Source organism: Dermacentor albipictus, chromosome 1 (assembly GCF_038994185.2).
Source record: "Dermacentor albipictus isolate Rhodes 1998 colony chromosome 1, USDA_Dalb.pri_finalv2, whole genome shotgun sequence".
Lineage (NCBI taxonomy): Eukaryota > Metazoa > Arthropoda > Arachnida > Ixodida > Ixodidae > Dermacentor > Dermacentor albipictus.
In genome coordinates, this window is record NC_091821.1 from 198,340,598 (window position 1) to 198,628,955 (window position 288,358).

A 288,358-nucleotide genomic window follows, 5' to 3' on the forward strand; every position below is an offset into this window, starting at 1 on the left:
CTGTTCCGGCAACCGAAGGCGCAGCAGCATGGCATCGCAATTAAGTTCTCGGCCCTACACATTCTAGCTCTTACGCTAACGCGCTCTGTCAGTCCGCCTGCCGTACTTTCGTCGCGCAGGCCCAACAATGGAGGTTGGCGCGCGCTGGAAAGAAAAAAATATACAAAAGCGCGGCGCCTGCTTCCACGTGACACAGATTGGCCAATGGGGGAGAGAAGGAGATTCTTGATGATGGGAAGGAAAGGTTGGGGTAAAGTGCAGCGCAGTAACTGTCTCTCAGCAGAGGACACCTCAACCGCGCTGCACAGGGGGTAGGGAATGAAAGTAGGGGGAGAGAAAGAGCACCAGAAACAGCAGCACGCCGCGGAAATGTGATGGGGCTAGGCGGTCGGCGAGGCCGACAGCCTCGGCGAATGTCAGGAGCGCACGTAGAAGTGTCCTGTGTCGTGAAGGACAGCCCGAGGGGTGCAGGAGTTCAGTCACGGTGTCGCACGGCAGGCCGTGCCCACGGTAAACACGGGTAAGGGACGCGCGCGCGAGCGAAAAATTGGGGCACTCACATAGCAGGTGCTGGAGTGTCTCGATTTGGCCGCAGTCGCCGCAAAGGGGAGAGGGGGGCTCGTGGAGGAGGCTGGGGCGACGGGAGGCGTGGAGGAAGACGCGCCACGGTGAGCGGGGTGGCGGAAAGATCTAAGAATGGCGCTACTTTTGAAAAATTGAGGGGTTTTACCGTGACTGCGGGAGCATATACAGGAACACTAGCCGTGACAGGTGGGCAGCTAAGGTATTGGCGGCGAGGAGTTACGGAGTCGCCATCTATCAGAAGCGCCTCGCTGGCGTAGTATGCGGGATCACGCGGCGCGCTCCTGATAGGTTTTGCTGTCAGCGCTCACTGAAAACACCACGCGCGAGCTCTCCCGGACATTTCTGTAAGTACTTTCGACACGAGAAAAGGTTTTTGCTGTCTTAATAATAATCTTGGGCAAACTGAAAGCACAGAATCGTTTACAGACATATCGATCTCTTTACCGAATACGTACAGTGAACGCCACTGCGCGCGGTCGCCGCGATGGAGTCTCCCGAACCGGCTTCTTGCGTGAAAGGTAGCCAAACGCTGAGAGTAAACTATGTGAAATATGTTGTTAGAGTGGGCTGTCTGTATAACCAAATGGGGCATAACAGAATGAAGCCTCAATGCAGCGATCGCACGGGTTCGCTGCAACCTACTGCGCGTCTGCATGCATGTCCGCGCACAATGTTTTGCTTTCGCTGTGAGCGCGTTTTCGCACCGTGCCATGAGCATTTGACAGTATACAAGCAAGCATTGTTGCGTGGGCGCTATCAGAGCTGTTCAAAATAATTTCATTGTAGAGGCGGTTTCGACGCCTACGGCGACTGTGATGTGCCGTCGCGACGATTCAATATTTTTTTTCTTCTAAATTCTTGGACGTTTCCATATTATTTCTCGAGTTGCGTCGCACTGTATGTTTATCGGTGTTCTCAGCGTGCGATTCCCGCTGCTTCATTTTTGTAATCCAGTGCATTAATTCATAACACGTACAGACATGACCATATGCCATGTCTTTTTTTTAATGTGCGTCTTACCGCTCCCTTTCCATTCCAGTGAACTTGCCAGTATACCTATAGCATCGACAAGTTCAGAGACCAAACCGTCATGACATTAGTCGGGCAGCGGACTTGGGCGATCGCGTCTCGGCGCGCGTTTTCCGAACATCGCAGACCCGGCGCCGTAGCAGAAATTTCCTCGCGTCTGTGCTTGCTGCATACCCGAGTTGTAGCCAATGACTGTTTGCCGGTTTTATGTTTCGCGAGCCAAGCTTCACGTAGCTTCTTGTCCTGCGGCTACGTGTGAATAAGGCTGACACCGGGCTCCGTTGCGTACGTCCGGCACTGCGGCATCGAGCAGTAGCCTATCATGTTGCGCGCCTTCAAAGGCAGCCATTGCCTATTCTAGTGCTTTCAAGCGTTGTAAAGGAGACACTCGAAGCGGGAAAATCTCACCACGTACGAGGGAATTTAAACTCTCGTTTTCAGCTCGCTTCAGCGCTCTCGAAGCAGCCGACGCGGCCGCTATGTCCACGTGATCCCTAATAGCACGTCAATGGCACGTCACGCCGACGGTGGCGCCAGCTTTTCCAGTGGTGGAGCTCAGAGCGTTGACTCACAATGGCGGAAAAGAACTATAACCAGTAAGTATGCCAGACAGGCTGACGGAGAAAGACAGATCGAGCATTAAACGACAGGTTAAAAACGCGGACGGTAAAAATTGGACAAATTAAATGGAACAGAAGTGTGTTGAACCACGACCTACTGTATATATTTATACAGTAGGTCGTGTGTTGAACTATATCGAGACTGGAAACAACAGATCAGGAAGGAAGCGTTTTATGATAACTCAAGAGGCAGTGCCCTACTCTTTGAAGCTAGGTCAGGATGTTTTAGAACGCGGAGCTATAAAAAGAAATTTAACGAAGAAGAATACACATGTACTGTGTGTGGTAAATCTGTAGAAACAATAGAACACGTCATACTAAAATGTGATGGTATCCATCCCGATGTCGATGCGGTCACAGTCACGCTTCCTGAGGCCCTAGGGTTCAGAGATAACAAAAGTAATGTAAATAAATATGCGGTGGAAATTAGCAAAAAGCGATTGGAGGTTTGGTGGCTCAAAAGCAGAGAGGTGACATAAGGTTAAAAGTGTGGGAAGACGTATTTAAAGAAAATGGCAAATTTTAATAACCTACAACACAGTTAAACAAAAATAAAAAGCTGAGCATGGTGGCAACTGCCATCACCCCGTTTCAAAGGGGACGCCTACCTTACATCCATCCATTCACGCATGCGCAGCAGCATAGAGTTTCTATGCGCAGCAGTATTATAGTGTACTAGATTAAACAATATTTTTGCAAACGACCGAAACGACCCATCTGGAAGATGATAGTGATCTAGGGAAAGGAAGGACGCTTGGTTCTGCAACCCGTCAGGGAGCACGGCGAAGCGTCATCAGGGGAGAGGGAATGGGTAGTGAAAGATGATAGAGAAAGAGGGAGAATGTGGCCTAATAGACTCCACTATACGCGGCAGGTGGCAGTCCTCAGTAAAGTTGCCAGCGTTGTAGCGGGCGCTTATAGGGTGTCTATTCCCGTGGAACTTATAAACTCCAGCAGGCTTCGCAGCGCAGGGAGCTGTGGACACACTGGGAACAGCAGGTCAGTCTCTGTGGCCTCTGGAAGGCCGTGGCGTCTGTAGGTGTTGATCACTGTGGAGCGTTCCTGCGCCAAGGATGGGCAAGCACAGAGAAGGTGCTCCAGAGTCTCGGGGTCCCCGCACCTCTTGCAGGCAGGCGACGTGGCGCGGCCCTTGGCGTACAGCCGGGCCGCAGTCCAGGTGCAGCCAGTCCGCAAGCGCAGGAGTGTGGAACGGTCTCTTCTGGAGAGGCCGTTCTCTGGAAGTGGCTTGGGGGCTTTGCCACTAGCCACTCGGGGGTCCGGGTGAATGGAGGTGAGCAGGCACCGTAGCCGACGTCTCGTGTAGTCCGAAGCCGCTACCGCTCTGGTGACCGGGACTACATCATGATGGGCAGCTTTGGCGTAGGTATCTGCCTCCTCGTTACCGGCTACCCCGACATGTGAGGGCAGCCAGTGGAAGGATACTGGGAGTCCGGCGGTGGCTAGAGCCGTTAACTTGGCAAGCAGCAGCACCACTGTAAGTCCTGCCCGCCGAGGGTTGACGAGGGCCTGGAGCGCTGGCTTGGAGTCGCACACCACCGCCACCGGCTGCTGGGGAAGGTGCTCAGCAAGGAGGTCGGCAGCCAGGTGCAGCCCTGCGAGCTCAGCTGCAGTAGAGCTTGCTGCAAACGGGAGCCTACACTGCCTGTGACAGGCGAGAGTTGGAACTGTGCATGCCGCTGCAGCCGACCCGCTGGGGAGGACTGAACCATCCGTGAACACCAGCAGGTGTCCTTCCAACTCCTCCTGGAGCTTGTAGGCTGCCGCCTGCTGCAGGGCTGCGGCTGGTGCTCTCCGCTTGGCTAACCCCCTGAGGGAGAGGTGCACATCCGGAGGTCCGTGATGGGGAGGAGGAAGAGCCACTGCCACAGGTAGTTGAGGAACTGTCTCCTCATAGAGGCGACACAGGTTGCCCATACGTGAAGCCGGCAGGCTCCGGAGCCGGTCTAGAAGAGCCTGGCCGTCTGGTGCGCGATGTAGCCTGTCAATATGCCCCAGTCCCTGTTGCAACATGAGCAGTGACAGTGGCCATTCGCCGGCCTCAGCCAGTGTTGCGGCGATCTTGGAGTGCCTTGGAAGCCCCAGGACATTTCTGATGGCCGTCCTGTGCAGAACCTCTAGTTGTGTTTTCCTGGCATGCGTCAGGGAAACCAGCGGCAGGGCATACAACAAGGACGATGTTGCTGCAGCCTTGTTCAGGCGCAGGGCCCACTTCGTGGAGCATCCTCGGCCCCGTTGAAGGAGTCGGCCCACGGCTGCATGAACACGGCGCACCTTGGCGCTGAGGGCTTTAGTTGCCGGGATCCACGTCAGCCGGTGGTCTATGGTGAGGCCAAGGTACGTCACTGCCTGCTTCCACGGAAGGGGGTCGGTGCCGATTCTCAACTGGTGGACGCTGAGGAGGGAGGCAGCCCTCGGGTGTATCAGTAGGGCCTCCGTCTTTGCAGGAGAGACGGTTAAGCCGATGCTCCCGAGGAATGTCGTCACTGCGTCCAGGGCCCCCTGCAGTGATCTCCGGACGGCTGGAAGGCACCGCCTTGGTCCCCGGACCCAGAGCGCCACATCATCAGCGTAGATGGAGCATTGCGTGTGGTGCCGGGTGTCTGCCGGTAGAGCGGCTGGCAGACCTGCCAGGGCTGCATTGAACAGAAACGGGCTCAGCACCGATCCCTGCGGCACGCCGGTGGTGATGACTCGAGGGGTGCTGAGCGCCTGGCCCACTCGTACTCGGAACGTTCTTCCCGCAAGAAAGGCAGAGACAAAGCGCCTGAGGCTGCCAGTGATGCCGAGGTTATCTAAAGAGCCCTCGATGACCTCGTGGGGCAGGCTGTCAAAGGCGCTCTGCACGTCAAGCAGCACGAGAAGAGCCACGTCACCACTGTTCTTTGCATCCTCCAGGGTGGCCACGACATCGGCGATGGAGTCGGCAGTGCAGCGGTGGCGCCTGAAGCCGGTCTGCTGCTCCGGGAAGTAGTGCACCTGCGCGGCGATCCACTCCATGCGTGCCAGGACAATCCTCTCCATCACCTTACAGGCGGCAGAGGTGAGGGACACCGGCCTGTACGAGGAGGGTGCCGCCGCAGGTTTCCGTGGCTTAAGGACTGGTGCCACCACCGCGGTGAGCCAGCTGTCTGGGAGTGCCCCAGTGCTCCAAATGGTGTTGAAGTACTCCAGGAGACGGTCTTGCTCTGCATCTTGCAGGTTCCGAAGCATCTGGAACGTGATTCCATCCGCTCCTGGAGCGCTCCGTCGCTTGCTTTGTCCAAGGGCGGCCTTCAGCTCGTGCACCCGGATGGGCTCGCAGCAAAGAGCATTAATCTGCTCGAGCACCCATTCCGGATGGTGACAGGTGGGGGGAAGGTGCCGAGGCCCAGTAGCTGGCGGAGGCAGGACCCGCTGTACCAGGGGCCGGGCGGTAAACCGGTCGGCTAGTAACTCCGCCAGAGTAGATGCGGAGATGCCCAGGGAAATGGCTGCGGACAGCACCTGTCGTTGTACACGAGGTCCTATCAGCAAGGCCCTCAGCAGGCGCCAGGCACGAGCTCCATCCGGTGCCCTGATGATCGTGGCACAGATGCCCTGCCAGCTTTGGCGCCTGCGTTGCCGGGAGTGTCGTCTGCAGGCGGCGTCGATGCGACGATGTTCCGTCCAGTGCTCCGCCTGATTGGTTCGCAGTGCTCTACGTTCAGCCCTGCGCCTGGCAGCTCGTAGCTGGAGGTGCCGAATGTCTGGTGCTGGTTGGCCCTCCTGCGCAGTGGACCAGACTGTGGCTGCCCGGCCACTCTCCGCAACGAGCTGCAGGAAGTCAGCGGTACTGGTGTCCTGCTGGCACAGCTTACGGAAAGCACTCCAATCGACAGTGGCGTACACGCGCATCCTAGGTGTCTTGCCCCTGAACGGGGCCAGCACGATAGGGAAGTGGTCGGACCCCCAGGTGTCCGGTTGCGGTGTCCAAGTGTATCGGCAGCCCTCAGTGGCCAGGCTCACGTCAATTGCCGTGCTGATGGCACGGGATGTGCGCCGGATGAAAGTGGGAGCCCCGGTGTTTAGAACCTTCAGACCCAGCTGGTTAACAACGTCCACAACTCTGCTACCTCGCCCGCAGCAGCGGCGACTGCCCCAGATGGTGTGGTGAGCATTGATGTCTCCGCAGAGGACGAAGTCCCTGCCGAGACGACGGGCTAGCTGCAGGAGGCACGAGGGATCCCAGGGCCGGCACGGTCGGATATACACGCTGGCCACAGTGGTGTCAACGTCTCCAAGACGCACACGAACAGCACAGCATTCGAGTGGTCCTCCAGTCAGATCCGCCACATCGACCTCAGCTTGCAGCACACCCGCCCGCACGTACACCGCACAGCGGGGAGGTCCCTGTGGATGTTCTTTGTTGAGACATGGGGTCGCCGTACAGGGTTGCAGCGTGCACGAAGTGCGGCTGCTGTAGCCTACGTAGCCAGGTAGACGCAAATCATCTGCAGTCGCGTACACCTCCTGCAAAGCAAGTACGTCGTAGTCGCTCTGCAGGAGGTGCAAGGAGAGGTCGGCTTGTCGCCGCCGCAACGAGTGCGCGTTCCACTGAAGCACGCTCGGCCTGCGGCGGTGGTTCCCAGCTGGGGCGTTAGCCATGATGGCTCTGCTGAGGAGGCAGCCCACCTGCCTGGAGGCAGATTGAGCGTAACTTGTTGTCGGCTGGCAGTAGGTCAGCAACGGCCCGCAGTAGGAGCCTCAGGCTGGTGGCCTCCGACTGCTGCTCAGAAGTGTGACTGGACGGCGCCATGTCAGTTGCGGCTGGGGGTGCGCCTGCTGCATTTGCCAGGGCCGCCTTGCGCCCCAACTTCTCGTGACCTCGCTGGGTTCCTTTCGACGAGGTGCTTTTGGCGGAGCCGGTGGCCACAGCTGCATAGCTGGGGCGCGCCGCCGTCTCCAGTGCATGGACTCCCGAAGCGATGGGAGAGGCTTGTGTCTTGGCGGAGGCACACATTGCTCGAGCTTCCCGATGAGGCATGTGGGTCGGCGCTGTAGCCTTTATCGTGGCTATGCGCCTCTCAGCCTGCCACAGCTTGCATGTAGGGGCGTCGGCAGCGTGTGCCCCTCCACAGTGGAAGCACTTTGGCTTGGCTGTGCACTGGTGATCCCTCGCATGCTGACCGCCACAGCGCAGGCACCGCTCCGGCCATTTGCACGTCGCCGTCGCGTGGCCGTAGCGCCCACACCGCCGGCACTGCAAGGGCCGAGGCCGCGACGGTCGCACATCAAAAGGCAACCGGAAAAGGAGGATGCGGGCCGGTGGGCTCGGGGCGGCAAAGCGCAGGGTCAGGGTGCGACCGCTCCGCTTGACCGCAGTCACCGGCACGACTGAGGTCACTGCCGCCAACAGTGCCTCGTCGGAGAAGTCACCATCGACGCCATGTACCGTGCCCGTGCTCTGGGAACGGTCTGCAGGAAGACGAGCAGTGACAGCGAGCCCGGCCAGCTCGGTCGTAGCAAGCAGGAACTGTAGTCGCGCGGGTGTTGCGGCGTCAGCCGCCACAATGTTCTTTTTCGTATTCACGCGCACCTCCTTGACTCCAGGCAACGCGGAGAGCGCTTGCGCGATGGCGAGGCGAGATGTGCGGTGAAACGAAGCTGCCGCGGATGCCGGCTTGAAGAGGACCGTGCCAGCGACGCTGGGTGCAGACGCGCCAGACCCTTTGGTCCCAGCAGCAGCAGGAACTGTCGGTAGGCAGGAACCAGCGTCGGCAGCGGGCATTGGTGCCGCAGCGGGTCCCGGGAGGTGGGCGGCAGGGGCCACACTAGCGGCAATCCCCTCTCGTGTTGATGCAAGCAGGCGGCGTTTTTGCTTGCGTGAGATCACATTTGTGAAGATCTCTTCATCGTGGAGCTCCGTGGCACGTGGGCTGCTCTGGTTCTGCGTTGTGTTGGCCGTGCCGTCGTCTGAATGCTCTGCAGAGTCCGCCACCTGCATCACGGCGTTTTCGCAGACGGGCGTCACAGGAGGGGGCGATGATTCGTCAGAACCTGTCGCCGCTAGCTTGCGCGGAGCTTCATCGTCGCTGCAGGACTCGCTCGGGCGCGAGCGCTTGCGCGAGGACGAGGTGTCCATCGTGGCGTTATCGTCATCCGAATCCGGGAGTGGAGCGCTCGATAGCTCGCCGATTTCCGCAGCTGGGTAAGCGCTAACAGTAGCACTCACGATGGCGGCGGAAGTTACGGAGTTCGGCAGAACAACTGGAGCGGTCGGCGTCTCACGCGGCACGAGAACCGACGCAGCAGCGGGCGGGACCAGCGAGGCAGCGTTTGCACCGGCGTCCGCGGCCGCGTTGTGGGAGCTGGCGTCCGGTGGTGAAGCTTGACACACGGTCGTGGCTGGCGTCTCTTGTGTCCCGGTGTCGTAAGCCATCGACACAGCCAGAGCTGACTGCGGCATCGCCCCGGTAATATCGGTAGCGGGTGATCCGCGTGGACGCCTGGGCCAGTTGGCGGCCGCGCAGAACCGCCGTGCCTGCTCCTGGCGTTGAAGGGTCTCCTCGCACTGGGCAATCATGTGCCGAAGAGACCGCGGGCACGCGAGGCTCACCGAGCGCTTGTGCTGCGGGGAACGCGTGCCGGACCGCCGTGTTCCTGCAGCAGTTGATATCGGCGGGGTGGACGTGTCCGGCTCCATCGCTGTGACCGAAAGGGTGGCACTATGCGCTAGCGTCGATCAAAAAGCAACAGTTCGCATGTGGTCGACTGTTCCACCAGTTGGCAGCTCGAAGGGGGCGGTGGAAACACCGCGCACAGAGAGAGAGCGCGGACGCGACAGGCGTCGCGAAGAGGGACGTGAAAGAGCAGAGCACGTTCCGGCGCGACCTCTTCCAATGGTGGCTCAGACAAGACTTGTCCCATCTGGAAGTAGCGACACTCTCCTCCCCGCGGCGCTTTCCTCCTTGATTTTCCTCGCTCACCGGCCGCGCGCGCTGGGCACGGCACGCATTTTCTCCTGGGCTCCCGTGGACGTGCCGCATCATTCTACGTAGGCGCGTTATTTTGGGCCATTTGCGCGCCCCAGTGGTGTTGAAAATTTTGAGAAATGCTGATAGCAGCATCGATGCATCATAATGCTCATCATAATGCTGAAGGCACCGTTTATGAGAAGGTTCGTTTTTTTTTTAAAGCCGTATGAACGGGCTATACTGATGTAATATGAGCTTTGAGGTGAGTTCTATACTCCAGACAATTTTTCTGCCATATGAAGAGATGCTTTGCCTTGTGCGTCTTATCTAGTTTTGTTTGTGGCACACCCCTCTGTGCATTGCTTATTAATCGAAAGCCTTAGATCTGTTTCAAGGCCGCGTTGTGAGGTATAGAATATATCACGTCACCTATGGAAGGCCGGAAGCAAACCAAAGTATGTCCAGCCTTGTATAAGAGATCATTACTGATTATCAAATTAATGATTGATTAGTGATTGTATTAAGGAGGATTAAAGTCGATGAAGGTGGATTAGTGTGAAATGCATTGCAGTGCTAAACATTATTGCCTGCAGAATATCCTCTGCATTACCATCATGACCACGATATATCATGACTGATTGCTCAACCTGCATAGTCAAAGCGCATTGATGCAATGATTTCGGCTCATGTTAAATCAATCGAGAAAGCTTCTCCACAGAACAAAACCGTTGAAATGTGGTTTTAAAACATTCGCTACTAAAGCGAAGAATCCCGGCCTCCGCCTAGATGTCGATATCAACAGCAAGCGTGCGCGATCGTGAACACCCCCTGCAGATTGCCTGTATCCTCTAGAAAACCAAGTAATAATTGTTGCCCACGCATGCATGCGTGGAAGTGCAGTTAGCAAATTCCAAAAATCCAAGGTGTCCTTATGAATATCGCCTAAAAGACGCGAATGCAAAAGCCTTGTAAAGCCTACTGTAATTCACCTTAATCCACCCAACCCTAATCCACCTTAGTACTCCTTAATCCACCCTAATCGGTTTTAATCCTCCTTCATCAACTCTAGTTCACCTTAACCCACCCTCGACCTTAATCCTCCTTCATGCACCCACCTTAATCCACCATAATCTGCCTTACTACATCCTAATCCCCTTAATCCACTTTAATCGGTCTTAATACTCCTTCATTTGCCCTAATCCACCTAAATACACCCTAATCCTTCTTAATACACCTTAATACTTGTTCATGTACCTTAATCCTCCTTAAAGCACCCTAATCCATCTTAATTCCATCACTAATGAATAATTAATTAACTTGGCTAATCATTAATCTCTTATACACGGTTGGACATGCTTTGAGTCGCTTCAGGCCTTCCTGGGTCACGTGATATTTTCAGTTGACAATGCGACCTTGAAACAGAGATCTAATGACTTTCGCCTTAAAATTAAAAAAGAGAGAAAGAAACGCAATGTGGACTCTCATCACCTGCAATACAGGGTCCTGAATATTTGGCTGCGCGTGTTCAAAAAAAGATATTGCGCTCACTGCTGCGCTGTTCTTGCTCAAATGTTGCAGAACGATCGCACCATTATAGTCACCTGTTTTTTAAGACAAAAATGAGAAACTGTTTTCGTCTGTGGGAAAAATGTTCTGAAAAGACTGCCCTGGCACTGACTTGTGTCCCCACCTGCCGTCACCTGAAGAACGCAGCATTTCAGTTAGGGCTGGCGCGTGTTGCCTGCTCCTGGAACCATAGAGTTTACACCTAGAACAGGTGACTGCCCTCCCTGAAACGCTGCTTTCTACAGATGATGACAGGTGGTGACACAAGTTCATGCTTGCGCCGTTGCAGCAGCAGCTGGCATCCCTATAAGTCCCTACACAAGGGGCGAGGAGGTCGCGCGGCGGTGGCAGAGTTGAAAGAGTGGCGGTACTTTCAAATTATTAAGGGACTTTACATGAAGCTAAGGTCCTTAGATGAAGCTAACATATGAAGCAGGGGTTGAAGTTAGACACTGGTCCGCAGGGTACATGAAGTTGTTACATGAAGCATGACAAGCGTCTCCAAGAAGCATCTCCACCAACCTCACTGCGTCGTCCTCTCGGGCGCTAAGTTCTCCGTCGGCCGGGTTGGGGTGCGATGCTACAGAATAGCGACGAGGATGGAATGGCGTACTCAAGATGGCCACGTGTGCTCGCACACCTGCCCGGCACGTCAGCAGGACGGCGTTCGAACAAGGGACAATAGGCCGAACGAAAATTGTTCGATCATGTTCTATGGATCAAATTCGTTCATATATGTTACCAGTGTGGCGGCATGGGGCACTTGGCGTCTTCCAGAAATTGTCCAGCTAGGAACAAAACTTGCAACTTTTGCTGCATCAAGGGACACCTGGCCACTGTTTGCCGGAAGAAGTAACAATGCGTATCGCCAGTTCAAAATGCTACTCCAGTTCAAATGGATTTGGTCGCTTTCCATTTGTTTGTTGCGGTTAGGGAATTGACATTCGTGGGACATAAGATCTTAGCAGAAGGTATATCGCCAATGGAGAGCAAAGTCAACGCAGTACTGAATGCTCCTCCTCCTACAAATTTGAAGTCTCTCCAGTCCTTTCTCGGACTTGCAGGCTATTACATCAAATTTCTGCATCACTATGTGGATCTTGTCAAATCGCTTAGAAGCATGCTCCGAAAAGAGTAAAACTTCTCATGGCCAGGGGAAGTGCAACACAGCTTTGAACAGTTGAAAGGTTGCATCGCATGCGCTACTGTTATAAAAAATTTCATCCCTTCACTTTATGTAGTTGTAACGATGGATGCCTCTGATGTTGGTTTGGGTGTAGTGCTGCAACAGCTATACAATTCTCACTTACAAACAGTAGCATTTGCATCAAGAACACTAACTGCTGCTGAAAATAATTGGTTGGGGAACGAGAAACTCTAGCATGCTTATTTGCATGTGAGAATTGGCATGTCTACCTCTGGGAAAGGCACTTTACTCTTAAAACAGATCATCAGGCAGTAGTAACTTTATTAGCAGCTGGTGACTCGGGTAGACAACCTCTCTGCATCTCCAGATAGTCAGCTAGGCTGCTGTATTAGAACTTCCAAATAGAGTACTGCAAAGGGTCAGAAAACTGTGTAGCTGATGCATTGTACAGACTTTCATTGCAGGATTCCAATTCCATTGTTCAGGAAGAAGTAGTAGTAGTTTCACTTGTTATGACATTCGTTGACTAACAGACAGTTCAGACAAATGCTGCTACAGAGGAGATATTGAAAAGGGTCATCGATCACATAACTAAAGGTTGGCCCTACAAAAAAGTTTCAGACTCATCACTCGTGTCATACTTTCATCTACAGCAGGAGTTATCCTGTATAGATGGATTACTTATGCGGGGCGAATGCATAGTCATGCCCAATGTGCTAATACCTACTTTCTTGCATTTAGCACACGAGTCTCATCAGGATATTGTTCACACTAAACAGCTTCTCTGAGAGTGTGACTGGTGGCCCCAGTTAGACTGCTGTGTGAAAGAGTTTGTAAAACAATGTCATATCTGTCACTTAGCTGACAAATCAGCTAAACCCACCGTAACTCCATTGGAGCCAGTACAGTGGCCTGAAGGGCCATGGCAGAAGTTGGGCATGGACATTGTCATTCCCTTGAGTGCAGCTCCAAATCCAACTTATGCCATCACCTTGATGAACTAGCTTTCTAAATGGCCTGAAGTACTCTTCACAAAACCGATTTCTACAAATTAAGTTATTCAGCTGCTGATTTCTGCTTTCAGTCGAGGAGGACTACTGGAAGCCATAGTTAGACACTGGTCCACAGTTTATGTCTAAACAATTCCAGGACATTTTGAATGATAAAGGTATTACTCATTATTTCTCATCAAACTATTACCCAGAGGCAAACGGGTTAATAGAAAAGTTTAACAGTGTACCTAAAGAACACATTCAAGTAGCTAAGCTGGAAGGTAAAGATGTCTATAGAAGCACTACCGAGTTTTTAGGTTCTTATAGGATTATGCCACATGCTACAACTGGTATTTCATCAGCCATTTTACTTCCCGGTTGACAACCGCAATCAAAGTTAGACATCAGTAAGCTTGAGCTACCTTCTTTGCAGAATACCTTTCCTACAGAAGTCAGGCAGAAGGTCAATCAGAAGCAGCAACAGACTAAGCTGTATGTAGATGAGCGTACAGGGGTCAAACCGACTCAGATCAAAGTAGGAGATATGGTGAAAGTAAAGCTTCATAAGAGGTCATTCCAATACAGTAAGCCACTTACAGTTAAGAAAAAGGTTAGTCCTACATTTCTGCGTAGTGATGGAAATAAGTGGAATGCATCAAAGCTGACGCGCATTCCCAATTTAACATCTTGTACTGCAACAGACAGCTATGAGCCTGGTACTAGATAGAGATTACTTACTCTTACGCTGACTTAGTCATTTCAGTACTTCCACTACAGGTCAGCAGTTGTCTAGGCAGTCCGTTGACAGTGAACAGGGCAACAGGCATTCTGTTCAGTCAGATTCCACACAGGCAGACGCATTTCCTGATCCAGAGGGAGAGTTGGATGTTTCCCAGGATTGTCACTTGGGACTTCAGGAGGAGCTTCCTGGGCAACCCTCCTCAGCACAAGGTTACGTACAGTCTACTGAGGTTACACAATCTTTCAACACGGGGGAGGGAAATGGTGGGAGTGGGACATCAAAGTCGGCTACTTGTAGTGGCAACTCTCCAAGTACTACTGTTGATCCGGAGGCAAGTCGACCACAGCGGATGCGAGAATCTCCGACCTGGCTTTGAGACCATGTGACATAGACTCATACAGCCTGTGTAGTCTCCTGTGGCTCTACTGCTTTGAGGACCGCAGCGTAGCTGCAGTGGACATGTGTGATGTGTGCAGTGTGAATATTGCTGCGAGTTACAGTTCACTACATTGTCTTCATTACCTGTTGCATTCTTAGCATGCTGACGAGTGTGCAGAACGTTTTCTTACATTTAGTCTCGTATCATTGAATACTTATTGTGTTAAACATGTTGTACGATTCTCCTATGCATATGGGTCTTTCATTAACACAAGGTTGTGAAGTTCCAGGTGAAAGATGCAAACTCCGCATTGTCTGATGTTGTGCCTTACTGGTGAAAACCGAATAATTGTACATACACTAAGTGAATCTTTCAGGTGGTCTGCCACATTAGTAATATCATATGGTGAAAAGGCACTTACGAAGCACAGCTCTGAGTTGTTTTGCATGGACCTGTTTATGGTTGTACACACACAAACTCGACCTTTAGTCCATGTAGAATACAGGTAATCTTCATGCATAAGTCTCTACAGCACATAGTTGTGTTAGCACATGTTGAAATATCTTGAGAATTGTCGTTTAATAGTGGGAGGTATACTGTGTATACCTACTGCATACATCTGAACTGAACAATCCTCTTTGTTATTTCTACAGAAGTAACTCATTCTTACATGGTGTACATTACAGAAGGAAAATGTACATCTTCCAGTGCATAGTTCTTTGGGTCCATTGATATCTGAACTACAAGTTTGTATAAAGAAGCAATAATTCTCCCAGGGAGAGACAATGTTGTGTCGTACTGTCCTCTGGTGTCATAAGTAGCACTCACTGCCACTGTTATCTGCAATATCCGCACGATGGAGCTGCGACCTCCATGTCTGTACGTTTGTACGAATTCATTAGACCCTCTCAAATGGAATAAGCGTCTCCGTCAACCTCACTGTGTCGTCCTTTCGGACGCTAGGCTTCTCCTGCAAAATTCGTGTTCTAAACTTGTTAAATGGCGCGAGGATGCTTCAAGACATCTGCGGATACAAATAAGTGTTGTAAAAAAAATGATTGCTTGTCAATGTGTGCATACGAGACAATTGATGAGGCTGACAGGCGATTACTTTTTTGTGGACGTTTGACGAGTACACTTCTGCTGCTGTTAAAAATATGAATATGCACTGTCTAAGATTCTTCTCATGTGATACAAGCACCTGAGAATATTTGTTGTCAAGTGCCACTTAATTACAACACCCTCCTACTGTTTTGTCTGTTGAATGGACTTTGTGGTTTCCACACTCATGACAGTATTTTATCAATGGTATGCCTACTTATTTTGTAAACTCATGTGCTAGATGTCTGCATTCTGTTGCTGCTTACGAGACTGGCAGGTGCATGGAAACCAACTAGTTGACGATATAGTGGGCACGGGTGTAACTGATATTAGGCCGCAGGTCCACAGCAAATTGCCGAACGTACGTGAAGCAACTTGCTTTTTAAGTTTAGGCTTTTCATTTTATTCTCTGAAGTACTGTTATCTAGGACTCATCCAAGTCCCATCATTTGAAAGCTGAGATGTTAATGAACATGCGTAGTTTTTCCACCAGGCCAGAGACGGGCTGCGGCGTGCTTACAATCTTGCAGCTTTGCCCTACTACCCTCTTCAAACCACTGCGTACAATTGGCACCGCTCGTTTCATATACTGTGTCACCACCACGAGCTTCTGCATGCAGAATATTTTTTGTAATGCTGACCTGTTTACTGTATTTCTTCAGCTGTTTATACCCTTGCACAGTAGCACCTAGCAAGTGCACATTACGCTTAAGTAACATCTGCATCACTTTAGCTTCTCGGGCTTTTATATACGAGAGCATTCTGGAAGGCTCCAGAGCACCGTGGGAATCGCTGGACACGGAGCTTCTTTAATGTAGATGCTTGCATTTATGCTAAATCTGTTGTCATGTAATGTTGCACTGTAGGTATTATTTTACAGTGGCTCATAATCAGAAAGTGGTTTTGGCACGTAAACCCCCTTAATTTATTTTTTATTATTTTACATGCATTAATGGTAAGCATGTGGTGACATAGGTTGTGCTGAAACAATATATGATAATTAAACTTTATTTATTCACCGAAATTGAAGAAGTCACTGATTCACATTTCAGCATACTCATACCTGCTACTGCTTCCAACACACTAAATACCAAGAGGCTGTTGGTATCACAGTGCAGATAGAATTGCAAGTATGAGTGTAGGTACTCCGTAGTACGAAACATAACGCCCCAATTTTAACATGTCTAATAAAACTCGTTGCATAGACACAATCGACAGCAACTTTCAACCAAGACTTTGGTAAATGTCTTTTAGAGTCTCGCCGAACTACATGGATAAACTCCCACATGTTAATCACAGCTGTTCTTTGTGCTCACCCTTTCTGTGCCACAGTTGTGCAAGAGATTCTTCATTATGTTTACTAGGTGCCAAACCAGTAGAAAGAAGCTAGATCCACATACGCCTATACAACTGTAATGCAATTGCACCATCACGGTCAGACCGTGTTATGAATCACACTAAACTCCTGCGAGGATGTAGCATGCTGTGATATGTCGTCTATTGTGTTCCCTTGCTTCGTCTGCCGAGGTGCGCTTTCGTGGGCGACCACGTTTCACAGCTGCCGTGGAGGTAGACGCTTCGGAGTGCATTGCAGTAGACGCAGTACCAATGAAATCCGAATAGCAAGTGACACGCGGGAGGCAGTGACGTGTGCGATGATGCATGCACTAGGAACAACTTTACTCAACCATAACCATGAGGTGCAGAGAAGAAAGCCACCGTGTTGCCGGGGGAGCGTGCTCATCTTGCACCATGGAGGCCCAGGTTAGGTTCCCACCAAGACCGAAATTTTACCTACTTTTCTTTTCGAAGGCATTAGTCTACTTTTACGAGACCTGCCAGACAAACACGTCAATCCGAGCATTTTTGACGTGGTTTTACGCTTCCTGCCGTCGGCCATTTTTGGTACTATCCTTGTCACACCGCCGCCGACAATGCCGGATGTTTGCGTAATGGGGCATATAATCCTTTCGAAATTAATATACATCTATTAGGTCCACCCCATTTGGGACTGTTGCACAAAGCTTGGCCTTATAATAGCAGACTAAGGTCACAGCCGCTCGATGAAAGTTTGTTTTCATCGCGTTCGAGCTAGGTCATGCATATTTGCACTAGAATCTAGCTAGCTTTAATTGGGTTCAATATGTCAGTTGGTCTTTATACATTCAGTAATGCCTACGAAAGACTATATACAATAGAATTACAATCATCAGCCTACTTTATGTCCACTGCAAGACGAAGTTCTTTCCCTGCAATCTCCAATTACCCATCCTGTGCCAACTGATTCCCCAGCTAGCGCCTGCGAACAGACGTCATCACCCCACCTAGTCTTCTGCCGTCCTTGACAGCGCTTCCCTTCACTTGGCACTCATTCTGCAACCCTAATGGTCCACCGGTTATCTAAACCAAGCATTACATGATCTGCCCAGCTCCATTTTTTTTTTTCCTCTTAGTGTCAATTAGAATATCAGCTATATTCATTTGCTCTCCGATCCAAACTGCTGTCTCTCATCGCTATGCCTAGCATTCTTCGTTTGAACTCTTTATGCAGCCCTTACCTTGTTCTCAAGCTTCTTTGCCAACCTCGAAGTTTCTGCCCCATATGTTAGTACCCATAGAGTGCCTTGATTGTACACCTTTATTAATGATAATGGTAAGCTTCCAGCAAGGACCTCATGTCTGCCGAATGCGCTCCAACCCATTTTTATTCTGCAAATTCCCTTCTCATGATCAGGGTTCCCCACCGTTGGCCTGGGCAAACATACTCCTTCAGACTCTAGAGGCCGACTGGCAATCCTTGCCTGGCTATTAATATCAGTCTTTCCCACATTAATTTTCAACCCCTCTTATACTCTGTTAAGGTCCTCAACCATTTGTTACGAGTGCTCAAATAAAAGATACTTTGGTACGATTAGTGGAGAGCCACCATCAATCTTACAGTGCCAGTGGTTGAAGAGGAATAAATTTTTTTTTTTCTCATGCAAGTATGGTTGCTTAAGTCTGCACAAATGCTGGCAAAAGTCACTGTGGGTGACAAGTGTCAAATTATGGGCTAATTGTTGCAATCGGTAAATTGAAGTCGGCTCTCCATGCTTCCCAAATTACCATTCAAATTGGGAACAGATTCTCTATGCCATTGCAGCACAACAAATCAAGCTTTCAGGGCATGCAAAATTTCAACACCGCAGCAGACGAGTGCATGGAAGCAGACAAAGCCACGGAACGACAGTTGCTGCACATCACTCTGCAACAGAAAGCCAATGTGCGAGGCGAGTGTGCCACTTGGCCATGATGCATCGATGGGTGCACACCTCGTGAAGGGCACAAGGCAATGAAGTACCCGACAATAGCTTATTTTTCCGAATAATCACGAGACAGACGTTACGTAGAGTGCAGGCAGCGAGAAATAAAAGATGAAGAGCCAACGATTTGTAAATTTTCGAAGAGTTAAGACTTGAAGGGCACCTATTTGCCGCCGAGCTGGAGTGTAGTCATGGCCTATTGTCCTGCTACGTACCGACAGAGTTCGAAGCAGGCGCTATTGGTGCGAACTGTGGCAGTAACTGTACTGGTGCAAATATCCGAGCCTTTGCCTCCATAGTGTCTTGTCAATATTTCAACCCCATTTTCTAAATCTTTTGAGACAGCACTATGTCAGGTAAAGGCACTGTAGGTATTCTTCAAAATTTTGACACTGGAAAAAACAGTAAACAGGAGTATACGAAGAACATTTTATTTTTCTGGACCATATCACCCCCTCCGATTTAATTAAGGGGCAGCCGGCAAGACAGGGGGGCTACATGAAAAACTTGCGCGATATGGCCATGAAGTCAAGGCAGCACTTTCCTTGACGGGAGTCCCTTGAACAGTACAAAATAAATAAGATCCAGCTGTGCGTGGCTTGCAGAGACACAGGAGAATGTTTTTAATATTACAAAGTAATGCATGGGCTATGCTAGGCTCCACATATGAACAGAAAGGCAATTTAAGACTGACTTGAGTAGGTCTCGGCATAAATTTTGTTTCAACAAAGAAAAAAAAAGTGCACATAGTAAAGCAGGAGGTACTCTTACTACCAAAAAAAATTCAGGTACCCTGCACAAATCCCATGGTGCACTAAAAGGTAATGGAGCAATCCTTTGCTCATTTAAATGGCCTGATGCCCTTGCTGAAAGTGCCCCTGTATCCCATGTCTCAAGTGATGCTCTGCTTCCAGCCCCTGTGGCTGGGTATGTACAGTAGTCTCGGTGCAAGGCAATGGGAAAACAGTGCAGATTATGGCCACGTGGTGTCCGCACCGCTGCTCGCATCTGCCCGAGGAACCGACGACCAACCATCCCGTGGCACCTGCAGAAAGCACGAGTGGTGCACACAAGGAATTGAAGTTCCCCCATAAACATAGCAGATTTTGCCGCTAGCAGTGGGAAATGACAACCTATGCCAAGGATATTAATAGGTGTGCCAGCAGCTTGCAATTTGACCCAATGCCAACTAAGTACAAACTAAGATCTAGGGTTTTACGTGCCAACACCACAGATACGATTACGAGGCATGCCGAGTGGGGGACTACTATTTTGACCACATGGGGTATTTTAACATGCACCCAATGTACAGTACACATTCGATTTCACATGGTAGAGGTGCAAGGTCACTTCAGCATGGCAACTCCAGTCCACACGTCTAGCCATCTGTGGTCTTGTATGGAGTCTAGATGTATGGAGCCGTTTCAGCTCCCGAGCACTGGGACAATGCACTCCCTGAAGAACTAAATATTGTTGCCACTGTGTAAAGTTTACATAAATTTGGCATGTGGAATTTAGTGTAAATAGCATCATGTTAGCATGCTGTTTAGAAGCCAATCTGTGCTATGCGCCGATAACCACTAGCACTTGTTGGAACACCTCAGGCAGAACATGTACAGCAGCTTTCGTGCATGGCACCTACACGAAGATGTGTGCTCATGGATGACAGCACTCGCAGCCACACACTGTTGACATCTGTTCATGTGCCTCAGCAGTGAGCCACTATGTTACTGAACAAGCACAAAATTTGGATGCAACAGGACGCAACTGCAGATTTGTTTGTACCTCGAGCAAATAACCCTTAGCACTACTGGCACATAATACTGCCAGCAAAACTTAATAGGTCCCCTTTGGTTTTTTGGCAGTTCAGTTTGCTGGCCCCATGTGATAAGTAATGAGGGTTTACTGGTGAAAATAGCTTGGGTACATGGAATCTGAACAATGTTCACACAGAATTTGTTTATGAATGAAACACTGGCAGAGAATCCACATGAACTTGAAAGTGGTCAAAGTGGTCACTGTCCCAACCATGGCACTCAAGAAAAATGTTGAATTACAAAAGAATTATTGGGCACGTGAGCGCAATGTGAATTTCACAAAATGATGGAAAACCAGGTGCAATAAAAGTTGGCGAGAGCAACCATTTTGCGCATTATGTAAAAATTTGGGGTTTCGCGTTGTCTGATCATTTTCTTTTATTATAAAACAGTTTCACCAAATAACTTCACGTTTTTTGTTCCTTGGCACCGAGGTTGAAATGTGCAAATTTTAGCGTTTTTGCGAAATTTTTCGCGAAAGAAGGTCAGGGGAGGAAACCTGGAATTACTATTAGGTAACTGTCACTAATGATTAGTCTTATAAAATTTTATTTTCACCTATGTGCTGCTCGAATAAAAAAGCTCCAAAATAAAAGCCTAAATTTGGCAAAAACGCTACTTTGGCCTACGTTTAGATGTTAGTAACACATGAAGTGTATTATTGAGAAGAATAACAGATTTCGCCACAGAAATTTTAATCAAAGTAATTTTGTGTTTTCATCAAGAAAATTTTTAAAATTTGAGTGCCATCATTGCATTTTTGGTTTGTGCTTCCACTTCACCTGATAGCATATGGGCGGGAAATACAAACCAGGGTGGTGCACATGGTGGTCTGTGTGGCAAGAAGTAGAAGCAGATATTGCCAGAAGTTCGTAAGAATTTAAATCTTGAAGGTCTGCTTACTGAAGGTAGATCGACATTGTGCACTTTCATGCTACTGGAAGTATAGACCCTTTCACAGTTTACAAACATAGGGCCCTGGACAGCTCCTGGTCTTGCTCATTGACATAGCCCATTAAGTTTAGCAAGCAAGGAGGGCATTGGCTGCGATATTGAGTAGCAGGAGTGCGTTAAAATATAAGCCAGCAGATTTTTAACACTTTTCCTCTGTACATAACGACAATTTTACAAGTGAATGCTGCCGTAAGTTATACAAATATTTCTCGTATTAGTTTTGAGGCGTAATGCGCATCTTTTTAATTTAGAAACTTAAAAGTAGACTTTCAGCGCAGCAAAATGACTTAAAAACGCACTTTGTGTTCAGATGCAGTAGGCTGATAATGCCCGTGATTGGACATTTCTTGGGGCCACATTCTCGCTGCTGTTATTGTGCGAGTGAAACCATCTATACATATGTGGCCACGTACACATGAAACATAGCGCGGGCCACAAATCACTTTCATGAGCGTGAACTGCAAGCACCACTCCAACGAAACATGTTCAGTCACCATGAAACCAGTGAAAACACAGATTTGGTGAATATTTTTGATAGGGAGCTTTCTTGAGCATATTGCACTAGTTCTGCGATGTCTTCTTCCTGCTGCTTCAGGCCAGATAGGCAATTGTCGGCAAGGTTTTTAATGGGACACGGATAAATTAGTGGTAACTCTGAAGCAAAAATTTTATTTTCAACATACTGCTTACGCAAACAACTTATTTTTAAAAGATTGGCTTAGAATCAGTTTAGAACAAACTATTCTCAGTCATCTATGTTTTGCTACGCAACACACCCGAGTTGGTGCCCTCTTTTTTCGCAAGAACAAAAAACATTGTTTAGTTTACAAGCAGTTCAAACAGAACGTCAGCCTCTGCTAAGTGACGCGCCTGAGCTTCAGGCATTTCTTTTCACGGGAAGACTATCGCTCTTTGCTTCTCGGAAGGGTATACACAAGGCCCTGCAGAACTTGGCAAGCATTGCCAGCTGTTCGTTGGCTTCGTCAACGGATACAAGGAGCTCATCGAAGCATTCTTTGCACGCATTCTTGCAGATTTTGCGTGCAACATAACTCATAAATCATGGAAAGTTTCAATGTGGCACCTTTTTTTGAAGCTCCGTTCGCCGCAATATAATCCATCTTCAGCCCAGCCTTATTATCTGCGAGCAACACAGCTTCCATTAAGATCTTGCACAAAAGCGCAGCCTTCACATTTCCCCTGGAAGTGAAAACTCAGTATCTGGTGCCAGGAACCAGTGAAAGGCTGAAACAATTGTGAGACCATGACCATGAAGTTTGTCGTCTTCTAGTGTGAATTTCCCCATCCACCAGGCCTTCCATTTTCCCTCCAGCGCCAACATTCAAGAAATCGGACAGCTTCATTTCTTCCACAATCAGGCCGCCGTGGCATTTGAATTCCTCCATGGATTTTGTTTTTGTGATAATGGCAGGGCTGAAGCCAAACCCATTTTTGCATTTCTGCATGTGCACCTTCAAACAGCTTCTGCTTGGGAGGATGAGTATGCCTTCCTGCCAGACATGCTAGTAGAGCCTCTGGCTTTTCATTTGCATTATTATGCAATCCAGCAACCATACCTTTAGTTTATTCGTGGCGAGCGGCTTGAAAGCATTGCATAGCAGCAAGTCATGGCTTCGGTGGAAGGGCTTGTAACCAGTCTGCGAGGACGCCCTTTTCAAGCTCTGCACTTTGTCTCTTCAGTTTCTCAATAGTTTGAGTGCAATGCAACAGCTTCGCTTTCAGCTGGCAAGTGGCTTGTGCGTGCGCTCTTCTGCGCTTTGAAATTGCTGCAGCAGAAAAAGGAGTGCTACTTCCCATAGGTCAGGGCACGTGGTGTTACAAGCAGCAGGGCCGGCGCAACTCGCACCGGGCAACTTGTAAACATCAGCGTGCACCCCTTCGCGGCTCCCCTGTTGGTGGCTTCAATGTGCGCCATAGGCGCTGCGTGCTGCTCGCCACACTTCCCCATTCTAGCCACTGTAGCCCGGCTATTCGTTGACGCAGCGCCGCCACCTTGGTATCATCGTAAAGAGGAGTGATCGGAGCTAAAGAAAGCCAGAGCGACGTGGTTCTCCACCAAAAAATTAACCAAAAAACTCAAAAAGAAAGAGGGGGGGGACACAAATGCGGCATTGCGATTGGGTGCAGTAGTCGCGTGGCATACAGGGTACTCCTCTTTGCTGTTCTAGATTTGAATTTCTGATGAACACCTCTCGCAAGCATTTGTGCAGCAGCTAACTACGTGTTCCAATCAACGTGATTGACGATCGTGGCAGCTTGCGCACATTTTCTGCGGTGGGCCCCAAAGGAATCAAGTTCCAAAAATGGCCCAAGCGTACAGAGGACCACGAAAGGTGTGGAAAAGGAGGGAACTACTCGGAGAGCGGATGACGCTGAGCTTGATGACAAGGCATGACCGGTGCACGTGGGTGACCGGGAAAGCGTGACTGCGCGTGGTCGTGGCGGCATCGCGACATTGGCAGAGCAGACGTTTTCGTGTCGAATACTCAACAGCAGATTTCAGCTCTAACTCACTAATAAAGAGTTTGCACGAGACAAGAGCAGACGTTTTGAATGTGCCGTCATCTACCTCTGCACAATGATCAAAACGGCAACTAAGGTGCACAAAACTTCTGTAACAAAGCGAAAAACTAGATCAAAATGTAAAGAAAATGTGTCCTCGCAGGCCAAGGACTCCCAGGCAGGTTTTAGGTGCTCAAAGTAAAGATGTAAATATTTACAACAAATGAAACAGCTCAGTTTTCTCTGCTTTTATTTTTTGTGCAGTTGATTTCAGTAATCCCAGTGCCATCTTTCAACGAATGAAGACAAAAATCATCGTCTTTTGCACTTAGATTCTAAAACGATGAGTGCAATAAAGCTATCCATCTTTAACTGCACCTCACAAAAAAAATGTATGGCTTTTTCACAGAAGTCGTTCGTAAGACAATATGCATTGCAAAATTAACATTTTTATGCTCATTTTGGCATTTAAAAAGTAAGCAAATAGCTTTATTGCACAGAACTGGCCTTTGTGAACATGCGGATGTCAAAATCTTGACGAACTTATGTGTAATTAACTTGGGGATGACCATTAGATGCTGTTAATTGTAACTCAAAAACTATAATAGGTAGCACAAATGACATCAGAATAGAAAATCACACCTGCATGCTACATTTCAAGAATAGATTGTCATAAAAAAAGTTTCATCACCACGTCCGCCCATAATGGATATGTAGCGGCCGTCCATCACTTCATGGTCACAGCTGTGGGGGTCATTGCCCCCTGCTCGAACCGAAGCGTCTGACGGACAGGGGCACCACCACTGCCACTCGGCAAACCTACTTTTACTTTCAAGTAAAGCCACTCGACTAGACATTTTCAACCTGTCAAAACTTGCAACTACTTGCCTCCGCTAAACTGAGCTCCCAACAGAAGCCTGTGCGTGCTCCTAATAGTTCAGTACATTATGAAGGTGCATACCATCAGCCTAAACACCAAGTCGGAAAGTTATGGATGTGTACAGTGCATAAAAAGGGTTCTTACGCCTCCATTGCGTGGTCTGGCTCCCCCACGATTTCCTCCACCTCGACCTCCACGCTGGCCACCTCGCTGCCCTCCACGCCAGAAACCTCCCCCACGACCCCGCCATGCATTACGCCTCATCCAGTTGTTTGCAGAGATGCCGAATGTTTCATGGTTCAGCTTGCGTTCCTGCCGCCAGTCTATCCTCTGAACCCTGCACAGACAAGAACAGTTATAGCATGACAGGATAATGTTCCACTGTGTTCTAGGATATGGTGCAGTGCTGCTGCAAATAAATGAATACTGTTTTACAACCACCTGTCTCAATTCCTTCATAATTTAGTTGAAGTACTGTGAATTATGTATACAATCTTGCACAGGAGAGACTATTGCAATAAAACTTCCAGCAGAGCTCACAATCACTACACTAAGGCAATTATCATGCAAGCAATGTATAGACAAACTGACGCCACCTTCATCTACAATCTGTAGTGGGAGAAGTAGGCCATGAATGTTAATTGCGTTAATGCTACGTGGATGTGCCACAGTGCCACCACAGACTACAGCGTGTGCACCTTCAGACAACAAAGAAAGCTTCAATAAACATGGCCTCCCAACTGTGGCCAGTTTTGTCCTGCCGACACTAGAATTATGGTTCCGCATACCTGACCTCCAATGAACTGCGGCACGATTGCATAGGAGTCTATTTCAGGCATAACATTCATTGTCAGCTAGAATAGTGGCCGTTTTCCCTTTTATAAATCTGACATGCACCTGAGGAGTGCACTAGCAACAAGTTTGAGTTTAGAAAGAAAGATACCATTAATCCCTCCCTCCAGGCATGTTGCACCAGTTGCTGTGCTTGAACTCTTGTGGCATGGGGTTCATTCTGGTTAGCACTGGAGAAATACTGAAGGGAAATTTTTTAACTGAAGGTGGGGAAAACTAGGCAAGACTGACTGGAAAGTGGGCGAATTTTAAGAATGCTAGTCACATTGATACTGGTTATTCAATGGTTGCCTTGCTAAACCGAATCTTAGTGGTGTGAAGCAATGTTAGGCACGCTAATGCAGATACAGTGAACTTAATGCTGAAAAAATTTAGATAAGCAACCACACATACCACACAGCTTTTCCAGAATAGTGCCAGTAAGCGAAAACTTTCTGAAAAAAGCTCAGTATCAGTATTACCAGCCAATCACTTTCTAGAGGTTTCACTTCACTGAAACAGACATGTCTGCAAGGACAACAGTATTCCTGGCACCGTGCCAAGAACAGTGTGCTTGGCACTGAAGTCTAAGAATTGACTGAATTGAAGGCCGCCATCAGAGTTGACAAGTCAATGCACTGTATCTGGGTGTCGTTTTTCCCTTGCTCTGCTACATAAGCAAAATTTCAAGAACAGATTTGCAATGGCCACATTGAAGTAAAATGAATTCTGTGCATGTGTGCCATGCTAGCAAGTTTGCTCACGACGTCGCGAGTCTTCAAGCACAATGAACATGGCAAGAGCATGGCGTCTAGTCATGTTGAACACCGTTGCAAGCTGCTGGAAACTTGTGGCACATTCCACAGCACCCTGGAGCTGCTACAATGGCCGTGCAAGACAGCGGCTACATCTTGGTGCAAGCATAAGGACACTCCAATCTTGACAATTGTTTGAGAATTTGCACAAAAAGGACACGGACAACCCACGACAATTGAGCACAGCACTGCATGTGTGGGCTTGTCTTTTTTTTTTAGCAGAAAATTTTCAGGAGTCAAAACGAACTAGACCAACCTTCAGTTTTTTTAGGTGACAATGAAGACAGCGTTATCACTACTGTGCTTGCTTTGCTTATTGGCAATATAGCTATAATTTGACTTTACAAAGGCATGTAGCACAACGAGAGCACTAACATGACCAGCAGGATGTACAATTACCGATGAGGCCTGCAATTTGGCTACAATCTTTAGTTGTTAATCCTTATGTTAACTGCAATTATTTTGTACGTGAAACTTTGACCTGCCAGGAAAAGGCATTGCTTGAACAGAGATGCCTAGCTTACTCTACTGTCAGCAAAATGCATAGTGAGGTTACCCTCAGCACTGCGCAATGGACACTGCAACGTGCCAAGTGCAGTGCGAAGGTGGTTGATGCTTGGGAGTTTACATGCTGCCTCAAAGTGAATGCGTGATGTGGAATGGTTGACCTTAGATGCCGGCCTTGTGCATCATTGAAGTTTCGTGCACCAGTACCAAGATGGCGAGAGCTGCACTTGTACCTCTCATTGGAGGAAGGATGTCCTATGTTTGAGGCGTTGCCATGACCAGTTCCTCTTCGTTCCACTGAGGCAGTGCTCAAGTGGCGTGGCGTGAATGAATACAATCATACCTCTAACCCTAGAAAAATCTGCTCAGTTGAAATTTCCTATGGCACCGAACTATTTCCCATATGTGCCATGTGTTTATTGCCCTTTACCTCCAAGTATTTTTGAGCCAAATTGTGCATCTTGCAATCTTGACCAAGACCGGAACAAACTGCCACCGGACCGATTAACAAGCTTCACACAAGGTTGCCGCACCTGCCACAAGAGATGCATGTGCAGATGGAGGCCCTGCAAAAGAGCACGCTTAACCGTTTTGTTCGCTTTATGCAACGTATGCGATTTACCAGTGGAGGCGAGATTTCTGTTTTAATTTTATTCTATGCAACATAGAATAAAAGCACATGTGCCTTGTGCATTGCAATCGCAGAGGAAGAGTATTTAAGAGTTAGCAATATTTAAAATAGCACGTGCCAACGGGGTGCATATAGTGGGCGGTGCCTTACGGCACGTCACGCAAGCCGCAGGGAAAACAAGGAAGAAAAGCAGACGCTCGGACGAGCAGCCCGGATGTGCTCTCTTCGGTGGCACCCGTGTGTTTCGCTCAATGCAGACACCGAGGTTCGCTTCAGTGGGCATGCCGTAACATTTAGTTTGTGTGCCTTTAAGTCAAACAGTTCTTGTTGGCGTCTGTTGGAGGTCTGCAATACTAAAAGTGCTGCTATGTGTGAATGCCCTCCAAAATTTACTTGCATAAGATGGGACGCAGGCGTTTTGATGAAAACTGCAAAAAGCAGGCACATTTCTTGGAGGGAAAAGGTGAGGATCTTGAAGGCTCTGAATGACCCTGAATGACTGCAAGCATGGGCTGCAGCCATTCCTGGGGATGGCCGTGAGCTCGCATAGAGAGATTACATCTGCGAGAAGCACTTCACGAGCAACATCACGAGATGGGATAAATACTACGGCAAGCTTAGAGGCGAGGCATTCCTGGACCACCCCACCAAAAAATCGACTGCATCCAGAGGCTGTTCCTTGCATTTTCAGTCTCCAGAAGCTTTGACATAGAAGCTTTGGTCCAGAAAGTGGGCAGCGCCCGTCGTGTGAGCAAGCTTCCTTTCCCAATACGAGTTTTCGGAGTGGTGTGCACTGCTGCAATCACGATCAAAACATTTGGTAAATTTGCAAGCTGCAACCAATGGCCTTTGGTTTTTTTTGAGCAGCGCTGTTAAGATCACGTGGCAGGGGCGTGGCCGAGTGAACTACCCCACAAGAGCGGACAGTTCCAAGAGATTTGTAGCAGACGACATCCGCTGCCAGTTTGCAATGTCTCGTATGGTTTTCAACGAGCTATTCCACCACTTAAGTTGTGCACTGTCTAGTGCAGTGTGCAGTGACCCCAAATATAAGAGGAGAGTTCTATGGGAAGAAGTTACGGATTGAAGCTGAAGGTACTCGTCGCAAGTGACGCATACTTCCATAAAGGAAATGTAGGCGTCACTCGAATTGGCTATGTCCGTTGGTGCCTCAGAATTGCTGCTTGCTTACATGTGTCAATTTCGAGTTCCATTCTTTGGGGCCAAATTGTGCACACATGCTGTTCCATTACCCGTTTTCCCTCAATGGAGACTCCATATGGGTCCGGACAGATGGGATAGAATGACAGTCCATACGTTTTGTTCACAGCGCATGTAGGAGTCTAAAAGGTCACGTACCCAAGCTCTACAAGGGCTCACTGCCTTTCTACTTGAATGCCTGGAGGTGAAAAGGGACGCAAGCTTCTTTGAAAGCCGTCCATAGGCCTCTTGGATCCAGGTGGCCGAGGTGGTGCCCGAATGCTTTGAAGCATCCGTAAACAAGAGCCGTTGGCAGACATGCACATGCTTCAAGCCTAAATCGCAGAAATACAAACCAACCCATTTATTTGCTTCCATGTGGATAATTGTGGGCATGTACTTGGCAGCATTGTTAAAGCTGTCGCCTATAAAGAGTTAAGAGACAAATGTGAATAGAGAAGTTGTATTTACTGTTCCGATTGACAGGGTTGATTTTTTGCAAGGTTTGCAAGCACGAAAGTGGGGCACCAACTTAGTACACCGATCAAACCGGCAGCTGACGCATGCCAAAACATGGAAATGGTCTTCAAGAGCTGCGCCTTGCTCCACACCGAAACCTGCGGCTCACAGGCGCTTTTTGCAAGCAACACTGCATCACAGTGGCATTCGTCGCGCCAGAACGAAGCATGTAAAACAAGGCTGCATCTGCATGCCGCTTAGCCGCTGCGACCACCGCCGCGCTGTCGGTTCTTTGTGAAACAGGCTATAGTCGGAAAAATGGGACAAAATGACCTGGTCCCATGCAAGGGCAGTACCTAGTCGAGATCAGGTGCAATACAGCTCTTTGACAAGTATCAGATAGGCCCCAGATTATCTACTCATGTAACATGAAGAGTCCAAAAAGTGCTGAAATATATATTCTGCCCACTTGAATGCAAAAAATACTGCTACAGTTCATTTATGTGCCTGCCATTCTTGTTTACAATAACGATAGAGCACAAAGATAGTTTGGAGGCACCGGATACATGTCATGGCCACATCAAATCAATCAGCACAGCCTATACCGACATGTGCCAACAATTTGCATACCATATACCGTATTTACTCGCATAATGATCGCACCCCGAACTTGCCGCAGCGATGTGTCGTGTGCCACGTCTAGCTAATAATAATCACGCTTACCATCTGTCGAACGCTACGCGAACAACCCTTCAAGACAAGCCAAGCGGTCTGCACGCACCAAACATTCTTAAGTAGATGCCCCATTTCATTGCTTTATCACTTTCGGCACTTCCATGACTAAAAAAAAGTTGCAACCAAACTTACCTTTATCATGTGTAGGCTTTATAATGGTTGTGGCCAACAACAAAAAAGGTGCCTTTCGATTCTTCTCATCTGCACTTGTGGGCATGCAACAAATCGCAAGCGGCAATGATAGTAGCCACGTTTACACTGATACGTTAAAAGTGTACCTTATTCATACGCCAACGCTTGTAACACAGCTATGGTATTCACCTACCCTTAGCGGAAATGTGCCATATTGGGATAGCAGTGAAAACAGATGGCGCAGTTTCCGCAGCATGCCCGCCATGTGTTTCTATGTCACTGGCAGCTAAGCGCGCCCATCTGTTTCTGCCCCCTCAAATTGGACATGGCTACGTTATTGCCGCAAACTTGCCAACGTTAACGATATTATCCATCACTGATACAGAAGAAACTGTTGCAATGCACGTAATGTACTCATGAGAAGAAAAAAAAATTGCATTCGGCTTGCTTCGCCTGCCGCCATTTTTGTTTTGGTGTCCCGCGCCCACATCCCGCAGCAAATGCGGGACGAAAAAAAAAGTTTTCGCGGGAAATTTAACCCGCGTAGTAACGATTACCCCTGAATTTGCGTCAATTTTTCCGACAGAAAAGTGCGATCATTATGCGAGTTAATACGGTATAGTGCGTGTATATTCCATGGCTTTGTGGGGTTTGAGGTTACCGTATACTTGCATAGCGATCGCACTTTTTGTAAACAAAAATTGATGCAAATTCAGGGGTGCGTGCAATCATTATGTGGGTTAAATTTCCCACGTAAAGAAACGTTTTCATCCCGGATTTGCTGCGGGATAACAAGCAGGCGGCTGCCGCTGTCAGTGCGGGAAACCAAAACAAAAATGGTGGCCGGCGGAACAAGCCGAACGCGCCACACGCGGTTATTTTTCTTGTCGTGAGTGCACTACGCACATTGAAACAGTTCCTTCCGTATCAGTGATGAATAATATCGTTAATATCGGCAAGTTTGCGACAATAACGTAGCCATCTCCACTTTGAGGGGACAGAAACAGATGGGTGCACTTAGCTGCCAGTGATAGAAACATGGTGTGCATGGTGCGAAATCTGCGGCATTTGTCTTCACTGCTATCCTAATACAGCATGTTTCTGCTAAGGGTGGGCAAATAGCTGCGTTATAAGCGTCAAGGTACCGCATTTACTCGCATAATGATCGCATTGTCAAAAAAACTGCAACAAATTCAGGGGCGCGATCATTACGAGGGTTAAATTTCGCACGAAAAGAAACTTTCCTTTTTCATCTCACATTTGCTGTGGGATGACAAGCACGTGGCTGCCGCTGTTAGTGCGGGACACCAAAACAAAAATGGCGGCCGGCGGAGCAAGCCGAACGCGATTATTTTTCTTCTCGAGAGTACAATACGTGCATTGAAACAGTTTCTTCCTAACCAATAATGAATAGTATCATTAATATCGGCAAGTCTGCAACAATAACGTAGCCATGTCCCTTGTAAGGGGACAGAAACAGATAGGCGCGCTTAGCTGCGGAAACTGGCATTTTTCACCACTACCCCAATACGACACGTTTCTGCTAAGGGTGCGCAAATATCTTGGCTGCATTACAAGCGTTGGCAAAACAATACAGTACACTTCTAATGTATCTGTGTAAACGTGGCCACTATCGTTGCCGCTTGCGATTTGTTGCGTGCCCACGAGTGCAGACGAGAGGAATCAAAAGGCGCGCGCCCTTTATGTTGTTTGACCAAAACCATTATGAAGCCTACAAATAATAAAGCCGAGGCAAGTTTGGCTGTAGCTTTATTTTCATGGAAGTGCATAAAGTGATGAAAGGAATGAAATGGGGCATCTGCTTAGGAATGTTCGGTGCTTGCAGACCGCTTTGTATGTCTTCAAGAGTCGTTCGCGTAGCATTCGACAGATGGTAAGCGTGATCATTAACTATACTTGGCACACGACATATCGCTGCAATAAGTTCAGGGTGCGATTGTTACATAAGGAAAAATCGAATTTTTACAACAAAATTCAGGGGTGCAATCATTACGGGAGTGTGACCATTATGCGAGTAAATACGGTATCCTGTAGTGCGCAGAGAAAACGAAGTCCTCATTCCACCCGTGGCAGTGGGTGGTACATGGACTTTTTAATAACGCTTGAGATGGTAGCCGTTGCATCTGAGAGATCCGAGAATACAGTTCCCAATTAATGCATGCTGGCTTCGGCAGCGCCCAGCACACTGCGCAAGGATGTAGATTTCCCAGAAGACTGATCAGGTTCAGGAGATCATTTAGCATCTGCAAATCTCCACTAGAGCTATTGCAATAAAGTAATGGAGATTTGCTGAAGATGCCTGGATTCTCGGTAAATCCCTGTTGGAGAAATTCTCACGAGAGAAGGCAACACTTGACGTATCAGCACCTACAGCCAACAGTGTTCCTGGCACCAAGACCGTGTGCTCGGCGTTGCAGGAATGCTGTCGCTCATGGACAGGAAAAAAAGAAAGGCTAGACAATAGTGCTACGTGCCAGTGCCACCATTGCATTGCAGCCAGCAATGCAGTTTTGTATAGCCTAGATCAGCGGTTCCGAAATATGGGTCTGGAATACGCATGTCCAAGAAGAAAATATGCAAGCATGTCTGCAAGCCTTGAGGCATTCTGGCTGAGGACTGCAGAAATGTTTGCCCTTCTCTATAAAATTGCTGTGAAGCTTTTGTTGCAGTTTTCTACAACATACGCATGCAAGCATGGTTTTTCCAGGCTTGCATACTTTGAAAGCTGTGGGGGTTCCACTCTGTCTGCGGCTTGGGCTGAAGGCGAGCTCCGGATCTAGCCCCACGCAGTCGCTTTGTGTTACTCCCCAACCCGTAGCGCAGAAATCACGGCTACGTCGGGTTCGAGCAAATAAGGCAACCAGCGGCGTCAACTGTAAGAACGTTTATTGCTACCGGCAATAAAGAACACTGGCAGAGGGACGTCCTCTCTGTAATAGTATTAGGCTGGCCTCGTTGCCCGGGATAGTCAGGCAAACGTGGTCACTCACGGGTTGTGGCAGGTACGCCAGTCCGGCAGGTTAAGGGTCCGGCCTCGGAGAGAGAGGGTCTCTCTCGGTCGCACTGTTTTGTACCTTTTTACCTGGGCGAGGGGAATGTCCTCCTCGCCCGTCAGCTACCTGCCTGCTAGTCGGGGAGGACTGGGCGCGTGCGTCGCGAGAGCAAGGGAGAATCGGGAGAGGGCATAGTGCGCCTCTCTCCTGTGTATGCCGGCTCTTGACATGACGGCGCGGGGGAAGATGGGCGTGTGTGCTCCCCACGAAGCATATACAGAAACGGGTCGAATTTGGCTGCAGATATGCAACTCTGCTGAAGTGCGACTGGACAGTGTATTGACAAGCTGTCCAGATTGAGTTGATGTGGCACATTTGTTTGCCTTTTATTGCCACCTGGCAAAAACTGGTCACTTGTTTCATAGTGCATGTTCTGTTAATTTACCCTCCTCCCCACCCCACACTGCAAGGATTCCCTCACAACTTTTACCGGTCGGTCCACAAGGGGTCCCCGATGCACCTATGGCTGAGAACCACTGGCCTAGATCAAGGCTCACTAAAGTATACCAACAGAACTTTGATAAATGAAAGTTTATGATCAGCATTTCCTATTTGTGCCATTCAATTTCCAAAGAATTTTCGAAAGAGCAAATTTTAGATTGCCCTGCTGATTTTGCTGTCGGGGTTGAATGGTGCAATCTCGAATTTTTTTTTTATAGTGACATGTGCACAGCTCAGCGGAATAAATGCAGCAGGAATGGCAAGAATGAGAACAATGCAGAACAAGGACATTGAAAGCCTACAGTACAAGTGCTTACCCTTTGCTTCGTTCAATGGCCTCACAACTGATGTTGTCAAAGAAGGATTTGTTCTTGTCGTAATATACCACATCATCATCTTCATGGTTGTCTCCCACTTGAGTTTCAGTGCCAGAGTCGTCTTTCTTCTCATCACCTGAAAGTAGGTAACAGTGGCACAATGTAAAGAGACGAGCAGCTAAAACTTACTAGAAGAGAAGTTCATGGTTTGACGAGGTTCTGTGTTCATGCACTTCACTAATATAAGGAGCTGTAACAATGAGCCCAGCATAACAAGCTCGAATGGCTGCTCCGCTAGTTTGAGTGCATTATTATGTACAAGCTGATTTAAATTAAAAAGGCGATCTAAAACTGCTGAACTTTTGGCTTGAGGGAAGACACAGTAGAAGCCCGCTGTTATGTTCCTCACTGCTGCGTTTTCCCGGCTGCTACGTCGTTTTCATCCGGTCCCGGCATAGCTTCCATAAGATGGAATGTATAAGGACCCCCCCTCAAAGAAGGAAAATCGGTCGAAACGAATAAAGAATAAGGAAGCTTATTTCTCTACACTTGCTAATGGGAGTCAGTAAATACCCCCGTCTGCACTTATAGTGGAAGCCATCACTGAAAATGGCATACTGCCAGTAGCTCAAGTATTGGTAAATAGATACCAAACGAAACAACGGAAAATTGATGTCAGCAAAAGAAGTGCTAGCAGCGCATCTGGCTCCACGCGCAAACATCGCATGAACTCGGCGGCTGTTTGTCTTCATTGACGGGTTGGTTTCATTGACCTCTAAAACATCTCAGAATATGCAGGCGACACTGCAGCCTCAAGATTAGCCACTTTACTGCATCGAAGTACGTTTGTAATATGGAAAATAAACTGTAAAAAAAAATCCACTTTTGTCACTTCTACACCCACTGGGCCCTCATGTCCTCGTTTAAGGGCATGATCCCAGACATTACATGAAACTAAACACAAACATTTTTTTCATAAATTTCGGTTTCTTATGCGGCAAAGAACTAAAACAACATGGTAGAAAAAATACAAGGGTGATAAAAAAATTTCAGGGCCGAAAGGGTTAAGATAGATGACATTTTTAAAATGCAATGGATAAATAATTGTATTTTGTAAGAAAAGACAAGTAACCAAAACTTTTTAGCAATATATAACGTGTTACTTTCATGACTGCATACGAGGTGAGGAGCGCCTAATGGGCCCCCAGTGGCAGCTTTCAAAAGCTCGCTTATAGGCCGTGTGACACGGGTATTAGTATTTGCCTTTAGTGTCCCTTAAACAGCAACTATGATCCAGACACACATACAGTTGAACCTCAAAATAACGCAATTGGCAGGGAACACGTAAAAAATTTCACGTCTCTTAAGCATTTAGTTGTTGCAAAATGAGACGGCACAGATAGGTAATGTAGTCGAGAATGATGAAAGTTCTGGTCAGGTAACATCAAGAAATTGCGGTCACTGATCAAGTCAAGGTGAAAATAACACGTTCTGGGACCCGTACGGGTTCCGAAAAGTCTTATTTTCACATTGACTTGGTCAGTGACGGCAATGTCTATCACAGTCTATATCAATGTATCTACTCGTTGCAGAATTAAACTTTACTGTCAGAATTCTGTCAGCCTACTTTGGCAAGCTCTGCTTGAAGGTATAGAACTGCCCTGCCAACAATATAAAGTGTGCCTCATGCGTCCATCAGCAGTAGCAGCACTGCTGTGGAGCAGTATTCCTGGTCAACTGCTTTCGGAGCGACTTCCAGCAAATAAAGATTTCCTATGTGGCCTTTGTCTCCTTCGAACTCACTGGGACTAAATTGCGTATAAATGCTTAGCATTACTATCAATTCAATCTTGAAAAAGCCACTTGACTGGTAATTGTCTAATTTTCTCATTAGCACCCTTTAATTAGCACCCAAGCAGATGATGCAAGCACTTGGTGTCAAAGCAATAGAAATGTGGAAATAACACTGGAGAACCATACACGACTGCTGATCTCTGTTGCACCTAGGCCGTCTAGGCACGTCACTCAACATGCGAAAGTTGAAGGGCGTGTCTGGGCGTGCTTTCTCTTTGCAGCATGGCTGTCGAGTGCTTTAACATGTACTCAAACACAAGTGATTGCTGTGCAGTATGCACAACATGCGAGTAGAGGAAGGCCAAACACATCTTTTCTGTTCCAGCTTTCAGAGCCCAAGTGTGCACAGTGGCGCAGCAGGCAAGTACAACACAGACCAGCCAATTCCCACAAAGCATGTAAACAGCATTTGATAAAGCTGCACAAGATACATTTCAAGAGCAGTCACAAATGCAAGATCTGCTTCGGAAACACTTTCTTGGGACAACTATAGTATACAAGCTGCGATGGCGCACGAAAACCAAAGGCGAGTTGTATTTAAGGGAAATATTCTCGTACAATGATTTCTGGTATTGCATCTTTGAGACATTTCGCGCATATCTGCATCAGACGCGTCGAAGGAGACGAACGAAAGCCTTTCTGATGCAGTGCCAGAAATGCTGTCAGCAGACACCACATGCTGCATTTGTCACGAAGGAGAACTCTACGCAGCGGGCATGGTGTAAATATGTGGCAGCCAACCATGCCAGAATAAGAGGCCGCCAGAGTGAAATGGGTGAAACTATCAGGCCAGAGCCCATGGCTGTGCTACAGTAAAGGCTTGTTAATTCGACACCCGTTCATTTAGATAATTCTGACGGCTCTATTGGTCCCGGCCAAAGTGCATGTTAGTCTATGGGACCAAACCTTCGTTAATTCGTCAGAATTTGGCCCTGCACCGCTTAAGTCGGACCAATGCTGACGACTGCCGCTACACAAAAGTGTGGCAAAGCAGCGCTGGCACCACTGGAGTGAAACTGAAACCCGAGAGGCATCGCCATCGTCATCAATTAGTGGGGCGATCGCAGTGTCACCGAACGTCTGCGACTTCTTTGCTCCCCTGCGCCTTCGACACCATTTTCCCATGTGTTGTCGAGTCGGCATCATCTCTTCTTGCGGGGTTTTCTTTTTTCGTTGCGACCGTGTTTTGCATGCCACCACCATCCTACAGTGATGGCAACGCTGGCAAAGTGGCAGAAGTATGAAGCCAAGAACTTGGCGACTAAGGTGGAAATTTTGCAGGCTTTGAAGAAGGTGAATTGTGACTGTACATTATGACCAAGTGCAACGTGAAGCGGAGCACGTCGAGAATGTACGTGAAAAATTAAGATTCTTCAAGCCTTTCAAAGAGAAGTTTCATGCACCAAGAAAGCGGCTGAGAATCGCAGCTCATCTCCAGCTCGAAGCTTTGCTCCAGTGGATTAATGACTGTAGCAACGCTCATCTGCCTTTGAGCAGACCTCTGATCATGGCACAAGGGGAGAAGTACGCCGCGATGATGAACACTGAATCGTTCAGAGCTTCAGAAGGGTGGTTCGTGAGGTTTCGAGAGAGACACGAACTCGTCTTCAGGAGTATGTGTGGCGAAAAGGCCAGCGTTGACAAAAGCGCGACCATGCAGCGGAAAAGTGTGAAGCTGCTTGAGCACATCGCAGCATGTGAACCAAGTGACGTGTACACGAAACTGTTCCATTTTTTCAGAGCTCTGCCCGACAAGACCGACTTTCAAAGGGGACCCGTGCATTGGTGACAAGTGCAAGTAATGGATAACTGTACTTCTTGCCGCCAATTTGACTGGCATGGAGTGCTTACCACTTGTCATCGGGAAGGCGCACAAGCCACGTTTTAAAACCAAAAGCCTTCCTGTCGAGTGCAGAGCGAACAGGAACGCTTGGATGACCTTGGACATTTTTTGAGGCTGGCTGCAGCAGTCAGACTGGCACTTCACGTCAAACGGATGCAAGATTAGTACAATTGTTGATAACTGTAGTGCACGTAACTGTACACTCGAACTGAAGAGCGTCAAGGTACCACACTTACTCGCATAATGATCACACTTTGTCAAAAAATTGCAGCAAATTCAGGGGTGCGATCATTACGCGGGTTAAATTTCCCACAAAAAGAAACTTTTTCATCCCGCATTTGCTGTGGGATGACAAGCAGGTGGCTGCCGCTGTTAGTGCGGGACACCAAAACAAGAATCGTGACCGGCGGAGTAAGCTGAACGCGATTATTTTTCTTCTCGCGAGTACATTACATGCATTGAAACAGTTTCTTCCTAACCAGTAATGAATAGCATCATTAATATCGGCAAGTCTGCGACAATAACGTAGCCATGTCCTATTTGAGGGGACAGAAACAGATAGGCGCGCTTAGCTGCGGAAACTGGCATTTTTCACCGCTACCGTAATACGGCACGTTTCTGCTAAGGGTGTGCAAATATCTTAGCTGCATTACAAGTGTCGGCAAAACAATACAGTACAGTACACTTCTAATGTATCTGTGTAAACATCGCCACTATCGTTGCCGCTTGTGATTTGTTGCATGCCCACGAGTGCAGATGAGAGGAATCGAAAGGCGCCCTTTATGTTGCTGCTGACCAAAACCGTTATGAAGCCTACAAATAATAAAGCCGAGGCAAGTCTGGTTTAAGTTTTCGCGACACTTGTCCGCTAGCCACTGATCCCAAGCGAGAGCTATCGAAGCAGCATGCTTTGCGAGCATTCGCATTAAGCTGGACTATACCTTGCCTTTAGCTTGGCCACTCCATGCCCTTTTCTACGAGCGGAGGCAAAACACACCGCGACTTGCTTGTTGAACGAAGACAGCCAGATAGAGAAAACGGGCTTATAATACTTTGCACTACAACACTGTGCATGCAACGGCATTGGCCCAGTGCACAAAGCAGCTAGCAAAGTGTATGAACTCTGGCTAGCAGACGTATTGGGCCTGTTCACTCATACATGGGATCGATATGCATGCACGGAAAGCAGATGCCTCGGCACTGGCTGTCTGCCTCGAAGGTAAATCACTTCCGGCAACTGGTAATGGCAGCATTTTTGTTTTTCAGGTTTGGTATAAAAAACTGATTTGTGTAAGCGTTTTGCGAACCTCGCAATTGCACTGCAAGCGTAGAACTTTCCAGAAATATTCTAAAAGCGGGATTTTTAAGCAGTGCAGATTTATGTAGAAGTTGCCCCCTTTGCCTTTAGCTCAAGGCAAAGGGGGCAATTTATGAAGACTTATCAGCACCCAATCTCCACGACAGTGGTACAGCAGTTTGGGAAATTAACAGGTAATAAAGCATGGACTACTGTTTTCTTACCACCACTTAACCATTTAACCACTTAACCACTTGACCATTAAACCACTTAACCATTTAGGCAGTGGCAAAAAGCAGCACACTGAACGAAAACATCAGATATGCTGAAAGGTTTGAGTAGATGGCGTTTAGTTGCTAAACTGGCAAGGAATGGGGCCCTCACTCCCGATGCGTGCTAAATTTACCGTGTGGACGAGTAGTACTTTCACAAGCTAAAAGTATTTGTTAGTCATACAGTGCTTGTGCTGTCATAATGCATTGCATGCACACTGTAATGGTGAAGGTCAGACTAAGGAACAGTCCGGTCTATCCCATCCAAAACAGTTGAGGTCTCGTGAACTGCCAATCTAGAGTGCAAAAATTTGCAGCACATATGAACTCACTGATCTTTGTCTGTGCCAGCTTGTTCTCAAGCTCCTGAAACTCTGCATTGGCTTGCTCAAAGTCGTATTCACGGTCAAACTTCAATGGCTCCTTTGGCTTTGCAGTGCGGAATGCTCCCTGGCGAGGACGTGCACCTGCTGCTCCAGATGAACCACCAGCAACTCCTCCCCTACGGCCTCGCTGCTGCTGAACGCCCCCTTGACGAGACTGTGGTGGCAAGGCTTGCTGGTGCTGCATCTGCTGTCCATGCTGCCTGCTTGGCCCTGCAGAACCCTGTTGTCCATGGCTTCGCTGAGAACCCCCACGTGGAGATTGTCGTTTTTCACCGGGAGGACCAGAAACCTGAACTCCAGCATCCATTGTGGGGCTCTTTCGCTGTAGAGGAGTTGTACTGCCAGACTGAGACCCTAAATGAAAATGCGAATGCAATAGTGATTAAACGAGAGCATACTAGTCTATTTATGGAGGATGAACCTCCACTCCAATTGGTCAACTGAAATCCTACAGTTTGGCCATGCAGAAAAGTACCTTGACGAGGCAGAAAAATGCTTGAGGTCCCGAATTAAAATTTTTGCCTTTGCACTTCCAGCTGTTACCCTCCAGATTAGCCATTACTGCTGAAGAAAGATTCTAGTGACAAGTTCGATTCCTTGAAAAAAAATTAGTTATAGCAAGCATGGCATGCACAATGTGTGAATTGTCAATGTCCAAGTAGGCTCACCAGATTGCTGGGATCCACCCAGACTTGCTGGTGGCTGCTGCGACGGCTGTGAAGTATATTGAGAAGCCATAGAATACGATGGTAGGGTCCCCACTGGGCCATATGATGTGGGTGCTTGGTTGTATGCCGGTGCAGAAAAGCTGGCTCCAGTGCCAACAGGAGTAGCTGAATGCTGCATACAGAGTGGAAATGAGATGGATGGATGCCTTAACTATGCGCAGGATCAATCCAACCACTTGCAGCTGCACCACTAACAGCAAGAAAATCTTGAAAGCACAGGCAAGACTAGGAAATTACGAAGGCAATGAGCATATAATGCTTGTAGCAATACAGGCATTATGCACGTGGAACAACACACGCACACACAAAAAGAAAGGTGAAAATTTGTAATGTCTAGAACTGAAATGAGACTGCAGTTGAGGCAAGATGTTTCCTTGCAGCTTGTTTGGAGCTGCCAGGTCCAAGGTTGCAATAACAGTTGTGTCAAGAGGCTGCATTTTGATTAAATGCGAGGGACTAAATGACAAGCATTGGGTATCACGGAAGCCATCAGCAAATAGGATGAGCCTTTCAACCGCAGCCCATGTTAGGAGGTGCACTGTTACGCAGCATAATCTGAATACCTTGCACTACAAAGGAGGTGATGAAGCCGATAATCTACAGAAATTTGAGTTCTCGCAACAGTTGCAAGCCCCTACGAGTGAAATGCAAAGCAACAAGTTTTTCTTGTTTTCTCTAGTTTCAATAGCTCTGTTTAATAGACACTGTAGAAGCACATATTTACTGTATTGCATATACACTAGTCTTTACATGAATGGGCATTTTGTTTTCCAGTAAGGCAACAGCACCTAGTGTCATATTTGGGAGTTAGTGCTCACTTCCAATGAGCCCAGTTTTATTGTTGCATTGTGAAATGCATTGAAAATGCCAACAGAGCGACTGCTACATTCCTCAGGTTCTGTATTTGTCAGCATGGACATATTTATGCTATGTTTATTTTGCAGTAACGTACCATACTGTATCAGAATAATAAAATTTCCAAGCATGTCAGGAGCGGTTGCCCTGTCCAGTAGTCGCTGAGCACGGCTGTCTCAGCCTCTATTATTTTGAGCGGACTTGGATATATTAATGATGCAAATGAAGTAACCCACCAATCGTAATGTCATTGATTAATGGCAAAGACGACACTGGTTCAACACATGTAAAGTACTTACGAGTGTAAAATCGAATGTGCCGTGTTTCGTCAGCCACCATCTTTGTTTCGATGTCCCACAGTACAGCAGCGGCCATCTGTTCGTCGCTTATCCCACAGCGAATGCTTTCCCACAATTCTCAATACACTTCAGTTTACGCAATGTGCAACTGAAATGTGCATCCTCCGTCTCAACTACCCCTGTTTGATGCATCAGATGCGATATGCCTTTCTAGTGAATTACCTCGTTTACATGAGATGCAATATGCTTATTGCATTCATGTAAGCGCCGCTATTAGGGAGAGCTGGAAGTAAAGCAGACAAGTGGAAATTTTGCTTTTAGAAATGGCACTTTTATAGCTTAGCACATTGCAGTATGTATGGCAATTTGATAGAAAATAGGTGCCGCCATATGCCATACCATGAAATCGTCCAGGTGCGAAATTCTGATGGACTGTTTATAAATGCGTCAAATTAAAAAAAATTATAGTAAGGCAATCGACACACTACTGTAAGACATGGTGGTAGGGTGGTGCTTAGAATATTTTCCGAGAAGTCATTCTCATTACACATGAATTATAGTTTGGGCAGTCAGTAACGCTGCATTTCTGCATTAACTGAATCAAATGCTTTAAGTACATGCACAATTCACTGACTGAAAGCATTAATGCAAGCAGAATGCATCGGAAGGGGTTAAGCTTGCATCTTATGCCCAATTTTGAGATGTTTGGTAGCACTAGCAGCTGTTACAAGCACTTGCGGACCTTGTGTACATTTACATACCCCTAGAATTTCACTGTCAATTCATTTGTGTAATCCACATAAAATACAGCCATAGAAAGCTTGTGCAGTAGCACCATATCACTGCACACTTCATGCAGCTGGATTTTGCACCAGTGTGTAAATGAAAGGTGGTGATGAAAATGCAAAGTGGCAAATGAAAATGCAGCTTCTCATCTAGAGCTTCCAATATGATGCACCTGTGCTTGGCTGTTCCCATGAGATCCCTGCTCTTTGTTACTAGTGATGAATGGACACAGCAAAACGTAACTTGGTTGCAAGACATGGTCCTACTATGAATAGAAATGCCTGTACTTTCTAAACAAGCTCCTGGACTACGAAGGAGGTACTACGTCCAAACAGGCGTAACTCTGGTAGCCACCATGACAATGCAAATTGTGTGGTTTGAGACAAAAATGGACAAAGGTCCACGACTGCTTTGAGCCTGTGGCTGCTTATGTGCATAACTTCTAATAATGCTGGTGGTGTATTTTGTAATGACCCATTTCATTGTCTGCAGATGTTTTAACTACTTGTCTCATCCAATGGCTGATCTTGGGATAACGCTAGAGCATTAGTGTTCGAGTCAGTGATGAAGGAAAAGGTCATCACAAAATCCAGCCTGTGGAAGCAATTGGACTATGTTGAAGGTACCACTGGTTATACATTAGCAAGCTGTAACATCTTGAACTCCAGCTCAATATCAGCCATTAGGAGCGCTATGCTTTCAACAAACAGGCAGCTGTGGCTTGGAGCCAACTTCAATTTCCCTATTCAAATGCATGTAAAACTAGCGAGGCAAATGCAGGACCATTGCAATGAAATTTGTTGCCTTTGAGAAAGTAGGAACTCTAAAAAGAATTTTCATTTAGGACCTCCTGCTTTTTACAATACAAATCCTTAACTTTTCACCAAAAGAAATTGCAGTTCTGTAACTTGCATCTTCGAGAGCACCTAAAGCTGACGTGAAAACTACCTAGCGTACGTGAAAATTAATGCTTGAAGGGGTTTTGCAGACGTTTTCACAAAGTAAACGAAGTGGTTCAACAGAAAGGACAACAGGGCTACTTGGTTTACTTGCATCTTGAAACCATAAAAGCACACAAATATGAGAATGAAAAGACAGGATGAAGACGCCTCATCCCATCTTCATTCTCATCTTTGTGCACCTTTACAGTTTCAAGATGAGAGTGGTTTATCACATCAATTTTGGCCTCTTCACATGTTTGATGACCAAGTGAAAGCTGTAAACTTTGTAAAAAATTCATGACCAAAACATCTTTCCTACAGTCACTATATATTTAACTTTCTTTTCCTTATCAAAATCAGTGTCATCGATTGTGATGAAAATTATTTGTTACCATGCACTTAGAAGGCTTCCTCCTGAGCTATGCATCTTATGCAGCAACTACAGTGGAACCCAAGCAAATACTCTGAATACTATCTAATAACCTTTGAATTCCTTCTGCACCAAAGCTTGCCATACACTGGCATTTTATATTAGAACAGTTGCCTAAAAGGCCAGAAATATTTAGCCAGCCCTGTACAGGCACTTACTTGAACAATGGCAGGATCATTTGTCAAGCCTCCAGGCAGAGTTGACTGCGGTTTAGGAGGCTCTGAAACTCTGAGATCTTTGATGTCATGGGCCCTGAAGATTATGTACTCGTAAACTTCATCTCTAGGTGCCACCGGGCGATCAGTGGGGCGATCTTCTGTGCCAAAGGACCGCACTACATAGAAAGGGTGCAATAGTAGAAAGTACACGTTGACAAACCGAGTGGCCTGTACAAAATGCTAGCCTGAACTTCACTTTCAGGCTTGCAATATGCCCAACTTGTTGCGTAAAATGCAAGATGTTTGAGATGTCTTGGACAAAGCAAGAATAAAGCACATTGCTTAAGGTTGCTAATCTATACCAAGTTGCATGCTTAGTACACATAGAAAATGAACCTCTCTGTACCGTCGCCAAAGGTGGAAAAACCACCTTTGGAGGCAATACAAATTGAGGACATCAGATTTGCAAGAGTTGAAAGCTTTTGCAGACAAACCATTTTCCCCACAACAAATGAAGTGAAAATGAACAGTAACATACTCATGTTACAAATGCATATCTGCTGAACACCAGGGCAGCATAGGCTACTTATGCAAAACACACCTGTGCACCTCACAACCTTGCCAAGCTGAATGAGAAGACTCCTAAAACATGGATGCTATTCGACATGCGCCCAAGAGCATCCCAAGCTGAGGAGCATTCAGTGCATAAGCCGACACATATACAGTGCTGTTGATGCTACACCCAGGGCATGCCAAGTTCCTTTTAGCATATGCAAAGCTGCTTGCATTGCATATTCCTAGAACTATTCGTTTTATGTGCAAGACTGCTCCTACTCAAACTGGCCGAGTACATGACAGTGTAACCTTTAATACACTAGTTTTTACAAAATGTTTCACAAGGGCATTAGCAACATTGAGAAACCAATTTGGAATGACAGTGCTGCTGTCATTCCAAATTTAACGTTAAGTTTCAAGTAGGAACTAAAAATTGATGCCTTATGCACAGGATTATAAATTCTAAAATTGCAGCGCTTGACCAGCGCAAGATTTTAAGGCACGACAAATTTAGGGCCATTTTGTCCTACATTTGCCCGCAAAAATGAAAATCAACAATGAAAATCAACACAGCTTTGCAGCACTGTCAAAATTTGCTGTATTACTACAAAAACTGCATGCGCAATAAACTGGCCGTGTCAGGCCCAATAAAATGCTCTACCGCGAAGTTGCGCAATGCAGCTGATGCTACGAGGCAAGTACCAGAGCAAATTGCTAACTCCTCCGCGCCACAAACCTCTACGCCGACTCATTCCGAACGGCAAGACGCGCATACCTCAAGTAACCTCACGACACCCAGTAGACGCCAAGGCAGTCTTTCAATTGCGATATTAAGCAGGGCAACGGCCGCGTACCTTCGGCTAATGAAACAGTGCCCTACAGGGCGAGAATTCGAACCTCAAAATAAGCACGTGCACGCGCAGCGAACACATTACGCAATTCGAATTGACGGTGGCAAGTGAATTGCAGTTGGATCCGTTTCTTACGTATACGGCATGACAGAAAAAAAACAACAAAAAAACACGGAGGTCCTAATGACATTCTGTAGGCGATTCTTTGAACGCAATGTCACGCTATATACTATACGGAAGCGATAACGGACCGCGTTGTCATTCACAACAAAGGTGGGAAAGGGGGAGGGGACTGCGAGACGCTGAAGGTTTTCTTCTGTAAAAGTCCCGCAAAATTGCGCGCAAATAGACTAAAGTTGCCCATGTATGTTCAGCAATGCTGCGCTTTTATAAGCGCACATTGGCACTTGCGTAGCATGTTTCGCACAGACGCAAATTCGCAGTTTCACTCTCTGATAACGTACCGAAGTCGTAAGCCTAAAAATGACAACGCAGGAAAGACAAACCTGCATAGTTCCCAGCTCGTTTTAACACGGTAAACATACAGACGACGGCTACACGTTTCCCGTAGCTTAATTCTACTTGCTGCTACATTTGCAACACCTTAAGAGCCTAAAACATTGGACCCACATAACGGCGGCAACTTGTACTGCTTGCACTTATGCATGGTTCCCGAGAACGGCAGGCACGTGACAATTCTAAACGCTTGAAAGCAACGACCAGAGCAAACGAAATACTTATTACACACAAACGCTGGCAAAGACTAAAACGTTTAAAACACTTGGACAGGACGCTGATACTGACCTTTAGCCAAAGCGACGGTTGACTCTTTGGTATCAATTGTGTACAGAATGCCTTCATACCGAATCTCTGACTTTGATATTAGGCTTATTTTGCTGCCCAAGTACGGTATACCAGTACTCATTGTGAACTCTGAAACAAATAATGTGCTTCCAGCACGATCACAATAGATTACCGCAGCCTAACGGACACAATCGGGGTCTAATCATGGGATGAGGAAATGGCGGTCCTGAACCCGTTTTTACGCAACCGGCCAAGGAGGCGCCACCATCGAAAGCAGTATGCAAAACAGCGTCGTCCTAATACTTCTATTCAGTCCAACTAAGTGGAGTTGGTAAAATTCAACTGTTTTAACTTTGATGGCAACAAAAATAATTAAAATTCAAAAAGAAATATAATTGCAATTGTATTTTTTATATAATCTTTGCTTCAGCGTGTTGTGAAAAATATTTTGCAATAACAGACAATGCTTGATACTGGTATAAGCGCGTTACTACCCACAATTCCTTGTCGGCGGGGACACGCATGCGTACTTTATTTTTCAGTTGTAACTCGAAAATGGCGTCAGCCAAATCTCTAGAGGAAATGCTAACCACAGATGTGGACGAGTCAGTAGTAAGCGAATTAGTAGGGTCTTTAGAGTCACAACTCTCATCTTCTGGGATTCATGCTCCAAATCAGGAACTCAGCGTCAGTTCAGCAACCACGAATCACGTCAATAGTGTGCCAGTTTCGGACGGTCTCCAGCGCCTGCAGCACGACGGACAAAAACACGGTGTGGCTGCAGCGCTTGCAAATTCATGCCCAAGCATCGTGGTGTCGAGCTTTGGAAAGACGATCGCGACCACGTCTCACATTGTTGGCGTTAGTAGTTGCGCTTCTTCTCCTGCCAGTTCCACGAACACTGTGATGGTGACTTTGCCTGGCGCTCTCCCAGCTAGCGGCTACATAAACCAAGTTACTGGCACGACGCAGCAGGCTTTGCTGAACACATCGCTTGTGCGCCCGATCAGCAACTCGGACATAAAGATTGTGTATTCACCACAGGGCCACTTTAACGCGGCTAATCTGGCTGCCGTCAATAACGCTGTTATCCAGCAACGGGGAAATGTGAAAATACAGGGTGTCCCGAACGGAAGCACCGCTATCCGTTCCAGCCCGCATACGCCCGCCACAACTCCTGGCCTTAGTGCCATCCACAATCTGGCGAACGTGGCTTCGCAGCAGACGCCTCTCATCATCAGCCAACCGGCCAAACCGCGCATCGTCGTCGACCCGAAGGATCCGAAGGCCGCATTCAAGCCACAGATCCTCATCAAGCAGGAGCCGCCGGCTGCATCGGTTGGCCAAGAGTTTCTGCGCTGTTCGTCACCTGCTGCGGGCGTCATTCAGGCGTCAAAGGCCGGCCCGCAGCCCGTTAGCGTTGTCACGCAGGTTGTGTCCAGTCCTAGCATCCTACCGCCTGGTGTGCAGATCGTCAACGTGAACCCTGGCCGGCCCGGAGCGCCAGGCGTCGTCGGCCAGAAGACGCTGGCGCCCCGGGTTGTCATCGGCAGTCCTGTGCGGTTGGCTCCACAGATGCTGGCTGCCCGTCCAGGAGCTCCGTCCGTTCAGGTATGTGGTCTCGCCAGCGTTCGGTCGCCTACGGCGACCACACAGTCTATAGAGGCGCGTTGACGTCGCCGCCAGTGGGTCCTCGTGGCTTCACGCGCGCCCGAGTTGCGCGTGTCCTGTCACCTATGACATCAGTCATTCCCGAGGTGGCATTCGAGCCACGGGTCGACGAAGGCGCCTCCGTCAGGTGGAACGTTGCACTCCCTGGCTCTCCTGCCAGATCGCTGGCAACGCACGTAGCGTGTGTGCTCTTGCCTGTCGCATTGGGTTTCTTGCGATTGTTTATGAGCAAATCGCAGAACACCTTGGATTTTGTTACGGTAAGCACCAAAAACAGTCAAAAACATGTTTTCATGTTTTTGGTTGTTGAATTTATTTTTTCAAGCGCTCAAGATCGCTGAAATTGCAAGTTAGCCAGCGTATGTATGCTTCTCAGTCGTTCAGCTTCCATTATTCTGTTGTCTTGGTTTTGTGCATATATAATTGACAGCCTTTGGGCTTATCAATAAGGTTTTGGTGGTGTTTGTGCAATATATATTGTGGAGTGTGATACAACCAAGGTGATATTAAGTATATGAAAAGTAGCAGTTGTGAGCCACTGCATTTGTTTAACGAATTTGGAGCTGCTGCAGCAAAGGGTAGCAGGTCTCCCTTCTCCCCTACATTTAACCATGCTGTGCGTTGGATTATTTTGTGCAGTGAAGGAACTTTAGCTGTTTGTAATAGCAAGGGATGGAAAATTTTGTATTGGCAGGAATACTGCTTTACTTTGCAGATTTTTTTATTTTCAGTTGTCTCCCTCTGTGTGATGAGCTTTGAATATTTTATTCCAACTTGGGTTATGTCATGTACGGCTCAATAATCTTTGCACTATGATATAACACATTTAACAAAATTAATTTTACAGCTTTAGCTAGTATCTTTTAGTAACCATCAATTGGAAGGGGGGTTATATGTAAAAAAAAAAAACTTTTACAGACAGCGAGATGAATTTTGCTTTTAAATCTACTTTCACCAGTCTTGATTTACTTTTGTTTAGCATCAGTAAGTAACCTGGTGTGCAAAATTTTCTTCATAGCTTTTTAGTCACGACAGCTAGTGTGAAACAGCTTTTTTTTATTATTTGGTGTTGCAGAAATTCAGGAAAATAACTTGGTTTCCTGCATTCACTCAAATGTATGCAAACTAAAGCTCCTCAAACTTATGTTCACCTGTCTGTGTTCACGCCTGTGCTTCTCTGTACACAATGTGCTTTATAATAAGGCATAAAATCAAACTACAAGGATTTTTATTTAACTCAAATGCCCCATTGAGAGGTTTTGTTACTGTAGAATGTTTTGGTGTCTCTGAGGATATAATCTCTTAAAGGATGCTTCTGCTTTTTGCATTTGACGCATGCATGTTGCATTGTGCCATGTTTTATCCTTGAGCCTTTCACATACACAAGGCAGCTGCAATATTATAGCCACTTTCCAGAAAACTGCAGGTTGCATTACTTCAGGTCATAGTCCTGATCTTGTTCTGTTTATGTAGTGTGGACATGAAATATTTATACTAACATCAACTTTGTTTGTCCAGCATTTTTATGAGTTAGAGTTACCTTTAAGTGCATGATATTCCAACATTGATAACTTGTAAGCAAAGTCCGGCATTGCTTTAACCCATCTTTTGGGTGTTATTGTGAATTCATGCAGTACAGCGGTATAATAGTTTTTGTTTAATAATAATATAACTAATACTATAATAATAATTACTTATTCCTCAGAACAATTCTAAGGAATAAATAGTATATTGTTTTTGAGAAACGAAAATATTACAGTAAAGAGTATCTTCAAGAAAAAATTATCTTCAGCTAAGAGTAGTTTGCTGCTTCTCATCCTTGCTTGTTTCAGTCACTTATTTACATTTTAATTTAATATGAAGTCCTGCATTACACTGTTAAAGACGCTACTCTTTACATTTTCTCAATCTTGTAACATGTTGCTGTCAGATATGGCTGAGCTTGTGTGGGATTCCACATTTTAATGCCAACAGCCCTTATCCAAAACCAAGCTGTGGCTTAAATTTATGTACAGACTTTTTTTCTGTCTTGAAACAGATAGTTACGGAAAGTAAAGGTGTAGGGTACTTCTGAGAAAATGTCTGATGGATTTATAGAACTGACAAAAGCTGAGCATTGCATACAAATGTTTGTTTTTTTGTCTTAGTTACTGCAAAAAAGAAAAGCATTAAGAATGAAAAATTGAGCACAATTGTTTATTCTTTAAGTAGTGTGGAATAGGCTGCTCGAATATCTTCAAATGCTGCTTCTACGATTGTGCATCCTAAGAATTACAATTTTAAAGTCATACCATATAAACTCAAGTAGGGGCTGCACTCGTTCATAGTAATGCATTTTCTAATAAATGACACAGTTACACGCCTGGTGGGCAGTGCCAAGATTGTAGTAAGGAACAAGAAACATTTAGAAGGTGCAACTTTGGTCTTTGATGTGCAAACAGTCTGGACAACGTAGAGCTCTGAGCATACTGATGTCATCTGGATGCTGAAAAAGGCTGCTGCTTCTTTGCCTCAGTTCCCGTGACAAGTGAGTGATATGTATGAAACTACACTACAAAATGTCAACGGCTATACCTGGTGCTCTTCTTTTCATCATGATTTTCTTTATGGGGGGTTATCCTGTTGGTTGCTGGTGCCACACATTTGCAACATTGATTCCTAAATCCTGTCACTTTGTGGGCCATCAAAAATAGAAGATCCTGCCGTATCTCTTACAATGCCACAAGTGTTCTAGCACCTGTGCACAAACAGTAATACAGAAAACCACTAATATTATCATTGGCTGTAATATTCTCATAGCACTGTTCATCACAATGTCCAACAAAATTGTGTTGACAGAAATGACGCTGTGGGCTAGTGTGTGCTACTATCCACATTTTTCTTTTTTGCCTTGTAAATGTCTCATAATAATATAGCATTTAGGGAATATAAGTTTTATTAAGTATTTCATTTTCCTTGTTGTACTTCATCAGGTCTGTGCGGCACTCCGCCTGCATTGTCATCGGAATTGGCGGTTTGTAAGCAATGGATAAGAAAGGAATACAATTCAGTGAAAGGAATAGGTACATTATACCAGCCCAGATGGCTGTCTCTTCAATTAATAAAATGCATATTAGAGCACAGTTTTTTAAAAGATGAGACAATGGATTAATGCTACAAGCCTACAACTGTTTATATGGCTTGATGTTGAGCTGTGGCCCTGTTTGTGACATTTATCTTGTTCTTGTCAACGTCTTCAGACAAGCCAACCTTCCATGTAAATTTGATGCAAAGAGAAGAACAAATTGCCACTGTATTCCCCAAGAGTACATGCACTCCTTTATTGGTGTCATCAAAAGCTATGCTTAGGGTTTGACTCTGATCTAGTGGTACGTCTACATGCCATTCTTGTTTTAACACATTAAAGTTATCAGTAGCCAGTATCATCTATCGATCTCTCATCCAGTCAGCTCACTTATTCTGTATTTAGTGCAAAATTTCGGATTTGAAATGTCCTTCACTACACTGAAACGCTGTACTTGATTGTACTCTCATCAAATGACAAATTGTCATGCCTGTGTCATACCTTGAGGCTGTCATGTGCCCCCATGTACATTGGCAGCTGTGGCAACAGGTCCCTTAAGTTGCTGTGAGATGCAGAATACCAGGCAGAATGTGGCTTAAAGACATTCTTTGGCTGCCCTTTTTTATCAAGTTTCTGAGGTATTTCATGAGCCCCCTGTAAATTTTTACGACTCCCAGAGTGATTGTGGCCCCACAGTTCGTGCAACACGGATTAATGAGAAGGCAACCTCCTGCTAAATCATCCTTGTACCATGGCATAATGTGATAAATATTGAATGATGTGTATATGGGGTGGTCTAAAGACTTAATAACATGCTGCATATTTTCCTGTTCTGTTTAAACCAGATTTTTGTGACTTCTGTCTTAATTGCACTGCATTTGCTACTAGGAGAAATGAAAGCAGTGTTGCGAAAAAGTTTGGGTAATATTTCATGTTAGTCACAGAGCAAGGTTAAACATGCATGAAATCTATTCTCTGGGGTGCAACATGACAATTTTACAGATGTGCTGTGTGCATTGGGAAGCCAAGCTGGCACTGTCTCATAAAAATCCACAGTGACAGCTTGTTTGCACTATGGGTTTTTATTATCACATAGAATGCAATCACATCAACCTTGTGTTTTAAGTCACCAAATGCTGCCTATTGAGAGTATTACTATTATTTCTTTCATATTATGTAATTTCACCTTTCAACTGCACTTACTCTACAGCTGTCCTAAAGGTTTATTTGTGGTAATAGTTAGAATAACTCACCCATTTTCTGGGCAATCCTTCGTAGTGGGTATGTAGGACCCAAGAGTTAGACGGGCAACAACAACAGCTCCAATCATTATCTATTTCTTGACCAGTTATCCGTCACATACTATACAAGCACAGGAACCTTTTGTTTTAAGCACCAAATGCCGCCTATTGATGCTTCTGTTCTGCATGCCTCTATTTCTTGCTTTTCTTTATAGAATGTTATGTGGTTGTCTATTAAAGCGAATAGTTTTTTTTTTTTTGGCTATTTTGCCCATTTTCATGGTAGTTAGACATTCACTGCTGATTCAAAGGACACAACCTCTCACGCAGCCAAGTCATGGGGCACCTTCATCGCCGAACACCAATTATTATAGTTCTTTGAGACGCATGTGTTGTCATGTGAGAGCTTTAAAGCATCTGAAGGTTTAGATCAGGGCTGCACATCCTGTGGCCCACAGGCCTGTGTGTTTGTGGCCTGGTAGTATGGTGTCACACAGAGGGTCACGCTCTTGCTTACACCGCCGGTACGTCCCAAAAAGGGGTAGCTAGCGTACGCTATCAGTGCATCACATAGAGGCCAAGCGGGCCCACACCGTTGTCCATACCTTCACGATGAGAGTTGCTAGCTTGGTGATGAGTCACAAGGATTGCCGTGCGACTGGCTGCCCGAGACACTTGGGGTGTATTCATGGGCTTCTTTCACACTTGGAAAAACACTTGTGGAACACATATTGAGCAACAGAAAGCTGTATTGGGAGTTTTTCCTGTTGCTCAACAATCTTTTCATTGACACTTTTCTTCTAATTATACTATTTAATAAGCTGCTCAAGTAATTAAGACTGATTATGTTATTGGGTGGAATGCAAAAAATAATCTATCTCCAAGTGACGGCAAGCAACATTACCTTGGTTGTGTCCAGCTACATGGCATTTGGATATCTTTAAATTTTGGCTAAAGTTACATGGGACACCCTGTATACATATTAAGATACTTGTAATAAAGTGACCCACAGTTCGTGCAACACGGATTAATGAGAAGGCAACCTCATGCTAAATCATCCTTGTACCATGGCATAATGTGATAAATATTGAATGATGTGTATATGGGGTGGTCTAAAGACTTAACATGCTGCATATTTTCCTGTTCTGTTTAAACCAGAAGCAACATTACCTTGGTTGTGTCCAGCTACATGGCATTTGGATATCTTTAAATTTTGGCTAAAGTTACATGGGACACCCTGTATACATATTAAGATACTTGTAATAAAGTGACCAAGGCTTGGCAGGCCTATTTCTTAACATGCTGCTAGCCCAACTCATACCGTTAAAGGTTGCAGAGACAGCCACTTCTCATCCATTCTAATAGTGAAAGCTACAATGCTTTCTATCCATATGATATTAAACATTGAAATAAGAATCTCCATTTTTAAATATTTTCTAGCATCATATGTTTGTAAATTCAAAGAGAAACATTTATGTGCATGAACAAATCTTAAAAACATGTTGTGAACCTTTTAGTAACATTGCACAAGTGTGTCACGTCATTTGAAGATGTATGCAGCGACCACCTTCTTCATGGCCTTTTCTCTGTGACGCTGGAAGACTGCGACTTCTTCAGTAGGTACTGCAGTAACCAGCAGAGCTAAAAGGCTTGTAAAGGGAGCAGCCTCTCCTTTGGTTCTATAGGAACCTTGATAGAAACAAATACGGAAACATTGATGATGATGCCTTGAAACTGGTGTATCTCATTGAAAACGCCTACGTCTGTGAGCAGACATTTTCTTTGCTGACTTAGAACAAAACTTGCCTTCACTCTTCAAGGACAGAAATTACAAGACCTGATGAGGACCGCAATGAATGACAAAATACAGACGCATGTCTTTCCGCAAGCAAGAGATGCAATGCTACCCGCAAAGTGCATCCCGTATGGCTGCTACAGAAATTGGTTTTGGCCCTTAGTAATGTTCAGTTGTTTAGCCCTGCTTTAGATGCTGTGGCGGAACGCTCAAGAAGGACAGCCTTCCTCTTCTCCCACCACCCTCTCCCTCTGTGGCAGCTGCGGAGAGGGCTCTGATGGTGAAAAAAATGGCAGTCACCTTTCACATCAGCACTTGCGCTGCTGGAGAACAGTGCACATGTGACGAATCAGCTTATAGCAAAAATGCCTCCAGTATGCTGCGAGACATGGCCCTGGATGTAACCGTTCGCATTTCTAAATTCACTTACATTGACAATTTTCGTCAATGGTTTCCGCACAGTTTTTTGTTCTGGCACCCGTCAAGAGTTTACACTATTGTTTGACCTTGGTTCATTGTGTCGGTGAGTTCTAACTTGTAGTTTAACTTGTAATGGGTTATTTCATCTGTATTGCTCTAAGAAAAAAATGCCTATGAAATTTTGATGACTCCACTCGCTCACCACTAAAAGATGTAAGCCATGCTCTGATAGCTTCAAACCGGTATGTCACACTGGTCAAAGCTGTACCAGATTGGAAAAGAAGCGACAGGTATAGTTTTCAAAAGAGTGCCGAGGCAAGGTTTTTCTTTATTTTGCTTTAGTAAGCATCTGTCGGACCAGTTCTTCAGCTTGAAACAATCGCAGTGCTACTACCTTCAGTTTTCTTGTCGCAGTTGACTGCATTGTGATGTCAAGGGAGCTCTGTGACATTATAGGCACAGCTGGTGATCGTAGTGGGGCATTGCAAATCACTAATGGGCGAAGAATACACCAGTCAGTTCCTGTAAAACATGGTATAGTGGCTTCAGGCTGCACTTTGGCACCAAAAACTTGAGCGCATTGGGTTGTCACTTGTTCGAACAAGCTGGTTCTTGTACACTGTGTTGCTTGAAGCTCTTTTGTGACTGCAATCCACATGAGATTTTAAAAGAACCATTGAGAACGAAGAAAATTTGAGGGGAACTCTGCCTGCACCAGGAGAGAGAGAGAAAAACATTATCTCATACGCCTGGTCCAGCAATTAAGTGTCCAGGAGCACCCTGGCGTGCCTTGCCATAGCTTCCCAGTAGAGCTTTAGTAAGGGTGTGGTGGTGGAGTTAGCCATCCACCCACCATCGGGGATGTTTTGAAATAGAGATAGATGCAAGGGATTGGGTGACGGTTGGCTTCACATAGGGGCAGTTCCAAAGAATGAATGTCGGGATTTTCTGGGTAGCCACCACAGTGCTTGCACTGGTGGGATGGTTTTTACCGTGTGTATGGTGTAGGTAGCGCTATGTGAGGAGAGAGTTGGTTTGGGTGGCACACCTGTCAGTGCTGTTTTAGTGCGATTGGGACTGGTGGGGTGCTGCAACTCAACTGGTAATGTGCTGCAACTAATTTAGGGTTGCTTTTCTTTGCTGCCTAAGTTGGTTGTGGTGAGACTTGAGGTCAAAGGCATGGGGCCAGCCAACAGGGGGACCTGGTATGGTTTCAGAGGTCAGGGTATGTGCTAGTCGATTCCCACTTTGATTTGCGTGGTGACACATCATTATAAGTTAGTTCATTTCCATCTATCAATGAATGCCCTGGTGCCCATTCAATTGTCACTTGTAGTTGTGGATGAGACATATAAGTGTAAGTTTTAAGGGTTTTTGAAGATATGATGAGGTAGAATGGAATCATGTGAAGGTCCTGCAGGCAACCTGGCTGTCAGTTGTTATGGGTATATTATTTGTAGGGTGGCAGGGTAGCATAATTGTTTGGAACATTGATGTGATGGTTTTGAATGGCACAACCGCAATCACAGGATGCAATCGTATTGGCTTGACCATCTTGAAATGCAGCTTCTGTATATTTATTCTGCAGAAGGTGTCTGTGATGCCAGGCAATTCGCCCTGTCTTCTCCTCTGAAATGGTGCTGTGGGGGGTCTATGTCTTGAGGTATAGGTAAGACTTTTAGAGGACCAATAACATTGCATGGAGGTGTTGCTGGAAGGAGGACAGGTAGGTGTTGTGACTGGTATCCTGGATCATCAAGGTTTTTTTTTTCCATAGGCAGACATTTGGAGATAGTGAATTTGTGCATGTCACACTTTTCCGATAGGTTGTTAAAAATACCCATTCTGTCCACTTTATCGTTAGATGTGTATTGTGGTATCCCCAGTGTTGTACAGTAGCAAGCTCATAAAGCTATGTTTAGTTTCATTTTCTGAGTTTTTGTTGCTTGTATGTATGGAAGTTGATAAAGGCTGCAGGAACATATTAGTGCCTTTCTAATATGACATAACTGGTCCTCTTGCTCACCTTGATGTCTGTGAGTAATTTGGGATAACGTGTTTGGACTTCTTGAACTTGTTTAATCAACCTTTGGTGTCAGACATTCCATTTACTGTCGTGCTGACGCCAGGATCACAGAATCCGAATGCGTGGCTTTCGGGTAATTGGTCGATCGGCTATTTGTAAAGATATTTGGTTTTTAGCTTGGACTATAGGCTCGCATCCTTTTGGGACTTCTGGGTATTCAGTCTTTTCTTGAGAGCAAGAGAGCCCTGTAGCTTTGATGTAGTTGAGAATGATGTCAATACCTTTTTTGAAGGGTGCACTCTGGTTGAGCTGGAGATCCAGTGTTGCACCAGAGCTGTATCGTCGGCATATGCAGTGTGTTTCAAGTGACATATTTGTTCCAGATTATTCGGGAGGTCTTTTATAGCAAGGCTAAATACTGTGAGGGACAGAATAGAGCTTTGTGGTATGCTTGTTGATAGTGGATGTGGAATTGTTTAGTGGTCCTCCACCTTGACCTGTACATGATGATTGAGATAAATTTTGAATGTAGCAGTACGTCTTGCCATCTAGATTGGTATCTTTAAACTTCTCCATGATTATCCTGTGAGAAACGCTGTCAAAGGCTCCTTTGACATCTATGCTCACAATAGTGTGCAGTTCTGTGCTTTGGTGCATACATGGCTTGGCAGATGCGAAGCATGATGCCTTGCATTCCCTGTTTCCCATATTTCATTATAGAGGGACAGAAGATGTTCTAGAGTGAGAGAGAAAATGAGAAATGAAAGGTAGGGAGGTTAACCAGGGCTGAGCCTGGTTGGCTACCCTACACTGGGGAAAGGGAAAATGAGATGGAAAGACTGAAAGAAGAGAAAGTCCACTGGGGATATCATTTGGTCACTCAGTCCGGATCACAGACTGTGACTCAATCCGGTAGCTTTCAAATATCGCAGCAGTGCTTTTGTGGCTTATTGTAGCTGCGATATACGAGGCCATGGTCCCAAGATCTTGTTCAACGTGAACGGTTTTCTATCTAGCTGATTGAGAGCTGTGCAGAGGTTATGTCTTTCATTTTCAAAAGATGGGCAGTAGCACAGTAGATGTTCTATAGTTTCCTTGACATCGCAGGCATTGCACTTGGCGCTATCAGCCATTCCAATCAAAAACATATACGCATTGGTGAATGCGACGCCCAAACGTAAGCGGCACAGCATTGTTTTCTCATTTCATGGAAGCCCTGGTAACAGCCGCAGTTGCATAAATGGGTCGAGGGAATGCAATCGATCTTGGCAAGTGTGTGCCACATCTCCAATGGCATATGGTGCGCCATCTTGCGTTGGGCTGCGTCAGTCCGCGATAAAGGTACAGAAACAAGGTTGCTCCGTGTGCATTCCTAGCAGCTTCGTCAGTGAGGTCATTGCCGGAGATACCGCAGTGGCCAGGCAGCCACTGAAACAGGACGTCGTGTCTTTTCGCGATCATATGATGGTACATTTCTCGTATCTCCGACACGAGTTGTTCACAGGACCCGCGATGAAGAGATGACAGAAGACATTGTAACACCGCCTTCAAATCGCAGAATATTGCCCACTGATTAGCCGATTGGTTGTTAATATAATCAATGGCACCAGCAACAAGCTCCGAACCGGTCAATGTTGTCAAGTGACCTTGTGTCGGATGCTTATTGATCGTGATGTATAACTACTGCGCCGGTGGAGCTGGTCCGGGTGCAAGAGCCATCCATATATATGTGGACACGGTCAAAGTAGATAGTGTGTAAACAATCCAGAGCTGCTTGCTTCAAGGCCAAGGTAGGCAGGTCGGTCTTCTTTCTTATCCCTGGAACCGTAATACGCACTTGAGGTTTTAAACGCCACAGAGCTGAGGTTGAACGTGCTGAAGGTGTGAAGCCCAATGTTAAGGTGGCACAATGGATGCTGACCTCGTTGGAGAAGGACGTCTGTGGTCGTTGTTCTGGCAGGCAGGCAAGAGAGCTTGATTGCATCCATGAAACATGATGAACATGGGCCCTAAGTGTGTCGGTGCTAATGTAAGTTATTGTCGGATGGTCTTGAGCAATTCTAATTGTTCCTGCTGTTGAGGCGCTCCGTGGAAGGCCTAGGCAAACACATAGTGCCTGTGCTTGCATGCTCTGAAGTTCTCGAAGATTTGACTTGCATATTTTAGCAAGCATGGGAGAGCTATTACATAGGAATCCGGTAAAAAGTGCTCGATATAACTGCAGCATAGAGCCCACTGACGATTCCCATGTTTTGCCGGCGATGAGCTTGAAGACGTGAACAATAGATGTGAGCTTCTTCATCAAGTTTGCAACCTGAGGGCTCAAGAGAGGTCCCGGTCAACAGTGACACCTAAAAACCAATAATTTCTCTTGTAGGAGATAGGCTGGCCATTGATGCATACTGGATAACGAGACATTGCTTTTCGTGTAAAAGCAACTAACGCACATTTTTCTGTTGAGATGGTAAGGCCTTGTGTGTGAAGATAGTCAGATGCCTGTGTTGTTGCTTTCTGTAGCCTTGCGTGAACCTGCAGGCGAGTGAGTGCTGACGTCCAGATGCAGATGTCGTCGGCGTAGATTGAGACACTCACTGTTTCTGGTAGGGATTCGGCCAGCCCAAGAAGCGCAAGGTTGAAAAAAATAGGGATGTTCTAAATGGCTGTTGGGCAAAGGGGCTATAATCCTGTATGTAATTTTGTCAGCCCCTGGAGCAGAGTGTGCCTTTGGATCAGCTGTGACTCTGTGGAGTTAGCCAGTGTGAATGCTTGGCCAATGTCCAGGTGGTATCTGTGAGGTTTAGTGGGCTGATTCCACAAGGGCATAGCAGGTGTTTAGTATGACTGTGCCGACTGTTTCAGAGTCACCCTCAATTCGTAGCTGTAGTCTAGATGTGGTGTGCTTGGGTTTTTCCTGGCCCAACAGTGACCATACAATGGCCCATGTACAGGAAGTGTACATTCGAGAGTTGAGTGAGTCACGCAGTGACAACCAGCTATCAGCACCCAATTTTTCTGCATATAGGTGTGCTTCTTCTGTGATAGCTTGCATAATTTTCTGAAGGCTTCATCATTCTTTCGTTTGCAGCATTTTTGTACCAAGGTTGAGAAGATGGGTGTTAATTTGGGGGTGATCTTCAAATCTCATAACCACTTTTATCACAAGCTTCTGGAAGTTGGGGATGGTGTTGCACTATTTTTTTAGGCTAATTGGGTAGAGGGGATGTGTTAAGTTTGTATCTGGAAACATCTCAGTTGGGAATTGCAGTAGCGAGCCTATTGTTCGGTTTCCCTTGGCCCACTTGGACGGTTATGTGCAGCAGATAATGATCACTGCCGTAAGTTCCTTGCATGTTATCCCATTGAACAGCTAAGCTTCCTCTGTACCAAGTAAGATCGGGTGAGGTGTCTCGTTATACACTATTTCCTACCTTGGTGGAAAAGCTCAAATCAGTAAGTAGTGTCAAGGACTGGGTGGAGGCCAGTTGATGCACTCTTCCCCAGCAGTCGTGATATCAGTGTGTCCATGGTTCGTGCGATGGCTGTTGAAGTCTCTAAGCAGGAAAGTTTGGAAATTACGATTGGCCTGATGGAGTTGACTTTATCAGTGCTTGTCTGGTTTGTGTGTTTGTGGTAACCACTAGGAGTTGATAATTACGGCACTGTCATCACTGCCTGGTAGACAACATTTAATGGCCACTGTTTCCTGGGCTGTATTATTGATGTGTCGAGTTATGGAGCTGTACAGCAGCTAAGTGTTTGGCCGTCAGAATTATTGTCAAAACAAGAGGAGGGGAGGCTGCTTGCTGCAATCTGCGCTGTCTGAGAATGCTAGGTTCTGAGTAGGTGCTACAGCTCGGCAGGGTTATAGTAATGCTGTACGTTTCCTGCAGGGGGCTAAATTGTCTGGTGGATGGGGAACCATCTGAATTGTATGCAGCATCATATGCTGTATCTCTCTTTCTGCAGATATGTCTGCAGTTTCACTGCTGAGTTCTTGGATGTGAAGGGGGTGTGGTAGATTGGGTATTGGTATTAAAATTTCATGCCAATGATGCAATATTCTTGGTTGCGGGTAGGTGAAATTTTTTAAGGAACACTTTTTACACTGGCCACTTGTTGTTTGCACAGGTGAATGTGAGCGAGAGCCGATGTTTCAGCCATTTTTTCTACTTTCTCTGCCAGGGCAGGGACACTGAATATCAACTTGGTGAGGATATCTTAGTGTGCTGGTGTTGATGAGTGGTGCTTATCTTTGAAATTTGGTAGTTAGGTCATCAGTTTTGTTAGAGAACGTGTCGTTTTTCTTTTCTGAAATTAACTTCAGAGGCTGCTGATTGCTCCTCTGGAGGTTCTGTTATTTCTTGTCCTGAGTGCTCATTTTGTGTGAGCTGATGCCTGCAAAAGCCTGCTGGCATAGCCCTGACTGCATTGAATGGGTTGGGGTTGACGACAGCTGCCTGGACATAGCTGGAAGATTTATGGGGTGGGCGTTTTGGAGCTGCCTGGTAGTGTTGAGGGAGTAAGGCAGGCAGGCTGGCTCACTCACCTGTCGGTTTGAGAAGCAAATATTCTTGGGTTTGAATCGCCTTGGCGCTGGGAAGGGCTCTTCCTGCTTAAGTAAGCTCCAGCTTTCTTCATGTGGTCTGCTGGGGCTGGCCAAGTGCTCGAAACAATTCCTGGTCGGTAGCACTGGCCACGCCTTGCTTGGTTGCCAAAACGTGTCCACATTTCAAGTGGGTATGTCTTGCAAACTCAGACTACAATTGTAATATGTGCTGTAAAGTAATTAAGGAGTTAATTAGTTAAATTGTTAACTAGTTGAATATGTGTTTAGATTTTTTGTGCTAATAATGTCTGCCTCTTAGAAAAATCCAGCTGAAGTACAAGAATTATGCTATCTGCCACAGGTGATTTGTAAAAATTCAGAAAAAGTTAAAAATGATCACCTTGTATATTTAAGCAGCAGAGGTACACGAGTTTCAGTTTCAGTTTATTTATTTCATAAATGGATACATGCTTACATAAGTGTACAGAAGGAGGTCCCGGAACGTGTGGCTGAAAGGGGACCTCCTGTCAGAAAATATATACATTTGTGCAAATATACATCACCTTTGAAATTTTATCATTAATGCAGTTCATAATGTCGTAGTTCAGTAACCTCATGCCATTAGTGAAGGCAGTGGTGACATGTCAACATGCTTCAATGCCAAATACAGTTAGTGCTGGGGTTGTGTTCTGGTCTTGGTGCTGTGGCAGCAACTTGGGGCTTGACTAGAAAGCCACTCTTCGTGTATTATTTCTATAATGTTGCGAACGCTGATATGACTGTTATATCATCTGATACTTATGATTTTGCTAAGAAAGGCCAGGCACCACTAGTTTTACTATTGCAGTTTCCTTTGACAACATATCTAATCATCATCTTCAACCTATTTATGTCCACTGTAGGATGAATGAATCTCCCAGTGATCTCCAATTACTCTTGCCTTATGCCAGCTGACACCATTTTACACCTACAAATTTCCTAATTGCATTATATCTAGTTTTACGTTGTCCCCGACTAGTTGTCCCCGGCTTCCATTCTCTTGGCACCCATTCTGTAACTCTGATAGACCACTGATTATGTGCCCTACGAATTACATCTCCTGCCCAATGCAAAATGTTTTGTCTTATTATGAAATAAAATAAAAATTTTATGTACCCTCCTACTTAATTAAGGAGGGAAGGTGGTGGGAAAGAGAAAATTATTCATGGCTGTGTATAAAAGTGTCCTTTTTTTTTACAATTCTAGTAATTTCATAGTGTAATTTTTCAACCAGAAAAACTGTTCTTAAAGACAAAGATGCATGATTTTAAATGGGATGCTGCAATGCAGGGTTAGCGTGTTGACAAAAAGAAGTGAGAGATTATAACACTGACTTGGCTTCATTGCTGTCTACTGCCTGGAGTTATGCCCATTAGGAAACAACTTAGAAATGTTCCTTCAGCTGTTAATTTGTTGATAAAGCTTATGCCATTGGAATAGGCTATAATTAGAAATTAAATGTTATATGGTGTTTATTTTTATCAGATTCGGTGGGTTGTTATTGGCACTATTTGCTGTCATAAGATTTTCTATATAAAGCATTTATTTTATGCAGCTTCTGCCTTTAAGTGTTTTCAGGTTTTGAAAAAAATTTAGTATTTGTTTAGTTACTGCCAAAGGAAAAGAAAAGCAAAGGTGTCATGCTTGATACCTTTAAAAAGAAGTGTGAAATTAAAATTATAGCACATTGTAGTATATGTACATTCTTAAGAGCTCTTGCGAGTTTGGAACTTTGCTAAAATTTGTGGTAGCTCTCACTTATATAGTGGTCTGCTTCCAGAATTCCTGAGAAATCTATTAAACATTCGGGGCTGACATCAGGGGGGTATTCTGTAATTGCCTGGCTCGTGGACTAACCATTTCAGCCACAGCTGATTGGCTGGAGCTGTATGAGCAAGAAGGAGGCAGGCTGGGGGTGCCTGCCTCCTTCTCGCTCTTTCCCCAGCCCAGCCAATCAGCACTTCAGCAGCAGTGGAAATGGACAGTCCATTATGCAGAATAACCCCCCAGAACAATATCTGGAGACCTCTGGAAGCACATGTAATGCTTTGGTCACTCAAATGGCAGCACTATATTTAGTTTATAATATGGAGCTGCATGAAGCTTCGCTCCACATTGGCACTGGACACCACTAGATGCAGGTGTTAGTATGAATGATGATTGGTTCGAAGGACTAGCAGTGCTAGCTCCCCTCTTGTATTTCTCTGGTTGTGATGTGTAATGTGATAATTATGATGTGATATGGTGTATTGCTTGAGATGAATACAGCGTACTTTTGTATGCATCAGTACTGGTTGGGCCTGTCTGAGCCTGATTTTGCAAAGCAGGAAATTGAAAATTAAGGCATTTTTTGTTTACCCCAAATCCATAAAAAAAATTTGCAGACAATTTCTCCTATTTATTAGTCAGTCTTAATTCTTGTCAAAATAATCCTGCTCAAAATGTCATTAATTCAGACCATGTTATGTAGATGACCATCTATTTTGCTGGCATGAAAACTGATAGCAGCACTGCGTCGTTGTGATATGTTTTGCAGCGTCTATGTATGCAAGAGACCTCTGGGACACAGCGAAACCTGTATATTTGCACACTAGTACTTTCTCGTCGCTAAAACATTATTATAATGTGGGACAGAATAGAATGTTTGGCATAGAGTGGCAGGCTTTTTAAAAATTGGCAGGCTTTTTAAAAATGGGAATCACTTTGTGTGTGCTTCAATTGCACCATTGTGGTAAGGTTTTCCTATTGGTTGGCACAAACTTAAGAAATTGGCTATCTTAAAAGTGTGAAATTGGATCTTGTTCTTCTTTTTTTTTTACTAATGATTCTTTATAGCAAAGACACATTATTTTAGTATCATGTTACTTATGTTGTGTCATGTTACATGTTTAAAGATATTAATAATTTAGGATTTTAGCATTACACACTTGAACTTATTACAAATAGCATGCCTATTAATCTGTGAAATTTACTGACAACTTATTTATTAAAAAGAGCTGTTAAGTGCAAGGATTAATGAGTCTTTCTGCAGGCAAAGGCCTCTCAGACAGAGTTCTTCACAACGTGACCATACTGTTGCTTACTCAGCACTATCAAGCAGTAGTGCAGTTTATGACGTTATGAAATAAATTTTCTTTCCAACCAAAGTGGGCCACATTAATGAGCATATAGTTCCAAAAGGTATTGCATATAATTGATAAGTCAGACTATTCTTTCATTACAGTGAGCTGTGATTGGAGGCATCTTATAACAAAACATATCTTGGCTTACCCATTATCTTCAAGTAGCTGCTGTGAAGATGTTCTTTGATAGTAAAAACCAATTACTCCTAGCCACCCTGCTTTCTAGTTTTGAGTTGTCTAATGTTGAATTTAAAAAAAAGAAAGAAAAAACAAATAACACATATTTTTCAAATAACAATGAAGATGGGCATTTATTGTGAAGATCTGCTAAATCTCATTGGTGGTCAATTATGAAGGCGTGCTAGCCAGGAAGCATATTTGGACATCATGTAAGAAAAGAGACTCGGCAGTACTATCATACGCTATTAGTCAGTGACTGGTCAAGAATGCAACATCAAGTGCCTTTCAAATACTGCTTGTATGTATGCGCCACCAAATCACTTTGTCTGATTCTTTCTCTCTTTCCTCCTCCTTTGTCCCCAAGTTTCTGCCTTCACCTTGCACTGTCATGTCATGAAACTCCTTATCACGCTGGGGACACCTTTTGTTCTTGCAATGTGAGTGATAGTCATGTTGGTGAAGCAATGAAACAGGTCTTTTGGCCTTCCCTGGTGTGCCTTCTGTGGTGCTTGTCCACCTGTACAATGGGTGGGTATGTTTGTCAAGAACATTCTTTGAACAGGGGGTCAGGGAAATCCCTTCTATGCGCTTCGCAAACAACCCATTTGTGCTGGGAGTTATCTTTGGTCCCAACCTACATTGCATAACAGCAGCATGCTCATTGCTGCTGAGCTGCTGGAACACCTCCTCTTCACGCCAGTGTGATCTGTATGAGAATATATTTTTTGAAAGGCAGGCACGTCATGCCTTTTTTGGGAGGAGCCACTCCTGCATTCTTGACTTGTCACTTAGCTTAGATTTTGCAAATGCATTTTGGTAAATTCTGTGAGGTGTTATTTTTCTGTCTACTGCAATAAGTTTTAATTTGTCTTAGGTATTGGTCTTCATTAATTTTTTTGCTAATCTGTTATGGTGTGTGGGGTTGTTTTGTTTAAAGACCTCGCTTTTTTCAACACTTTCAAGTGTTGTAATGTAGAGTGTGCAACTTGTTTCTGCAGAGATACCGCTACCATAGGCCTCCTGAACATGACGTGAGTATAAGCTAGCACTGGTCTGGGAACTTTGGTGTCACCGTTCACTTTTCACTGCACTTTGCACACCCAAGACCACCGAGCAAGTTGGCATTTTACCTTTGCTGTAAAATCCAACACTTCACAGCAAAACTTTTCTTGACTTTGGGCACTCTATTGGCATATATTCTTGCTTTGGGTTTCTTTTAGCATGTGCACAATAAAAGCAAACTGGTGCCAGCTTGCCATTCGTTGTGCTGTTGTTCACAAATGAGAATACAAAGCCCACGTACAGGTCCAAATGTACAAATATGCGTGTTTTTAGGAGCATCTTGCTCTGTTGCACTGTACTGGGAACAACCAGGCTAATGCTTCAGTCATCTGGTAGACGCTTGGCCCTAAACTTTTTTTCATTTGCACAGAGTGGCCTTATCAAAGAAATGTATATCTGTGTGATCTAGTTCTTACGAATGCATTGAACATTTCAGCACAACATATAGGTTTATCACTGTTACTGCACTGTGGGTCTGTGCACAAATTCCTTGTAGCCACTCTGATAACTACCACAGGTCCCCAATACCTCATTCACCTGCATAGATGAAAAATTCTTGATGAACCTTTGCTGCTGTGAACGACCCATTCCATAAAGTAGTTGCCCCATGGACTGAATGACAGTGTTCTTAGTATCAATGGCCATTGAAGTGTTTCATGTAGATGATGCTGCAAGAATGGTTGCACTGCTTGTGTGAATAAGAAATGACAAAGTGTTGAAGGAATTGTGCATCCTATTTGAGCAGGCAGGGCACCTATTTTTTACTGCATCAGTACAGAGTAGTGCTGCACTATGTTTTTGGCATTATTCACTGCTAATTAGCGTCGACTTTCAACATTTTCTAGTTTTTATCTTGTCTTGAATGTGCACGTTTATTCAAGGAATGCCTGCTTTACTGCAAGCATTACTACAGTGCTCACTGCTCTATTATCTTTTCGTCTGCACAAAGGTTGTATTCCCCATAGTCTTGAGAGCCATAGCCTGCATTATACTCATTGTATGTTTCCATTGCCACTTAAGTACTGGTAAACTGTTTGGTCATTCAGATTGTGCCACATGCTCAAGGTGATTGTGTTCAGAATGATATGCACTGTGGTCACAAAGTAAGAATTTAATTTCATTTTCAGTGTCATCTTGAAAAACCATGCATGAACCATGCAACATAAACTGCATGAGAGAGCAAGTTTTCTCCTGGGTAACATTTCTGATCATATTGTGACATCATTACAAACTAAGTGAATGTCTATATCTGCCTATATCCCCATTTTCTTAGTTTTGCAGCATTCAGATGCAAGAATGTGATAACACGACAGTATGTGACTATGTTCTTTTGTCTTGAATCCCAAAACCACAAAAATGGACCGCCATTACCAGCTTGCTTCATTCTTTTACTTTGTTGACATCTGGTTCCTTCACTGTTGATGTACCCTGCACTACTCAAGCACACATCTCTTGCAGCTGTTGCACATCTCTTCATTTCTAACAAGTTTTCATGAACTAAATAAAGATCACTAAGAATAAGGTAGGCACTTTCACCTTTTTCTTTGAGCCTGATTTGCAGCTGAGGGTGCAGTAATAACGTTTGCTATGAAAGAAAATGTTTTGGTTTGCAGTAGCCTGCTAAGGGCAGGTGGTGCTGTAGTAGTATGCTGAGCGGATTGCAGCGTATTTGTTGATGTAACACATATGGCCACCAATTATTAACCACTAATCCTTAGAAATGGGAACAGTTATAAACATTTTGCCAGCTTGTATCACTGCTACTAAGTAATTTTGCCAGCATTACTGTCAATGGAAAACAAAACAAAAGTTTCCACTAGTCCAAGAATTTTTGTGTACTGAAGAGTTGTAGTTGGTGCTTATGAGAACTGATTAAAATATTGACACTGGAGCATGTGTTTTTGGAACATGTAGTACCACCCAGCAGTTAGCAATGGGTACGAGAGTTCATGACCAGCTCCAATGTGCCTCAGTTGTAATTTTGTGAATTGGTTGAAGGTGTGATGCAGGTGTGATAGTATCTCAATGATGCCTTGATTATCTCGATTGATTTGACTTATGATTAATTCATAGTGTTTAATGGTTCCAAAACAATACTTGGGCTGTGAGAGATGCTGTAGTGCATAATTTTGACTGCCTGGGATTCTTCAGTATGCCCCTATCACAGTACAGGAACGTTTTTGCATTTCTACCCCATCAAAATGCGGCTGCCATGGCTGAGAATTTAACTCGTAACCTCATGCTAAGCAGCCAAACACCATAGCCACTGAGCTGCAGCGGCAGGTTTTTGATTATCTCAGGTTTAAGTGTGAGATTTTGGTCAGGCAGATTAGGCAAGTAGCACTCGTCAGTGCACCGTGTTGACTGCCCTGGTTTTGCATTTCATGCCTACAGTGAATCTTCATATTTTTCTCATTTAACTCTTCTTAATGTGTGGGTATAGGTAACTAGTAAAGGACTAAATTATGGAGAATCGAGTCTTAGTAAGTGTGTCTGCAACTCCTGCTTTGTTTAAATTGAATTCCTGAGCTGGCTATTAATGTTGGCATATTAAAAATAATAATAATAGTAGAAACAAGCAAAGGTGCTCTATACATGTGCAAAGCACAGCAATGCAATGTATAGATAAACGTTGCATGCCTATGTGCGTGAGTTGAAGCACTTGTGGCACATTGTATAATAATGTTCCTGCAGCAAAAATTGAAAGTGCTCATCCACAGAATGATGGTTGCGAAACACAATAGTTGACCATGAATTCTAGTGCCTATCTGAAGTGATGGCAGGCACCAATCAGGTCTGACGGCATGTCATTCTCTCTGACCACTGGACATGCAGTTTCTTCTCAGTACTAGCAACTGGTGCTGAATTTGTGGTACGCATAACTTCAGCCATTGAAAATACACATTCATCAACAAGATACACAAACAAAAGAATCCAAATGCAACAACACTGTACTGCATAACAATGATGCTGCTCGATTTCAGTGTGGTACATGACTATACTTGTAGTTTTTAACAGAGAATATCACCTGAATAAGCACTTATTGCTGGGTGTTTTGTGCCCTTGCAAAAAATCGCTCTTTTGTTATGGCGTGTTCATTATGAGGACCACAGGCTGCATACAAGGCTGCTACTTATTGGCCTGAAAATTACATCAGAGCTTTCCTTTTATCCAAGAGTCTACTTTTCAGATGATCATTTGAATTGCTTTTCATGAAGGCATAACCCTTCATCGGACACATTGAGAAAAAGCGTGCTCCGTACATTTTATCTGTAAAAAACTGATGGTTACGACATCACTTTGCCGCACATAACAGTTCAGCTTCTTAGGTGCAAAGGGGGCTTCAGGAAAGGTGGTTTCACATATGTCCCACTAACTCTTTAGAGAATTGGAGAAAGTGGGACAATATGGTCCTGGTGACCACATACAACGGGTTGTTGTAACTAAGAAAATTCATGTGCTCAAAACTGAATCATAGTTGCACTCTTGCAAACAGCAACATCTCGTTACATACATATCTTCACTTTTCTTCATGGAAAGGCAAAAAACATGGCACAAGGGCACTTTGCAGAGTTTGCATACAAGTGTCGTTCTGATTTCCTTTGCCTTGATAGAACACCACCTGCATCGTTTATGCCCCGTTGTCTTCACAGGGTGGTAGTCACCTCCATGAAGTCTGACTTGTTCATTAGCACCGACCATCTTCTGTGCAGACTGACGTCCACGCTTCTTGTGCTGAAAAGTGGGAATCGCCCTCTTTTTCTTGAAGCTCTGACCACCAACGAGCTCTCTTCCTAGGGCAAGGCGAAACCACAAGTATTTATTTGGTGTGATGTGGTAATGCTGAATGAAAGCGTTGAAGACAGCCGCATCTAAGATATAGTAGAAGAGCCTGTACCAACCCTTTTTTGACCTCCGGTCACGCGAATATTCATTCAATTTTTAGTCAAATCTGTCCGCACCTCCCATGTACTTATTCTAGTCAGAGACTACTTTGGGGCATGTCACACCCACCTTGGCTCCATTTGCAAACATACTTCAGATGGGTCATGAAAGTTCGACAGCATAGTCACATTCCTGTTGTCACGCCACTAGTATGCCGTCAATTGTCTCTTTGATCGACAAACATATTCTCCTCTTTTCAGCTTCTGATCCTCTTTGATTTCATGTGGTATGTACTTTGTTTGTCTGAACCATGCCTGCTGCCATAATTTGCTTTCCTGATAGCTCATTCATAACCTTGGTTGTAGTGAAAAAGTTATCAAAGTAGTGTGTACTGTTCACTTCAACATTTTTGCAAAGAGAAATAATGACATGTTCTTCAAGTGTAAGTCCAGCTTCTCATTTTGTAGGCTATCCTTCATATATTTGAAACTTGCATAAATAGCTAATTGCAGAGTCGGCTCTACACCACACTTTGTAACTGCGTTTGATTGCTTCCATGGAGGTATACTGTTTCAAGGCTGAGCATCCCTTGAAGTGCACCATGCTTTCATCAATTGCCTGATGGGTGGAAGGCCTGTACTCTTCAAGAAATCTTTGATTCAAGGCATCTGCAAGTGGCCTTATCTTGGTCAGTCTATTGAAACCATCTTCACCTCAGCCTTTTATCTGCTCATTGTCATAAAAGTGCAATGTGTTCATAAAGGCCTGAAATCTCTTGAAGTTTGTCACACTAGATATCTCCTTGACATTGAAAGAACTGTTGATACTCCAATAAAGGTACATTTGATGTGCGGGATTGACACTCATCAGAAGAAGAATGCCCAATTAGGCTTTGAGTTTCTCTTTTTTAGGGTCACGCCACCCTTTTTGAGCCTCGTGCTTTGTATAGCAGTTAGTTTCAAGCACGATCGTTTCAAGCACATCATCGTCGAAATGGAGACTGAATGACTCTGAAGGTGTACAAGACGAGGACAACTTGCTTGAGTACTGCGGTTCCCAGTTACACACAGAGTGATAAGCGAGAACTGGCGGAGCTGTCGGCCACGGAGTGGTTGCTTCGGTGGCACAACCTCTGCTGTCGGACTTGCTGTCCAGTTCTTCTGGCTCAGAAGTTCTCACGCAGCTTCTTTGGTTTTTCTGACGTACAATGTTCGCCTCCTTTTTCCTGTGCTTGTGGACTGCTGACCAAGCCTGTCGTCATCCAACTCACTCTCCTCAACTGGTGTCAGTGCGAACACGACTTCCGTCTCACCACCTGCCAGTTCCCTCTCAGTGTCGCTTTTTTGGAAATCATATGGAAGGCTGAATGGAAGCTCAACCACTTCTTCAACTGAAAGCGACCTTCCTGAACAAAAGGAGAATGCAACAGTACGCTTGAATTGCCTAGGTCAGTGAAACACTATTTAGATGTAGGAAACTTAGCCAGCTAAGATGTGTGTCTCTTGTGGGGATGCGTGACTCTCACGCCTCCCCTGAGATCTAGTTTTCCCGCATAGCTCGTCTCCTGCAGGGCGGCTTCGCCTGCCACGTGGCCTGGCGCCCGCGGCGGTTGGAGTGGTTGAAGCACAGTGCGAGAGATGGCGCGAGTGTTGCGCTGCTAACGCCGCCGACAGGCGAGGTTACTTGGGCGCCGAAAGGAAGGCGCTTGCTCTTTTTTGGGATTTGGGACAGCAAGCGGGACGGACGAGCCGTGCCGCGCGTGCGCCGACCCACGCTTCTGTGAGATCGTCTCGCGTGGCCGCCTTCGAACGCGCCACCGTTGGCGTGACCGTACACGCGAACGACCAGGCGTTGGGATCCAGCATGGGGCGAACATATTCGCTCGCTATGCGGTTGCGGTGAGTCGGACTTCTAGATTTGTCGCGCGCCCATCGGCATGTTTTGTGGATAGCAACTCGGCTAGCAGGCATTGATCTATGAAAGGTGCAATAAATGCCCTTGTGATTGTTTGCACTACTGTGTTGTCGTTCCTTTGTCCCAAGAGCATGGTTGAGACGGGAGAACCCCACACTCTTTAGTTGCACAAGTTTTTACGTAATCATTACAACAATGAAAACAGAAAGCATAATGCAGTGATCCCATATATAAAGCTGCAAAAGAAATAAAACTTTCAGACTTCCTTGTCATGCCGTAATTACTTCCTGTCGATCCAAAATTAAGGCAAATACATGCGGCCTCACCATGTGAAACGCTAGGAAGATAACGTTAGAAAGGGCTGCCCTCTGCTGCTTTGGAGAAAAAGGACATTTAAAACGTTTGCTTATTTAAAACATTTAAAATTTAAAACAAGATGGTGATAGCATTGATGCCAGCACTTTGATGGGGAAGGGTGTTTTAACTGCAGTAAAAAAATGGGATGTATGTGTCCCGTTGTTCCACGAAGGGTTAATTTTTGTGAAAAATTAGTCTTGAACATTTCTCAATTGAAACACAATAAATATGTGGGCCTTCCACCATGCAAAATTTTGTGCCGACAGATTGTTCCATGACTTGAGATTGGGCCATAAATGCAGAGTATTAAGCTTTCCAATGTAAATTTGTTTACACTATTCCTTTCTTGTGTATCAATGTGCTTCACAATTTGAAGAGATGCCCTCTAGTTCAAATGCTATTGTACTGCCCATGTGTCTCCGTCATCCTTAGGATTTTGGCACCAAGATCAAATTGTCATGGCTAATTGTTATGACTGTTATGAAGTAGTATTTCTACTAGTCCGAACGATGTGCTCAGACAAGTAAACTTTCAATAGTGTCAACAACATCTATATATTTTCATGTCATCTGTGTTTAGTGAGCAGTCGACATTTTTTTACTGGACTGTGCTATATTTTGAAGCAGGGCATTCCATTTGACATGCATTCTTTTCTTTACTTTCACCTACTTATACAGTCAGTAATTTTTAATCAGGGTTGTCACATCTCATGCAGTTAGTTGTGAGCTGCCTGTGTTTCACAGTTACTTTCACTGGTATGTTGCGCAGATGTTGCCACCGTGCATTGCACCTACTAAGGTGCACTGTTCTATGTGCATGTAGGGGCATGGCCCCTAAACATCATGCTCTATTTATTAATAGATAACCAAACAGTAATGATCAGTCTTTGCAGTGTGGCTTAGTTTCCATAGATGCTTTGATGTCTGCTTGGTGCTTATTGCAAAATGGCATGGTGTTGTGCATTTTCTTTAGACGTATCCACTTTTATATTATGCCTTCTGGGCTGCTGGTTTAAGCATTATTACTTTTGCACTTAGTGCTAGATTCTTGAGTGACAGCAATGAATGGTGCCTAAGCTCATCTAGTAAGTCATATTATTAATGTGATAGCATTATATGGCTCATGAGGCAGAAAATCTGGTGTAGTTGTCAGCGTTGGTGTGACCACACAATGGTCCAAAAAGGCTACGAACCCTCGACCTTTGGTGGGAGTTGAATCCGTGATCTTTGGTGTTAAGGCTATGAACCCTCGACCCTTCGTGGGAGTTAACCCATGGCCTTTGGTGTAAGGCAAAGTTAATTTAGGCAGTTCATTAAGGCACTCAGACCCACAACCTTTGGTGTTAATTAAGGCAAAGTTAACTGTGACAGAGTTAATTAAGATATAGTTAATTAAGACACTCAAACTCTCAACCTTTGGTGGGAGTCGATCCCACGACCTTTGGTGTTAAGGCACACTTAATTAAGGAAGCGTTATTAGACACTTGAACCCACGACCTTTGGTGGGAGTCGAGCCCACGACCATGCGTTACGTGCACCTTATGACGAACGCTATTAATCGCGTCGTGTCGCTTCTGCTGACGTGGCCGCTTTAGTCACATGAGTCTGCCAGTGGCACCAGTGGACGTCGCTTTGCTTCTCCTGACACGGCTGCAATGCTTTTGAATTCATCCACGTAGAGATAACTAAGTGCCCCATGAATTTTTTGTGTGTCATATATTGGGGTCTAGAACTTTCGTTTTTCCAGGTGAGGGCTGGGGCTCGGCATACTTCTCTCTCTCTCTTTCTATATGTATATATATACTCTTACGTTGTAGAAGTCACATATTAAGTGGGGACATGGCCCTTGAAAACCGAAAAATCGCGAAAAGAGATTTTTGAAAAATAAAATTTTTGGGTTGTATGTTTTATAAACTACCTGTTCTGTAATTATCAGCGCTTAATTTAACCGAAAAAAAAACAACAACAAAAAACGTTACTTTTGGGCCACCATAGCCCACAAGACATGCGCAAATGCTGAAATGAAAAGCTTGGTGCGCGCGCCATTCCCAGTCCATGTGACCTGCCCGCGCCACCTTGGGGTCGTTTTGACCGTGAAATTTCTCTGTCTTGCCGCCTTGCAAAATGGCATCGGAAGCGCAGTTGAGGTGGTATTGGCGGTTTCCTGCGATGCGATGCAGAGCGCTGATTGGCCGGAGGAGCACATTCAAATCCCGCGGGCTAAAGCGCGCCTGCCATTGGCTGCTGCGTGGGTGGCGGCGGCGGCTGGTCCCTTCGATGCCACGCCCGCCGCGCTTGCGTCGTTCTTGCCCCTTGCTCCATCCGCCTCAACAGATGCATAACAGACGTCTGCTTGTGAGCTGCTCATCACCTTGCGCTATCTTTTACATTATTTTCTCAGCTTTTTTTTTTTCGCTAGTTCTGTGGCTTTCATCTTCATTGTTGCACGCGATGCTGGCAACGAAGCCCAAGACAGTGCAGATGTTCGGTGCACGGAAGCGCGATATGCGACTTGTATGAGCATCGAACTTCCGATCTTCCGCGGTGAGTGCCAACTGCGTAGACGCTTGCAGCGGCGGAACTGTGCTGTCGGCTGTCGCCAGTCGAGAATCTGACACATTGAGTGTGCCTGGATTGAGCCGCAAGAGCTAATTAGGAGCTCCGCAGGAGCTTTCTAATAAAAACATATGTTCAACTTTATGGCCTCTTTTGTCAGAATGGATTTTTTCTCTAGTAGTGGTTCTGGGGAAGGCGATATCTCAAGAACTGCTCTTCAGATTTGTGTGCCATTTTTTTTATTCTGTTCCTGAATGACTTTGCCAAGGTGTAACAAGCTTCTTTTTTTGAAACCTGGTGCAGTTAATTTATGATAAGCAATTAATTTTTTATGAATTTGGTCATTACTGGCTGCATCAAACTCAAGGTTGTGTTAAAATTTTTGGAAGGGAAATATAAAAAAAAGGGGCTTTGTATCCCCATGGGATATCTATCAAGGGATCATCACAGTGAATTTCAGCTTCCTATGATGTCCTGGGATTTCTCCAGGCTCTTCTTTACGCATACACATGAACCACCTAGTTAGACCTCAGTAACTCTAGAACAAATAAACCCATCTTCATGAAACTTTGCAGTCCTCATAGTTTGGTGGTGCGAGCGTACACTGAAAGTTTCATCCGAATATTTTAAAAAATAAAGAAGTTTGGCCAGGGTAGCCTCCCTGGCCAAATTGATGGTACACAGGGACGCACAGTCACACTACCACAGTTTGTATCAGTTTTCACTGCTGAGTGTTATGCCTTATGGATGGATGTCAGTACAAATGATTATAAATGCAAAACACAAAAAAATCTATGATCTGTACAGATTCTCTAAATGCACTTAAGGCCTTGAACACACTCTCACAGTACAAATCCATCATAGGTGACGTCATACATATACTAACAAACCTAAATAAAGACCAGATCGTTCCTTTCTGCTGGGTCCCAATCCACATTGGGATCCCTGGAAATAAAAAAACAGATGAATGTGCAGCAAGGGCAAAAAATCTAAATGTTTCAAAAGTTAACATACCTGTTAGGGATGGGATTCAAGCTGTTTGCAAGGCACTGCTCTCTAACGAGCAATGCGAATGACAGTCAAAAGACGACAATAAACTTCAACTCATTGAACTTGTCCTTAGGGAGTGGAAGACATGCTACCATCAGGAAGGCTTCATCGAAGTAATTCTTTGTCTATTGCTGCTTATTGAGAGAGGAGGAACAACCAACCTGTGACAAATGCCATGAACCGTTAACAGTAATGCACATTCTAATTGCTTGTCCACATATTGAAATGCATGGACAAAAGTACTTCCGCATATTGTACAAGTCACATATCCCATTTCGCCTGATATTGATGTTAGGAGACGATGCACTGATATCTCTGACTGATGTGATCGGCTTTTTAGACGAAACAGATTTTTTTAAGTAAGCTTTAATTAGTGCAGGGTATGCTGCATTTACTAAGGAAATTTTGTTACCCTGTGTCTGGCGCAGCATAGCCTTAGCCGCTTTTGCGCCATTAAACCCAATTTAACAAACATATTAAGATGTATTTACGATATTTACAAGAGAGACAACAATGCACAAACAAGATGGCTGTCAAGACTGATTCCACCTCTACATGTCAAATTGTCTTCTTCTGACTGATGCCACTCTTGGTTGTGCTGTAACATAACCCGCACCTGTAAAGGCGCCGTCCCAGCACCAAGTATACAGGAAGTGAACTTGCAGCAATGCAAGACTTCAGCTGGGGCACATGCACAATGTCCGTGGGGACTAAGAGATGACTAAGATTACTAAGAAGATGACGTACATACGAAAACATCCTTATTTCCCAACATTAGGCCATGGTTTGGCCTTCAAATTAAATTATTATACACTATGAATTCAACTTAATTTTTTTGTTTTACGAGCCAAAACCAGTTTTATTATGCGACACGCTGTAGTGGGAGACCGGATTTATTTTGACCACCTGGGAATCATTATTATGCACCCGAATCGCAGCACACAAGCGTACCTGTTACACCCATAGCTGTTTCAGGCTCACTCCCATACGCTGGCATTCTTTACAGATATCTGAAAGTGCTTTGCAATTCCATAAAGAAATGAAAAAAAAAAATAACGAAAGGAGCGAAGTCTCCCGAAGGAATTCGAACTTCAGTACTGGAGAGTAGTAGTTGAAGTGTTGCCTCTCAGGCACTCGACTAATGCTACAGAAATGAAAAATTCTTTGCCTGTAAAGTGCAGTCAGGCCGCTAGCTTTCACCTATAAACCAGCAATAATGTAAAAGAAATTAAATGAAGCCAATGGTAAATGTGAAATAGCCTTCTCTTCACTTCATCTCCGAGGAATGCTAGCTCCGCAACAAATGAAGTTTTCTTCATGACAGGAGGTAGCTCTGCATGCTTCAGCGAATTTACCCAAACTGTGGTGAAGGTGCAACAGCACTAAATTTCTCGGAATAGCACATGTAGACGATAACAAAAATAATGACCTAATGGAGCCGAACAGCTGAACCAGGTTTTTAATGTTTCACATAGGACTAGTCTTTGACGAGATTTTTTGGGGGACAGCAGAGTTTTCAGAGCAGCCAACTTGCAGAGGTGTGGGAAAGGTCCAATTGAATCCTTATGCTATAAATATCAGCCCATGGAAACAGCCTGCAAAACATTATATGGGGCATTAGTACCCATATCTTTGCATGCCTAGTGTCTTCGTGATTGTTAACCTTACAAACAAGCATATGAATAATGAGTGATAACGGCATGAAGGGAAGTAGGAGCCAGAGCCACTAAGTGTTGTTCAAATTGTGGTCGCTCTCAAATTCCATGCCTCAAAAGAAAGTTTTCACGCCAACAATTTTCAAGGCTGCTAACATCTGATGATGTTGGATCTGATGGTTGCCAAATGCACATCACATTTAGGTCAGTGGGTGAGCCTTGTAGAGGCACATATTTGTAAGTGAACAAGTGTGTAACTTTTACAGCATCGCATTTAGTGTTATGTGGTGTTATGAAAAGGAGATTCTTGGTTAGCTCCTTTTTTCATAAATTATTTTTCTTTGTGCTGTCACATAAGTCAGTTTTCACTTTTAAAAACTCCATACAAAATGCACTTATCATGCAATAAGTAATCATTACATGAATCCTTCAATTTTGATGAGGGCGAAATGCGAAAACACCCGTGTACTTAGATTTAGGTGCACGTTAAAAGAACCCCAGGTGGTCCAAATTTCCGGAGACCTCCACTACGGTGTGCCTCATAATCAGAAAGTGGTTTTGGCACTTATAACCCCATATCTTTTTTTTTTAATGCTTCAATTACATGTACATTAGCATCTTACCACCAGAAGTCTAAAAGTAAATATGGTAAGGGTCTTGCTATTTTGGGAACATAAAAGTGACTGCACAGTTCCTGAAACTTTCTAATAGTGATTCCTCACCGAAGCTTGATAGACTGCCAATGAAGCCATTTCTATGTTAGAACTGTTTTAGAATGACTGCATGTTTCCACACACCAGACATGGAATATTAATAGACTGACTGTGTCACTTCACAGTGCGATGTCCTGATTTTATGTAGACACAGAACAGGGAGGTTTACTTTGAACTAATCATTGCAAACAATTATTCACTATTTGATCACAATGCGAGCAACATAGAATGTGACTGAACATTTATTTGATGGTGGTAAATATATTGACCTCAATCAACTGTCGTGGTTCATAACTTTTATTAACCATGACAGTTGCCCATATCAATTTGCAAAGTTCTGTAATGTCACCTGCCCTAGAAAGGTGCTCTCCAACCAAGAGCTCACAACCTATAGATCAACCTGTAAAGTTAATAAAAAAAAAAAAAAACGAGAAGGCTATGTTACTTGTTCCCCGTGACCCACTTCTGTTATTCATAGATTACAGCCAATAAGGGTCTCGGCTTCCACATTTTGAGGGCTGCCTGCTGGGCAGGTGAGGATGCTGATGCTGTACAATATTTTCCACTTCTCTCGGGAAAACAAGTGTGGGAAAGTTAGGTGACACTACAGATTTCATTAATTCTCCAAAAGGAAAAAAAAAAAAAATGTACAAGAAAACAATGCATATTCCACCTACGTAACACTCCAGCAGCTCCCTGCTCATGCTTTGCCACAGAGATGGCAAAAACAATCTTTCAGGAAAGCCAACTTGTAGATTTTTGCAGATTGTCTATTATCAAAGTGACTGTGACATCGTAGCACTTTTTTTCTGTATGAAGGCAATATGTGGAACGTTGAAATTGCTTTGGCAAAGTGGCTGCTTCTGCATGGGAACCTTGATCAGCAGTTCAAGGATATTAGACCAATCAAGAACGTGTAAATAAAATTTTGGCTCTGAGAGCTATTGGAGAAGTGCCCAAGTGCATTGCTGAATGAGCACAGGAAAAATAGGCATGGAATATAGAGTTGTACAGTTAAAATGAATAAGGTGAAAAGCTATACAAAGTAGACCTCTGTTTCTTATTAATGCTTCTTTTATGGGGATAAGGGCATTGATTTGTGATTTGAAACATGAAACTAAGGTTTCTTATGACTATGGTTATCCTAGTTAAGATAGTTTGAGAGAAAGATTATAATCCATATCATATTCATATAATCATCACCGTTTTTATTTTATTTTAATTTTTTTGTGTGAATACATTACAGGGCCATTAGAAAGGCATTTGGTAAGGAGGGGAACTATGATTACATGAATGTAAAACAAGTGTTATTCAAAACAACAAAAAAAAGGTATCAGTCTAAAATAAGCACTATTTGTAAACCTTAATAGTATGCAACATCAGAACAGCCAATACAAAAGTGCAATTGAAATGAAAACTAAAAACGGGAAGAAGTACACACGGAAAGATACTAGTCAATATTACATGAAGTTCATTGTATTACAGAGTAGGCATACAGATGCGACAGTCACCATATCAACTGGTGAATTACCGCAATACAAAACGTGGTGGGAAAAAAAATAAAAAAAATAAAAACGAAATGGCAGGCAACAATAAACTCTGTCATCTGCTGCAGGTTCATAGATTATGAATGTTGTGCAAACTCGCACGGGATTTGTTCAGAAAAGTAAATAAACATAAGTACGCATGGTATTCACATACTATAAAATCAATGAAGATGTTCGACTAGAATGTAGAAAGCTACAGGAAAAAATAGAGGCACAAGGAAAAATATGCACAGAAGGACTAGAGGGCTGAGGTGGCAAGATGTTTGACCAGATGACTGCGAAATGTGATGTGGCTGGATTGGGAAACAATGTTATTTGGAAGAGCATTCCATAGAAGAATAGCACAAGGCAGAGCTGAAAAATTGAAAGCGTTTGTGGTGTCATAAAGGCGAGTGTAGCTGAACTGATTGAATGATCTTTGTGACATCCAGAATGCTTCTTTCACGTTTGATGTGGGTAGACCAGCTTGATAAAAGGGCAGTGTCACGGCAAGTACTTAATGGTTGCGATGAAAGGTCGAGCTTTATTTGGGTTACACTTGAATAAGTATAAGTGATTGAAATGAAATGGCTTGCCCTGTCTTGGAGTCACTCCAGAAGGTCGATGAGATATTTTTGATGGTGGAGACCATATATAAAGAACAGCTGTACCCAAGTTGAGGCCGAATGTAAGCTAGTAACTAGTAACTAAGAAGATAGTAGCTAAGTAAGCTTTCACAGTTTGGAAGTGGCATTTCTTTAGTTGCGGCACAGGAACCCTAATGATCTGAAAGCATTAGCAGAGATGGAAGTGACATTTGTCCATGAAAGATTGAGTGTGATAAAACCTCCCAAGTTTGATATTCTTGAATCTGGGCCACTGTGTTAAAATGTGCCACTGTATTACAAGGTTTCATAAAGCAGAGCTTTGTGTTTTTCTGTCTACTGGGTGCATGAGCATGGCCAATGCTAGCTTAACCTGAGCCAAGCTAATGGGTGATAAGCTAAACATATCCTGGTGTAGAATAAGCCAATAAGTGGGTGATTTAGCTCATAGCTCAGTGAGCTATTATGTCATGATTAAAGCCACAATCTACTGTGTAAGAAAACCTCGTGCCACATATGAGTGTGGAAGGTAGTCAAAATTTTTGTAAACTCGGCTTTAGTGGTAATGTGGTAGTAATACAGTTTAAGATTTTCACAGCGCTCCCTTTTACTGTGGGACCTTTTTTTGTTTATTTACTGAAAAATTTAGGTTTTACCTTTCTCTCATGCACTTGCATGTGCGCGCGTGCACAAACACACACACACACACACACACACACACACACACACACACACACAGTACTTTATTTTCTAATTAACATTATTTTAAAGACATTATGACCACAAAAAATGAAAGTGAATATTGGCCTAATTAACAAATTTTTGGAAATTAACTTTCAGACTGCTTACTTTACGCCACATGTTGCACTCTGCTATTTGTAGCCGATGTGTCATATACACGTCGAATGGATTCTGAGGATGGCACCAGCTTCATGATATGCATTCCCGAAATTTGTGACGAAATGCATTGGTGTTGCATTAACTTTGGGCTCCAATGCATTTTTGTGCTTTCATAAAAAAGTAGTGGAAGAACAGTACATTTTTAATCCAAGTTTCACTGTGCTTATCTCAAATTTGTGCTAGTTTCAAGATTCACTCCAAGTGGATGAGCCTTGTGAAATCACGGCTTAATTTGTGTTTGCAGTATGTGCGTTAAAGTAATTAGTTAAAAAGTTGATTGGAGAAATTTAGTTAATCAGTCAATTATGTATATTGAATTCCAGTTTAAGTGGTGTATGCCTGTTCGCATACGCCAGCTCATAAGTATATTTGTGCTAAATGCCACAGGCAATTTTTAAAAATTCTCTTGATGTTAAAATATTTGAACATACCCTATATATATGTATGCTTATTATGAATGCTGAGATCTCACTCCTCTAATTCCAATTAGTTTTGTTTTTGAATAAAAGGGAGCTTACAGGCATTTTTCTGAATGCAGAGCTAAAAAAATTACTTTTTTTTATTAAGACTTACTTTGTCTATCAACACTAGCACATTAGCCTGCTTTGCCCTGTGTATGTCACTTCGTAGCTGCATTAAAACTTTTAGCCTTTGGATTAAGAATGTACTGTTCTTCCACATGAAAATGCATTGGAGCCCAAAGTTAATGCAACACCAATGCATTTCGTCACAAATTTGGGAACGCATGTCATGAAGCTAGTGTCATCCTCAGAATATTGCACATTGCCTACAAATAGTAGATTGCAACATGTGGCGTAAAGTAAGCAGTCTAAAAGTTAATTTGCAAAAATTTGTTAATTAGCCAAATATTCACTTTCATTTTTTGTGGTCACAATGTCTTTAAAATAATTAGCCTGCTTTGCCCTGTGTATGTGACTTTGTAGCTGCATTAAAGCTTTTCCTGTGTCACAGGAATGTTTCTATGCATTTATATATTGGGTGCACATTCCTGCATCTTGGATTGTATATGAATTTCAAATGCAACTGTTGACATTTCTAATGTAAGTTCATTTCATTGCTGAAGCGTACAGTATTTTCACTGTCATTGTAGCATGCATACAGCGAAATGCGTGGCCTGAGCTTGCGTGTTTCAGAAGCTGCACTATAATGTATTGTTTGCAGTATTGTTTCTGGGAGTATTAAAAAATGTATTTGACATCTGTGCTTCCCCCCCTGTGCTTTTTTCCCCCTTCAATATCAGCATTCAGAAAAATTAATTTGTTGACAAGTGCAAATCAGCAGTTTTCTACTTTAAATTTTGGGTGGCAGACGTAGATTGTTCCTTTTTTTGATACTTTGGTGAGCCATTTATTCTTACATGTATCTGACAATCAGCATTTCCAAGCACCATGCTTCATATCCCTCCATCCCCCCCCCCCCCCCTTTTTTTTTGTTTGCACCATAGTGTCTTACGTCCCAAAGATGTCCATTAAGGGTATGTTCTATCGTATTATGTGCTTTGAATGTTTGCTTAATGGGTTCATGAAAGGTTCCTTTTCTGAATAATGCTCACTTCTGGCTGCTTTCCTTGCTGTGACTTCAAATTCATTCTCTCTCCCCTCATGTTCTTTACTATGTCATGTTGCACTGAGTTTTGCGTGTACTGTTATGCGTACGGCTCCTTGAAAGTCTTCCATGAAACAAAATTTTTTTACACTTATGGGGATTTTATTTCATTTGAGCAGGCAACCGTAGGGTTTTTCTGTGCACCCTTGTGTTAGTACAATAACAAAGAAGAACCAAGGGGCCCGATTTTTTGAATATTCATATAAGAACCTAAGAAACAAAAACACCAAGGACAATACAGTGAAAATTGTACTTACTAAATGAGTTAAAGAAACATCAATTAGTGGAAATGAAAATAATGAAAATGCAATTGGCTGCAGGTTGAAAACGATCCCATGTAATCGCATCACGCGGGTGATGCTCTTACCAAATGAGCTATTGCGGCGCTGTTTTCGCATATACTTTTGGAAAAACTGATGGAAAAACTAAGTGAACTGTTAACGTTTATTCCTGTTGCTATTACAGGGCTTTGCTATGTGTAGATATGACTGGAAAAAAAGAAATCTGGCAGGACCCTTCTCATGATGAATGTCAACATTAATGCAATTAGCATTGAAGCAATGTAGCGACACACTGTATTGCCACTGCCGAAACACATCATGTGTCAGGCATGTATGCAGCTTAGCTTCCCTTTCGTGCTTCTCCTCTGGACATGTTGTGCCATCTCTGTTGGCACCGCCATGAAGTTTACACATGGCACGTGTGTGAATTTATATTCAGACAAGATTTTTCTGGATATATGTGACACAGGTTCAGTTCCGCCCCAAAACGGGTTAAATTTTATAAGTTTTTTTTTTAGTCATTGAAGAACGGCACATACCCAGCGCCATATACCCAGTGACCCAAAAGTTGGCGTGAAAGAGGTTTATTGAAGTGGAGCACATACCCACTTACAAATACCCAGTGACACAAGTTGGGGTGAAAGAGGTTCATGTTCAGTTTCTCAAGTTATCATCAGAGATGTTAATGGAAGAGTGGCACATACCCAGTGCCACGTACTGAGTGACCCAAGTTGGTCCGATGGTTGCGTTCGAACCGGGTTTCCTCAGCCAGCTGGCCAATGCTCTACCCATCAGACCATGAGACCCAAGTAACCAAGTGACCCTGTTTGGTGGGAAAAGGGTTGAGACCCAGCCTGAGAGTCCCCTAAAAGTGCGTGAAGCTCCCTAAGTAGGCTAATCATATTAAAAGGCAAAAAGAAATGGCTTGCTAGCTTTTCAGAATGAATTGCTCTTTTTACCCGAGCTGATAACTTCATTTCTAATGTTACCAGAAAGCTGCTGGGGTTGAAGGAATTACAACTTTGTGTTGTAGTAGTGGCTTTAGGAGTGTTGTTATAGTATGATTTAATTATCCCGGCATTTGGTTCTACAGTTTGTTAGCTCTATTAAGCAGTAATCTGAACTGTATCTTTGTGTATGGAAGCATTCATGTGACAGTTTGCATAATTTCTGAGATATTTAATCGCATCTGTGTGAGAAAAAACTGTGTTGTTTATTTCATAAGTGTATATTTTCTGAGTGCAGAAAATTCACATTGCAAGAGTTGGTGGCCGAGTTATCATGCTACATTGTGATTAGATTGAAGTTTTTGTATGTGTGGCACTTTTGCTTGCAGAACACGATCACACTTCAACCAGGCATGATGCGTGGCACCCTGCTTGTGAAAACAGAAAACGGGCAACTGCAGGTCGTCAACGTGGCCCCCAGCCTGCCTCCGAACTCTTCAGCTGCAAGTATGTCAGGAGCACCGACTTACCGGCTGCAGTCTGTACAGGTAGGTTGTTTGGCTGTTTGTAAAAAGTGCATGCTAAGGTGGATAAACAGCCCAATTAGCACTGTAGAAGAGCTTGGTCTTCCACTGTGTGCCTGTGGGCTGTGTACACCTCTTTTCCATAAATTTTAGTTTGTGTGCCTTGTGTGCAAGATGCTAACACTTTTCATTTATGGTTGCATGTCTGTCTATATGCTTATCTGCATGTTTATGCATTTGCTCTATATGATGTATTTAGTGGAGTGTTTGCCTAGCTTTGAATGAAAGCTGTTATGGGATGCATGGCAATCTACCCTACTTACTTATTAGTGTCTGTCTTTTTTACCTTGATCATTTTGAATACACTTGAGATATTGCTTCTTTGCTGTTTCTGTGAAAGTGCAGGAAATAAGGTGACTTATTTTACAGACTGACTTCAATTTCTTTACTTCAGTAAAACGAACTTCTCAAATTATAGTGTTGGTGGAAAATTATCTGAATATTGTATGGTTGGTACATTGATTTGTGCAGCTCTTCTTGCCTTTATCTGGTAGCAGAGTTGGTTTGTCATGGAACAGTTTTATGTCTTCACTCAGTGATGAGGAATGACTGTAGGTAAGCTCATTGTCAGTGGCTATATATTTTCACCATTGTGCACTATACTGTTTTACAACTTTTGCATTGCCATTGTATTTTTATGGTTACCTCCCAATCGTAGAGTTTAACTGACGGGCTCTTCGAAGGTTTCGAAGGTCATTGACAGGCCCATTGAGATCAGCTGTTGTGGAACACTTTTCTTTTTTTAAAGTGAAGCTTTCTTTGCCTTTTCCTTCAACTTTCCCACTGCTGATGCTGCTGTGGGTGCTGTGGCTGCTGCTGTCTGGCACACCGCGTCAGGGGGTGGTTCAGAGCGTGTACATGTATAACATAGAAGAAGCGTGGCAGAGAAGAAAAGAGACGCAAGGAACTCGTTTGGACTGCACCGCGTCGAATTTGTACAATGCCTTCTGGAGCCTTTCGCCACATTAGCATCTTGACAGCTGTAATTATCAGTGACCCCCCTGCAAGCACTTACCTTTTTACCAACATGCAAGTCCAGAGGGAAGCTAGAGCGAATGGGAGGGAGGAGGGGTGGAGAGGGGGCAATGAATAGGTAGAACCAACGCAGTCACGAAACAAGTGAATAACAGTTTTGCCACACTTCGCTCGCAGTTCCCATACAAATAAAAGGGGGGGGGGGGTGTAGAGAAAAGGTGACGTGAGAAGGCAAGGAAACGCTGGATAAACTTAAGTTTAAGGTATGATACGGTGCATTTCTATTATTTCTCAAAAATAAAACCATGCAAATATGTCTAGTGCATAACTTACGCAGGGCGTGCAGAAGCATACCTAAAACCAAGTGGTCCGGATAGGGCCGCATTAATTAAAGCGCACAGCAGGGTCTAGGCAACACAATGGAAGCGGTTGCACATGAAATCAACACTTCTGTGCCCACTGCGATAGCTTTGCAGCTATGGTATTGCTTGAAGTCATGGATTTGGCTGAGGCAGCCACATTTAGACGGGGGCGAAATAAACGCTCGCGCGCTTCGATTGAGGGACATGTTAAAGAACACCACGGTGCCAAAATTAATCCGGAGTGCATCACTACGGCCTGCCTCATAATCAGATTGTGGTTTTGGCAGGAACAGCCCCGTAATCCAATTCAAGTTTAATGCTTCTGCCACGATGCGATGTGCCATGTGAGGCAATGACAATGCTCAACCCTCTCAGAGGTTATGAAATATGGTGCACAACAACGCCTCAAGCAAACACCTCTCCCTTTGTGTTTTGTGTACCATGCAGACAGACAGCAGTGGTGCAAGCAAGGTAACGTTTAACATCAACTCACCACTCTTGTGTTGGATAAAACGTTGAAGAAATTAAACATTCGCCGTCAACAACGCCGCTAATTATTGTCAATCAAAGCAAACAGCACAGAAACCTTCGCTTACATCAATTCGCACAGTGCGTGGGATCTGCATAATTTTTGCTATTTGTATTTTAAAGTGAAGCTTTCTTTGACTCTTCCTTCGACTTCCTCACTGCTGCTGCTTCTGCTGCTGCTGTCTGGCACGCCGTGTCTGGGTTGGTTCAGAGCATGTGTATACATGACAGGAGCACCGCAGAGAGGAAAGGTGGCACGAGAAACTCGAACTATGCGCCAAGTCGAATATACACAATGCCCTCTGGAGCTCTGTGGGAATCGCCACGTTAGCCTCTTGACAGCTGTGACTATCTGTGACCCCCCCGCAAGAGCATTGTAGAAAATTCAGCACTTACCTTTCTACTGATGTGCAATTCCATAGGGAAGCTAGATGAAATGATAGAGGGTAGGGGTGAGATGAGGCAGAGCATGGGTAGAACTGATGCAGTTGTAAAATGATTGAATAGCAGTCTTGCTACTCTTCGCTCGCAGTTCGCATACAAGGAGGAGGAGGAGGGGGGGACGTGAGTAGGGAAAGAAACATTACTTCTACAGACACAACAGTGGTTGCGTGCAAACAGGATAAATTTAAGTTCGAAGTGTGGTACGGTACATTTCTGATATTTCTGAAAAATAAGTGCCATACAAATTTGTCGAGCGGACAACTTACGCTGGCCATGCAGAAACAAGCCACATTGAAGCGCGCACTGTAGGGTCTAGGCGACACTACGGAACCGGTTACAAGTCAAATCAACGCTTCTGTGCCTGCCGCAGTAGCTTTGTGGCTATGGCATTGCTTGAGGTCGCGGCGTTGATCCCGACCGTGGCAGCCGCATTTCGACGGTGCCGAAAGAAAAAAATGCTTCCACACTTAGATTTAGAGACACATTAAAGAACACCACGGTGTCACGATTAAATTGGAGTCTGCCACTACGGCGTGCCTCATAATCCAATTGAGGTTTTGGCACACACAGCCCCATAATTGAATTAACGTTTAATACTTTTGCCACTCTGTGATGTGCCATGTAAGCCAATGAATAAGCTCAACCCTCTCAGAGGTGATGAAGTATGGCACATAACCAATGCCTCCATCAAACACCTCCCCCTGTGTGTTCTATGTACTATGTAGATGAACAGCAGTGGTGCATGCAAGGTAACATTTAACATCATTCACCATTCTCGTGTTAGACTAAACATTGAAGAAATTAAACCTTCACTGTCAACATCCTTGCTAATTATTGTCCATCAAAGCGAACAGTGTAGAAAGCTTCGCTTATATGGATTCTCACAGTGTGTGGGATCTGCATGATTTTTTTTTCAACACTTTAATTTCAATACTGCACACTGCGCTAGCAATTTGTATTTGACTAGCTTTAGGTGACGTCTGACCTGCAATAACTTAAACAGAATTTCTCCTTAGAAAATGACTTTTCTTCTTGTCTTGATCACGGTGAAGATTATGTAAGCTTGAAAATGGAGTTAGAACTTTTGTAGTTATGTTTATCGTTTATCGTTACAGTGCAGGGCTGCGGCTTTGTCAAGCTGTATTTTTTACAGCTTTTTCTGCAGCTCCTCTGTCCATGTATCTTTGAGGCAGAAATAAACTTTGTTATATTATTATTATTATTAAAAAGCTTGTAGAACACAAACGCTTTCTTTCTTTCAAACTATTCCTTCTCACTGCAGGAAACTTGGCTATGCACTGCACCCTAGGCAGGTGCAAGCCTGTACTCTCTGAAATCAAGATCTGTCGTAATGCCGTTGCCATCATACTATCGGTGTTGTCCTTTTGCTGATGTCACACTCGCATCGCACACACAGTTGCTTGCTTTACACAAACACAACCCTCTGGTAATGTTTTGCAGAACCCCAAACAATGCTGGATAGCTAGCTACCTGTAAAGTACTTTGCATAACATTGATTCTCATAGTTCTGGGATCTGCATAATTTTGGTTACCCTGAGTCAGTGTATTTTGAACTATCAAAAAATTTTAAACAAGTACTACAGCTGTTGCAGAGAGTTAATATTAATAGCTTTTGTACTTTATGTTTTAGGGCATTTCCTTTCAAACAGTTGTGTACCGTGTAAAACAGTGCCTAAAAATTGTAGGTCTTCTTTGTGGACACAGAGCATTGTCTAGTTTAAAATGAGCTTGTTAACTGGAGATTGTCTGTACTTTCGGTTGTGCCATCATTGAGCAATTGAAAAATGTTATATGGTTATTTATTTACTTTGCATATTCAGCGCCAGATGAGGCAATGGAAGGACTGGTGCATGCAAGTATACAACACAAAAACAGGATAAATTAAATTGTGTTGAGTTTGGTAAGATAAGATTACAGGAAAAAGAAAATCATTTTCCAAACAATTATTTGTAGTTGCATCTAGAAGCAGGGGTGGGACTCCTATACCAATTGCACTATTTTGATACAAATGCTAATTTCTGCACCACATTGTGCCAAAATGGCTTTGGCATGTGCGCTTCGGCAGTGCCCACAAACAGGGAGCAGATTCATTCTCCGACAAAGAGTGCAGCCGTTCACATTCCACACACCATGCAATGGCACCTCCCACACAGTTTGTTGTAATTTTCGCACTTATAATACTGGACTAGCCGGAAGTGGCCGGTGCGGCGTGGCCACTCCCAGCTGTCATTGCTGCTGTAGGAACGGCTGGGACGGCTGTATTTAAAGTGTACTAGAATATGGTTGAGTGGGTTGACCGGGTTGAGTGGCACGGTGCTCCCTAGCTGAGGCGCAAAACAACGAAAAGTAGGCTGCTGGCTCTGCGAGTGAACTAAATATTAGAGAGGTGCACGCGCTGCAGTGGGTTCAGCGGGTGGGTGTTGCTGTTCCAAGGCAGGTATAGCGTGAAACTATTCCAATTTCTTCCTATGCCCATATGGGCAAGGCCTGAGCCATTTTGACCTATCACGAAGAGCTAATGACGGATTTGGAATAAAACAGATTGAAATAGAAGGAGTTGAAGGTGTTTTACCCCGCTCGCTCGTGTGCGGCTCGTCATCGTACTACTTGCACCGGAAAGTTAAGCATAAGGGGCTTTGGAACCGCCCTGGTCTATTATGTAGAATGGCTTTAAAAAGAAGTCGCAGTTTCGATAAAAAATTAGTAGACAGGTATACGATGTAAGGATAATAGTTTTATTGGTCGTGTAAACTTGTAATCATTCGCTTACGAACTAAATTAACAAGCATGCATGGTGTCACGTGCGCACAAGCAAACGTGTACACATCTCACTCGATCAACACGTGCACTTACTGTCAAAACGCTGGAGTGAGGAAGTGCGGCAGCAGCAGCGAGCGAAGTCATCTTCGTGCTGCCTCTCACTTCAATGTGAACTAAGTGACGAAAATGCAGCGCATGCGAAGCTATCAGCACTTGGCGTATGCACGCTGTCCCCATCGCAGATTGCTTTCAAGATAGGGCCCGCGCAGCCACGCCATACATAGCAGCAGCTAGAGTAATCTGTTTCAAAATTCAGCTTAAGACAGTTGCAGTACAGCGCTGGTGTTGGTTTATTCTGTTTTGTTGTAATTTTGAAGTGCGCTGCCATGTTTCCTATTCTATTATTTCACCAAAATTCAGATTGCCCTGCTTCAACCTGCTCTGAATTGCAATTTTACTTGCTCCAAAAATTGCTCTTAAATGACTTTGGGCAGTCCCACCTCTGAGAAGCTGATTTGATGGCAACGATTAGGTGACGTGATGGAGGATTGCAGTGAGCAATCATTTCAGAAAAGGAACTCTACTTCAAGTTGTGCATACGCACAAGAAAAGACCTGAAGTCAAGTCCATAGTGCCATTTGGTCACAGAACACATACAAACATTAAATATAGAGGGTTTAGGCAAATGATTAAAAAAAATGTCACAGTGCAGAAATATCAAGGATTCCTTATCACAGTGTAAATGCAGATGAAAGAGACACCTCTCTCCCCACTCCCTTCCTTTTCTTTATTGCCCGTGTTTAAGCTTAATGCTGCATTGCTATGACCACTAATTCCTCCACTGCATAGACTGTTGTGCTGTCTATGGGTCCCATTGGTATTGCCACATCTCATCGCCAGTATCACTGTGAATAAGAAAATCTGGCTTGCTTGCAGGGAACACACGCACATACGCTTTCATAGAGGCTTTCAAAAGCTGCCTTGATGAATGCAAGCAGTGGTGTTGGATCTTGCATAGAGAGGTTTTGTGGTACTCATCGTGCAAAGACCTTTGGCATGCCTGAATGTCATGAGTGATTGTGCACACAGTGCCATATGAAATGTTCAATTCAGGGATAGTTTGGGCACCTTAATTACACTATTGTTTGCGATAAGGCTCTCAGCTTAAGATAAATGATAGAAATCAATCAGTGTGGTAGCTCCTTTGGTCATCTTGCACCTCCTCATTGCATATAAACTCATGTAATCGACAAGTTGCTACACTACACAAAAGACATTCACTGACATAAGATACACATTCAGCATTCTACTGGAAATTTCCTTGGTAGAACTATACTGTCCTTGCAGAAAAATGTGGTAGGATGGCATGTTTAACTGGATGATGCAGAACTGTTGAGCAACAAAATGTCTTGATACTACAACCATGTTTGGCCATAATTTCTCTAATCTTGGGTGCTTGGGCTTGTAAAATTTTAATAAATGTTTGCAGCTAATTCACCTGCCTTAATAGTATGCAAACTGGGATACATAGGGCAAGAAAGACATAGGGACAAGCAGAAACACGGGACGAGCGCATAGTATAGCATAGTATAGTAAATAGCATAGCATAGTAATAGTATACCTTGTGGGGTAGGGGTTTTCTCCTGGCCCCATGAGTTCGGTATAACCATATTCAAGGAGTCTTTTCCACTTTGAAAAATAGCGAATTCTGTGTTATACTTGCTGGCATTAAGAAGTGCTTTTGTGTCTTTGTGTAGTGGCCCAGTGCAATAGTGCACATCGGCAATAACTATTGTAACACACCTCTTAATTGCTTTGACTAAATTTGACTTGCTGAAAGGTAGTGCTAACACTTTACTGCTCATGCATGTCTTTGTGACCTGCCACGGTTGCTTAGTGGCTATAGTGTTGGGCTGCTGAGCACGAGGTTGTGGGATCGAATCCTGGCCACGGCAGCTGCATTTTGATGGGGGCGAATTGCGAAAACACCTGTGTACTTAGATTTAGGTGCACGCTAAAGAACCCCAGGTGGCCCAAATTTCCGGAGTCTCCCACTACGGCGTGCTTCATAGTCATATCATGGTTTTGGCACGTAAAACCCCATAATTTAATTGTGATGTCTTTGTGAAGACTTTCTTTTTCTTTTCATTTTGTGTTTGTGTGTTTGTGTACTAAGTTCTTTATTAGGAAGCTTTGTCCATGGCTCTGTGACTTTTTTGTTGTTAGTTAAGGGTACTAACAGCTGTTAAAGATCTGCAATGCCAATGTAATGCAGTTTACGCTTTTATAGACACGAGGCAAGAAATGGTCTCTTGTCTTGATAGCCTGCTTTTGTTTGCATTACAAAAATGTATATTAATTTAATTGTCACTGATAAAATTTCATAAAATACAGTAAAATCTTGATAAACGGAAATTGCTTAAACGAAACTGCCTCCTAAACGGAACACCATTCTCATGGTTGGTTGGTTTTATATTCATGCAATTGTATTCAGCATTGTCCTTCAGTAAATGGAAACAATTTCCCTGGTCCCTTGAGGTTCCGTTTAAAGAGAGTCCACTGTATTGTTTTAAAGTACAGCTAATAAAATTTGCAGGGATACAATATATGTTAGTGCACTCTATGTGTACTTGTGCAGGGTGCATTAAGAAATTTGTTTTAAAACATTAACTCTTTCGGGACCGGGGAAAAAACAGGCAATTCTGATGGGTGTCAAAAATTATTTTTTATTACGAATAGTCATTACGCTATATTGCTGCAATGTTTATCAAAATGTAGCTAATTAGATGGTCTTTCATGCATAAAGAAAGGTTAGACTTAAAAGTGATATATAATATTTTTTAAAAAATCTCAAATTCAAGATTTGTTGAAAGAACAACATAAAAAAGTTGGAAAAGTCATGGATATAAAAGTGGAAAAACATAATAAAAAAAATTCAAGATATACAAAATGTGCTACAATGCCTCCTTTCTTGCTTGTGAAAATTTGGCACGCGTATCTACAACTGTCTTTTTTTTGTGTGAAATCTAGCTTGCACCAGTGGTCAGCCACTCAGGTCCCACGGTTCTTGTGCCACTCGACGAAGCAGTTCCGGGCAGTCGTAAAACACAAGTGAACTTGGCATGTGCTGCAAAAGACATTAGTTTTGAGCTCGATTTTCTTCTGCTCATAGCACAGCTTGCAGTTTCTGCGTTTTGCCACTTTTTCCGGCTTGTGGAGTGCATGTTTTGCGACGGGTGGTGGAGGCGTGTGTGCTTGCTTGGCACCGTCAAGATTCAGAAGCTGCCGAATGAGCTCTTCTCTAAAAGCTAGGTGGTCAAACCCGGCAGTGCGTGCCAGCTCAGGAATCTCTGGGTGCAATGTGCGGTGAGCTTGGAAGAGTACGAAACTGTTCACACATGCAATATCGATGCAGTGGAAGAACAGAGTCTTCCACCACCGTACGCTTCTCATGAGAACATTATAATATCCAATCATTTGATCCGATTTATCTACGCCTAGCATGCCAGCATTATAATCATGGATCAGCAGAGGCTTTGTTATAGATATCTGAGTCCAGGAGTTTTGCCTTCTTTCCCTTCTTTTTGCGGTGACCGTGTCATTTGCAGTATGAACCGTGCTCATCATGTTGACAACACGCCGGTCTTTCCACTGAAGGTACAGGATGTTCTGATCGCGCAACCATCGAATGTCGCCACGTCGAGCTTTTTTTTCCCACCGTGCATCCTTCAGTTCGGCAGGAAATCCTCGGCGATCCTTGCGTGTGGTTCCGCAAGCCAATGTTTTTCGGCTGAGAAGATGACTGAACAGGCTAGTAGAAGTGTAAAAATTGTCCATAAAGATCCTGTAGCCCTGATCAAGATATCTGTGACACAGCTGGCAAACTACGTCGAAAGCTAAGCCATGGGGCCCTGGCTGCTCACGCTTACCGGTATACACACTAAACTGCACAGTATATCCGGTGCCAGGGTCAGCTAGGACCCACAGCTTGTAGCCCCATTTTGTTACTTTATCTTTGATATACTGTCGGATGCCTGACCGCCCTTTCGATTTCACCATGCGCTCATCCACGGAAAGATCGCGATGTGGCTGGAAAAGATTCGCTGACACTTCGTTCATGTGTTGCAGGAGCCACCACATGTATCGGAGCTTTCCTCTTGAACTTTGAGTGACATCGTCCAAGTCTGCAACTTGCAACATTGCGAGTAGAGCTATGAACCGGCGTCGCCGCATGATCCGTGGTGGGAGCAGACCGCTGTACAGATCTCCTACGTTCCAATACAGCTTCAGCCGAGGAACCTTCACAACGCCCATGTAAATTACTCCGATAAAACTTTAGCATTTCACTTGGGGTGACTTCTTCCCAAGATCCATCGGAACAAGCATGCGTTGGTTTTTCCAAAATGTGAGTCCAAGCATACTTGTTCGTGTTGTCACAAATTGTTTCGATCACATTCATCGAGAAAAACAGAAGAAAGAAGTCCAGAGCAGTCAAGAATTTCTTTGATCCGCTTCTGAGCGCCACGCCCACTTCTGCGTCCAAGTACACGCCAGGTTCCCGTCGCGGCGAAAACTCAATCCGCTTCTGCGCTGGCGGCAGCAGATCATTGCCGTAGCTTGTTGAGACCCTATCAAGTAAAGATAAAATAATGAGAACATATAGCGAGCCCGTTCACCTACTCCAGAAAGAAATGAATGTGGAACTATGCTCACCTTCGGCTACTAGATGAAGTCCGTGGCTCATCATCATCCGAATCGGAGTCCGAAATAAAATCGGAGCTGCCGAAGTCGTCTTCAGACTCTTCGCTGCTCGGTTCATCAAAAAAATCCGTTGCCGAAGCAGCGGAATCGCGCGATTGACGGCGTTCTTTTCGAGCGACCGGACGCGAGCATGACGCCATTTTCCACTGCGTCCGCCGCCGCCGCAATCGAGAAAATTCTCTCTCGCGTATCGCCACCTGCTGGAAATGAAAGAAACTATGCCGAAACCGAGAGTCTAGTTCCTGACGACCTCCTAGATGGAGCTACATGTCCAAGCGCGCGGAAATTTGAACGGGGCAGTGCGCGCAAAACCGTCGATCATATATGATCGATGGCCTATGGGCCGGTCCCGAAAGTGTTAATCTGACGCCTCTAAAAATTCTATGAGATATAAACTAAGGCTTCAGTTTCGCTTACTAATTAAGTTATTTGAACTTTCACTCTGCTATTACCATATAGAGCCTCATATGTGAGCCAATGGTTAATAGTTGCATGTAAAATCTGCATTTCAAGTTCACTACTCACAGTATTATGGACCTTTATAGGGTCTGGTAAACCACCTCTGTAGTTCTGTCATATTTTTCTTGTAGGGATAAAAAGTAAATGCTATCACACATGGTGAAATAACATTTTGTCTTTTTGTAGCAGGTAACGATAAATGTGAACCTAATGGATATCCATTTAATATTACCCATTGGCGGTTGAAAATCAATTTTAATAAAGTAATTTAAAAATCAGTTTTCTGCAGATGTAACTTGATAACTTTCTTGGGAATGTCCAGGCACAGCTTTGTGTTCTCCTACAGCTTAGTTGATTTGCTGCATATGCATGTTGTAGGGCTTGAAGGACGGACTTCGGGATGAAAACTAAACTTGGGAGGTTTTATTTTACATTATATACAGAGAGGTGAGAGACAAGTAACAGTTGTACAGTCATTACGGGCCGGCAGCAACTCGGACGCTGCGGCCCGCGGCAAGAAGTTCGAGAGAGGTGAATCAGGGAATCAGGGAATGTCCTGGTCTCTCTGGAACGCTTCTTATAAACCCTTCGAGCACTGGAAGTCGCGTCATGTTCGACCAATGGGAGAGTCCGCTCAGATGACGCCACTTTCAGCCAATGGTAGGCGCCCGTGCGATGGTGTCATACCCGGCGAAGAGAGTCGCCGCTTGCGCCCCCTTGCTTGATTGTACAAGGGCACACCTGCTCCCGGTGGCTCGGCTTCGCAGTGGTGGCAAATGCCTTCTTCAAAGGCGAAGGGGGACGATTGGGCTCTATTGTCCGAGGACCCCTTCTAATCCCAGCGGCGTACGACCTTGTTGGCACGTGAACTTGTGGGCTCGTGCGCTCCTCTGGAATGTGCTTTCCTGCTTCTGCATTCCTCAATTAGCTGTGCTGCGATTCGATGTGGTCTGGGGAACTCGAAGTAGCCTCAGGAAACGGCGCCATATCTAACAATGTGAAAAGTGCTTATGTTAGGATTTGTGAAATCTTGAGAATCAAAGCTGTGCTAGATTATTAAGTGTCAACCTCATGCACACTATATTCAAGTGAAAGCGACAAGCGACGCGACAGGCAGACCCTGTCACGCTGTCGCGCTGCAGCAGGGAGCAACCACATAGACGCAAGCGACATTGTGAAAAGTGGGAGCGACAAATTTACATTGTTGTCCAAATAAATACAAATGCCCACGTGTAAAGAAATCACAAATGTACCATGAGGCCAATGTTTTAAACAAGGTGTATTAGATTTAGCTTTAAGATCCTGTCATTGCCAGTGGAAATTCTTACCATGCTGCCAGTGTGAAATATCATGGTGCCATCTGGTGAGCAAAACTCAAAACACTTTTGCAGCTCTTGGTGGGGTCTCAGGCTTAACAGCATCAAAACAAACAACTGATCTCAATAATGACAAGATAACGCTGATACTTTGGCCTCAGCTTGAGATGAGACGAAGGGATGGCTAATTTTGCTATTTATCTGTTGCTGGCACAGTAGAGAGCAAGTTGGAAGAGCGAATGCAGATAGAAGCGAGTGGACCTGTGCGGGCTGGTTGCTGCCATGTTGTTGTGCAATCACGATGTCCGCAGCGGAAGTCGCCGCGCGGACTTCTGTGTGACAAGCGATATGTTCTAGCTGCCAAAAACCTGAGACGCGACAAGGATGGGTCGCCTTCCGGGATGAGAAAACCTGCCGCTTCTCACTGTCGCTAGAAAATTACATGCATGGGGTTGGACTTTTATGGCAACGCAACATGCTGTCATGGTGACAGGAAATGCACTGATGAATGTGGGCCTTTGCTAAAGGACGTATGTCATTGTAAAGGACACTAGTCCTGTAAGGTAGCACAGGCTTTTGCATAAAATATATTTTTATATAGTACAAACTCGTATGGTATGTGCTGCTCCCTGCTAAAGGCAGTATGTGTGTGCGTGTGTAGGCCGAGGAATGCAAACAATAAAGTGGGACATGTGTTCATGTGATACCAGTTGCGAGGGGTCTTACTTATCATCAGTTTGTTGTTTAAGTCTCCCACTTCTCTTTGTGCAGAAAGACAGGGCTTCTTCAGAGGGAGGACATGCATATGAAGTGCCCATGCAAATCATATGTGGCCTAGCACACTGCTTCTCTGAACAATTGGATCCAGGGCTCTGATCATTGCGACAATTAACTCTCTAAGTGCCAGTTAAAAGTATGAAAAACATCTTCCGAGGGGAAAAAAAAAGGAGGGAGGGGAAGAGAAACAGAAACAATGTGTAATCACTAGACAGCATTTAAACTTGACTTAGTAGCAGTCCTACTGATGATGCTTCTACTATATCTGCTGCTAAGTTCTTGTGAATGCAAAGTGTCACCTTTCTCCATGAGGTTGGTTGGGGAACATTAAAATACTGCTTTTGTGTGATAGACTTAAACACACGGTATGACACCCAATTCAACCTACACTCGTGCACACTCCTGACACCAAAAGCATGTTTCCTTTCAGACCTTGACAGTGCTGCTTTGTCCTTCACAACAGACCATGTGCTTTCTTGTTTGAAGCTTTTTGCTTGTCTTGGGAGGAATGTAGTCCATAAAATGTTAGGCTGTTCGATAAGTGAGACCTGTGTGTCCTCGCTCCAGGATTTGCTGAAGTTGGTGGCAACGCCAGGTAGTTTCAGGAAAATAAAATAAGGCAAACATTTGGCTGACTCAACTTTGTCCACTGCCATAGTGAATCAAAGCAGTTGTTGGTGTCATTGACCTCCTAGTCACTTAAACTGTCCTTCAAAGTAACAAGGCCGCTTCCAGTGCTTTCAAGCTCGAGATGATCGCCAGAGCTTGATGACTCGATCACATAAAACATGACTATTGCAGGCATGTTTGACTGTACTACACCATTTATTTTAATACTACTTGCTGGATGAATTTGAAATTGCCACTCTTTGGGTAGCATCATTGGGATGAATTTATCCCCCCTAGTGGCCCTAGAAGGAACTCACCGCAGCTTGGAATTACAGTGGATGAGGTTAGCTCGTGTTCGGAACTTCAAGCGAGTGTTGGAGCACGTGAACAAGTCAAAATTATGCCTGGTATGATTTACAAAAAAATGTCAAGACATATAAAACAAGTTTGGCACTTAGAGGGTTAAGGACCAGTTTTAAATGTCTTTGTTACAACTGTGCTGAAATTTCATACTCTGACCATTCTTCCTGGAAGTACAGAAGCATGCACATGCTGCTGTTCGTGGTTGGATTACTAGCCCCCTCCTCCCCCCCTTGCACACACACAAAGTGGCCTTTATGACATGCACATCTGTAGCACTGCATGATGTGGCAAAAAGCAATAACATTTTTTAACCATAGTGCCATTGTGAAGTAAAAATGTTTCATTTATTTTTAGGCACTGTTCTTTTGTATCTAAAGCTCTCTAACAAATGTTCAAAAGAAGGATTGTTGGCATATGGAGGAGTTCTTATGTGCTGGTAGTTAAAGAAGCCTATCATTACAGAATTGCAGACACCAAACTCCTCTAGTTCGTCGTGCTCCTATTCATGAGCACATGAAACAGGTGAGAATAACATATCCTTTATTGCTTTCAATTGATTCAGAACTGTGTTGGTACAATTTGTGCTGCTCTACTCTCAGTGTGCATGTTTTGCCATTTTACCATCATTACACCAGCAGTGTACAACCTCTGTCTGTGTCTCTCAGATGTGTATAGCTGTGGTTTCTTTGCTTCAGTTTCACAGCTGTATGTCAAAATATTAACCCGTAAAGTGTCTTTTCAGTAGTAATTGGTTCACTTCAGAAATGTGTGTAGCATTGTTCGAGAGTCACTACTGCAGATTTCTTTAAGCAAAATATTTTAATGTTTAGGTTCTTGATGAGTTTATTACTTAGGTATGTCTAGACACTGTATATGGACTTTTGAGTGTGATTGGTCAACTCAGTATCATTATATTCTTTTTTTGTAATAGTTAAGCTTAACTTATATATTGTTTAATAGATAAGATTTAGCTTCAGCTATCATTTTAACATGTAAAATTATATTATTTTGCACTTTTATAATCGTGCATGTTTCTTAATGCCATCATGACTGTGGTTGCAGTCATTTGTACTGCTCTCCATAGAAGCTTTTGGAATGCAGAACTTGCAAAAAAGATTGTTTAGCCCGAGATGACTTGTGCACATTGCAGGTCATTTGCAAAAGTAGGAGGCTGCAAACTTGAAGGGACACTAAAGTAAATTTCATTTCAGGATGTATATTGTATAGCCTATTCTATAATTCACTTCAGCACTATTCTGCCACATTCTAGAGCTCAAATTTATTTTTTAAACACTATTATCGCAGGCACGAAATTTCCATACCGACTTTGCAGGTGCTACTGTGAAATGCTGCACACTTTGAATAATAGTTCTAGTAAAATGCATGCATTTGGTTGATACCCTCATATTATTATCGACTGCCCTGAAACTTGCTGCATTTGCATTTTTATAGAAAGCACAGTTATGTCAGTATTCGTATCGTGGTGCTTAACAAAAATGGACGAAGTAAGTCACAGCACCTGTATTCTCAACTATCTCACCAAACAGCCACTTCACGTGGAACTCTATCCGCACTGTTGGTGTAGTTGGCAATCTTCAACCTAGTTGGTGGCACTAAACCGCCTCACAGATTAACGCATAGTTGTGCAACAAGAACCTGAGGACATTGGTGCTTGGTAGTCTGCATCTGTATATGCTGCAACCTTTGGTGCCATCCTGCTGTGTCGGCACAGCACAGCATTTATCCAAAAGAAAATCTGTGCATCATGAGTGTAGTCGGACCTTGAGGTCATTGTGACTCAAGCTTGAAAATGCCAGCCTTCCTTTGCATGCAAATGTCTCCATTTCCAGCTTTGGTGGCACTAGCGAGTTAAGCCAGCATAATGGAGTTGAGCTTAGCTAGAAAGACAGTATGGTTCCATTAGCACCAGTAATTAATACCACAATTACCTTGCTCATGATTGATAATTGCATGGTTTCAGGAGTGTGGCAGGTACAGGCATTTTTTCAGTGGCCTTTTTATGACACATATGCATTTAAATTAACCTAAACCTATGATATGGGGTGTGGAGGCTTTGGATCGAAATTTTTGGAAGCATTTAAATCAAGCATAAAATTGTCCTTAGTGTCCCTTTAAGCTTCTAAAAAATAGCAGTTTGTTGGCCTTCATGTTCTGAAAACTTCTGTGGTCATGTGTATTCTTTTATTGTACCGCTGTGAAAGTTGCATTGGTAAAAGCTGCTGCTCAATAAGAGTATGCCACTTAAACAAGGAAGGCCTTAGAAAAAAATGTTTTGTCTGTCAGTGCTTGTGTTCATGCATAAATATACTATTTCAACATATGTGCACTCAGATAACACATTGCATCAATAGATTGTGATATGAATGAGTGCATCATTATGTGTAGTTGTTTGAACTGGAACTCAGGCATGTGAAGGCCTTTCCAAATTTGCCCAAAATGTTTGTATCATGACTGTACATTGTGTTTATCTTTGTAGTTGGATGCCTAAGCCTAACACCAAGTCGTCACTCGCTTTTTTCTTCCGTAAAAATATTGCAGCTTTGTCCTAATTGTTATTGTAGGAAATGAGGTCATATTTTAGTGGACCAGCTTTTGTTAGAGAACTGCTTCCTTCCTAATTGCATGAACATTTATGTTCACTGTTCTATTAGTAACATGGAATGAGCATGATACAATGGTAGCTGCAGAAATCTTCGTTGCTTGCCTTGGGCAAGTGTACTAAACTCTAAGCTCAAGAAAGAAATGTAGAGGATTGAAATTTTAATGCGATAAGTAATTTAAATTTGCACTTTTTCCATTTCTTTCTTTGTTAACATTAACGTAGCTTCTTGCATGTAGCCTTTCTTTCTTGCTTTGCAGGAAATAGCTATATACAAGGAAGTTTTGCTTAAGTTCACACATGCCTAACTTTTCTACTAACTCTAGCTAGTTTGTGGCATTTTTTGTAAATGACGAGGATAAAAAGTTGGAAAGCAGTTGATGTATGTGTAGTAACCAGAGAGATTTCCATTTAATTTTCTTCTGTCTGGCTCGTCTGTGTTTAAGCATCATACTAATTATTAAGCTTAAGGCATGAATATTGTGAAACAGCATAGATTATCGTAGCACTGAGTTTCAAGTGCAGTGTGCTTTTCCTGCAGTATGCTTTGCTTTTGCTTACCTCCATTTTTTTGTGCTTCTCTTTGTGGTTCATGCTTTGACTTGCATGTGCTCTCATCTCAATTCCTTTTCACCTATGAGGCATGGCCGCATCTTCCGGTAAGACTCACTGATTCATTATGCATGAAGCATCTTGAATGCATGTTACATGCACTTTTGTATATGTGTTTATTGTGTGTGTTATTTATTTAGTTTTAATGATGAATTGTGTGCATGTGCTAAACTCGTCACTTTTTTTTTACTAGAATGTTATAAAAATGAACAAAGCTTTCAAAGTGTTGTTTCATTTTGTGATTTCTTGTGATAGTTCCTGCAGCGTAGTAAATATAATGTTGTATTTTAAAAATATTTCCTAGCTTCTATTTATTGCCTTGATGCACACCATCTACTTTAATGTCATAATTTGTTTGCACAGCTGCATTATGCTTTTTTAGTGGTGCACATGATCATGAAACTCATTATGTAGCATGTTGTCTCTCTCTCTCTCTTTTTGTGTGTAAAATAGCATTGATCAAGTGAAGATGAAGGGAAACATGTCAAGAACATTCCAGTTTTCTTACAAAATTGTCTATGCAAAATCCTACCGACTAATATAATTAGCGGGTCGATTATTTTAAGCCAAAATCATGCGCAATAAGCGAATTAATGCTGTAAAAGTAAATAGCTGGGCTTGTTGGTTCTGGTTGAGGCTAAACACTGTTCTATGAAAAAAAGACATGGAGGGGGGAAGACATGGAGGGAGGGCCTTTAAGAACAATTGCAGGCAGTCTGTGTAGGCTGCAAGCTTAATGGATTGCCATCTAGGAGGATTTAGTTATGTTAGCAGGTCATGAAAATAACAGCAAATGGGTTGCTAGGTCTCTTGTAATGAATCTGAATATTTCTGCTTTGAGTGTAGCTTTCAGTAATCTTTAGACATGGTTGTTATCCTATCTTGTTGAACACAGAAATAGTGTGGCCAGACTGTAAACTTTGAGCTGCTCATAACTCTTGTTACTTCTTGGACATAACTGTAACTTGCAAATTAGCAGTTACCTGAAAACGGGACAAGAGATGCATCGCATGGGATTGTCATAAAGTTACGAACGCACCTTTATGCTCAAGGAATAGGCTGTTCAAATTTGGTGCCTCAGCTGTTTCAGAAATTAAGGGGGCACTGCGACACTTGACGTGGCAAGAAAAAATTAGCTGTCTGTATGCAATGCTGCCATGAACATGCAAGCCAGTTATTGTTCTGCAGCAGGGAGTCCACACTCTTGCATAAAAGATCACTCGCTCGCTCCTACTCTGTTCAAGGTGCTTTCTATTATGTCCCGTCTATGACATCATAGACCTGTGCAATAGACGCCAGCCATTACGCGATTGTTCAGATTGTCCATGATCCTGGGCTACTACCGACTGAAAGCTGATTGAAAGTTTGTGCACGTGTGCACACCTCTCCAATTCTTTAGCAAATGGGGAAGTGATGTTTCTTAATACATCCTGCCTGTCTTGTCACCGTTCCTTTCTTGCTCTCTAAACCAATGTCAAATGTCTACCTTGAAACGCTACCCTAAATGCACCACAGAAAGAAGAAAAAGTAAGAAAGGAGAAGTCAGGTTCAGAGCATTGCTATTGGTGCCGCTCCTGCCAACAGGAAGCCTTGTGTTGAGAAAGAATGTGGAAAGTAAACATTGCACTCTTTCTATCTTCATTATTGTTTAGGTCCTTTTAAAAAATTTGAAGGTGTTGCACTTACTCCAATGTATTCTCAGTTTTGAAGAAAGGTGTTGTGGGCCCCTTTAACATTTAAATTTACTGCTGGTTATTCGTCTCATTTAAGAACATGTAGTACCTAAAAAGTTGCAGTGCACATCTTTTGAAACTCCCAGATGGTTGTGCAAAATGGCACATCACTATACTTGTATTGCTGAGTCTCGGAAAAATCAATAAATCCTTGCTAACTCGAATTCGCATATCTTGTTATTGAAAGGTCTTGTTACAGAATCACATTTCTGGCTCGCTTAACTTCCATAAGTTCCATGTTTCACGCCTTGTATCAAAATATTTTTTGTGGACTGCCGATATCTCAAAACTTTCACTAATTGGAAAGGGCTGCCACTGATAGGTAACTAGCTCTGTGTGAACAATAACTCCCAACATGTGTCAGACATGGCCAAACCCCTAAATGAAATTTTGTGGATGTAGCAAAGTTATCTTCCATGAATAATGATTTTGTTCTCTGGAAGAATCTGGAATGGGAGGCAGAGCTGTAAAAATTAATGAGATTTCTCTCATGGAATGCAAGAGAGAGGAAAAAAAAACAGTGCTGGCAAGATAGCTGCAGACGGGAAGAGCAGAAGAGAACTTACCGAGATGACACAGATGCTGATGCTGTTTTCCACCGAAGACTTATTTTTAGCAACATCTTGATTGTGCTTTTTTTTTTGAAGATCTTATGTTGCAAGTCAAGTGGAACTCTCCAGTCTTGTGATGAGGAATTGATGGAACTACACACACTGAATGGCAGCACAATTCAATTGGCAGTGTGCTGCAATGACAGGAGTTTAATTGAATGCATACTCATTGGTGATATCTAGGCTCCAGCTGTGCTCACTGCGGTGCAAGTTTGACTCTGATATCTCAGAAGTGCTCTCACATGATGGTATACTGTAGAGGTGTGTGAATATGTGAGCGAATAGACATCCCACATGGCACTGCATCCTTTTCTATTTATGCTTGTCAGGAGCACTTGAACCATAAGTGTTTTTGAGCATGGCAGTTTTGTAGAAATCACCTGGTGCCTTAGTTATATGCTTTGAATTCACAGGTGCACTCTAGTGCTCACCAACAGAAGTGCAGACTGCACCATTCAATTTATACACACATGTCAGCCGCGAGGTTTTCTTTCTCGTGGTTCCCATACTGCATAGCTATTATATACTGAAATGTTTACTTGGAAACTACAATATAGGTGGTTTTCTGGAGCTCCATACTTGCGTAACCTGAATGTCTACATTTTTTTGCTTGTCGATTATGTGCAGTATGAAAAGTGCATCCAGACAGTAAGCAATAGGAAGTTGATATTTACACATGCATGCAAATGCATGCAATATAGAACATTTTATAATTTTGGATCTTTATTCTTTTATAACACACACTATGAGTAAAGATAAATGCCGTCTTTTCACCAAGCAACATCTTGCTTTTTAACTTCAAATGTGTTCTTACTTACGCCTGGCTGGGAAGGTTAATAGGCCATTTATTGCTTTACAGAACCTTGGGACCCAACCTGTGCAGCAGCTTCAAGGCAGAAAAGTAGGTTATATTTATAGCCACATCAGCACATGTGATCTTTGCAATCTTATCTAAAGACTTAAGAGATTCAGGCAAACAAAGTTTGAAAAAGTTGCTTTTGCTTTAGCATGATGATGTTGTAAAGTATAGGTTCTGTAGGTGCAGTGTAAGGAGACCTACATTTCACTGACCATCACCAGTGTGCATATTGCTTGTAAGTGCCAGATTAATAGCTGAATTATTTAGTGCCAAAATTGCCTGAAACGTCTTATGTGCTTATGGATGTATATTGTAGATAAGACCAAGAAAGTGCTGTATTGTATGTATGGCTGCTAAAGGAAGTTTGTTAACTTGGAAAAAGTAAGAGATATCACATGGTAAGTTATGATTGTATGTATAGTTGATGATAGTTGATGAAGGAAATTTGGTAACTTCGAAAAATTAAACATTTGATTGGCCAGTTAATGTGTGCACAATATGAGCCCAGCTAGCTTGTGGAGGGATGCAATGGCTAGGATGACTTATTCTATATTTGACTCTACATCTATTATACCTTGCTGACATTTTACAGCATCTTATAGAGGGCCTTTTATAGAGGGCCTTCTCTTGGAGCATGGTTTTAATATACGATTGTCTTGTCTCACTAGGACGTTTTTTCAGACAGACCGTGTGAAATTTGTCATATTAAAGAGACTGTGAATAAAAGAAATTCTAATTTATATTCGTATTGCGTACTACAAAATACTTCGTTTTTACTGAGGGTAGAGTTTCAGTAAACAACATATTAGCAAAGGCTAGGTGCATGTGTTGGCTCCACACATATTTCCACTCCATGGGCCATCATGCAATAGTCTAGAGAGTAAGCAGGTTTTTAGGCTTGAAGTTGCCAATCACAAAGCTTAGCAAATAAGGAATGTCACTAATACTTTTCTTATTAGAATCTGTCTGGTAAAATAAAGCTTTAAGCACAAGATACGTGAGCATTACAGAGTCACTTGTCCAAGATGCTACTGCACAAAGATGATGTAGTTTCAATTCCATTCATGTACTTTTGATGCGACTAGACTCCAGGTTACAATGGTCTTTGGGCAGCTCTTCATGTTTTAAAACCACCACTACTGTCAGAAAGAGGCATGGTACTAAAAACTACTGTTTTGTTGGCTTCTCTAAAAATTGAAACAGCATAGCAAAACGTGGCTGGAAATACAACACCAACAGCATAGTTTTCCTTATGAGCAATCCATACCTGTCAGCACTGCTCTTGTTTTCTTGCATGTATCCATCAGTTCCTCATGATGCATTGCAGTTCAAATGTGATACCGGGCTGTAGCATCATGCATTGTTTCACAAATGTAACTGGGGTGGGGGGATTGAAATTTTTTTTTTAATTGCTGGCATTTCACAAAAAACTATCATTCCTGTGTCAAAACTAGCACAACATAGTTTGAACAGACCAAGCTATCCATCCCTACAAAAGATGCATTAAAATTAATGTGTTTCTTTCCCATGCTCTGTTTGAAAACCAGGCTTTTTAAGTCTGATACATTGTGATATGCATTCAGTCGTTATTTACTGGTAGTACGTTTCCCTTGTTAAACTGCAGACAAATGCAACGCCAATGGTGGGTACAGTCCTGCAGCAGACTCAGCCAAGTATCAACATTGTGCCTACAGTGCCCAGTAGCACCCCTATCCAAACATTGGGGCAGCCACTGGCACAGCAGACTGTCACAGTTAAGGTATAGCTTTCTTGTTGTTCTTGCGCTCGTGGTCATTATGAAGGCTAAAAAAATGTTTGTTCATAATTGCTTATCTTTGCTCCTAGGTGGCAGCCACTACTACTACAGCTTCTGTTACGCAGCCTCTCACCATTCAAACAACTGTTGCTAACAGCCAGTCTGCTGCTACAACGCCGTCTCAGGTGAGTACATGGTGCTCCGTGTTTTTTTTTTTTTTCTGGTTTGGTTTGGGCTTTATTCAGAAGTATAGAAAGTGTAGTAAGGAGTGTGGTAAATAATTATCTGCCATTAGTTCATTTAAATTCAAGTTGCATGCTTTCTTGCTATATGTGTAAGCTTGATTTTGTATACTTTTGTAGTTTTTCTATATTCAGTTATGTTCTATTGTTTATTTATGTATTTACACTCACATTTATGTAACTTACGCAACATTTTGTGCTCCACTGTAAATTTTTTTTTATCGCTCTGTAAGTAACAAAAGGAAGTCTCAGCCTTATAGAGTCCTTGCCTTTGAGACCTACCTCCTTTTGTACATATTTCTTTTCTTTCCTAAATGTATTTGCACTGTATTAAATAAATAAATTGAATGTGATTGTAGTAGTGAGCCAGATATATATGCACTTTACAATGAAGACAAGAAATGTGGCACAAATGAGAAGGATAAGAATTAAAACAACATGTATAGTGTCACTTCCAGCTTGCTCATTCCCAGAAGGCAGACAGTACATTTACTGCATGCTCAGAGCAACAGGAACGAACGCCAAAGCACAATAAAAATGATTGTACAGAAAACTAAATTAATTCGTATGGAGTGTAGTTGACATTTTCCCATGAATAATCCTGTTTGCAGATAAAACATGCCTCCACCAGCTCATATGTTACAGCTTCTTTATAATTGCAGATAGACATGCATAAACTTGCCCAACAATGTGTTGTGTGCACTGTAAAGAATTGTATTTGCTGTGAATGCAATTTGTATTCCAAGGTCAGTATTATAGATATGCCGTATTTACTCGCATTATGAAGACGCTCATGTAAGGAACGCAGCCCCCACTTTTCCAATCAAGAAGTATATTTATTTTTCCTTTTCTCCCATAATGATTGCACCCGAACTTGCTGCTGTGAAGTAGGAGACACGTGGTACGATTCGGCATCTGATATAGCATCCGGCGAGTGCCATTGTGTCCGACGCCGCATCAGATGCCGAATCATGCTGTGTCTCCTACTTTTATTGCGATAGCAATTATATGGATGCTCCGGGCACATTTTTGCCGTCGTCGTTGTCGTTGGCGCACACCACATGGTGTAGGTGTGAGCGCAAGCGCATGAGGGAAGCCGACGATCGCAGCTCAATCTCGCATGCCGTCTTTCGTCGCTCAAAAGGCCTTGGGGCAGGGAGGATTATACTCTGACAGCAACTGCGTATTGCACAACTGAGCCCGAGGTGTGCCAACGATCACGGCTCTATCTCCTGCGTACAAGGGAAGAAAGTGGGAAGGCAACACGCAGTCTTTTGTCGCGCGCGTGGCGCCGGGAGAGGGGAGTAAAGTGGGGAAAGGGGAGTGTTTTACTCTGGCAGCAACTGTGCATTGCGCGACTGTGGCACGCCCTATCGTCAAAGCTATCTGCATTGCGGGCCGAGTCGATGGCTGCTCATACGCTTGTGCGTGCTATGTTCTTGTCGCTCAGTTTGCATTGAAGCAAACGTTTGCATGTTTATACAGCCGATATAACTACTATCCCTGCTTCGTGTAGCTGTCTACACATTTGCTGTCGCAATCGATGTTTTACATTTAGGGCGAAAATGACTTCTTTGGAGGGGGCCGCAGAAAAAAATATTGCTCGAAATTTTACCCTGCATAATGAACGCACCACCGAACTTTGTGCATACTTTTCGGGAAAAGTGCGTTCGTTATGCAAGTAAATATGGCATTTGTGCTGACATGACTTCAAACACATCGAGGCGACAAACAAGAATGAAGGATAATAAAGACTTCTTATAAGTGCTTGTTGTGTGTAAATCATTCTTATTTGTCTTATTGTGTTTTTAGTGACGTTAGCAGTGCAAACACCTGCATGATTATTAGATACCAACTAACCTCTAGAGCAGGTGTGATCGGTTCTAAAGCTTGGGTCCAGAGCCAAAGCACTTTACGATTAAGTGCAAAGGTATAGGCTTGATTCCTGCTGATAGTTGTTGCAGTCAGAAATTTGTATGAGATAAAAACAGAAATAATGACACTGAGTTTTGGTGCATGTTAAAGAAATCCAGATGGCCAAAATTAATTCAAATTATTCTACTTGACTTTAGCACCCCTCAAAATTTGTATGCTGCTGTTTCCGCACACTGGTTCTGTAAAAAGGATCTCTCTTCCCCACAGCGAGAAATGTCTTCTTGTCTTTCATTGTAAAAATGTAGGATGTAGACACTTCAGGTGCTGGACTATGCTGCTTATGTTTCAGATGTCACCAAACACTGCCAAGAAAAAATGCAAGAATTTTCTGTCCACTTTGATACGGCTCGCTAGCGATCAGCCGGAACAAGTTGCCTCCAATGTCAAGGGTCTCATCCAGGGGCTCATTGTAAGTGATACGTTTACCGTCTAATTTCTTACTTGTTTTGGCCGAGTTGCTTGTAATGTGTCCCTCTTTGTGTTTGTTTACTTCTCACAGGATGGAACGATTCAGCCTGAAGACTTCACAAATCAGCTTCAAAAGGAGCTAAATTCTTCACCACAGCCATGCCTTGTACCTTTTCTAAAAGTAAGTCTTGTGTTTGCAGAGAGTTGTCTTTGTAGGTGTTTATTTTATGCTTGAGATATCGGTATGGTCTGAATGCATACTGTCGCATGATTGCAGACAAATTTCTTGGATGATATTGAAAATGTTATCAGTTTACTGGACATGGCTTTCACAAGTTAGTTACACTTGTATAAATGCACTGAAATTGCAGCACCATCGGTTTCTCACTCTAACACAAGCAAGTGCCCACACTCACACAGTTGAACCTTCATAATTGATCATGGATATAATGAATTATTGGATATAAAGAAAAAAAATTAAAATTTGGTTGATCATGTTTAATTCAATGTAGTATTCTCCTGATATGTGGGATCCAGCGTAGTATTGGTTATAGTGAAGCAAACATTTGTTTGCATATGCTTCATAAATATGTTCTGGTAGTGAAAATGTAAAATACGGCTCCTGACTAATTTTTCAGACCTGCACAATTATGCGGACTTCCCCTGTGGCACCGCCACCTATCTCAAACACCAATGTATAATGGCAACCGGAATTTCAGAAGACACACAGTGTATCGTACATGAACCGTGCACGCAATGCCGCAAACATGGCGGCCATGAACGTAGGTGCCGCCATGTTGACTAGGCATGAAACTGCAACTTTGACTGCTGTCTACTTACGAAGTGGCTATGAAAAAAAATAATTCACCGACCGACAGAGTGGCTGGTGACGAGCTGTCACGAGAAGCTGTCCATACGTTTGCTAAGCTTATCGATGATTGAGTGTGAGATCAGATGCACAATCCAGACTGATGGATGTAGCAGCAAAGTTCAGATCCATGTGCAGTCGTCGTCATGTTCAAAAAGCCTGTCGTTGGTGATACTCCACAATATCAACTTAAAATGGCACAAATGAGACGCGCATGTGCGTTTTGACCTGCGGCTTGGCTTCGTTGGACCACAGTCAGCAAGCCATATGCCATTCTCGCATGATAAAACTGATCGCACAGTTCCATATTCACAGCGATACAGAGCAGATATGTGTAATTTATTGGTCTTGTGCCTCGTATTTACATGGCAAGCTGCCGACGGGCCATCAGAATCTGCAGGAGACCCTATGCTGACCTCTTAGAGACACCTTGCTTGCGTCTTTCGCATAGACCTCATAACAGTTTTTTTTTCAGCAAATATTTGCATGTATAAGAATAATGAATATCAGGTCCTGCAGGTGTTTTTGTGTCAGAAGCAACATTGTTATGACAAAATTCAACTATATATACAGTTAAACCTCGATACAACAAAGTCGGTAAAATTGGCAATTTGACTCGTTACATTGAAATGTGACCTTTTATGCTAATAACTATAGTCGCCGATCGAATTTTCTTGCACTGAAAGGGGGCCACAGAATTTTCCAAATTATCGGGCAATCGAAAAAAGCAAGTTTGAATCAGAAAACAATTCATTTTGATGAATTTGGGAGTCGGCGGCGAATGGTAGGGTTTCATGACACGTTGACGATATCTTCAAATCGGCTGTATGAATTAAGTGAAGTTAGCCACGCTTTCGCGTGCACTCCGCCCCCAACGACTGATAGCGTTGCCCGTACTGGGATGATGCTATCATGAAAAACGCCGGCAGTGGGGAGCGGATGCTTCGCTTCTCGCTCCAACAGGTCACCAAAACTCAAGATTATGCAAGCTCGAATACTAAACGTGCAGGAAGACATATTAGATGATGCCATACGTTCTCAGCTCATCCACTGTTTGCACAGGCGGCAGATTGCCTCTAAAGCAGGGTGCGCGGTGTGTGTGCACCGGGCTGCACTTACAGCCATACATAGCCATGGCCGAGACGCACGCCAACTTACCCTCCCTCCTCCCGCCCCCTCGCGCACACTTGATTGCATTACTGCAAGCTCACTCCCCTCCCTCTCCTTCCCTTTGCTCGCGCGAGAAGGTGACGCTCATGAAGCCACCATCTTTCTTGGCTCACCCTCACACACTTTCACTCGCATCTAAAGCATATAGTGCGCAGAGTGCAATAGTATGTTATCGCACTAGGACTTTATATGGAACATGATGCAGATCTACTTTGGCAGTCGCACTTGTCGCATGGCGTGACTGGAGAAGTGCATTTGCAAGCAATCCCATGCAATTCAATCATTTGACTATTTGCGTTCGCGGAAGTTTACATTTATTGTCTTGGCATTCCTTTGTGGCGGCAGTGAAATTTCGTTATATTGAAATTGCCTACAAACACACTTCATTATAGTTAGCTTCTAAATATACACACCCTGTTCCATGAGAAGGAAACTTACAAAAGAATAAAAATTGGTTGGAGTGCATACGGCAGACTTTGTCAGATCATGACTGGACGCTTACCTCCATCACTGAAAAGAGAGGTGAACAATCACTGCATTCTACCGGTGCTAACATATGGGGCTGAAACCTGGAGGTTTAAAAAGAAGCTTGAGAACAAGTTGAGGATTGTGCAAAGAGTGATGGAATGAAGAATGTTAGGCATAATGTTAAGAGACGGGAAGAGAGTGGTGTGGATTAGAGGGCTCACGGGGATAGGCGATATTCTAATTGACATAAAAAATGAGCTGGGCAGGCCATGTAATGTGTAGGTTAGTAACCGGTGGACCATTAGGGGAACAGAATGAATGCCAAAAGAGGGGAAGCGCATTCAAGGGTGACAGAAGACTAGGTTGGATGATGAAATTAGGAAATTCACTTGTGCAACTTGGAATCGGTTGATGCAGGACAGAGGTAATTGGAGATCGCAAGGAGAGCCCTTCGTCTTGCAGTGCACATAAAATCGGCTGCTGATGATGATGATAAAATACGTAGTGTTCTATGGTAAAGGTAATTCCTTTGTTATATCGAGAATTTCATTATATTGAAGTTCATTATATTGAGGTTTAGCTGTACGTACACTCTAACTTTACTGATTAACTTATATTTAGTTTTATGCTCTGCCATCTTCCATCCTCTATAGAACACATGAACCATTTAAGCATGTTTCTGCATCTTTAATATTCAGTGTTTGTAGTAGTTCTTGACGTTTTATTGTGTATAAATGGAGTTCATTATAGGCTGAGACATCTTGTTGTGTGTTTTCAGAAAAGCCTTCCATACCTGCGACACTCTCTTATGACGAAAGAGCTCACCATCGAAGGAGTGCGGCCGCCACCACAGGGTGCAGTTACGCTGCCGTCAACACCTACCATTATTCCGAATATCCAGGTTGGTTGCACTGGAAAAATTGATTCCCACTCGTGGGGCACATGCTAGTATGCTGGTATGCTAGTAGAGGCACCATTGCCAGAGAAGCAAGTTGATTGTACCTCATTGTGCAGCAAGTGGCTGGAGTGGCGCGGCCAGCGGTACCTCATGCGACGACACAGGTGCGGGTGATGACGCCAACAACAGGTGGCCTGGCAGCACAGCTGGCTAACACAGCAAACATCCAGGGTGTCCTGGCACAACACCAGAGGCTGGTCACGGTGGGCTGCTGTTTAGAATCTACACCCATATTCTTAATTGAATATTTTAGGGGATGCCACATTTAGTGCATCGTCAACTGCACCATTATTTTCACGTCATAGCTATCAAGTACATTGACAGGATACTCGTCGCTCTAGTGAACCGTTATGCATGAGTGTGAAACTCAGGAGATACATTGCCCCTGCTCCAAGAGTTGCAAGACTCCAAATAAGATTTCTAGAAAAGCATTCTTCTTAGCATCAACTTCGAAGTCTCCTTACTCTTGTTCTAGGGTAAACAGAGCAGAAAGGTCAGTCTTTTTGGATTTCTTGAATCATGCGGAAGCCATTGCTAAACAAAGGCTGAAGAACTGGTTTTTTGCTAATTTTTCTGGAAAATTAAGTAACGGAAGCTTGCATAACGGTAGGACCAAATGAAATAAAAATGGGCTTCATATTCGGAATAGGCATGTAAATTTACATCCATTTACAAGTATTTAGCACCATAACATGAAGATTAAAGAATAGAAAGAAAAGTTTTGGTGCAAGATCCAGTACGCTCCTTAAACCCTTAAAAGGCAACTCCAGCATTTTTTTAACCATATTACGATATTATCATCTTCAAATGGCATTGACAGTACTGTCACCGGTAAAGTGGTTTGATTTGCTTAGAAACTTGTCAATAATTTTAATTGACCAATAAACAAGGTACCGAAACCGAAATGGACAGCTGCTTCATGCGGCGCCATAAAGAGTCAGTGACGTTGGATGCTTCACTGGTATAATGTAAACACTCGGTACACATGGTGCTAATGCCATAAAAGTGAAGCTGACTATGTCTTCTGACGAGACGGGAAGCTTTTCCAGCTCTTTCGAACTAAATGGCACCGATTGCAGCAATGATTTCAGCTGCGATTTCAGCGACAATATGAGTGCTGACGGATCACCATTTGCTTTTGATCCGCTGCCACCATGTGAGAAAGCTGAAGTGCCTAAGCTCAATGTGTTGTGCTTCGGCAAGATGAAGAGAAGCACCGGTTATCATGTCTATCAAAACGATGATTGTTGCCCATTGTCTTGTAGAAGAAGTAGCCAGATTTGCTGTTTCTGGGCTGAGTGGTGGTATAGTTTCTGACGTCACAAACACAGAGTGGCTAGTAAAATGTCATATATTTGTGGGCATGAGTCGGGAACCGCAACCAATCTTTAAAACTGCATTCATTAAAGCGTACTGCAGGGTCCAGGCAATACTACGGAAGCGGTGAACTGTCAAATCAACACTTCTGTGCCCGCTGCAATAGCTTTGCGGCTATGGCATTGCTAGAGGTCGTGGATTTGATTCCAACCGCGGCAGCCGCATTTTGCCGGGAATGAAATAAAAAATGCACGTGCACTTAGATTTCGGGACACGTTAAAGAACATCACAGTGTCAAAATTAATCAGGAGTCTGCCACTACGGCGTGCCTCATAATCCGAGTGTGATTTCGGCCTGTACAGCCCCGTAATCCAATTCAATATTTCTCATTCATTGTGCACGAATACGTTTAGTTAGATAACTTTATAAATTTACCTAATCAGTGACATGTCAATGAAAAAGTTGTGAAGAACGTTGAGAAATTACCGATAATAGCATTTAAAGCAACCTAGGATTTGTGAAGACTTTCTTTTTAATGAAAAAGAAAGTTTGTGAAATAAATAAAAATTTAAAAAAAATTCCTGCTGTGACTGTGACAGTGTTTCTGTGGACCAAAGATTGCATCAATATTTAGGCAAACCTCGTCAAATAGAGGCACTGGGAACGAGTGTCCGTGCCTTTTGCTCGATGCCTCAGCAGTTTTTAGCGCACATCTTCAGTCCTTATCAAATGTGAGGTAGCGCGATCTTGTAACAAGTTGGCAAGTCTCTGGCCCAAGTTTGCACATTCATAAAATGCACATTGTACTAGATGTTTCTGCCTGAGGCCACATTTAGTTCTGGTGTGGGGATGTGTTGTCACATGAATTTTTGTTTTAATTTTGCAAGCTTTTTCATGCTATATACACTTTTATCGGTCATTTCCCAACATATTCCACAATCTTTGCATTGGCACCTTGTTGAATAAGTAAGGTAATAAATGTAAGATCATTAAACTTAAATATTTGTTGCTTGTTCACAATGAAAAAAAGAATACTCAACTAGCATTAACAAATGCCTGTCAACAAACAGTGGGCGCTGTTTGCAGAAAGCCCTCGGTTATTTTTTTCTTGGCCACATTTAGTTGGCAGACCGGGTATGCAACTTTGTGAGAAACACGTATGGGTTTCTTTTGTAGCTTCATCATACAGTAGGGGGAGGATAATTTTTCCCTGCAAGGAATTTCGCTCACCTAGCGGGCTTCTGCAGAACTGATTTGCCGTGTTCTAATAGTGTTCTGCAAAATCAATAAAGAACACCTTTTTTTCATCTGCCTTTTCACTCATGTTGACCTTTACCAAAATGCTTGAAGACATGTATTTACTGCTCCGAAACGGAGATTTCATGCTCCATACCTGCTCCAAAGTGCCAAATTTGCTGCTTCCAGGGCTGCTCCAAAACTTCCTTGGCCGCTACCATCCCTGTTTCTTTCAATCATGTAAGAAAAACCTATGCAAAAGATTAAGTGTGCTCCAAATAGCAAAAATTGTTTTTAAAAGTGCTCTAAAGCTTTGGTATTGAAAGGTGGAGCATAAAATTAATTATTAAATGTTTGGCTTTTAGTGCATCGAAAAATAGCAGAAACGACACAGTTACTAACCTTTATTGCAATACCTTGTGCATCATCATGACACTTTATATGACCAATATCTGTGAGAACATAGTAAAAGCAGCGGAAAAGGGAAGACAAGACAAGACAGAGAAATACAGACAGGTGCTGTGCACTCCTCTGTTTTCTGTTGCCGTTCCTTTTGCGCTGCTTTTACCATGTTCTCACAGATATTGGTCATACAAAGTGCTGTGGGAACAGCGAGTTCTCTCTATGCAACTTTCGCTGTAAAACTTGACACTTGTCGTTTTTTGCATATGCTTGGTGTTGGAAGCCCTGTCTAGAAACTGAAATTAAAATTTGTAAAGAGGAGTTCGAAGTGAGCACTTTTCCTCTTTACATTACAGTGGACTTTGCTGGGAAACTGCCTTTCGTGTGATTGTTTGAAGTCCCTCCTCTGAAAACTCGTAAACCAACTTAGCTAGACTGCATTAGGCTAGTTATTGTGCTTTTTCTATGCCTGGTACTTCTTGAATTTCAGTAATGTAGATGCAGTAATGGAGTATTCTTCGATTGTGTGCAGACCCCTTTTCGGAATACTCCCAGATCTAGCTTAACTGAACTGCATTTAGGGGTTGTGCTTTTTCTGTGCCTACTACATTTGACTTTCGTTAATTCAACTCTGACGGGACTGATGAAATTGATTGAATTATCCGATTGGTCGAACTAAACAAGATGCAGAAAAAACCTCAAGACGCACCGCTGATTCATTTGGCAGTATTTGCCGGATTCCAACACACCCCACAATCAAATGCGTGCCCGCTTTCTATATGTCCTAAGTAGAAAACTAACGTAGAAATAACACTAAATCTCCCAAAGAAAGCAGAAATATAACACACACCAATTCTTTAGCAAGAAAAATTGGCAGCAGTCTTAATATGTGTTGCCCCATGGTGCCTGGGCAGGGCGGGGTGGAAAAGAGAGGGGAGCGTTTTTTACAGTCAGCTTTGCCGCAATACATCCGTGTTGTGCGGTTAAGCATACACACGCAGTAAAGGGGGTATTGGTTTTGTAGCAAGCAATTTTCGGCCCAAATTTTTTAAAGAAAAAATATTCTCACATTAGAATCGGGTAAATACTGTAATCAGACATTGTGAGCAATGGTTAGTTCTTGAAATACTTCATGGGGCAGGCCGGCAATGGTCGTTTTTGACGGTAGGTTATACGCGTGTTCAACGAATTCACTTAGGGCATTAAGCTGTGCCGAGAAATTTGACATACGCGGCCACTAAAGGGGTCAGTCACTATTGGGGTCACCATAGGGGCCAGGTGTGTGCATGCTGACTCATCAAGTGTGAATTGTTGAAGGTCAATTTTAGGATCGAAATAAAGCAAGTTTGGACTCGTAGAAATGCATGGGCACCGGCTGGGACCTTAGTTCAGGATCGAATTAACCAGAGTCGAGTTGACGAAAGTCTACTGCACTTACGGTGCAGTAATGTAGACACAATAATATAGTATTACTGTGATTGTGTGCAAACTTTGGAATGATATATGCTCAGTCTAATGTCTTTATGTGTTCTCCAGCCACGACCAGCAACAACAGTTGTAGCTCCTGGTACGAAAAGTTTGTTGGTGGCCAAGACAAGCAACTTGACTGCAGCTTTGTCACCAGCCACAGTTGGAGCATTGCAGACCAAGGTGGCCACACCTGTACCAGCTAGGACACCTGTCACTGCCCTTAAAGAAAAACGTACCTACTCTTCACTCAGGTATGTAGGTGAACTTGTACCGTATATTTTTGTGTAAGGGCCACACCCTATTTGGGTACAAATTTAAGTGGTTGTGGAGAGGGGAAAAGGAAATCAGACGTGCATGCCTTGCATGCCCCTTGCCAAGTGTGCAAGTTTAGGGTGTCTACCAACTGGAAAAACCGGGATTTCTCAGGGATTTTGAATAGTCTGGAATTACTCGGGGAAAGCTCAGGCAATTTATGCTTCTATCTGGGAAAATTAGCTGTAATATTATTGAAAGCAAACGAGAGTCTCGCTAATGTAACAGAGAGGGATCGTAACGAATCGACTTTGACGCCGTGTTGCAGCTGGAGGAGTTTGCAGTGTACAGTTGACGCTCAACTTTTGGAACACGCCTGGTAATACGGATGGCTTCGTGGCACCACCACGTACCCCATAGAGTCAGTGTATAAGAATGTCCGAAATTTCAGACGCAAGAACCCTTCGCCGTCCGATTTTCCGGACTTTTTGCCGTGACCGCAGGACTGAAATGGTATCAATCACTGCTACCACCGCCGCCATTTTGATTATCACGCCACCTCGAACCGGCGCTCTCGCACGCAAATCCACTGGCAGCCGTATCCACCACCATGGCAGCGCTAGGCCTAGCTGCATTGACGTTCGCTATTAAGCTTTCTGCTGTCCGGTGACGTGTTTTTCACCAAATAAATTCGCCGCTGTCAGCAGTGGCACCACATCGCCTTTGTAATCCTCGCAATTGGCTTTGAAGCTCGGAAAGCATGGCGCGTTGCATAATGCCGGGTCCCGGAAGTCAACTTTGCCTCAATACAGAAATGTTATGCAGTGAAGCATACGCAAAAAGTATGCTGTGACGCTTAAGCATGTGAAGGGGTAATTGTCACGGCACACAGTATTATCCCTTAATTATACTCGTGTGCACCCGCCATCTCCTGTCACAGTACGAGCACCAATATGCCTAATAAGTCTACTGGCAGCCCTTCGAAGCTTTTTCGGACGTGCCTGTGGCGATTTGAGCCCTTAAGAGCATTAAAAGACATGCATTAATCTTTTCGGACTGCCCGATTTTTCGAACGTTTTCGCTGCCCCTAGGGAGTACGAAAAATTGGACGTTGACTGTACTACTGACAAGGAGGATGCTTCAAATGGTCCGTGTGGCCAACACGCAGCAGAAGGAGGACGAGAACAGAAAGAACTGAGACATTGAGGATTGAACGGGAAAGGAAGCGTGCCGCCGCCTCTTTGAAGGAGCTTGAGCTCAAAAAACAAACTGTTGGCTGATGCCAAGATGCAGTTGTCCCTCATTCAAACCAAAATAAGCTCTTTAAAGCAGTGAAAGTAAACACTGAGATGTGTATGGGCTGAGAGTATGTCAGGACAGTTGAAATTGACTTTCCAGATGCTGAGAGAGAATCTTAGTTGTGACAAAGTTCAGGCCTCATACCGATGAGCTTGTTATTGGTTGATAGAAATAGCTCATATTCAAAAATATTTACTTATGTATGCATGTCCTTTTCATTCCTATTTGAAAATGTTCGATTCAATTTGGAATGGGTTTTACGATTTTTTTCCTCTGTGCCCTCTGTTTTCTTTTTAAATAAAATAGATATTACTCCTTACTATTCAAACTGGATTAAGTCATATTTTTGTTTTGACATGCTTATTAGAGAGTGACAGCATCGAGCAACATGGTGTCAGCTTGTCTTGACATAAAACAAAGTTCTGCCTCATTCAGGGAATTTCACGAAGGTGCTCAGGGAAAACCTGGAAAACTCAGGGAATTTGGAAATGTCAACTTGGTAGACACCCTCTGTGTACCTCATGAGCCATTGCTGTGTGGCACACACTGTGCTAACTCCAAGGGGTATTTGTGTGATGCATGGAGGTGCACTGCATGGCATATTAAGATCCTCCTCTGTCTATCAGTTACCTGGAAACTTTTTCCAGGTAACTTCCAGGTAAAAAGTTTCCAGGTAAACTTTTTAACTTAAAGCACTGTCATTGCATAATCCATATCCTGGTGCCGCACTGCTTGTCCTGTTCTGCTTTCTCCCTGTGCCTGTTATTACAGTGTCGGAGTGCAAGCTGTTTTCTGGAGATAGTGCCTGCCACTAAGCGCTGCCCTGAGTATGCGTACATTGTGCACTGAGATCTTTTGCACTTTTCATTTACGTTTGTGCAGAGAGCTTTTGTCGCCCCTTGCCTGTAATGTATGTGGGTGCAATCAGCTGTAACATAACATTCCCATTTCATGTGAAAACTGCAGTAGTTTTTTTCATTGTGCAACCATACATATTGTGCGATTTCTGAGTCTGCATCCATGGATGGTTTCCCATATAAACAGTGCACTTACGGTGATCAGAATTCCAGCTGCCCTGGCTCCGTTGTTAATAGCCGGTGATTACAAATAAATAGCAATTGAAGCTAAAAGTAAAGGCTTCCAACGTTGTCGCACATGGTGAAATTGTCACACATGGCAGCAAATAAGTCTGTTTTTCATGGAAGATTCACATTTATCTTTAACTCAATGAGTACTTAGATTTAGGTGCACGCTAAAGAACCCCAGGCAGTCGAAATTTCTGGAGTCCTCCACTACGGCGTGCCTCATAATCAGAAAGCGGTTTTGGCATGTAAAACCCCATAATTTAACTTTTTTTAAACTCGATTATGTGCTGCAAGCAAGAAATTCAAACTCAAATTTAGGAAAGAAGGTACAACCCTTATATGAAAATATATGGTACATTAGGGTTTAAAGGTCGATTATGTGTTGTACTTGAAATGCTGGTAGTCAGCTCTAGTTCAAGCATAACTACTCCTAAGACCATATTGTGCACTATGCCTGTGGTTAAACAAATCATATAGATTTACTGCTTCCACGGTCAATGACAGTGCTGTCTTACTTTGTGGTTAAGCTACAGACGGAACAACCATTGTTGTAACTGAATTGGTAAAGCACTATGTGTGACATAGGAACTTCCGCATTATGCCTATGGCAGTGGCATGCTGCCTACCACTTTCTTTCACTTTGTCTCGAGTCTAATAAATATCATAGAATCAAACTTAAGTTATAGTCTGCCTTCAGTTAAAAGTGCTTTTGTGCATTTTTGGCCTAAACTGATAGTAACTTACTATGTCTAAAAAGCCAGCCACATCCTCTCATTCTTCTTGTTGGTGGGTTTCATGCTCGATGAGGGGTAAAATATGTGAGTCTTAGTGGCTGAAATCATCTTTGCTGGCACTGTCAGCGTTAGCAGCTTGAATTCGATACTAAGTACAAGAGAGACACCATATCTGCAGAAATGTGATGCAAGTTTTTGCTGCTGCTGTAGCTGCTAATTACCAGCTGAAAAGCATTTCACATTTCATTAGGGTCGATGCTTCAAATATGTGAAATCTTGTTCCTCCAATTCTACAGTGTGACTTAGCTGCATGGGGAAACCAGCCTCTTAATGTTCATGGTGAATATAGATGCACATACACAGAAGTGGATGCAGGTCTTTGAGGAAGCAGCTCATTGCAATGGGGAGAAAATAGGTTGCAGTGCAGATTGAACCAACCAAAGAAAGCTTTAGCTTTAAGAAGGCCTATCCATAGGCTTTAGGTCTAGTGGCCTGAGCTGCCGCTGGTTTGCAGTATAAGCTTAAAGGTACTGAAGTCAATTTTAATTGTAGAGAAACAGAACTGCTAGAGTCCTGCAAACACTCTCAGTCCACAGGTTGTTATTGTTGCATGAGAGTTCTTTAGACTAGAAGTAATGTTGCTTGACAGCGGGCACCAGACTGTGGTGCTTAGCATGTCTGACAGTGTGGCTGAAATGCTACTGGTCATTGTAGGGTAATGTAGAGTGGGAGCCGACAGGTAGACTTGTGCTGGTTTAAGCTGTCAAATTAGATGCCTTGCAGATCCCACATTTTATGCCTTTATGTTCTGTTTACTGGAAAATAAAAAGTCTGCAGATATTGCAAAATGAAAAACAAGAAATGGGAAAGAAACATTAAACTTTCATGTGCGTAGTCACCATGAATGCTGTGACCTTTCATGTGAATAACTGAAAAGCAAGATATTTCTTGTAAGTATGAAAAATACATAAAAGTTTTAAAAATTATTGATCGCACTATCCTGAATGTGTAGGTGATGCTGTACAGCTCTTATGATGAACCTCTTGGTTCTGTGATGCATGTCTAATAACTTGTGAAAAATTTTGTGAGCTTTTATTTCAAATGAAAGGAAATAATTCTTCAGATTACTTCTGTATATAAATTTGCTAGTTGATGCAATGTTCACAGGGATGTAGAAGATGCACTTGAGAGAGTCACTGTACTGACTAAACCTAGACTCAGCCAGTGAAATCTTCAAATTGATTTCTGTAAGGGCAAGGGAGCAAGAGGTAATGTCCACAAGTCCTGAACATATGTATGATCCTCTATGCAGAGACGATGATGACATCAACGATGTGGCAGCTATGGGTGGTGTCAACCTTGTTGAAGAGAGCCAGAGAATTCTTGCCTCTAATGCTGAGATTGTTGGAACACAGATAAGGTCCTGTAAGGATGAGAACTTCCTCTTCACGAACCCTTTGCAAAGGAGGATCACAAGCATAGGTATGGCGGCTTACGACACATGGGGGTCATTGGTTGTGTGGCACTGACCCTAATGGCTCATGTTGGTCTTGCAGCTGTCAAATACGGCATTGAAGAAATCCCATCAGACGTTGTTGCCCTAATTTCCCATGCCACACAAGAACGGTTAAAAACGCTTGTGCAGAAGCTGGGTATTGTGGCTGAGCATCGTCTTGAAAACATCAAGGTCAGGAAAAATATTTTCTCTTTTGCACCTTGACATTTTCATAATACAGTCGACTCTTGTTACTGCGGACCCTGCTAATCCGACAAAAAAAATCTGTAATATTCAAAATGCCTCACTTCCGAAACTTTCGTTGCGATGTCTAACAACTTTATTGCAAATAGTGAGTGACAAACGTCCAAAGTAAAAAACAAACAAAAAGTCGCAGTTTCATCTGAAAGGTGAAGCATTGATTGTGATAGCAAATTAGGCAGCAACATTGAGCGAATTGACCTTCGTGCTCTCTCTCGCTTCAGTGCGAACTAAATTTTGAAAGCACAGCACTGGCCGCACTTTGTCCCCCCCCCGCCTCGCCCGCCCAAGACGGCGCGCTTCAGCCCCGCTTTTCTCTCTTTCTTGTGTGCAACATATTGAGCCGCGATCGTCGGCTGACCCTCGCAAGTCAGTTGCCAGCCCGTGTTGGCACTGTAAAAGTTTGTTTTATACGCCCGATTTTGACAAAAATTGGGGCTGATTTCGTCCGCTGTAGCCGATAGTCTATTGTAGCATGGTCCGTTAAAAGTGAACTTCGTTGCATTAATAAAATAGGTAGAACAAACTAAGGAAGAAATATGGTTTGTTATATCCGAAAGTCTGTTGTATGCAGGACCGTTGTAACGTGCGTAGACTGTATTTACGTAATTTTTCAGCACCTTCTAGCACTCATTTTGTTTAACTTTTGGAATAAATGACTGGGCATGGCAGCAAGCGAGTTAATGCAATGCTACAGAGTTAGTGTTTCTGTGGTGAAATCGGTGTGAAACTTCTCATATTTTCTGATTCCTTGTGACATGTTATTGTTTTCCAGACTGATTCTCGATATGAAGTGACTCAGGACGTTAAAGCACAGCTCAAATTTCTTGAAGAATTGGACAGGTTAGAGAAGAAAAGGCACGAAGAGCAGGAGAGGGAGATTTTGCTTAGGGCTGCAAAGGTGAGCACAGTATTTTTCGACCTGAAAGGATATTTTAATTGAAAGTATGTTACTTCAACATATTTGAGTCCAGACCTTCTACACCATGTATTGCAGTTTTTATGCACATTTAGAAACACTCTTGAAAAATGCAGTTAGAAGATAGCTCAATTGTACTTCCGATGCTCCCAATGACGTAACAATTCAAGCAAAGTGTGGACAAGGGACTGGTGGTATATTTTATAGTAGGGGCTACCACAGCTGCTTGACGCCTTCAGCTTAACTTGATTTCTTTGCTTATGTGCACTCTAGTGCACCAGTGTCAGAACACTTATGATTGATACAGTAATTGAAGTTATTGAAGTTGTTAATTGCATCAAGGGGATGAAGAAGAGTAATAGCCTAGTGACGATTACATTGACAGGGTGAAAACTGTGTGTTGTGGTACCAGCCCAAACTGTAAGAGAGCGCTGAGATTCTGCAGTGTTACTTCAAACAATGGCTCTGCAGAATTCTCCGGACATCCTTCACCTTTGAAGACATGTTTTGCAAAAAAAAAAGAAAAGCCGCAGAAATCAAGGGTGATCATAATTATGTTCACTTTGCATCTGAATAATAAGCTAACAAATCTGGGCCAGGATATTTTAATGATCATTTTTAATTATTTTCCTTTTTTGTGCTTCACTAATGGTACAAGTGGCTTTCCACTTACGTTATTATCAGGATTGACTGGTCATGAGCAGTGGATAATAAGAAAGGAATAGACTCAAGCAAAAGGAATAGCAAAATATACTGGCTCTGGGAACCTTTGAAATCTTGAGCTTGTTCTTTGCTAAGCCAAAACTTTGGAATAAGGAATACTTTTTTCCCTTTTCCTTCGAGTCCTGTATAAGTCAAGTTTGCCGTGTAAGGTTTCCATTTTTTTGTTTAAGAACAATAACATAAAAAAAAAAAGAAACGTTTGCTTATGAAGTTCCTGCCAAACTCTACTCAGAAAAGCAGCAGCCATTTTCAGATCACAACATGCACATGCATCCACATAGACAGACAGAGAATGCTTGTCAGTCTGTGACCGAGTTTTCATGCACCAAGTAAAAAAAAATTGTGCAGAGCCCATGCACTGCGGGAATGATGTTATGCGAAGAATTTTGCTGGCAGCTGGCTATGCAGCATTGTTTGGGGTTTTACAAGACGATACCAGGTTGACCAATGTGTTTGTGTAAATCCAGTATTTGTGTGTGTGATAGAAGTACAATGAACTCGAATTAATGCAAAAGTGCATGCGTTTGACATCAGCAGCAAGACGATGACGATTACATGATTTCTGTGAGCAATCGAATTCATGTGAACGAGTAACGTGAAGATGCAAGATGGGTAAAAAATGCAAAAAATAAGTGCTTGCTGATGGCAGCATGTGGTATCACTTGGAGAACACGAACGGATGACTTGACAGCGAAACTGTAGCACAACCTGAAGCTTGTGTCTTTGTGTAGTCATTCGCAGAGTGGCATGGTGCACTGATCACCTTGGCTGAGCCGTGATGAGTCTGCCATAGTGGAATTCATTGCAGCATTGTTGTACTCAAACACTATGTGCACCAGGAAAGAGCAGGCCTCGATGTTTGATTTAGCAGCCTGGCAACTACGAGAGGGGCCATGAATGTCTAGTACTAACTTCAGCTTTGGGAGGAGCAAGGAGGCGACGTGTTGCTGTCCGGCATTCGGAAATCACCGCTTGTGTAGAACTTGCTTTTCAATTACGGTTTTAATGGATACAACCACCAGCCGATATTCTGCTGCCGAGATGCCAGGATCTTGTGCATGGCACCCGGCTCGAGCACAGGTAGCACGCAAGAATCGGAGGTGAGATTTAGATCTTGAAGCTGGAATGATGATGCAACGAACATCACGGCATCGTTGAACACGAGCGTATAAGCATCGCCCCAAGTTAGTTGATAACTTGGTCCACTGAGTTGGCATAAGTTCTTGTCACGGTAATATTGTCATGACATTCATGGAAATCATGTCATGGCTTGACTTACAGACATGCCATGATATGCATTCATGGCATTCATGCCAAACATGTTATGACATGCATGTCATGACATGCATATCTCAAATATACCCTGTTTGACGCTGCCCCTTCTAATTTTTGTTCGCTTCATCTGCAGTTTTGTCAAAATTCATTGGCGTGCATTCCAACCAATCCCTGTGTTCTCTAACAACTTGTCAATTGTCATTTGATAACCTTAGTTGACTGTTTCACGAATCAAATGAACATTTTCGTCTGTTTGACTGGCTGAAGGGCAACTCGAATGAGATTCATCTTCAGTGCTCATTCAGCTATCCTTGAATCGACGATGCCAGTCATAGACTTGAGTTTGCCTCAAGGCTTATTCCTTGAAAGCTTCTCAAAGCATTCCATGAATTTCCGTAAACATTCAGGCTATGCTCGCACATTAAATGTTTCGCAGACGTGCCATGTTTAAAGGGACACTAAAGGTTAATATTAAGTCAACGTGGACTGTTGAAATACTATCCCAGAAACCTTGAAACGCTTGTTTCATGTGAAGAAGAGACTTACATCAAGAAAAAATCCGTTCTGAAGTGTCCGCGTACCTCTAGCGCAGTTCAAATCACCTGCCCTCCGACCAAGGAGTGGGGACGTCATGGTCTCATAGTGATGTTGCGCCGTCGATGAGTAAAACGGCGCCCGCAGACAGCGCTACGGCTTTTCTTTGCTAAACGCAAACGCGCGGCCAGAAACAGAGCCAAGACAGAGCCGACAGCAGTGTGAAAGCTGAACTATGGTGGCTAGCGGAAGGGAAAGCGGGTGACGATAAGCTGGTTCTTTATTTTATGACGCCATCTTTGACGCTCGTTGCAATGGACGACCCTGACAATGACACATTGGCTCGCGATGCTGGGCTCGATTACAGCTATTTAAGTACTGATGAACGTGACCTGCTGCTGAGGGCTCGCGCTGCCGGCGTCTTTGCGTACTACTACGATGGCAACTGTATGTCATGGCTGTACATATTCGCACATTTGTGGCTTTTCCTTTGTGAAAACCAAATGCCACACTCACCGCGCCGGAATCGACCTGCAGTTCTTGCGCTTCGGAGAATGCAGGCAAGACCGACGGAACAGCGCTACGGGAAAGCATTGTTTTGAAAGGCACTCCACACGACTTCAGTAAGTCGGTGTTGAAGTCGTAATCCTCTGGACGAAAGTGCAGCGAGTGCACTATGTGATTTTTCGGCTCTTTGCCAACGCGCTGTGGCAGAGGTATGGCACTTAAACACTTTGAACGGAGAGGTTCACTCGTTGGCACACAGTGATAAGTAACGTTGGATTTGCCGCTGCACCTGCCCTTGGCCAAGTTCCGCGGACCATTCGCGCATCCCAGGACATCACATGGATGTGGAATTCTCGCTGCTTGTTCCAAATGCAAGTTTTGCGAGCCAGCAGAATCAGCACAGCATGACGCAATAATGAAACGACTGAAACTCCAAAGCGCACGTGGCGCAGAGTCGAGCGCGCAGAGTCGAGCGCGCAGAGTCGAGCGAAAATGAAACTTTTCGACCACCCATACTACTGAAGGGTAAAGTCACAATGTTATTTTTTCTTAGAATCAAACAGAAGTAGACAAGTAGCATTTTCTTCTGTCTTATAACCTAATGAAATGTTCTTTTAATACGAGTAGTTGAGTACTAGTGACATAATTTATGATGAGGAGTGCCTTCGTTATTGGGCTAGTACCGGAATGTCGCTGGGGGGTCTCAAATCGTGTCAAGCATTTACCTAAATTTCTCGGTTACTAAAGCTCTGTTCGCGATTATATTGATGCCTTAGACGTTCTAGAGCATTGCTTTATCACTTTAACTTAACTTCATAGTAATCTTTAGTGTCCCTTTAACCTCTTCAAAACAAAGTGTTAAGCAAGATGATTTGCTTCTACCATGGCTTCCATCAAGGCACTGATAAAAGAGGGCTACAGCTGAGTATACCTAGTGGTGGTACATGGAAGTACTCTCGTAAGAGGTATGAAAATGAAAGTTTGGTTTCTTTTGGGTTCCCCCTCGTACATTGTCTTCAGGATCTGCCCACTTTGCTATGACACTCACTCGCCAGGGTTGGCCATGGCCATGTCGACATGACGACACAGTGATGACAAAGGAATGATGAAAAAAGGACGTGAATGGAACAATGAAGGCAGTACGGCGATGACATCAATATTGCTACGAAACAGCCGCCACAGTGTGGCTGCACTGAGGACGAAGACGACGTGTGTGCCGGCTTGATATAGCGTCGCCATTTTGGCCTCCGTGAGCTTCCCTGTAAATAAATTGTAAATAGTATTCGGCTTCAGCTTCACGTTGCAATATGATAATGAGATGACTATTCTGAAATGATGACGATGGTATAATGACAATGGGAGGACGACAACCATGGGACAATGACCGAGTGATGAGAATTGGATGACAAAGCTGAAATGACGATGATGGAACGACCACGATGGCATCATTATGGTGGTATGACAATGAATGTATGATGACAGTGGCATGATAACGGTGGCATAATCAAGATTGAATGATGACGTGATTTTGATGGAATGATGAAGGAAGGACATAGATTGGACGACGAAGGCAGTATGGTAATGACGGCATAACAACAATAGGATGATGTTTCTGAAATGATGAGAATGGTACGACAACAGCTTGATGACAATGGCACGAAGATGACGGCCTGACAATGAGAGCATGGCGACGGTGGCGGCATGACAAAGCTGGAATGACGATGGAAAAAGCACGACGACATCGCTACTACGAACTCATACCTAGTGGCCTAAGCTAGTAGTTAACTTGGTTCACAGGGTGGGCATAAGAGACTAGATAACAGGTAGACTCAAAGTACTTGAAGTAGGCAAAGAATGCTAATTACATGAAAAACTGGGTGCATGTTAGATATGAGAGCACACTATAATTTGGTAAATAATGCTAAATTGAGGCAACAGTTTCTTTCAATGTCCTTTTTCTACCTCATTCTTTAATTCAGCCCACCAGATAATTAGATAAATTTTGTTGGTCCCATCGAGGTTGAATTGAAGTGGACTCTGTCTCTGTCTCTGTCTGTCTGTCTCTATGTGTAAACATGGGGAAGGCAGGAGATGGAAATTCAAGACGATGAGCAAGATTAGAACAAGGTGAAAGCAGAAGCCGTCATTTCGACAAGTGGGCTTGTCTTTTTCAAGGCGAGATGAAGCCTTTAAGAAGTCGAGGCCACTTGTCAAAACGGTGGCTCCTGCTTTCGCCTTGTTCTCGTTTTGCTCATTGTGTGTGTGTGTGTTTGTGTTTGTGTACAATGACTGGAAGTGTAGGATTCGTTAGACATGTTATTACCATGTCAGTGGGGGCATCTATTATTGTACTCCTTTTTGATATTAATGGATTTCCTGACTGATCAGCCTTTTCTACTTCACTTATTTGACAGAGTCGATCAAAAATGGAGGATCCAGAACAGCTCAAGCTAAAGCAGAAGGCAAAGGAGGTACGGTCTGACTTACTAATTTTTTTGTACCTATCTGTTGTTCTCTTCTTTCTCTTTTCCCCCTTCCCCTCACGGAAAGTTTCTTAATTCCAGAGTGTCCAATACTTGCAGTTGTTAAGTGGGAAGTGCCACATACAATATTTTTCATAAGAAATCTTTAATATGCAGATGTAATGGCATTTATGTGGTCTTGTGCTGAAAATAATGTGTGATAGCAATTGTATGCCGGCATGAAGGAAGCTGGCAGCAAAGTTCCGCACCAGATATAAAAATTAATCCTTTATTTACCACAGTAATCCTCGTGTGCCCCATGCATTTAGAAGTGTTTAATTATTTCTACAATAATTATATGTGTTGTTATTTCTTGTCAAATTCATTTTACGCCCCAGTCCCTTCAAAGCAAAGTCATGCCAAGTTTTGCCAGTAGTGGCCACCCTGCCTTGGTGCTGACACCCCTGTAGGCAACAAGTTGACAGCACTTTGTTAGAAAAGAAAAAAGGGGGAAAGGGGGGAGCTATCTTTTGGTCATAATTTATTCTTGCAGACTATACACCTAGTGTGGACTATATTCTGGAAATTACGGTATATGTCCACCTAAGGCGAAAGTCGTATGAAAAATGGGTGACCAGTGAGTCTAGCCATATGTGCCTTAGCTTTAATCTAGTCAAGACCATCCTTGAGGTTCTGTGAATCTCTGTAGTGTTGTTTCTAAGTTGTGCTGACTTGTATGTACAGTGAAACCTCATTAAACCGTAGTTGGCCGGAGCTAGAAAAAAGTACGTACTAAACGCTAGTACTAAACGGTAGTACGGTAGTAAACGGTAGATTTGCTGGTACTGGAATAAGAAACTGCGCGCCGGCATTTTCAGAGATGGGTGGCTACATACCGTTCTCGATCGCCCGCCTTGCACCTTTTCTTGTTCACATGGGATCTAGCAGCCAGAAAACGTATACGATCGCAGTCTGCAGCAGGGAACAGCGGCGTGTTTTGGTTAAAAGTGCACTACGCTTCCGACGGCACCACGCGCTGTTAAACAGATAGGCGAAAAAGCTTATCGCAATAGAATTGGCGGTGATAGTTGTCACTTCCGCGTGCGACGACCCCAGAGAAGATTTGCATATACAGTGAAACCTCGTTAAACCGTAGTTGACTGGAGCTTAGAAAAAGTACGTACTAAACGGTAGTACTGCTTAAACGAAATAGCATGAGATCGCCCACTTACCTGTCAAAAATGGAACTCTGAGAGAGTGCGATGAAAGGAGAAAGAACATGCAGTATTTATTTACTTCGCGCGACAAATGTGTTATTTTCGTTTGATGCTGCGGCGGCCTAACAGCAACGACAGCGGCCTCATACTTGCTGAAACTGTGAGCCAGCTTTTCAGCCAGCCCCCTCTTCTCGGCAAACACCCGCATGGCAGATTCCTCATTGGCGTTGCATATTCTCCATGCACCGGCGCGGTAACATTGCAGAAGTCGTGGGGCACCTTTTCATTGTGGGGTAAGCTGATGTAACATGCAGCTTCTGCCACTGTCGGTCCTGAATCGCCTGTATTGTTGCTTTCCGTGTCGTTTTTATCACTGTCGCTAGTAGCTGACACTTCGGCAACAAAGAGGCAACGATGGCGAAAAGTCAAACCTCGTTGCTGATATCTCTTCGCGGTCTCAGCAGCGCTGCTGAGCAGCTTCTCTGTATTACAATAGACTCAGGTCATGTGCCAGTGCTGACTTTTCGTGTCACATTCGATTGCACAAATGATGTCTATTTTTCTTCTGTGCTGAGCACCCGGCATCTTTTTTATCCGAGTTTCGGCATGACGTGAGTTCTCGCTTGCACGACGCCACAATGCTCTCTGGCACAGCGTCGACATGATGTTGATGTTGATGTGGCTTCACGCGCAAACGAACAGGGCGCTTGGAGGCCGTTGTGCTGATCTCTGGGGCTTGCTGTTCTGCCGGGCCGCTCGATGGAGTCGACGCACCGTGTGTTTGCGCGACAGAATGTGGAAATGCTATGTGTTAACCGATATGTACGCAATAAGCTGGTACGGTTTATGCAGTTACAAAACACATTATGTTCAATTGCCGCTGAGTTGGGGATTTGACTTTACTACTTTTAAAACGAAACTTCTGTTTAAGCGGGTACGGTTTAACGAGGTTTTACTGTACCTGTGCTTCTGTCACTGTTCATGTTATGCTCTGCAATTCAGCATGCTTTAATCCTTTCAGTGCAGATTTTTTTCATAGATACTATAAAACGAACGCAACGGATTGCTTTCAGGTATTCAGAAGGGGTGAAAATGACACAGATAATGGCAGTTGCACTCTTTGTGTGATCCTCACATTCCTATCTTCATTTTTGATCTCTTACTGCGCACATTACCTACCGCATAGAGCTGCCATGTCAGGGTTAAAAAAAGAAAAGAAAGAAAGAAAGAAGAAAAACACTCCTGCTCTAATTGTGCAAAATATGGCAGAAACATGCAAGAGTGGTCCTTGTGATACAGCGCAGATATTTGAACGAAAAGGAATCGCTGCAGTAGCGATGCACATAGTCCGGGAGCCATCCCTCCAATCGGTGGAGGCGCGCTCTGCACGGCGCAACCATGCCTACGAATAGGTGCATTTTGCAGCATGCTAACAAAAACCCAGACTGAGCAAACCCAGAAATGAGAAAATGTGCTTCTAAAAATATTCAATAAATGGCATAACTACTGAGCTCGCCAACTTTGTGTTACTGCATACATCCGGCTGGAAAGAATGGATAACCTATGGGCACATCACTGGCACTGAAAGGGTTAAGAATTAATGAGAATCACCTAGCCCAATTTATTGCTCTGCTCTCCATTTTGTTGCACAGCATAGTACCTGGCATGAGGGGGATTATGTCCTGATATAAATTGTCACTTACAGCGCATGCATAGACGGAGGACAAAAAAGGACGACGTAGACATGTATGCATGCGCTGTAAGTGACGATTTATACCATGGAATACCAACTAGCCCGTACTCAAACCTTGCTTATGTCCGGAGCCAGGAGTGCATTGAATTTGCCCTTTTCCTGACAACAGCAAAAACAGTGAATTTCACTCTGAAAGCTGGCATCATCGTCATGCCTTCTGCAAGTGAATGAGGCTTCTGAAAATAATGAATGACTATTGGTGCTGCAAAGGTTCCAGGTGGTGCCCTCCTTATGGACACAGTTAAAAAGTTGGTGTGTGTTGTGCATTGGCATGTTTATGCTGAAAACTGGGCAGGTTAAGTGCCTGTGAGTGCTGAAAGGCCATAGTATGGCATGTGCATGGTTTGTGAGAGAACAGAGCTGTGGTGGCCACATACAAGTGGGCTAGGACTTTTTTATGAGTTGACAATGGGACTACAATAGACCCACACATTTATATGATGTTTTGTAACACAAGCTTTCTGCATGCATTTGCTGTATGATTACACACCGTCATTGCACTTAGTTCATGGATCAAAGATGAACAACGCTGCCATGGTTGTTTTCAGTGCAGATAAGGTTATCTCAGGAAGTACAGCTGAGCCAACTTAAATTGCCTCACTTGAAGTGAATTCTCACTTCGTATGAACAGTTTTTTTATGAGCCAACAAGTAATCTTGCTTGAAGCCCATGGTGTACCTTTCACTAACAGTTACTCGGTTTCTATACGAGTTTGCTGTTTACAAACTGAAGCCTCAGAAGGCAACTGGTTTTGCTGTATGCTACTAAATATTAGATAGGGTGCAAGAAATAATGTGTCAGGCCACAGTAGTGTGCCTATACAGTCAGTAATCTCACTGTATAACCAGTAATCAGTAACCAGTAATAACCAGTAGTCTGGGCTTGTAGGGACTGTCTAAAAGTCTAAATATTCGGAAGTCTGAAATATCGCATACTACTCAAGAAAATAAAGAACTTATGCCATAAATGGCAAAAAGAGCTTGTTGGTGCATTGCTGCATATACATCTTCTGTGCAACTTGGTCAGTCTGTATTTCAATCATTGTCATGCTGTTGCTACATACAGTAAATGTGTGCGCTCCATGCATGTGCCAGTAGATCTATATCCCTTGGCAACAGAGGTTGGCCGTGCTGTGATAGCTGAATGATTGTGAATTTTTTCGCAACCGTCAACCGTCATTGTCCGGCACTTGAGTGCCCTCCGTGTTGGCGCACACGTTGAGGGTGGAGCTGGTGCCATTTGAAGCTGCTTCATAATTCTGAGCGATAAAATAAAGGAACAAACCCTGGATGCACGGAACACACACGACAAATTGAAAATGCGGCTTTCATAATTTAGTGGCTTGTCCAGTTGAGCGAGTCTGGTCAGCGATTAATGGATCAACTTAGCTTTGCTACCTTTGATTTCAAGGAGGCCCCGGTGACAAATTAAAACCAGACCATCGCTCTTTTTACTTGGCCCAGTGGCTGGATGAACATGTGGTTGTGCAGGCAGAGTTCGAATTAATAAATATTGTGCTATAAGGTGTATGAAATTTCTGTCATCCTTATACATAAGTTTATGGGCCAGTGGCAGTGCCACAAAGCTGTCTGAATAATCAAGCATGACTCACTGCAGTGGCTCATTGCATTGCTCAGTGGGCTTCTTTGATTTTCCTGGCTTGGTCAGTCCACTGACTCTTTGTGGCTTCCACACTGACAGAAAGGCACATGGCAATCATGCAACCTATCCGCCTGAGGGTGCCTGAAGTTTCACAGGGAGTCACTCCCATGGTTGCTTTCTTCTGCTTATAGCTGACTGCCACTCCAAATTGTATGTCGCCTGAGAATTCCGGGAGTCCTTGGGCAGTCCAAGACTGCTGATCTGTGAAAACGGAACTTGATTACAGCAGCTCTCAGAATAGCGCGTGGAACTTCTAAAGCTGCCTATAAAATTGAATGTCAGAGAGTAGTCTCAAGTAGTCCATGACTGTTACAGACTGGATAATTCTAGAGGCTCAGTGGGCAGGGGTGTTGTGCTGTTAAGCATGAGGTGTTGAGCTTGTTGAGCATGTGCTGTTGAGCAGAAATGGAACCTACGAGGTTCCATTTCTGGCTGCGGTGGCTGCATTTCAATGGGGGCGAAATGCAAAAGCGCTCCCTTAAGTTTATGTGCACAGTAAGAACCCCAGTTGGTTCAAATTAATCTGAAGCCCCCCACTACAGCTTCCCTCCTAACCCACTGTGCGATTTCGGGATGGTAAACCTCCCTGTTTAGTAATCAAGTGTGTATAAATTATTGGGTGTCTGAATTATTGTACGGTGACTGTATGGGACTGCCAATCTATCAATTCTTTTTTTTCTGTAGCAAACTACAGTTTTACGCATTAATTTCGCCATAAAATATGCCAGACATTGTGCACTCATATGCTTGAAGTGTAATTAATACCCCTGTCAAGTGGGCAAGTTAAGTGCACTTACGGGGAGTACCTTTCGGGACCTTGAGCAACACTTCAGGCTACGTAGTACTAAGCAGGAAAACAAGTGCACTCTAAGTTAAAAAAAAAAAAAAGAAGAGGCAACAGCTTAAGGGGGTACGTGGCAATTGAAGTAGTCAAATTGTCAAAATTTTCAATTTTTCAATTTATTTTGTTTTGCAATCCATGGACCTTTATTTACCTCGTAGTGAAATATTATAACAAAATACGCGGTAGAAGTCGAGAAAACCGCACTTTCGTAGAGTGCTGTCATCAAAAATTGAGAAAAAATCTGGCTTCGGAAGGCCCTGTCGCACCACGGATCGCCCAGCTATTCGTTGACACAGCGCCGCCATTTTGGTATCATAGTAAAGAGGAGAGATCGGAGCTAAAGATAGCCGAAGCTACACATTTCTCCACCCAAAAATAAACCAGCAAACGCAAGTGAAGAAAAGGCAAACGCAGCGTTGTGATTGGGCATAGCAGTCATGTGGGGCACAGGTCACGCTCCTATTGGCTGTTGTAAATTTGAATTGCTGACGAAACTCCTTGCGCGCATTTGCGCAGCAGCGAACGACCGCGAGCGATGGTGAAGTTATGTCCGCGTGTGGTCGTGACAGCAACGTGATCAGCGGAGCAGAAGTTTTTGCATCAAATATTCAACTGCGGATTTCAACTGCAACTCCACTAATAAAGAGGTGGCGCAAGGAAAGACAAAAGCGGACGTTTTGAGTGCGCTGTCACCTGCCTCTGCACGACGGATGGATGCACGATGACCAAAAAGGCAACTAAGGTGCACGAAACTGCTGCAAGAACGCAAAAAGCTACATCAAAATGTAAGCAAATGTGTCCCCACAGGCAAAGGACTACATGCCAAGCAGGTTTTAGGGGCTTAAAATAAAGATTTAAATGTTTACAACAAATGAAACATTGAGCTCCATTTTCACAGCTTTCATTTTTTTTTTGCAGTTGCTTTCAGTCATCCCAGTGCCATTTTACAACAAATGAAGACAAAATCATTTTGTCTTTTGCACTTAGATCCTGAAACATTGATGACTGCAGTAAAGCTGTCCATTTTCAACTGCACCTCATAAAAAAATGTGTAATGGTTCTTTTGCAAAAGTTGTTAGTAAGTCAATATGATTAGGAAAGCTGAAAAAATATTTTTATGCTCATTTTGGCATTTAAAAAATAAACCAATAGCTTTATTGCACAGAATGGGCCTTTGTGAACATGCAGAGTGAAAATCTTGGCGAGCTTATGTGTAATTAATTAATTTGGGGATGACCATTACAGGCTATCAATTGTTGTAACTCAAAAACTATAATAGATGGCAGAAAGCTAATTTCAGTTACGATATCAGCATAACAAATTGCACCTGCATGCCAAATTTCACCAATTTATTCCCATAAATAAAAAAAAAAGTTTTCAATGCCACATTCCCCCTTAAGAGCGTGTTTTTTGTAGCTGTAGATTAAAGAAAAGTTCTTAAAAGTTACTGTTTTATGTTGTTATATAGATAAAAACCATAATGTATATTTTCTCAACAAAAAGCTAAAAGATTTTTATTATGAGAGTGCTGCAAGTCAATGCCCGCCAAGACGAATGTCTAGCCAATCCAGAACAACGTGGTGGCGTGCGACGAGACTGCATTTGATCCTGCTAAAACAGAATATGAGTGAGTTCTGTTCTGATTATTTTGTTAAAAGCTGTTCAAGAACTAAAATGAACTTATGTGTCCTTTTTTTATACATTACATTTTGTACCATTCAAACCGTTGGTGGCGAGGCTAAGCACTCGACCAGCAAAGTGCATTCCGTGAATGCACTCTGACCGGAGTGCACTCGTTGCCAAGTACACTCCACTTGTGTCGTTTAGATTTGGCAAAGTGCACTTAAACCGAGTGACACTCTCTGTAAGTGCACTTGCTCGCCTGACAGGTGTATATAAGATGTGTGCATTCTAATTGAACACAAAAAACAGGCATATTCTCCATAGCTGAGTGCAGGACACAACACACCTTTTTCTTAACAAGTTCGACTACAAAGACACTGGACTTCCAAGTTTACTGGGGCTGCAGGTGCTGCACTATCATGATGCTTACTATTGTTATTTAAACATTCAAGTGCACTTCAGAGGCAAGATGTGGCATAAAAGCCAGTGGATCCTCTGTTGTAAGCTTCACAAACTAAACCACTGAGAAGGGTTCATACAGTGCCACTTATTCTGAACTCATAAATGCCTTCCTACTGACTTCTTATGATGACACAGTTGTTTCTTTTTTCTCTTGATATTAAACAGCTTTGTTGGTGGTTTCAGATGCAAAAGGCAGAAATGGAGGAGATGCGGCAAAGAGAGGCGAATATGACGGCCCTTTTGGCCATTGGTCCGCGAAAGAAGCTGAAGACAGAAAATAGTGGAAATGCAGGGGTGAGCTTTTTAACATTTCTCTGAGTCTGCATGACTTGTTTGTTTATGATAATGAATAGTAGCACTCAGCCGCTCATATTTTTATTGATGTAACATTGGTATGAGCAACATCGTTGTCTTGTCCCCTGAATTCTCCAGGCTGGCCTTGGCACTGGTTCTGGCCTCAGCAACTCATTCTCAAAACTTCCAGTAAGTAAGGCTTCTACTTCCTAATATTCTTTTTGTGGTACTTCTAAGAGAAAAAATTGCTGCTATATGTAGCTATGGCTTCCAAATGAGAATAGTTCTTTAACTGTCAAATTTGCTAAAACTGAGTCTGAATCTAAGTAAAAAAATCCGAGGCTGACCTAAATCTGGACTGTGGCTCAGCCAGAAAAGAAAATGATGGTTACTAGTCGTAGCGAAATAGTCGACACAGGTTGTAGATGTAGTACAGTAGACGTGCAGTAATTTGAGTCCAGTTAAATTGATTTTTCAGTAAGTTGATTTTGACCAAAGTGTGGGCTAGCACCCCCACATTTCTATGGGCTATAGCTTTTGTTACTTCGATCCTGGAACTGGCCCTTGTCAGATAATTTGAACTTGACTGATCAGCATGCCTGATCCCGAATGGTACAGTGTCTTGTCTTGGTGGCACTAGGGGACAGTTAACTCTGTTAAAGGACATGTTATCTCTGCTGCAGATTTTCGGCCTGCCCTCAGCAGATTTTCAAGAGAAAACTGCAGCTTGCAGTAGATTATTACTGACATATAAAATTCTAATGTGTGCCTTGTTCCCAAGAAAATAGGATCAAAATGGCCTGCACATTACAATCAGAAACGGAATCCGCATTCGCGGCGTTGACAGCGACCTACTGTCAGAGCCAGCGTCATAGCCATCGTCATCACAAGATGGCGACAAAGCAAATTTTCATGGAAGTTGGTGATTATGCGCTTTGATTACAAAAATTCATTCAAACAAGAATTTATTTTACGTGCTAAGCTAATGTCAACATAGCTGCATCACATGCTTTCGGCGTGTTGAAGTCTTGTGTTAATCACGAGACAAAATGGTGAAGTGGTTAGCCTAAGTGTGGGCCACGTTTTTGTTAACTGTGATTGGGGAGCTGTTCGAGAAATGCGGAATATCAAATGCAGTGTACCATGCAGGAGTTCACAGTGTAGCCCAAATTGATAAAAAGCATTGGACATATGGGAATAAATTTTCATTCTGTGAAGGTAAACTCTGCAGGTTTCGTGTTTTTGCGCGCCTCTCGCCTTTTCTTGTTCATACGGGATCTAGCTGCCGGAAAACGTATACGACTGCATTCTGCAGCAGGGAACGGCGGCGCATTTTGGTAATCGCCTATTAAAAGCGTGCGCTATGCTTTTGGCGGCACCATGCACTGCAAAACAGATAGGCAAATGCTTATCACAATAGGATTGGTGGTGATATACCTTATTTACTCGCATAATGATCACACTTTTCTTTTGTAAAAAAAAAAACGACGCAAATTCAGGGGTCCGATCATTACGGGGGTAAATATTCTGCGAAAAGAAAACATTTTTTTTTAAACCCCATGTTTGCTGCGGGATGACAACAGGTCAACAAATAGGTGGCTGCCGCTGTAACAGTGCGGGACACCAAAACAGAAATGGCGGCCGGCGGAGCAAGCTGAATGTGCCGAACGCGATTCTTTTTCTTCTCGGGAGTACATTACGCGCGTTGAAACAGTTTCTTTTGTATCAGTAATGAATAATATCACTACTGTCGGCAAGTTTACGGCAATAACATAGCCATGACCACTTTGAGGGGACAGAAACAGAGATGGGCGCGCTTAGCTGCCAGTGACATAGAAACCCATGGCGGGCACATTGCGAAAACTGCGGCATTTGTCTTCACTACTATCTTAATACGGCACGCTTCTGCTATGGGTGGGCGAATATATTAGCTGTGTTAGAAGTGTTGGCGTATGAATAGGGTACACTTCTGACGTATCATTGTAAATGTTGCTACTATCGTTACGGCTCGCGATTTGTTGTGTGCCCACGAGTGCAGACAAGAAGAATCGAAAAGTGCCTCTTTTGTTCTTCCTGACCACAACCATTATAAAGCCTACAAATGATAAAGCCAAGGCAAGTTTGGTTGTGTAGCTTTTTTTTTCATGGAAGTGCGCAAAGTGATGAAAGGGATGAAATGGGGCATCTGCTTAAATATGTTTGGTGCGTGCAGACCGCTTGGCATGGTCGTGAAGAGTCGTTCACGAAGCATTCGGCAGCATTCGACGGAATGCTGCTGAATGCTGGGTGTGGGTGTGGTCATTACCGAATGATGGGTGCAGTCATTACACGGGAAAGGAAAAAAAAATCGATTTTTGACAACACAATTCAGGAGTGCGATCATTACGCGAGTGTGATCATTATGCAAGTAAATAGAGTACTTGTGGACAACTTTTTGTGGCTCTGAAGAGAAAGCTTACAGAGGCAAAGCACGCGCAAGTGAGAGTAATTCTGAAAAGAGTTTCACATTTTAATCTACGGCAGTTTAGGCTAGGGAAGACGTAAAAACTTATTAGCAACATTTAAAATGGTACACACCACTGAGCGTAAGGTTTACATATTTTTACGGCTTTTTCTCTTCCGCGTCTGGGGAAATGCGAAACCATCGCATGTGGAAGCTGCGTCGATTCAGCGTCTGTTCTGAGCATAGAGTTTTATATTACTATGTCTAGAGGGAAAACATTGCCTATTGGAGATGACAAATAAAACTTCAGCGTATTAGAAGTCACAGCTTGGGTGATATTGTGAACAAACATTAGCAAGGACTCTGAAGCAATATCTTTTCTAACTTCTTTGGGCAGTAACTAGCTTTTGTAATGCGGTCCTGTACAAAAGTTTGGGGGCATAGAGTTTCATATTAGTATAATTAGAGGGAAACCTGGTGCTGGGATCGTTCAACAATTATGGGAATGATGGGAAGTACAGGCTACGGATTGGTATTCTGTTGATTGGCGAACTAGTCTGCAAGTGTGTTTTGGCAATTTTGGTTTCGCTACAAGCGCAATTGCTATAACCCGCAGTGGGACAGTGCAACATAAAGCTCTCTGCCTTTGTTCTGTTGTTTGAACTGGCGATACTGCGCTGGGCCAGCAGCTGGGCCAATGTTTGTGTTGTGGTAGGGGTGACAAGGCCCTGACGAGAAAGCGATGGCATCGTAAACGTTGAAAGGACTAGTTTTGACCGTTTGGCCTTGGTTATGCGTGTTAGGTTGGCGCTGTAGCGTTATGTGCTTTATCAAACTTCGGAAGAGCAAAATGAAGGCACTACTGATACAAGCACGATATACTATGTACATGTTCTATGCTTAGAACCTTTAAAACACGTAGAAAACGTGAAGGGCCTACTAATAGGCTTAAGTGGGGCTTTCATGAATATGCGTCGTGATTGTGCATTTACTGGTACTTTCTTTTGCGATGACTGATCGGCCCGGCATTTGCTGGTCCACCGGTTATATGCCCTATGCATTACATGGCCTGCCCAGCTCCATTTTTTCTCTTGCTGTCAAATAGAACATTGGCTTTCCCTGTTAGCATCCACACTGCTCTCTTCCTGTCTCTTGCAGTTACACGTAACATCTTTCGTTCAGTCGCTCTTTGCGTGGTCAGTATGTAGATGCAACTTACTGTTTTGCTACAGCTGTTTGGCTTCTTGTACATGCTTATATTTGCAGTGCGAGCCTTAAAGCTGTAAAGTTTAGCTGCACACATGTGCTAAATTTTTAATAACCCACCAGTAACATTGCTCTACTAGCGATGCATAGTGCAATAGAAAGACAGCTGACTGCCTGTATAACGCATTTTGTTTACTACGTACTCGCTTGTACTTCTAGTGGTTTGACAATAAAATTTGATTGAGGGCTTCACTTAGCATTGCTAGTTTATGTGCTCATTGAAATGGTTGTTTCAGGACATTTGAGAACAAGAACTTATTTGGGGTAGGAAAGGTTGCTGCTTCCTGGCTGTAGTCTAGTGTCACAAAATGGGTAAGCGCAAAGCCAAGCCATAACAGCTGCTGGCACACACTTCAGAAGAAGCGGTACGTCAATATACAATGTAATGAAGCATACCCGTAGGAGGCCACAAGCATCCCAGTCAGCACTGCAGCAGATGTGCTTAAAAGTACTTGAAGACGTTCAGCAGTTATGACAGCCGTCGCAGCCTTTCGAAAGAGCGAGGGAGTTCGCAAGTGCCTGTCGTCTGCGTGAAAAGTCTCGCGTTCGCAGCGAGAAGGCGTTGTAGCAGACGACACTTGTAGCATTTCTCTCAGAGGCGCAAGACTTTCTCACAATACATTTTTATTTCCATAAGTACTTGATGAATATTTTTATATAAGTACATGCAGGGTTGTTGTTGCTGTTGTAAAAATAAATAAATAATTATTCACTGGCGCTAAATCAGGAACAGAATTGCAGAACAATGCATACCCTGGTGTGCCCTTGTGGTAAAGCATGCTTCAATCCTGCTTCAATCTCAAATTCATACAATGTTTAGATGTATTGTGCATTATATAAGATACTGCACAAATAAAATTAGATTTTATGTGAAAATATTTGAGTATAGCTTCGTTTACTGAGCCGCAAGCAAAGGCCACTAGTCTAAAGATCGAAGTCAATCCGAAGCCTGTACTTCCCATCATTTTCATGTAGGTTGAGGCAACCTACAACATGTAGGAGAGCTCCCGTAGACACTAGCACCACATTTCCCTCTAGGGTAATTATTTAGAAACTCTGTGGTTCTGAGCAACCAAAAGCACTGTCAAATGCTGCCCGACTAGGCACGGTAACACATGTGGAGCAGCCACGCACCCGTAGCTTTCCCTTCATAGCCACAGAAAGTTGGCAATGCAGCTTTGGAACAGCTTGCCGGACTTAGATTGTTCTGCAGTTTGTGCACGGTTGGTGCTGGATCGACTAGTGGGCTTCACTAGTTTTGGTTTTAAGGAGGCACTGGCAACATGGCTAACGACCATGCTGCGGCCGTGCTGGCAACACGTCAAAGCCAGAATATTGCTATTTCTGCTCACCTCAATGGTGAAATTAGCACGTAGTCATGCAGGTGGAGTCTGAATTATCAAAAGGCATGCTTAAGGTGTCAGAAATTTCTGTCATCTCCTTACATAAAGTCTGTGGGGCCAACGGCGGTGCCATGAAGCAGTCCCAATAATCGAGCATGTCTGAATTATTGGTCCGTGACTATACTTCTAAACTTATTAGGATGGGAAGCTCAGACTGATTTTCTTCTTCTTTATGTCATTTACCATTTGCTTTGTAAAATAAATTTGACAGAAGTGTAATGACAGGAAGCCATTTAGATCCTTGAAGTTCTTAATATTGTTGCTTGAAGGGTGTACATCAAGCTGCTGAATTTTGAATAACTACCATGAACCTCGATTTTCACATTTAGGTGACCTGTATGTGGTCTGTTTACTTGTTCCACTGATGGGCCTGAAGCTTCGTTTGAGACTTCGTGACAGTCCATGCTGTAGAAGTAATGTGTGGTACAGCCCACAAATATTCTTCAAACAGCACAAGCTACAAATGGGAGAGTTCTTTGCGGATGTCAAAGTACTATAGTAAAAGTAGTGCAAGAAATAATAGGGTAACTTTTTTAAGGCTTTAAAGGCCAACTGCAACAAAATTCTGGATCGTGTAAAAATCTCTGTTTCAGATAATTTAGACATACAATAGCCTCTGTGGCAAATATTACGCTTGGAATGTGAGTGGGTGCTTCACAAAACGCTTGCAAAAACCTATGCTTTTTATACTGAAACTGAGGGGAGGGGGGATGCCATTACCACTTGCCAGAAGTGATGTACTATTCAGGCTGTAGAAAACCAGTGCCTGGGTCATCTGCTCCCTCGCTTGTATACCTTCCCATGTATCAATGAATAGGTCCTGCATGTCTGCTAACCATATAGCATACTCTGCTAGCTGCTTCGTGCGCTATGCCCACGTAGTTGCGCGCCCGTAATTCTTTTAATGTGAAGTATTCGAGTCAAGCTGCTTTTCTGTATCTATGCCCACGTAGTTGCGCGCCCGTAATTCTTTTAATGTGAAGTATTCGAGTCAAGCTGCTTTTCTGTATCTGGTTGGCTACGTTCAGCGAGCAGAGCATCAATATGCTCTGTCTGTGCTCAGAGAAGAGCGCATTGTGGTGACCAAGGTAAAGTAGTGGATATAGACTTTTGTAACACAGATGCAATTCACGTGCGGCGCAGTTACAGTAAATCGGCGAAAATTGGACACTCTAGTCTAGAGTGGCTGGTGCTGGCCTAGAACATGGCCAATCCCACTGGAGCCGCTAGCTTGGCTGGTTCTAGACATTCTGCCATTTCCATCCAGGTGTAACGTAAGCACGCCATGTACAAAATGGCGATGATGTTCTGTTCTATTTTCATAACGTGATGCACACTGTGGGGTCTTAGGGTCTCACAGGAGTACCGACCACCGCGGGTTCGAGCTTAGCGAGCCACAGGGCCGCGTCAGCCTCTAGTGCCACTGCGCACGAGCTCAGGCCACTAGGGGCTACCGAGCGACGCATGCAAAAACACAGTATTGCCCTAAGTTGATGGGAACCGTTTATTGTCTCCAACAGCACCCAACACTGCATGAACGCCCCGTCCCGGGACGGCGGGGAACCAAAGGGGTCCCGCACCAAGGGCGAAAAATACAATTAGGGGCGCCTGTAGCACGTCGCTGCGAGAGCACAGGCTCAAGCTGGGACGCGCCGCTAGGAAAAGTCCCGGCGGCTATGCTACTCGCTCTCGTGATAACCGATGGGCCAACTCGCGAGAGCTCGGGCAATCTCCTTCGGCTTGGGCCTCCGATGAGTGCCGCTCAGCATGGTACGACCTCACGCGAGCACTAGGCACTCGCTCTTCGGCTTAGCGTCGGGATAGGAACAACACGAGGTACGCGCTCCCTGCACGGGCAAAGGCACTGTGCGTGAGCTCAGTCCTAGTCACAAAGGTGTCGGTGGATGAGAGGAAGCATGTACGTACCGGGTGCCGTCCCAAGGAGCAAGAGAGTCGGTACCGTCACGGCAGTAGCCACCAGGAGCCGCTCCGTGACGTCACTAGCTCCGCCCTCACCGTGAACCACCGCGAGTGGAGCGCCACTGCTAAAAACTGGTTCGGAGCGAAGACGATGTGGCTTAAGGATTGCAGAACAAGGTGAAATGCTCCCGCGCAATGGCGCGTCAAATTCCCCAAATCCTCACAACACTTGACATATTGCTTAAGAAACTGAAATGAAGGCACTGAACTCTGCGTTCTTGGTAAAGCAAAAGAGTTTTCCTGCTCAGTAAAAGTAAAGCGGTTATCTCAAAGCGTACGATTATGTAATCGAAAACACTTCTTCCATCGTCTGCTGCATACAAGCTACCATCTGCTTCAATAGCTAGGATGCGTGTCCCCAGGAAATGGAATTATTGTATATTGGGGCCAACGTGCTTGTTTTACACCTTGAGACAACATGCGTGACCTACCACTGGTGATGAACGTGCCTTCTTGGCTTGCCTTCTTGGCTGCGTTATTGCTATCTTGCGAAGTGCAGGTGACTCGGCCCGACTTGGCTATATCATAGATAGCATATTGTGGGCCACAGGTATCAGCTTGCGTGATGCAAATTCTGGCGCTACAATCTCTTGTCACTTTGCTGCTTACTCTCACCGTGTGAGGATACCGTGTGAGGAAACTTTAAGGCGCCACTTTGCATTTATTTCTTTTTATAAAATAAAAGGCCACTGTTGTCAAAAGTTATTAATCTTGATTACAATACAAGCACAGCCGTGAAAAATGCAAAAAGTTGCATAAGATTTGCAATGCTCGACCAACATTATTTCATATAAATGCGTTTTTAAAAATATGATGGCCCAACACATAAATGATAACATCATCTGAGAATGATCTAAATACTATGAGCATGCGTTATGAGGAAATGTGGGGATATGCATGCCTCTCGGCTGCTATTCATTGTGGTTGTTCATTAGCATAATTCGTGCGGCTTGTTGCACCACAGATTGTGGTGGAAAATATCTGCAGTGCCGACCCATCGCAATGGGTCACGCAAGTCAAATTGATGTTTACGAAATGGCCCTTCCTGTGACGCTTCTTACGGGGTATTTCTTCAGTCAATCAGCAGGATAACATGGTTGCTATCATTGACCGCCATCACATATTGGTGAAATTGCAGATGCATTGCACAGTCTTCTGCATGCTACCGCTCACTTTCTTTTTAGAGTGTTAAAGTCACAGTATAGCTGCCGAGGTCCGGAAAAAAGTATTAGTCGACAAAATTTGCAGCTCCACTTCACGTTTCATCCTCTTGATGAAAATGCAAAATTGGATTTGGCAAAACTTCTGTTTCCCAGTACAAATTTCAAAACACAAAGACCTCATCACAGCTAATCAGAGTCAACATGGTGATCAGCCTAGCATTTTTGTATGTATCTCCACCATCTTTTTTCCCCCCCTCAAAACTCCTCTATCTAACTGCTATCGCTACCTATGCCTGTAACAAATCCAGTCTTATCAATTTCTTGCCTGATTTTTTTTCTACTGATACTGTAAATGTCTCTTATCTCGACTGCTGACTGGTTCATGCTTCCGTCCACTGGAGTGTAGAGGGGTCTACCCTCTAGCCATGCCGTGGGCTCCAAGGTAATTTCACATGGTTGTGAAGGCAAGGCTCAAATGCGGTTCCAAACAAATTGGCAGTGAGATCATTTATGAAGTGTGATGGAAGCGCGGCTACATCTCGTGGGGCAAAACACCAGTTGATGAAAATTATGCGTCCATTATATCACTAACGGAAACATTTGAAAAAGTACAATGTTATTTGAATAGGAAAATGTGAAGTCACAGGCTGTTTGCTTCCAGCCAAAAATAATTATGAGTATGAAACTATGCAGGCTTTCTGCAGTTTGCTCATACTGAAGTGTGCTGAGATACGCCAAGTTGGTATTACCCTATTTAACACGTTAATGTCGTCAAAGCTATCTTGGGCCTAATCACAAAAAGCAATGGCAATTTATATATACATACATACAGTCGAAACCTGCGGTAACGGAATCCCGCAACAACGAAATTCTCGCGACATCGAAACATTTTCGTATCCCCGGCGAACGCCCATAGGATTCAATGCATTTCATACCTCTCGGTAACAAAATGTCACTGTACTGCAATCCCGCCTCAACAAAATTTGCCGGAACGTAACTCCACATATTGCCTACTCGTGTAAGGCTAGCAGGCTCCAAAATGTGCTCAAATGCGATTGCTCTGCTCTAAAATTGTGTAAAGTACCACCAGATTACACTTGTGTGAGCGCCGCCATTTTTGATCACAAAAACAACCCAGTGCCAGAAACGATCAGTGTGCTGAAAACTCGTCATGGCCGCCATCTTGTTTGTTGGTCGCCTGTTTGAAGCGGCACACTTGTTGCTACCGACATGTGACCATGGTTTTTGCATGCCTACTAAGCAAGATCATAGATCATTGTTCAAAACGCGCTTTCCCCACACTCATAGATCATTGTTCAAAACGCGCTTCCCCACAGCTGATGACTCGGTGAGGCCTAGGCCAATCGTGTGAGGCGAAACTGAATGCGCGTTTCGAACAGCAATCACGGTCGCGGCAATGCACTGCGTAATGTGTGCTTCGGTGAGAAAAATGCAGCAAAAACAGGGAAATCCACGTCCCACCGACATGGAATTGTTTATGGTGCCTGAGATGATGGTCGCAGCAAATGGAGTGTCAAGCATTTGGCCATGATCGAGCGATCATCTCGGAATACGCATCCCTTGCTTCAAGAATGCTGGTTTTGGTGCCACCCGACATGCTTCGCATGCGAATTTGGCGCCGGACATAGATTTGCGCGAAAGGGCCGCTATCTCGATTGTTTGCCTTTGGGTGCACACGATAGGATCACTTTTGTGCACGGCACTCGACGTGGCGGTCCCTGCAGACAACAGAGTGCACTGGAGAGCATGCGCCGTTGCTCTGCGTCCGGTGCCAAGTTATGCAAAATCTTGCAAAAGTGATTGTACCTCCGAAAGCAATTGACCGAGAATACTGCGCTACGGCAGTACTGCCACTGTTGGTCTATGCATGCGGCGCACTTTGTACTGTCGGCAATGCGGTTCTATATCCTCGAGCAAAGCTTGCAAAGTAGGCTAACGGAATTTTGACAGTAAAGTTTTGTTCTGCGGTGCATTACCTATCTGTGCTGTCTCTTTTCGCAACAACGAAATTCTTGCGAAAGCGAATCTTTTTGCGTTCCCCGCTGATTTCGTTATTGCGAGGTTAAATTATATATATATATATATATATATATATATATATATATATATATATATATCTATTCTCTGTCAGGCCGCTCTTATACTCGAAAAAGTCTGCTGCTGCCTTTTGCGACTGTGAACGTCAAACAGGGCTCCACAGCTATTTTTGTCTGTAACCCCTTCTCATACCCTGTGATGCTGCCTCAAGGCGAATGTCTTGGCCCCGTGGAAGTGATCGACGCCGTACAAATTACGGATGTTCGCGAAGACACATCCTGCGCCAGTTACTACACGCTCGGTTCTCTCTCTACGTCCGACCCTTTGCCCACAGGTGTGTTCAATTCGTCTATTGCCGATGGCCTCACCCCACCTCAGCGTTCGCAGCTTCTGCGCATCTTAGAAGAATTTCGTTCTTCTTTTGATGTCGGGCAACCTTCCCTGGGCCAGGCGTTTACTGTCACGCACCATATTGACACTGGCTCCCAACCGCCATTGCGGCAACGACCATATCGCGTCTCTGCCACAGAACGTCGTGTGATTAATGATCAAGTGGACGATATGCTTCGAACAGTCCATGGGCATCCCCTGTCGTCCTTGTTACGAAAAAAGACAACTCTGTACAGTTCTGTGTAGACTATCGGTGCCTGAACAAGATCACTCGCAAAGATGTATACCTGCTGCCGCGAATCGATGACGCCATCGATAGCCTACAAGGAGCAGAATTCTTTTCATCTCTAGATTTACGCTCTGGCTATTGGCCAGTACCCATGGCTGATGTCGATAGGCCAAAGACAGCCTTTGTCACACCCGACGGCTTATACGAATTTAACGTCATGCTGTTTGGACTTTGTAATGCACCAGCAACCTTTGAACGCATGATGGACACAGTTTTCCGTGATTTGAAGTGGCACATGTGCTTGTGTTATCTCGACGACGTTGTTGTTTTTGCCTCTGACTTCACCACGCACCTTCAACGCCTACGGCGTGTTTTGACGTGCTTAGCAAATGCTGGCCTCCAATTGAATCTAAAGAAGTGCCGATTTGCAGCGCGGCAGCTCACGATACTAGGTTACGTCGTCTCGATGGATGGAATCCTCCCCGATCCAGACAAACTTCGTGCCGTAGCTGAATTTCCCAAACCGACGTCCGTCAAAGGACTGCGCAGTTTTGTAGGTTTGTGTTCCTACTTCAGGCGCTTCATTCGCAATTTCGCCGCCGTCATGTCGCCCCTGACGAAGTTCCTTGGCAGCAGCGGACCTCTCCATTCGTGGTCGTCCGAGTGTGACGAGGCGTTCACTAAGCTCCGTCGTTTGCTGACGTCTCCTCCCATTTTGTGCCACTACGACCCAACGGCACCTATTGAGGTACACACAGATGCCAGCGGTCCTAGCACTGTCCTAGCACTGTCCTGGTGGGCCTGCCAGCGGTCCTAGCGCTGTCCTAGCGCAGCTCAAAGAAGGGTTTCCTGAATATGTTGTGGCATATGCAAGCCGTATGCTTACTAAAGCCAAGATCAATTACACCGTCACGGAAAAAGAATGCCTGGCGATCATCTGGGCACTTACCAAGTTCCGGCCCTATCTGTATGGTCTCCAATTTGATGTCGTCACGGACCACCATGCACTATGCTGGCTGTCGTCATTGAAGGATCCCTCAGGCCGTCTCGCCCACTGGGCGCTTCGCTTACAGGATTACGATATCTGCGTAGAACGGACGCCAGCATGCTGATGCTGACGCCCTCTCACGGTCACCCTTGCCAGACGACAATGCCTGCTGCGCAATATCCCAGCTTGATGTTTCTTCCGTCGACATTGGGACCATTGCTTCTGAGCAGCGCAAGGACCCCTGGATTGCCTCCATCATAGACTGCCTTGCTGATCCGTCATCGCAGCCAACCACTTGTGCATTGCGCCGTCAAGCTCGCCATTTCGCCATTCGCAACGACCTGCTTCACCGACGGAATTACACCTCTGATGGCCGCCAGTGGTTATTGTACCTCGAAGCCTGTGTTCTGAAATCTGTGCATCGTTCCACTCTGATCCACAATGTGCTCACTCGGGACTTTTCAAAACCTACCAGCACCTCCGACGACGCTTCTACTGGCGAGGAATGTACAACTACATTCAAAAGTTCGTTCACTCATGCCCCGACTGCCAGTGCCGAAAATCTTCACCCTACCTCTCGCCAGCTCGTCTGCAGCCTCTACCCTGCCCTACCCGGCCGTTCGGGCGCGTTGGCATCGATTTGTATTGGCCACTTCCCCTGACGTCAGCTGGTAACCGCTGGGCCATTGTGGCAGTAGATCACCTTACACGATACGCTGAAACCGCCGCTCTCCCAGCAGCTACAGCGCGCGATGTTGCATCATTCCTGCTTCGCTTATTCATTCTGTGGCATGGTCCACCTCAAGAACTGCTCAGCGATCGCGGACGCGTCTTCCTGTCGGAAGTAGTTGAAGCGATTCTCAAAGAGTGCCACGTTGTTCAGCGTACGACTATGGTGTACCACCCTCAAACGAATGGCCTCACAGAACGCCTCAACTATATGCTTGGCGACATGCTTTCAATGTACGTTGCCTCCGACCACACGAACTGGGACGCCATTCTGCCATTCGTCACCTACGCGTATAATACCGCTACGCAGAGCACCACTGAATTTTCACCCTATTTCTTGCTGTATGGTCGACACCCTTCGCACACCATCGACACCATTTTTCCGTACCGGCCGGATGCATCCGAGTGCGTGCTTATTTCTGCCACGGTCAGACATGCAGAAGAGTGCCGTGACCTCGCACGGGCCTTTACTTTCGATAATCAAGAGCACCAGAGAAGCACTCGCGGTGACGCCACTGCCATGGTCACCTTCGATCCGGGAGCGCTCGTGTGGCTCTCGGTCCCTTTAAATGCCCCTGGCCTCTCATCAAAACTGGTCCCTAAGTGTGAAGGCCCTTATCGTGTTCTCGAACGCACATCTCCTGTGAACTATGTCATAGAACCAGTTGAGCCATCTTCAGACATGCGCCGCCATGGACGAGACCTTGTCCATGTCGACCGTTTAAAGCGTTACTACGACCCGCTTATCGTGACGAGCTGTTAGGTCGCCGGACGGCTCCCTTCTCGCTCCCGGGGGGTGATTGTAGCGAAGAGAGCCGCTAGTGGGTTCAGCGCTACTGGCTCTAAATGCTAGTGGGTCGAGCGCTCCTGCTCAGCAACGGCTCTCGTGCTTAGAAGCTGTGACCGCCCTGCCCGTCAACGTTGCGCTGCTCCGAGCTCTGCCAAATAAACACCTTTAGAATATATATATATATATACACACACACATATATAGTTGCCGACCGTTTATTCGGACCTCATGGGGACTGCGGAAATGTTCGAATAAACAGGTGTCCGAAAAAGCAAATTAAGAAAAAAAAAATGGAAATACTTTATTTCCACGCACTTATTCGGGCTCGGTAGTAGGCTTGAAGAAATAGTGAATGCGCCGTTGCACGCTGTTCCGTTTACGCGCAATCAGATAAGCCAGAATCTTGGAGAGGGTCGTATGGTCACTATAGGCGGCTGAAAGCACAGTCACTGCTTGTACACGCTCCGCATGCGACGGCAGCGTAGCACATGGTGCGTCATCTTCCGACTCGGAGTCATCGATCGGCGGCACAGCAGAATGATGAATGATCTCACCGTCGTCGAATTCTGCGTATGTCAGTACAGCAGTGTCAACACCTGTGAAACTGTCATATGAGACGGTGTCCTGAGTTGCAGTGCAACCACTGCGCAGGTCTTGGCAGAACATTTTTGGCGCCAGTAGGGAGCACATCGGAAGATGACAAATCCTAGGCCTCCCGGCACCCGCTTGCCGCCATTCCCCACTGCTGTCTGCGCGAGCACTGTCGACGCCATTAGAAACTTGACACTATGTTTCCATATGCCGTGTTGCATCACCGCAACCTTGACACAGCAGACAAAGGAAACATCACCACGCCGTCACGCCGACACCAGTCGCACGAATGAAAAACGTGGCCTACTCGCAGTCTCGTGCATGAAGAAACAAATCAGCTGCTGGATTGTCTTGACATTGCTTACTAAGCTGAGACTGGAACTGCTGTAGCTACGAACCAGGCAGAAACGATGATGATGAGTGGGGATTTGCAGTAGCGCCATTTCATGGGGCATCGAGGAGGCTCCGTTCAAAACAAAAATGGCGTTCAGCAAGTCGAACCATGCACCGGTCAGAGTCGGTGCATGGTGCTCTCGATCGAGTTGGCTCAAGGAGTGTCCGAAAAATCCGACGAGAGGTTGCAAGGTGTCCGGACTTTCGGCAGTTGTTATACATTATGGTCTATGGGGAGAATGGCGGTGCCGCGAAGCAGACCGAATAATCTAGCATGTCCGAATTTTTGGAGTCCGAAAAATCAGTCGGCGACTGTATATATATATATATATATATATATATATATATATATATATATATATATATATATATATATATATATAATATATCAACCTTATGGGATTTGATTAGTAACTTCATTCTTTAACGGCCTTTTCACTAAATAACATGTTTTGGTTATGTATTCAGGACCAGGGAAAAACTACAGGTGGCACACGGGCTCCGTTATTGAAGATGAAAGTAGGGTTTTTCTTAATTATTATTACAATGTAGTTTTGATTTTATCTTGACACGGACACATAAGGATGCATAAGGATGCATAAGGACACATGCATGTTTTACTTAGTTCAAAATCTGGGCAAACCTACTGCTCTGAACTCATGCAAAACTCTTAAGGCTCACCGGTGTAATGCCTGCTGTCATAAAATGAGGACTATAAATACAGATGGGTCTGTTAGTAATTCACATTGGATTGTGACGCAATCTTGTGGCGAGTATTCTCATTTACTTACAGTTAATTTGTACTGTTTGTACTGTGTACATTTGTATGTAATGTATGCAGTGTGAGATGACTTAGCACGACAAGCCTCGCTTGGCAAGCGTTAATTTTTCCCCACTGAGAAGTTGACCCCGCAAAATGTAGATGGTGCTGCCGTACCTACCCAAGCCATCATTGCAGGACGTATGGGCTTCTATTGGTGCTTCGTGACCATTCGTACATATACCTTGGGCTCAGTACAAAATGCGCGCATGCTCACTGCCAGATAGGCTGGACTCTGGTGGTCGTAAAGTTTTGCCCATTACGCTCTGGTGGAATCACATGCCTGCACTGCTTGTCGCTGCATCTGCGCTAAGGCTGCCACGTCGTGTTCTTCTTCATGAGAAATGCATCATGCAGTTCCTGCTTACAACATTTCTGGCATTGTGTCAGAAAGGTTTTTGTTCATCTACTTTGACGTGTCCGATGTATAGATGCGCAAAATGTCTTGAAGATGACGTACTACCGGAAATTATTGCACAAGAATATCGCCCCTGAATACAACTTACCTTTGCTTTTAGTGTGTCATTGCAGCTTATAGTAATTATATCCCGAGAAAGAGTTCATCAAGCAGATCTTGCATGGGTGAGTGGCTGTGCTCATGAAATTGTATCATCAGAAGCCAACAAACAGATGCCAAGGACAACATAGGGGAAATTACCTGTACTTACTAATTGAATCATAAAAATGATAAGAGAGCATTGCGCGCATAATGCAAAGACGTGGGATAGTTCCCCACCTGCGGCAAGTTGTTTCTTCATCCACTTTCATTGTCATTAATTTATCATTTCTTTAATTCAATTAGTAAGTACAACTAATTTCCCCTATGTTGTCCTTGGTGTCTTTGTTTGTTGGCTTCTGATGACACGATTAATAAAAATCGGGCCCTCCCTTTCTTCTCATGCCCATGAAATGTAGCTTGTGCAGCATCGTCAAGTTGAGTTTACATCCGTTTTGCGCGTTGGCTGGTTCGCACTGCAGCAGGCACTGGCACGTTGGGCCTCTGTGAGCAACACCAATCCTCGCACAGAGCCAAGCGGGCGCTGTTACTCATAGGCATTGACATGTTCAAAGCCTAGTCACATGAAATATTGTGAAAGTGCTCGTGTCACAGAAAAATAATCGACCAGGAATACTATCCCATGGCAGCGATATTGTAGCCATGCCTTCCGCTTGATTATATGCCATTGCTTCATCCACTGTTCTCGGCTTGATTATACCATTGACAATGCAGGTAGAGTGTTGCTATGACCACTGACGAAGTGTGATAAGAAACGGCATTGGAAAAGGCATCAGAAAAGACAGCGATTCGCACTGCTTAGACACCACCATCTTCTGCACCACCATCTTCTGAATACTGTAACTCTTGCAATATTCACTAAATCCACAGTGAAGTCCACAGGCAGCCTTGAACTAGTGCCCATGCATGCCAATTTGCGGGCAGCCATAGCCACCGTGCGCTCTTCAACACTAGGCCTATGTGGTTGGACGTTCGCTGCCAAGCTTTGTGCTGTTCGATGCTGTGTTTTTAATCGAAAAGATTCACTGCTGTCAGCACTGACGCAGACTCCATCTTCACCATCCTCGCCGATAGCTTCAAAGTGCAGAAAGCATGCACAAGTGATGCCGGTTTGCAAAAGTCAGCTTTGCCGTAATATAGTGGTGTCACGCAGGCAAGCATATGCAGTGTACTGCGGGGCAGCATATCAAGTTTGGAAAGGGGCCACTGTTGCAGAACATAGTATGCCTTATGTGTTCTTTAATTATACATGTGTGCACCCACCGTCTCCTATTGCTGTATGAGACTCCTAATAAGTGTACTGGCAGGCCTTCAGAGCTATTTCGGGCATGTATATATCATATGTCATTGACAAATAAAAGCAGTTAATCTAGAATACATGAAGAGAAAAAAAAATTAGTTCAGGGCTAATTACTGATGCAAAAAAAAAAGAAAAGGAGCAGAGCATAACCATACTTTTAGAAATGGATATGTTGGCTTTGCATTTACAGCCGTAATTTGGCTAAAAAAAAAAATAGGGACAGACTTTCTGATTCGCCCTCCTACATAGAGTGCACCTCATGTGTGTCATTGGAATAATAGGTTGTTATAGGTTGTATGACAATTAAATACAAATGCACTTAGTATGGTTGAGGCAGAGTGCTGCTAGCCTCCTTATAAATGCTGCGTAATATTTGCATGCAGTGAGAAACTAATCAATGCACGACCATATGTACAACCAATCCATAAAGGCATATTATTGTGCAAACGTATTACAGCTGTGTTCAACATTCATTGAAATAATATGCAAAAGTTGAAGTGCCTTACAGATGGCAGTGGTGTTGTGAAGCTGCATATGGTATGCACATTCTCCGCCTTTGAACTGACATTTGTAGGGAAGTTTTCCAAACGCACTTCTGGATAACATTATTCAAACAAATAAATGGCATGTCAGCCATTTCGTTATTGTAAAAATGCTCTTACTTCCCTGCTTTTCTCCATCTGAGACTTGAATCTCATTGTTTTTATGGAAAGTTAGACCCCTTGCAGATCTGGAGTTGGTAAAATGGAAGCTCATGAATTAATAACAGATGTGCTTGTTATAATTGCCAGGTCTTCATAGAAATGGGCTATTTCCTTTAAATTTGCTGAAAGGCAAGTTTAACTTAGTAATAAAACTTGGTTAGTGTGCTATGCCATTTTGGCACCATCGTAATAGGGTGGCAGATTTGTCTGGTTTATACACACTGCGTCCTAGTTGTGGAATTTTTTTGCAATATCACTTTTACATAATGCCACTTTTATAAGCTAACTTTACCACATTTATAATGTAGTGATGAAATAAATGTGACTTCCTGTTTTTACTACTGTGGTGAAGACTCGTTTGTTCAACGGTCATGATGTACCAGAAGTGTAATGAAAAAAAAAAAAGAAGAAAACAAGGAAGGTGGATGGCTGCTTTGGTCATAACTTAACTGAGGGGTACAGGTGCACAACAGCGTGTTTATAACAACAAGCAAGCTGGGCAGGCGTGACATCTCAGAACAACTAAGAGTACTGTGTCTCAGAATAATTAATAAATTGCATGTCTTTTTGCTTATTTTTGTGTTATAATTGTTGTAAATTAGATCGCAGCCCAGGCTTTTATTTGAACAAAGCCTCTTAGTAACGAAACTTTTTAGCGAGTATCTCTTCAGTGTATCAAACTATGTGAGAATCCTCAGGTGATGCCAGTCATTCATTTTCACCTAATGTATTAGCTAACAGCACCATAGTAATCAATTCCATCCTTGCTTAAACAAGCCAGATTGGTTCATACACACCTGTCTACAAATCAGATCATATATTTACATAAAATGCTAAGTTAAACTACTCATATTACTGATATTACTGAGTGAAGCAATGAAGCTCTCTTTCCTCCAAAACCATTTCATGACCTGCGCTTTGGTGTCTTTGTTTAACAACATGTTTGATCGTTTATTGCTAAATAAGACAAATATTAGTATTCTCATACCATACATTACACTATGCTGTGTTGCCATTTGCCATTATTGTAATTACAAAACAATTTACTGATTGAGTAAATTAGGTTAAAACCATCGAAAGTTGGGCAAGTTAGTATGCATTTGTGGTACGGAAGTTACTAGCAGCGCGAAAAAACATGGACAGTGGGGCAGAGAAACAGACAAAACAAGCGCTGATATGTTTACTATATGCTATTCTGCTATAGACCTTCCCAACGGGAGCTCTCTCGATGTTGTCATATTGCCCTCTTAAGTGTTGTGAAATTGCTTGAGCGCCCCACTTAAAAGCACTGCAGGAGGGACAGCATGTGCTCATGTGTGCTTTGCACTCATGCGCAATATTCAGAGAGGAGGTGCTCTTCCGATGGAAAGGTCTATATAATGAATTGGCATGGTAGTTACGGCAGTTGTGGCATAGTAAGCCATTGTGTGCATATATTTATTTACTTCTTCAGTTAGTGCAGAACCTTACTTCTGTCTGGTGGTAATATTATGCATCTTGTGTTCAGATGCTACTGAAGAATAAGCATACTGATATGTCTGCCAGTATAATGATTCCAATGTTCATTTTCTGTGTAAACAATGGTAAACTGCTTACTAAGATGATTTATTCTTGTTAGAAGAAATCATTTCTTTTCTTTCATTTAGTTCAAATTGTTTGCTTGTAGTGGCTCCTTGCTGAGAAGCAGGCCTGCTTTATCAATTCTGTCATTCACTCAACTTGGAGTTGCATCTGGCAGCTTTGTGTGCAGTAGCTAGATTTGTTGATGGAGTCTCTGCAAAGGGACTCGATGGGTTTTCGGTTGGTCTACTGGGACCTTCTGCCATTTTGAACTTTCTTGTCTTTCAGATGCGGCCAAGAGTGAAACGAGTCAACCTGAAAGACATATTGTTCCTCATGGAGCAAGAGCGTGACAGCATACACAGTACACTGCTGTATAAATCCTATCTCAAATAGAAAGTGGCAAACATGCAATTGCACCTTGGACACACAAGTGGCTTTCTACCTAGAAACCACCAGCTCTCAGTGGACCGAGTGCGCACTTCTAAAAGTTTCATCCACTGCCCACCCTGATATGTTGACTTGTGCCAGCCATGTCTCCATTGCTGCCTGTTTAGCAGTGCACTTTGTTGGTTTATACATTGTTCTTTTACTTTCTTGTTGTAAGGTCTAGATTTTGTGCAAAAAACAAAGTGGGATGAGCTCTGCAACAAGCTGCATTTCAAAAACAGTGTTACATGTTCTCTAAGGTGAATTTGTTTTGTCTTGCACAAATGCAGGGTAAAATGTATTAAATTTATTTTTAATCTGACTAAAATGATTCTTAACTGTAGCATATGTGAGTCTTTTGGTCTTTCAAAGGTTTGTGCCATGGTCTTCCATGTTTTGATTAGCTAATTGGCAGATTTGTGCATCACTGAAATGCTGTCTTCTGTGTGCTGTCAAGGCTGCATCTGGCAAGAAGCATACTTTTTTTTTTCCATTTGTATGCACTGTCATGGTAAGCTAAAGAAATTTTTACATTAGCCTGTGTCTGCAAAATGTGTCTTCTGTTAATTGCAGAGTTCTCCCCGTCTACTTATAAATACTTGTTATTCTTTATCTTCTTTCTCCTGTCCCACACGTTGTATATATGTTTATATTGCAAATAGTACTATCTTTATATGTACAAGGTTTTTGTTTTTTTTTCACCATGTATAGGTTATTCTTTGTTTTACACAGGAGTCTTTTGTGCTGTCATAACTTCTGTGATATAATGTATAAATTTCTGATGCATGAGCAAAAGAAAGAAATGAGGCTTTGCAAAATTGTTGAGTGTGGAACTGTTTTTAAACTGATGCAACTGTCAACTCCATGCAGTGGTATGTAGATGGTATCATGCCTTTTTTCTCATGCCTTTTTTATGACCGCTTCACAACCACCCAGTCTCTTGTTTATTTCACATTGGGTGCTGTTCAGAAGTTATTGCATTGGTGCAGTGTCTGCTGACCATGTCAAGCTTTTCCCATCTGCAAACGAACTGTAATGAATACTACTTGTAAATATCATTCTTATGCTCTGTCAAAACATAATGTGCACTGTATATGTAAGTACGCCACATGCATAAAGCAAGAGCTTTTTGTTTTAGTTCACAAACACATCATGTTAACCTTTGATACCAGATAGTTAGCTTATATTTCATAGTTGCTTGTAAATTACGAAGAAATAACCATATGTATGCACATGTTTCAAGAGATATTTAATAAGATTTTATTGTTGAGGGGACACGGTCCTTGAAGGAATTTGTAATTACTGTGTGTTTTCGAACTGTAATGTAATTGCAATGGGACTTTTTTATGCTAAAGTCGTTGCTGCATAAAGAATGAGCATGGTACACTGGGTCTCATGGCTTTTTTTTCCTTTTTTCTTTTTTGGAGTCTATTCTGGTGTGATGTTCATCACTTCGGTTGAACTGCACTCTCGAAGCCAAAGATGTATTGTTCATTCTGGACATATGATAGGCCATGTTGCCAGAGCATGCGTGACATTTCATCCTATAAATTTTTCATTTGTATATGCATGCTCGTTTGCATAAACATGGGTAAATATGTGAGTTGCTTGGACATGTAGGAACAGGAAATTGTAATAAGCTCTGAAATGTTTGAAATATGTGGGGAGAATTTTACACTGCACATTCAGTTCAATTTACAAAAACTTGCTTTGATGTGTCACAAAGCATACCCTGCTACCCACCCTTCTCCTCTCTTTCTTATTTTATGGGCTCACAGTGGTCTCATTAATTGATGATTGGTCAGTGTATTTGGAAGGTAATGCAAAAAGTGTGGTAATGCTCATTTCTTAATGTGATTTTAATTAACTGGTTATGGAGGAATTAAATGGCAGGTTAATATCAGATTCAATTTGGTTTTTACATTGCATTTGTTGTTTGGCTAACATTTGTTAACTCCCATAGAGTGATCTGGCGGATATTAGGGCACATTTTGCACAAAATGCGCTTTCAATTGCAGATTTTTGAATGTTCACAGTTCCAGTGTTACATGCTACCCTGTCACACCTGGCTCATTGGTTACTGTACCCCGTCCCTCATTCTCTTTGTTCATATTACTTAAACACCCACCATGTTGTGATAAAGGGATGTGGGTAGCACGAATTGTTTTGATGTGACACTCTCTTCATGACAAAGAGGAGCTTTGAGTATGCCAAACTGTTGTGATAGGATATCGGCTTTGATTGCAACTGTTTTAGTATGGTGGAGCAGCTAAAGAGGTAAATATTTAAGTACGTAATTTATTAATTGTGCATGTTTCATTGCACAGGGGTCTCTGTTTTGGAGGTAGTCTTGTGAGAGGGTGAATTATGTTTTCCTTTGTTATACTGTTCCGTAATGGAGTTAAAAAACATGCATCATCATATCGTGGACTTTTGATCCAGTTGGTAATGTATGCAATAAAGGACAGCACTAAGAGAAAGCAAAAGAGTTAGAAAAAGAGCAAGCATGAAAGGGGCAGAGCCATCCCATGATGTTACTTCCTTTCCTGTTTATCTTTTAGTACAGTCTCTTAATTATACATAGACTTTGCTTAAGTAATTGTGCCTTCCATATTGCTGATAGTATAGTTTATTGTAAAGCGTGAATAGCACAGAAAAATTTGAAGAAATAAGTTTTCTGCACCATATTCTGTTTTCATATGCCATGTCCTGCTTACATTGCCAGTGCTTTCTCTTTGAGAACTTTGTAAATCAGTGAGGGTTATGCAGGACAGAATAGGACCAAGAAATGCCATTACATACTAAGCCTTTAAAATGTGTTCTATTGGCTATCAACATGGCAGCATTTCATTTTCACTGATACCTTCTGCTTTATTTTCGGCTGGTTGTCAGTATGGTAGTAACTGCCAACTTCAGCAGGTTTTTATTGTTAAATATTGAATACTTTTTTTTTGCCAGCTAGTCACCCCATCATTCCCCATTAAGGAAAAATTTTATTGCACCAAAAGCACTTTCTGAGGCTAAGAAAAGCAAACGAGGAGTCCAGCCATGATGTAAATCTGCACTACCTTTCTGCTTTCAAGGCTCCCCACCTAAATCTTTGTAGTTGCGGCCATGGCGAGAGCTGGATGGAAGTTCACATGGCTGCGGTCAGTCTTTGTCAGACTGCACTTGAGTAATGGCAAGACTTACCAACATAGATAGTCCCCTCTCATATTCCTCTTACTGATGCGCCTCTTATACTGGGTGATCATTTTAAAGTAAATCACCTGTGGCAGATAGCATATCGTTGAGTTAGATTATTCAGAGGTGGAAATTACTTGCGTGAGAAATTGAAATACATATTCAACTAATTAGAAAGATAATTAATTCACCTCCTAATTAATTGATTTATGGCACATATTGCAGTTTATGAATGGTAGCTGCCAACTTGGCAAGGATGACGCCAGTTTCGATATATTCATTGCCAAAGTGTGCGACAAATTACATGGGCATTCCAGTTTTTTTTGTGTTTCAGTGCATAAAACAGCATGTTGTTAAGTAGAACAATAGTGCATTTTTACTGCTTGTTCGATGTTGCATATCTAGAAACCTATGCCATCCTAAAAATTTGTTCCAAGTGGATATGCCTTGCAAGCTCACTGGCTACAATTTGTTAACCAGTGAATTTTTGTCAGTTGGTAATGTGTTTCGATTTCTTGTGCAAGTAATGTCTGCCTTTTTGTATAGTTCACCTTAAGGACTAAAATTATGCTACCTGCCATAGGTGAGTTTTAAAAAATTCTGTAAAGCTTAATGATCACCCCACATATGATTTAGTACATGGACCCACACCATTAAGCCATGCCCTAAAAAAAAAATAATAAATCCCCGCTTTTTGGGACTTATCTTACCTGTAAATAATCGTCATCAACCTTGCATACACTTCCTTTATTTAACACTCTGCGCTCGCGACTTTCCTGTCTGCAGCCCTAAATGATTCAAAATTTTCTTGCAGTAATGATGTTGCAGTTTAATTGTATTATGATCATTTGAAGCATACTCGTAAAAGTGTACCACTTAATGGTGCAGCACAACTTACCCTGCAGTGCAGTCTCTCAGAATCACTGAAAAAGTATGCATGTACTATTCTTGACTCACTGCCGAAATCTTAAATCATTGATAACTGCCGCGGTGGCTCAGTTGCTGCAGCTTAGATAGGGGGGTGGGGATGCAAGAACGCTTGTGGCCTGTGCTTTGGGTGCACATTATAGAATTGCAGGTGGACAAAATTAATTCACACCCCAGCCTTCCATTATGGCATCTCTCATGAGTCATAACCATACTTGTACGTAACGAATTACGTGTAATTACTTGTAATCAATTCTATTTCTGTAAATTTGTAATTGAACTGTTACTTTGTTTACTCATTAACACGCACTGTAATTAAATTACTTTTTTCAGTAACCAATTACATTTAAGCAGTTACTTTCTTGAGTCGAGCTGTAACAGGCAATGCAGCTTTGAGAACCTGAATTAGGCAGGAACTACAGTAGAATGCCTGAGATAGCACCAGGCAGCAACTTCATGGATGCACGAGGACATGGGAAAGTTAATGCCAGGAAATCGCATATGGACGATTTTTTTTTCAACTTTTCATTGGATCACCAGGGACTCGGTCCTACCTTTGTTTTTTGTTTTTACATAGGTAAGACATAATATAACCAGAGGTTGGTGGTGCAGCCTGCCACTCTGCTCCAAAGGGGACGCTCATAGCATCCATCCAGTAACAATGAAGTGTTGTGCTTCATAGCGGATCCAGATGCTGAGCAAGAACAACCTTGTGTGCAATGTGTCCGTCCGTTACAACAATGCCCTAAACCCAGCGCACATCGAGTAAGTTTTTAGTGCCACTTCTGATGTCTTCAAAACAAAAACAAAGGAAGAAGATTGACAAAGTTTTCTATAAGCAATTGTTAGTGAAGATAAGCTATGTGGGGAGGGTTGCAGAGGATGCATTGAAAGGGCCAGGCCAGTAACGTTAATAAAAGTTCAGAGGAAAGTAACGTAGAAGTGATCGATTGCTTTTGAGTAATTCCTCAACTACTTTCATGGGGCACTAATTTGTAACTGTTATCAATAGCAATTTTTTAATGGAGTAATTGTAATTAGTTATTTTTTTCTGTAATGTGTACAAGTTTTTTTCATAACCCACTGTGCAGTTTTGGGAGGCTGAACTCCACATTTTTTTTATCACTTCTGTTGAAACGTAGCCAATCGCATGCAAAAGGACCAAAGAAAAAGGTTGCAGGTGTTTTCTACATGAAATATTCCTACCAGGGTTTGATGTATAAATGGCGAACGAATCATTTTCGCAATTGTGCTCATCATTGGCATTTCCATAGCATTGGACGCATTGTGAGAGTGAAACTAACGAAGGGAATCTTGATTATTGAAATGGCCAACAGCCAGTAGATTCGGAGGGGCATTAGGCCGTCGGGCAACCCAATGACGTGGACACGCTAGTCAACAGTTTTCACGAAGTTTTATAAGTTTTAACTAATAAGACTGCTGTAGAAATACAATGTTCGATTGAGTTACCTGATATTCATGTAAAAAAGTCGCAGTTTCGCCCGATAGGCGAAGCATTGATTGCGATAGCGAATTGGTAGACAGCTATACAAAGTAATTGTAGGCTTATCGGCCATATGAACTTGTAAACATAGACATACTAACTAAATTAGGAATGGTGTCACGCGCGCACAAGCAAACATGATGCATCTCTCTCGACCGCGGAAACGCTGTGAAATCGTCGTAGTGAGGAAGCGCGCTAGCAGCAACGAGCGAATTGACCTTCGTACTGCCTCGCCCATCAACGCGAACTAAACCGCGAAAACGCAACGCTCGGCGGATTCCGTCCCCGTCGCAGATGCGCGCCCCTCCCCGCTTTCCTCCCTTGCGTGCGCGAGATTGAGCGGCGATGGCCGGCTCACGCTTTCACTCGCACATACGGCATATGGCGCGCGGCGACGATTTTATCGCCCTTGCACTTTATATGGAACTGCACGGCGATGCCGACTGCAGAAATGCGCCTGGAGTGCCCATATAATTGATGTCACAATAAAACATCATTTGCTGCCTTATACTGGTGGAGGTCCGTGTACATTAGTCGTATACAAGAGGCGCATCAGTTGACGAAAAGTAGAGGGGGGATTTATGATGTCTATTGTTGTGGCACCAACAATTTTTCAATGATTTCGCACCCTCTGTTCTTTAATTCCCCCCGCCCCTCTCCCCTGCGCATGCTCCTTGCCATGGAAAGAGATATACACAGGCGGAGTGGCAATATATGTAAACATAAGTTTTATTTGTTCCTAAAGTCGAGCAAATATGCTAAAAAGAATGACCGCATGGTTCTCAAAGGGGCCCTCACCAGGTCTGGCCATATTGAGCTGACAAGCGCCGTGCATACAATGAGCACTAACGATCGTGACTCTAGTATTACATCGCTAGGCCTACGCGCCGCGGAAAGAGCTGAAATTTAAAACAGAATGCCGTTTGCCCTTTGCGGGCGCCGCGCGCCCAGCCGGAGAGTCGACGTATATCGCACAAGTGCGACTACGTACATGACAGTGCTGTGACGTCGCTCATACTGGCACGCGATTTCGAGAATTCAAGCAACATCTTATTTTTATAATCTGTTGCTTCAATAGACGAATTAATGTTTAGAGAAATAATAAAACACGCAAACCGAGAATGTCTGCGTGTTTTTGTTTCGCACCGCAGCAAGATGTACTTCCGTTTCGTCTGCTTGTTGCTTGTCTGCGTTTCGTTGCTTGTGACGTCGCGCGCGCAGACAACGAAACTCATTTTCTACCGTGTGCCAGCGCGCGATCACACTGCGATACGCTTGTTTCTGCCTCAGTATCCGTGTAGCACTGACTGATACCGCTAGTCGGGCGTTCTCGTGCTCAGCGCGCAAAATTGTGCGCTGCGCGAAACGAGACACGCAACAGCTCGAGCGCGACGCCGTCAGTGCAAGTGCGCTGTCCAGTAAAAAAGGGAGGGGAAAAAAGTGAAGGTGGGACCCGTGGCGTTGCGTCACGCGATCCTTCCGGTATGGGAGAACGCAGGGAAGGAATTTCACTTGCGGAGGCCGGAAGGGGCTAGTGGAGAGAGTGTCTCTCTTGGCAGTGAAAGCCCCTTCGTAAAGTAGTGCCACGCTTTGAAGAATGCCGCCTCCTCCTCGCGCGCTCTGGCCCAGGCCGACGCCGCGTTGCTATTGGCCTAATAGCATCACGTGGGCCCTCGCACCGTGCATCAGCGCCATTTTTGCTCGAGAATCGTCTACGGAGTGGCGAGGAGCGCATGTTGGCGCCGTTGCTACGCTCGAGCAGTGTAGGCGGCGCCACGGTCGAGGAGGGAGGCGTGAAAGAGAGGAGAAACGAGGAGGAGTGAAGGCGGAGGAGGAGAGTGTCGTTACTTTACGAAGTTTAAGGGGTTTTATTGGCAGTGGCACTCGCCTCTTGAAATTATGGGTTCGCGGTACTGAAATATTTCTATCTCGGCTACTAATGAACCAATTTGAAAAATTCTTGCGGCAGAACGCTCCCTAGAGGGCACGTAACAACTTCCAGCTCTCGACCCCCAAATTACATAGAACGATTGGCACAACGAAATTAACCGACTGGTTAAAATACAGGGAGCTCCAACGGAACCTGGACACAGCAACGACTCCCGACAACATACAAGAAGGGACAAAACTCATCCAGTCAACACACAAGAACACTACCAAAACCATAGAGCGTACGTCGGACGCCCCCGTCGTAGATTCCCACCTAGTAAACTTGTGGGACGAAAGACACAGATTAGTTAAGCGTTGGAAAAAGCAACGCCTTAACAAACAGCTACGTGCCCGCATAACACTTATGGCGGAGGAGGCGCAACGACACGCTGGCGAATTAGCGAAAAACGAGTGGGCTACGTTCTGCGGGTCCCTCTCGGGGACCTTGGGAACGGCTGGCACGTCGCGCATCCTTCGTGGAATGCTTGACCCGGATAGCACACGCACGGAAAACAACAAACGACTCCAAATCATATCGGACAGTTTTCCAGGCACAGACGCGGAACTACTAGAGAAACTGAAAGAACGATACATAGGACCACCACTAAACAGACGCCCCAAACGAGACGCGACCATACCTTGGAAAGGCGAATTCCAAATTAGATGAACCTTTCACATATGCAGAAGTCTTTGAGGCAGCTCAAGCAGCCGCCAAAAACTCGGCTCCTGGCCCTGATGCCATCACGAACGCGATGCTTCGGAACCTGGACGCTAGAGTCCTGACTAAAATCACAGAAGTGTTTAACGGCGAGAGCTGGCTCAAAGGCCAATTGCCCCCGGAATGGAAACACGCTAAAATTATCATGATCCCCAAACCTAAAAAGACACCCTCAGTAGGCGCTCTGAGGCCCATTTCTCTCACGTCCTGCCTGGTAAACTGTACGAACGAGTAGTACAAACAAGACTGCAGCGGTACCTCGAAGAAATAAGATGGTTTCCAAACACCATGATAGGGTTCCGTACGGGGCTATCCTGTCAAGACGCATTCTTACTGATCAGAGAAGTTATAGCTAACATCGCCCGCGGAGAGGAAAGACTAGTGCTCGCACTAGACCTCAAGGGAGCATTTGATAACGTTTCGCACAAAACAATATTGGAGGAACTCGAATTGACGGGATGTGGAGAACGAACGTTCAACTACGTGCGGGCTTTTCTCGCCAACCGAACCGCCACGATACGAATTCGGTCAACTCGCTTCCCAAAAGTTCAATATGCCCAGTAGAGGAACACCCCAAGGGGCAATAATCTCACCTTTGCTGTTCAATATAGCGATGTGTCGCCTGGCGCGACAGCTGGACCAAATCCCCGATTTGGGTTACACACTGTACGCAGACGACATAACGCTATGGGCAGCAAGGGGCTCTCTGGGACACAAAGAACAAGTGCTACAACAAGCAGCCGAGGAAGTAGACAAATTCTCGAGGAGTAGTGGCCTCAAATGTGCCCCCAAAAAATCGCAGGTCATCCGGGTACACTCGAGGGGCTACATATCCAACGGACCTGTCAACATCGTTGTGGAAGAACACACGGTCCAAGAGGTTAAGGCGATGCGTATCGTGGGTTTCTGGCTCCAAAGTAGCGGAAACGCATCCCACACCATCAAAACATTGAAAACCACCGCAAATAACATTGCGCAAATGATCCGTCGTGTAACTTATAGGAAAGTGGACATGCAAGAACACGACACGCTGAGGCTCGTCCAAGCACTAGTAATAAGCCGAGTCACGTACGGCCTGCCCTACCACTTCCTTAGTCGCGAGGAGGAAAGGCAGGTCGACATCATAATAAGATCAGCATATAAAGCGGCCCTCGGACTAGCCAAGGGGACGCCCACAGATCGACTGCTAGCCTTAGGAGTACACAACACATTCGAAGAACTAAAGCAAGCCACACTAATCTCCCAGAGGGAACGCTTGAGCTACATTCACGCAGGACGGGCCCTACTGACAAGGGTACGTATTTCCCCCCACCCACAATTTATCAGCGAACAGTTATTACCACTACCAACCTCAACACGAGCTCGAATAACAGTGGCACCCATACCCAAAAACATGCACCCTGAATACAATAAAGCAAGGCGAAAAGCACGTGTACAACATATTAGAAGAATGTATGAAAATAATCCCACGTACAACACAATATACACAGACGCAGCCACGTGTTCGAACGTGCACTCGAACGCCAGTGATGCCCAAATGAACATCAGGAAGTACGCAGTGGCAATCGTCGACACGAAAGCACAGCAACAATTTACGGCTTCCGTTAGGGCAGGTACTCCCGCGGCTGTCGAAACTTTCGCCGTGGCAATGGCCCTCGCTCACGCGGAACGCACGCAAAAGAGCGTCACCATAATAACAGATTCACAAGAAGCATGTCGCCTTTTTCTCAAGGGCCACGTGACCAAAACATGTCACTCAATAATACCGACGAAATTCGCCCATCATCACCGGGTCCTATGGTGTCCAGGTCATACAGGCCTTGAGGGGAACGAACTGGCCGATTCGCTAGCCCGAGGTATTAACCGGGACGACTCGACTGGGACGGTCCCAGGTAGCCACTGTAATGACCGCAATCCAACGAATGCCCGGGAGATTCTCGCTCATCAGCGTGCAACCAGAAAAAAGTACCCTCCCCCTCACCCACAACTCAGTGGAGAGGAAGCCGCCAGCTGGCGCAAAATTCAGACTGGGGTATTCCCCCACCTTAAATTACAGAATACCATGTTCCCCACTCGCTACAGGCCCGACTGCCCGTGGTGCGGAGGCATACCAACACTACAACACTACTTGGGATTGTGAATCACACCCGTTTGATAAAACACACCACACAATGGAGCAATGGGAGGCACAGCTAACCAGCTCAGACCTGGCGGGACAACAGTCCTTCATAAGACAAGTCAAGCTGGCGCCCGAGGCCAGCGGGGCCTTGGACTAAAGGGTCTCCGACCACTGCACGTAAATCGTTTGTCAATAAAAGTTTCTCTCTCTCTCTCTCTCCAGCGTATAAACGAAATTTGATATGTGGCCTGGTGAGGGGCCCCTTTAAAACTAAATAAATAAATGAAAAAAAAACGTGAAAAATACGTACACTCTTGATAGACTTTCATAACGCCCTTGGGCAAAGGGAGAGAAAACACTGGGCAACACGAACATTTCTTCAACAAGCTAACAATTCAAATGTTACAAGCTCATTACAAACCCTTCGTTTGTAAGGAACACTGGACAATATAAACATTTCCATAATAAGCTAATTCAATAATATAAAGGTTTTAAACTCTTCGTATCTGAGAAACACTGGGCAGTACAAACATTTCCACAATAAGTTATATAAAACCTAAAGGCAGATAAACTCTTCGCCCTTCAAAAATGTAAATGAACAACCAAATTCGATAAAAAAAAGAACAATAATCAAAGGACAGAGGTTGTAATTACGAAGACGCAAAATGCAGATTTTATGGGAAGGGATAAATTAGGGTCAGGGGCTGTGATAGCTTGAATCAATAAAATGTTCAGTTATACTTTTGTAATGAAGTCTATAAAATGTCTAAGCAAATCTCTGTAGATTATCTATAGACATTCCACAGACGTCAGTGTACAAAAATAGAGCTGTATAACCCTATGCACTTTTGTCTAGACATTCTGCAGACATTTGTCTACAAACGCGAATTTTCATTAATCTTAGACAGTCTATAAAATGTCAATAGAGTGACATTTTATGCACTAGTCTATAAAAATTGTAAGGTCATAAGTATATAGATGGTCTATAAGCTAGTCTAAAGGAATATCAATAGTCTATAGACGTCATAGACAAATGTCTATAGACTTTCTGTAAATATTTTGTAAGGGCACTGACTGAGACGCTTGCCCGCGCGCGCTGCTCGGCTAATGTCATGAAGCTTTGGTCTATCAGGGTCTCTACCGACCGGGAAAACCGGGAATTCTCAGGGATTTCCAATAGTGTGGAAAAACTCAGGGAAAACTTTTGGAATTTGTGCTTCTATCAGGGAAAATTAGCTGTAATTTTATTGAAAGGGAAAGAAAGTCGCGTTAAAGCTGGCTCGAGTAGGAGGAGCTTCCAGTGTTTAGTCAACGACCGACTTTCCGGAATCCCGATAATTCGGACGGCTTCGCGGCACCACCACGTAACCTATAGAGCGTATGTATAATAACGTCTGAAATTTCGGATGCAAGAACCCTTCGCCATCCGATTTTCCGAACTTTTTGCCGTCATGGCAGGTCCGAAACGGCATTAATAAGACCACCACCAACGCCACCGATTTGATTACCTCGTCGCTCCTCGAACGCTCTCGCACGCAGATCCGCTGGCAGCCGTAGCCACCACCGCAGCAACGAGAGGCCTAGGTGATTCTGCGTTCACTATTAAGCTTCTCGCCATTCTGTGCCGTGTTTTTCATTGAAAGAATTCGCCGTTATCAGTAATGGCACCGGCTCCACCTTTGTGGTCCTCGCGATTGGCTTCGAAACTCGTAAAGCACGACGCATTGCATAATGCCGGTCGCCGAAAGTTAGCTTCGCCTCACTATAGCAGTATTACGCAGTGAAGCGTGCGCAAATTATTGCGGTGAAGCTCAACAAGCGTGGGAAGGGGCAATTGTCACGGGACACGCGTGCACCCGCTGCCTTTTGTCACAGGATGAGCACCGATGTGCCTAATAAGTGTACTGGCAGGCCCTGAGAGCTTTTCCTGATGTTCTGCGGCAGTAAAGGACATGCAGTGGCGTACCAACTATTTCTAGAGTGTGTGCATATATATATATATATATATATATATATATATATATATATATATATATATATATATATATATATATATATATATATATATATATATATATATATATATATATATAGGGGTTTTCTTCAAAGTTCAGCACGCAGGACCCGACGTAGCATACGCAGGAAAGAGACGACGAACTTTTTGGAAGACTTCTTTTACTTAACGTTTTCGGCTGGTGGACCAGCCTTCGTCAGAGTACAGTGACTCTGACGAAGGCTGGTCCACCAGCCGAAAACGTTAAGTAAAAGAAGTCTTCCAAAAAGTTCGTCGTCTCTTTCCTGCGTATATATATATATATATATATATATATATATATATATATATATATATATATATATATATATATATATATATATATATATATATATTGCCACTTAGTATTAGAATAAGTGAAATAATCTGGAAATGCTTGTTATAAGTATATTTAACCGACGGGGACTTATTTATCAATCACACACGGTGAACCATGGGGGCCCGGCAAATGAGCTGAATTTGCATTTATCTCTTGCAACTATATAACATTCGTCCTTTATATATAACTATATAACTTTATATATAACTATATAACATTAGCCCTTTATTTTCGCCAAATATAAACGAAATGTATTGTTTAGTTCATGGAGGACATCACTGAAACAAGGACGGAAGGTGTTTTGACACATGAAATTAAGGAAAGAAAAACGACGGGTCATTATTATTTACGCTTTTAACCGGACCAGGAACGTAAGAATTTTGTCAAACATTGCAGTTACATGGCCCCCCTCCACTTTCCACAAAATATGAGCCTGTTGTAAACTACAGCTATGTCGGGACACCGGGAAGCATAGTTGATAGCGTCCATATCACACACTCTAATGCTTGAATAAGAAAATTTTTACAAAAGCTGTATTTGTTCCAACCACTTCGCACAGGAAGTTTCCATTGGACACCACCAATTTTCCCTAAATTTAGTCTTGGTGGCTTTTATAGTGCTGCCAGAGCAGCGGGCTCAATTCTACCGCTGTCGTTAGACGCGCTCAAACACGCTGGAATGCTTGCATACGTAATTTATTGCGAAAGCCATCTATATTGAACTTCACCTCCACATCGCCCATTAATTTGTGCTTACAGTCACCAGACTTAACGAAGCTGCCTTCTTTAGTTCAGTGAGGATACCAGCCGAAACTAGTATATCACGCATGACAAAGTAAGTACAAAAAAATGAGGGTTCAATGATTATTCGTAACACTTCTCAATAACCCAGAAATATTAAAACTATGCAACACATTCCGCTTGAAATGCTGCCTATTCCTTCAAAGTATAAGGTATCTTAAACTCTCTTGGGACAATAGCAGTAGCGTGATAATTTCAAACACTTGTCCAAAAATTTTTGATGCTGTATTTGATCAACATGCATTTACCATTGCACATAAACTTGGCGTATTGATCCTCTTATGTTCGCACAATTTTATCTCAGTTGTTATTGTAATTATGCAAGCGCTGCAGTCTAAGTCTTACACCGCTCGTAAAACATACTGATAAGGCTATGGACCACTTGCATACCATATACTCACCCATTTGGAGCATTGCCTACACCTTATCCATACCATGCTCCTAGTTTCCTCTAGAAATAAACAAGATGCCTTGTTTAGCTCACCAAGAACACCGGAGAAACAAACTGCGAGTCTCGTAATATCCCCTTCGGTCACGGCATAACATTTGCGAACGCAGCTTATTTTTGCCATTACTGTGTAGTGGTTACAAGGAATAGACAGTGAACATTAGGCTTTGAATAAATTGCACATTCTGCTTTCTTAAGGTAACCCATTCCACTTCTCAGTGAAATGTATCCCTTCAAACGACCGCTTTCACGAAGGCACTGCCCTCTTTGACGTCTCTTCAAAGAAGGTAATGCCTTCGTGAAAGCGAAGTGGGGGTTTCGGTAGTAATCGCAAAATATTTCTTCCCTTGTTGTAATGCTTGGGCCCAATAATTAATCTTTGCAAGTAATTTGAGCGGATGATTAAATATATTTATTGAAGAAACGTAGCACGACTCACTTTACAATTAATGAATATTAATTACTATACATTTATGATGGGTCGCTATAAAGGTCGCAGGAATTCTCCCGCCTTGACTCGCCTTCTGTATGGAGTCTCCAGCAAATAACTAATCTTCGAAAATATTTGCTTCTCTGTGCATCTCGTTTTTATTTGTATTTGAGAATGTCTCACTATGAGTCTTGCGCATTTCTTCCAATATATTTTTTTTTCGCTGTGCATTTTACTAACTCCTCGCTTCTGTTTTCTTTTTGAATATAATAAAGACTACCCCTTACTATTTAAGCTGGATGAAGTCGTTTTTTTTAATTTTTAGCATGCTTACTAGAGAGTGACACCATCGGGCGACATGGTGTCAGCCCGTCTCTAGACATAAAACAAAGTTCTATGTCGCTCAGGGAATTTGGCAAAGGCACTCAGGAAAAACCGGGAAAACTCAGGGAATTTGGAAATGTCAACTTGGTAGACACCCTGTCTATGTATTTGTTGATGCTAGATGCTGGTAAGTTTACTGGAATGGAAAGGGAACGATAATGGGCACATTAAAATATGCATTGCATATGTTCATGCTTGTGTAGCGCCAAACAATTAAACTTACTGGATTAAGAAAAAGAATTAGCGAGTAATTGCTCAGTGAGAACACTGATAAACATACAATGCAACGCAACTTCAGCAATGAACTTGGCAAACGTTATGCACGAAGGCGAGCTTTCTGATAGAAACGTGGCCTCTTGCGTTGGCCGATCCCGGAGGTAATGCCCACAGCCGCCGCCAAAATATTTACATCATTTTCAGGTTCCCGTTATTGTTTCGCACTTTTAATATTTCAGTCCGAAGATTTAACATAGAAGGAATGCGCTGTCGGTGTTTTGTTTCATGACATTTGTTTGTGGGCTGTCATTCTCAAAATTACGAGGAATAACTTTTTCAAGAATGTAAGACAAGGTATGAGCAACTTTAGCGATAGAATGGCGTGGAAATATACCCCGCATATATCGCATGTTATGTAGCTAGGCGCTGGCATATACGTATACCTAAATATATACGGGAATTTTCGCTCACAAGACGCCAACGCTGGACACCAATACCGGATTTTCTGCGACACGGCACCCTTCGCTGTCGCGTTAAAATGTTTGTGGTTGTAAGTGCTAAACCCAGATTACCAGGTGCAAATACAAGGAACATTCTGCGGAGGGAGGGGAAGCAGCGGTGAGAAAGAAATGGGTAATAGTTTCTGGTTCATTACAAAAAAAAGCAGAGTTCAGTTATGGATAAACCACACCTATGAAGGTAAAAATTAGGGCGGGAGAACTATACAGCGGAAGCTTGATAACGTCGCCTCTTATTGGCGGGAAAGACATTTGCTCGTGTTGCACTGAAATTTAGATGTCAAAAATCATCTGTGGAAAGTTTGGATGATTCATTACAATTCAGTAATAAGAGGCGTTTATATCTAGCTCCTGTTATAAAAAAGCAATCAGGAAGAACACTTAAGACCGGATCATTTAATGGTGACGATGCGAGGGAGTCAGCTGATCCATTGAAAAAGATTCCTTATTTCCGGGGACCCAGACAAAGCGGACTTCGACAAATTGCCTGGGGTAAGAGTCGAAAATATACTCGGGAGATGTGAGCGATTAGTAGAAGTTAAATGTGTAAAAACCGAAAGCGCACCTGTAACACTTATTACGTTAGATTTCTGTGCACCCAATTTTCCGATGGCCACAATAATTCCCAGAAATTCTGCAAGAAATATTGAAGTGTAATTAGCGAGACGGAGAGCAAAAGACCAGTCAAGCTGATTTGAAAAGATGCAATTCCGGCCTTCTCTAAATTTTGTGTTGCGCCCGTAGAAATAACCAAGTGAGATGGAAATTCACTACGATGATCTTGAATGAGACCTTCGAGTATGCGCGCACGATGAAGTTTTGCGTGTTTTGGAAAAATATAATCAAAAAAGAGTTTCAGTTTCAACGAATTAGAATTTGGAGAAATTAGGCTCGATAGACAAATTTGAAGTTTTGATAACAGCGCCTGAACAAAAACAACTTGTGGCTGTCGATAACGCCGCCAACCTGTACTGAAAAATGAATCGGGAGAATTGATGAAAACGAGCTGCAAATGGGAGAGAGATGCATCGTAAAGCTTCAGAAAAGTCGGGACAGTAAATTGCTTAAATCTGGATTAAAGCGTAATAATTCGAGACTCCAGATAGAGCACATTGTTAGCCACAAAACTTGGCAGTCCAAGATAAAGACGCCGCGCTTGCTTTTCCAGTGATATTAAAGGTTTTAGCTTGTATGCTGCACATACTGAAAAAAAAAACAAGAAAAGAACACAGCCAAATTCGAGAATAGGGTGGGCGTAAAGCAGCGCAGCCCTACGCATCCCTGTGTTTTTATTACTGAACTGGCGCAACAATTCCATTTCACGTTCTCCTTTAGTATAGCATTTGCTTCGATTTGCTGCTGCCAGTTTAGCTTACTATCGTAGGCTATCCCCAAGTGCTTCAAAGCTGCTTGCTGTATCGGCTCACTTCTATAATGAAGATAAATAGCAGTAGTAGTAGTAAATGACTTTATTGGGGTCCTGAGGAGCTAGGCAGGGGGCCTACTAGGTAGGTCCCTACCCAGCCGTTGGTTAGTCCCATGTCGGAACAGAGAGGCCATGCCTCTCTGTTTTTTTTTTCCTTGACGTTAAGCTTGACGTTAAGCGAGAAAGACGGTCCGTCCAGCCTGGACTCGAGTTCAGGCAATTATGATTGGAAAATTTGGTATAACGCATTGATATCACGTGATGAGAAAAATGCAGTGTCATCAGCATAGAGATAAACTTGCACATCCTGATGAATTGGGATAGAGGATAACAAAATATTAAACAGAAGTGGCGAAAGAACTGATCCCGGTGGTGGGCCTCTTGTCTGTTTGTATGTGCCCGATATCCCCCCATCCTTGAAACAAAAGAATTCTCTACCAGAAAGGAACTCTTGTACCCAGGCCGCTAAATAGTCTGGAAAAGCACAGCTTGCTAATCTAGAAAGTAAAATGATATGTTGGACACTGTCGTATGCTTTTGCAATATTTAAAGTTACCAATGCTGATACATTTCTTGAGAGTCCTGCGAGTCAAATGCGGCTTTCTAAATCAACGTGAGCTAACCATATGGAACATTGAGGCCTACATCCTATTTGTATCGAGCACAGAATACCCTGCGAAGAAGTAAATTCATTGAGCTGGACATGGATTACTTTTTGCTACAATTTTGACTTGACTGGATGTTAGCCGAATTGGCCGAATGTTGTCCAAAACATATCTGAGGTTTTGATTTTCAAGTAAAATCACAATTCTTGTAATTTTTTAAGAGGTTTTTCAATTTCTTGTTCTCATCTTTTCCTTAGTCGTGTCGGTGTTTTTTCACTCGATCATATTCAGACGGTTAAGCGACGAAGTTCGCCTACAGCGCAGCATGCAGTTGAAAGGCATTTCGCTAAAGTTCTGAATGCGGTTGGCCGCTTATACTGTTTGCCGCTTCTTTGCCGCGTTGCGCTAGCTAGGCAGCACGACTGCACGAGCGCATTGTGTTGCATGTTAAAGCTACTGAAGCGTGCAAGAACTGAAATTGTTGGTTTTATGCGGCCCAGTAAATCCTCGCATCAGCTGTCACGCAATTCATGTTTTTGCATCTATTTTATGCGTAGCTTCGCGCATGTTGAACTGTTGCTAGTTGCTTCATGCATAACTGTTGATTTCGCACCTCAACAACTGTGGTGTCGAGATGCGAGGTTTTCACGTACCCTGGCTCGTTTGTAAAGGGGCTAGATAACGCTGTGCCTTATCGGAATAATACCAAAGAAAAATGATTAAATTATGGGGTTTTACGTGCCGAAATCACTTCCTGATTATGAGGCACGCCGTAGTGGAGTACTCCGGAAATTTTGATCACTTGGGGTCCTTTTAACGTGCACCTAAATCTAAGTACACGGGTGTTTTCGCCCCCATCGAAATGCGGCCGCCGTGGCCGGGATTCGATCCCGCGACCTCATGCTCAGCAGCCCAACACCATAGCCACTGAGCAACCACGGCGGGTGGAATGATACCAAGCAAGGGCTTCTTTAACAATTTTATTCGTTTCGCCCGAGGGCATCTTAAATATTGTAGTTTTTTGGGAAATGTGTTTAGAAAATAGGTAGTTCAGGGCGAGAATTGCTAATAGTTGCTGCATATTGTATTTTTGTTCCATTTTCGGTGAAAAATTCGCGCCACGTTTGGGAAGTCATCACACCTCGATGACGTCTGAGCAGACTTACCACACCGAATGGTTTGTTTGTTTAACGACGTAGTCCCTTTTTGCATGTGAATTTTGTACTCAACTGAATTCTTTCTTATTATGCTTGCGCCGCAGAGGACTAAAGCCGGCCTTGCCGCAAACGCTCATCTACTTCTGATCTGCCTTAAAATATATCGTGTGGCACCTCTGTCTAGCAACATTTAAAAAATAGTACTGAAAAGTTGGTCAGACTTTAGCGTTGTAGGTTTCCAAGCAGCTCCAATTTAAAATTGCAAGAACTGCACCGGGAACGGCAGTTCACCGGCGTATGCAGCAGAATTGCACCGGTGGCACACTGCTAACATGCGCTTTTATTAACCCGTGCGTTTGGTGACTTCGTTGACTAGTGTGCGCGTTTCCATCAATAAACTCGAAATTACTCTTCTTGAGGCGACTTTGACTGCACTTATTCGGCGATGTCACATGTATTCATCGGCAGAAAGATCACAACGGCATGTGCAGACATTGCACCGTGCGGATTTTTTCGAGATTTAAGTCTGCACTAACGACGGGTGCTTATTATTGAGGTACAGAAGCAGCATTACGGTAAAGGTAGAATATAAAAAAATTGATCGAGACATCGCATTACTCAACAAAATTTAGCAGCTAGTTAACATGAGCTCCACTTTATGTAAATGGGATTCATGGCGTTTATCTGCGGGACGCACCTGCCACGTATGTTGACAAGGTTGTCCCAAACACCGGTAACAACGTGTTCGTACCCGCTTCCAGAGAGGCCAGCGTCTTCCCTACAGCTGTCACCGCAGAAGACGCAGTCTGGCACCCGAACGAAGGAGAAATCGCAGCCGCGAACGTCAGCCATCCTTGCTTCAAAGGGTTGTCGTCTGCTACTGCTCCCGAGCGTACTCTTGGAAGCGCCCGCTAGGTGGCTATCACTGGCGCCTCTATAGTACAGTGGCTGTATCTATAGGTGATGCACTACGCGTATAATCCTGTATACGTGCTTCATTCCACCAATATCACTTTGACGGCGAGCTGCCAGACGTAACCGTAAAATTAGCGGGCTGAATAGCAGAATTCAAAAGCGATACCACTGTGTCAGCCTTCCCTTGCTCATCACAAGTGGTCAACGCTGATATCCTTGAATTTATAGTTGATTTATAAGTTTTATAATTAATGAGCCGCCTTTGCCTGACGTGAAAGAATAATTTCAAATGTAGTGAGTAAGTGATTGCTACTTGTCGAAGGTGCCCCAAGATGTAATATACATATGAGCAAAAGAGAAAGTCAGGTCTAATGCAGATAAGAATCGCCCTCGTAGGAAAGTAATTCAACCTGAATTCTGACATTCAAAATTGTTATAATGCGCACAATTTCGAAACCTCTTTCCACAAACATCCGTTTTCGTTACCCAAGAAGTATGACGAGATTTAAAATCTCCTGCCAGGAGCATTGATTTCGAACAATTTCGGCACAGTGAGTCCACGTGATCATTGCACTTGACTCCGTTCGTGGAGTAGGCATTAACCACTGTAAACACAGCGCAACCAGGCAGTAAAAAATCTAATCCTAAAATTTCGCATTCTGAACATACATGTTAAAAAGTGAGAGTTACTTTATGACATATTCTTGGATGAAACGAATGCTAGCAGCCCACCTCCTCTATCTGGGCGATCTAAACAAAATGTTCGAAAGTTATTAATAGTAAATCTTTGATATGTGACGAAAGACCTGATTCTTGAAGTAAAATAATATCTGTAATTAGTTTGTGTATTAGATAAAGGAGGTCAACATAACCGGAGGATACAGAGCGGCAATTCCATTGAAAAACTCTTACTGATGCTATGGTGATCGAAGAATGAATAACTCCACAGCAGAACGCAACGCATCCTGCCCGTTATGTTCGCTGTTTTTTCCTTTTTTCGGCCTAGATTTATGAGAATCAGTGGGAGAAAGTGGGTAACTCTTACGTCTATTGCTGATGGTCCCGAGCCTCACGTGTACAAATGAGTGGCTAGGTCCCGCAGTTGTTGATAACGGAGAACACATGGAGGTATCAACCTCTTCTTGACTGTCAAAGTTCGATTCGTTTGAATGTTGCGTAGAAATATTAGGTACAGTGGGGGCAGCAGCAGAGCGCGATTGGAGGAGGCTGTTGAATTTGGCAGTTAGCATCGCGGTTATCCCTTCAGCAAAGGTGTTAAAAAGTCGCTTCATAACTATTGAGATTGCCTTGTCAATAACTGCGGCTGAAACTGTGGCGTAGCCGACTTGACGCTTGCGACCGACTTCACGATTGCTGCTATTGCTTCCACAAGAGAACATTACCCTTTCTCCGCAATCTCAAGCACCTGCATCTCATGGCTTCTCAAGGGGCAGTTACTCTCCGCAGCACTATGTGATCCATCGCACAAAGAACATCTTGGTGCAGCATTTTCGGCACTGCAGTGGTCTAGGTGCTAAGGTCTCCACGCGGAACAAATAGGGCGATGCCTTCACTTAAGATGGGTGCGTTAAACCGGCGAACGAGACGATAATGCCCTCAGTTGGAAATCGGTTGTCACCTACTGGCCTATTCCATCTGTAGACAGAAACAACACCAGCCAGAGAGAGCATCTTCAGGGAGGCCTCAGAGGCGACACCGGTGGGTACCCCACGAACGATGCCCTTCACACATGTGAGATGAGGGGGCACGAAAGCACGAACCGCGATGCTAGCGAATCTCTTGCAGTTAAGCAAATCATTGAGGCACGGCACATTATATGACTTACACAGAATGCCAGTCTTGCCAAAACGTCTCACCTCCGAGATGTCAATGAAATGTTCGGTTATACCGCGCAGCTCCTCCTGGAAAATGTATGATTCGGTCAACCGAATGGATCCTCCATCTGTGGGAACGAGCGCCACGGTCAAGGTATTCAATCTGTTCCGAAGAAAACACTCCAGGGGCACCGACTCAATGGGACGGCTAACCGACCAAGGCGAGCCCTGGCTGAGACTGGAGAGAGGCATTCAAAGTCCCTGGAAAGGAAACACACACACACCTATAGAATAAACAGAGCACTACGAGTAGCTAAATGTGGCCAATCCCCTCTCGGGGAGTGGTGGTGTGGGAGGGGGGGGGGGATACGAGACAAGAGGATCACTTGGATGCCTGGTCAAGCTTCTCCAGCGACAGCTTCTCGCTCCAATCACTGTGTGAGAACCTCCTGTATGAGCTTCGCAAGCGTAGAGTCTTGATGATGATGATGCACCTCTGCCATGGCTCGCACCCACTAAGGGGGATTGGCCAAGAATTGGGCGGCAGGCGATAATTAATGGTAATTCTTATTTGAAAATGAAAAACGCGAAGTAAATGAAAAAAATGGCTGTGGCTTAGGTAAGGTTAAGCCCAGGATGCGAAGCATACTAGCCTTTATTTTAGTTGTTGAACCACTGTTTAGCCTGGTGAACTGCTGTTGCTTGGCTATATTTGGTTCGGCTAGACGAAGAAACAACTCATGCATTACTTCTTCGCCTTCAAGAGTGGAACGCGACAGCGTTCCCGTCGACCCGCCAAGGGGTGTAAGACAATGGGCTACAGGGCAGCGACTACGCGCCCCGCATTGGACGCGGTGAGCGTCGAGCAAAGCAGCGTTCGGCGCGGCAACGAAATGTGCGCCTGAGCAAGAGACGCACGCCTTAGAAACAGCGCGTTTCTAAGGCAACACCGCATTCACTAGAGGCGCTTTTGTACCGCTTTGAAGCGTTGTACTCGTGGCTCAGTGGTAGCGTCTCCGTCCCACACTCCGGAGACCCTGGTTCGATTCCCACCCAGCCCGTCTTGCAAGAGTTGAGCCAAAGCCACTTCTCCTCTGTCGTGACGTCACGGTGTCACGTGATTTCATGGTCACCGCCGCGCCTGAGGAGCTGGGTTGAGCCCTCGTAATATGCTTCGCATAAAAACAACAACAACAACAAACAACAAAAGGAGATGTTGCAACAACCAGACTAGTATGCGAGCGGGCAATCAGACTAACTGAAAGGGGAGTGCTTGAAGGGGCTACAATCAAGAAGGGAAAAATGTTAGTAAATAATTTTGAGAAACCAATTTAGGTGAAATGAATGCAGATCTGATATGTAGAATAAATATACAATAATTAGCTGGGTAATCGTTTTGTTTCAGTTAAATAATCAAATACTGCGGAGCAAACGTCTCTGTGACTATAGCTTGGTGTCGAGGCCCCAGATGATAATGATACTGGTATACTTAATCCTAATCCAATTTTGCAAAGTGGAGCTTCAAATAACATCATTCTCTGGTGTGAATATCGTCTGCATGTCTTCATTTACCTTGGCGCAGGAGCTTCTTTTTCTTTAACATTCAATTCCAATTCACGCGCCTCTGCGTGTGTCTCGTTCCAAAATCGGCAAAAGCCTTCCTTCCTGAGTGCGCTAAGACTCTTCCTGACGGCCTTGACCATTTTTTCTGCTTCATCAAACCTCAATGCTGCTTTCTTCAATGCAGCACTTACTCGACGTTATCGGCGTTACCCGAAGTTATCGGCGCTGCTTCTAATCGCGAAAGCACGAGTGTGAGGAGCTTGAGGATGACGTATGTTCTCAATTTTGACTGGGCTTTCAAAAATCCACTGGCTTTGGCTCCGGCGTCGCTCCGTTCTTGTGATTCTAGGCCATGAATAAAGGAGATTAGTTTTGACTTCAGAGAAGTGGCCCTTATAATATAGTTCACCTCGTGGGACGAGACTTCCGCAAATTTACGCTCTCATCTTCTTTCTGAAATGCTTGGAACATACCTAGGCGCTTTGGGGAGCACGTAAAAAGTTAATCATTTCTGATATGGTGCCCCAAGAAATCTTGACACATTTCCACTTTCTGACTGATGTCCTGCAGCACCAGGTTAAGTATGTGCGCAAGGCAGTGTACGTGCAGTACTCGCGGTTCTTCCTGTTTGAGGGCTTGCAGCCCACCATGCCGTCCTCTCGTATTTGCAGCGCCATCATGGCATTTTCCACGGCAATTGTCAGGGCTAAGATTAAAACGGCAGAGGACGTCCTTTATAAGGGTAAAAAGACTGGCTGCTCTGGTGTCCACAGTGTTGTAAAATCCACGGAACAGCTCGTGTTTCGAAGTTCTTTTGGACAATACGAAAGCAGATCGACACTTGCTTTTTGGCAGCTATGTCCGCTGTCTCATCCATGATCACGGCATAGTGCCCCGCTTCACGAACCTGATTGCGTGTCCTTTCTTCATCCTCTTTGGGAGGTCTGTTCTTCTTGATGAGATATCGGTCCATTGTTTTTAACGGTTTCCTCAAGTACAATACCAGGAAGGTAAGACAACCAAAGAATGGAATGCCAAAATGCATGGTGTTCCATGTTTAAGAGAAAAAATTGGGGCCAATCCACTCTTTGAAGGTGGAACGACAGCGAAGTTGTCGTTGTACTTCTAAATTCGTCCCCATTCCATTGAGTGAACGTGGTTGGACAGCAACGCCAAACGAGTGCACGAAACAAAACACGCTTGTTTGTAATTTGCGATTGAGCATCCTTCTTAGTTAATGAGATTAATGAAACTTGGAAGGACTGATGTTTTATCCTAGCAGACAAACATAGGGCTGTCCGATTCACTCCCGTAGAAGCTCATGATCAGTAAAAGGTCATGCTTCATTAGAAGACTAAGCTTAGGCCCGTGTGCACGTGCTTATAGTGAACGGCGCCCTTCCCTACTCCCAGTCAAGAAACGAAGAAAATTACGAGTGGTGACGTGAAAATAAATGATATAAAGTTAAATGCAATGATCAAAAGATAAAGTGAATCTTTAGTATAACAATGCTTTAAATGGAAGTGCGACTGTGAAAATAAAGGTGCTCCAAGTAGAACAGCAGTGAGTATAGATGAGAAGCGTGGTGTCAACCGATTGTGACACCTCTTGCCACTACGTTCGCGCAAGACGCGTTTGATTTTGCCACACAGTCAGCGTGTAGTATTTCCTACGCTAGTGAGTGTTCTATAGGAGGACGCCAAAGCACACCTATGCTTTGTATCTGGTACCTGCAGCAACAGCAGTGTAGCAGAAGCTAATACCGATGAAGGTTTTGCCGAATAATTATGCACTGAACCACTGTATTCCCTCTCGTAAATATACGTTTCGCGTTGACTTGCCTGGCTGGCCAAGTGGTATTCTATCTCGTGTGCAGGCAAGAAGAAAATAAATGAAACATTGCTAATAGGGGCAGGTTGTATATTTACTGCCCATGGAAGAAGCGCGTCGTATCGACGAAGCACTTAGCGCTGTCGGTCCTCACATCTGCTGGTCCCGGTTTGCTCCTGCCATCAAGACGCCGAGATAAATGCGCCAATGGCCATGGCGCCGAATAGTATGTTGAAATGAGGAGCACGTCCTCGCTTCGGGCGGTGGGGGGGCGGGGGGTGGGGGAGTAGGACGGTTGGCATGCTCGAGCGAGGAAGCAATTAGGAGGGCATAGAACACGACTGCGGAGGCGGCGCGGAGGAGACACCTCCTACGGCTTGCACCGTGTTGGCGTCACCACCTGTGGCCCTCACGGCACTTTGCTAATTTTAACAGTGCTCTAACTTCCTCCGAAAATGGCTCAGGAAGTTGTATTATCAAAACACGAGAGGGCGTCGAACTAAAGGTGAGCTGTTCTTCGCGAATGGATACCAGTGTGAGCACGATATTATATGCCTGACGGAAACGTGGCTAAACCTGTCATGTACAAGTGCCTCTCATTTCTCAGATGAGTATGCTGTTTTCAGAGCCGACAGAGTTTACTCTGACCAGGTTAAATACGGTGGCGGAATTTTCATAGCATGCCGTTCTGTATTAGGTGCATTTAGAAGGCAAGACTTTGAGACGTACGATGAATGTGTGTGGTTGGAAATTCCAACACGTGACAAATCGCACTGTCTCGTTGGCTGTTATTACTTTCCGCCTAATTCGGATCCTAACGTTTTCACGAATAATTTTTTTGATATTGGGGACAAAATGGATTTTTCAAAGTGCAAGGTTTATATTTATGGAGACATTAATCTTCCTAATGTCGAATGGGCACCTGGTTTGGTCAACAGTGACCGCACAGCCGTACGAGAAAAAGTCAGTTGTCTCATTGATTTTATTAACTTTCATGGAATACGTCAATAAAACACGATGAATAACTGCGCTGGTAACATCTTAGATATAGTTATATCGAACGTGCGTGTTTATGATGTCCAAGCGGTGCGCGATCCTCTTCTTCTGGTAAGTAAGCTTCATTGACCGTTTACTTTGTCATTCTTTTTGTCTTTTCGTCCAAACTCAAACGAACTCAAATCAGAAAAATTTAGGTACGCGCTTACGGCGATTACCTTGGGCTGTACACTGAGCTTCAATACTATGACTGGTCTCGATTTTTTGGGATCGGCAATGTTGGCTCATGCGTTGAGCTAGGGCCATCAGTTGTACAGGGATTAATGAAATAATGTGTACCGCAATGTCATCCGAAGATATCTAAATTCCCTTGCTTGTTTTCTTGCGATTTGAAACACTACTTGAAGAAAAAACAGCGGTACCACAAACTGTACGTAAAATGAGAAAGTGATTATTGGTACCAAAGATATTCATTATGTAGAAACATTGTGAAAAATCTTTTTGTACGCAATGAAGCTGAATACCATAAACTTCTTAACGAGAATTTCAAGAAAGAACCAAACTGTTTTTGGGCTTTTGTGTGGAAGCAAAGTAAAGATGAGATCAGTGCTGCTGTGCTGAAGATGCGTGACAGTATTTGTTTCAAACCGCAAGATGTACTTTAGCTCTTGCTTTGTGAGCTCTGACAGCACAACCGTTGTTATCACCTTTGATGACAGCACTGACTGCTTGGTGCATGAAATTATCGATGAACATGAGGTTTTATCGGCGATTCAGAAGCTTAAGGTAAAGCTTTCAACAGGAGTCGATGAAATTACCAGCTTCATAATTAATGGAGGCGCTTACATATTTAGCTTTGTTTTGACGTATTTGTTGAACTTATCTTTGAGCAGTGGTGTTTTTTCTTGCCGTTGGAAGCTATCCGTAGTTGTTCCTGTATTTAAATACGGCAATGCTTGTGATGTGAAAAATTTTTCGGCCAGTGTCACTTATTTGTTGTTTTGCGAAAGTTCTTGAAATGGTAATGCACAAACGCATCAGTTCATTAAAACTTTGATTTGAATGAATGAATGAATTTGTTTCCATAAATATGTAAGTTTATGGAGGATATAATTGGTTATATATTGGTTCATGGCTATTCAAAAGGCGCAGCGCGACTTGGACGGAGACAAAGGAACACAAACCACAGCAAAAGCGCTGACTAACAACTGGTTTTATTTGCACCGAAACCGGCCTATTTATGCGCAAGAAGGCTTGCCATGTAGCGTCGCAATTAGCACAGATATGGTCACACATAATCAACCAAAAACAAGATCCCGCAAACGTTTAATAACACGTTACTAAATCCACAGAAACAGTAAGAACAAGATATGGTCATCGAACATAGTCTACTATCGCCACATATCTCGATGCTTTGGCCTAAGGCGAAGTTACTGTGCATAAGAAAATATATTAAAGGAAACAAGGAACATGCGCACAGAACAAGGTATCCACCCACTTGATTTGAGCCGGCTTCTGTAACGAAAAAAAAAAAACACCTTTAAAAGGGGGTGAAACTTTTTAGACCTAAACAAAACCTTCAAGAAACTCAATCTCATCACCACTCGAAAATATGGATGGCTTGCTGACGCATGTGTCCGCCAATATTTTGTTAAAAAAAACTTCCACGATTTCTCGCTTGGTCCTTTCTTTTGCTTTCATCAGAAATGTAGAGTTGTCAAAGTTTTACTGCAACATATGTTTTCTACATTGGGCCCTTTTCTAGCTGGAACTTTTCGGCCTTGGCGTGTGCAAACCTGATTGCTGTTTCGACATGCCAGTCCAGAGTAGTCTCATATTGCATCAAGCACATGGTTGTCCTACTAGAAGCCCAAGCCATCTTTTGTGTTCTTCAGCCGTCCTGGGGATATTGTAGGCGAGCTTACAAGATCCTTAAGTCGGAGTACTGGAGACAAGTTAGGATGCTCCATGATTGGCTACGGGTTCTTGTGCTAACAGGAATTGTACCGCTAAAGGAATCCACACGCCTGGAAGCAATGATAAGGCAAGTGGCGATTTCCACTGAATTTCTTTGGCAACGAGCGCTTCGAAGCCTGGAAATGCGACTAAGGAAGCCAGTCATCGACGGAAATAAGGTGAAGATTCTAGGGGGAGCGAAGATCCCACCAGAGGCCGAGGATATTTTGGACAAAGGACCAAAGTACAGCTTCCCACCTTCTGTCCGGCGTTCGGAGTTGCTTTCCATGGTACGCCGGATTGCAGACCGCAGCGCTGAGCACAACAAAGAAGCTGCCCTGATGGAAGGAGTGGCGTGCCTGAAAAGGAATGTCGCGGCCATTCCGGCCTCAAACCCGCCTTTTACGAAGATTTCTAAAGCCCTCGAAGAACACAACCTTATTGTTCTGCAAGATGATAAGGAAGGTGGTTTTTCCGTGTTGCCAAAGGCAATGGCTCGGGAGAAAGCAGCTCATGCCACTGACAAGAATTAAAAATAAAAGTAACGTTCAATCCACAGACCCCAAAAAATAAAAGCACTTGATTTGCTGCAGGATCTGCACTTAGGCTTGCTAATCAAGCAAGGAAGGAACAAAAAGGGTTTCTTGACGTATTTTTCACCCTGAATACCCATAAACCAGGAGCACTACTTCGCGCCATAGCTCCGGAAAATGGCTCATGGCAACGCGTCTTCGCTCGATACCTTCAGAAGCATCTGCAGCTTCTGGTGAGCGGAGATCCCTTTTCGATAAGGAATTCTTCGGACATTGTAACACTTTTGGATGAACTGTCACCTGGGTTGTACAATGGGTTTTCAATTGATATAGAAGAATTGTTTTACTCTGTTCCACATCAAGAGCTGCTAAGTGTCTTAAAAGAAATGATAGCAACTTACCGAGAAAGCGATTTTCAGAATGCTACAGGGATTCGAAATGACGCTTTCTTAAACTTGTTAGGATTTCATTTCAACTCAACTGCTGGGAAGGTTGAGGGGAACTTTCTCCTCGAAAAGCGAGGAATATGTATAGGCTCGGCTGTAGCTCCGGTTCTTCGTGACGTGTTTTTGGCCTATGTCGGGACACGCATTCACTCACATGTGCAGGATCCTCGTGTTGTTAAAATATGCTGGTATGCAGATGATTTTCTCGTAACATTAAGAAATGTTTCAAACGATGAGCTGGACGCTGTTTTTCATGACACTTTTAAGGTGTTCTCATGCAACTCTGCCGGGCTTAGCTTCACTTGGGAAACTTCAAAGAATTTCCAACTACAGCATCTGCACCTATTGTTGCTATTTAGGGATGACCATATATGCTGGCAATATAACCCGAGGTCTAAAAAGGGACTACTGCCTTTTAACAGCGCCCATTGCAAACTTGTCAAAAGAGGAATTGTAAGGAATTGCCTTCAATCAGCCCTAACGAAAACATGTTTCCACGTAATGAGCGAAAGCTTTGGCTTCCAGGTGACGCGGCTGAAGGAAGCCGGATACCCATCGGTTTTAGTTACAGCGGTTTCAGAAGCGTTGCTTCGAAAGATTAAGAGCCCTAATCCAAAAAGTAAGCCTGGTAAGCGAAAAAGGTCGGTGCAGGTGATTCAATATATTCATTCATTCAGTATATAGTCATTCAGCATTAAGAAGATTGCTCCGAAGCATGGGGTTCCGATTGTATTTTCTACGCCGTGTAAGTTGTCAAAAATTTGTACAATGGCAAACAAAGAGAAGTTGCCACAATGCACTACTCAGCACAGAAATAAATTCACAGACTGTATGGTAAGTGTTGTCTATGAAATTCCTTTGTGTTGCGGTCGCCGGTATATAGGCCAAATGGGGAGATGTTTCAACGAGCGGGCCAGCTAGGGAGCATAATCTTAATGCACGTAATAAGACAGGCAGATTTCTGGCTGAACATTGAAAGCTGTGCTGCTGCAAACCGAAATTTGACGACACTAAGTTTCTTATGAAAGCGAAGGAAAGGACCGAGCGAGAAATCGTGGAAGCTTTTTTTATCAAAAGATTGGCGGACAACTGCGTCAGCAAGCCATCCGCATTTTTGAGGGACGACGAGATTGAGTTTCTTGAAGGTTTTGTTTAGGTTGTTGGAACCTCAGTGCTGACACCCGTGGTTGCAACAGGGTCGCAAGCCCCAAGGGTAGCGTTGGCCTGGCGGCCTGGGGCACAACTGGAAGCATCCGAAGGTCCTGGCAAAGCATGAGTCGACTGCTAACAGAACAACTAGTTTATTCTAGCATCGCAAAAGAGCGGCCGGTCAGGTCGACCGAAGTGGAGAGACGGGAGAGCACGCTTCTCGACGGAAGAATTCGGAGCCTCTCTCCTGGCGTCCGGGGGCAGCTGCTCTTATACTCTCGGAGTCGCGGGCAAGAAGGAAGGTCACGGGATGAGACCACGTGACGGCGGGGCACGGACGAGCTGAGAGACATGTTGAGACGAGTGTAGTGATTCATCCGCCGAGCCGGCGCCGGTCAGACCTCCTCGCTTCACACTTGGGGAGCTCCTCTCCCCGGCTGCCGCGCTTTGACAAGCGTGGGCACACACACACACACACACGAAGACACGTGGCACTGAACATGCCTGGACGCGCTTGGCGGGGATGCGTTGCGGCAGCTCCGAACGGGCCAAAATGTCCGCCGCTTTGAACGAAGCCCCGGCGTCCGTTGCATCCGCGCTGGCTATAGACCTTTTCATCGGGCGAGGAGGATAGGGCGCGAGGAGAGCCTTTCCTCCTCTCTGGCTTGGGCGATCCGGCGCGGCGCTGCTTGAAAGTATTGCTGTCGCGTGCTGCGGAACGATTTCGTGATGTTTTAGGATGCTACTTTGTGAAATTTACGCCATGTCCGTTCATGTAAGGTCGTCAGGGAAGCCTCTCGGTCCATCGGTAACTAAAGTAGGCGGAAATATCTCTTGGGGGCGCAAAAATGTGACGCGCTTCATCAGCCGCGGTGTATGTACATTATCACTCACGGTGTGTATGTGTTATAAACTATTTTGCTTATACCGGTTTTAATTGAACAAAGAAAACCGGTGCCTCTGTATTAGCAGCATGAAATGGTAAATCTGATCACTATCTGATCGCTTGGCGTAGGGAGTAAAACATAAAGCATAAGAGCGCACGCTCGTGCACTGCCAACCTATAGATATAAGGCAACCACGAAACATCTAAGCGGCAGGCGCTATCAAATATTTGTGATGCACCGGCATCGTTCTCGCGCATTTCAAGTCTAGTAGGATTCAAATTACCACATGTCTAAGCTAGCCTTCCTGCATGAGGCCGGTGGCGCTGCTCAACACAGTGATCACTGCGGTTGGTGAACCAGCACGATACATATGTAAGCTGGGCGCTTCGGCATTGTCTTTTTGGCCTGCATACAGCCATAACATATGAGAGGGATCGTATAAAAAGAATGCGATGCCAACATTTCCGTAATACGTGTGAGTGCGTCGAAGAGAACGTAACGAACACAACCGAAAAAAAAAATCGGTTATCATCCTCTTTCTCGAAGAAGCATGAGAACACTGGCTAACGCCGCGATAGGACCTCGCATACTCACTCCGCACAACGTTTATAAATGTATAAGCGCTGATGCCGTATGCTTGGACCATGCGGTATATAAAACAAATATCTGTAATCCAGCACCTACCACTGCTTAGGACGCTCGCGCAGTTCGTAAACAGTCCCCTCGCTGGACAAGCTTAATTCAGACTAAGCTATGCTGCTATTACTTGCCAAAACTATTTTATTCAGGGGCGAAAACCTCATCCATCGAACCATATAGTCACGCAATGTAACCTGCAGCGAATATTTCGAACGCTTGTGAAAGTATAACATCACAGCTCCTATCGTAGCAGAACGGTACCCACGCTGTTACGATCGTCGCGTATGTTTCATGGCTCCTAAACCGCAGCTTTGAAATAGAGGATAATACTGCAATAATGTCACATTAGTTATTGGAACATTCAGAAATACACAAGTGATCTCCTAGGCTGATTGTAGGCTCAAATATGCGCGCACACATCGCGCTGCGTGTTCCGTCCACCTCAACGCCAGCAGGAATTCCGGCCATGACGCCTTAAATCACTTCAGCACGTCTCACAGAACAGTTTACCACGTAGAAGACGCACGTCATTAAATAGACCGCACGACCGCGAAAACAAACGACAGAACCTATCGCCGAGCGTATACCTGCCGTGCAAAAGACCGCTTTCACCCAAGCCAGTATGGCGCTGCTCAAAGGCGGCGCCACTGCGTTCACAATATGGCGGCGCCTACGAAAAAACGGTCTATACCGCGCGTCGTAGGCGAAACGTAACAGACCGCCCCGCCGGGGGAAGGAGATCCCGATGGTCAGGGGACTGCATCCGCTGTCCGGAGGGATGTCGCTCGATGATGCTCATAACCGAAGTCGGTCGTCCCTCGGCGTTTCTTGAGCGCAGCGCACCGAGAAGCCCTCGTTCTCACGTTCAGGTTGTGGGGTCTGATATGTGAGACTCTCACACCGTACTCTTGGGACAAAGGAACGACAACACAGTAGTGCAAACAATCACAAGGGCATTTATTGCACCTTTCAAACAACAATGCCTGCTAGCCGAGTTGCTATCCACAAAACATGCCGATGGGCGCGGGACAAATCTAGAAGTCCGACTCACCGTGTCCTCGCGAGCGAATATGTTCGCTCCATGCTGGATCCCAACGCCTGGTCGTTCGCGTGTATAGTCACGCGAATCGTGGCGCGTTCGTAGGCGGCCACGCGAGGCGGTCTCGCAGAAGCATCGGTCGCCGCGCGCGCGGAATGTCCGCGCTGTTCGGCGCCCCGCCGGGGAAGAAGGCCGCTGCACGTGCGGCACGGCACGTCTGTCCCGCTGGCTGTCTCGAACCCAAGAGAGTGCCTTGTCTTTCCCGAACGCAAGTAACCGCGCAGCGGCGCGACGCTCGCGCCACCTCTCGGACTGCGCTTCAACCACGTCGACCGCGATGACGTCACGCAGGCCACGCGGCGAAGCCCGACCGCAGGAGACGCGCTATGCGGGAAAAACATCAGGGGAGGCGCGAGGGTCGCGCATCCCCACAAGGTTCACACAGGACACTGCAAAGTGACTTCGGGAGAGTTGCCATTTTTCTCATGTTCCCAGCAAGCGTTAGAACTACGCCGAAACTCAACCGCTCAGTCAGCAAGCACGAAACAACTCTCACTAAGCCATGCCAGGCTCTTTCCCCTTTTATACTACTGCCTAGTTCTTTACAGTATACTAGCAGCACTCAGAACGCGTCCACAAATTGGAAAATTGCACTAGAAAGCACGTCATCACTTTGAAACACTAAACAAAAGCAATATGTTAAAAATCCTGCCTCAGGAAGAAAAACATCAGCAACAAACAATTCTGAGGCTGATTCCTACGTTAGGGGCTTCGACTTAAGCCATCGGCGTTACCGTTGAGACTCCCCTTTTTGTAACGCACCTCAAAGGAATGTTGTTGCAAAGTGAGGCTCCAGCGCAGGAGGCGGCCATTTGTGAAAGAGATGGTCTGCAGCCATTGGAGAGGGCAGTGATCCGTTTCGAAGCATGCGAAGCGGAGATCGCAGCGAGCGACCGTACACTAGCTCAGCTGGCGAAAACCCCGTAGCCGCATGCGGCGCGGTCCTCAATGCAAACATCACCCCAGGCAGAAACAGCTCCCAGTCAGTTTGTTGTTCAAACTACAATGCTCTCAACACGCGCTTCATGACGGAGTGGAGCTTCTCAAGGGAATTCGACTGTGGGTGGCACACTGAGCTGTGTAACAGCTTTACCCCGCACCTTTCGAGAAAGGCTGTCGTCAAAGCGCTAGTAAACACTGTGCCCTGATCTGATTGGATTTCCGCAGGAAAACCAACTCGCGCAAATATGGACAGTAGTGCACTGACTATCTCAACTGAGCTGAGTTCTTTAAGCGGCACTGCTTCAGGGAACTTTGTCGCTGGGCAGATCACAGTCAAAATGTGTCTGTAGCCCGTGGCTGTTACCGGCAGAGGTCCCACTGTATCAATAACGAGCCGTCTAAAAGGCTCCGTAATGATAGGTACCAACTTCAACGGCGCCCTCGATTTGTCCCCTGGTTTGCCCACCCGCTGACAGGTGTCACATGTCCTCACAAAGTGGTCTGCGTCCCGAAAACACCCTGGCCAATAGTACTCTTGCAAGAGACGGTCCTTAGTTTTCTTAACTCCTAGGTGTCCGGACCACGAACCCCCATGCGACAAGCGCAACAGATCCTGACGGTAGCACTGAGGCACGATCAGCTGATCGAACTCCACTCCCCTGTGGTCTAGATACTTCCGGTACAGGACCCCACCTCTTTGCACAAAGCGAGTATTTTTCTTGGTGATACCTTCCTTGACAATGCAGCGTATGTTTTCTAGGCTGCCATCCTTCTTTTGCTCGGCTATCAAAGCCGACCGGCTGACTTTTAGCAACCTATTAAGTCCGTCTGACGTAGGCGCGATGAGCAAATCTGCAGATAGCTCTTCTAACTTTGGCCGCATCGGGCATTTCCTCTCCAGTATCTGGTGCCTTCAACGCTACAGGCTCAATTTTATTCAATTCGGACGTGCTCTGAATATCAGCTTGCTGCGCCTCCGACCCTTTCTCATTGTTCGACAACGTCGGCCCCGCAACTACCGCCTTTGCAGCGAGCTCCCGAACCTTCGATCTGGTTAAGACCTGAACGCTAGCCTCACCAAACAAAAGCCCCTTCTCGCGCAGGAGGTGATCGGACCTGTTCGAAAATAGGTACGGGTACTGGGGGGGCAGCATAGATGACACCGCCGCCTCCGTCTCAAGTGCTCCGAAAGGTCCTTCAATAAGCACTTTTGCCACGGGCAGACACACGCTATGAGCTTCCACGGCTTGCTTGATCCATGCGCACTCGCCCGTGAACATATCGGGTTCTACGTAAGAGGGGTGAACTACATCCATTGTAGCTGCGGGATCGCGAAGCACTCGGCACTCTTTCCCGTTCACGAGGAGGTCTCGCATGTAAGGCTCGAGAAGCTTCATGTTCTCGTCAGTGCTGCATAATGACAAAAACACGACTTTTGTTTTTGTTTCTGGACACTGCGCCGAAAAGTGACCCGGCTTCTGACACGTATAACACACGCGCACTTGCCTCGTCTCGAACCGCTTTTTGCGTTCGGCTTCGGCTGCCGCCGTCTCCTTACTTTCGGTCGGACTACTTTCACTCGCATCCGCACTACGTGTGTCCCCCTTTGCTCTCATGGGCGTGAACTTCGGCCTCTCAAACTTGGAGCCAAATTCACCCTTTTGACCGTCCTTAGCTCCGCGAGCTCGACGCGCCACAAACTCTTCGGCTAGCTCAGCGGCTCTAGCCACCGTACTAACGTCTGGCCTATCCAAGACCCAGTACCGCACGTTCTCAGGTAACCGACTATAAAACTGTTCCAGCCCGAAACACTGCAGAACTTTCTCGTGGTCACCAAACGCTTTCTCTTCTTTGAGCCACTCCTGCATGTTTGACATTAGCCTGTAGGCAAACTCTGTATATGACTCACTTTTCCCTTTCTCATTTTCTCGAAACTTCCGACGGAACGCCTCCGCTGACAGCCTGTACTTTTTTAGCAGATTTGATTTCACTTTGTCGAAATCCTCTGCCTCCTCTCTCTCCAAGCGAGCGACTACGTCGGCCGCCTCGCCGGGTAACAAAGTGAGCAAGCGCTGTGGCCACGTTTCCCGAGAGAACCCCTGCTTCTCGCACGTTCGCTCAAAGTTAACCAGGAACAAACCAATGTCCTCTCCAAGCTTAAACGGCCGCATCAGGTCAGTCATTTTGAACAATACTCGTTCTCCTGCACCGTGTGCCTGACTTCCATTACGAGCGCGTTCCATCTCTATCTCGAGACGCTTCATTTCCAAAGCGTGTTGACGGTCGCGCTCTTTTTCTTTCTCTTGTTGCTCTCGCTCTTTCTGTTCTTTACGTTCGCGCTCATCTTTCTCTTCTTGCTCTTTAAGTTCGCGCTCCTGTCTTTTTGCCGTCTCCCTCTCCTCTATGGTCTCAAGGCATTCCGACAGCTCGTCATCCTCAGCTTCTAACTCAAGAATAGCCCTTAGCAGTTCTGGTTTTCTGAGTTTGTCTGAGACATCCAGACCCAACTCTCTTGCAAGCTCCAGCAATTTCGGTTTGCGCAACGACTTCAAATTCATGGCTGCTCTGAATGCTGCTTTCTCTACTGCCTACTATTGTCTTGCCGCAAACTAACCCGGCAGCAACGACAACCACAATTACCAGCTCTGTTTCTGACACTAACAAAAGCCTGGCAAAACTCAGAAGAAGAAAGTCCCGCACTCACCACACCTCGCAGCCAAGAATTCAGCGCAGTCGTTCCGCTGCAGGCAACCAGTCATCACACAGGGCTCGTTGCATTGCTCCCGGATGGTCGTTGTGCTGCTCAGCATACAGTCAACCGCATATCTTCGCTGCTGGCCTCCGTTGTCGCGATCCCACCGCTGCCACCAGCTGTTGGAACCTCAGTGCTGACACCCGTTGTTGCAACTGGGTCGCAAGCCCCAAGGGTAGCGTTGGCCTGGCGGCCTGGGGCACAACTGGAAGCATCCGAAGGTCCTGGCAAAGCATGAGTCGACTGCTAACAGAACAACTTGTTTATTCTAGCATCGCAAAAGAGCGGCCGGTCAGGTCGACCGAAGTGGAGAGACGGGAGAGCACGCTTCTCGACGGAAGAATTCGGAGCCTCTCTCCTGGCGTCCAGGGGCAGCTGCTCTTATACTCTCGGAGTCGCGGGCAAGAAGGAAGGTCACGGGATGAGACCACGTGACGGCGGGGCACGGACGAGCTGAGAGACATGTTGAGACGAGTGTAGTGACTCATCCGCCGAGCCGGCGCCGGTCAGACCTCCTCGCTTCACACTTGGGGAGCTCCTCTCCCCGGCTGCCGCGCTTTGACAAGCGTGGGCACACACACACACACACACACACACACACACACGCACACACGAAGACACGTGGCACTGAACATGCCTGGACGCGCTTGGCGGGGATGCGTTGCGGCAGCTCCGAACGGGCCAAAATGTCCGCCGCTTTGAACGAAGCCCCGGCGTCCGTTGCATCCGCGCTGGCTATACCGCGCATAGGCGAAACGTAACAAGGTCTAAAAAGTTTCACCCCCTTTTAAAGGTGTTTTTTTCGTTACAGAAGCCTGTTTTAACCAAGTGGGTGGATACCTTGTTCTGTGCCGCATGTTCCTTGTTTCCATTATCATACTTTTTTATGCATAGTGTCTTCGCCTTAGGCCGAAGCATCGAGATACGTGGCGATAGTAGACTATGTTCGATGACCATATCTTGTTCTCACTGTTTCTATGGATTTAGTAACGTGTTCTTAAACGTTTGCGGGATCTTGTGTGTAACCATATGTGACCATGTGTGACCATATCTGCCAATAGCGATGCCACATGGTGAGCCTCCTTGCGCATAAATAGGCTGGTTTCGGTGGAAATAAAAGCAGTTGTTAGTCAGCGCTTTTGTTGTGGTTTGTGTTTCTTTGCCTCCGTCCCAGTCGCGCTGTGCCCTTTGAATAGGCATGAGTTCATATGCTCTTCATGCCTGTGGACCCAGTGTCCAATCTGCGAATCCTAAACAGGCAAGTCCTTTCTGAGTTCCTTAATGGAATCATGCCAAACTAGATAAAGGACGTGAGAATAAACGCACGGAAGAATGTCCTTGCAGTAGATGTTCTACACCGTAGTGCACTGCAAAGCCTGCGGCACGTAATGGAAATCGACAAAGTACAAGTGCGATCCATGATACCTACAGGCTGCAATGGCACTGTCGGCGTCATTTATGATGCCGATATTTCTGTACCAACCGGCGACTTACCGATATTAATAAAGCCAAGTACGGAAGGCACTCTTATCACGCACATCACAAGACTTGGCAACACACGTTGCCTGAAGCTGTGGTTTGAGGGAGACAGCCTTCCCTCACACGTCAAAGTTGGCCCTGTCTGCCATCCAGTCCGCCCATACGTACCGAAGCCCCAGCACTGCTACAAATGCTGCAAAATGGGACACGTAAAAGGTGTCTGTATGAATAATCTCGTGTGCCCACGGTGCGCTGAATCTCATTCAGCAGCTGCCTGCCACGCAACTGCGTTAAAGTGCCCTAACTGCCATGGTACTTATGAGGCCTCATCCAATGATTGCCCGCGGGTGAGCAACGAGCGAGCAGTACTCAAACGTATGGTACGGGACCATTCAACACAGAGAGGCTGCCGCTACTCTCAGGCGACGACGACATCGCCACCGAAGAGCATCACGAAGTGTTACATCTACTGAAAGATATACACCATCTTCCGGCAAAGCGGCTACCGTATCAACGCCAACTTTCACAAAGACAGACACTGCGAAAACTTAGAAAGCGGCAAGACTCGCACCTCCTGAAGAGTGACCTACACTTCCACGAGCACAACCTGCATCGGAGTCGCATCAAATTGCGCCGCCCTCAGTGACCTCACGAGCCGCGGATGCGACGACGACTGAGGATCACCCAGACATAGTGATGCTGAAGTCACTTATGGACGCCATGCGCATTCTACTGAGCAGCATGAAAACCCCGTCTGCACAAAGCACACTGGAGGTGCTGGACATCTTGAGTCCAGTGCTTGCGGCTCTAAGGTAAAACCACGGCCCGAGAATTGCCGTCGTTTCAAGAGGAGGTCAAGAATGCATCTGTCTTCCAGTGGAATGCCAGAGGGCTTAAGTCACGCATGTCCGACTTTAGACAGTTTGTCTTTACGCACCAATTCCCCATTATCGGGATTTGCGAGCCCAACCTGTCAGCTCCCATCAGACTGTCCGGGTATGAGTGCTTTATGTCCTCTAACCACGAAGAGTGCAGCAAGGTTGTGTTTATACGCCGTGACTTGACTTATGTACATCACCCAGTGCTTCCTGACGAAGCAACGAAGCAACGAAGCAAATCAATACGTTTGATTAGCAGTGAAGAAGAAAAAGCTCACATTCACAATTCTTGGAGCCTATTTACCTCCAACTAGCCGTTTAGATTGTGAGCGCTTACGGGGAATTTTGACATCGACTCCACAGCCGTGGGTGCTCACTGGCGACTTTAACGCCCACCATTACCTATGGGGAAGCTCCAAAGTGAACTCTAGAGGCAGAACGCTGGTCTCCTTTGCCTATGAACTCGAATTTTGCCTGTCATATGATGGAAGGCCTTACTTATCTGCGTGGATCAGCGTACAGCAGCTGCTTGGACCTTACCTTCGTTTCACGTTCGCTTTCGAGAAGAGTGCACTAATTCTCGGATTTAGAAACGCGGGGTAGTGGCCACATCCCAACCTATTTGAAGATCGAAGGTTTGACTAGCTCCAAGTCCTGCAGAACCGTCCAGTGCACCGATTGGCCTAAATACAAAATAATAATGGAAGATTGTTGTCGTGACGGCACCTCCTATGCCCTACAGGGTGCGATAAAGGATGCCATACAAACAACCACGCATTTGCTTTCGAAGAGTTCTTCCCGCACCGATTTCGACATCGAACTAGCGAAACTTCGAACAATTCGCCGTCGTGCGGAGCGATGATATATACGCACAAAGTCCAATTATGATTTGAGATTGGCTAGACGAACACAAATAAAATACAGCGTCACATAAACAAGCTGGTTTCGCGACAATGGGTATCCTTTTGGGAGCTCCTGGATCCGCGAAAACCTTTGTCGCTTATATGGAGGACTGTTCGTGGCCTTCGCACAACCTTTGGTCAGCGCCACCCGTTTAAATCTCTGGCACTCCATCTACAATGTAGAGATATTGACGTCGCTGAATCTTTCTGCAGAAAGACTGCTGGCGAAGCAAATTCTAATGGAACGGGTACGGGAACGCTCGACCACCCACTGTTCTGACGCGATCCCCGCATGGAATGACCTTTTTCTATGGAAGAACTAAAAGCTGCGCTGGCTTTGTGCAGGCGTTCTTCAGCGCCAGGACCTGACGGCATTACATACCGTGCCCTGTGTAACCAAGGAGACCAAGCTCGGAAGGCACTCTTGCTCCTGTACAACGACTCCTGGCAGACGGGTACGGTTCCGCAAGGATGGAAGTCGACTCGCCTCATTACACTTCTCAAAGCTGGCAAGTCGCCTTTGGACATTTCCTCATACCGTCCGATAGCACTTGCCAGCTGTGTCGGAAAAACAATGGAAAGAATGATTTTAACACGTCTGGAATGGTACTTAGAGTACTATGAAATCTACCCAATGCTATGGCCGGACTCAGACGTGGCCGTTCGTCAACAGAGAACGTTGTTGACTTGATAACATTTTTCCGACACCAAAAGGCCTGTAAGCGACTATCTGCTGCTCTGTTTCTAGACGTTAAAGGGGACTATGATAATGTCACCCATGAAGCCATCCTTAACACGTTAGAAGCCGCCGAACTTGGTGGTAAGATATATATGTCGGTGTGCTACTACTTACAGAGGAGGCCATTATACGTGCACACAGAAAATGGCCCGACATCCGAGCATTACAGTAGCCGAGGAGTCCCTCAAGGCGGAGTGCTTAGCTCGACACTTTTCAATCTCACCCTCTGTGGATTAGTTGACAACCTGCCAAGCACCGTACGACTTTCCATCTATGCGGACGACATTTGCATTTAGGCATCAGGTGTGACACGACTTCAGCTTCGCGCTCGGCTTCAGAAGGCAGCCACAATATCTTGCTACCTTCGTGAACAAGGACTTGAAATTTCATGCGGGAAGTGCGCAATGGTGGCATTCACGAGGAAGCGAATGTCTGCTTACGGCGTATCTATTAACGGGCAACTTATACCATACAGCAGAAGTCACAGGTTCTTGGGAGTCGTAATTGACAGAGACCTATCTTGGACTACGCATGTGAATTACGTGAAAAAGCGGCTGGCTGCTATCTGTCACCTCTTCAGGTTCTTTGCAGGAAAAAGTTGGGGAGTATCTATACATGCTATGCTACAGCTGTACATGGCGTTGTTCGTTGGATTTCTGCGATACAGCCTGCCTGCAATATCCAACACCTGCAAGACTAACCTGCGTATGATTCAGAGTATTCAAGCCCAAGCCCTTAAGATATGTCTTGGTTTACCACGCAGTACATCAATGGCTGAAACCATTGCCCTTGCGCAGGATTACCCAATCACGACGCACATTACCGTTGAGACAATGCGTATGCATCTCTGGCATTATGCTAGGACCCCTTCCCACCACTTGGCGAGCCTCACTGCTGCAAGGCCCTGCTCGACATTTAGCGGTATTGTCAGTGCACATCGTGCGTCGTTTACTTCAGGGTAGGCACCTGCGGCCAAGCCAGCGTTTCCTCCGTGGTGTTTGAGCCGTCCACAAGCGCATATAATGATTCCAGAACTACAGAAGAGGACAGATCTACCGTCCCCTGCTCTAAAACAGCTGGGCTTACTTCTTTTGCATGAAAAGTACAGCAAACACGTGCACATCTATACCGATGGATCGACTACGTCGTGCAGTTCTGGTGGTGCCGTGGTTATACCAACGCGAGGAATGACTCTGCGGTTCAAGACATCGCATGTCACGACCTCAACGGCGGCAGAACTAACGGCCCTGCGTCGAGCACTGAAATTTATTTATTCTGAAAGACCTGTGTTCTGTGATTCAAAAACGGCATTACGGTGCACGCAGTCAGTTCTCCGACACGGAAGCCATGACCAATTGACATATGAAATCGCGAAACTTTACGATCACGTCCAAGAAAAAGGTCACGAGGTCGTTTTCAATGGGTACCTGGCCATTGCGGAATCAGTGGCAATGATTCCGACGATAACGCTGCTCGCACAGCACATCAAGGAGAGCACAGCGTTCCAATTCCGCTTTCGAGGACAGAAGCCGCAAGGCAGCTTCGACACCTGGCATGCCGTCTCACACTGACCGAGTGGAACTCGCCAAACTTACGACTTACACGACTGCATCGGCTAAACCCCTCCCTGCAACTCCGACCTCCACTCGGACTTCTTCGACGTGAAGCTACGCTTCTCTGTCGCCTTTGGTTGGGAGTTTCCTTCACAAAGGCATACTCTACATAAATTGGAGTGACTGACAGTGCAGCATGCGAGGTCTGTGGCACCGAAGAAAACATCGACCACCTGCTGTGCCACTGTCCACGATACACCCCAGAGAGACAAGCACTTGCCAAAGCTTTCCAAAAACTGGACAATAGGCCGCTTTCTGTGCAGGTGCTGCTGGAACACCGCCCCCATCGCCCGTCGGCCCATAAAGCGGTGAATGCGCTTTTGTGCTTCTTAAGGACGACGGGCTTGTGCGACCATCTGTGACTATTAATGCAATTTCTGTAAGACCACACACGTCAGCGAACTCACCGAAATTTCCCTCTTTCCTTCCCTCCTCTCTCTGCCTGTTATCTTTGTTTTCCCTCTTTCCCATTCCCCCGGTGTAGGGTAGCCAACCGGATGTTATTCTGGTTAACCTCCCTGCCTTCTACTTGTCTCTTTCCCTCTTCCATATTTTAAACAAAAAATCTCGTCTCTGCAACACGATGTTTTAAAAGGACGATCCGTTGAATCGAATTTATGGGCCTTTCTTGGATGCATTGGGCCTCACGCGTTTAATCACGGTCAGGTAGACACAATCTACTTTGAAATGACTAAGGGTTTCGACGAGGTTTCCCATGAGGTACTTCTGATGAAGATTGAAAAATACGGACTTTGCCCCGTGTATTGCAAATGCCTCAAAAGCTACCTTGTTCCTCAAGGCTCCAGCCTTGGGCCGTTGTTGTTTCTAGTTTTTATCAATAGGTTGCCGCCACATGTCATGTACTCGAAGGTCTTGTTCTTTGCAGGTGATTTGAAATTATTCCGTAATATTGAGAACTTGGAGGACTGCCGCCGTTTGCAAGCTGACATTGGCAACATCGAGAAATGGTGCTTGATGAATAGGCTTAAGTTGAACAATTAAGAAAACGTATGTTTTGTCTTTTACTAGAAAGCACGACACAGTTATGTTGAATTATACTCTTGTTGACGGAAAAATATTTCGTGCTGCCCATGTACGAGACCTTGGTCGTGTTGTTGACTCAAATCTCGCTTTCCAGTTGCATGTTTCAGGGATTAAGGAATGTGTCGGCGTCATTGCCCGCGCATTCACCTGTTCTTCCATCCCTACGCCTCACCCCCTTCCCACTCGCAACCAGTTGTCAGCAGTGGCGCAATGTGGCGCACCACTCGCGATTCATTGCGGGGAGGCAACACCACCTATCTAGGTGGTGTTGGGTGAGGGCGGCCGGGGCGCTGACGTCACGGCGCGGCTATGTTCAGCTGCCGACGGAGAGGAGCCTGGCTCCTTTCTTTGGACGGCACCGATTCTCAAATCATGAACAGCAAGTTGCCAGTATCCTTCAACAGAAAAGTGTATAACAGCTGTGTCTTACCGGTACTCACGTATGGGGAAGAAACCTGGAGGCTTACGAAAAGGGTTCTGCTTAAATTGAGGACGACGCAACGAGCTATGGAAAAAAGAATCATGGTTGTAACGTTAAGGGATAAGAAAAGAGCAGATTGGGAGAGGGAACAAACGTGGGTTAATGACATCTTAGTGCAAATCAAGAAAAAGAAATGGGCATGGGCAGGATATGTAATGAGGAGGGAAGATAACCGATGGTAATTAAGGGTTACGGACTGGATTCCAAGGGAAGGGAAGCGTAGCAGGGGGCGGCTGAAGGTTAGGTGGGCGGATGACATTAAGAAGTTTGCAGGGACGACATGGCCACAGTTAGTACATGACCGGGGTAGTTGGAGAAGTATGGGAGAGGCCTTTGCCCTGCAGTGGGCGTTACCAGGCTGATGATGAGTACGTACATGCTTGCTCTCATCCGCCGACACCTTTGTGACTCGGCCTTGAGCTCACGCACGGTTCCTTTTCCCGTGCGGGGAACGCGTACTCTGTGTTGGTCTTTTCCGGACGCTAAGCCGAAGAACGGGTGCTTAGTGCTCGCGCGGGGTCATACCATGCCGAGCCGCACTCATCGGGGGGCGAAGCCGAACGAGCTTGCCCGAGCTCGCGCGAGTTGGCCCATTGGTTATCGCGAGAGCAAGTAGCATAGCCGCCGGGACTTTTCCTAGCGGCGTGTCTCAGCTAGAGCCTGCATGTGCTCTCGCAGCGACGTGCTATAGGTGCCCCTGTCTATATTTTCGCCCTTGGTGCGGGACCCCTTCGGTTTTCCGCGGCCCCGGGACCAGTCGTTTGTGCTGTGTTGGGTGCCGCCGGAGACAATAAACGGTTTCCGTCAACTTAGGGCAATACTGTGCTCTTGCGTGCGTCGCTCGGTAGCCCCTTGCGGCCTGAGCTCGCGCGCAGCGGCGCGCTAAAGGCTGACGGCTGACGCGGCCTTGTGGCTCGCTAAGCTCGAACCGGCGGGGGTCGGTGCTCCGGTAAGACCCAAAGACCCACAATGTATCTTCAATTGTTTTGCGTGCATTGAGACACATTGGCGTTATTTCTAGGTTAACAAGAAAATTTCGTTGATACGAGTGTCTGCGCACTCTTTACTGTGCTCTCGTGAGACCACATCTCCAGTTCGCGTCAGTAGTCTGGAACAGCGTCTCCGTTAGGTCTCCGTTAGCTATTCTAGTCGAATCGGAAATGTTCAGCGTAAGTTCGTACGCCTCTTTTATTACATACATATATATATATATATATATATATATATATATATATATATATATATATATATATATATATATATATATATATATATATATTGGTCGCCGTCGTTTCTATAACTATGATTCTCTCCTAGCAGACCTTAGCATGTCTACTCTTCATGACAGGCGATTTGTGCATGACATGCAGTTTCTTCATAAAGTTGTGCGTGGCCCCATCGATTGTGACCAGTTATTGACCTCACGGCGATTTCGTGTGCCTCATGCAAAAGTCACCGCAAGGATCCATCCATCCATCCATCCATCCATCCATCCATCCATCCATCCATCCATCCATCCATCCATCCATCCATCCGTCCGTCCGTCCGTCCGTCCGTCCGTCCGTCCGTCCGTCCGTCCTTCCATCCATCCATCCATCCATCCATCCATCCATCCATCCATCCATCCATCCATCCATCCATCCATCCATCCATCCATCCGTCCGTCCGTTCGTCCGTCCGCCCGTTCGTCCATCGCCGTCGCCTCAGCATGCACCAGAGGTGAGTAGCAATACGCGTGGGCACGCGGCTTGTCATGGTAGCGATAAACGAACTTTTCTCTATGAACTACAGCCGTTACGCTGTCAGTCATGTTGCTTTCCGCATTTGCGCAGCGCCCTTCGTCACGTTGAATATACTGTTCTGAGAGCGATGACCACGCTGTCTGCGACCAGCGCTGTGTGGTGGAATACGTGAATTGCAGAAATAAAAGTTGCACAAAGGCACCCAGATGTTGCATGATCTGAATGATCTGTCTGTTAGAACTTTTTCAATTAAAAAACCCGTAAATTTCTGTCTTCAAATAACGTTTCCGAAGTGATGAAGGCACATCATCATCATCATCATCATCATCATCATCATCATCATCATCATCATCATCATCATCATCATCATCATCATAATCATCATCATCATCATCATCATCATCATCCTTGTTACGCCCACTGCAGGGCAAAGGCCTCTCCCATACTTCTCCAACTACCCCGGTCATGTACTAATTGTGGCCATGTTGTCCCTGCAAACTTCTTAATGTCATCCGCCCACCTAACCTTCAGCCGCCCCCTGCTACGCTTCCCTTCCCTTGGAATCCAGTCCGTAACCATTAATGACCATCGGTTATCTTCCCTCCTCATTACATGTCCTGCCCATGCCCATTTCTTTTTCTTGATTTCAACTAAGATGTCATTAAGTCGCGTTTGTTCCCTCACCCAATCTGCTCTTTTCTTATCCCTTAACGTTACACTCATCATTCTTCTTTCCATAGCTCGTTGCGTCGTCCTCAATTTAAGCAGAACTCTTTTCGTCAGCGTCCAGGTTTCTACCCCATACGTGAGTACTGGTAAGACATAGCTGCTATACACTTTTCTCTTGAGGGATAGTGGCAACCTGCTGTTCATGATCTGAGAATGCCTGCCAAACGCACCCCAGCCCATTGTTATTCGTCTGGTTATTTCGGTCTCATGATCCGGATCCGTGATCACTACCTGCCCTAAGTAGATGTATTCCCTTACCACTTCCAGTGTCTCGCTACCTATCGTAAACTGCTGTTCTCTTCCGAGACTGTTAAACATTACTTTAGTTTTCTGCAGATTAATTTTCAGAGCCACCCTTCTGCTTTGCTTCTCCAGGTCAGTGAGCATGCATTGCAATTGGTCTCCTGAGTTACTAAGCAAGGCAATATCATCAGCGAATCTCAACTTGCTAAGGTATTCTCCATCAACTTTTATTCCCAATTCTACCCACTCCAAGTCTCTGAATACCGCTTGTAAACACGCTGTGAATAGCATTAGAGAGATTGTATCTCCCTGTCTGACGCCTTTGTTTATTAGGATTTTGTTGCTTTCTTTATGGAGGACTACGGTGGCTGTGGAGCCGCTATAAATATCTTTCAGTATTTTTACATATGGCTCATCTACACCCTGATTCCGTAATGCATCCATGACTGCTGAGGTTTCGACTGAATCAAACGCTTTTTTCATAATCAATGAAAGCTATATATAAGGGTTGGTTATATTCCGGACATTTCTCTATCACCTGATTGATAGTGTGAATATGGTCTATTGTTGAGTAGCCTTTACGGAATGCTGCCTGGTCCTTTGGTTGACAGAAGTCTAAGGTGTTCCTGATTCTATTTGCGATTACCTTAGTAAATACTGCCGTGGTTGTTCAGTGGCTATGGTGTTAGACAGCTGAGCACAAGGTCGCGGGATCGAATCCCGGCCACGGCTGCCGCATTTCGATGGGGGCGAAATGCGAAAACACCCGTGTACTTAGATTTAGGTGCACGTTAAAGAACCCCAGGTGGTCGAAATTTCCGGAGTCCTTCACTACGGCGTGCCTCATAATCAGAGAGTGGTTTTGGCACGTAAAACCCCATAATTTAATTTTTTTAGTAAAGACTTTGTAGGCAACGGACAGTAAGCTGATCGGTCTATAATTTTTCAAGTCTTTGGCGTCCCCTTTCTTATTTATTAGGATTACGTTAGCGTTCTTCCAAGATTCTGGAACGCTCGAGGTTATGAGGTATTGTGTATATAGGGTGGCCAGTCTTTCTAGAACAATGTTCCCACCATCTTTCAACAAATCTGCTGTTGCCTGATCCTCCCCAGCTGCCTTTCCTCTTTGCATAGCTCCCAAGGCGTTCTTTACTTCTTCCCGCGTTACTTGTGGGATTTCAAATTCCTCTAAACTATTCTCTCTCACATTATCGTCGTGGGTGCTACTGGTACTGTATAAATCACTATAAAACTCTTCAGCCACTTTAACTATCTCATCCATATTAGTAACGACATTGCCGGCTTTGTCATTTAACGCATACATCTGATTCTTGCCTATTCCTAGTTTCTTCTTCACTGCTTTTAGGCTTCCTCCGTTCCTGAGAGCATGTTAAATTCTATTCATATTATAGTTACTTATGTCAACTGTCTTACGCTTGTTGATCAACTTAGAAAGATCTGCCAGTCCTATTCTAGCTGTAGGGTTAGAGGCTTTCATACATTGGCGTTTCTTGATCAGATCTTTCGTCTCCTGCGATAGCTTACTGGTATCCTGTCTAACGGAGTTGCCACCGACTTCTATTGCACACTCCTTAATGATACCCATAAGATTGTCGTTCATTGCTTCAACACTAAGGTCCTCTTCCTGAGTTAAAGCCGAGTACCTGTTCTGTAGCTTGATCCGGAATTCCTCTAATTTCCCTCTTACCGCTAACTCATTGATTGGCTTCTGATGTACCAGTTTCTTCCGTTCCCTCCTCAAGCCTAGGCTAATTCGAGTTCTTACCATCCTATGGTCACTGCAGCGCACCTTGCCGAGCACGTCCACATCTTGTATGATGCCAGGGTTAGCGCAGAGTATGAAGTCTATTTCATTTCTAGTCTCGCTATTTGGGCTCCTCCAAGTCCACTTTCGGCTAACTCGCTTGCGGAAGAAGTTATTCATTATCCACATATTATTCTCTTCTGCAAAATCTACTAATAACTCTCCCCTGCCATTCCTAGAGCCTATGCCATATTCCCCCACTGACTTGTCTCCAGCCTGCTTCTTGCCTACCTTGGCATTGAAGTTGCCCATCAGTATAGTGTATTATGTTTTGACTTTACCCATCGCCGATTCCACGTCTTCATAAAAGCTTTCGACTTCCTGGTCCTCATGACTGGATGTAGGGGCGTAGACCTGTACTACCTTCAATTTGTACCTCTTATTAAGTTTCACATCAAGACCTGCCACCCTCTCGTTAATGCTATAGAATTCCTGTATGTTACGAGCTATATCCTTATTAATCAGTAATCCGACCCCTAGTTCTCGTCTCTCCGCTAAACCCCGGTAGCACAATACCTATCCGCTTTTTAGCACTGTATATGCTCCTTTCGTCTCCCTAACCTCACTGAGCCCTATTATACCCCATTTACTACCCCCTAATTCCTCCAATAACACTGCTAGACTCGCCTCACTAGATAACGTTCTAACGTTAAACGTTGCCAGGTTCAAATTCCAATGGCGGCCTTAGAGGGATTCTTAGCGCCCTCTGCTGCGTCACAGATCTGACCGCCGCCGTGGTCAGTTGCTTCGCGGCTGCTGGGGACTGAGGGCCGGGGTTTGATTGTTGTATTCATATAGGAGGTTGTGGCCAAGTACTGCACCAGGGTGGCCAATCCTGCTCTGGTGAGAGAGTGCGTTACCGGTTCTGGTCACCGGGGTCAGGCCGCACTCCAGGCAAATAGCGCTTTTAATTATCGCGAAAGCGCGCGCAGGACATTTCTCCTGCCATGACATTGCAAAAGCAAATATTTGTAAGTGCGCAATTAATGGAAATGTAATAAAAGCAGGTGCTAAATGTAAGAAATTTAATTTTTATTAATGCACATCAACAACTTCGCAACACACACTCTCTTGACTTCTTAAAGGGACACTAAAGGCTGATGCTTAGCCGATGTTGACTGCTTAAATACCATTCCAGAAACCTCGCAACGCTTGTTTCGTGCCAAGAAACAACTTAGTTTACGAGAAAATTGCACCTGAGGGGTCCGAATACCTTTATCGCAATTAAAATTTCCCGTTACCCAACCGGGGCAGTAGTGACGTTGCATACGCCATCACCACCCTTTGCTGCCGTCGAAGAGTAAAACGGTGCCCGACAGACGGCGGTACCGAGCCAAGACAGAGCGGCGGATTCGCCACTGCAGCTGCTTTTTTGTCAAGTGGCGTAGACCTTTCGGGCATCCCGCGATATCACATGCAAGTTGAATTCTCTGCTACTTGCAGTTTGTGCGAGCGTCGCGAGCCAGCCAAACCAGCGCAACACTACGCGATAACTAAACCACTGAAACGCGAAAGCGTGGGCGGCGCGGAGTCCTGCGAAAACGGAACCTTTCGGCCGCCCGAGTCGTTGTAAAGGGTAATTTCAATGAGTTATTTTTTCTAAAAAGAATCTGGAACTCGACAAGTAGTATTTTATTTCGTCTTATAATACAATACAGGGATATTTTTCTGATACGAATGGCTAAGTACTAGTCACAGAATTTAACTGAGGAATGCTTTCGTCATCGGACAAGTACTTGAATGTCCCGGAGGAGTCCCTAAAAATGTCCTGCACTTACCTCAATTTCTCGTTTATTAGGGCTCTATTCGCGATAATATTGACGCCTTAGAGGTTCGCTAGCACTAATCTATCACTTCAGCTTGACTTCATATTTGCCTTCAGTGTCCTTTTAAACGTTCATAATAGACGTGAATATATTTTGAATAATAAATGCTACCCATCAACCACTAAAGAAAGTATCGCGGTTTTATTCCACACTGAAATTCCTGAATATTTGTTGAATGGAAAACTTTGAGAGATGGCCGTGCCTCTGAAGAAGCGCGTGGAAAAAATTAGTACCGCGAATTGTTCACAGCGCCAATATTTCGTGAAAGTTACATATCACTATAGTTATCGGGGCCTGGGGAGAAGGCACATATGGATGTCGGCAGGATTCTTGGCCAGCGTATAACGGAGGAGGAGGAGGAGGAGTATATTTTAATGAAGAGAAAAGAGGAGAGGTCGGCCTGGAGAGCGTGTTTCTAGCCTGCTACTCTTCACTGGGGAAAGGGGCCGGACGTGGGAAATACAGGGAAAGGTAGGTGGCGGGTGATTATGTTATGATACAATGAGCTACTATTACACGAACAAAGATAACTGTATATAAGCTGGCATGCTCACACCCATTCATGCGCATGCACATGAGGCTCTGTTAATGAAAGCTACAACCGTTCCCGGCAGATGGCCCTGATTGGATATATAGCTCTTGTAAATTACGGAAGCTTCCGAGGAATAAAAATGTTAAGCCTCGCTACTCAATCCGCATGGCAGGTAATGAAGCTCAAAGGCAAAGTATTTTGTCCCCTTGACAGCAAGAAGGAACCTGTAAAATTTAAGACACCCGAAGCTTGGCGCAAAGATCTTTCAGACCTTTGGAACGAAGCCGGTCCTGTCGCAGAGCAAGTGGCCCGAGCTGCTGTGTGCCGGGCTTTTAATTATCATTAGATAGTATAGTCACACCGTTGCGCAAGTTGTACACAAAAATCTGTCTTCCTCAACTCTAATACGCGTCGGTCATCTGGAATGGTATTTCTAGATCCAACAGTGACATTGTAGATCGGGTCCAGAAAAAGTGTTTAAGCATACATAATCACCGCTTCGCTAACAGGAACACTGGACCTTGTTCTAGCACTGTTAGATTATTGTAATTGCCCTAGCTTACTTCGCTGCGCACGTAATCGCGCTGACCTGTTTCTTTTCAAACGCCTTCACAGTATCCCCCACCTGCCCCGAACTCTTCAGTGGTATCATGTTTCGTATTCCGCGCAAGATCACCAGAGAACACAGACCTTTCCTTGTTACTGCCTATCATAAACAACACTATATCCGTCCATAGAATATAAAGTATTTGCAACGCTTATTTTCATAATCTCTGTATTTTTCATACCTCGCTGTCATTGTTCTTTTCTGAGTTTTGCTTTGTAGTGCCATCGTTTCAAAATTTTTCAACTGCCCTTCTCCTCTTTATTCTTTATCTTGCGCTTTGTTGTATGTATATACACTTTTATTTAATTTATGAGGTTTTACGTGCCAAAACCACTTTCTGATAATGAGGCACGCCGTAGTGGAAGACTCCGGAAATTTCGACTACCTGGGGTTCTTTGACGTGCACCTACATCTAAGTACACGGGTGTTTTCGCATTTCGCCCCCATCGAAATGCGGCCGCCGTGTCCGGGATTCGATCTCGCGACCTTGTGCTCAGCAGCCTAACACCATAGTCACTGAGCAACCACGGCGGGTATGTATGTGCACTCTTCTTCTCAAACTTGTTCTTTTTAATCATTATTATTTTTTGCTTATATTGCTCTGCAGTTTCTTTGTTTGCTTTTTGATGTATGCGTATGCCGGCATTCAGACCTTACGGTTGTTCCTTGGCACAATAAGGAATTCATCATCATCATCATCATCATCATCATCATCATCATCATCATCATCATCATCATCATCATCATCATCATCATCATCATCATCATCATCATTATTATTATTATTATTATTATTATTATTATTATTATTATTATTATTAAGGCGAAAGCCTTGAGTGGCTCATACCCACGATAGCCTGGAAAACGCCGTGTGCGGTACAGAAAGTCATGTACGGACACGGTGTACTGAGAGAAAATCGCGCATACATGCGCTCGTGCCACTGCTCGCTCGTTCAGCGTCGTCGTCTTCCACAACTGGTTCCGATGCCGCTCATCATGCCAAAAAAAAAAGCAAACTTCATTAAGATAGAGTTAATTCAGGCACTCAAACAACGACCTTCGGTGGGAGCCGAACCCTCGAACTTATGAGGAATTAGAACCCACGACCTTTAGTGTTAAGGCGAAATTAATTAAGGAATAGATTATTATTATGGAGTTAATAAGGGCACTCGAAACCACGACCTTTGGTGGGAGTCGCGTCCTCGTCTTTTGGTGGGAGACGAATCCACCACCTTTGTTGTTAATTAGGGCAAAGTTAAATATGACACAGTAAATTAAGGTAGCGCTAATTAAAGTACTCGAACTCACGACCTTTGGTGGGTGAAAACAACTAATAAGAAGTAACAACGCACTCGAATGAGAATGTCAAGTAATTTAATGAGTGTCTCTTGAGCGTGCAGGCTTTCGCCTTCAGCCTCTTTGGCCTATGCTAAAGTGACTGTCAATTATTATTATTATTAATATTATTATTGCAATATCAATTGTATAGGGTCACTCAGGGTTAGTTTTCGCCGCCGCCGCCGCCGTGATGTTCTACATAAATGAACAAGTGCGATAAGATACTATCGCGCCCCGCGCGTCGTGTGCTCAGGGTGCGAGAAAAAATTCGCAGTTTCGCCCGAAAGGCAAAGCCTTCATTGCGATAGAAAATTAGTATACAGCTATACGAAGTAAGGATATCAGATTTCTCGGCCGTACAAACCCGTAAACATTCGCTTACTAACTAAAGTAACAGCATGCAGTCACACGTGTAGAGGCAAACATAAACACATCTCACTCTATGAGCGCGGACACTCGCTGCCAAAGCTCCGGAGTCGGGAAGCGCGGCAGCAAGAGCGAGTGAATTGACTTTCGTGGTGCCTCTCGCTTCGACGCGAACTAAGCGGCGAGAACACTGCGCACGCGAAGCTATAAGCCCACGGCGCACCTAGACTCTGCACTCATCGCAAATCGCTTTCAAGACAAGACCCGCGCGGCCGCGCCATATGCAGCAGCCGTCGAAGTAGAACGCCCTCCTCCCTCCCCTTTTCTCGGTGCCTTGTGTGCGACGGAAGACGGCGCACTTTATCCCCGCTTTCCTTCCTTGCGTGCGAAATTGAGCCTCCATCGTGGGCTCACCCTCGCAGGCTTTCACTCGTACATACAGCATACGGCACGCGGCGACGATGTTATCGCTCTTGAGATTTATACAGAACATCACGGCGACGCTGACGGCAGAAATGCGCCTGGAGTGTCAATATAATTACTATCGCATTAAACGCTTGCGGAGGTGAGGCAAGAAGAATGGTGGCTTGATGCATGCCTTCTTCCAGCCCGCCTGATGTTGGAGGTCACGTGATCTAGCGCGGGCAAGGGGAAGGGGATGGAGTGCGTGCGGGGTTATGTGATCAAGCGCGCTCTACGGGGCAGGTGACCACGCGTATGTTTCTCTAGCCCGACCGTGGCTGAGCTTGGCTTTGCGTTGTGCACAGCCACGCTGCGCGCACGCACAGCTTGATTGAGCGCATGCACGGCCCGTGCGTCGTATATTGGAAGTAACCTACGGCGGGGGAAAACATTGCGCTAGCGGAGATAGCTGGTGGCTTCATGTGCGCTGTCTTTCTGCGCGCCTATGACTGTAGGAGATGCGTGATCTCAAGTTTAGGCGAGGAGATGAAGCGAGAGGCAGCTCTTCATCACTCCAGCGTTGTTACAGCGAGTGTTCGCGGTCATCGAGTGATAATTGGTCATGCTTGTGATTTAACTTAGTAAGAGAATGTTTACTGCAATTTATAGGACCAATAAAACTTGAAGAATACTTTGTGTAGTTGTCTAGTACTTTGCTATCGCTATCGGTGCTTCGCCTTTCATGTGGAACTGTGACTTTCTATTACTTTGGTTGTTATTATTAATAATATTGTTGTTCTTGTTGTTATTATTATTGTTATTGTTGTGAGGGATGTGAACCGCAGTTATTTCAGTCACGAGAAAGTATCCAGCGCTCGTTAATCGCCGTATACATATATACGTCAGTTCCGATCCGTGCTGCTAACAGGGCACTGTAATGGAAATCAGCTATTGTGCAGGTCGGTAAAAAAAACTACGTTTACCCGGAAGCATACACGAACTACACATTTTGTTGATGAATGCGAATGCGTAAGTAGCTTCTTTCAGGTCTACTCGATAAGGTTCTGTGGTATACGCATAAGTAGATGGCCGAATGACACGCGCGAACGCCTACGCACGTCCTTCAGAGATGGTGTCCTAGTTCTGCGCTTAAATATTGCGCTATGGGTTGGCCTGATGAACGCGTTGCCCTGTAATGCCAACGGACACAAGCACACGAAAACACTGCATCTCGAGGCACGTGCTACGCCCAGACGGCGCTGGCGCCCTACACCTCTGACCATAGCAAGAGCTGCAGTCGCGCGCAAGCGTGCGTGTACGGTATTCAGAATGGGACATGAGTACAGCAGTGGTCCCCCACAACTTCTAAATTATGGTAAAGACGACCTCGGCACGTGTCTCTTTGCTAATGGGAAACTCGAGTAATAATTCGTGTTGATCTTTGCGTTGCAAAAGCTTAGCTTGTACGGGCCTGGCCGGGTACTCGGACATCCAGTGCGACGTGGCATCACGCCGCCGAGACAAGCGCGGCGCTAATTATGCGCTGCGAACACCCTTGCTGCGACTCAGTATGCGGTCTCCACCGCACGGCTTGTGGCGTAGGTCGCAGGCCATTGTGCGTAGCGGTTGTGGGCGTGGCGCCGCCTCGCGGACGTGACAGGAACGTATGAGATTTACGGCTCTGCTCCCGCAATCGCTGGTGCGTGTCGGCATAGCGTTGGGAAATCGGACAAATGTCATTACACTAGGGGCGCTCTGGAACAGCTCGTAGTCGCATGGAACAGCAGTAGTCGTAATCGGGCCGATTGCTTGTATGAACAGGTAGTCTCGCCCATATACCGAGCGGCTACGTTTGCTTAAGAGTACAGATGAGCGTGTAATTCGTATCTTATTTTGTCCTGCGCAAAAGGCGCAATGGCTGCAGAAAGGACGGACAAGGTGCTGTCAACAAAGTTTATGGTTCACATCTGCAGAATTTATGAGCAGTACATCACACAGTATGCAAAACACAAACACACAACACAAACACACACACACACACACAAGATTAGCAGTACGGCACCATAGTGGGCCATCCTGTGAATTTTTGAGACGAGTTCTTCATGAAAGGTTTAATTTCTTTTTCTATACTCACATTGACGGCCAACTGATGTGCCTGTAAGTTTATCTCATTTGATTCCATAATCTCATGCGCCGTCCTATCGCTATAGTTCTGCTCAGCAATTGAGATTGCTCAAGCCTCTGCGTACATTCTCGGTCTCAGATATGTAACGCAACATATCTAAAAAATTCTTTCATAGCACTGCAGTGATTCAATATCTCAAGCGCCAAACTAATAAGGAAAAGGGCACATAAGAGCGTTCGTCTCATAGCTGGAATTTTTTATCGCACATAACGAAATATACTGTTACAGTGCACCAGTGGCGTAGCAACAGGGGGGGCCGGGGGGCCGTGGGCCCCGGGTGCAAGGGGCCAGTGAGGGGGTGGGGTTGTCATATACGTCTGAAGACACCCCTCATTCCGCCGGCTACACCCAGCGAGGGGGGGGGGAAGGACAGAAGACCTATGGGCCCCGGGTGCCACGCGACCTAGCTACGCCACTGCAGTGCACACGCTCCCACCAGTGATAAGCGCAATTGTGGAGCGTGCAGGCGCCCTTCTCTCATTTGTTTTCTCCCCTGCCTTTTCCTATATATATATATATATATATATATATTCTGCGGGAAATAAACGCTTTGTTCCGCATGGTGACACGGACTACTTGTCAGAGTCAGAGGCGGCGGGACCACCGCAACATATACGCATTGTGCACGTGACGTGACGTGAGAAACAGCAGAAAAACAACAAAAAAACATGTCTAACCATGAAGAACCACGTAATTGAACTCTTCATCCTAAAGTGAAATGCAATTGGCTGGCATGTGTCGGCACAGCGGCATTCTTGGTGATATGATACGCTTTTCTGCTCAGGGTGTTGGATCAAAATTACTGTATGTTGAAATAACCGATGGCACTGGCATGATTTGCAAATGCGACGCAAGATGAGAGAATGGCGATCTACTCATTGAAATTCGGTGCTTCTCTAGATGTACATTTATACAGCGACTTCTTTCGTTGGTGTACATACATATATGTAAGCAGGAAAGAGGAATCCTGTACATTACTCGGGAATCGCATGCCACAAATTTCTTGCGTGTTTCTGGCTTCATATCCCGACACTTCCTGAGGTGCGTGAGGCAGAAAACTCAACATGAACACGAAAGCGCTTTCCCATATTTTCAAGACTGCATGTGGGATCCTCTGCACATGCGGTACGACTGCCAAATTCGTGTTTTTTTCAGCTTGCAGTGAAGATAAAGACCCGTATTCTTTCTCTACAATCTGTAACAGATTTTCACAAAGTGATGAGAGGACGTGCACATGGTATCCTGTGCACGTGCACATGGTACACGACGTGCACATGGTACACATGGACCATGCACATGGTATCCTGTGCATGGACGTGCACATGATATCCTGTGCACTTCCACAGGGTAGCTTCTAAGCGATCAGTATGCTTTTGTCAATGCTGAGTTAATTCTTACAACTTTGTACCAAAGCCGACCGTCGGCAGGACTAGGCAATTCCATGGTTCACAAGTTCTGAGTGGTTATAAGGGAAATGTAAAACACATGGTCAGTAAGAAAGTGCAACTCTACGTCAAATACTTGAAATGTATTTATTCTAAGGCAAATCGGAAGTGAAAATCAGGCCGACTCAGCCTTCTTTAAAACGTCTAATTATGATTTCATTGCCCTGAGCTCTATCCGTAAATAATAAATCATGTATCCGAAGACCGAAATAACTTTGAGGTTTAACGTCTAGAGCCCCATCTAATTTGGCTAGAAAAAGACTGCTTAAGATAGGCGAGACACTCGAACATATACACATGCCTGATTGGTGAATGCACAATTTCTCAACCCAAACAACAAAGGTTGATTTCAGATAAAAACTCTGAATTCGTAAAAGAAAAAAGGGCTCAACTGTTGGCCCACAGTTATTCCTAAACGCTGTCTTGGAAATACTTTCCACAATACATTGTATAACGCTGTTTAACAAGCTGTCTATGTGACAAGGAATATTAAAGATCGATAACGTCATTGCTGAAGGCTCTGAAGCCAGTAGTAAAGTCTTCATTATTTAGGTAGTCCACAATAACAACCGAGTTGTTAACACGGAAGCAGTGAGTTTTATTTAACGCAAAGATTATTTTTATGTGACGTTAATTACATGTGCCCCGCTTGAAGTGACACAAGTGGCGACGTGGAATCACATCCGGCTGCAACAATTATAGTGAAGTTTCCTCCAGGGGATGATTCTAAATGGCTTCACGAAGAGCAACTTGTTCGACAGATGAAGTCCATGGTAAGAGTTCTCCTTTGCCTCGCCGGGCATTTCAGAAATCCCACAAAGGGCTTCGCAGCGCGAGCTAACGCCGTTGAAGACCATCTGAAGAAGGCAGGCTATGTTTGCACATAAGAGTGCAAGAAGGCGTACAAAGATTCGGTATCCACCATGTCGGGTCAGACACGGATGTTTCTTTAGAAACAGTGTAGTTTCTGTTATCTTCCAGAGAAGACGTCGAAGTGCCAGTGAACGAGGACGCAAAATGGTTGTCTATTGTACTATACATAGTATACACACACAAAATTGAAAAAAAAACGAAAGAAAAACCAGAGCATACCACGGAAAACGGCATTTTTTTTCAAGTGCAAGTGCTTTATTTTTCTTTACATAATCATGGTTATATAGATATCTGGACCGATAGCCAGGGAAGGCTAGTTTGCGGTACAGTGACAATTTACAAAATACAGGTCAGGCGCAGTTTTGAACAGCACAGTATTCCGGAACATGTCATGAGTTATACAGACAAGAAACATTTTGAAAATACTCGTACATAATGAAAGTAATTTAGATATTCTGGTTATCAAGAAAAAAGAATTTGCTACATTGCTTGAAATTACGTGCGGTTTTAACTTCTAGGGGTAAAATATTCCAGATTTTTGCGCCAATGAATTCAATTAACCTTTCACCGTATACATTGTAACACTTTCGTAAGTGGAGGTTACCTTTTAAAGCATGTCTTGTATTGCGAGTTGGAAATGAAAAGACGTTTCGAGCAATAGGTAAGTTAATGCATAAAATATTATTAACTGAAATTGAGATCTTCTGATTACATAGTGCACTAACGGATAACACATGTTGTGTTTGGAAAACATCATTAAGTGTATCACTGGCATAAGTTGAAGGGCTTATTATTTTCAGGGCCCTTTTCTGTAGTTTTTGTAAAGGTTGTAAGTATGTCATGTAAGTCACGCCCCATGATTCTAAACAATAACTGATATGGCTATGGCAAAACGCATAGTAAAGGGATTTGAGTACAACGTGGGGGAAATATTGCTTCGCTTTAATTATGGAGTAACAACCATATGCGACCTTCTTGCATACACTATGAATATGTGCTTCCCAATGTATATGCTGGTCAAATATGATGCCCAGATATTTAAACGAATCAACTTCTTGGATGGGGCTTTTATTTAACGTGATATTTATTTGACTGGTGTCAACATTGTTTTTCCTCGATCGAAAAACTACATATTTTGTCTCATTGCTATTTAAAGTCAATTTGTTTTCCAAGAACCACGAAGAAATGTTTGATAACTCGGATGTGACATGCGTTTGCAGTGCAGAAAGTGTGTCTCCTGTGAATAATAAAGCTGTGTCATCTGCGTACATTAGAACGTTTGAGTTCTGAAGAGCATTAGGAAGGTCATTAATGTACAATGAGAATAACACAGGACCGAGCACTGAACCTTGTGGGACTGCGCTGGTGACTGTGCTGTATGTAGAATAATAATCACCCATTACTACCATTTGTTTCCGTGAGGATAAATAGCTGGAAAAAAATTTTAGGGAGTCCTTTGTGACACCATAACTTTCAAGTTTTTGCAGTAGTATAGAATGAGAAAAGGTATCAAATGCCTTCTTTATGTCCAAAAATATTGCTACAATTTTTTTATTATGATGAAGTGCAGAATTTATTAATTGCGAAAGTGTTAAGACTGCTGTTGATGTCGATCTGGAGGGAACAAAACCATGCTGCTGCGGACAAATTACATTGTTTTCAGTTGGAAATTGCTTCAATCTCTTGGAAATAAGTTTTTCAAAAGCAGTGTTTATCACACTCAGAACAGAAATTGCCTTATAATTCTCTGGTTGGTTCGAATCTCCGGACTTGTATACGGGAACGACTTTGGCTGTTTTTAATATATCTGGATACGAGCTGGAAGCTAACGCTAGATTGAATACTTCGCATATGGGACTGCAGAGAATGTCTATATTGTCTTTTAAAATCCTAGTGGATATACCATCATGACCAGTCGCTTACTTTAGATGCACTTGATTTATCGTTGATATAAGTTCATCATGAGTTATTTCTTCTAGCTGAAAGTCGTTGTCAACTATTCTAGGTAGGGCACGTACGGGATTGCAAGATAAAATCTGGTTAGCCAAATTCATTCCTACGTTAGCAAAATAATAGTTAAAATCATTAGCTACTTGTGTCCATGGTTTATCAGGTTGAATGCTCTGTGTTTTACTTTTTCCTATAACTTCTTTTATGATTTCCCACATCCTTTTCGTATTACCACTCTCGTTCTTAATAAGGCTAGTATAGTACTGCTTTTCCGATTTTCTAATCATACTAACTGAGATATTTCTAAAGTATTTAAAGCTCTCCCTGTACTATGAATTTGATTTGTTGCGTTTCCATTTACGGTAGAAAGAGTATTTCTGCTTTAATGTTTCCAGTATAGTGTTGTTTATCCAAGGACACACTGGTCGCTCGTAATTGTGGCGCACATATACCCTTGTAGATTGCTTAATGGCATTGCAGATGCATTGAATAAAATTTTCACATTGAGTATGAACATCACACAAATCAAATACTTTCTTAAAGTTTATGCATTGGAGCAAACGTCGTACTTCTGCATAATTTATACAGGAGGATCTTCTATCGCGTGTATTACACAAGGAGGACATGTATTTACGAGGTAAAAAGAGAAACGTGGGGTTGTGATCTGCAATGGTAACATCGTAAACACCAGCTGATACATTAAATTCAAAATTACACAAGATGTGAGCAATAAGAGTTTTGGAGTGGTTTGTAATACGTGTCGGAGAAGAAATGACATTTTTTAGATTGAGTGATTCAAGTAAGAACATGTAATCATAACAATTCTGTTTTAAAAGGTCAATATTAAAATCTCCGCAAACGACTATAGTGTCATCTGTGGAAAGAAGGGGTACCAATATTTTCTCCATGCTTGCAACAAAATCATTCATATTTGAAGAAGGAGGCCGGTACACGACTCCTACTTTGACACCGCATTTCAATTGAACAAATAGAATTTCAGCATGTGACTGACAGATCGAGCTTTCACGGAGCGTAACATATTTAATGTCACTTTTAATAAATGGTGCCACCCCTCCACCTCGGGTCGTCCCCAGTCGTGGTTGCGACACTGTAAGATATCCCGGTAGCTGGACTGTTTCACCCGTTTTTAGCCATGTTTCTGTTAGAGCTATAATGCCATAATTAAATGTATGCTGCGATAAGTATGCTGATAGGCTTTCAAAGTTTTTTCCGATACTGCGTACGTTGCAGTGCAAAAGTGAAAAATTATCTTGCTTACGATGTAAGTCTTCAAGTTCGTCAAGGTTATAAGCCATCAAAACCAATTAACGTCGTTACCAAGGGCTGCTAATTCCAAGTGTTTGTACAATTTGAGCAAAATATTCGGTGCTTGTGATATGGACTACACGTGAGTTTTCAGATTTCCTCATTAGCATTTTTCCGTCCGATACCCATGTGAATTTCCAGCCTTTTTCTCGCTTTGCTTTCAGTGCAAGACCCAAAAGAACTTTATTTGCATGACACAAATGTTCATTTATAAAGATCGGGGTGACTTCGCATTCAAAACCCAGGTGACTCGTGTTAATTCTTTGTTTTTTTGCCTTTTTCAGAATTGTGTCCCTAATATTTCGAGAAGCAAGCTTGACAATGATGTTTGGTGCAGTTGTATTATTCTTTGTAGGAACGCGGTGTATCACATCAATGTCCGAGTCTTTAATTTCTACGTTCAAGCAGCTAGAGATGGCTTGCATTGTGGTACCGAGGTTCTCTCCAGCCTTAATTGGAACACCTTTGATTTCAGGTTGCTATTACGACTGTGTTGTGCAACGGCAGTCAGCGCTTGTTTAGCATTCTTCAGTTCATTTGACAGGCGACTGTTTTCCTTTCTTATTGCAATGTTGTCAGACTTGACTGCAGCTACTTCCAGTTTGATTTCTTCAAAACTCTGATTACTGAAGTTCATTGCAGATTTCACTGATTCCATTTCGCCCTCAATCACTTTGATGAGATCACGTTTTAATTCTTCGCGATTCTTTGCGATTTGTGCAGTCAAATCTGACATTGCCTTAGCCAGCTCCTTTATAGTACTCATTTTGATAAGTTTCACCCAGAGAGCAGTCCAAGAGCTACAGTGCGCGCAAATAGAACGTTTCAAAATGCTTCAGCACATACCTGCTTGAAGTAAGGTTTGCGGTTAATAGCCGTCCTATCCTGCAGCTGCCTGGACTGCTCTCGAATGATACTTTTGCCCGGTCAGTACATCGCTTTTATAGTCCTAAGATGACGTCACGGTTCCGTCCGGGGGCGTTGTCCGCAGCCTCCAGCGTAGTTTCGAACTTGATAAGTGTATCGATGCGCTGACACGTGCGAGACAAGTCACGATGTGATGGCGATGTGAAGTGGATGCACTGGCCTCGCTGCAGACGGGTGGTGCCATGGAATGTACTGCGTGAAGTAAGGTTTGCGGTTAATAGCCGTCCTATCCTGCAGCTGCCTGGACTGCTCTCGAATGATCGTTTTGCCCGGTCAGTACATCGCTTTTATAGTCCTGGGATGACGTCACGGTTCCGTCCGGGGGCGTTGTCCGCAGCCTCCAGCGTAGTTTCCAACTTGATAAGTGTATCGATGCGCTGACACGTGCGAGACAAGTCACGATGTGATCGTGCTAGCGATTAGGTATTTTCGGTCTTATTTCGTAGGTCAAAATTTCTAACTTCTCACTGACGATCAGGTATCTAACTCATTTACTGAATGATTTTAACCAAAATGAGAGTTCCTCGCGGGATCAATTGAGTTTAGCAACTTGAGGTGGCACAAGTGCAGGAGTGAACAAGAAATGTCAAACGGTGACACATTCTCGGTTTTTCATTATCAAAAGTTGTAACAATGAGAAAAGCGTATGCTCGCTCAAAATGCAGGAAGACGCAAATCACTTGCTTTACACAGACAGAAAGTTTCATTTTTTAGCTACGTTGGCAAGAAATCTCCTTGAACTGTACCACGACAATCCAGATTCTGGAAGGCACGAAAGCTTTTCGTGAATCTGTAGCAAAATGCTAAAAAGATTTGCATGACCCGGAATAAAGAAATATCTTAGTGATTACATAAGTTCCTGCCATGAGTGTCAACAGACACTCATGGATAAAGCCGACAGTATGGCATTTCCACCTTACTCAAGTGTGCCGTCCTAGCGAGTCAATTCTCATTTCGCAGAGCTGAAGAAAAAAAAAATAACAAGGATACAGAGAAGTCGCAGTCTTTCCTAGTGTACATTGACGAATTCTCCAGGATCATTACCAAATAAGGATAGCACAATGTACACACTGTCCTAGACTTTCTAATTAGGGATATGTTTGATGATTGAAATGCGCAGTATCCGGTAACGGGTTTGAATTCAAGAGCCAGACACAAGTATAGGACAAATCATTCTAAAGTCTACAGCCCTGTACCCATCTAGCCAATTAGTTCGCAGAAGGGGTTATACGAGACATATAGGCAATATGTATCAGCAGGTACCTAGGATTCCCAGAAGGTTGGAAGTATCGCAGCGTAGCCGCACCACGACAGATCTCGTACAGGCGCATTGATAAGCAGTCTTCAATACACCGCGCTTCACAGGTCGGCGTAACTAAAGGGGCTTTAGGCATTTACCTGTCGGTGTGCGACATAATCGGCCTTACAGAAAAGCTTTGCCTAGCGCAGGGCAGCCAGCCGGCGTTTACACTGGCTAAATTCCCAATCTTTCGCTCCCATCTAAAGCGAAGTTTTCTTTGCCTCTCTCCCCGGAGTCTGGCGCAGGTCGTCAATCAGCAATTTTCGGTTCGCTCGCCTTATAGGCCGGCCTGACACTTTTGCACTTTGACCAACAAAATAGTGCCATTGTTCTATAGATGTGTTGGCACCTCTGTTCTGTGTAATCAGACAATAGATCACGACATAATACCTATACATAATAACGTCGGCTCATAGGTATCTCTAAAGCACACAGGCGTCTTTATGAAATAACGGACGCTATTGAACTGTTTCTTTGATTTTGTTAAGTTACACTTTGCTTAACCCTGTCGCCCGAGCTGCAGCATCCGTCTTTGTCGGCGGCAGTAACGTCGCAATGTCTCAATGTTTAGAGGTCTTTTCTCGGAGTTATCACTTTTTATCATTTGATATGCCTACAAAAAGTGCCCCCGTTTATTTTCCGTGAATTTTGTAACTCAGGTAAATGCTTGAACAATAGCTACCTGTGACGTCACGGGACACTCCTGCGGGAATTCAGAGGTGGCGCTGCCATCCGTTTTTAAAGGCCAGCTGCAACCAAATTTAACTTTGACCAAATTGGTTGTAAATGAGTAGTATTACTATTGAAACAATCTTGGCAAAGGTTCAGAGTGGGTAGCTGCCTTATATTCTCCTTAATCGTTTTCAAGGAGCACATTAGCAGACGACGCGTACACTTGGCGGTCAGCTGATGTGACACAAGTCCCAGTATATCGCCTTCGAGATTTTCAGCGCTCCGCCGGAGCCAGGTAATCTCGGAGGTCATGCCGAGCAGTCGCCCTGGTCCTCAACGTTGTAGGTCCTGCGTCATTTTCAGCCAGTGCGAATGGCGGTGTTTTTTTTCTTTTTTGAAAAACTTTCATATTTGCTAGCTTTACGTGACGCATCCACTCGTATTTCAAATGGAAAACTTAGCATGGAGTCTGTTATATATCTGCACTACTTGAAACAATAGGCTTTTTACGCGTTCTAAAATGTCATTGCATTTGGCCTGTTCACTCCTACGTCGTTTTCTGGAGAAAATTTTCTTTCTGTTCAAGTGACCAATTTTCTCTTTCAGAAGTGTCATTGAGCTTGTCGATATTGTGGATGTTAGCGTCACTGACTATGTTTTCTTGCCTTTTTTTAAGTTGGTGAAGGCCTTTTGCTTCAGTTACGCGTCAGCTTGGAGGGAGTAATGAGCACAAGAGTATACAATAATAACTATGTAGCTCTCTAAATTTGACATCGATTCTACAAAGCTGGGGATTCGTCGCTGCGTCCACAACAGGAAGGGGCTTCCCACCCAACGCACAATAAAAGCAGATGTAAAGGAGAGTGAGCAGGAACAGCAAAACATGTGGAACCGAATGCAGCTGCACGAAATAACAACACAGCTGCGTTGTCGGGAATAATAGGGAGGGAGGAGGGTGGGTGGACATGTGTACGTAGATGTGTGTGCACAAATGTGACTTTTGAATCGTGTTCCGTGCACAACTGCGTATACTGAGCCCCGAAGCGAAGGCGTTGCAGTGCTTTGCCGAATGAAGCATGGTATATAGGCGCAGGAGATTCCCTTCCCATCTTTAGCAACCTCCTCCTTTGCTCCTTTCTCTTGTGTGTATGTTATTTCCCACACTGAAATGCACTCGTGCCCAGCTTTCAATATTTCGCGCTGTACGTAAAATATCAGCTAGTGTTCTTTCATAAGCTGTTCGTTTTGTTTGAAAGTTAAATCAATGTTTACTTTTACTCAAACAACACGTGTGCGGACCGCCGTATAATGGCTTACTTCCCTTTCCTAGCTTTGTTTGCTGCTAAGGCTGCCTCTACGTTAAATTTGCAGACCGCACATGTGGTTGCACTTTTGTCTATTTGCATCAATGCACTGTGTGGACTCATGTAAGGAAAATGCTAGTTCGACATTTCTTTCGAAATGACTGCGGATTTTATGCATGTTGTACACGTAATCAGCCACTCAAACAGTTATCATGCAAGTTGAGGTTATTTTGCTTGCGTGACTGCCACCGCATTTGTCGTGAACAATCAACAAGAAATGAGCATATTTCTTTTATCGTTTACATAAAAGACAATTTTACTTCATGATTGCGAACTTTTCTTTAATTGTTACTGGTTGTCAGTCCTTAGGATGTCAAGGGGAAGTAAATTTGGGTATAAATAAAAGTAACTAATTCTATAAGTGGAGCCCTGATGTTGTAATCACTACTTTTTACAAACACCTACTGTTATCTCATCGACATGATGGACAGTGACTCGTGAAACATTTGTGACTGCAACGAGACCATAGTGTACATTTCCATAGTTATTGCCCTTCATTTGATGGTGAAAGTCACATTTTGCGTACCGCTTTAAGCCGACGTGACCACAGAGCGTTCTCGGAATAAAAAAAAATATTAGGATCAGGGACTCGACCGTCATGCGCACAGAGACACCAGAGCCCTGCTACACTATGTAAAAATGACTGGGCTCAGCGAGCGCCTTTGAGTGTGCGGTAAACGCTGTTGTGAGTGCGCGCGCATCACTTTATTTTCCCCTTCACTTCTCTTTTCTACTCCCTCTTCTAGTGTAAGGTAGCAAACCGGGTACATCCTGATTAAACTCCCTGTCTTTCCTGTTTCTCCCTCACTCTTTGCCAAGTATAATTTTGGTGCACCGTCCGTATGAGGGTGTGTGGTGGTGTGCTGTAGATACAGGTGCGTTTCGCCTGGTGATCAAAGCCTGCAGTTGCTCCGCCCGAGTGTCCCTTTCATTTCACTGTGGTATTCACCATCTGTCGCACAGTTCAGTGTCTTTTACAAATGTGAGGAGAAGGCATGAAGCTTCCTTGCAGTCTGTGGCAGATCCCTTCGGAAACACTAGGTGTTGAAGACACGTATGTGGAATGCCTTTCTTTTCCAAGTTCTCAAGAAGAGCGTCCCTTTCACCACAGTAGGCTTGGGCACGACCACAGAAAGTGCTAGAGGTCTCTTGTCTCATTGCGCGAAGAACACAGCGGAGAGTCGGTACGTCCCGTCTTGAATAGCCTTGCAGGGGTATCACATGCAGATCCTGTCCTTATTCAGTGAAGTAGCGACGCTACTGTGTTCCAATGGAAGATTGAGAGCAGCCACCGATTTCGGATTTGCTCTGCGGAGCAAAAATATTTGCTCTGCCGAAATCGGCACATTTGACCGGAAGTTCGCGTGACGTATTTCCTTCACCCGCCTCTGCTTCCTGTCACGGTCGCCTCTTTCCGGTCGCGGGCAGCTATGGACGACATGGAAAACATGAACCCTACGTCGCGCCGTGCGTTTTTGTTCCTGCTCCTGGATAGCGACAGCTCCGACTCAGACCTTATAAGTTCCCAAGCCCAATGATGATTATTCCTACACGGAAGAAAAACTCACGGAATGCCAGGATGATCCAGATGACGGTGGTGATGGTGATGAGGCTACAGTGTACTCACATTCGAATTATAGTGCGCAGGTGCACGTCAACCGTAATATCGGACCCGTGAGACAGATTGGCTATACCGCCATCGTGTGCCGCGCGTGGAGCTTTGGTCTCCCCCTGCCTGACGCTTCCCGAATGTGCAACTGAAAGCCGGCGCGGTTCGAGGTAGGTGACCCTAGACGCGGGAAATGCTGCTTGCAGCACTGTAATGTCGTTCAAGACGACCCGTGCCCTGCAGCTGATAGCCTTCTAGGCGAGGAGGCAACGCCGCATGGAGGCAACCATCGGAGAATAAAGCCCATAGACGGTCCCCATTAGCCGAACATGACGCCACTTGTACGGGCTTTACGATTGGATGAACATGACGACACCTGTACGGGCTCAACGATTCGATGAAAATGCGGACACTTGCCCGGGCTTGACGATTCGCTGAAAATGGCGTGACGTCGATGGACTGAAAGGGACTATAAGCCAGATAACCATCGTTCTTCTTGCCACGGGCCGCAGCATCCGATTTGCTGCCGGCCGTCGATGATTTTTTTCTATTATTTTGTTTTCTATTCCTGTACATAGTGTAAAACCTTCATTTCTCAAAGTCCCTCTCAATTTCGACTAACTCCCGCACTCAACGGCTGATGCAACAGGGCATAACTCAACTTCGCACACCACCTTTTTGTTCGAAGCTGCATGAGGAACTCCTCGACATAGCGGAAGGCATTTCCTGTGTATTGCTCCTAGGCACTCATACTGGCTAACCGATGACGACACTAGAGAAAGCTGGTATAGTATCTTACTGGTAATCAACGCTAAATGTAACCGTAGCATGGACGTCGGGTGATTACCCCAGCGTATGCCAGCGACGCGCTGAAAGAAGCACATGGATCCTCTGTGATGATGATGTCGCCACGTTGTCAACAGCGCGACGCCATTTTAGCCTGTGGTTCAGAGTAATGCCCAGGAATCGAACACTGGCGACTTGTCGAATAGAGTAGCCACATAAACTCAACTTCAAGAACGTTTTGAGGAATTTTGAGGAATGAGGAATTTTGAGGCACCCCCAAATGACATCTAACTGCAGTATTTTCAGCGACGTACTAATTGCGTACTATTTTTTTCCCGACTGATACAGAAACTCCACGAAAGATAAAAAATACCACGTGATTTCGCTCCCACCCGCATTATAATGCAGCGCCCTCAAATAAGCTGATTGAATGCAACTGCTTTGCCTATCGCAAACCCGAAGAAACAGCGCATCACCTTGATAATGGTATGTAAGTAGCACTGACAGCAAGTTCAGCGGCTTCGCAGCTATTCCTTCCTCTCAGTTCTACGTCACACTTATTATCCGTCTGTCAAAACTGACTGATCACATTGATAACAAAAGACCCTTGAATACGCAGCCGAAGCGCCACTCTGACCACGGACGAAACACGAAAAGCAATGTACTAGGCATATCATGTTTCAAAATCCCGGCTCTGCTCGCTCCGCATCGAAACAGTGCGCGCAAAGCTATATTTCGCACCAGAAACGTGCTTCGGACCAAAGTCAAATTAAACTGACGGTTTTATTTTTCATGAGAGTGTATACGTGCTGCAAAAAGAGGTTCGTGGCAAAAATAAAAGCGAGATAATCAGACCGGGAAGCGACACACGTGTGGAGAAAAGGCAAAACCGATGCGGTAAAGAAAGCAAATGTACCACTTCTAAATGTGCAGAATTGGCAATCGGGACGTCTGCAAAAAATAATCATAATAAATAAAGAAAATAAAGACAGCTGATTTCAGTGTGCACTTATTATCTGTGGATTCGTAAGCGTCGTTGAACACCAGCTGCTGCCTAGAATGCGCGTTCGAATAGGCCTCCTTATGCATGCAGCAACGCAGTACTGAGTCCGCTTTGTCAGATCTTCAGTGGCTTTCTTGATGGCTGATGCTGGAATTCTGTTGCAGACATCCGTTATACTTCCCTTGAGCTCATCTGACGTCGTCGTCTCGATCATGTAAACACGATTTTTCACATAACCCCAAACGAAGAAATCGAGTGTACAGATGTCAATTGACCTAGCCGTCCTATTTACAGGGCCGCGCCTTCCAATCTATTGCACATGAAAAGTCTCATTCAGCCAGTGTGCTGGTGCCCCATCTTGCTGATACCACAGAAGAGGAAGACGTGACAGCGGGACTTCGCTGAGAAACTCATCCACCACTCCTTCAAGGATTTCGTCCACGTAACGCTGTCCACTCAGTGTGTGATCGAAGAAGATGGAAACAATTATATATCACCGGCGTCAATTCCGCACAACACATTAAACGACCACTGGTACTGGTGCCGAGTGCGCTTTACCCAGTGTCGATTGGAGACGCTCCAATAGCGTGCATTGTGCAAATTATCTGGGCGTTTCTGCAAAATTTCGCTTGATCTGTCCGGTGATCTGATGACTCATGGGCTTTTGCGAGGACACAATTCGAGAAATCTAGATGATTCTACAAGTCCCTGTCTTCCAAGCATTGGTGCTGGTTAAGGTGGTAAGGGTGAAAGGCCGTCGTTTAGAATCCTTCAAACTAATGACTTGGAAATTGGTACCTGGATAGCCACGTCCCACACGCTAGCATGAGGGTTTGAGGCCATAAATGCTAGAACATCCGTGCGTAGGCTAGGAATCACAGATGGAGTCATTCGCCGCTGTTTCTGGAAGCTGCTGGTTTGTCGCAGGTTTTCATAATTTTTGATGACCGTCGATACGTTTGGTCTACCGCCGCACTTCCATGACTGACATATATTTGCGGTCTTCCTCTTGTTGCCATAGAGAAACACATAGCGACTGGGACGAAACAAAGCGCACATTTAAACCTTTGCACTGATGCTGTCAATTCGTTTTGTTTTTTTTTGCTGGAGGGTTTTGTGACAAAAAAAAGAACCATTCGTGCACTTTACGCCAAGACAACAGCCTTCACAGTTTGTTTCGAACTAACACTAAACGCTACGTGTTACTTCGGTCGAGGCGCGGTAGATAAGGCACTGGCTCGATCACGATGTTTTTTTTCTTTATTTCCTTTATTTCGTTCTGGCTGGAGCCTCTTCGAGGGCGCTATATGATGATGCGGGTGGGAGCGCAGTCACGTGGTATTTTAATGCGTAAGCATTCTTTGGCGGGCCCCTCAGCCCTGTCACTCGAATAGCGTAATGTCTTATATCTGCACAAAAATGCGTAATTTGCAAAGTTGAGACATGATCATTAGGATAGTGTAAATGTAATTAATTAATTTTGATTAAGGGGATTTACGTGCTAAAACTACTTTTTGATTATGAGGCACGCCGTAGTGGAGGATTCCGGAAATTTCGACCACCTGGGGTTCTTTAACGTGCGCCTAAATCTAAGCACACGGGTGTTTTCGCATTTCGCCTCCATAGAAATGCGGCCGCCGTGGCCGGGATCCGATCCCGCGACCTCGTGCTCAGCAGTCCAACACCATAGCCACTGAGCAACCACGGCGGGTTAGAGATACATAGGGCTCCTTAGAAAATGCACGGGGAAGCTTAAGGTAGGGGTGGGCCAACTGAAATTTGGGGGTGGGCGAACTGGAAATGTGAGGTGGGCCAACTTAAAATTTGGGGCTGGGCCAACTTGAAATTTGGACATGGGCCAAATGAAATTTGGGGGAGGGCCAGCTTGAAATCTGAACGTGGCCCAGGGGGGGGGGGGGCATAACCACAGCAAATGATCCTTTTGTCCTTTCCGGTTGAAGCGACCACTTGGAGTATAGCAACATGCAGTTTGAATTACAGAAGTCCCAACTGCGAAACAATGACTCTAGTCAGCCGGTTTGGCTTCCCGCAGTAATTTCGATCCTGGATCTGCCCGCGAGCGATAGGTCACGTTTGCTACTCTTTCTAGTTGTAGTTCAACTGAATGGGGTCTATTATACTTTCTTCCCAACAGCCATTTTTACACCTTCCAGACGAGAGCATGAACGACGCCTCAAGAATAAGGCAATGGGAAAATCATATCAGCAAGCGAAAAATTCCAGTAGGTCATCAAAACATTGTGCAGTTTTAATTCATGTACATTGCTTGCATTACCTTTGCGAAGTGCGTTGTTGAGAGTCAAGACAAACCCCAGTGTGCGGTCATTTGAACCATGCAGGCGGAAATCAGGACGTGACAAGCCCTTATTCCTTGCTTGAAGATAGCTACAGGGGCTTGTTGGTACGGGATATCTTATTTTGTTGTAGCGCAAGCTGAACGACAAGGACAATAGAAAGGCACATTTGACACACACGACGCCTTTCTGTTGTCCTTGTCGTTCACTTGCGCTTAAACAAAATAAGATATGCATTGTTTGAAGCTATGCTTGAAGCTGTGCTTGAAGCCTTGCGAAGCAAAGTGAGAACCGTTTTCAGAAACGATTCTTTCACGAAAAAAGGTCTCTCGAGCCGTGAATTCTGGTTGTTGGTGGTTGTTGAAAAAAAATATATTTTCTTTCTTGCGCCGCCGTTACCTTGACGATATGCCTCAAATCTAGACGCATTATATATGCTCCCTCAGAAAACAAGTTGCAGCATCGCCCGCCACGTTCGCTCGTGTATTCGGTGTTGTAAATGGTAGTACACCTGAAAAGAAAAAACAGTGAGACCAAAACTTAATGTTAATATTTCTTGAAGATTAGCGATATTTAAGATATATCCCTCTCTTTCTCTGTGTGTGCCTTTTTCTTCATCTTTTCATCTCCCCTTACCCCTTACCCAGTGCAGGATAGCAAACTGGACATCTATCTTCCGGTTAACCTTCCTTCCTTTTGCATCTCATTTATCTCTTTCTCCTTCTCAAGTTCTTAAAGTGAGATATTGACAGTTTATCCCATTGTATTCCAGGTACATTAAAATCTGCATGTACTTTAAGTTTACGCTTATGGTGGGAGGTGACAATATCCTCAATTGATTCTAGACGCTCGTGGAATAAAGATGGATTCGTTCAGGGTGATATGCAATATGCACATAATAGCATGCGCTCTCCCCCGCCGCTGGACTGGTCTAGTCATATAAATTCGGGCGCGGATTCCAAGTCCGCGCAACATACGTACGCAAGCGTACTACGCAAAGCGATCCTCCGATGCTCTTACCCCCATTGGTGTCACAGTTGCGGCGGTACATGTTATAGTTAGGCGGAAAATAATCTGACGAGGATATATCGGAAGAAAGGTCTCTGTCAAAACTAATATAGAAGCGCATGAAAAAAAAAATGGAACGCAATAAAGTGGCTTTTGTCATCAGACTGCTAGCATTTTGATAGTAATGTAATGAAGGAGAAGAACAGGAAGCAAGCAGTAAAGGGGCGCTATCATCGATGTAGAACGCGAACGCAGATCACGAGCTGTTGGCGCCGAGACCGTTGTTCCCTTGGGACTGCGTCGGTTTTTCGTCTGTCGCTTGCCGTCAATAAATCCCCTTATCAGTAAGAACTAAGATTTCTAATCATGATAATAATTAGTATGACTATCTAACTCACTTGCGGGAAGCAGACTTTGGTGGAGAGGTCCTTCAAATGCCTTAAATAAGCAGTTTATTGGCCACACGGAGGGGTCCTGTAGGCGTAGAAATGTTTCATCATCGGCGGAGACGTGAAACGAGGTATACGAATGATGATTCGTCTTGAGGCGTCAATCAATCAATCAATCAATCAATCAATCAATCAATCAATCAATCAATCAATCAATCAATCAATCAATCAATCAATCAATCAATCAATCAATCAATCAATCAATCAATCAATCAATCAATCAATCAAATATTTATTATAGTGCCCCAAAACAGATATATACAGATAAAACGACGACACAGCGCTGTGTCGTCGTTTTATTCCTTCGGTTGTTCTTGTCTTGGGTGCGCTGTTACAAAGCTTATACAGAGCCTTTGTACTGGTGCACATAATATAATACACGTGACCCCATCTACAGAAAATATGGATGTGGCAGACAAAACAATCTGAGGGAGAGAAACAAAAGGGGAAAAAGAAAACGAGGAGACGGGCGTAAAACAGAGTTATAAACATACAACATGATTATCTACACATGTACAGAATACAGGGAATGCACTGTGAATTATATAAATGCAGGCGGAATACTTATTACATGTTTTTTGGAGTCGAGCCATCCGACAGTGACTACTGCAGCAAGGCCGCGCAGAAAACGCGAAATGCTGCTTTGTATACTTTTGCAGCGCGGAAAACGGTAAGGTAATCAAGAAGCTTTGGGCAATGTATAGTGCCATGAACCACCTTGTAAAGGAACAAAAGGTCTGATTTCATAGGTTTTGATGTTCGAGGTGCGAGTTGAGGTAAATCTGAGGGGGCTGGACCATGGTCCCACCAACGGTGCAGAAGCGGTGATTGAGAATATACATAAATTTATTCTGCACGCATTCGATGAGGTCAAAATTAAATTTGCAGGTTCCGTCCCATGGACATTCCAGAGGCATACTCTAGTAGTTGAAGGCAGACAGTAAAGTACAATTTCAGAAAACCAACAAGGGAATTAAAGTCATGCGAGATACGACAAACAGTACCAAGAGCTCGAAGAGCATGTTGATCCACATGTTTAACGTGTCAAGAGAACCATAAAGTTTTGTCAAACTACATACGGATATCTCATTTATTTAACCAACCCTGAGCAATGGAGTAACGCGAAAGGTGTACGAAAATTGCACATGGTGTCTTTCGCGTGTAACTTAGTACCATAGTTTAGGAAGCATTTAAGAGTATAGCTTATTGTCTCTGCACCAGTTTGAGAGTGAGAAAAGTGTCTTTCGTAAACATTCTTGCCAGCCTTGAGTAGCTTTAAGTCATCAGTATATAAAAGGAATAAAGTGTGTTGAATTGGTGATGAAATGTCGTTGATGAACAATAGGAAGAGAAGAGGGCCAAGAACGGATCCTTGAGGAACCCCGCTATGGACCTCATAGCTAACAGAGCTCTGTCACAAATGCTAACAAAGCATGATCTATTGCTTATGTAATTAGATACCAGGACAGTGATGGAAAAAGGTATGCCCGTTTGCGTGAGCTTTGTAATGAGGAGATCAAGGCAAACTACATTAACTGCTTTATTTAGGTCAAAGAGCGTCTTACTGAAGTACTAAAGCGCCAAACAGACGACACAAGAAGAGACACGGACGAGCGCTTGCTAATAACTGATACTTTATTGTCAGAAACACACAAAATATACGCAAATCTGGCAGCGCAACTCATACGTTGTCGAAAATCACACGGTAACCAGGCAAAAGGCAATAAAACGATAGTAAAAGATGACGATCGCGACAATGACACGCGGTGTATACGGCCAAAGGACTATAAATGATAGTGGTTACGCGATACACAGAACACCGCCGTAAGGGAATACCCCATTAAAAACGAAAAGATTAAGATCTTTCACCATGGCGCAGGCGGCGCAGCAACGTGCTCAGTTTTAACTAAGGGCTTCTAAAAAGGACATTTCGCTTTTATACAGAATTTTTGATGGTTTTCTGACGCATTCCAGACCCTTCATTTTAATGTGGAAGGCTTCCTTCAGCTCACGGGCAACGCTGTCTCGACTTCTGTCCAGAACAACGGTATCTCGTAGGCGAGGCTTGCACCTGCACTCTTTGCAATGGATGGTCATATTGAAACCAGTTCCCTTTTCCTGTGAGCGTTCATGTTCTTTTAGCCTTTCATTTAAACATCGCCCCGTTTGTCCACTGTAAACTTTTTTGCATGAGAGCGGAACCCAGCATACCGATCCACTTGCTGTTGCAAGGAAGGGGTGGTTTATCCAATTCTGCTTTTTGATTATTTGAGAAGTGGATTGAATAATTAATTAAGGCTACTGATCTAATTAGGCAGGATGAAAAAGTAATATTCTGAGTATCTCCAAGCGACGGCAAACAACATTACCTTGGTTCTGTCCAGCTACGTGGCACTTTTAACGTTTGGCTCAAGTTACGTGGGACACCCTGTATTTATATATATATATATATATATATATATATATATATATATATATATATATATATATATATATATATATATATATATATATATATATGAAAAATTCTGCCCACTTAGCTACGCCATTAGTATATTAGCTCATCGGTCACCGAATTCATAATTTACATAAAGAAGGATGGAATAAATTAGTGTTTTGCGCCCAAAACGCCTTTTTGATTAACATGAAAGGAGAGGTTTGCACCATTATTCGCGCCGGCTGCGCCTTTTACAGGGCAAGCAAATCAAAAGCACAAGAAAAGGGAAATGCATTGGCGACCGTCGAATAGTACTAACATCTGCAAAGTTGTCTTGTATTTCGACAAATGTGCAGTCGGTTAAAGATGTCTCGTTATGCTTTACGTGCTCAGTACAGAACTTGCAGTGAAACAACTTTTTAAATCCGGTACTTGCCACAAGTTAGGAAAATATGTTTACACGGGAGACGTTCTCAGTTTATTATCATGACGGCATGAGCAGTCAACTGCGATTACGCGTGCCGCACGAGCCCTGGCTAGTTGTCTCCTCCTTCGCATTACCGGACGTGAAATCTTGGTTAAGAAGCATGACAGCGCGGCGACGTGAAAAGTGTTCGAGAAAACACTCAACCGCTCCTAGCTCACTCATTCTCGTAACTTTTCATATATATATATATATATATATATATATATATACACACACTTCGAAGCTGGGTAGCTTAATTTGTGAAGCTAATAATTCATCTATGACAGACAGCCATTTATTTGCCATAAGGCACTGTCTGCGCAATACGCGGACTCTCTTTTCTCGTTATTGGTACTGACGCTGATATTGCACAGAGTCGGGGGGATACTTTTTCAGATGTACCACGCCACACTTTGCTTCATATGTACAACGTGTTACGCTATACAGTCAATAGAATTAGCACAAGCCCATTCTCCTTTTACGTCAATTCAGGCGTTGTAGGGGTTGGAGGACGGACGTCGGGATGAAAACCCACAAACTTGGGGGTGATTTATTCTACATTATGTACAGAGAGGTGAGACGTCATGTAACAAACGTACAGTCATTACGGGCCGGCAGCAACTCGGACGCTGCGGCCCGCGGCAAGAAGTTCGAGAGAGGTGAATCAGGGGATCAGGGCCTGTCCCAGAATCCTCAGGTCTCTCTGGAAGGCTTCTTATAAACCCTTCGAGCACTGCAAGTCACGCCATGTTTGACCAATGGGAGAGTCCACTCCGATGACGCCACTTTCAGCCAATGGTAGGCGCCCGTGTCGTGGTGTCACACCTGGCGGCTTGCTGCGGTCTTGCATCGCAGACTGGCAATGCACTTCGAACAAAGAGAAGGGGAGGGCTGCACCTGCTTCATTGTCGGATGCCCACCTGCTAATCCCGGCGGCGCACGAACTTGTTGGCATGTAAACTCGTTGCCTTAAACTTGTCTGCTCGGCCGCTTCTCTGGAATGCGCTTTCCTGCTTCTGCATTCCTCAATTAGCTGTGCTGCAATCCGATGTGGTCTGGGGAACTCGAAGTAATCGCAGGAAACAGCTCCATATCTAACAGCTCGTCCTCGCCCCGGTAGTTCTGAATGGCCGGTGAACTCAATTCGCTGGCCATGAGGAACGCTGATAGAAGCTGCAGGGTACTGGGGTCGAGCCTCGTTTGACGAACTTCGGGATCCTTGGCCCTGGAGAACAGACGTCAAACAAACAAAACAACACAGCGCTGCCCCACGTGTAAGCGCAGGCTCTTCACCCCTGACTCGCCAGGCTATTACTGAGTCAAAATCAACCCTGATCTTTTAGTTCCCCAATTTTGACAACAGTTCCAACCACCCTTCCAAACAGCTATCCATTTCTCCTCGATTGCCGACAAGACCAGAGTACTATTGTTGTTGCAAAACAAAAGGGTCGTTGACGATGCAAACAACAAATGAAAACAGCCGAACATAACTTAAGTGGCCTAACCACATGAACAGCATGTTTCCGATCTATCGCAGTGGCGTACTTATCGCACGTAATGGCCCCACTGAACAATCTGGTCAACCTCACAAGTACGTAATCACAAGCGCGCTAGCCTTGTGGTCACTATACAAAACGCGTACTTGCGTTGTAGGCAAACTTTTCATTTACGCTTACTCACGTTTCTTTCCTGAAAGTCCTACAGGACACGTGACATAAACGAACAATTAAACTTGCGGGACTTACACACTCCGCAGAACCCTTAAAATAATGCGTCTTAATAACTCGTTCCACGCATACTTATCAGAGAAGTCAGAATACGGCTGCCCTTACACACACGAGCAACCCAGTCATAAATCTGCTTCCTTCCGTCCACACAGGACATGCGCTAATGGAACTAAGAACGCTTCTCAGTGCAAATCATGCACTCACTGAAAATCTACGCGCTTAACCTTACAAAATTCAAAAACACTTAAAAAGAAAGAAGGTTAAATAACACACGCGCTTTACCATAGGCCTCTGAACGATAACCTTGACCCTCAGGTTACTCACACACACAAAAAAAATAGCCTATCTACTTATTAATGAGCATCTCGCGAGACTACAAGTTTACATAAACCTCACCTTTCAAATCACGGAGCTTCTCAAACGAAAACATAAACAAAGCTCAAACCTTACACATTGAAAGAAACTCTAGTCTCAAATCGCGAAATTTTCCGATGCTCAAAAATAAAAAACAAAACACTACATTTCTACGGAAGGGCTCTTCGCCTCCCTTTTCAAACGCTTATGTCTGACTCATACTCTGAGCCGTCCTCGCGGTGGTCGCGGCTTGAAAGCTACTCTGGCTGCCGAGAGACAACAAAAGGGCTGACTAACTATCAGCTCCCCCAAGACGTTACGGTCTCCTGCCAATTTGCGTCCTCGCGCCCCGCTTTCAACACAAACTCGATTGACCGCGTCGCTACTCCCCACCTGGTCTCGTCCTGCCACCTTGCGTTTCTTCGAACTGCACGCTGAGCTATAAAAAGAACTACGGAACGACGAGGAGCTTAACTGCCCCGTGCCCTTTGTCCGCGTCCGCGCAGAACATTCTTCGCGGTCCCCCTTTGACCGGTGGCTCGAACGTTTTCGATGCGTCAACATCGTCCGAGACGACCGCATCTTTTTCCTCGCGCCCTGCCCATTTGGGTTTCTCGCCATTTTTGGCGGCGCTACATTAATTACCGTCTTTTGGTCTTTACCGCGCTTCTTTTTACGGCGCTTTCTCTTCGCACTCACTTTCATGTCGCCTTCTCGTGCCTCGTGCTGGCCGGTACACGTTTCGTCGGCCCGGATCGGCCTCTTACCCGCACAGTCTGAGTGATTTACATTTAAATCTCCTCTCACTTTGCCTCGACTGGCGGACAGCTCAACCGACTCTGGCACAATGCAGCAGGCTTTACTCGAGTAAGACAACTCGCACTCTTGCGAACTGCCCTCTACTACATTGCCCAGCGCACGCTGTGAATCGGCACACAGCCCGTCGGTATCGATCGCTGTCTCACGCGCACAGTCCGAATGATTAATAACGGAATCATCCCTATCTAGGCTATCTAGACTGGCGGAGAGCCGCACCGATCCCTGAACAATGCAGTTGTTCTCTCGTGAGCTACGGAGCTCGCCACCCCAAGAACTATTCTCAACTGCATCGTCCAGCTCGCACTTCACTTCTGCGCGCACCTCTGGCCTGACATGGGTGCTCGCTTCTGTCGGGTCAACAGTACCCTTTCCTTCGCTAGCAACCTCGCTAACATTACCAGCGACGCACACACGCGGTAACTGTGCCAATTTGTTCGCAGCTGGCCTAGCTGTCTCCACAGTCATCTGTTGGCACAGCACCTCGTCGCTCTCACTCTGGCCTTTAACGGCCTCTATTGCCACTAAGGCATCGTTAGCAGCTAGCCTTTTCCCTTTACTTATGAATCTGCAGCTAATCTCACAGGCACTACTCTTCTCGTCGGCTTCTGGCGAAAATCCGCTCGATGCTGCCTCATTCTTTCGCTCTGTACTACGTACAGAATTCTCAGACAGCCGTTGTCTCTGTGCCAATAACTGATCACAATACTGTATCTCTTTGATCAGTGCTGCCTTCTCTCTCTCATACTTTTGTTCACGCTCAAGCTTACGTTCGCGTTCATTCTCACGTCCGTGACGCTCACACCTAAGAGTAAGTTCTTGAAGCTCCTGCTTCCGTTCATTCTCGCGTTCTTCACGCTGACGCTCACTCCTAAGCTCACGACGCTCTCGCAAACATACACGACGCTCACGCTCCCGTGGCTCCTGTATCACTTCCCAAGCAAGCTCAATGCTTTTATCATCATTGCCACTATCTTCAATCGCCTTTATGATAGTTGGCGTTTTCATCCGTTCGTCCGCCTCAACTCCCAAATCGTCGCACACCAACAACAAGTCCAACCTCGTCAACCTTCTAAGATCCATGGCAGCTGCCCCGACAGGTGGTTAAAACTGTTTTCCTTAATTAATTTGTGCAAACACACAATGCATCAAACTCCCGATTCCCAGAACTATCAAAATTGAACACACAACCTTTGAGTCTGGCGAATCATAAGGAAAAAAACCACGCGCTCACTTACGGTTGCAGCACCCTGCCATCCGGTTCATTCGTCCGCTGTATCCGGTTCCTCCGGACTCCCTGGGTCGAAGGCTCGCTCCTTCTTCGCTACTCCCAGTTTCTTCGGACCTCTTTCGACGAAGGCTCACTCTTCTTCGCTCTTCCCGGTTCCTTACGATCTCTCTCGACGAAGGTTGATTCGTAGCGCTGCCACCAGCTGATGCATTCGGAGGCGATCCTACCGCTGCCAACCAGATGTAGGGGTTGGAGGACGGGACTTCGGGATGAAAAACCAAACTTGGGAGGGATTTATTCTACATTCTATACAGGGAGGTGAGCGTCAATTAACAGTCGTACAGACATTACGGGCCGGCAGCAACTCGGACGCTGCGGCCCGCGGCAAGAAGTTCGAGAGAGGTGAATCAGGGGATCAGGGCCTGTCCCAGAATCCTCAGGTCTCTCTGGAAGGCTTCTTATAAACCCTTCGAGCACTGCAAGTCACGCCATGTTTGACCAATGGGAGAGTCCACTCCGATGACGCCACTTTCAGCCAATGGTAGGCGCCCGTGTCGTGGTGTCACACCTGGCGGCTTGCTGCGGTCTTGCATCGCAGACTGGCAATGCACTTCGAACAAAGAGAAGGGGAGGGCTGCACCTGCTTCATTGTCGGATGCCCACCTGCTAATCCCGGCGGCGCACGAACTTGTTGGCATGTAAACTCGTTGCCTTAAACTTGTCTGCTCGGCCGCTTCTCTGGAATGCGCTTTCCTGCTTCTGCATTCCTCAATTAGCTGTGCTGCAATCCGATGTGGTCTGGGGAACTCGAAGTAATCGCAGGAAACAGCTCCATATCTAACAGCGTTCGGCTGCACTCAGAAGGCATTGTATAACGTAGACGGCACCGGCACCTCTTTTTCCATTCGCAAGCCGAGCGCTTTTATCGGTCTGTTGGACAAGGTGCTGTAACAAGCTCATTTATGATTTATCGCGGAGGAGGCAGACGCGTGTCTCGCGCAATTAACAAATCGAGTTTTTGAATCCTTCCAGCCCACACTTCGGTGGAATGACTGTCACATAAAGAGTAGCGCATGGGTCCTCGGCGTGTTTGACCTGATTTCCTCTTTAGACATCGCTTGTCGTGAGAAAAACTGTTAGGTAGTTTCGGTGCTTGTATATTTCGATGGCAAGCGTAAGGGCGGCGCCTTAGGAGCCGGCGAATGTTCGTGCCTTTACCGCTGGCACGAGGAAGGGGTAGACCACTCGCCGCCGTGACTGCGCGCGCGGGAGTCACCCTTCCGCGACGCTAGAAAAGAGGAGGTAAACAATAGCGACATCGATATTTTCGCGGCACGCCATTCGCGGGGGGGGGGGGGACCCAACACTTTCAGTCTCCATGACAACCCGATGCAAACAGCGCGGAAGCAAGATAAGGCGCAGAACATCTGTAACGTGGTCAAATAGGTGGGAGGCGCGTCTTTAGATTGTATGCCCTGCTTGGGGCAAACAATAAAGGAATGCCCAAAAATGAAAGAACAAGCGCTAGTGGGGAGGGTTACAATAATAATCATAATAAAAGAACACATTCCGTGCGTGGCTGAATGGAGGCACGCATGCGAGGAGGAGCTAGGGGCGAACTAGGACCGCGTTAGCTGCTTTACAGCTCGGTTTTCCTTACCTCTTTTGTAGTCGGTGACAGGATAACCAAGAGATATTCCATTATGGGCTGAGATTTTTCAATTGTGAAAGGGGGTATGGGGGGGGGGGAGACTTTCCTTGAGCATTGGACCTGGTGTGCCAGTAAAGTCTTTCATCTTTTTCTGTTGAGACAGAACAGTCAAAAGGCATCGTAAGTCGTACCTTGCTTGCCTTGAGGGAGCAAAGCAGGGTTTGTGGACTAGTTGCCTGTCCAATACGTAGTACGTGACGCCTGCGGTAAATCGATGTTCCAGTGGCTCTAGCTAACACCCCCAGCACTATAGGTTCCAATTGTATGTCGTAAGTACCTGCAAAGTTAACGAGGGAGATAGCGCGAGAGGAGAGGGAGGGATGGGGAGGGGGGCAGCTGCCGGCGTAGATCAATTTGTAGAGTACCGCACGTGTCATGCAAAAGGCGGGAGGTCTGGCTCTCACCGGTGGTAATCAGTCATCTTTTCTTCGGTTTTCATTTCCCTTTCTTTTTTTAAGAAAATGAAGTTTGTCGCAAGTAGGAAATATTCAAAACATCAAGCGTGATCTATTGTCGTTTCAGCAAGCGTTATCCGTTACCTTACTGACGGTGGTGAAATGCGAAACTCGGCCCGTGTTCACAAAACGTTATGTAGCTAAAATTGCTCGTAAGAGAAAAAATCAGTCAGTCTTGATGCTCGACGTATTATTAGCGAAGACGATCAGCCAATAACAATGAGCACTTCCGAAAGAAAAGCTTTCTGAATTGGGTGCCTGGTCGCTGAACAGCGCATGCAACTATATGCATAGCTGCTACTTTTGCCTTTGTCCATTGGTGTCCTCCCACCGCTGTACGTTGATGCAAGCAAAGAACATCATCCATGACAATAGGCTAAGACTCTTTTTTTCAATATGAATGAATAAAAATCACGCACACAGTGGTCGGCGCCGTCTACGTTGCGTACCAGGTGGTGTAACCATGTAAACGTAGCATTTAACTTCAGATCTCGTTTTATCGTGTCTGGTTGTTTACTGTGACGTATACTGTAGTGCTCTAAATTATCCTCTAAATCAACTTCGTTTGAATTTGGCCTCAAGGGCATCAAAGCTGCTCAACTAATTCCGATCACCTTGGGTTCTTTACCATGCACCTAAATAAAAGTACACGAGCACGTTTTCTTTTTCATTTTCTCTCGTGTGTCTGATTCCTTTCTCGTAACCTTACCCGGGCTCAGGAAGTCTCTACTGGGAGGCTTCGGGCTAGAGTTACCCTTACACCATCCGTTCACTGTGCTTAGGGGATGGACATAAGACTACTAAGGAACTTACCCCAAGTGCTCGGCTCCTGTGACAACGTCAGATGCTCGACAGCTTCTTCGGACACCTGCTTCGTACTGGAACGCGGGAGATTAGACTTAATAATTAGACACCAAGACACCAAGATTAGACACCAAGAAAGGCTGTGCGGAAGCCATGTCTACCCTAAAATTACAACAGTCGGGGGATGGACAATAGGAAGGAAGGAAGGAAGGCAGGAAGGAAGGCAGGAAGGAAGGAAGGAAGGAAGGAAGGAAGGAAGGAAGCAGGAATAGATGGAAAAACGGAGGTAGCCAGTTCTCAGACCGTCTGGCTACACTGTGCTGGGAAAAAGGGGGTAAGGAGAACAAAATATAAAAGAGATGCTACAAAAAAAAGAAGAGCAAAAAAGAAAAGCGAGCAAGGAAAGGAAAAACCGAAGTAGTCCACTCGTCGGCTTCAGCTGCGGTGTCTTCTGTCGGCGACATGTGAAGCAGGAACACTCATAGCGAAGGTGGGCGATTGTTTCCTCGCACCCACAGTTATCGCATGCAGGGCTGTTGGCCGTTGCGATCCGAAATGAGTAAGCATTCGTGAAGGTCACGCCATGGCACAAGCGGCACAGAAGCGTCTCCTCAGCTCTAGATAGGGCTGACGCGGAAGCCATAGCCGTAGATTCAGATGCAAGTTGTGGAGACGAGCGTTGGTAAATTCAGTTGAGTTCGACTGTGAAAGTGTAATTTCACGTTCGAGTGAACGAAGCCATGTAGCTGTGTCTGTTCTGGATAACGCTATAGCTACACAGGGGAGGCCATCATGAGCAGATCGGGCGGCCTCATCTGCACGGTCATTTCCGCAGATACCGCAATGGCCCAGTATCCAATTATAGACTATATTGTGTTTTTTCTCTATTTCGTGGTGATGAAGAAGTCTTATGTCAGTGACTAATTGTTCATTCGGTCCATGGCAAAATGGCGACATAGTGCACTGGAGAGCGGCCTTGAAGTCGGAGAAGACTGACCATATCTGTGACGATTCTTCAATTACGAATTCTAGAGCAGCGTGGACGGTGACGAGTTCTGCAGCCGTTTGATGTAAAATATGATGTCTGGAATATTATGGTGACGGGCTTCGCGGGAATAACCACTGCCCCTACTGAGCTTGCAGAAGCAACTGAACCAACCGTGTGAATGTGAAGGCGTACGCTGTGTTTCTCATGCAGGAGCAGTAGTGTGGCTTGTAGGGCTAAAAATGACGATTGTGTTTTCTTTTGGATTTCAGGAATGGTTAGGCTAGCTTCGAAGAGCGCGCCGTAACGGTAATGGTGGTCAAGCTGCAAGCATGAAGTTCGAGAGAAGCACTGAACGATGCAAAGCAATAATATCGCTGAACGCACAGTGTGGCCTAGAAGCAGGAAGTGAGGCGAGGTGGTGTGATGGAACCAGGGCGAAATGCATGATGTGCATTCTTAAGGCATCGACACGAATATATGTTGTGATTGGGTGATAACGCACGATGACAACAGTCGCTGCTGAAGATGCACATCTCGGAAGGCCAAGACATATTCTCAGTGCTTGAGCTTGAATCGATTGGAGGACGTGTACGTTTGTTCTTCGGCTCCTGTCCAGCACAGGTAAGCTGTAGCGCATGAACCCGAGGAACACAGTATAAAGTTTAAACATCACTCGTGCAGTTGCACCCCAACATTTTCCCGCAAGAAATCTTAGCACGTGGGTGATCATTGTGAGTTTCTTTTTCATGCAATGAGGCAATGCCGGGAAATATTGAGCGCCGACCAATAATTGAAAAAGCAAACAAGACGTTTCAGCCCCATTACGAGAGCTTTGTTCACAATCTTGCCTTGCTGAAGCCTTGTTCACAATAGATTGTGGCTTCCGTAGTGGGACCAAAACGTCTTTTTTCCCTTTTCAACGATTGGTCGGCGCTTTATATTTGCCGCCATGAATTTTCCCGAGCCGACGGGTTTCCCTCGAACCGTGGCTTTCTTGTTGGCAATATGAGGGCTCCAGGAAAGGCCGCGATCTATTATTACTCTCAGAAAGCGGTGGGTCAGGAAGCGGCGGTACTAATAACCTGTCCATTGAGTTTAATGACATATGGGCCCATCGCCTTGCGCGTGAAGGCAACCAGCGAGCACTTCTCATGTGGCAGCTCTAGTCCACAGTCCTTGAAGGTAGTTTGACGTCAGTGTAGCCTATCTCCGAAGCCTGGCACGTACGTAAAGACGCGTCATCCCTGATGCCCAGATGCAGATGTCGTCTGAGTATATCGACAGATACACGGACCACGGAAGTGCATCAACAAAGTCGATAAACGCAAGGTTAAACAGAGTGTTGTTCAGGACTCCATCTTGAGGCACACCGCGACAAGTACAATGGTGCGTTGCTATACCATCTGCTTGTACAAGGAAGGCTCTGCCCTTCAAATAACTGTAAATTCATTGGTAGACACAGCCCCTAATCCAATGTTCCCCAAGACATCCACAATTGCTTCATGCGATACATTGTCATATACGCGCCGTTCACGTCCAAGAACATTGCCGCAGATAATCTCTTTAGACTTTTTTGTTGCTGTACAGACGAAACAAAGTCATTCACGCACGTTTTCTATCGAGGACCGTCCACGCCGAAAGCTCGTCATAGCATCAGGGTATATCTCATTACGCTCCAGGTACCACTCCAGGCGAGTCAGTACCATCCTCTCAATCACCTTTACAAAAAAGCTGGCAAGTGCGGTGGGGCGGTAGGAGGCCAGGTTCAGGGGAGAGTTACCTGATTTGAGAAGGGGAACGAGGCGGCTGGACTCTGTAGAGGAGCTTCAAGCAGCTTTGGCAATATGCAAGCGTTCCTCATTATCTGGACCAGATGGTGTCACTTACATGGCCCTGTCTAACCTAGATCAAAGAGCTGGGCGTGTCCTTCTAACCATATACAACGACTTTCGGTGCAACGGATTGGTTCCTCCCTCGTTGGTGGACAATAGTTTGCAGAGGCAGTGCTGCGGCTTTTGCACGATGCGCAGTTGAAGATTTTTTAAAACTTTTTTTTACTCTTTATGCCTCATGAAAAATCCTCCCGCTAAACTAAGAAAGAAAGGAAGAGCGAGAAAGAGGTGAAGAAGAGAGAATTCAGAGATAAATTATGCACAATACTCTTCAGTTGCGCGCATGGAGCTTGTCAGTTTCGACGAGCCGCGCTAGAGCCAGGGCTTCAATTTCGTGACGAACATGCGACACATATGCTCTTGAGTACGCAATGAATCTGGAGATTAAATTATAGTATTGCATTCCACAGCGGCTTTACAGACTTTGCGCGGAAATTCGACATCAAATGAGTAACTTTTTTATGGCACTTAGCCCAAGTCCAAAGCGCACATCAACTATTACTACTGTTCGCCACGAAAACTGGAAACCACCTAGGTTTTGATTTTAAAGCACTGTGCCTCTTGAGAATGACATTCCGAGGCACTCCTCTCTCGCAGTGCCTAGGGCAACAGGTTTTTGCGCCTTTGTATGTCCTTCTGAACTCTTCTCTTGAAGTGACGCAGCTCTAATCCTCACTGGCCGGCGGAAGAAGCCGGCATCTTTCTAGCCAGTCATATGCTACGAGTGTTGCACTGCTCTAGGCTGAAGCTGCAGGTGCCACATCGTATTTTCACGACATGCATGTGGAAGTCGCGCTGAGTCCGAATGAGACAATGCAATCTTGTCTGCCTCCTGAACGTAGTTGTTTAGGCTTGGTCCATGATTTGTCAGACAATTGGTTTCCGGCTTGTTTTGCAGCGAAAGTGTTAAGTGGAGTTCCGAAGCGTTTCTCGTGCGTCAGTGAAAGCCGTTGGTGAAGGTCAACTTTGAAGGCAAGCAAGAAAGAAAGCCATGTAAATCAAAGAACAGCCAGCAACGCAACCTGCGTCGGAGCTGCGAATTATAGCTTTGAAACCTAACTATCAATAGTAATAAAATAAAATCTGCCTTGGATATACCTTACTTGACTACACAACGCCTTTGAGGGGTTCAGTTTATTCAGTAATCCGTAATTTTTGCTTCTCACATCGCGTTTTACACATGCCACGTTGGAGTTCAGTTAGGAGTTTGTATATGGCTGCGGCGGTGAAAGGCTGACAGTGTCGGTATCAAATATAAATCAAAGACAACGCAGCGTGCATCAAGCGGCCGTATATGACCAGGGCGTTGGGAATGAGTCATCTCAAAGAACAGCAAGCAACGCATTATACAAGGCCGTTGGAACACGCAGCCGGAAGAGCCGGCGTGGAATGCAGGAACATGCATCGGATATAACTCAGATTATACAGATGTACTATGCTCGGATGTAGTGATTCATTTGAAGGCTCCGGTATGGGGAAAGAATTGCACCAAATAGATTTCGGGCAGTGGCAAAAGAGACCTTTATAGCACTTTGGAAGGGTGGGAGAACTCGCTTACACAATGTCGCTGTCTTTGATGTATGAGTTGCTCAGATTGGCATACATCTACCAAGTTCTTTTTTCTGCGTATAATGTCGAGAGCCATTTTTCGCCTGGGGAATTAGAGCCCCGTCTTATCCACTACATAGCTTCCGGTCTTGGTTGTGACGTAAGTCGTAATAAGTTCGCCGGTTTTCTCTTGGCGTTTTTTAAAGAAGTTGAGACATTTTGTTTTTTAAATGTCTATTTGACTTTCACGGGCACATTTTTCAGTGTTTCCCGAAAAACACTGTCCTCCGTAGTAGTGAATGCGCTGTTCCCTACATTGTTTTAGCGCACACGCTACTTACGGTTGGGCTGAACAACATGAAGTGTTCAAACGTTTCCACCTAATGTACATGATAAGTCGTTCCTTCTTTAAACTACATATAGCAACCCTTCCAGTTCAGACAAAATTCGAGAAGTTGCTAAGTACAGCGATTATAGAACACTGTTTAATTGATTGGAAGGATGGTATATTTTTCTTGGAAGTCCTACAAAGAATAATGAAAAAAGGAAATGCGCATGTAACATCCTTGTTGCATGTATTTCTGAAATATTGAGAAGAGAGAGAGAGAGGAAAAGGGAAACGCAGGGAGGTTAACAAGAGAAAAAGATCCGGTTTGCTACCCTACGCTGGGGAGAGAGGGGAGGGGGAGGTAAAGTGGTAACAAAGTAGAGATAAGGAAAAGAAGGAGCATAGACGCACAATCACAATCGGTCACCGTCACCGAATACTGTTATCGCACAGCACAGCGACACTTGCAGCACTATCATCATCTGTTCAGGCTACAGCCGCCTGTCCAATTCTGTCGCCCTCAAAAACCGCAACAGTGCCCTCGTCGCCCTCTGCTGCGATGGCTTGTGATGGCGGTATATTAAAATAAGATCCTCTGTGAGAGGTCTTCGGTCAAAGCGCGCTACCGTGGTTGCGAGTGATTGTCTCTGTAAATTATAACGAGGACAGTCACAAAGAAGGTGTTGAAATGTCTCCTCGTTACCACAGTCCTCACACGAGGCGTCGTCGGACCATCCAATAAATATTGAGGACCATCCTTATATGCTTATACTAACGAATTGGTCTTCGTGGTGTCTGGAAAAGCAGAGAGTGCAACATCGATGAAATTATTTCTTTTCTTCTTTAGAGAAACTGTGTCGTGTATGTACGTTCTGTAAACAGCTGAAGAGCCGCCGCCAGAATGGATGTATTTGTTATGTGTATGTGTTTGCCTGCACGAGTATATCAACCGCGTTTGTACACGTAACCTTAGTATTTGTTGCGTTTTGGCACATTACCATTGAAACAATGCGTGTGCACATAAGACACTTCGCCCGGACCCCCGCCCACCACTTCGCAAGTCTCCCTGTAGAAAGGCCCTCTACGGCATTCAGTACAAGTGTCTTCACGCACCGGGCCTCTCTTACTTCAGGGTACGCACCTGCTGCAAGACCTTCGATTCCTCCATGGTGTGTGAGCCCTACTCAAGTAAACTTAACAATCCCAGGACTTCAGAAAAAGTCGGACTTGCCGTCATCAGCACTCAAGTAACTTACTTTGCTCCTCTTTTACGAGGAATACCGCGACTGCATACACGTCTATACTGATGGCTCAACTAGATCAACCAGTTCCGGTGGTGCTGTTGTACCAACAAGGAGAACAACCCAGTGGTTCTGCGAACTTCCCATAGCACTACATCAACAGCTGCAGAGCTCGCAGCTCTCCGCGATGCGCTTCATGTTATAAACACAGAGAGTTCTGAAAAATGGGCAGTCTTCTGCGATTCAAGGCCGGCCTTACAATGTGTACAGTCATTTCTTCGACATGGAACTCCCAATCAATTGACGTGCGAAATCGGGGAACTCATCCATCACTTGAGAGAAAAAGGACATGATATCATTTTTCAATGGATACCAGGCCATTGCGGTATCACAGGAAATGATGACAGATATATCAAAACGTTTATTACAGAAAAAAGTGCAGAAAGCGAGTGGGTGGAGCCCCTAGTCCAGGGCACCACTGGCTTGAGCTGTTCGCCGTGACTGGTCGAGGAGCGCTAGTGACAGAGATCAGGCAGCTCGGACGTCAAGCCAAGAAGACCGCTGCGCACACATTCCTCTCTCAAGGAGAGACGCTGCGAGACAGCTTTGCTTTCTAGTACGCACACTCTCGTTAGCTGAGTGGAACACCGCACATAGAAGGTGCACCAGACTGCACAGACTCAACCCTTCGCTGCAACTCAGACCTCTGCGCGGGCTGCACCGACGCGAAACGTCTCTTCTGTGTCGGTTATGGTTTGGAGTTGCCTTCACGAAAGCATATTCAGCACTCATTGGAATGGCTGACAGTCCTGCATGTGGTGCCTGCGGCTGCGAGGAGAACATTGACCACCCATTGTGCCACTGTTCTCAGTTTGAAGCACAAAAACAATCTATGACCAACGCATTCAGGAAACTAGATGATCGTCTGCTGAGTGAACAGACAATACTAGAACACCGCCCCACCGATCATCGGCTAAGAAGGCACTAAAGGCACTTCTGTGCTTTCTGAGAACGTCTGGCTTGTCCGAGCTCCTTTGACTCGGTAGTGGTGTTCGTGAACGTCTCTCTACCGCCATCTCTCTCTTTCTCTCCCTTCTTTCTATTCCCCTATTCCCTTCCCCCAGCGCAGCGTAGCCAGCTGGACTCTTGATTGGTTAGCATCCCTGCCTTCCTTTTATCTTTCTTACTCTCTCTTGGCTTTTAGTTAATCTTCTCTTTTGCATGCAGCAAAGAAAACAAAAAATACGTGATAGCCTTAAACAAAATTTGAGGGGCTTTACGATAGCATAGCAGTTAGTTCGCCCGGCCCCCAACTGCACTTAGCCGCAGGGGCGTAAGTAGAACCCCAGAGGCGATGTTGTGTTGCTTTTCTTGGCTATATAGCGAGGGTGGAGCTACGGATGAGGAGGTGGCTGACGACGGCAACGTTGCGGAAAGGCCTGAATGGACACAGCAGACACAGTTTCTATCTTTTAAGTGCTGTCGCAGGAAAACCAGGATGTAAGGTTTGCATTCGCGGCTCCACAGAGCACATGATGTGCAGCACGCCTAGCTTTATCTTAATCATAGTAGTAACTTAACTTGTGTTAAGTTACTTAACCTAACTTAACTTATCTTAACTTGTGAACATAAAAAAGAGTTGAAGCTGTTCACACGTGCGCCTCTTCTTCACATGGACGTTACCGTCGCAGCAGACACAGACTAATTCTGGCTGTACGAGGGACCAATTATCGCTGCACGCCTCATCGCACGATGTAATAGAGCTGTCATACGAGCTGTCTTCTTCAAACAAAGGTTTTGTGCTAACGCGAATTCGTAACCCACGCAGCCATCCCGTGCCACCGCGCTGCATTGCTGCTTGATGTTATTTATTGTTTTTCGTATGCACCGTGTGAACAAGGCGCCGATATACTCAGAACCCTTTCCGCGTGGATCCATGCCGCAACAGACGCACCGTTGCTGTGCCGCGTGTCTTCCGCCTCCTACTGCCGCCAGTTTCCGAGGTGCAAAAAACAACTGCAGGTGGCCCCCGTCTCTGTCTCGCGAATGGCTGAAACCGGCACCCGCATCGTGCGTGTACTTTTATACCTCAGTGGCGAACTTTTCCTTGCTGAACGAACTACTGGAGATATGACGCAGTGCGCCGCAAACTGAAGAAATATAGCTACCGATGATGTCCGTTTAATTACGGTGTAAATATAGCATGCCTTGTGCTGCCCCAGCTTCCCGTCGGTGTGTAACGCGTGCCCGGTTGTAGAAAGCGACCCAAGAGGGGCACAGGAAAAGCGGGGAGGGGGCGCGGGCCAGGAGGCGTAATTACACAGATTTCCTCCCTCGACAAGGGTTCGCAGTCAAACGGATGTTTCGCCATTACGGAACATTAATCACTATGCCTTCTGGAAACGCGAGCCGAAGACATATGCTGCACTTAAAAGAGTGCGTGTAATCGCTGCTCCTGCAGGCTCCCGTTGTGCACGCCGTTCCATTCGTGCATGGCGGTGCCTCGATAACCGCTTGCCTGCGCACTTGCCATGTCTTACTTGCCCCCTGAGCGTTCACAACGGTCTGCGCATAGCTCCCTTATTCCATCTCTGGCAATTTTTTACTAGAGGCCAGGGTCAAAGAATAGATTTTCACTAACGGCAGTGTTGGTGCCGTGTCCTAGTGTATAGGGTGTCCCACGGAAATTAAGCCAAGCATTTAAGAACAGAGCTGGAGAGAGAGAGACGGAGAGATAGAGAGCGAAAGAAAAGAATACGGTAATTCTAGCTCGACGAAGCCAGTGCAATGTCGTTTGCGCTAATGTTACGCGACTCATTTACGCAACGCATTTGAGTTTGTTCGACAATTATTCAAGATTATTTATTTGACATACTTAGTTTTATTTCTTCTTTCAGTGTGGAAGAGGGGTGTTTGCATGGTAAGTATGATGATCGTCATTTAAAACAAAACATTAATTGTTTAAATTACCAATATAATGTTTGTATTCATTTCTCCCACTTGATGAAACCAAATTGCGGAGCTTGTTGGCGGCGCAAAGCCACTTGAAGAGATCGTATTCAGTACTCATGCTAATCACACTCGCATTTACCGCCTCCACGACGCAAAAAAAGTGTTCATTGCTGCAGAAGCTCGTTATAATTCGAGGTTTCGTCATAAAAAACTATTATGTAGACAAAATGGGACCATATTTTCGAGGGACAGTCAGCATTTCCTTCTATTGTGCCATATGCTTCGTTTGCACTACTGCAAGTTCTATTTTAACTTTCGTGGAGCCAAATTTGCTAACGACAGTCTCCATTTCTAATCTTTCTACTGAGTACTTGGAACCAACATGAGGCAGATAAATTAAATTTTCCCAGACCCTCTAACATTAATTGAATGCTTCCTTCAATTAGCGTCTGTACGATGCGAAAGTCCCTCCATCATTGCACTATGTCCTCCAACCTAACTATTCATCCATTCTTTGGGAACTTCACCCAGTTTGTGGTGTCCGTCCGTCCGTCCGTCCGTCCGTCCGTCCGTCCGTCCGTCCGTCCGTCCGTCCGTCTGTCTGTCTGTCTGTCTGTCTGTCTGTCTGTCTGTCTGTCTGTCTGTCTGTCTGTCTGTCTGTCCGTCCGTCCGTCCGTCCGTCCGTCCGTCCGTCTGTCTGTCTGTCTGTCTGTCTGTCTGTCTGTCTGTCTGTCTGTCTGTCTGTCTGTCTGTCTGTCTGTCTGTCTGTCTGTCTGTCTGTCTGTCTGTCTGTCTGTCGCTCCGTATGTAATCTCCTTCACGCCAACTTGGGTCACTGGGTAGTCCACGGTTTAATGAGTAGGAGCATCGGGCGGCTGTGCTGAGGGAACAGGGATCGAAACCAACCGTCGAATCAACTTGGGTCACTAGATATGTGCCACTTGGTAAGTGCCGCTCTTCAATGAACCTTTGTGACGCAACCTCTCCGAGGCCTCTTTGATTCTGCTGCTGGGAAGAACCGAATATATGAACCCATATAACCGTACATGAACTTATGTACAATCAATCAATCAATCAATCAATCAATCAATCAATCAATCAATCAATCAATCAATCAATCAATCAATCAATCAATCAATCAATCAATCAATCAATCAATCAATCAATCAATCAATCAATCAATCAATCAATCAATCAATCAATCAATCAATCAATCAATCGGTTTATTTCCGCTTCAAAGAGCGGAGGATCAGGAAGTAAAAGCTCTAGAGAGCCTGACAAGGCTTCCGAGCTCCTGTACAGTTCAGCTACTAAGTACATTTTACATGACATTTCACACTTCAGCCATGTATACGTTCAGCAGCATAGTACATTATCAATAGCATTACGTATCTACATTGCGTGAAAGAAGGATAAGAAAAATTAGAACCATTCCACTCTGTGAAGGTGGATGACTAGTGGAACTGTATATAAGTATAAATAAAACCAAATAAAGCACCAAAACAATATAACACAAATATGCACGTTATGTTTACTTGTATTTACGTTTATCTCGTGACCACAGTAATTATGGCTTTATGGTCACTATGATAGACCACCATGGGCTCTATGACAACACTGCAGATGTTCTCAGCGAACGTTAGGTCTATGCACGACCGATGGCGCGTCGTGGAGACATTGGTCTTGGTGTAACATTGAAGGCCGAACCTTTCCAACAGAAACGCCAAGAATAACTTTCCATCGGGACGAGACACATCTACCTTAAGGTCACCCACAATGACGATGGGATTGGAGTCCATCGGGAGGATCCACCCAAATGTGTCGATCATAAAGTCTTCAAGGTCCCTCTTTGACGTTCCGGGATGAACGCATACGGTGGCGACAGTGATTCCGTCCCCAGTCTGTACGGCGCACGCGTCGGCGCATTACACGGCAAGGATCACGCCCGTCGTCGGTAAGGCATAGGGTGCAACGACCACGCTGTCGTGTGCGTATATCGCAACGCATCAAACCATGATCCGTCATCTATCATTGGTTTTGATACATCTGGTTCGTATTCTTCGAAAAATTCGGATACAGAAGAGTTATACATAGTATACATGAAGTAATATCAATATCGTTCTGCGCTAGAACATTTAAAGCAAAGGGCAGCGTAATTCTTAACATTTGTGCACCATAATTTGTGCGAGGTGTCCTTCTCTCAAACTTTTTCATAAGCCGCAGTAGATATATTGATGCTTAGTCGGTTAATTATGCTGTATCACTTAGGACTGAAATATTATTTTTTTACTTAATACTTGGATCATAACGCTAGCCGTAATTTATAGAAATGAAAAGCCATTGGAATATCTGCAATTCGAAAGAATTGCACAGTGGCATGATCTCGGGCTAAGTCGTAGGTTATGCGTAGCGCCTTTTTTAAAGGACAAACTTTTTCCAAGGATGTATTTGCAGCAGTAACCCATACCAGTTGGCGATATGAATAGGAATTTGAAAAGCAGCCGTTTAATTTTAATAGGCAAGATATGATTATTACGTCATAAGAAACCAACAGAGAGAGACAGGGAGAGAGAGAAAGGCAAAGGAAATACAGGGAGGGTAACCAGAGATTATCTTAGGTTGGCAACCAATAAACTAATACAACGAGAGGCGGCTAAGCAAACGTGAGTGACATGCACATCCCAAAGCAACTTCTGCGTAAACGAAACACCGAGGGTTTTGAAAGCTGGCAGAATTTCTATGTTATTGGACTGAATACGCAGTACACTTTTACCCTAAGGACTGAAGATGATAGCGTTTGTTTTCGCAACATTAATTTGAAAGACATTAAGATGCGACCAACGATCCAGCGTGACAAGCATTTTATTAGCTTTTCTAATTAATTCGTCAGGATTCTTACCAGCGAAAGATACACTGGTTCCGTCGGCATATGTAACATAAAATGCATCAGAGTAAACTTTTACGACATCTTTAATGTATAAATTAAACAAATAAGGCCCTAGTATACTTCCCTGCGGAACCCCTGATGTAATTCGTAGCATTAGTGATGAATGTCCATTGACGCTAACGTACTAGTTACTACTAGTACTACTAGATAAGAAATTATGAGTTCAAGCGAATTTCCTCTGATTCCATAGTTTTGGACCTTAGCAAGAAGTACGTGATGACTTACGCTGTCGAAATCACTCTTGAAATCAACGAAGAGGGCTAATACTATGTTTTTTTCTTCAAAATGTTCAAGAATGAATTCTTTTTGGGCAATAGGTGAAGTTTAAGTAAATCTGTTTTTTTCTGAAACCATGTTGAAATGGCGTAACAGTATGATGTCACTCTTCTAAACGGGAAAGACGAGTTAGAATGATATTCTCGAGGCCCTTAGGGAAAACATGAAGTAAACGTATTGGTCTATAATTAGCTACGTTATTCCTGTCAACGTTTTAAAAGATTGGAATGACCTTTGTGACTTGCAATTGGAGTGGGAAAAAGTGGTGGTCGTAAAACAAAGGTTCAAAATATGAGTCAACAAAGGCGCCATAAAGTCTATAACACGTTTGACAGGCAAAATCTGAGAGTAATCAGTATCACAAGATGTGCTGCTTTTGAGGCCATGAAATGCTGTTACAACTTCCATGCTATCAACAGGGGAAAGAAAAGCGTTATTAGGACTGCTTGAATCATTAACTTTAAATGCTTCTAAATTGCAACTAGGCTGAGAATGAACGAGGAAGGAGCTGTTGAAGGCATCTGCCAGCGAGGGTCCGCTCATTTCGGTTCCATTGAAGTTTATGTTATCGGGTGTTCCATTTATAATACCAGAGTTAAAAAGAGTAGCTAGATGCCTCCAGAGAACGTCACCGCGACGTCAGCTACGTTGAAAGGTGTCGGTATGATACTACGTCTTAGCCGCACTTATGCCCTTGTACAATTTGTTTTGGTACGCCTTGTACTGCGACAAATCCGGCAAGTGTCTAGTTTGGACAAAAGTGTTGTAAAACTGGTCTTTAATATTAATGCGATGAAGTAAGCAAGGCTTGATCCACAGCTTTCTCATTCTCTTACATCTTGAGACTTTCTAATTTGGAAAGCCCTGAGTGTATAAATTCCTGCACCTAATTAAAAATGCCTTGTACGCAGCATTTGCGTATCCTGCGTAGTGTACGTCGTCCCATAGCGCATTTTGCACCGCAACCCCAAATGTTTCAAGATTACGTTCAGTTATTACTTGATAATGCAGATCACATTGTAATGAGGCCTTAGTTGTGCGTTTCAATGTGCATCAATATATTCCCATATTATCAGTCAAGTTACAGAAGACTATACCCGATTTTATTAGCGACAACTCAACACTTGTCACAAATTTGTCAAGACGTGTTGCTGACTGCGGCGTAATATGAGTCGGAGATTTAATAACGTTTGTGCCTCCATTAAAAGATACAATAATATCAAAATCGTATCGCAGTGTGCTGTCAGTGACAACATATCAACGTTAAAATCTACACCACAGAAAACAGCGTACTTGTTTTAATTGACAAACTGAAGAAAGACTGTCTAAGCATTTCAAGAATTCTGATGCATCGCCATTTGAAGGGTGACAGAAAATGAAAAATACAGTATGGTTGCTGAAAAGCGAGAGTACTTTGCAACTATAAGATACAAAGGGGACCTCCAGGATTAATTGGCATTCAAGAGCAGAAAGGACAAGAAGCGAGATGCAGCCACTTCTACGCCCAATAATTGGACGGTTAATGAAGTACACCTGGTAAATTGGGAGCGCTAACACAATTGCATCGGCATACCACGTTTTGAATATCACCAGGACATCAAAGTGAAAGCCAAAGCGGTTTATCAACTCAGTATACTCACCAAACTTGCACGTTGAAAGAGCGTTGATATGAAAACATTTCAGGAAGCGGCAAGATAAGAACTCAGAACCGAGGTTCCCTTTTATCTGTTCTGGAATGTTGTATTCTCCAGTGCGTAAAGCAGACATCACCGATGAAGGAATGCACAAACTTGACAGAAAAAAAAAACGCGAGAAGTTCATGCATTTCCATGATCAGTTTCTTTAGCGGACTGTCTGCAGTCGTGCGATCTACATCTGTCATTGACACATTGCACAATACAGGCGTTGAATCACCACGGTACGCAAGTACCTTGTCGTTACTGCTCCAGACATACTTTCAATCAACATCTCTATGGAAATGGCAGCCCCGAACAACTGTTCATTCTTCCGTGTTAGTTGTTCGCTTACGAACACCGGTCTTGAGACGCCTTCGTACTCAAGTGACTGAGTAATCAGCTGCTCTTTCCGGGCTTTTGCCAGACTAGCGTTACGCTTGGAGCGACGCATAAATCGCACAATAAGGTGCTTCACCCTACTCTTCGGGGATTTGACCCTGTGGCATATATTAATATCTGAGTCATCAATGTCTTCACCTTTTTTATGTAGCCTTCGTAGCATGCCGTTTCATCGCATACGTCAGGCGGGCCTGTTACTTCAATGCTGTTTAGGCTCTGGCACTGCTCTAGTTCTTCTATATCCGAGCTTGCAGTCTTTGTGTTCGAGTTGCGTGTACCCTTCCATGAGGTGAGTTTCTTCATATTCCGCTTTACCTCCCTAACATCATTTTGATTTTTGGATACGCTGTCACTAGTAACCGAGTAGTACTTTACACTCCCCTTAAGAGTGCGAATTTGAGGACGCAGCTGTCGATCGAATTCGTCAAACTGTTTCACAAGGTTAGGTTCCGTACCTGCTTTAATTTGACATTGTTATAAGGCACAGTTCACAGAAACACTACAAGAAATATGTCAGCTATGTTCGGCAGCGGCGCACGCGGAGTAGGTAATTAAGGAAAAGTCATATTCTAACTGGCAATCTGTTAGCTTGTAACAAAAAATGCAAGTAATACTCAGCAGCATCGACAACCAGGGGGGTGATTAAATGTAAGTACAAAGCGGTTAAACTAGCCTGCAAATATGAAGAACCTTTTAGCAATGGGCCAAGAAAATACGTTACTGCTGCTGCTGAGTATGTGTGATCCGTCCCGTCTCTGTCAGGATCCTTTCGTAGCTGTTTCGTGGTGACATAGGGCCAATGTGGTATCGAAGTAATTTTCTCGTTGGGTAGCAGTTGATTCCGGGCTTTTGATATGATGCGTTAGGCCTGACTGGGAGCCAAGGCCCAGTCAGGCCTACCGACTTTTGCCTTGGCTTCCCCTTTCGTTTGAAAGAAATAAATACCAAATCAATCAATCAAATCAATGCGTTACGTGCCAGTGGTGATGCGTTTGCCCCTACAAATATGGAGAAACCTTTAGCACCGGGCGCATACAGCACGTTGCCACTGATGCCGAGTACGTGTGATCAGTGCGTGAGTACGGGAGTACGTATGAGCATATATATTCAGACAATCATATGTGCATATATGTTTAGACAAGTGCCACGCGCGGACTTCGCGGCGCCACCGCTAGATGGCGCAGTGGGTTCAGAGGGAAGCGCGAGAGAAGTGCGCGGCGTCGCAGTGCACCCAGGTCCGACACACCCTCAAGTTCCATCGATCGCCACAGAGGGCGAAAAATCAACCGTGGCGCGTTCCAGCATGAAGCGCCTAGGTGGAGCTAGTGTAATTTGGCCGTATATTTTAGTTCATGTTTTTTCTACTAGGGGCGCTCAACCCGGCTAAATAGTTGATCTATAAATGCACATATAATAACCGACAAACATGGTTACCATGTCATTTTTTACAAAGTAATCAGCTTATTTTTTAATTAGACTTCAGTTATTAAAGTCTGTGCTTTACTACTTGAATAAAGGTTGTGAGACCTCAATGACGTTCAATAAGCAGCAGCTCAATGGTATCGATTGCAGTCCGGGACGTTTATCGATTAAGATTGTAGGGCGGTAATACTTGCGAACGGGGTGGTCGTTTCTTTGAGCAGCCTCACGCAGGTTAGTTTTCATTTGATAACAGTAATAATGTGTCAGTCAATTTATGCGTCCAACATTCGATAGCCGCCACCAATCGAACTTGTTTAAATACGGTGAATTTTATTAGCTGTGGCGTTTCACTGGCATAACGGCTGCGCTGCTTCCATCGTTAGTGATCTGCCGCGTTTGACCGCGTAATGGCGTGTTGCTTGAAGAAAATGGGCTAGCTAGCGCGAAAATTGATCGCTCTGGGCATGTGCACTGGTGAGTAAAAAAGCACTGCATCGCATTTTCAGCTCTGAATTCCTTTTCGTGCGAGGCGGATAAGACAAGTTCCTGTAGTCATTTCTTAGAAGTTAAAAAAAATAATAAAGTTTTTGCTATTCAAAGGCATATCAAACCAGGATCTTGTTATTTTGCCATGTTGCCTGAATTCATAACACGGAGTAGAGCATAAATAATAAATATGTTCTGGCTGTTTCTGCATAAATGATAGATACACTGTGAGAAATTTACTGCACATTAGTGACAAATGTACTTCCCGTGATACAGTTAGATTAATTTCATTTGAGACATAATAAAATGACTGTGCATTACCAAGTATCTGGCAGAAAAATAGTGTCATCTAATCGAAGCTTCACTAAGCACCACTCACGCAAAGACACAATTTAAAGAAATGTACATGTAAAACCGTGTTATGTGTGTGCCGATTTTCTGTCATGGAGCGCTTTGTGCACTGTACTTAATCATACATGAATAACAAACTCACCCACACTTCCAGCATTGTAATTAGGGCTCTTTTTTCTTTCGACTCCAGCCTCCAAGGCACTGCTCATAGTTGTTCACCCCTTTGGACTCTATCGTGTCTGGACGTACAAGTCAACAGTGAATGTGCCACAACTGGAAGTAACATCAAGGGACAGAATCCTCACAAGGTATGTTTGCTAACACTTTAACAGAACCGTGATTTGTTCATTTATTGTACTAACGTTTGTCTCATAATTTTTTGCTTGCATGTTTGTCATGGCTTCATTATTTCCCTTCTCAGGAAGAGACAAAAGAGAGATTGTTGGTCTGTAAGCTGCCCATGCCATGCCATAAAAAGCTCAACGGTCACTATAATGACAACAGGTCCTCTTGTGCCTCACCATGAAAGTTTACCTGATAAAGGAGTGTGAGCCCTATCAGGAATGCTAAAATTTGACAAACAAGCTTATTATCTTTTGACGACGCTGTATGACAAAGGGAGGTGTAACACGTTGAGTCTCAACTTGTTTCTTTTCTGGTCATTAGAGCCATGACGACCAAAACAGAAACAATGTAGCAAGCTCCTACTTGCTAATGCACACCGAGAGAAGCAGGGAGAATCAGGCTTCAATGATATGCTGGATATGTTAGCCTGGCTGCTCGCCTGATATGCTACTCCAGGTCCTGGGTGATGTTTACGATACATACAGTGATAAACACTTAACACCACATGCAGTCACACACACACACAAACATATAATTACACTATAGAGGTATTGACAAAGTTTTGTTAAGGATCGTGGCCCGCAAGAACGTCAAAAGCGCTTTAAAAAAATTTAATTATGGGGCTTTACGTGCCAAAACCACTTTCTGATTATGAGGCACGCCGTAGTGGGGGACTCCGGAAATTCAGACCACCTGGGGTTCTTTAACGTGCACCTAAATCTAAGTACACGGGTGTTTACGCATTTCGCCCCCATCGAAATGCGGCCGCCATGGCCGGGATTCGATCCCACGACCTCGTGCTCAGTAGCCCAACACCATAGCCACTGAGCAACCACGGCGGGTATGAAAAAAAAGCGCTTTCGTGGCGCGTAACGTACAGGTGGTGCTTTGCCATGGGCCGAGAATGTGCCGTAGTGCCAAGCTCGAGTCCCGTTGAAGGTACAGTGACGCACCTTCAGAAATGTTCGCTCTAACTCGTAGCGGTAGCAGTCGAACAGAACAAGTTGCAGGTCTTCAGGCACGTTACATTCAGAGCACATTGGCGAGTCCGTGAGTTCAATCTTATATCTTAAGTAGTTTGTGTAGACCACGCTGAGTCTTTTGCGGTGAAGGAATGCTTGGTCTTGTCTGTTAAGGCCTTGCGGCATGTAAAATTTCCACGATGGATCTATTTTGTATAGGAGTCCGTACTGGTAGTTAGCATCTGTCCAGAGGGATCGCTGGAGACGCTAAGCGTGTGCAGGTGTGAGTGTCGCCGCATCTTTTCTCGAGAAAGGCATCTGGACCATTTCTCTCGAAGTGTCGTGTCCGGCTTTGGCAGCATGGTCAGCCTGGACGTTGCCTTTTATTCCGCAGTGGGCTGGTAACCGCTGCAGAACAACGCTGTGATCCATTTCGCAGGCTTTGTTGCATAGGCGTCTGGGGTGCGATCGGAGATGGTTGTTCGGCGCGTTCGTTCGGTTACCGGCGCGAGCGATTGGCCTACTCCGCGTCGACATCGCCAGCCGCGGGGCGCGGTCGTTTTTGCTGACGTCCAAATGACGACACGCTCCTGTCAATCATCCTCCCACCGAGCATTTCGTCTGCTAGGTGCGAACGCGACGGGCGCTGGGAAGTTTGGAGCGGTCATACGGCTTCGCATGGCGCGTCTGGTGGATTGGATTGGATCCAACCGGCGGCTGCGGCATGGCATGTTTGGATCCAATCCATAGTTTAATGCGAGAAAATGGCGCTTCCGTTGGGAACTTAGGTTGCTGCGCTGGCGTTTCTAGAGGAAGGAGGAGAGCGGGTGGCGGTGCGAAACGCGTTTGAAGAAATGGCAGAAAGTGAATTCGGGCGTCGTTTTTGTTTCTCGAAACAAATAATTCGTTGGTTGTACAGAGAAATCGACCCCATCATCAGTGCCAGCGAGTCACTGGAATGTTGTCGCTGCCTCTTGAAAAGTGCGCCACTCTTCCCATCGTTTCTTTTTCTTTTTTCTTCTCACTGTGCGCGACACCACCTAGGGACGACGCAAAGAAACTAATAGTTATACATTGCAGTAGTCGTACGTACTACTATTTGAAAACGTGTTTGGGTTAGAGAAGAAAAAATACAATTTTTTGGATAAAGATTTCATTCACTTGGAAGACGAGAAACATTTAGTTTTGTAGTATACTGTCTGCAAGCAGACGACAAACGACGGAAGTAAACTTCCGGGGAGGTCACCGCTTCCTGATTGGCTGCTCTCTCCGCCCCGTTGTCACAAATTTTGCATACTGCCACTTTGTGACGTTGCAGCAACCGAACAGAACGCGTATCGAACAAGACATCTCCGATCGCGCCCCTGATGTTCATTACGAGTTGTTCCTGCTACTGCAGGGCCACTCTTGATACGGTGAAGATGATCCAAGACTCAGCTTTCTGGGCAATGATGTAAATCGAAGCGGCCCGCAGTGCAGTCAGTTTAGTGGCTGTAGTGGAAGTGCGGTGACTACGAGTGGCAGATATGGTGATACTCGCAGACGGAATCCACACACCAATTTACACTGATGCCTACGCGTTACGCCTACATCATCTACTAATGCACATAATTTGCCATCTGCTCTTTGGGAATCAGCTTGACGGGCGTTACCATCAAGTATCACGTATCACATGCCCCCTCACGACGATAAATTGTTACATGAAAATGCAAAGAACTTTAAAACGGTCAATAGCGCTCAGTGCAATTTTGAGGTAATGATACATCATGAATTTGCCAGTTGAGGCCTCTCAGTCACCTGGCGATATAATAACGATATCTGTAGTCACGTTAGAGTACCGTACACATGAATACCGCCCAGGAAGCGGTAACAAAACGCCTAAAACCAGTGAGCGAGCAGCGCGACGAGCCCCACAAGCCGCTACAGCAGCGGCTATATTGCTCGCTACGTAATAATGATATTTGTTGACAGCGCAATTGACAGCGCAATTTGACAACGCAATCTCTCCGTCGCACACTTAAGTTCACGATGCCACCGCTACTCATATATTTTCCTTGCACTGTTAGAAGGTAGTTTCCCTTCTCTCAGTTTATGCAGGCGTCCTACATTTGGTGCACCCCTCATGTATGAGGGGTTTCAGCGGTGGCAATGTGTTATGTCGCTGTACGTTGCTTCAGTGCTAATCGCATTAATGTCAACAGTCATCCTGAGATGGTTTCTGCCAGACATTTTTTATGCGATTAGAATTCTTCGGGAACACCACCCAGTTTGTGGTACTGTTACGCGAACGAAGGATTAAGAACTGGAGACTATTTACAAGGCATATTTACAAAGGATAACTGCAGCGCTGGCCAGTTCAGTCGACAGCTCGAGAGCCAGAGAGCGTTCGTCATATTCGCCTGTGCGCCCGCGTGCATCATCCACAAGAAACACGCAATATGCATGTATTCATTACCCCAGGCGGCAGATGCACCGTCCCGGGGCGTCTAAATATCGGTGATAACAAGAGAGTAATATGGTTTGAGGCGTGCGACATGCACAACGTCAGTTGAATTCTGGGCAGATGAGGCACTGGTACTGACTAAGGCGATTTCGTACGTAACTGGAATCACGGCACGCAGCACTCGATATGAGCGTGTGTACCGAGACAGGAGTTTTTCTGACAGGCCAACGTGACGAATCGGGGACCACAGGTGTACCAGAGATCCAGGCGAAAAGTGGACGACTCTGTGTTGGCGATCGTACAAACGCCGTTGCTTTTCTTGGGAGGTCAAGAGGCGAGAGCGGGCAATTTCGCGTGTTTGGGCTGCCTGGTGATGGCGTCAAGTGCATAATCGCTGGTCTGTGCAGCGGCGGATGGAAGGGATGCGTCCAGTGGCAATGTGGGTTCTCGGTCAAACAGAAAGAACGAGGAATAGCCGGCAGTGTCGTGACGCGGAGAATTATATGCAAAAGTGACATTGGGTGGGGCAAGGTCCCAATCAGTATGGTCGGACGAGACGTACTTTGCAAGCATGTCTGTTAGGGTGCGATTCAGACGCTCCGTGAGACCATTAGTTTGTGGATGGTAAGACGTTGTCAGCTTGCGCTTGATTGAGCAGGACTGCAGGATGTCGGTGATAACTAGAGAAAGAAATGTCCGACCACAATCAGTGAGCAGTTGGTGTGGAGCTCCATGCTGTAAAGTCACGTCGTGTAGAAGGAAATCGGCGGCGTCTTTGGCGCATCCTGTCGGAAGCGCTCTGGTGATGGCGTAGTGCGTGGCGTAATTTGTCGCCACAACTACCCACTTGTTGCCAGACGTGGATAGAGGGAAAGGGACAAGCAAATCCTAGCCAACGCGAAAGAACGGCTCTGAAGGAATGTCGAGCGGTTGAAGGCACCCGGCAGGGAGCGTCGATGGTGTTTTTCAGCGGTGGCACTTTTCACACGCCGCAACGTACTTCCGGACGGAGCGGGCAAGGCCTGGCCAAAGAAGCGTTGGCGAATCCGGTCGTAGGTGCGGGAGACGCCAAGGTGACCTGCCGTTGGTTAATCGTGAAGTTCTTGGAGAACAGCTGACCGGAGGTGCTTAGGAATGATAGGAATGACGAGGAGTAAGGCAGGACCGTGTAGATTGTGGCGGTATAATATACCATCCAGGAGAACAAGCAGGTGAAGGGACGAATCAGAAGGCGAAGATTCCAACCCATCATTGCCGGCGCGCAAAGTGGCATCATGGCGTTATTCGTCGGCAACGTGTAGCAGCTGAGAAACGGAGAAAACTCAAGTGTCGGTATCGGGGTCAGGGTCGGTGGGTGGTCCGTCCACTGGATAGCGTGATAAACAGTCTCTGCGTCTTGATGTAATCGGCCCGACTTGTACACTACTGCATAGGAATATTCTTGCAGCCGCAGAGCCCAGCGACCAAGCTGGCCGGTAGTATCCTTGAGTGAGGTAAGCCAGCTGAGCTACATGGTGGTCCCTGATTACAGAGAAGTGCGTGCCATACAAATACGGGCGGAAATTGGAAACCGCCCATATGAGAGCCAGGCATTCACGATCTGTAATCGAATAGTTGCACTCCGCTGCTGTGAGGAGGCGGCTAGCGTATGCGATAACACGATCTTGACCCTGTTGGCGCTGGGCTAAGTCTGCTCCGATGCCGTGACCACTGGCATCGGTACGCACCTCAGTAGGAGAGGACGGGTCGAAGTGGGCCAGTATAGGTGGCGTGGTGAGAATGTCGGTGAGGTGGACAAACGCGGCAGTTTGAGCGGGGCTCCACGTAAACGGCACATCCTTCTTCAGAAGATCAGTAAGAGGTCGGGCAATCGCTGCGAAGTCTTTAACGAAGCGTCGGAAGTAGGAGCAGAACCCTACAAAAATTCGGACGTCTTTGACAGCCTGAGGTACAGGAAAAGACGTGACATCGCGAATTTTCTCGCGGTCTGGTTGAATACCGGAAGCGTCGACGAGGTGGCACAGCACTGTATCTGCCGACGAACGAAGTGACACTTCGATTAATTTAGTTGGAGCCAGCCTCGCGGAAGACTTGAAGGACCACTGATAAGCGCTCAAGGTGTGTCTCAAATGTAGGCGAAAATACGAGAACGTCAACTAGGCAGCAGAGGCATCTTGAACGTTTTAACCCTTGAAGCAGAGTCCATCGGGAGCCATGGCGGAAAGCAGGACGGTGCGGCCGCTGCGGAGCTCGAAGGCGAGGACGGGGAACGGCACCCTCCATCAAAATGTTGCGCGAACGAAAGATTAAGAACTGGAGACTATTTACTAGATATATTTACAAAGATTAACTGCAGCGCTGGCCAGTTCGGCCGGCAGCTCGAGAGCCAGAGAGCGTACGTCGTCTTCGTCGGGGCACCGGCGTGCATCAGCCACAATAAACACGCTATATGCAGGTATCATATGTATGCTTCAGCCATATAACGGTAAAACTATTCCGATGTCTTTTATTCCAACTTCATGTCGTCCAATTTGTGTAACTGCTGACGCAAAGATCGAGCGGTGACCCGCAGCGTTGTTTGAACCACCCCATTAAACCCTCTCCTCATTTATAGGAGGTTACTTTTGCTTGCTTTCAAAGCGAATAGGATTGCCTACCTTGACAGTTTTTTTTTAACCTAATGCGGACATGAGGCGAGGAGCACGCAGAAGTGGAGAGGGTTTTGGTGGGGCCGGGTTAGGCAGAGAAAGTAGGTAACCGGGTAAGGAGGGCGGTGCCGGCATCTGCGATTGGGCTCGCTTCCCCTTGCTTAGCTTGCGGTGGTTGGTCGAAAATCGCGGCAGCGTGCAACGGGAATTTTAAAATGCCGTTAAAACGAATCCCCAGCGAACAAGAGCTGGCAGAGCGATGTCTTATAGGTGCCCAAAAAGCTCAACAACGTTATAGTGCCACACAAAAAAATTAATTATACGCAAAGAAATCTATGCTACTGAGCAGCTCCGAGTAGCCAGTGCCGGAGTGATCGGTGGGTACACATCTCTATTCCTTTCGGAACGGGGCAGATCTCCGGCTATTTGGTAACGAAAAATTCAGTTTTCAGTTTCAGTTCCAGTTTATTATTTGTTAACATACAGTGAATGGGTTACAAATAATATACAGACGAGGGTTCCAAAGTCAAAGACTGGATGGGACCCGTTAGCATATTAACGGCTCCTTTCAGCATATTACACCTTTAATGCGTACACGTCCCTTCGACGTGGTGAGATTTCGCGGTTTTGAGACGTTGCATGACAGACAGGTGAAGTGGGCGCAGCCCGAAAACATCTTGGCCAATCGCGGAAAGCTGATGGTGAGAAAGGCGTATAATTAGAAATATCTTTTTTTCTTTGGTCGGAATAATCATGCATAATCAGTGTGCACACGTCATATCAGATAGGGAGTTTTCGCGGTTTTCGCAACGTCGCTTCACAGACAGGCGATTTGCGGGTGTTCCGACAAAATTTTCATCAATCGTGGAGCACTGATTACAAAAATTGAATAAACAGTTTGGAATAGCTTTACGTTTTAGCACCCCCCTTGTCTGAATCTAACATTTTTCACGCCAACTTAGGTCACTGGATGTGCCACTGAGAATGTGCCAGTCTTCAATGAACAAAAAAACTTTTAAAATTGCTTTGGTGATGGGCCGAATCGAACCAACATCCCAGGAGTTCCTCAAGTCCGGCAGCCAGACCCTTGAGCAAGTCGCGCCACGGATGCTTCTTCCTTCGTTTATTGATGCAGTGAGTCCTGCTCTTAATGAATCTCTTAAACACCAACTTGGGTCACTGGGTATGAGCCACTGGCTATGTGCCGTTCTTGAATGACAAAATAAAAGTTCTTCAAGATGCCTCTAGTTCTCGGCGGAATCGAAACCGCATCATATTCAGGTAATCTTATCTGGACGTATATTTAGACACGCGCCAAGCGCGGAATTCGCGGCGGCTGCGCGAGATGGCGCGTCATGTCTAGAGGGAAGCATCGAAGAGGAGCACCGCTTCACGCGCGCCGTGCTTCGGCGGTGGCAATACGATATGCCTCTTCATTCCTTCAACGCTAATCGCATTGGCTCGAAGGACCACTCAGAGGCGTTTAATTGGACATTATTGCTTTCGGACTCACAACTCATAGGAAGTGTTTAGGCGTCCTCGTTTTTTTTTCTGTCTCACTTCACATTGGAAATTAGAGCAGGAATATTTCAGGTACTTGCGTTAGTTATTAGCACGCCGGGCACGTGCCCCCCTGCCTCGGTCTTTCCAGTGTGCAAGAAGTTTGCTTTCTGCGAGAGGCCGCTTGTCCAGCTGGTCAAGTGTGGGTGGAAGCGCTGCTCTTTGCTGGCTGAAACGCGAGCACTCGCAAAGAAGGCGCGCGATCGTTTTGCTGCTCCCACAAAAATCACATAGTAGGCAGTTGGCCATTCCAATGCTAAAGGAGTGCTCATTTGAAAATCGTAGTCCAAGCAAAAGACGGCCTATAGAAGGGTGCAGTCACGTTTTGGGAGGCCAAAGGGAATGTAAGCTTTAAATTATGGTCGAGGGTATGGAAGTGAACGCTTGTACATTCGGATGAATTTCACCGATTCCCCAGTGTTAGGTGCAAATCTTCCGAGTAACCCGCCGCGGCGGCAGAGTGTCTGTTGCATTCTGCCGCTGTGTACGTGGTCACAGACTTAATTCCTATCTGTGGCGGCCGCATTCTGATGACGACCGAATGCAAAAACGCCCGTGTACCTAGCCTTCGGAGCACCTTAAATAACTGGATATACAGAATTAATCCAGAGCCTTCCATTAAGGCGTTTCTCATATATCCCCACTGTTGATTTTGGACGTTTAAGAAGTACGAATAAATCAATCCAAACAAATCCTAGCGTTGAAACACAGGCACAAGTATATGTTTTCTTAGCATTTCATTAAAATCTTTCTTTGTAGTGAAATGCCTAGCCAGCTGAGGGCCTGTGACGCGGTCTTAATTTTTCTCGAGAAGGTACTGTCTCGCTGGTTGGCTTATATATGATCACAAAGTTACGCAGCATGAACAAAAGGCACGGGAGTAACCTACGTACATTCAGCGTTGCATGCGTGCATGCGTCTTTCTTTTTTGTGCTACGCGTTGCAATTTGTGCTCATTTTTCGAACAACGAGGACTCAGCCGTCAGACATGACGTTTCATTGAGTTCCGTATAGCCATATTAAGGGGCTTGTTGAATAGAGAGAGAACGAGATAAAAGGAAGGCAGGGATGTTAACTAGTCAAGAGTCCGGTTGGCTACGTTGGGCTGGGGGAAGGGAAATAAAAATAAGAAGAGAGAGAGAGAGTATAGAGACGTGCACGGACAGCGCTACAGAGCCAAATGCGCTCGCACAAGCCAGACGTACTCAGAAAGCACAAAAGTGCCTTCACTGCCTTCTGAGAGAGAGAGACAAAAGGGGAGGAAAGGCAGGGAGGTTAGCCAGTGTAAGTGCCGGCTGGCTAAGGGCTTGTTGAAACGTACAGCCTCCCTGATTTTTAATAATATAGCGCGAGCGTCGACTGAACTGCTGGTGAGCGCTTTAAAACGGCGATAAGCGTGCAAAAAGAGCGTGCAACAAGGCGAGTGCAACAAGGCAACAAGGCTCGTGCGCGAACTCTCGCCTTGTTGCACGCTTATCGCCGTTATAAGCAGTTATAAGCAGTTCAGTCGACGCTCGCGCTATATTATTAAAAATCAGGGAGGCTGTACATATACAGACAAGGGGTGTTACGGAGAAACGGTGTAACAAACGAAGGTTTCATAAATAAATGAAACAAAAATATCTTGAAGCACTTCGCCCTAAATGCTGGGCTAAGGGTGTTTCCTAAGTAACACAGCTGAATTCTTTTTGGCCGAGGACTGCTTAAAAGCGCTAATTTACTATTTTATGAGCTCTTCGGCAGAGACAGCGATAGAAACGAAACTATCCCAGGCCTTGTCATAAAACGTCAAGCTATCCGTCCGTGAATTGATTCTCGCGAGGTTCTGCGTGCCAGCTGCGTTTTCATGGCCTACCCCGACAGCAGTGCTCGCTACGACAGCAGGAGTCGCGCTCACCTTCCCCGTCCACCTATGCGCCGTCCAATTACTGCTATCGACCTATCTCCGAAGCGTCCCCTTCCTCCTGGCAAGCGCCGGGCGGCAGACGCTATCTTTCAGCCGCGCGAGAATGAATGGCTGCCGCTTCAGCTGCGATAAAGCCGCACGAATTGCTTCTGCAGTGCATGGGATGGGCGCCTCTGTCTTTTCTCTCTGTTTGTAGGACTGCGTGAGGCCACCGTCAGGAAATCAGATGTTGCGGTTTTTAGTCTCATTTATGCATACTCTTTGTATGAGCAAAGACACTAGCACTGGCATTAAGTATTGCGAACGGCTCATATTTCTTTATTTTCGCCTGACCAGAATCAATTTACATTCTTGAAGGAAAGAAGAATCTGGTGCTGAAAGGAGGAACTGAAGCAAGAAACAGTCGACGAAAAAACAAACAAACATGAACAGGTACTCGAAACTTTATGCATATGTCCTCATTAAAAAACTCCGATACAGTTAATGTTCTATTTCGTTGCAAATAACTTCTCGAAAAGTTACTAGCTGTCTGAAGCTACTTGAGCATTGTTGTGACGTGGTAAAGTAAAGTGAAGCGCGGAATAGTATAGCTGAGAGACGGACAGTAGCGATGCTTACCTTTCATGAGCCTCTGTAGAAGTTTAACAATCCATTGGTAGATGTCAGATAGTGAATGTCCATCAGTTTTCGAAAGTGCGCGAACGCATTTTAACAGTGAACTGGAGCTCATAGCGAACCTAATGTCACCCATGCGCAGAACTTTTTTTTTTTTGCTCTGTAGCCTGCTGTGTAGACCAACAAACTGATTTCGCCTTCGATAGTCTCCTTCATCGCCTATGCCTGTCAATTATCTTGCTTCTTACACTGAATCGTGAAAAGACCGTCGGCGGCTTGCACCCACTATAGAGTGTTTTAATTTGGCCTTTTTACGCTCCGCTCAGCAGCCGAGCAAAGTGGAAGCGCGAATGCGCATGCACCGTCCGCTTAGCCGCAAGCGGGCTAGCGGAGCGACAAACACGGTTCATTTACAAGCTGCCTGAGCGGAGCGTGCTGTGCAGCGCGTTGGCTATCAAGTGGCGTTCCCCAAGACAGCGCTTTATATTCCACTGGATAAAATGGACAGGTAACGCATTACAAGCGCACGTCTAAATACTTCATGGAGAAATAAGTTATACATATTCGTTTTACTTTATAAAAATGATCAACGGGTGTTTTTATTTTGTTGCATTATCCTGAATTTGGTCAGAGCGCACTGCAACTACGAAAGATGCGCTCCGCTACGCTAAACGTATAAATAAACGCGAAAGTCGCCCTCGCTCCGTTGTGGCCTAGCGGTTCAACTCGAAGCGGAGCGGACCGTGAAGACGCTCAACTACAATACTCTTATGACACCCCGGTCGCACGTGGAGCATCGAGTGCCCGCGACGTGAGCGGCAGTGAGAGACTTCCTTGACATTAGGTCGTACGCGGACAAAGGTGCAATACTTTATGACTCTCCTCTTCGGTATCTGCAATTGTGGATCTTGTATTATATACGCATGTTCCCTGTGTATCTTTGCGTATGGTCTCCTTAACTTGCAGCAGTCTTATTTCCTTTCTGAATGTACACTGACGTTACGTTGGGTGCACTGATTCTTTATGTGTGCTTGCAATCGGCACGGTATATTATTCTGCAGGTATATTCTGTGCTCCTACTGTGCGTACAGTATGGTGTCAGCTTTTAACCTAGCTATTGATGATTTACTCATCTGGTCCTTTTTCCGTTCAGTCTTTCTGGTTATAGGCTTTCTTGTTTTGTTTTCATATATTTAATGAATGCTGAATTTCTTGGGAAACAAGCAATAACAAAACAAGCAGCGACCCTTACTCCTTAAAGGCAATAAACTTTTTTAAACAGGGTTGAAGTACCTCAGACAGGCTGGCCAACGTTTCGATAGGTGGACCTATCTTCGTCAAAGGCGGCCTCGTCATCCTCGGCGTGTTAGTTTTAAAGGGTTAGTGCAGTGACGTCACGTGCGGGTGTTGTCGCTGGCGGCTGGTTTTAAAGAGAGAGATTACAAGAGGGAACAGGCGCTGTCGTCCGACGTCTGTGAGCCTCATTCTCAAGACGAAGGGACAAGAGTGTGAGAGTGGGCACGCGGGGAGGAAAGAAAAGAAATAGAAGCAGAAAAAAGGGGAAAAAAGGGGAAAAAAAAGCAGGGGGGTGCCAGGGCCGTACCAAGACACAACAAAGGGGGGGGGGGGGGTGAAAGAAAAAGAAAGAGAAAAATGAAATCTTTAAGAAATACGGGGGCTTGGGAGCGTGTTCGGGATGCGAAAGGTTAGGAGGTATTCAGGGGAAGTCGTTGGCGGCATGTTTTTGAGGCATTAGAACGGCCGGTCAAGCAATAGGTCGAGTAATTTTGAAATAGTTAAGGTGGCGACGGGGAGTCTGCGGTACAATGTGTGGGGGGACTGAAAGGCAGCGGCATGGTCTTTCAAGGGGCACTGCCCCACGCGCTTAACGTAGGTGTCGTTACGGCGGCATCCAGAAGGCGATACCCTGGGTTGAGGCGCCGAAAAAGGCATATTGACTTCGGAATGTGTTGTCGAGGGGGTTTAAAAAAAACAAAAAGGGGGGGGGACTAGAAAAGGGGGGCAGGGGGAAGGGGGGGGCGAATTCGGTATAGCAAACAGGAGGGCGACGCGTGCAGAAGCGGGCGCGGGCAAGTGTACATGGAAGAAGGGGATCGTACACTTGGTATAGACGTAAAATCCTGAAAAAGTACATTAAATTGAGTAGTAGGCAGGAATTTTTTTCCTCCTTTTTCCCCCTTTTTTCCCCACTTCCCCTCTCTCCCCCTCTCCCTCCCTTTCCTCCGAAATGAAAGAGTAGGTGAGGTTAAGAATTAAAGTTGGCTGGTGGCCTAATGTGTTTTGTGTATTGGTTGATGATATGAGAGTTTCAGATTTAAGTTACAGCTTTTAGAGATTCTAAGTTGCCGCGTGCCAAATTAATTCCTGTCGGGTGTAGGCAATTAAACTTGTGTATGAGGTATGATTCCGTGTACTTCCTTTCGCGAGGGGAACGGAAATTTGTTTGTAGTATATAGAGCCTTGCTTTGTCAAACATATGTCCATGTTCATTAAAGTGGCTGGCTACTGCTTTGGGTAAATTGTGTTTTGTGTCCGCGCGGTGACCATTGAGTCTTGTATTGATTTGTTGTCCGGTCTCACCTATGTATTGTTTGCTACAAGCAGCGCATTCTAGACAGTAGACTACATTGCTTGATGTGCAGGTGAAAGCCGAAGTTACCTTGTGTGTGTAATTCGACGCTGTACTTTTTACTGTAGTAGTGGATTGAATGTGTTTGCATGTAGAGCACCTGGGGCGACCACAGGGATTGGTTCCCAACTTCTTCTTTTTCTGTAGTTTGGCGTGCACAAGAACATCTTTAAAATTAGTGTTGCGTCTGTAGGCTACTCTGGGAGGGTCGGGAAAAATCTTCTTAAGTTTCTGGTTGCTGGTGAGAATCGGGTAGTATTTACTTAGGATGTTATTCACGTTTGGGAGTGCGTTTGAGAATTTAGTAGTAAGAAGAGGCGTTGTTGTTCTTGTGATCTTCGGGCGGGGCTTGAGGACCTCGGCTCGATCAAGTTTGATTGCAGCGATGTAAGCTGTTTGAAGGTCACTGTTTGGGTGGTTCCTGTTTGATAGTGTTTCTTTAAGGTGATCGAGTCTATCTATGTAGTCTTGGTTTTCAACGCAAATGCGACGTAGTCGTGTGGCTTGGCCTTTAAAGATGCCTTGTTTGCAATGTCTGGGATGGTGGCTGGTATATTCTAGGTACTGTTGTTTGTCGAAAGGTTTCCTATACAGCGTTGTCTTTAGTTCACCATTGTCAATGTATATTGTTGTGTCCAGAAAGTTTATGCGCTCAGTTGAGGATTCTGATGTGAATTTTATTGTTGGGTGAACAGAATTTAGAAAGGATACATATTTATCTAGACTGTCTTGGCCATGTCCCCAGATTATGAGTATGTCGTCTATGTATCGTAGGTATGTGTGGGGCTTGGTAGTGCAGCGCGATAGGAAATCTGTTTCTAGAATCCCCATAAATATGTTCGCGTAGGTTGGTGCAAAAGGCGTACCCATGCTTGTACCATGTATCTGTAGGTAGTAACTCTCTTCAAATTCGAAGTAGTTATGTGTGAGAACTAATTCAAGGAGAGACAGGTAAACTTCAGTAGAGTGTTGTGCACTGTGTTTAGACAGCGTTTGTTTTATCGAAGATAAACCATCAGGGATTGGAATGTTGGTGTACAGCGCCGTGACGTCTAGTGTTGCGAGAATTGTGTTGTGGGGTAGTGTGCCTTTAGTATTAACGTCTTCTATAATTCTCAGCAGGTGGGGCGTATCTTGTACAAATGACGGAAGTGTTTTCGGCAAGTTACCAAGGTAGTGGATAAGGAATGTGGAGATGTTCTCTGTCGGGGTGTTGTTGTTTGATACTATCGGACGGCCTGGGATAATAGCAGTGTATAGTTCAGCGGATGGAATTTTATGAATTTTCGGAAGGAGGTAAAAGCGTCCGGCAGTTTTGTTGCTTGGTTTAAGAAATTTGTATTCTGATGGTGTTATCAATTCATCAGCCAAAAGTGATTTCAGCCTGTTGGTAATTGTCACTGTATAGGACAATGTCGGATCGTTATCTAGTTTGCGGTAATGTTCTGGGTTGTTTAGTTGTCTGTAAGCCTCGTGCTTGTATTTTTCTATTGGCCAAATAACTATACTTCCACCCTTATCTGCTTCCTTAATAACAATGTCATTCCGGCAGCTCAGATTTGAAATGATATGACTCTCCGACGCAGTTATGTTTTTAGGTCGCTTAGATGTCTTGGATTGGCTTATAATTTCTTTAGTGATAGTTTTAAGGTATATGTCAAGTTCTATGGCTTGTTCTGGTTCGGGAGTCCAACTGGATTGGGCTCTAAGTGGTGTCGTCCCGGTGTCTGGTGTGTCTGCAAAAAAGTGTCGGATACGCATTCGTCGGGAGAATTCTGAGAGGTCCTTGTGAAGCTCGAATTCATTTATTGTGTTGTTCGTGGGGCAAAAGTTTAAGCCCTTGCTGAGTACGGCTATTTCTTTTTGACTTAATGTTTTAGGCAAATGTGCACAGAAACACATTGACATACAGCACAGCACAACAAATCGCCCAACGCATGAAATGTTCTGAACGAGGAAGTCCTATGGGGAGGTTGGATGACTTGCGACGTGGGGTGTCATTCGGGTTACGGGGCTACCAGCAGTTACTGGTGGAAAGGCATCGCCGCCGAAGCCCTCCGTGAGCAGCCATTGGAGGGACCGAGGACATAGCGGAGGGGGTGCGCAGCCGGAGGTTTCCTTGTCCAGCGCACACTCCTTCAGGAAGCAGCAGCTTCCCAATCAGACCCTCTAGCTATAAATGATACCACCCTGCACCGTTTTATCAACACTGATCTTTTGCGTAGATGTTCCCCTGCTGTGCTCACCATTGTGATTCTTCTTAAAAAACTATTGCAGGTACCCAATAAGAAAGAATTGGCCAAGGAACGGGTGGCGCACTGCAAGTACCATTTATAGCTGCCGCACGGATCATAAAACAACGAGGCGGCCCTACGATCGCGCGGCCCTGGGCAGATATAAGAGTAAAGAGATGCCTGGGACTCTGTACACTTCTACACCAAAGCAGCAGACAAGCGTCATTGAACACAGCGACGTCATATGGCTAGCATCTATTCCCTACACGAGAGCATTCTTGCGAACTTTTAAAGCAGATATACAGGAGCTTGTTAAAGAAGGGACTTGAAACTCGGGAATATTGAAGAAGGCGGTAAATATTTATGAAAGGACTTGAAGCTAGGGAACATAAAAGAAAGCGAGATGTGCGATTAACAAGAATTGGTCTGGCCTTACTCATGATAATGAAACGGCTGGCATCGCCGCTCAATAAACCAACTCCTCAGCCTCTGTCTCAGTATTGTGTGGTTAGCCGTGACCTCACTCAGTCGAATACCAACAGCATGTCGAGCAGCGAGGGCATCTGTGTGGGAGTCTTAATTTTCTTTTAAACGCTTACCAGTCGTCGCTTATTTATGGTCATTCTTTTTGGACCTGGGCGATTCTTCGAGAATCGCACTTCTGCTACATGTCTGACTGCCGTGTAGAGACCAGCACAGCTAATGTTCTTCGAAGGATCATTATGTAACCAGATTTTTTTATGTGTTTGGCACTCTTATGTCATGTTGAGTAATGTCGATGACCTGTGCCCATAGGTGTCGGTTATAGAGTCAAAATAACCTTTGTGTTTTTTAATATTATGCATGCACAGAGGTTCGTTTTTTCGTGTCTGCGTGTGAGAGTGCGTCACGTTCTTCAGAAGATCGCTTTTCACGTGCCGAACAGTTACTCCTATGTATGTATGTATGTATGTATGTATGTATGTATGTATGTATGTATGTATGTATGTATGTATGTATGTATGTATGTATGTATGTATGTATGTATGTATGTATGTATGTATGTATGTATGTATGTATGTATGTATGTATGTATGTATGTATGTATGTATGTATGTATGTATGTATGTATGTATGTATGTATGTATGTATGTATGTATGTATGTATGTATGTATGTATGTATGTATGTATGTATGTATGTATGTATGTATGTATGTATGTATGTATGTATGTATGTATGTATGTATGTATGTATGTATGTATGTATGTATGTATGTATGTATGTATGTATGTATGTATGTATGTATGTATGTATGTATGTATGTATGTATGTATGTATGTATGTATGTATGTATGTATGTATGTATGTATGTATGTATGTATGTATGTATGTATGTATGTATGTATGTATGTATGTATGTATGTATGTATGTAGGCGGCATTTGTTTCGCCTGAGCCTTATGTGAGTGTCACTATGTGGGTCACCAGGTGTCGAAGAGCCCCATGTTTCACACGAAGACAATCAGCAGTCGTTGCACTCTCTTCCTGATTGCCACGGGTCCTTCGGGGAAAACGACGTCTTCAATGGTGCTGTGCGAAATACCATTCATGTCTTGTAAAGTCAGACGCCGAAAGCAGTCACAAGAGGAACGAAAAGGCGTTGTGAAGTGATTTTCCTTCCGCTTGTGTGTTTTCTAGGCGTAAGTTTTCAAAACGCAAATTATTTACAAATTCAGCCGTCACAATGATGCCGCCGTTAGTCCCTCTTATGCGAGTCAGCGCACAAAGCCAAGTGAAATTGTTTCTTCATAAGTATTTATGTTGTACAAAAAAAAGAGAGGACGCACGACTGGCACGACGGCGCCCCCCCCCCCCCCCTCACCGGAAGGCCGTGCTGTGGTCCTATCTTGTAAGGATACTCCGAAGAGATCACGCGAGCACATCGGTGCGCAACGGTGGGTCCCAATCATCACTCAACCTGTCTGTCCAGACGGAGAAGACGAGTACGATAACAGCTCGCAATATTATAAATGACGCCTGTCTCCTCGCTTTCACACTGCCCAGCTGCGCCAAGAAACTGGTTTTGTGTGTTTTGTCGACCTCAACGCTATCTCATCAACCCATCGCATCGTCCGCGTCCGCCTTCCTGAGGGAGGCAGGCAGGGGCAGGCAATTGAATCCGCACGGAGCCACGAAACCTGGTGGGGAACCGTGTGAAGCCGTTCGAGGCGCTGTTACGTGCGCATACGCAAGCTGACCGAACACATGTCATTGTGAGTATTGCTAGGACGGCTCTGAGGCTGCATGCCGCTGCGAAGAGAGTGTAGTGGTCTCCTGTGGTGAGTATGTCCGATACCTTCTTCTATCTTAAATGCTCCTTGATAGGAGTGCCATATACCGAATTATAATGGGGCAAGTTACTGCAAAGCTTATTCTACTGCTAGATGGAATACTCACTTAAGCTTTAACTTTTTAAAGTAACCCATGATCCTTCAGTGCATCGCAAAAATTTTGAAATGGCAGCCTTTTGCATTTTTCCGCTAGCCAAATACAACCGTGGACTGCGAGAGAAACTGCGTGCTCGGTCACAATACAAGGAAAATGTTCTTTCCAGCCAATACGTACAGCTTACTTGTAACCGAATTATAGGCGAGCCGCATGCTGCGTCAAAGGTCAAGTTAAATGTGATATTATGTGACTTAAGCATAATGTTTGCTTGTTTTTCTCACTGAAAACCACATTAAAACCTGTGCGCTGTTCAAAACGCTCATAATAGCGGAGGAAAATCGGCGAGAACAGAGTGAAGGCTGTTGAAAATATCGTTCGGTGTGAATTCACGGTGTCTGTCATGTTGAAGGCTGTTGAAAATATCGTTCGGTGTGCATTCACGGTGTCTGTCATGTAAGAAATAATTTGTAAGAAACGCCACATTGCCAAGAGCAGCAGTTTTTAACGATCCACTTTATTTTCTATTATGCTTTTCTTATCACCTGTCGCGCCGAGTGCGAGATGATTGTGATAACGACGAGCCCATGACGAAAGGTGAAAATCTTTAAAAATGATACAGATCGTTAGAAAACACAGTCTCGCATATTGTACATGTCGTTCTTTGCGGTGGTTCACGGATACAAGAGCAGGAAATGTTCTCTGAATGCTAGGCTTTCGTGGAAAGTTCAGAGATGTATTGATTGCTGTCATGAGGTCGCACTGGATGAAGCACATGCGTCCGCTTTCCCCCTGCATAGGCGATAACTTCTCTGAGATCAAGTCGACGACGGGAAATGTTGATAGCTTGTGAGCTACATGCCTTTCTGTATAGGTTCCGTTCACACACGACGAGAATAGAGAATGTATTGGCCAAGACGCCGTGGTGAACAAATCAGCACAAGAAGCCAACGAACGAGAAACGATACAAAAGAAATACGAGATTTTAGTACGTAGGCGTTCCACAGCAACACGGACACCTCCTTGAGCCTGTTGTCTCTTCTCTGGGCTGCGCTCTGGGCGCTGTGTTGTGTTCTGTTGTATAAGACTGCGGAGATTTGCAGTGCTCAGTACGTTGATTGCACGCAAGTTGACTAGTGCGACTTGGTTCTTTGCTTAGTACGTTGGCTGTACTCAAGTTATCTAGCGCGACTCGGTTCTTTGCTTAGTACGTTGGCTGTACAAGTTGTCTAGCGTGTATCGGTTCTTTGCTTAGTACGTTGGCTGTACAAGTTGTCTAGCGTGTATCGGTTCTTTGCTTAGTGCGTTGGCTGTACTCAAGTTGTCTAGTGCGACTCGGCTCTTTGCTTAGTACGTTGGCTGTACTCAAGCTGTCTAGCATGACTCGGTTCTTTGTTTGGTACGTTGGCTGTGCTAGGTTGTCTAGTGCGACCCGGTTCTTTGCTTATTACGTTGGCTGTACTGAAGTTGTGTAGTGCGACTCTGTTCTTTGCTTAGTACGTTGGCTGTATTCAAGTTGTCTAGCGTGACTCGGTTTTTGACTTCGACTGCGAGCACCATATAAAGCGCAGTATAAGTCGAGAATCTCCCCCCCCCCCCACTAAAAAAATAGAAATACAAACAAACAGCTTAAGTTGCCCCTCGTCTTATATAGTGATCTTTAGCACATTGTGAGTCGTCGTCTAGCCAGGGCAAGCTCAAGGGTATACGTATAGTCCCGACCGACCTATATTCCGGTTTATGTGGTATATTCGTTTGGACTAACGATGGAAGGGCTTCACGAGCCAAACTACAGCGACCATGGACATTGGGAGCAGCAAAGCGGGAAACATTGAACGTACTTGAAAAATTTTTTAATGACAGAGGCATATAGTGAACATGTCAGGCGTCACACTACATGATTTCTATTACGCATCATTCTACACAATGTAATATACAGTTCATTAGAGCGAGAAGTAGGAGGAGAAGGAAAGAAAGAGAGAAGGTGGGGATGTTAACCAGAAATGCGGACAGGGAGGTTAGCCAGGACAGAAACCAGGACAGGGAGGTTAGCCAGTGCAAAGACCGTCTGGCTATCCTACGCTGGAGTGAGGGAATAAAGTGATTAAATAATGTTACAAGGGTGCAGAAATCAAAGGAGAAGACACGGAGGGGACGACGACGATCGCGCTGTCGTTCAGTGTGCGAGCTGTCTGCCATTTGTTCAGAGCCTCATCTCTAAGCGTAAATACGTACTGTAAATAGTCACTGCTTACGTTTCTTATGTAACCATCTGACGGAAGGAGATACAAGTTTAAGTAAAAAAAAAGAAAGAAAAGAAGTTTGCGCATAAACGCGATGAAGCTCGCGATAACGTGACAAGTCTATCAAAAAGTTTGAATATTCATGAAAGTACTTCATGATGATGCGTGTAGCACAGGTTAGGGACGGATACTAGCGCAGCCCTTTTATCTGCTTTCGCATGTTATTATATGTGTAAAATCCTCATCTACATGCACCTTTTATAGTACAGTCCGCTTTCACCTGGACAACGACGAAGTGTATTTTGGCAGACTTTCGTTTTCGCTTCTCCTGGTTCTTTCTCAAAAATTTTCAGGTATTTTGGTGGCGATGGTATAGTGAATCGCTCCGCGCGTCTCCCGGTACGGCGGTGCCAACGATAGCCACCTCCAGGAAGCGGATCGACCTATAGAGCGACACTCACAGCGAATACGCCCATGTCTACTCGTTCAGCAGTGAGGACCCTACCGACGACGGCTTTAAGCTTGTAAGCAGCCGCAATGCGAAGAGAAGGGACACCAGGACCTCGAGTACGCAATCTATATAAGTCCCACACGGAGCGTCCAATGTCAACACCATGCTAATTGTGCCTGCGCTCCCCAAGGGCAACATGAAGTGGCTTAACAGGCAATCGGTCTCGATACTGTAGGCCTTGATGTCAAACGAGATCACGGGGGTTAGAGTGAACACCCGAAAAGAAATTACTGGAGGTTGATGCTGCATTCGGGAGCTCTTAGCACTTTACACAAACATAACATATCCTGATGGGATCTAGGCGTGCTCCCACAACGTTCCAATGAGCTGTCACGCGATCACCGATGTGACATAAGACACAGACTTGGTCATCCCCAGCAATGACTTGCCGATTGTTGTCAAAACAGAAAAGTATAATGTCATCATTGTTAATGTTTAACTTCTGTGAACTCAAGTTGCGGGAAGATTGTGCTCAAAGAAACTGTCTCCCGTCGCACATTGAGGTGGACCACTGCAGGCCCATCTTGCTCGGCCATTCATTCCAAAGCCTCTTCATTAAAACTGGGACCCGTGAGCAGCGTCTGTGAGAAACGGTGTGCTCCCACTGCACTGAGCCGCACGTTGCGGGTAACTGTGCCGCCACTGTCATGAAATGTTCAAATTGCGAGGGATCGCGTGAGGCTTCATCGAAGGATTGCGCAAAAATAAAGAAGGAAATGACCATCTTGAAATAGGTGGGGAGGGATCATTCATTTTATTCGCGAAGCAACCCCTAAAATCAGGAAGCGACACTTCCATCGTCGACATTATTCCAAGAAAGCTACGGCTTCCGCGACGAGTGTGCCACATCATACGTCACCTCCTGCGTTGCTGTTTAGGTAATACACGCAGAAAGGACTGCAAATGACAAGGCGCCGGGAAGAGCACTGCCACCAAATCACGGCCCGCGCTACCGAAAGAACAACCAACAGCAAGATAGGAGCACGCCAATAGAAGCAGACCACCCCGGGCATCCACAGCTGGAAAATGGACTGAGCAGAACCGGCAAGTGGCTATAATGATTCGATCACTAATGAATATGATTCGCATGCTGCTGTACAAGCTACCGAAAGCATAAGTTCAACGCGCGCTGGAAATGCCGGATCCACTGAATACAGCACTTGCAGGCGTCGTATACCTGCCATGGTGGTGTAGTGGCTTTGCCGTTGCGCTGCTAATGCGGCCGCCGTGGCGCGGGATAAAATCTCCGCAACGGCGGCCGCATTTCGATGAGGATGAAATGCGAAAATACATCCGTGTACCGTGCATTGGGTGCACGTTAAACAAACCCAGGTGGTCAAAATTAATCTGGAGCCCCCACACTACTGCATGCCTCATAATCATACTTATGGTTTTGGCATGTAAAATACTAGAATATAAAAAAAGCTTCATATAAACCCCATGGCTTGCCCAATACTTTTTTAAGCAATGAAGTTAGAAATAGGACCATTTACCAATGAAATGCGAGATGTTTGAAGTTCCGCATCTTGGCTTTTTGTGAGTTTGTTATTGTGAATCGGTTTCTGTGCTCGTTATCAGTGAATGGAACATATCAACTTCTTACAGAGTGGCTGGATGCGAAGCTATTGTTCCTTGCACGTGCGAAGAACGGAGTAATGTTCTCACTTTCATCCGCGCGGACTTATGTGTCCGTCCCATGCTGTGCAGCCTCATAACGATAAACAATACTACCTTCGTATAAGAAAGAACAAAGCGTGTTTTCTTAATATTTGCGACTGTACTTCGTATCAGGGTGGTTTGACTGTGAGAGGTTGAGAGACATGCTACAGGAGAACAAAAATAGCCTCTGGTTCATCACGGGCGACTTCACTGCGCATCACTTGCTTTAGCGAAGTACAAGGATAAATTCCAGGGGTTGGAATGTTGAGCAATTTGCCTTTCATTGTGACTTTTGCTTCATGAATGATGGTAGTCTGACATATCTCGGGGTCTTACGTTAGCAACAAGCTATCTGGACTTGGTCTAATGTCATGGTGCTTCACATCTGCAATGTGAAGTACCATGACACAAATGTGGGTTCTGCTATGGCTTTATCTAATTTGCAGTGTTTTTTGTGTTTTAACAAATGTGCACTGGTTTGGCGATGTCGAGACTCACGTTAGACATATTCCCACCAATTGAAAGATCATTGGAGCAGGCTACTGGAGAACAACAATAGCCCCTGGTTCATCACTGGCGACATCACTGCGCATCACTTGCTTTAGGGAAGCACAAGGATAAACTCCAGGGGTTGGAATATTGAGTTATTTACCTGCGGTTGTAACGTTTGTTTAATGTATGATGGTAGCCTGGCATATCTACGGGGTCTTACCTGCAGCAGCTAACTGCTTGGACTTGGCTTAATGCCATAATGCTTCACATCTGCAATGTGAAGCGCGATGACACAAATGAACAGTGTGCTATGGTTTTATCAAATGTGCAATGATATTGTGTGGTTCAACAAATCTGCAATGGTTTTGCATTGTCGATACTCACGGGAGACACATTGGCACCAATTCAAAGATCAATGGAGTTAGTGGGCTTTTCTTTTCTGGTGTCTTCAAGGGAATAGGGAGTTTCCCTCTGTGAGATTGTGAAAGCAAGCCATTATTTATTTTATTTTTTTATTTATACTGTCCTCTCGTGTAATATTTAGGGATAGCGGGCTCATCAGTAGCTAAACTTCCCATATTGTCACAATTAATAAATAAGAACAACAGAGTAAACTACGTTTGCGATACTTATTGAAGACGCGTCCAGGGGACACCTCCTCCACAACATAATCGATAGCATCGCGAAGGCAATGAAGGCTGCTATTGTCGTTGTCATCAAACGGAATCAATTTCGTCGTTGAACTCGAGAGACTCCTGTGATCTGACGGCGTGCAGAACGGCGGCACAGACGCACTAAGCCACTTTATGATCTCAGCAACGCACGACGAATTCAGAAGAAAATGCAGCCTCGTATGGAACTCATTCTGTGAATCAGTGGGTCCTCTTAAGCTGCTGTTACATATATCTGGGAAAATGCGTAGTCTTAGTTCATTTCCCCAACAACAACACTCTCTCGCAGCTGTGACCTTCTATCTTGGTCGAACTGAACACGACGTGTCTGATTTTGTGTGTGTGTGTGTGTGCTAGAATCGCTGGCGAGCCTGTCACTATATACCAGCGGTGACGTGAGTGTCATCTCTGAGATTTGGGTATCAGCAATAGACGCGCCTTTTCCATCGAATAACTCTAAGGTGTCCTGCTGTCTCTAAACGCTAATCCTTTCCAGGGCGTGGAGGTATCCCTTATGCAACCCTTGGATACCTTGCACAAGAGGCATGAGGTCCGCTGCTGGCGAGTTTTAACAATTAATGACCATAGCGATACTGTTCTCCGGCAGTGGAAGTCTCGCTTGCTATGTGTTGTGTTTTTTCGGCGCTATAACCCTCTTCTGGAAAGTGGAAGTCAAGTCGACTGATGCCATTGCTCAATCCGCCATATCCCCGTTGTATTTGACGCCATATCACCTTATTGTTCTGGCAAGCCACGTCGGAAAAGTGACTCAAATGATATCTAGAGGAAGCTCCTTGCACATGTAGAATGATATCTAGAGCACTACAAAATTTACCCTGCAGGCTTCCGTCGGGGCCATTCTTCAGCCGATAGCGGTATTGACCTCGCGATGCCTACAAGAGAAAAACCGCAAGCGCATAATAGTTCCGCTCTTTCTCTACCTGAAAGGCACTTATGACAACGTTGCCCATGACGTCATTCGGATCTCAGTGGAGGCTATCAGAATTAGCGGTCACATGTTTGGTTCGTTATGCGACTAAATAGCCCGCTGGTAGTTTTTTTTTTGTGCAAGTCGTAGATGTCCCCACAGTGAAACATTACACGTGCAGTGGCACCCCGTATGGAGGTTTGTTAAACCCCTCTTTGTACAATGTGACCCTCATCGGTCGCGCGGAAGTTTTACCTATCACAACCTACCTTTCATCGTACGCCGATCACATTTGCCTTTGAACTTTTGCGGTTACTATGGCGTTCAGGTGTGTGCACGACTACAGCGGGCTGCAAGCCTGACATCAGCCTATCTCCGAAAAAAATGCTTGACTGTGTCCACCGAGAAGTGCGCTTCTGTTTCCTACACACAAAACCCTATGACGTTATACCCAGCCTGCATTAACAAATTGACTGTAAGTTATGAAAAGACTCATCGACCCTCATTGCGCATATCTGAAAAAGAGACTGTCGTCTGTTGCACATTTAGTGGGATTCATGTGCGGGAAAATATGAGCACATTTATGTCCTCTATGTTTCAGTTATACAGGGGTTTGTTTCTGGAAATTTCATGCTGCCTAACAGTGCTGTCTAAAACGTGCAAGTCCAATGTTCATTAATGGCAAAGCTTTCAGGGCGAAGTAATGCGGGAATGTTTGGGGATTTCTGGTTGTGCTTCAACATCTGCACAATCGTGCTCGCCAAAAATCATACAATACCGAACATAATTAAATCACTGTTAATTGTCTCAAAACGCACATCCTTCATTCCCGCGTCCTCGATCACGACCTGGCCCCTATATACCTCAGGAACGCCTCGAGTTATATTTTCGAAGTTATCATCACCCATGAAGGTTGTTTTCGCCCAGGATATACGCCAGCAGCAAGGCCTTCATTTTCCAGGTGGTGTCTTCAACAGCCTCAAGTACGCCTAACATTCCGGCGGTTACGATGTAGGCCGATCACCCAAGAATGGCTTTAAACAGACAGCGCTGATCTTATTGAATGAAATGTATGAGAAAATAACACACATATCTCTCGATGAGCAGGTCTCACCCACAACTCTACAAGTGCCGTTGTCATTCCAGCTATGCAAATTGCAGTCGACTTCAAACTTTGTTATATTGCAACATCAATGGCGACAGAGCTTACTGCCAGGCAAGCTGCTGTAAAATACGTCCTGCAAGAGCGACCTCGCAAATGGGTCATATTTTGCGACTCTAAGGCAGCACTTCAGAGTTTGTAATTTGTCTTACATCGCAGCACTCGTGAGCAGTTGGTACATGAGATTAGAGACTACCACCATCAAGCTCTCGGAGACGAGCATAACATTATATTTCAGTGGCGACCAGAACACATAGACATTGCTGGAAAGAACTTCACGGACGATGCCGCCCGGTCCGCTTATGAAGGTGCTCCCGAACGGTCCCGATCCCGCTATCCAGAACCAACGATGCAAGAAAATTTGATTTCATGGCTGAAACTATAACGCACATTTTCTGGTCTTCTGCTAACCTCTCGAGCTGTCGTCTGCATACAATGGATCCCTCCTTAAAGCTGCAAGGGCTATAGAAAGCTTCCCGCTCCGATGCGACATTGTTGTGCGGCCTCCGGCTTGGAGTGGAGTTTGTACAAAGGTGCATTTTTTACTCATTGGAATGAGTGACATGCCTATGTAAAACTCTTGCTGAATAGAAGAAACTAGGAACACCTTTTGTGCCATTGTGCCCGGCACGACGTCCATAGGGCCCATCTCTGGGCAGCGTTACGCCGGCTGTACTTATGTCCGTTTTCGGAAGCGAAGATCCTTGGACGACGGCAGTGCAGATCGCTGGTGCAGAAAGCAAAGAGAGCATTACTTCCTGCCTTTTCTGTTCTTTTCCTTATTACATTCACTTGGTGAATATGTCTGCGTGTATTTTCTCGTCTGAGTATTTGTCCTACCTTTGCGCCTGTACAATCGGATCGTATCCCAACCCTACCTTCGGCTCTCAGTAACTCTGCATAGTGACCTCTATCCCGTCTGTGCAGCCTGTTTTCGCCTTTTATATCTAAGATTTTCGGAACATATTGAGCTACATCACTACCTCATTTACTTTTCTTAACTGTCCTCATCCTTGATTTTCTGAACTTGTGACCTTTCATTTAGTTTAATATTATTACAATATTTATTTTTTTATATTTTATTAATACTGTGTGAAAAAGACTAGCTGTCAACACTGTATGGTGAATAAATTCTTTCATATACATTCACAAAAAAAAACTGACAGCAAACGTTGTGACTGCAGTACGCAATTCGAAAGGGTTGACAAGCCATGCATATCCAAAGAAAGACAAATAATCGAGTGGTCGGAAAGATTTGGAATATATGTTGGCACGCCCACTGTCACAGTATCTGCGAAAGAAATTTCCCTTCTGCAAGGCAGTATACAGAATTGCTCCTGGACATGCATACTGAGCGTTGACAATGCGCGAAAGCGTATGCCGATCGGAATATTATTTTTTTTTCGCTTTAGCGCTTACGATGTTTTCACTCTTTCTTCTGACGTCTTCATTTCTCGCAATTTTCATGTTTGCTGCGCGAAATTGGTATTTTGTGCTTGTATGTGTCGTTCGCATATGTGTGCGTTTTATACTTTGTGTGGAGATCATAGCGGAGCAGCGTAGTAATTTTTCTTGGTGTAGGCATATTAACTGTGAATATCATGATTTGTTGATTTGGTCACTTACTGTATCACAGCTTCTTGTGTATATAATATGTCCTGTCATATCATTATATATATATATATATATATATATATATATATATATATATATATATATATATATATATATATATATATATATATATATATATATATATATATATATATATATATATATATATATATATATATATATATATATTGTAAGCGAATGGCACACTAGCAAACTGGTGAATTCTAACTTCTCAATCGGTGCCCCTAGGTAACCCTGCCATAGCCGTCTAAAACTGCTATGTTAAACTGCTGCGAAGGTCATGTTGGCATGAAAGCATCCCCACTACATGGGAGTAACATGCACAAACACGGCATACCCGGTATGACACAATGTGATAAGAAACATGCTGTGGCTTATTATGAAATCAAGGAAAGCGTATCAGCCGTCCCGAGCAACATTATGAAAATTCTAAAGGGGCTTCTGTTGTGTTTTTCTTTAAAATGCATCATTTTATGTGAGTCCCCTTAATTGAGACATATTGTTTTTCATATTCAGACCCCGCCCTGCGCGCCTTATCAGATGAGACTTGAACGCTACCGCCCACGATACTTCACTAATGACAGCACATGTACAAGGAGCAGAAATCATAACTCGTACATATCTCAAGAAACGTTTTTGAGGTGTTTCATTGATGATACGAACAGTAGAAAAATAGTTTGGAAAGTAGGTAGGAGGTGGGAGGGAGTTTTCACGTTTTTATCCGTACGCAATGTTATCTCCCCATAGAGCGCACTAAACGAATGCAGTCGATGGCGGGTTGAAAGCGACCGAAAAGGGGGGAAAATTGACGCAAGAAGTGATTTAGGCAAAGTGGCAGGAGTGCACGCCACGCCGAGGACTGTCCTGTGATTAATTGAACACCAGGTACACTGTCGTTTGTATTCGTCGTGCGGAAGGCCGAAAGGGACGACGTCGGCGGGCCATCAATATTCGTGCGGCTGGCCAACGTCCGTCCGTGTGTGGCTCCATTGGTGGAGAGCTGGGAGCCCAGGCTTCATTAGTCGCAGGATTATGTCATCCCGATTCCGCAGCCCCGCTCATGGCGCCGTTCTGCATGATAAAAGGGACGACTTTGGCGGCGACGCGCTCGATAAGTCCGCCGATCGATTTGCTAGAGCGCTATTTGTGCATGATGGATGGACGGGAACCCCACACGGCGGCGCAGCAAGAGTTCTGACAACCGCTGGGCTCCGTGTTGTCGCTCCCCGCGGTTTCGAACAATTCTTAACCGTATATATGCAATACTCTCTCCCTTCGGCGCGTACGGTAGTTTCGTTGCAGCGTTCAACTACAGCACCACGAAAGCTAAATTTATGTCATGTTAATGGCAACCGCGGAACCACACATGTTACCGTGGCCTATACACATGCTGTCGTTGCCTAAACTCAGCATTGTTTAGGGTATTCATAAAAGGTGCTGCTGTCATGCCAACCACGCGGACAGCCGGCGGTGGAGCGCCTCGTACCATGTTACTCGTTCGATGAAGAAACAATAATATTAACGTCTTGCACACATGTTCACCACTCATTGCTATCTTTTGAACAACTATTCACAGCTTTTTCATGCGTCTCCACCATTAGGTTTTATAGTTTTTGTTAGTTCTTGCCATTAAAAACTTTCGCATTTAATATCTATATTTTATGACTGTTTGTGTAATTATACATGTTTGAAACTACACATCATTAATGCATTTTATTTTTGTTTTACCGTGGGATAATATACCGTAGTCTAGCGCAACTAAATATTATATTTGTGGTTTCACATGATTTAAATTGTATTACAGAGTCATCTCAACAATATTAAGTCATGGAACCCCTCATGGTATATCGCTTACATTTAAGTATTTGTCACTACAGTGCAATTTTTATATAAAGCTTCAGAGCCTTGAACTTATACTTTTCGTAACTTTGGCAACCGGCTGATTGCTCACAAGTCATAATTGTAGTTAGCACTTCTTCAGCCAAATAAATAATGTGGTAACTAGCGTTTACTATATAGCATTGCTGGAAGTAGAAACCGCGACGTGAAAGTGGGGTTCGTAATAACTATATTATAAGTTCTCTCACGTGCAGAAATTAACTCTTAACTTCTCCACTAAATTTACACGTTAGACCGAAAGCGCGAAGCCGGTCCTAGGAACATCTTGATATGCGTTTACAGGACTGTATCTCTATGACATTTTTTTCAGCTTAGCCTATGGGCCCTGGTGCTGTTATACTTTCAAAACATTAGCAACCTCTATCCTTGTCATTATTTGCTGCCGGCCGATCACTCACACACTTCTTTAGGGTGAGCTCAAGAGCACCACTCTTCTTCCTACATGAAGCGAAATTTATTTGGTACCTGTCACCATATTTTGATAAAATATTTCAGGCTCATCACGTTCTTGAGGCTCTCTCCCAAAACGGCGAAGAAGTGACCGGTGAAAGTGTGAACTAAGCTCCACAGCATACTTAATGTAACAGGGCAACGTATGCCACCAAGTAGGAGGATTTCGAATATAGAGCGGGAGTTTCTACGTGAGTTATTATATTAATAAAGTCGTCTAATGTCAAAGAGGCTGGTAATAACCAGTGCCGGATTAAGACATTTTGGGGCCCGGGGATGAATTTGCCTAATTATAATTTACCAGTGACGACAATGGTGGAGGTGATGATGATGATTATGATGACTACGACCTTTGTGATTGGTTAAGATGCTAAATATATGCTGTTACAGGTTTCGCCTGATTCTTTCAAGATTATTCTCAGATAAAAGCTTACGTAACCATACGAACATGCGCGCGCAAGTGCATCTTGCATCTTGATATAACGATTTCAACATTTACGCGTTAAGGAAACGCGTTTCTTTGCATATGTTACGTTATTATCTAGTGATTATTGTGTCACGGATACGTCTCTATCATATAACCCCTGAATTAACGATAAATCCACGAACTGCTCCATTAGCATCACTCAGGAAAGACAGAAGCACGTTTTGTAAAGCGTACAAACGTTTTAATTATACTTGGACGCTTTAATCTGCTCTGCATATGTGGCATACGGTCTACAAGAATTAGATATGCAACGATCCTTGGACGGCGTGTTGCAAGTTTTGGCGTATAACCAAAATTTACGATGTGGCCCTGGTGAGGGAACCTTTTAACGTTTTTGAGGGGGCCGTCAAGGAAACTTTTTTCATGAGGCAGCTTACAGTCTTGGGACCTGGGCTGCAGTCACCTAAGCCCATGGGTTAATCTGACTCTGGTAATAACTCTATATACAACTCGTTCAGCAGAGATTTCGTTTGCCTTCGTTCAACGAACTTCGCGCTTTAAAGGACCGCCAGAAACACCGTCAATCACAAGCTACGTTTGCTAGTGATCGCTTATTCCGGGTTATGCACTGTAGACCTAACAACTTACGGAGTTACAGAATAGAAAAAAGATTTAAAAGGCTGACCGAAGCGGTTTAGCGAGCTGAGAGGAGTTTAGTGTCAGCGACATTGCATATGAACAAAGTCCAAGCTTGGCTTCAGCATGTTTTTTTTTTCTTTTTTTTGTACACAGGGCAGCCAAGGTAACGCATAATCGAGTCTGCTATATTTCATTCTGTCGAAGGACAAAAGTAGGAAAGAACGAGTTCCTCACAGTTTTACACGCATAAGTCACCCCTCTGCAGGCTGCCCCGTGCTAATATAGGTCACAGTTACACAGGGACTTCACAGCCAAGGCAGCATTGTGTGCGTTAAGATCGTCGATGAATTCGCGTGATTCTGGTGTTCTCTAAATGGTGCTTTGAAGACTGCCGACCTCAAAACGAACTAAATGTGGCGCATATACTACCTGTCGTAAAATGCCCCAGGCCAAGCAGCATGCTCGCTTCACGTCGGACACATGCTGTGAGGCGGTGTCGCTGTCGCCGCCAGTAGCCCGATTTAAGTACATAGACATCCAGGCACCCAGCACCACGCACCTATAAGGCCTTCGATATCGCAGCACTGCCGTACGGAGGCATGTCCGAGCTCGCCGCGAGCGATTTGGCCTGGAAACTACCCATGTAATAATAGACCAATGCAAATAGGGGCCATAGCACATTACACGTTGTGAACAAATAATGTCGATTGTGCAACAACCTGACATAAAATACTATTTATAAGACGATATATTATTGCAAGTTCAGCCTTTCATAGAAGAATCGTGCTAATGAAAGATGCGCTCGTGCTGATAAAAACTCCCAGCAATAGACTAAAGTACACGTAGTACGTCTGTATCTTGTGATAAGAATGTAAAGGAGTTGCCTTCCTTCGAGAGCGCTAAATTGATGGACACTAAATGAACGCCCCTGCAATCTAAGTCGAAAAAGCTCAAGCCGAACAAGTGCTGGCACTTGTAACCCGGTCTGTAGCAGCACGACTACCTTTACAGCAAAAAGCAAGTCGTATATTTGCTTCTCTTGTAATAATTATGCGCATTCCATTTTGTAGGAATGTGTTCGTAGCGATGTTGCAGTGTACACGGCGTGTTAACAGCGTCCTTAGTAGTGTAACAAACAAACTTCTATAAAGAACATTCGCAGTTTGTGGTCGTTTGAAAATTATAGGCCTAAACTACTGAACTGCTATCTTTTTTTTCTCGCCGCAATGTCTACCAGCTCCTTGTGCGTAAACAGTGCAAAGTGTGAACTTCTCTCCTCCTCCTCATCTTTTAGTCCCCGCTTTCCCCTTCCCCAGTGCAGGGCAGCCTATCGGGCTCAGCCTGGTTAACCCCCCTTCCTATCCCCTTATGACTGCTCTCTCTCTCTCGCTTGTTCCAGTGCAGCAAATATATCCGAACACATTTTGGCGCATCAACGAGAGATTTCTGCACTGTTAAGGCTCGCGAAGTATCGACTCGTCTTCCACAGTTTACCGTCTGCCATGCTGATCTTCCTATCGTTCATTTTTACACACATCGAAACATCTCTGTGTAGAGATTTATTAAAAAGTCATTTTTCAGGGCTGGGCCTGACGCAGCTCCAAGCAGAGATTCGGTATTGAGCAGCGATGATGTGGGCCTGGTGGCAGTGCACACGGCACGGGAAGTATACACGAAGCTACAAAACCATATAGGCTTCGTAGATGCCACTGCCTAAAGTTAAGGACGTGTTTCGGTCTTCCGAAGTGTGCGTCTACAGCGGCGACCATTGTCATAGCTCGAGATCACTCAATAAGAACGTGCTTAGCCACCAGTGCTCTCATGGCGCATATTCGGAAAGTTGCCCGACTACTTTCTCACCATCTTGCTTCTTTACCTGCAGAAAGGTCACACACAACTTTCAGTCGTATAATTGCTGCCAATCGTACCTCTTTGCTATCGAACTACATGCCTGCAGCAAGACCATCGTCACCTTTATGGTGCCTGCACAAGCCTGAAATACGCCCCACCATCTCAGGAATCACGAAGAACGGTAACATGTCGTTGTTTGCCCTGAAGTCGGCCCCATTAGGACTTTTACATGAGGTGCATAGCGGCCGCGTACATGTTTACATCAATGGCTCAGTCACACCTACAAGTTCATCTGCCGCTGTGGTGATATCAGCAAGATCCGTCAAAATACAGCTATAAACGTCACATGTATCATCAACGACAGCTGGTGAACTGGTAGCCCTGCGTGCGGCCTCTTCATTTCATTCAGGAGGAACCACACCATGCATGGTCAATCTACATTCATTCCAAGGCAGCCCTACAGAGTACTCTCAGCACTGCGCCATGGATCACATGAGCAGCTAGTCGCAGAGATCAGAGAAGTCCACTATCACATAGTTGACGAAGGACACGATATATCAGTGGCTGTCAAGTCACTGTGGCATACATGGTAATGATCGAGCGGACGCAGCTGCCCGATCTGACCATGACGGCGTCAACTGCGTTGCCATTCCTCTTTCGTGAGCCCACGCAGCGGAAAAACTTTCCGCACTGGCGGATAACCTAACATTAGCTCAATGAAATTCATCCTAATTCACAAGTGCACGCCTTCATAGCCTGGACCCTAATTGACAGCTCCATATTCCGCCCGACATTCCACGACGTAACTGCACCATTCTAGTCCGTCTATGGCTTCGAGTAGCATTTTCAAATGCGTACTCTTTTTTTATCGGAACAGCCAACATCCCACTTTGCGACTTCTGCGGGTGCAACGAAACAATCCTGCACCTTCTTTTTGAGTGCCCTCGTTTCATCCCGCAAAGAGCAGCCCTCTCAGCCACCCTATAGACCAACTGAACAAGCGCCCAATAAAGGGAAACAACATCCTTGGAAACTGGCCTACGCGAACATCAGCGTGAGCCGCTATGAAGGCATTGCTGCGCTATTTAAAAGACACCGAAATTTATGAAAAATTTTGACTGTACACTGTGGGACGTAAGATGGGACGGTCACACCGTGTAACAGTAGGAACGTCTTCGCAGACTGCGTGACAGTGTCCACAGAAATATTGTATGCATGTGACTGTCGGTGGGCCTTTATTCATTTTTCGTTCGTATTTTTTTATTCTTTTTCTCTCTCTCACCTACCGCATCCTTTGCCCCTCCCCTGGTACAAGGTAGCCAACCGGAGATAAACCCTGGTTAACTTCTCTGTCTTAATTCCTTTGCCTTTCTCTCTCTCTATGCCTAAAGTGACGATTCAGTGGCCTTGAATTCTTTACCTCATAGTACAATAATCATGGGCTCGTTGCTGATAATTACAGGATTCTAGATGTTATTGGAACCAAGTAATTTGGTTACCAAAAATAGAACGTTCGTAGCTCTTGTGAGAGTTGTTTCACGATTCGAATGCACTGTGGTGTATACTGAGCATAAATACTTTCTGCTTTCCATGGTGGCGCTCCTTATCAATCATAGCGTTGCGGCCCTCTTAAAAATCCAAAACATTGGTTTCCTTAAAAATGCGCGAATGAATACTGAGAAGAGGACAGGTGATAGCAGAGCTTCCAATACATGCTTCCGAGGCCAAGTGGTCGGCACAACTCTCGAATCAGGCAAGAAATGCGAGATCGACGCGTGGCGTGCGAGGTGTGGGCTCAAGGGGCCCATTGTCAGTGTACCGTTCAATATTTCGCCCCTTCTTACCCGCCTCTCGTTCGTCACCTCCCATTCACGCCACCTATTCTGCAGGAACAGTTGACGGGCTTTGTTCGGAAAAGGAATCTGCCCGACAAAGATGGAACCGAAACGCATGCCCAATACATTATAGCAGGTGCGAACGGAGCGCGTCTAACGGAGCGTGCTAATCTGCACCGGTACTGCATCAACGACACAAGTGTTTGTCTTTCCTTTGTTTTACATATTTCCCTCTCCGCCTTGCCACCCGTGCGCTTCCTTTTATCTCAATCGAAAGGCTGTGAGACATCGCGCTCACAACTAGTGGGCCCGGACGAGAAGCCGGGGCGGCGCTTTGCTGGCAGCTCTAGCTCAGGCGCGTAGCTGCTGCTGCTTGGCCCGCAGGGGGGAAGGCGGGCAGTCCCCCGCATTGTGAGCAGACCGGCCGGTGAAACGCGCGCGCGAGCCGCACCATTTGTAACTGAATGCTCTCGTTGCGACAGCTGTTATTAGCGAAGCCGGACGTGGCCGGGGCAGACCCGCCCTAATTAAATGGAACATAACCTCAGGCGCCCATCTTGACGCTCGTCTCCGTCCGAGCGGCGGTAGCTCGTCGCGTGCGCCGCCACTGGCCACATCGAGCAGTTATTTATGGGCGCTTTCAACTATAATACGGTGCCACTTACTGCCACGTTTGG

At 44.9% G+C, this 288,358-nt stretch overlaps 3 protein-coding genes across 12 annotated transcripts; 1 reads left to right on the forward strand and 2 right to left on the reverse strand.

The window, feature by feature from the left end:
• Positions 1–18,831: 18,831 nt before the first annotated feature.
• tral (trailer hitch) lies at positions 18,832–46,040 on the reverse strand. Of its 2 annotated transcripts, none has more exons than XM_065433529.2 (7): positions 45,792–46,040; positions 43,582–43,757; positions 40,053–40,224; positions 39,331–39,738; positions 33,733–33,868; positions 24,735–24,927; positions 18,832–19,461 (listed from the first exon to the last, which is right to left on the reverse strand). In XM_065433529.2, the coding sequence occupies exons 1-7, from the start codon at positions 45,910–45,912 to the stop codon at positions 19,390–19,392; spliced, it is 1,278 nt and encodes a 425-aa protein (XP_065289601.1). In that variant the 5' UTR covers positions 45,913–46,040; the 3' UTR covers positions 18,832–19,389. The 2 variants fall into 2 exon arrangements, with proteins under 2 accessions (XP_065289601.1, XP_065289602.1); XM_065433530.1 differs by lacking the exon at positions 45,792–46,040 and adding an exon at positions 45,494–45,545.
• A 183-nt stretch (positions 46,041–46,223) lies between these two features.
• LOC135903131 (transcription initiation factor TFIID subunit 4-like) lies at positions 46,224–156,135 on the forward strand. Of its 9 annotated transcripts, none has more exons than XM_065433519.1 (22): positions 46,224–47,402; positions 64,894–64,926; positions 81,583–81,612; positions 83,361–83,519; positions 97,393–97,452; positions 100,192–100,209; positions 103,366–103,407; positions 104,990–105,124; positions 105,211–105,306; positions 107,588–107,707; positions 107,798–107,887; positions 110,991–111,113; positions 111,227–111,373; positions 113,913–113,963; positions 115,662–115,846; positions 120,278–120,447; positions 120,522–120,652; positions 121,497–121,622; positions 127,094–127,150; positions 134,886–134,996; positions 135,135–135,185; positions 154,609–156,135. In XM_065433519.1, the coding sequence occupies exons 1-22, from the start codon at positions 46,314–46,316 to the stop codon at positions 154,714–154,716; spliced, it is 3,132 nt and encodes a 1,043-aa protein (XP_065289591.1). In that variant the 5' UTR covers positions 46,224–46,313; the 3' UTR covers positions 154,717–156,135. The 9 variants fall into 9 exon arrangements, with proteins under 9 accessions (XP_065289591.1, XP_065289592.1, XP_065289593.1 ...); XM_065433525.1 differs by lacking the exon at positions 46,224–47,402 and adding an exon at positions 47,526–47,722; XM_065433520.1 differs by lacking the exon at positions 100,192–100,209.
• On the reverse strand, positions 91,352–93,932 carry LOC135903135 (piggyBac transposable element-derived protein 4-like). The gene is made up of 2 exons (XM_065433531.2): positions 93,359–93,932; positions 91,352–93,273 (listed from the first exon to the last, which is right to left on the reverse strand). The coding sequence occupies exon 2, from the start codon at positions 92,957–92,959 to the stop codon at positions 91,697–91,699; it is 1,263 nt and encodes a 420-aa protein (XP_065289603.1). The 5' UTR covers positions 92,960–93,273; positions 93,359–93,932; the 3' UTR covers positions 91,352–91,696.
• Positions 156,136–288,358: the final 132,223 nt, after the last annotated feature.

Coding starts and splice junctions, on each gene's coding strand:
- tral (XM_065433529.2), bottom strand. CDS start 45,912: ATGAGTACTGGTATACCGTACTTGGGCAGCAAAATAAGCCTAATATCA. Junction 39,739..40,052: donor GGGTGGATCCCAGCAATCTG/GTGAGCCTACTT, acceptor ATTTTCATTTAG/GGTCTCAGTCTGGCAGTACA. Junction 33,869..39,330: donor GCTGGCACAGACAAAGATCA/GTGAGTTCATAT, acceptor ACCTACTTTCAG/GTGATGAGAAGAAAGACGAC.
- LOC135903131 (XM_065433519.1), top strand. CDS start 46,314: ATGCGTACTTTATTTTTCAGTTGTAACTCGAAAATGGCGTCAGCCAAA. Junction 107,708..107,797: donor GTCTCATCCAGGGGCTCATT/GTAAGTGATACG, acceptor TACTTCTCACAG/GATGGAACGATTCAGCCTGA. Junction 121,623..127,093: donor TTTTGCTTAGGGCTGCAAAG/GTGAGCACAGTA, acceptor CTTATTTGACAG/AGTCGATCAAAAATGGAGGA.
- LOC135903135 (XM_065433531.2), bottom strand. CDS start 92,959: ATGGGCGTTGTGAAGGTTCCTCGGCTGAAGCTGTATTGGAACGTAGGA.